Below are 276,758 nucleotides of genomic sequence, written 5' to 3'. Positions count from 1 at the left end.
AGATCCCCAGGAGCTGGGAGGTGGAGCCTGCAAGCAGGGCTGCTCCGTGGAGGAAGGCACCGGAATGAGGAGTGTGTGAACATGTGGGTTCCCCCCTGAGAGTCCGGCAGCAGCGCTCCGCACACAACTGGCAACTGGGATTGGGCTCACACCTCTTCTGCACATTTGAGAACTTGGAAGATATTTATAGCTTTATAGCTTTATTTGTATCTTCATAGCTTTATTTGTATCTTCATGCATTATTTATACCTTTATTTATAACTTTATAGTTATATAAATTTATGTAAAGTTATATAAAGTTATATATAGTTATATAGCAATATATATCCAAATAATTGATTCACTTCTCGGACACTGTATTTATAGCGATAGTTGATCCTAAGGTTTGACTAGCTGTGCTTCTGTCTGGATGGGATGACAAGTGATGAAGTCTTAGTACTAGAATATTTTAGTATGCTAATTTGAAAAGGGTTTGGAGGAGGATCTCCTGCGGTACAGCACTTTCTGTTCACACATGCAGGTAACACATAGGATTAAGTAAGTTTGCGATAAGACATTTTTAGCTCTATTCTTGTTAAGGGGAAGAGGAAGGGATTTGTTTTACCCAGGGATGTTGTTCTCTCCATCTGCTCAGGAGCAGCCTGCAGTAAATTTTCTTAAATGCAATGGGCATTGCGTTTCTGGTTTTTCTGTGTTGGAATTACAAATGATGGAGTGTCCCAGTTGAAAGAAAGTCTTCTTGTTTCAATCAGTGTTGCTGCCCCTTTAACCACCAGATTGATCTATACAAAGATAGACTGAGGTGAGGTCAGAGGCAGAAGTTCTTCCCTGTAAGGATGGGGCTGGGTATTGGTCAGTCGTTGGTGAGCAACTGTATTCTCTCCCCTTGTTATTTCCTAGGCCTCAGGAATTCCCTGCAGATTTCCTTTCTACATTGTTCCTGTTTTTCTAAGGCCTTCAATCCTTCTCCTGGGTGGTAATGCCCATTAGTCCCTCCTTCGTGCTAGCCAGTTAGCTTGCACCGGAGACCACAGCGTGTACTTTAAGAAGCATGTCGACAAGCCATGAGTAAGGCTGGTATTTCACCCCTGAACTGCATCCTTTCTACTTGATAAGGTTTTGCTGTGGTGTTCCCAGCTCTCTTTTCACAGGTTGTTTTTGCTCCTCAACAGGAACTGTGGGAACGTGTTTTGTGCTGCTTGCTGCCACCTGAAGTTGCCCATCCCTGATCAACAGTTGTATGACCCTGTCCTCGTTTGTAACTCCTGTTATGACCACATCCAAGTCTCTCGTGCCAGGGAGCTCATGAGCCAACATCTGAAGAAGCCCATCGCCACAGCTTCCAGCTGAATGCCACCACAAGGGACCTGTCTAAGCCCAGCCTTTCCTCTCGTGGGTTTGACGGGTGACTGCCTCCACTGTCATTGTGAAGGCCTTTGATGCAAGGCTTGAACACCAAGCTTGAATGCATTGTCTTCAGCAGTCTTACTATCAGTCTGGAGCAGAGGAGCTCAGATTAGAGAGTATGGTGTGTGTGTCCCCACGCTGGTACCATTGTAGCCTTGACAAGCTAGGGCTAAAGAGGGGATTGCAACCTCTTTCTTTTGTGGGCTGGAAAACAATGTTTTCACAGATAATGCCCATTCAAAGTGCCCCAAAAGCAATAGAAAGGCATGTTTAGAACCAACTCCCACTGCTTGGCTGCTGTGTGAGGAGGAAGAGGGCAGGCTCCAGTGGTGCCATGGGCGGTGGAAGGGCCTCAGGCCGGAGCAGCTCTGTGGATTCTCTTTCCGTGAGTGTGATTTGCGATCAGCTCGGTGAATAAGACTCATCAGCCATCACTAAGGGATCTTCTCTCGTGCGTTGAAGAGAAATTCACCGTGGCTGAAAGCGGGCCCAGCAGATCTTGCCCGTTTCCATGCTCCGCTGGAACTGATGAACGCACTTGACTTTGCCCCTGCCCCCAGCACTGCGGGGAGATGGGAGGTTGGCTTTTCAGTTCTGCTCTGCCCGTCTGCTTGTCTGCGCTCATGTCACAGCCTGGTGCTACCAGGAATGGCACTCTGATCCTCTCCTGGCACGGAACCAGAACTCATGTACCTCTGTTGTTCCTCCTCCCCTCTTCTGCCCTCAGTTCTCCACTTCCTACTGCTCTTTATCCTGAAAACTTGATACCTTGAGGGTACAGGCCATAATGTGTTGTTTTACCTCCGGGAATGTGCTGTCTGGTGTATGTGAGGGTTTCAGTTCAAATGCTGCTATATATTTCTGTGCACTTAATGTAACCCGAAGAAGGGAGAATGAAGCATCGATACCAAAATGGGGATGGGGAAGGACACTGGCTCACACAGACACTGCGCTCTGTGCTTTTCACTTCAGCAGGTATAGCCAGGCTGCAGTGATCAACAGGACACGTGCATCTGTTCAGTGGTGGAAACGATCTCTCCGACTTATTCCAGCGCCACCTAAAATGCCTCTAGAATTTGACTTTTTTCGTTTCCTGTACAGTGGTCAAAGTTCAGAGTTGCCAACTTGTAACTGCCTCTCTGCTTCTTGAAACTAGAGAGCCGGAATCCCAACTCACTCTGAGGAAAAGGAAGTGGGGTTAGAAAGAAAAAAGGTTTAGGAGGAAGGTGGGCTTTGGGTGGGCTTTTAATCCCTAGATCCCTTGGAGAGCACCCGTCCCACCTCCTTTCTAAGAGATCTGTGGTGTTAATGAGGAAGAAGAGTTTCAAAGTGGGGATTTCTCTGCAGAAATGCAGAGGTGTGCTCCAGCTAAATGAAAATGTCTGATAAATTCTGCACCTCAAGAGCTGAGACTTTGTGTGTGTGGGGAGGACGTGTGAGGATGTTTGCTTCTACTAACCAGGCAAAGTACTTGATGCTGTTGCGATCTCCCAAATTCTTTGCTAATGGTTTGTCATCTCTGTGGGAGGGAGTGTAATAACAACCCTTGCCTGCACTTTGATATGTCAGCCTCTGGTTTTGTAAATCCCAATAGTGCAAGCAAAGCTAGCATCATCTGAAGACCCTGTACTTCCTTGGACTCTGCTTCTTTTCCATACCGGGAACAACCAAGATGGCTTTGGGAAGAGAAGGCACCTTGCTTCAGCTTCTTCCCTGCCTTCTACCGTGCAGTCATTGCCAGACATGGGAGAGTGCCCATTGGGCTGGCAGAAGAAACTGGATTTGCTCCTGTTTTGCACGTGTTGGAGTGACTGCATGCGATGGGGAAGCCAGAAACTAGGTACTCCTGGCCCTTTCGTTCAGGCCATTAGTCCAAACTGCTTTTAGCTCTCGTGAGTTCAGCGTCACAATGTGCTGGCCAAAAACCTCTAAAATCAGTTCCATAGCATTGTGACAAACAAAATGTGCTGTACAACTCAATGCAGTCGAAATAAAATCTCTATATTAGTGCTGCTGTGTTTGGGACCCATCCTTTTGTTTGTGCTGAATTCTTCTCATGGTGTTTCCCAGGCTGCTGGCACTTGCTGCTTCTCCCCTTGACGAAGGTACTTTAGGGATTTAATATTCCGTGTCACAAATCAGAGTGAAAGGTAGGACACGCAGCCCCCTGTGCTATGGTCTCCTACCCCGAGGCCCCACACGCTCTTCCCAGCAAACGCGCAGCTGCCTGGGACACCAGCCTCTTCCAGCCTCGCCTGCAATGACCCAAAAAGGGATTTTTCTTTCCCAGGGAAGGACTCGGACAGGAAGCACCAGCTCTTGACCACCACATTTATACCAGATTTTGTCTGGTACTTTTATGGTTGTGTTCTGCGCTGCAGAAAGATGGATGGGGACCATCGTGCTTAGCTTGATGTGCCAAGGGACATGTTGGGAAGTTACAGTTTGTGGTTGAGCTGGAAAGAATCTTCTAGAAAGCCTGTCATGAATTTAAAGCCCCAAAGATCTTGTAATTAAGCAGATGCTCTGGTAAACTAGTACTACAGTTCAGGTCAGTGTTCATATTAGACAGGTGCTACAGAAACCTCATAGCAGCCTTCCAAATACCTGAAGGGACCGATAAGAAAGTTGGAGTGTCCTTTAAACAAGAGCCTGTAGGGACAGGCCAAGGGGAATGGCTTTAAGCTGCCAGAGGGGAGACTGAGATGAGCTCTGAGGCAGAAGCTCTTCCCTGTGAGGGTGCTGAGGCGCTGGCACAGGGTGCCCAGAGAAGCTGCGGCTGCCCCATCCCTGGCAGTGCTCAAGGCCAGGTTGGACACAGGGGCTTGGATCAAGCTGCTCCAGTGGAAGGTGCGGGTGAGGCTGCCCCGGCGCGGGATCCCCCTCAGCCGCCGGGGCCGGGGCCGCGCTGCAGGCGGGCGGTGCGGCGGGAGGGGGAGCCCGAGGCCCCGGCCGCGGCGGCTCCACCCTCGCTGTGTGTCCCAGGTAGGAGAGCGCGGCCGCCACCGCCCCGCGGGCCCCGCCGCTCCGCCCCCGCCCCGCGCTCGGCCGAGGAGCGGCCTCCGCGGAGCCGGTGTCCGGCGGCCGCAGCCCCCGCCGGGCCCGCAGCCCGCCCCGCCGCCGCTCCCGGCCCAGCCCGGCCGCCGTCCTCCGCCGTGCGCCCGCAGCCGGCAGCCGCGTCCTGCGGCGGGAGCAGCACCCGGCGCGCTGCACGAGCCTTCCCGAGCCGCTTCGGCTCCGTCCTCGGCTCGGCGGCTGCCTGCGGACACGTCGCCTCCAGCCGGGCCGGCCCCGGAGCTCGCTGTCGGCAGCAGCGTACCCTTGGCTCTCGCTGGAGCCTCTCTGGGGCTGCGGAGCTCCACTCGCACTTACCTACCTGCCTGCTGCCGGCCGACGGAAACCAGCCCGCGCCCTGCTCTGAACACTCGCCTTTAGTAGAAATACCACAGCTTTTAGTTTTTCTCTGTGAATTTAAGACCATCACCAGACCCACGCGCTTTCCTCAAGCTACTGCAAATCGCTTTTGCCCGGGATTTACAGCAGCGTTTCCCGTCCCCGGCTGCCCTCCAGCCGGCAGCAGCCCAACAGGTTGGAGGAGCTTTTCTCTTTCCTTTTTCTTGCCAATCCCTTTTTTTCTCCCCTTTGCAGCAATCGCTGTAATTTGCTTTAATTGACAACATCATCTGCGCGAATCGTGCCAGCTATGAAGTTTCCTCCTCGAAACGTTTCGTGGGACCTGCTCACAGACCAGGGAACTTCATTTTTTATTCTGTGGGGCCTTTAATTGGGTTCTTCATGTGCGTTTGGAAGTGGCTGCACAGAACTAGTGGGAGAGGAACCAGATACACTGTCACCTTGTGCTTCATACCTATTTGGCATCTAAACTTTTGAAGTGTTTTGGGGGCCTTTTTTTTTCCTGGGAACTTGAAGCTATGAAGAGAAGCTCTGTGCTTTATTGATTATTCTGAGTAACCTGACTCTGGGTCTGGATGTGAATTACCGGGAGAGAGGTAATGTTGAGCTCCAAATTTGAATGAAGGCAGGAGAAGGATGGAAGTGATCAGCTGCGTGTGCAAGAGAACAGTACCGGAGGAAATGTTCTTTTCACTGTAAATCCAAGAAATCCCTCCTGCATTGTTTCTGGGAAGAAGACTGGTAACTGCCAACGACAGCGAAGGCAGAGAGCTTGAGCTGCCTCTGTGGGAAATGCTGGCAAGAAGCTGAGAGGTCTCACAAGGTTCTTTGGGATAGACATTTTGGACCTGTGGATCTTCCTAACACTTGGTCAGGAGACACGAGAGCACCATGTCTGCGGCGACACCTCCCCGTATTTCATCTCTGTGGGACTGACAAGTTCCTCATGCTCCCCGGTGTTCCTGTGTATTTGAACTGATTTCTTGTAACCTGTTCCTCTGATCTTTCCTGATTTCTGTGCTGGGGGAGGGACTCACAATTTAGGATATATATTCTTTTTTTTCTTAGCCAGTTTGTTGGTTTAAAATATGCCTTTGAGCTCCCAGCGGGCCTTTGAGCACGTGGCACCAAGCAAGAGAAGCAGTGATGGCGAGACCCGGAGCAGTGTCCTGGTGAGCAACGCTGGCGGTGACTGAGCCCCTCTTTCCTGTGTCTCCTGCCTCCCTGTCGCTGGGACACACGCTCGGAACCCCGACAAGCTTTGCCGACGGCTGGAGCCCGCCGCAGGGTGAGGACGCGTTCCCGAGCGGTATGTGTGGCCGGAGCCCGCTGCTGCAGCTGGTAGCATGAGTGCTGGCCCCCCGCTGCAGCTGGCTGTCCTCTGGCCCTGGCTGCTCATGGCGACCCTGCACGCAGGGCTTGGCCGTACAGGGCTGGCGCTAGCGGCGGCGGTCGAGTCAGAGAGGTCGGCAGCGCAGAAAGCCATCATTAGAGTGATCCCCCTGAAGGTGGAGCCCATTGTGCTGGAAGGGGAGTTTGCAAACGTTGCTGAGGTGACTCCAGCCGAAGGAAAACTGCTGCAGGTAAGAGCAGCCGTGTGCAATCCAGCTCCATCTGCCCCACTGTCCTTCTCTGGTCCTCTCTCCCTTTTTCTGTTCTTGTTGTTTCAGCTCTTGGCTCAAGGTTTTATTTTCCAACTACAGCAAGTAGGCATTTCTCACATGAACTGTCCACCTGTGTGTGTTGTTCCTTTGTGTTCCTGCCCCCCAAGCCGTGCTTGCTCCTGCGAGGGGGACGGGATGATGCATAAGGCTGCTTCTTCATTTGGTCTCGGTCTTTAGGTGCACTTGTGTCAGAGTTGAATTTTGGATATGGTCGGTTGATTCCTCACAGGTTACTGCATATCTTACTTGATGTTCTAACCCTGAGTGTGTCGAGACACAGGTGGGACACTGAGCACCTGACAGAAACCAGGATTTTATAACATTTTTTTTGGTGTGAAATCCATCAGTTTTTCTGCACACTTCTGCTGGTAGCTGGGCTTGTGGTACAGCTAAAATACACACCCAGGCTTTGCCCACCTCAGTTATTGACCCTGCTCATTGTTGTCTTCTGTACTGCCTGTACCTGAATGTTGAATTGTGCCCATAGAGCAGTTCCCATGATGTCAGCACCAAATGTTTTTATAAGTGAAATTAATGCTGGTTTCTGACCTGTGCTAAGGAGAGAGCATCTGACCATCCTGCCGTGAGGTGCAAATGCTGCCAAAAGACAGCACTGAGCTGGTCGTGAACAGACCAACCTCCTGCCTGTGACAAGTTTTGAGTTCGGTTTCTTGAGACCGGGTGCATTCTCTCTCGTTTCTGTTGGGAATTTGCTTGGCAGTTGTGTGCTTTATTCTTGAAAACAAAACCCAACAGAATAGCCTGTGTTAATACGGAATCTTCATTTTTACATAGCTTTTCCCAGTCTTCACTTCCCAAATGTGGAATGTTGTAATTTTAATCAAATTTGTAGCTGGGAAATTTAAATGAAGGTAAGAAATTGGGTATAGTCTCGTAAGGAATACAGTCAAGTCAGCTTTAGAGCATGGTCACCTGTCTGCAAATGGGAGCGGGCAATGTGTGTCATTTATAAAGCCTGTTTTTTCCACGCCTTTTCAACTACTCAGAACAAAAGCTGTGCTGTAAAACTATATTGCCAGGCTAGAAGAAAAATCTTAGCCAAATATACTCAAGGTCCTGTTCGGTCGTGAGGCAACGTCCAGGAAAGTCAATATTTATTCCTTACAAAAACTACAGTGGTGTTGCAACTGAGCACAAAGTGTAGAGCGTGGACCTTTTTGAAAGGAGAAGGTGATAACTTGGGTTGTGGGATGTGTGGATGTTTTTAACCAAATCCAGTGCTACATGGTGGGATTTTTGTCTCACTGGCTGTTGCAGCAACACAAATGAGGCATTTTGAGTGCTGAGCCCTGAGTAGTGTTGGATTTACAAATGGACTTTGTGCTTTAAAACTCATCCTCAGTATGAGAGGGCTGGGGAAACGCTAATCTAATCTGCTGAGTTTGTGTACACAGATACTAACCTGCACTGTATATGTTTTTAGGCCTTGGTTCCACCACTGTGTGTGCATAGGTGATCATTCCTGTTCCATATCCCACTGAATCCAGTGCAGAAAATCACTCGGGTCTGGTTTCAGATGGCAACGTTGGGATCGGGGGGTCAGGCTGTGCCTGCTGCAGCAGGATGTTTGTCTGGTGCCAGGCACGGTGTTCTGGGAAGGCTTAGTCAAGTGTACCTGTGACCTCTTGTGTATGTCGTATGGTGTAGTTTCTAATTCTGCACTGGGGTGCAAGATAAGTAAGAAGTTAACGGGAGGAACTATTTTTAGTTTGCATTTAAGTAGTTGGATATTAAATACACCTGAGTTAATTAGGTTTTATTGGGACATCTCATTTTACATGTGGTCGTCAGCATCCCAATCTTGCAAAAATGTTAAGCCACGTGCTCAACTTTAATGTCGTTGGAACTCTCACCTGCCTGTTCACACCTACCTGCACAATTGGTTCTTTATATGCCATTCAGATATGTAATGTGATTATCTTTGAGGTTAATGAGTTGAGAAGTCTTGGTCTTAAACCATTTTTGGATAGGTCTTCTTGGTTGTGTCTGTAAGATGCCATCAATTCTCCTGCCATTCACAGGAGAACAGAAACTGCAGAGCTGAGCTTAGCAAAGCAGAGTGGGTGATCCAGTCCTGGTTTTGGAGGAGTGCTCTCTTATTTCAGTGGTATAATAGGATTGCTTAAGGATAAGTGTTAGCCCTATATTCAAGTAAAGTTCTCTTTAACTTATAATTATCTTCAGAGTGTTCTGGTCAATATATTTTTAGAAATGCATTCTTCATGTAATATAGAAAATCCTGCATGGAAGTAATGGAACCTCAACCAAACGTCCTTCTACCAGAACACTTTCTTGGTTTCATTTCTCTCTGCTGTGCTCTCTGGGATCATCTATAGAGATGGACTTTGATCACAGTGTGTTCTTTTCTTAGAAGCTAACTTTAAAAGTACCTTCTTTACCTATATCAAAAGAATCCCTGTGTCGAGCTCCTCCTCGCACCCCTCACTGCTGTGGCCAGTTCTGCTGGGAGGTCTCTGGATTTCCAGTTTTGCAGTGATGGGTGAGCAGGTGGATCCGCAGCGCTGCCCAGGACCTGCCTGCTGCCTGCCCCTTCCAGTTCAACCCAGGCAGTGTTACCTCTGGCACTCCACTCCATGCGGGATGATGCAAAGGCAGAGGAATTTCTCAAGTAGGCAGAGCCACTTAAGGCTTTATAGGTCAAAAAACCAACACCTTAGACTTCTTACAGAAATCATCTTCAAGTTTGTTCAGAGCTCAGGCTTGTTCAGATAGTACATGCTCTGAGCATTAACTATTGCTTAAAATGAGAAAAGTAGTGTGGTGAACTAGTCGCCAATTTCCAAATAGCTGGAGCTTTAGATCTCTGCTGAGCCCTCTGCAATAGCTTGGGCTTCTGAAAAAAGTCCAAGGGAAGAAAATGTCCCTGTAGTAACATGGAAGAGCCAAACCTTTCAGACAAGTAGGTTGGGAAGAACATGTTTAGATCTTCCTGATAGCGGGCAGCCCCTGAGCAGTGAAGGACTCACCATGCCCTCTGAATTGCAGTTCTAGAGTCATTTGCAGATCAACTCCCTTTAAGATGATGAATAATGAAATTTTCACAGCCTCTCCTTCTGATCTTTATGCTGTTCTGTCAGCTGTTTTTTGAGGAATGAATCTTGGTTTCCTTCTTGCCCATGCCTCAGTCTCCAGTTGGTACTGGAGAGAGCTGTTGGTTTGAAGATAGATGGGAAAATAAGGAACATCTTGGAAAGAAAAGGAGTGAGCCACTGTAGAGACTTGAAAGAAAGAGATGGAAGATTTATCCAGTTTGAATTGCAACAGAATTCACATGCAAATGTAATTGTGGATGAAAAAACCTTCTTATTTGAGAAATAGTTCAGCACTTACAGTTTATTTTAGTAAAGTGCACATGCAAGCATACATCATTGAAAGTGAGCATTAGTATCTCTTCATTTCAGTGAATATAGGCCCAATCTTGTATGCAATGGAAGGGTGATGCTGTTAGCATGTGCAGTGTGGCTGGGATCGTTACAGTCTCTAGTTCTAGGGATAGTATTCTAGAAACAATGTTAAAAGTTTGGGAAAATTTGCAAAAAATGATGTTAAAAAGAGATAGTAAATACAGCAGTTTGAGTTTATCTATAAAGGCAAAGTGATACTCAATCAGATCACCTTACATGCCTATGTGTAGAAAAAACACGTAGATACGTAGAACAGCAGAACAGTCTTACTTATCAGGCAAAAGTATAGAACCAGTGTTCCCAAATTACATTATTTTATCACAAGTTCCGCAACACTGCTTCATTTCTGTATAACCTTTACAGTTCTATGGGTGATTGTAGGAGAAAGTAAACTTTCACTTACCCACTGAGCACATTGTTTCAACTTATTTCTGCAGGGAAAACCCTTGTGAACACAGAACAAGCTCCTAAAGGCTCCGAATGGCAAAAGCAAGGATTAGCCTCTTTCCTCTCCTCCCCAAAGAAATGAATGATTTTTAAAACTTATTTTTTAAAATCAATCTTCTATTTATGGTGGAATGAGTGGGAATTATGGGAGGATCCCAAATCATCACTGTTTAGGTGTGTGCGACTCAGAAACTGAAAATCAGACATAGCTATATCCGGAAGAGAAGCATGTGTGTATTCAGAACAGTGTTAATTAACCCTTGAAATAGTTGCAGTGAACCCCACATGATCATCCTGGAAATGGAGAGTGTTTCCAATGTGGCAATGCACAACGCTGTTGGAGAATTATAATCACCTCCTTAACTGCTTATAGAGGGTAACACTCCCAGCCCATAAGAAAGTAAATATATTAGTAGTCTTCTATACTACTAGCTCCTGGATCAACAAAGGGATGTGGAGTGCATAATGTTGACAGAGATCAAAGAAGTGGTAAAGTCTAACTAAATGATAATGGAGACTTAAATTACCTGTGAATAAACTGGTCCGATAGCACAATAAGAGTAAGTTCAAAGAAGCAATTTCTGCCTCTTGGAACAGCTAGTACTAGGGTACACAGAAATATATTCTTGACTTCGTGTTAAGCAATGTGCAAGAACTGACTCAAAAGCTGGCAACAACTGAGCCCCTTCTATTTGACTGCAGCATAATAAAATCCTTTGCCCAAGTATCAAAAAGTGGAATTTTGACACTAACCTTTAGAACAGGAAATTGCACTAAAGTGCAGCAGCAAGATTAATGGCTCTTACAGCTTAAAGAAAAATATCTTTAGATGTGGCATAGGTACTACTCAGGACAGGAAAAGCATATGGAAAAATAGAAAGCATTGTCCCAAAAAGGCAGTAGTAACCCAATACAGATACATTGGTAGGGTTCAAGAAATCATTTTGGACAAACCGTTCTTTGAAGAAATGGATGTATAGTATTAGTGTAGGACTGGCATTGTATGTAGTGTAACCTGCAGTGGAGATTAATGCAGTTCTTCCCTGTGAGGGTACTGAGGCTCTGGCACAGGGTGCCCAGAGAAGCTGTGGCTGCCCCATCCCTGGCAGTGTTCAAGTCCAGGTTGGACACAGGGGCTTGGAGCAAGCTGCTCTAGTGGAAGGGGTCCCTGTCTGTGGCAGGGGGTTGGGGCTGGATGAGCTTTAAGGTCACTTCCTACCCAAACCAGTCTGGGATTCTATGACTGGCATGGTATTGGTATCAGGATAGGATTTAAGTGTATCTGAAAGGTGAACCATTAAAATCCAGGTGCAGAGTAGGGAGTCTCAGCTAGAGTTAGCTGCTAGAAAAAGCTGAGCTTAGAAGCTTTCTGACCTTCCATTCGTTTTTTGATTACATGCAGAGGCTGAGTTGGAGCTTTGTGTGGTGTGTCTTCTCCTTTCCTGATCAAAAGAAAATGTGTCATGGGAAACTGTTCTCTGTTTAAGGAGGAGTTGGAAGGACTTTAAACCTAAATCTTCCATCTCCCCAGTGCCCCATCTGGCGCTGGTCATTGTGCCAGTAGAATTATTTATGAGACGTGTAGGCATAGACCCATTCTGACTTGAAGATTTTTGGTACCATAAAGGTCATGGATCTGGAGGTCCAAGTAGTTACATGGGGAAAACATAAATAGGAGAAACAAACCCATCTGCAGCAGAGCAAAAATACATGATCAGCAGGGTAAATCAACAGGACTGGAGTGAGCAACAGTCAACAGAGGACTTCTGGCCACACACACCCATCCTGGAATATATCCAGGGAGCAAGTGGATATTTCCCAAAGATAAGCTAGCAGAGGGATGAGATTACAGGAGAAGGGAAATGAGCCTCAGTCTCTCCTGTTGGCGGTAGCCAGGCTGGACTTACGGGTGAAAGAGTTCTGGACAATTGGAGAAATGACTTCTTGTTGTGTGCCCCCCATAGAACTGAAGGTTTGATAGGCATTATGTATTCTCCCTCTGTATTTTTCCATGCATAGAGCTCTCAGATATGCCTGACAGCTTTCTCTGGACTTCCCCAAAAATCTTACTTAGTCTGAAAACAAGCAAGTATTAAATTAAAAGTCAAAAAAGGTAAATAAGCGCCATGGAAGAGGTGCAGTGGAGTTTGATCTTCAGATCTCTCTGTCTTCAGTATCTTAGAATCATAGAATCATAGAATAGTTAGGGTTGAAAAGGACCTTAAGATCATCTAGTTCCAACCCCCCTGCTGTGGGCAGGGACACCTCACACTAAGTCATATCACCCAAGGCCTCGTCCAACCTGGTCTTGAGCCCTGCCAGGGTTGGAGCATTCACAACCTCCCTGGGCAACCCATTCCAGTGCATCACCACCCTAACAGGAAAGAATTTCCTTCTTCTATCCAACCTAAACTTCCCCTGTTTGAGTTTTAACCCGTTACCCCTTGTCCTGTCACTACAGTGCAAAACCTTGTGTTGCAGCAGTCGCCAAGAGTCAAGTATATGGAATTTTGGTTTATAAACAAAGCACAGTTAAAAGCCAAACCTCAGTACCTGGGTATATATCACACTTCAGCAATGTATGTTCATATTTTATCACCCTTCCATCCATTCTAGGTCTTGAGATTAGCTACAGAAAGGAGGACAGGGTATAAAGCAGGCACACGTGGCGCGGGTGGTCATGGTGGTCTCTTCTGTCTTTGAGTTCTGAGATTTTAATATTTACTTTTAATGTCTGTTTATTTTCCCCTTATTTCACTATCTGTAAAGAACAGGAAGCATTGTAGCATTGTTGTACTGCCTTTCCTTTGGCCATAACGCTTTCAGTCTACATTAAGGAATTGTAATCATATCTCATGCTTCGGAGCTTTGGGCTTGCTGCCAACATGGATCAGTCAGGAGGTGGCCAAGAGTACTCTTGGGAACTTTTCACCTTTTGTTTTTAGGGGCATTACCTCAAAAGCAGGTGCTAAAACATACAGGTCAGTGTTCAAAGATAGTAGAGAGGGTATTATCTGGAATATGCTTAGGTTGTATTGGTCACTTCTGTGCAGGTTGCCAGATTTAAGGGGAAGATTCTATTCCCCCCTGCAGCCACTCTGTTCAAATTATGTGACATTTTGGGTGTGTTTCCTCTTCCTCTGCAGCTTGAGACATGAATCATCGGCCTAGATCAAGGGATGTATTCTCACCTTGTCACTTCCCTGATCCTGAAGGAGCTAGTTAAGGGCATTAGTGGCCCTTTGATCTCTCTTTTGTTCTCCATCCCATTAATTTGGTCTCCAGTGATCAAATGGGTTAATCTGATGTATATTGCTGTGCTCAGTATCAGGATAGTGGTAGAAATGTAATGGATTGTCACACGCAGGAATTCCAACTTGGGAGCTGAATTAATTCCTCTGGCCATAAACTCCATTTTATGTTTATAAACTCCAGTTTATAATGTTTTTTTACCAGCTTCAGTTATGACATGTTGATTTCAAATGTGAGTAAACCAGTTTGGGGATATAATTTGCTGTTGTTTTGACAAAAGGTATGGGAATTCTAGTTGAACATGACATGAAAGAACAGCAATTAGATTTCCTACTTCTAAAGCACTTCAGCAGCTGTTGTTCCCTGGGTTCTTTGTTCAGCTACACAGATTTGCTCAAGATGACTGGTGTGTTGCTGTAGAAGGGATACAGACACTGCGGAAACATGGAGAGAAAGACTGGGATTGAATTTGATCCAGATATCAAAAATAAAGAGCACTTCAGTCCTACTGCAGATGTGAAGCAGTTTTTCTTACAAAGGCCAAAAAGCCTGATAGTACTGCAGAGCAGGTGCAGGAAAGACACTGTTTGAAAAAGGATTTGGGGTGATTGCCCCATAGTAGAGCAGAAGAGACAACTAAAGGAGTGAATTCAGGATGTTGGTTCTTTCATTAGTTGAATTTTGTGCAGGATCCTGTAGGATTGCTAAAATATAAGGAACATGAAAGTAGGATATGAAAGTCAAATAAGAAAGAGTGCATTGCAGCAATTCCTGTGACTTCCTGGGTGTCAGTTTGAATCAGAGGTCAACGGCTAGCAAGTCAGCCTCTTTAGACCACCATCCTGCCTAGAAATACAACTTCAGAAACCCTGGGTTAACTATTTTTGTTGAGTAGTAAGAGAGCTAGTGGATGATGTATAGCTGTTACTGCTTCAGCCTTGGATCATGTTACTTGCAAAATTATCTTAATAACTTTTACTTACTGAGACAGTTTTATTCCAAAAGAAGTGGAACCTCACAGAGATCCTGAAGATACAAGAAAGAATTACCTCAGGTACTCCTTTGTTCCATAAATGCCTTATCTGAACAGTAGTCCTCATTTGCAGCCATGCTGGAGGTGCACATAGGTCCCCAGATGTCAGCGACAGAGACTTCTGTCCAAACAGTTCCCTAGGGCCACAGAAATGTCTCTGTCCTCCCCATTATCCTCTATTACATCTGACCTCATTCATATAAGTGTAAGATGCCCTAAGTCATACAGCTCCACTCAGCTGTTCTTTTCCGCTCATCTACTCTCCCAGGTTTCTTTTTTCCTTTACCTTTTACCATTTTCATCTTTCTTTTTGGTCAGAACAATTTTTATTCTTGTTATTTTTCTGTATGTGGTCTTCTTGATCACTACTGGTGCACAAAATGGTTTAGGCTGCCGCCTGGCATTGTTTGCCTCCAATACTTTGCTCTCCTCCATTCTTCTCTGTGATCATCTGGTCTTTCCATTATCTCCTTCAGAGCACCTAATCTGTAATTAGATTAAGTGCTCAATTGAGATTATTTCTCCTAATACTGGGATGACATTGTCCCAACTGTAAATTGCCTTCCAGAATGGCAAGAATTGTCCTGTAGGCCGCACATCCAGTCTGCCTTTAGAAATCTAGCCTTCCTAAACAGGTAACTGCCTTTATGGAAGACTTTCTTCAAGGCTGTAAACTTCAAGGGTGCAGACTAGTAAGATGCATCATGTTTTTAACTCACAGAAGAGCTCAGGTCCTGCTTACATTCTTTAGGAATCCTATCCCCAATGCTGTGTGCAATCATCAGGAGTATCATTCCTCTCCAACAACATTAGCCAATACTGAATTCTAGAACCTGTGACAAAACCATTATCAGTTGTGTGTATCTGAACCTTCGAGTGCACCTTGCAACATCCTGCTCCTGTGCATCAGATCCCAGAATATAACCAAAGGATCTTAGTCCTTCCACCCATTCCTATAGGCACCCAGATGGGGCCAGTGCCACCGCACCCAGTCAGTGCTAGGGAGCAATGAGATGTACACTGTTCAACTTGGCAATTTCCTGACCTTTTCTAGGACCTCCGTCACAAGATACCGTTGTGGTGGGAGACTGCTTGCTAGCACTGGATATCTCTTCATCCCTCCTCACATTCCCATGCATTGTGCATATTGTAGGCAACAGAGCCTTCATCTTTGATACCTCCCAGAGTGCTTGGGTAGAGTACATGCTCTTGGGAGTTAGCTTCTCTTTATAATAACTGTATCTCAATAACAGTCAGATATTCCTGTGGTGGAAATAAGAGCCTCTCTATTAGAGAAAGTATTTTCTTTTATAGATACGTTGGTATATAAGCCTCTTTCCTTGCCTAGGGAGTGAATCATGGTAAACTGTGAACATGAGGTATTTGCTCAGCAAGAAAACCAGTTGATGTAGAATCACAGAATCATTTAGGTTGGAAAAGACTTTAAAGGTCATTGAGTCCCACCATAATCAACGTTTGCCTTGAAACAGAAAGGACTCTGCCAGACATCTTAATACTCCAGCAAAACAAACAAGAAAACCCCAAACCCTCAAGCTATAATCTTATGGCTGTCAGCTGAATTACCCTACACAAGTAATTTAATGAAGCCCCTAAATATGCAGTGAATGTCCATAAGTATACTTTTTAGAAAGATCTGTATTACTTAAAGATATCAAATAAATAAACCAGTTCATTAGTTCTGGGACATAAAATTCTTACCCCACCTGGTCTTAAGTCAAAAATAGTTTCAGTCCCTTCCCTTGCCATCCTTGCTATTTGCACGTTAAGGTCTTCATGTTCAGGTGATATCAAGTGAGACATCCTGAGGTCCCATCTTTTTTGTCAGAAACCACGGAGCCAGGGAATCCAGTGTGCCTGGTCAGACCTCAGCATCAGGAATACTGTTTTAGCTGACAGACTGCAAATGGGAAATGTGGGATAACATCGGAAGGAACAGTTCACAGAAGCTCAGGGGTTTGCAGAATTGACTTCCTCAGGTGCCAACAAGTACTGGCTGTGTATCCCATTGGCTAGCCTGTTTCTTGGATTCCTGGTAACCACATTCTCAGTTCTGTAGTCTGAGGAATTAACTGATACTGTCTAATCCTTCTTCCCCCCCAAAGCCTACTGCAAGATCAGGCAGCAGGCATTAGAGGCGCTCCTGCAGACCTCATGGTGGCCGGGAGAGGCTGAGGATATGCTAAAGCCAGTTTCCAGAGAAGCATGCCCATCCTTCCAGACTGACTTGCGCAGAAGGCAAGACATCTGCTCCAGTCCCTCCTCTGAACTTCTGCTTCTCAATTTTGATGCTAGATAATGGTTGCTGTTCACAGAAGTCTCTTGTCTTAGACCTCTTCTCCCTACACAGTCCTGTGTTTCAGTGATTCTGGATTGTTCACTGGGACTAGTGAACAGCAGTGTATCGATTACATCAATGCAGATATCTGAGTAACTATTTCTGTCCATCTGATTTACAATTTTCTCTGACCCTGTGGTCCTAAAATACCATGTGGAACTTTGGTAAATGAGTGTTGATCTCCATCCCAGCATGGGACCTTAAGCAGGGTCTCACCATCCCCCAGCACAATAACATGAACTTGTGGCAGCTTGTTTATTATTCTGTGTTCTTAAATGTGTCTTTCCTGGTAGCAGGAAGTTCTGCCAGAGGGTGAGAAAGCCCCAGTGCTAAATATCTAGCATCCAGTGTCTTTATTCCCTCTTCCCAGACAAGGTTTCTTATATACTTTCCTGAGGTCATATCTAAGTCTTGTTGGAGCCAGAAAATAGCCCTTCTTTTCCTTGCCAGCTAACCCCAGACCTCTATGGACAAAGTGGTATGTGCCCTCAAGATGTCTGATGTCAAGCAGGCCATCTCCTTCCCATCTGCACAGAAGCAAACCTGTCAGGTGGCCTCTTCATTTGTAACATCAACTGGGAGATAAAGCAGTGCACTGATACTGGTAATTGCATAACATTGTATCAGGAGATGTTATGATACTGCCTAAGTGTTGGTGCCTCTGGCCATCAGTACATTCCATCAAAGGTCAAGTTGTATAAGAGTCTCTCCAGGGGATGTCTCCATTCTTGCCTTCTGCAAAGCTGGTGTGGAGTTCCATTGAACTCTATACCATTGCAGATGCTTCCAGGAATGATGCCAAAATAGGCAGATTGTGGTTTGTGGACTACTCTAAAATGCTTGAAATGCCCTTCCCACTCGTGGAGGGAGGGAGATTGGGAATTACTGCTTGGAGTTACTCACCTCCTGAATAGGTATGTGGGTTGTCCTTTGAAGAAGAAAAGAAGATAACGTGATAGTAATTGGGCTGGTTTGAGATGTATAGTATAAATCCACATCAACTGTTCACTCTTCTTCCACTAAAGACTTGTGGCCGGGATGAGTGGTAGGCCCATAGGGAAGAGTTTATCCATGCTTACCGTTCTGAATACATGCATACTGACAACGTGCATCTCCAAAAAGACTGCTAAATGATGGTAAACATTTTTAATTCTTCCATAGCAGTAATCTGACCCTTGTGCCATGACTTACGAAGTGAGGGGGAAAAAGGAGAAATTAAGCTGGTGGTATTTAGGGATGGACAAACAGTTCTGAGTAAACAAGATGAATGCCAGTATTGAGAAACCTGATGTTTCCGTGAAGGCAAACTTCCTTATATTTATTTAATTCTGTTGACCATGTTAAGAACTTTGAGAGATTTTTTAATGCCTTATAAACTCTAGTTAAGCATCTGTATGATGGGTTTAAGTAGGTAGGATGAAGAAGTGTAGCTGGTTTGTGAATATCCCTGTGCTTCTCTAAAGTTTATGTAGAACTGGACAAGTCCACTAGAGCCCAGGTGAAAAGCCACTGACACTTTTGGGATTTTTTGGGGATGTGTTTATGTAAGCAAAGATTTGAAGGAGATTTAAGATGACTTTATGTTGAATCGTAACTTGTCTGTGTCCTGGTGGGGAAACCAGACCATAGTTTGGGCATATGTTAAGGACTTCATTTGATCCAGGACAACAGTTCCTGTGATCTTCAATCTCTTCAGTCTAAATTGTATTCAGAGGATCACATTTGACCTTTTGACCACAATATCACACTGGCAGCTTATGTTCATTTGTTATTTCATCATGATACCATCCTTTCATTGACCTTTGGTTGTTTTCAGAGTCAGTGCTTTCAAGGGCCCGAGTCCCTCATCCTTTGAGTATTTTCTGAGCTCTTTGTTCTTGTATTATATTGGTGTCTGTGACTGTATCTGGATGTAGTAAAATGTCCATTGTTCCCATGGGGCCAAGGCATCACAGCTGATAGCAAGCTCTGGTTTTGACCGTATTCATGATAGTGCACGTCTTTGTGTTATCTACAGCAAGACTGCCAGAAAGAAGTAATTGAAGTTTCTCCATTTGAGTGACTTTTCCAGTTAAATAGGTAGTTCTTAAATTACCTAATTTTGGTTCCATTTAAGTGATTAAGCTTAAGTGATTAGAGCAGGGTGAAGAAAACAGAATAATGTATATGCATGTTGAATGCTATTCTGATTTATTCTTCACCTGTGGATACTTAAGTGTGTAGAGTCTTGTCCATGTGTTTGGAGGCTGGCTGTTACACATACCTGAATTGTTCATTAAGAAAGTGCATCTCTACCACATAGTCTCTTCTCTCTTTGTTTGAGAAATGAAATGTACTGGTGTAAAGAACTAACTGAAATATCATGTTTATTGAGTGCTGTGTAGAAGTTATTCTTTTTGTTATGCTCAGTTGATGCAAAGCCTACGTGAGAGAGGTGTTCACCAAGCTTGGAAGTCATATATGTCATTTTTTCTGTAACTGCTACAGCGATAAGGCTTGCAACATAGAAATTATACAGTTTTTAACACAAGAAAATTATTGAAAAAAGATACCTTGTTTGAAGTGGGTGGCTCTGGTGCTGGTTTCTGCACAGAAGATATCCATGAGCCTGGGGGAGGGGGAGAACTTTGAATTTCAAAGTAATTTCTCTTTCATCTTTAAATTTTGATATTCAGTTGAGTTTTGCCAGAGTTCAGAGTAACTTCAAGACTTCAACCATCTTTCAGATATATTTACAGTGAAAATCTGTTATTTCCACTCGGGCTGCACCTGTAAGCTGATATCCCTGGGTTTCTCTTAGTTTCACTGTTTTGCTTTGTTTTCCACCATGTTTTAACAAGATAAGCATCTCTCAGTGTATTTCCCCTTCATTTCAGTAATTGCCTTCTTTAGTGACTGATTTCCTGTGCTCTTCTGTTCATGTATGTTACAAGATCTGTGTGTACAGCCCGAGTATACCAATGCATAGAGCCCTCACTTAATCATATTATCAGCTCAGGTAATTCATTAAAATGTCCTCAGAGCATCAGATGGAAAAAACAGCGCTGATTTCTCTGAACTCACTCCCCGCAGACAGCCTGTGTAAACAGAGATGCTTACCAGATGCCTAGAAATCATCATGCCCTAGACATCATCAAACATTGAGGTGGGAATTATGTTTCTTTCAGGTTTTTGAAGTTCTTTCAGTTGAAATAATTTAGCCTGCCTAAAATTCAATCTGAGTGCTACAAACTCAGTGTTTGCCACTGTTCTGACTGGCTGCAGAGCAGCGTAGAAAAAGAAATAGCTTTAACATTGAACCATAAAGGAATTTATGACTAATGCAATAATTAAAGTTCTACATTAAATAAACTAAGAGATAATTTTGTCTCATGAAGCTAGATGTGATAAATTCAGTTCTTAAAATGTATATTCTGCATCCTCAGATCTCACTGTAGTGATCTTGCCTGATAAAAAAATACCTAGATAGCCACAATGCAGTTTCATGGAGGAGTGAGGAGATAGCTTCCTTGCAGTAGCATAAGAATGCAATGTACTTTTGCCCATTATTGACTGGAAGTTTCAGGCTCAAATGAGAAACCAAGGTTGTAAATTTGGATAGCTGAACAAAAGTCATGTTGATAATACCTCTTCTCTTTCTTCTTATTGCCTGGTAATACTGTTTCAGTCTTACTTGGACAGTGTTTGTTTGATGTTTAAACAGGCATAATGCTGTCTGGAGCCAAGCAAATACAGATCATTGTACTGCATCTTCACTCTTCTGAGGTGTCCAGCGACCTCACAAACATGCTGGAAATGGAGGTTAACACGAATGAGTCAAACCAGTCTGAGGACAGTAGAAGAGTGGCTGTGCTGCATCTCTTCTAGGGCCTCCCACAGAGATACCAAAGATAATTCCAGCCTTACAAAACTGCATGATTGGTTTATTTGACATCAAAGCCTGGAGCCAGATTTAAAGGAAGCATGAAAGTCCAAGTCAAGAGTTTAATTCTGTGTAAGTTCTTCTGCATTGTAGAGTGTTAGAACCTCTGGTATCAGCACACTGAGCAGCATGGGTACCCATGTTCAGAAATTGTTTGTTTTGTCGTCATCTCCTTAGGATCAGGATTTTTGTGTACAAGAGTAACTTACTTTGCTGGTTTTAAAATAACAGTTTTCTTCCATTTATTGGAGAACATGAAGTCAAGGGTGTCTTTACCTAGAAGTGAAAAGTAAGATCTGTGATGATGCTTATTTCTTCAGGGAATCCAGTCCACATTGTTAGACTTGGTCCCTCCAACACATTATCTTCTGTGTGGATGAGTTTTACCCTTTTTGTGGAAAATCACTGTAAAGGACTGGGACTTCTTGGGGTCAACTGCTGTAGTACAGAGTAGGTGTCTATCACAGGGCAAACGAGCCAGGTATTATAAGGGCACAGTGGTATTATTAGGGCACAGTTTCAAAAGTTTTTCCTTCTGGTATTCTTCTTTATTGTTCACTGTTGGGCCTTTGGGGTCCAGCTGGGGTCCTTTGCTCAATGGTGTAGGCTTACTCTGAACTCCTAGCAGCTGATCTCTAAACCATTTCTATATCACCCATAAACCTTTTGCCTTCTCATTTGTTTTCTAGAATATTTTTCTGACTACTTTCTTTATTCTTAGGTTGATTTTTTTTTTAGATGCTTGGAGACTTTTGTTTTATTTATTTTTTTTAATTTTCCTTTCCCCTGAATGTGTTTTGGGGTTTGTCTGTAAAGGGAGGCTCAGCAGCACATGAACTACGTACACAGGTACTTGAAGTTAGGAGGAGAAGCCCAGTAGGAGAGAAAGCTCAAGGTGGGCATGGCCTCCCAAACCTCCACAGTCAGTGGCTTTGGGGGCACCCAGACAGAAGTGACCATCAGGACAATCGGATTGTTGGCCAGGCTGGATCTTGCCCACATGGCTTTCAGGAGCTTTTCCACCTCCACATCATCTTTCATTAGTCAGGGCCTGTGAAAAGAATTATTTTTGTTTACTTGGCAGCAGTTTGAGGTGCCCCCTTCATCCTGCCACTGTGAGGAACAGTGAATAATGGCTCTATATTTGTATTATTTACAATGTTCACAATTTTACAAGGCACTATCCTCTGCGGGGTAGAGCATCCCCTGCTCTTCCTATACACAAGCCATTCCACACCTTCTTGCTACCTGTCTACTTTTTCTACCTGTGTACTTTTTTATAGTTTTCCATTTTGCTATAGGGTGACCCACTACTGAATGGTCTGTTGGGCTATAAGTGTATCACAGACAGTATTTCCTCGTCCTCATTCCCATACATTCCTAACGTCGTTTTCCTTTTTTGATGTATGTATGCAGTACACACAAATAGTTTTCAGAAAATGTTCCTGAATGATTCCAGGATCTTCTCCAAGTTTAAGCAGCTATTTTAAAGCCTGTCATCTTGTCCTGAGGGTTTGAATGACTCTTTCCCAGGCACATCCCTTTGCACTCACTGGTGCTGAATTTCAGCTGTCCTTTTACCCTGTAGCCATTCAAGCTGCAGTTACATGTACAGCTAATATAAAATGATGGCTGCTTGCTGCTGAGAGGAAGAAGACTTGCTCTTCTCTTTTTCCCCTGATTACTGCTTTCCTCTCAATCCTGCTTTTTCCATGTCATAGCTCATCTTTCACTTGCTGTGGCCCCAGTCCTTGTGAGACCCTTTCCCCAACCTGCCCAACTCAGGGAAAAAAACACAGAAAATACTTAATTTGCTAGGTTCATTTTCTGATGTTTTCATAAGCTGAATGGGCTCATGGAGAAGTCAAGGATGGGCTGAGCAGTAGGGAACAAGTGGCCAGGAGCATGGGAGGAGGTGGGAGCTGTTGGCACCTTGTCTCTCATTCAGCCACATGCTGAGCAGACTGAGATCCTTCATGCAGGTCTTCACAATCAGCTTGAGATTGGATAATTAAAAACCCCTAAATAGTTTCATCTGCAGATTTTGTCACCTCATGAATTTACCCTTTTCATGGTACTGGATGAATATGGTGACACGCTCTGCGTGGGCACTTCCTGACTGCCTCTGGAGGGAACCACAGTGGAAACAATTCATTGAGCTTTTTCTGCAGATGTTTTTCAAGTGCATCTTTCATCCCCTGTGTTGTTGCCACACAAAGGCACTAACGGGCTTCCTGCCTCTGATGTGTTGAAAAAAGCATTGTTTGTTTGTAAGCTCTGAGCATGTTTTTCTCTTAGGACTGGGCTTGTTAACGTACCAGGATTACAGTCTCTTCTGCTCTCATCATTTAGATGCAAGTTCCACTTTTCAAAGGTTGCTTTTTGTATTCTCCTTTCCTAATTGTTCACTGTTGGGCCTTTGGGGTCCAGCTGGGGTCCTTTGCTCAATGGTGTAGGCTTACTCTGAACCCCTAGCAGTTGATCTCTAAACAATTTCTGTATCACCCAGAAACATTTTACCTTCTCATTTGTTTTCTAGAATACCTTTCTGACTACTTTCTTTATTCTTAGATTGATTTTTTTTTTTCTTTTAAATGGTTGGAGACTTTTGTTTATTTACTTTTATTTTCCTTTCCCATGAATAGGGCAATTTGAATATGTAATGGTCACTCTTACAGAAATCATCTGTCTTCAACCAAACCCTCTGTATTCTGTGCAGGATTGCATCTACTTTGGAGGTAAAGAAGTCATTAAGGATATCTAAAGCTGCCTTTTGGTCAGACCTCAATCCAGCATTTGCCTGTCTGTATGATGCTGCTTGAAGTCACCTGTTAATACTGTGCTTTGCCACTTTTGTCACCTTCCTAAATATCCTTTGCCTTTCCTGGTCTCTGGCATCACCGTGGATGGGTGGTCAGTCCATAGCTTTAGTACTTTTTTTCCCCATAGAGGCATGGAACTTCAGTATAGATCTTTGGAACTCTTTCATACAGTTAAATGAATATTAGTACAGTCTATTGTATTATTCCTGTATCTCTAATCTTACAGCATCCTCTGGATGAACTTCCTTGCCTTGAATTTCCCAGGTGCTTATGAAATTAATATTCTAATTTAAAAGCAGGCATTTTCCCATCTTAACTTCAGGCTTGGATTTTGTGTTTTCAAGATATCTAGCTGGATAAATATTTGTATACATACACATAGATGTGTATATCTGTATATATACCCATACAGATACGTATGTATATATGTGTGCACACATAAGATACACATTTGTTGATACACATAGCATTCTTGGATGGTGGGTATCGGGGCAATAACCTGTATTTTAGGTGAAGGAATTAAAAAATAAATTTTATATCCAGATTCCAGCTACACATGCATGAAGCCTGACACACAATTCATTTTTAGACTCTAAAAGAGCAATGTGGTGTGGTGGGTGCTGCTTGATGGGAGGTGCCCAGTGCTCTGTGTTGCCTTTTGAAAGGGCAGTGAATTGGAAAGCACTCACTGAAGTCGCTAGCCCAGAGTGAGGCAGAGGCAGAGCTTGAATCAGGGCAGACAAAGGCACTGATCGAACGTCTGCAGTACTTAATCTCTGCAAATGTTAATAAAAGTATTAGGCAGGCAACATGTTTCCTCTTGTTTTGTTATGGTTGAATTTCATATGCAGACAGCATGCCATGAACCTCGTTTTCCCTTGCCATCCCTTCACACCAGCAGCAGCTTTCCCGAGCCTCAGGCACCACAAGCTCTGACTCATTTACTTAATATTCCTTTAATGAAACTGCCCAGAGCTCTGGACCTTTTCTCCTCCAAAACAATCTTTCTCCTCCCTGTTTTTCCACACCCTGCGCTTTCTTCTCGGCTCCCGTCACATTCCTAATCAGACTTTAGCTGAGCTTCCCCGAGCACACTGTCCCTTGCTGCCATTCCCTGCCCAGTCCCCTCTGCCTCCTGCCAGTCCCAGCTGATGGGTGGTGAGGAGCAGCCGCAAGCCAAGGCAGTGCTGGGGATGGCATGGGAGGTACCAGACAGGCTTTTTGGTGAAGACAGGAGGGCAGGAAACAAGCAGGAGCATTTCTTCAGCCGTGGTGTGATGGGGAGAGGGGGACAGCTCATGGTCTCCTTCCCCCTTGGCTTTCTAGCAGAGCCCAGGGTAGCTCAAAGCTGTGCTAATTCATGGGCATTCTTTGCCAGAGGATCAGGGAGGCTGTGGCAGGGGAGCTGGGATGAGCACAGAGTGTTCCTTGCTAAAGGGATGGGCACAGTGGAAGAAGCCGTAACTGGCCTGTGGGAAAATCCCCCCCACGAATGTCTGTAGTGGCCCTCCCAGGGCTGGAGGGTGCTGGGAAAAGCAGAGCCCAACCCAGGGGTCTGCCACCAGGAACAACCAGAGAGCAGCTGTGGTTGCACTTGCCCAGCTTTGGTGAGGACCATGCTACCACCTGGAACCCACAGGGGATGAAGGGGGTAAAGGGAGCTGCAGACCAATTGCAATGCTGTGGTCCAGAAATGGAAAATTTCAGCTCCTTTCCATTGGCTTTGCTTTCTCCTTCCTCAGAGGTTAGGACTGAACATAGTGAGCAGCAGCACCGATGGGATGCTGCTTTTGGTTTGTGTGTTAGCTAGTACCTCTGCATGAGAGACTGCAAAAACCAGATAGTGAAGCGGTAAGGGGGGGAGAAACAAAACACATTTAAGAGCAGTCAACACACCCAGGAGTTTTTCTGGATGTGGGATAGAAATGGTGCTGGGTTGGGTCTGTCCCTGCTTGGACTGCTTGTGGCAGCATACTGTGTTGAGAGACACTGGTGGGCTAGTGGTGTTGCTGTTGTTCACAATGCAGAGATCTTCAGGAGGACTTTTAAACCTGCTCTTAAAGATTTCTGCGTTGTTGATGGGGCTTTTTTGTCCGTATTTGTTATTTTTTTCTGAAATGTGTACTCTTTGAAGGACTTTGGTCATGATGGGAAAAACACAGGGCTGATCCAGAGCAGGGCTGACTGCCCAAGTCTGTGCCTATTCTGAAAAGTACAGGAATGATGCTTCTTCATAGGGCTGAAAACCACGAAACCTGTGAAGCTTGGCTTCTCCAGCCCAGCACTGATTAACAACTTACTTGCTCCTAAGGAACGTGTTCTGCCCAGTTTGCAAAACAGTGGTGCTTTATGATCCTCAGGATTTAGTTTTACAAGCGTGGATTTAGACAGTCACAGATTATTTGGTGGCATCTGCAGATTCATTGCATGCAGCAGTTGCTGCAAGCAGCAGTGTGCTTTGGTGGGGTATTGATGTTCACTAGATGGGTGAGTGTCCTTGATGAGGTTCTGTGGTCAGTAGGTGGAGGGTTTCTTCCTCCTCAGCAGCTCTGGGAGGATGAACAGGGAGGCTTTGAGCAGCAGAGAGGATTTACTTTTGGGTGGATAATGTGAAGTGTGCCTGGGGGTGGGGAGGGAGGCAGGGGAGCCTGCACAGGGCAGGCAGGTTGGGAGATGCTGGGGAAGCCATTTGCCTCTGCGGAAGGGGGTTAATGGGGCGAGGAGGTGTAGGTCTGTCCAGGGGTGCAAACAGGAGGAACGAAGCCATTTTCCTTGTGTGGTGCAGAAACTGGAGGCTGCTGCTGAACATCGCGTGTTGCACTGGCAAGGAGAGGGCTGGTGTGTGTTATTGTCGGCGTTGCACACACAAAGCTCTCCTGGGCTGGCTGCTCCTGCAGCCTGTACAGACAGGCCTGTGCTCCTCAAAGCCGAGGGATCGGATTCTTGCCCTCCGGGGCTTTCCAGCCAGCTCGCAGTTCAGAGGAGTCCTTTCTTTCTCTTGCTGTTCACGCCCTGCAAAGAATTTTCTATCAACAAAAGAAATGGTTTTATAATCAACTTGATGTTCATGCCCAGTCCTGAGGTATATGAAAGGGGTTTTGAAGGACCAGGGAAATGGAGCCTGGAAGTTGTGGAAGCAGGGGATGGCAGATGGTGGCACAGCCCTACTGGGACAGGGCTGGGTGAATTCTGGGGTACTGCAGAGTCAATGAAGCTCTGGGAGTGGGAGTAATCAGACAAGATGCCAGGAAAGAAACTGTCCCTAGAAGGAAAGTGTTGTAGGATCCCTGGTACAGGCTCTGTTAGGCTGAGAAGCCTGCTACTCCTGCAGCTTCTCTGATGGACTCTAGTGTTTCTGTTGTGTGCTCCATCACATGAGGATCCTTGAAATGTTGACTGTAGTTCGGGCTGTACCTCACAGTCAATAGGACCATGTCAAATGCAGAAGGATTTTCTTTGGACGCTGTTGGTCATCATTCCAGGGAAAAAACCCAGTCTTGTTTGAACTCTACTTGGTGGCAGCCCTGGCAGTGTTCAAGGCCAGGTTGGACACAGGGCTTGGAGCAACCTGGTCTAGTGGAAGGTGTCCCTGCCCATGGCATGGGGTTGGAACTGGAGGAGCTTTATTGCCCCTTCTAACCCAAACCAGTCCATGAGTCTTGTCTTCTGCATAGAAATGGGATGTTGTGAGACCCTGTGGAGGTCTCATCAACATCAAGTTCAAAAGCTGTGGGACAACCTGGGGAGAGAATGAAGTTTTCTCTTTGCAGAAAACACACTCTGTGGGTTTTGCAGTGCCATGTTTTTCAGATGTGAATGGCCAACAGATTTTAGTTTGTCCCTGCCAGGGAGATATTGGGAGTGCTCATGGCACACAGCCGGCAGGGCCAGGCAGCGTTCCTGTTCTCAGCAGCGCAGAGTGCACGGTCAGCAGGCAGGCTTCTACCAGCTCTGAAACACGGCTGCCACCATGTCTCCTGGAGCAGTGACCCGGCTGCCATCACTGTGACAAATGATCAGTAACAGGAGATGGAGAATTTGCCATTTTATCACAGAGAGATGCCCTGCAGTCTCAAGTGATGGAAATATTAAATGCTTCCGAGACCGATTTCCACTCTTTCTGTATGTATTACAGCCTCGTTTGTGGCCCAGGGCTCAGAACCCTACCAGCCAGTAACTGTTCATTTCTTCATCCTTTCATACTGAGATTACATGTATGTTTTCAGCCTCTTAGAGCAAAGCTTTCTCAAAGCTCAGAAAAAAGCTGGTGCTCAGCCATCCCGGCAGTGGTTTTGGAATGGAGATGGGGTAGGGTGGTGCTGCTGTCAGAAGGAAGAGCTTCAAGGCAGAGGTACAGCCTCCACGCTCAGGACATGTGAGGATGGTTGGGGCTGGCAACCCAGGCTGGGCAGAAAAACTGTTCAGAGTTATGTGGCCATACTTGAGGCTGTTGGGGAGTAGCGGTTTCTTCCCATTGAGGCACAAATGTCCCTGCGTGGCTCTGGGGTGGAGTCAGTATTTTTTAGTGAAGTATGGGGGCGTGGGCTCAGGAGCTGGACTCTGTTACCTGAGTGGATTTCTTTGCTTCCAGGAGTGTGTCCAGAAGCTGGTGCATTTGAAAAAGGAATATTTTTGTGCTTACGAAAGGCGGTTTTTAAATGTCAAAGTTGAAAGTACTTTTCCTTAGCAAAAACAAAATCCCCACGAAGCCATCCAGAGCTGGCTGTGCACGCCACAGGCTGAGCAGATGCGCTGGCTCCGTGGCATTCTGGAAGAGACTTTTAGGGCTATAAAGGCAGCCCCATCTTGTTGTCATCTCTCCTAGCCAGGAGCACACACTGAACACCACACACCAGCCTTTGAGTTCTTTGTGTCAGAACTGTTTGCTTACTTAATTTTAAAATGACCACATCCACATAGCTGGAGGAATTGCCACATTATGATGCTCTGGAAGTGTCCTTTGGCACTTGATTTACAACAGCTAAATACCAATGGGGTCAGTGGCCAGCTGGCCACCGAAGCAGGAAACTGAATGACAAGAAGAATAAATAATGTTTCATGGAGCTGGAGTGTCTGGCAGTGCTAGAAGCTGTGATGATGGATCAGCCTCCACAATATTAGCCATGGAGAGTGCTCGATGGCTGCTCAGCTGCCTGCCAGCACCGATGGCCATGGGAGCAAATGGCTTATGGATTCCTACCCCCTCTCTGCACACATGTGCAGGAGCAGGAGCATTGTATTGCCCACTAAGATGCTGATTTTTGCTGGGGATGGGAGGAATGATTGATACAGTTGTACAGAAGTGGCATCTCTGCAGGCTTCCAAAGAATGAGAAACAGCCATCCTTGGGCAGAGCTCGAGGAGAAGCAGCAGGGTTTGGGAATTCCCCAGCCCCCAGTAGCAGAAGTGATTGATGGAAGTTGTGAGAGTATAGGATTGGTAAATGAGAAATGCTTTTTGGGCTGCGAGGGTGCCCATGCTGTGAGGGGTGCTGGTGATTAACAGTGCTGTCACTCGCTGTGCAGGCATAAGGACTTGATCACAGGCATAGGAAGCAAGCTCAAGCCAGGCAGAGCAGGAAGGCAGGGCTGTGGCACTCCTCTTGTGGATTAGATTCAGCAAGGAAGGTCACTTTCAGAGTATTTTTTGGTATTAGAGGAGAATTTCTCCAGGAAAAGTCCCACCCCCACTACTCCACAGCAGTTTGTCCAAGTTGACCTCAATGGTTTCGTGCCAAAAATACCTGTGAACAATAATGACTTGTTAATGATTTATCCCAGTTTTCTCAAGTTCTGCACTGATTCCTAATACAACAGAAACCATGGAAGCAGTACTCTGCCGGCTCTAAGGTTTTGGCTGTGATGGGTTTTTGTACTTTTTGCGCACTCAGTTGACAGTGTTGCATGAGGAGTCCAAGAGCTTGGTGTATTGGGCAGTGTAAGCGCACATTGTTCAGCGTAACATTAGGGACTATTGGTGGGAAAATCACCTGAATAGCACTGGGGGAGAAATCAGCTGAGCTGTAATGAAGGACTGTCCCTTCCAGAGTCAGCAGACAGTCCTGAACAGACACTTGAGCAGCTTCCACGTGGTAACATCAATGTCAGCAAGGCCCAGCTGTGTGGAAAGTTTGCTTTCGGCAAAGAGAACTGCAAATTCATACTGTGTGGACCAGGCATGGCTCTGGCAGTGGGAGCTCTGAGAACAAGCTCTCTCCTTCCCCGGGAGATGGGCACCTGCCCTTTTTGCAGGCCATCAGGGCAGAAGTACAGAGTCTTATGATGTGAAGGGATGAGATGCAACATAAAAAATGTGTCCTGGGTGCTTCCAGCATGGCTGTGTACTAAGCTCTTGATCAAATATCCTGCCTCAGTGAGGGGGAGCACAGCAAGATGTAAAGCAGCAGATAGTGAGAATCTGTGATTGCAACAACCACCTCCACCCTTCAGAACCAGAAGAAAAGACAGTCAAGTCTTGGAACCAGAGTCTGCATGGGCTGCTTGTACACAATGCAGTGTAGTTTTACCACTGAGCAGCCATATCAGAAGCTCAGGACAGTGCAGCAGCCTTCCCTTGTCAGGGACTGACATCTGACATCACTGTTAGAAAAAAGCAGAACAAGAGAAGCATTGGCAGGTGTCAGGCTGGCAGCTCTGTCCATTGTGTCCCCTGATCTGCAATAATCAGAGATGAGAGAGTGAGACAGGAGGGCTTTTCTCCTCACTGAAGTTGTTTTAGTCCTGACTCCTGTAGCTCTGGATGTCCTTGTAATCTCTGTCCCTTCTGGAGGAGACGGGGCTGATGAGAGCTGGATCCTCCAGTGGAGGTCATGTTGCAAGTTGCCTGCTTTCACTGCCTCAAACAAATGGCCTGTGAATGGCTCCCTTCCCCTTCTGCAGAGCAAAACAAAGCTGTTAGAGCTCAGTCAGCCTTTACCATTTTAAAGCATTGTCTGGTCAAATTACTGGGTGGGCTTGAGTAAAGACAGGAGGTAATCTGCTTGGTCACTTCTGTTAAGCAGGGAAGTTATTTCACTTTCTGCCTCTTTGCCCTTGGTCCTGTGTGTTCAGCACTCCCTGCTGCTCTGAACAATGCAGCAGAGGTGGCTGAAAATGGAAATTTCTGCACCTTTTTAGCCTCAGCTTCTCACATACTAGGCCAAGAGCTGTGTCATCCTCATCCCTAAGAACCTCCACGTGGAGACATGCCTTTTGGTGATGAATGCTCCCAACAGGCTGAAACTAAGGGGAAGTGTTTTATGCTCACCTGTTTCAAGCTCCTTTCAGCGTGCCAGCCCAGCACTTTGAACGTCTGTGGTATCTCCAGTGGTTGGACTCCCAGGATCCAAGCCTGGTTACACATAGCAAGGATAAGTGATAGTCCAAGGTGCATCTGCCAACTAATAGAGATCAGTCTTGTAAGTCTCCTGTAAGAATATCTTCAGTCAAAAAAAGTTGTTGACTTAGCTGAAATCCTTTGTGGAGTTCATTTGCAAAGGATATTGTGGAAGAAAGTATAAATGGGCAAAAAGAGAATGAGGCATGTTTGTGATGTCCTTCAGGCTGCCCAATGTGCTCTGCCTATGTCCTCCAGATCAGTAACTCCAGTAATGCTGGAAAGGTACGAAAAACCCCTGTGACCATGTGTTGTGTGGCTTTAAGAAGTGCAGAGGGTGTCCATTGGAGGGGAAGGCTGTAATGAGGCAGGACTGCGAAGCAGACACCCCATCTTTCTCTTGCCTCTGGTAGCAGCTGATGAGCTCAGCATCCCCAGGAGCACAGAGCTGCATTCTTGGCATTCCTGCAGCTCCTTAGATGTCAGTGATGTCATTGATAGCAGCCAGGGAATTGCGGATCCCAGAGGGCCTGAACTCATGTCTTAGCAAGTAAGCGTAGGAGGAACCAATTTTTGTAGTCTGCTGCACTGTACTAGCAAGTTTTATTGAATCAAATCACAGCAAATGTATTTGCATCTACAGTTCTGTCTCCTGGCAATACTACAACATCCAACAAGAGAAATACTTCTGTCCTTCACCAGCTACTCCCTCATCCCATCCATAGTTAAAAACCCCACATCTGAGCAATAAAGCAATGGGAAGCCAGTGTGGTATGTGATTAAAAAGCAAGTCATTTATTCCTTTAGCTATTCACACTTCACCCTTATGCCTCAGACCTGCTGACATGCATCATGTTTCAGGCGCACCACCGACACCATGTGAAGGCATCCGTCCTCTGGAGAGCATCCCTTGAAAACTCCATCCCTTGTCAGCCTGCAAAAGAGACACTTTTGCCTTCTTTTGCCTTTTTTTTTCTTTCCAGGACAAAAAGATGTGGTTTAGGAACACAGGAGGAAAATTTGAACATAAAGTTTTATATTTTTAATGGTGGCCTTTTCTACAAGGAGCTTTTGGGTGATGGCATACCAGTGCTGCTGCAGACTCCTGGTAGGCATGGGGTGCAGTAGTTTGTGATGCTGATGGAGCTGGGAGTTTTAAGACCCAGACTGGACTGGAGCAGAGGTTTTTTAACCTCTGCAGATATCTTGAAACCATGGTAGCTTGGTTGGCAGAGCTAGCATTTTACAGCCTAAAGTTTGGTGATGAAGGGGATTGATGGTCCATGAGGCATGTTTCTACCTGAAATGGAGACTTGGATTTTTCTTTTATCTAGGTGTATTTAGGAAGTTCCCTCTGACAGAAAATTCCAGGAGTCTGGCTCCTGGAAGCAGAGCCTGGCTTCTGCTCTCGCTGTTCTTCCCCAGGCAGGAGTCCTGCTCTGCAGCTGAGGTATTTCCTGCCTCGGAAGCAGTTTGCTCTGTAGCCTCAGTGCTGCTTGAATGTGGCTCTGTGTTACTCAGCTGTAATTAGAGCAGCTTGCCAGTTCTTGATTTCATCCCTTCGTTTCAGCGGGATTTCCAGACTTGGTGCAGTTTGCCCCACAGAGCTGGGGCTTGTTTTCTAACCCAGTTCTAGCTAGACCTTATACCTACACCTGCATTTTCCCAGCTACAAATAACAATGGAAGTGATTTTATCTAATCTCCCACCACCTGGTTTGTTCTTGTCCACACTCTTAGACATGAGGGTATTGAAAACACTTTTGGCAGGAGTAGCTTTAAGCTGTGTAACCACCAGCATTAACACAACCACCCAGGCTACATGTAAAGAATAAGCTATGGATGGCAGTGACCTCGTGTAGGGAGGGAAATCTGGGTAGCCAGAGCCTGTGGGCTGTGTGGTGTCCTCTAATGAGGTCTGGGAACGAGCACAGGCAAAGCCCTAGGTGATGTCCTGCAGGGAAGAGCCCACTCTGCATGGACCTTGGGGCACGAAGGTCTTTGGGGACCTCTTGGGAGTTCCGGTGTCTCTGGCAGCCGGTCCCCAGCACACCTTGTCAGAGCAGATCTGTGACTTTCTAACTTGGGTTTCAGGATGGAGTGCCGAAGGCCCCTCTATGCCGGCATTTTGGCGCTGTGTTTTGGAAGGACTCCAGGCCAGCAGTGAAGGGCTCTTTGATAATATCTGACGGGCGGGTAAGAATTTTGGGCAGCAGCCAAGGTACACATTGCCTGTAATCGTTAACTCAGTCTGTAAACAGTTCAAACGGCACTGAAGAGGCCGTCAGTTATTACATTAGAGAGAAGCCTTTCATCTCCCCGCGCAGAAGCCAGCCGTACAGTACGGGCCCCTGCGGAGCCGGCACTGGCTGCAGGGCTGAGGCAGGGCAGCGCAGGCAATGCTTGGCCATACAATGAGCACCGTGCTGACCTTCAAACCTTTGGCGCTGGAGCAATAACTAGATCATTCGTTTCCTTTTGTTCTGCACCTGGCCAAGGCGGTGGAGCCCAGGGATATTCAAGGGGGAGGGGATCGGCGATGTTCCCCCCGGCACAGCACCAGCCGGGAAGGCTCAGCCAGCCCCATCTCCTGCCTGTAGTCTTTCCTTGCTGAGCCTGGGTTCATGTGCAGGCGTGACAAATGCCCCTATTTCACTCAGGACCAGGTAAGTCTGCCCTGGACCATTGCTGGTTCCTCCAGAAATGGCCACAGTGATGGTGCAGGTCTGCATCAGGGTACTGCAGTCTCCAAGCAGCAGTGGAGCTAACACTGCTGCTGAGCTTCATCTTCAGAAGAGTTCTAGAGCATTCCCCAGTCCATGTCAACATCAGGAGAGCCCTATGGTCTTCTACCAGGGCAGTTCAGCCCTCTTGGAGTTGTGTGACACTTCAGAAGAAATTATAGACTTATAGACTGGTTTGAATTAGAAAGAACCTTAAAGCTCCTCCAGTTCCAACCCCTGCCACGGGCAGGGACACCTTCCACCAGAGCAGCTTGCTCCAAGCCCCTGTGTCCAACCTGGCCTTGAGCACTGCCAGGGATGGGGCAGGCACAGCTTCTCTGGGCACCCTGTGCCAGCGCCTCAGCACCCTCACAGGGAAGAGCTTCTGCCTCAGAGCTCATCTCAGTCTCCCCTCTGGCAGGTTAAAGCCATTCCCCTTGGCCTGTCCCTACAGGCCCTTGTCCAAAGCCCCTGTCCAGGTTTCTTGTCAGCCCCTCTAAGCACTGGAAGCTGCTCTAAGGTTTCCCCAAAGCATTCTCCAGGCTGAACAAGCCAAGCTCTCTCAGTTTGACATAATCTCTCAGTTTATGGTCTGATCTGCCCCAAGGAGAATTTCCTTGTCAGTCTTTGCTCTACTAAGCTCTGTTACCTACTTTCTGGAAGTGCAAGAATGCTCCTTCTGACATCCACCCTCAAGGCTTCAACTTTGAAACCCACTATAGAAAGTTGCTGGTTGAGGAAACACTACTTCAGTCTCTGCGGTAGAGTTACGTGAGTTTGGGTGAGTTTTTGTGTCTGGCCCACCACTGCAGAGTCAGTGCTGTCTCCTATGATGGTGTTTGACATATCAGTTGTGGAAGACCTCATATTGCCTGTGCCATCCCTGAGTTGGCCCCAAGTGACAGTGCAGCTTTGTGCTTTGAGTGGTAAAAAGGATGCTGTTGGGCTGCTGTGCTGCCTGCCCAGTTTTGCCAGTGCTTTAAGCTGTTGCTGAGGGGCAAGACTTGTGTGAGTTTTGTGGAATAGTTTTAACCTCCAAAGCACTGTCAGCACAGTGCAGATGGTCGTTGTGTAAGAGGGCCTTGAAGTATGGAGACTGCCACACTGTCCACAAGACTGAGGATGAGTTGAGCACTCTAAGGTGTGTGAGGTGAGCAGCTTGACATGGGCTGGATACTGTTCATTGGGTTTGAATCCAGACTGCTTGCAGCAGGAGCATGAGCTGTTTTCCCGTGACTTGGGCCAGCTTGCCTTTACTTTCGTTTAGTGGTGTGAGTCAGGGCTGACCAGAGAACTCCCTTTGCCTTTGATATTCCAAAATGGATGTGTGGACCAGAGAGAGAGAGCTTAACCAGACATCGTGATGGAGCTGTCAGAAACGTTGTTGGAAATGGTAGCTGTGCTAGAAGAAATGACGCTTGCTTCCCATGTGTTGTAGCCCTCTGTCCCAAGACCAGCAAACCTCAGCAGAGCTCTCAGTAGGACAGTGATGTGTGCAGTGACAGTTTTCTCTGACACCGTGGCCATGCTTGTGCGATGGGATGGAAAAGACCCAGACTTCGCCTAAACCATCTAATCCTGCACACGATATAATCAAATAAACATCCCACTTGGGGCTCAGCACCTCCCTTTGTAGCTCACCAGCTTTATAATGAAAAGGAGGAGGAGATGCATTTATTGACTGGGGACTGATTTGTTGTATCAGACCCTCGGGCACTGCTGACCCTTGAGATGGCCCAAAGATAGTGAAGCTCTTGAGCATGTGTAAGGGAACAAGCATAGGGGTATTGCACTGGCAGCTTGTAGATCCTTTGTCTCCTCTCCCACCTCTTGCCACTCCTTTGGGGGACTTGGATGGTTGTCTGAGCTATTTGCACGTTGAGGTAGGACCTGGGTCTCTCTAAGAATAATGCGTTTTTTATCAGTGAACGTGTTTGTCTGTGACTCACATGTGGGTAAGGTGTGTTTGCTGTTATAACAGCTCTTGAAACTTTATGCAGGTTAAATTAAAAAGCCCATATCCTGATGGCTAAGCTTCATGCCCAAGAGTCATGGAAGCTGCATTTTTTCCTCAGGCCTCTTGAAACACTGCCATTCCCTTCCAAACAGCCATTTCCATCTTCTTCACAGTTAATATCCACTTCACCTCTCTGCCTCATCCCTCCTCATTGTCCTATGTACTTCCAGCAGCATCCTAGAGCATCTTTCAGCCCCACTGTAGCTGCATGCCAGCCTCTGAGCAGCATCTCCTGGGCCTTCGGTTGCATCCCCTCATTCCTACTGCTATGTCTGTGAGTAGAGCGACAGCTGCATAGCATTGTGACCTTGGTGTAAAAAAGGCATCTGTTGAGCTGATGGATTTGAAGGGTTAAGGTAAACTGGGAAGAACCTGACATATAGGAATAAAAATGTTAATGCAGTTTGAGCACTAGAGTTGGTCCATCTGCCCTGATCCTTCCTGCATCAATTCTATCACAGGTCAGTGTTAGCAACAAAGATGGGGAGGAGGGTAGTAGAGTACTTCCACTTGATCCTATGAAGGAGTATCATTTGTTTAATGGAGAGCCTTACTTCCAGCAGGAAAGAGGATGTATTGAGCCAGGCATTGATATCCATGAATAAAGAAATGTCCGTATTCTGCCCTCATGAGCTCATACTCTGTGACAATGACATGGCACAACTGAGTGAAGTGAGCATGTCAGTGGGGGGTGAGCACCTCTGACCAACAAGCAGGCGTGGCACAGTGATGCCTGAGATGCTGCATACCCACAAAAGGCCCCTCCTCGCTGTGCCTTAGTCTCATTGCTTATCTCCTCACTGCCCACAGGCTCCTTCTTGATCTGTCATGTAGCTCATCTAAGAAGGATGGCATTTCCATCCACTGCAGACTGCAGCACCACTGACACATGCAAAATGGCCCTGGCATGAGCTGCAGCAGTGGGGAGGCTGCTGTCCTGAATAAGATCATTGTATGCTTCTCTCAGCCCTGCACACTTGAGTATTCCCTCAAAGTCTTGTGTGGGATTCAAGCTGCTGACGTAAGAGGAAGGGCAGGAGAGCCGGTGCTGGGGCAGGATCAGAAGTCACTCAGCTGTCTCCATCATTAGCTGGCACTGCTAATGACCTGCAGGAGCCTGCAGGGTGGAGAACACTCTCTTGGTGCTCTGGCACTGACCACGAACTTCAGCTTTATTCAAATACTTGGTTTCTAGCACAGATGTTTGTGGCAAAAGGCTTCCAGTGGTGGGGTGTAGCCTGTGGAGCTGCCTGGTGAGTGCCCACATGGTTGCACCAGACCCAGGACAGAACTGTGCTGTGCTCAGGGATTGCCTGAGCTGGGCCAGTGTTTGCACCTTTGCATTGAACAGCTCTTCCTGGTCTTTTGTTCCAGGAATTCTCCATATCGTTAGTGATTTTTATGTAGCTCTAGCATATCCCTTCTGTACTAAGCTGAAGAATTCTTGTTCACTTAATCTTTTCTTGTGCAGAAATAGTGCCCTCTGCTTAAGGTGGAGTGAGCAGGACTTCAAGTAGTATTCAAGATGTTGACACATTGCAGCCTTCTCTAGTATATTTTCTTTTTTTCACTGATTTTTTAACAGGAATGCCCAGCAGTCTGGTTGCCTTTTGCTTTGGGTGATTCAACAGTGCTTTCCATAAAACTCACTGCAATGCTGCCAAGATCTTTCCTGTTCATTAACAGCCAGCTGATAACTCATCCCTCTGTCAGATAGCTAGCTATGTTTTATAATATTTCCCTTTTTTAACATCTTCTATCAGTGCATTACTCAGTATCACATGAGTCCTTTGCAGCCACTTTTAATATTTACCAACTTGAATATTTATGTATTACTGAAAAACTCATCCACTTCACTATTCCTCTCGTTATCCATGTCCTTTGTGAATATTTGGACAACACAGTTTACTTCTGTGACTGTCCTGGTAAGTTCACTCCATTGCAAAGGCTGACTTGCATTTTGCTCTCCTTAGTCCTGGTGATGACCCAGTGAAGTACTACAGGATGCTCTGTCATTGTCCATAGCCTTGACCTCGTAGGAGAACAGAAGAGGAAATACCAGACTATTATGTGAACTGAACTACCTTTATTCCCACACTTGCTGACTGCTTTGAGGAGTCCTGTAGGTGTGTGAAGCATCACTCTCCTTTTCCAAAGCACTGTTCGTTCTTTCCTCTGTTCATCACACTGGGTTTTCCCCAGTTTTTAAGTCAGGATTATTGACCTGCCATTCGCTGCCTCGCTCTCAACTTCATATTCAGCGTGGTATTTGCTACCTGCTATTTTTCTGGTGGTGGTGTCAATTTAGTGATGTGTTATATGTTGGTCTTAACAGTTCACCAGTTTAGGCCATGGTTTTTCTGGAGCCTTTTGGTAAACACTCTCTTTTCCTGTTCTCTTCCTCTCTTTTTCATGCTTAATTTTATTGGTTGCTTATAAAAATTTTACTGCCACTTCAGACCAAATCAATCCTTTTAACTCATCCCCCACGAAGAAAGGGCGTGAAATACTCTGGGTTCTCTTACAGAGAGAACTGAGAGGCTGTCAGGGGCTTTGCTTTTCAGCCTTTGTCCCTTAAGGCTTTTGGGAACAGGAAAGTTTAAATGGTTCTGAAGGGAGGGGGCAGCAGATTCTCTCTTTTCCATGGGCATAGTCAATTCAGTGAGAATTAATATGTTTAAACTGCAGCAAACCCCATTCAGATGAGGTGTTGGGAAATACTTCCGGGTGTGAGGAGAAGGCAGCCCTGCCAGGAGTGAGCAGGCTCCTTTTTGGAGGTCTCAGAAACAGGTTGAGCGAGTGTCTCTGAGGAATGTGTTGGGTCTGGCTGATCCTGCCTTTGGGCTTGGTGACCTCTCAGGGTCATCTTTATTTTTCTACTGTTTTATAAATGAAGCCCCCAAGTGAGAACCCAACACCTCTCTCTGCCTGGCTTTCCCTGGGACCTTCCCGCATCCTGTGTAGCACCAAATGGGAGGAGACGGTGCTAGGAAGAGGGGAGCAGGGGTGAGCGGAGCATGTCACTTGGGTGGACGAGGTGTGTCACTTGGGCAAAGAGGAATCCTCCTGAGCTGCCCCTGGCCATGTGGTACAGGGTGCTGAGGAAGGCACCTGCACTCATCCTCCAGAGATGATTAGTGTCTGATGAGGGACTGGTCACAGGTAACGAGGGTGTCACTGCTCTGGCTGAGGTCGCTGGGCAGCTGCCTACATGGGAAGGGTTTCTGCTGGCAGGGATCTGCATGGCTGTTTCCCCCAGCCTCCTGCCCTGCCCTTGGTGGGTGCAGCTGTGCCCTGGCAGGAATGCCTGAGGCAAAGGACGCTTGCTTGGTCAGGGAGGGTGGGTGTCCCAGAGGGATGAGGAGAAGACCACGATGCCCAGTCTTAATAGATAATCAAAGGGAAGGCTTTGGTGCATCCATCAGCAAGTCTTCTCCAGATTTACCAACTGGAACAGCTGCCAGCATTTTATATGTGCTCTGACGCTCATTTGGGGCTGCAGCAGCTTAGCTTGTTGCTTTTATCCCCAGTGCTTATCATTAATGCTGTGATCAGGCCCTGCAATCCTTGTCACAGAGGGGTTGCTCCATGCTCAGCACACAGGTCTGTCACACACTGCCCCAGCAATGTCACAGCACCCCAAGACATTCCCACCCAGGGTTGGACACACCTCCAGGCAGCACTGGTAGCCTAGGCTCCTCAGGGAGCAGCCCGGCGAAGGCTGGGTAACGCCAGCAGGAGGGTTATCTCTGCAGTATTGGAAGGATCACGAGACACACTCTTTGCATTTCCTGTTTTGTGTTTTTTCTGCCATTATTAAAATGATACATTAGCCAAAAGCCGGAGACCTCCCAGTCCAGCAAACAGTATAAAAGTAACGACATTGCTTGGTAAAGCCAGTGGGATCATGGGCACTCCAATGCTGTGTTGGTCTTGGTGGGGCAGTGCCTGCTGTTACTTGTGTGAAGCACAGGGTTACTTGGGAGCCTTCTCTTAATGCTCCCAGGGCATAACAGATTGAATTGTTTCCCTGGAAACCTGGATTTCTAGAGTTATGGTGCTTGGCTTGGTACGATCGCACCCTCTCCAGTGTCTTTGAGTCTGAAATCTAAGTTCTATAGCACTATGAGATTTTTCTTCAAATATCAGTATGGATTAGAGAGGGAGTCCCCAAGAGGAAGGTGGATGGGGGACTGCCAGTCAAAGGCATGCAGCAGTTCATTGGTGCCCAGCTACTCTGTGCAGTATTTAAGGTGTAACAGGTTATGTCTTAGCTCGTGCTCATGGTGCCATCTCTTACACATAGGTCTCCAAGTTCCTGAGGTAGTGAGAGCCTGGGCTTTTTCTTTACTCCCTTGTGACTGTAGGTGTTCCCTGCCTCAAAACCTGGGCAATTTGCAAATGTCTGTGGTTGTGGGTATGTTGGGGTTATTTAATCCTCACCATTCTAACTCACTTTTAAGAGCTCTTGTTTTGCAGCCCAGGACTTAGTGCTACAACAAATCACAGAATCACAGAACAGTTTGGGTTGGAAGGGGACTTCAAAGTTCATCTGCTCCAACCCCCCTGCAATGAGCAAAATGTAGCGCTGTGATTTTGTAGTGCCTCCTGATCTCCCAGTGCCAGGCTGCTTGCACCTTTGGAACTGGTGCCAGGTTGTGCCATAGCACAGGCTGCGCAAACCCACCCACAGTCTGCCAGCAGCATGACTGTGCCCTGCATCGTTTGATGGGTACAACCATTAAAGATTGCCCGCTTGAAGGGGCAATCTCTGCAATTTGCAGCGCCGGATACCTTGGCACTGTGGGTCAGTGCAGGCAGCAGCCAGTATGGGGCTGCTTGGGACTGGGTAATGAAGCTGTGGTCTCTGCAGGGGCCTCCACTGAGCCCTGGCCAGGCCGCAGGGGCACCTTGGCCAGACAGGGACAGAGAGGGGGCCCGGAGGGCAGGACCCGGCTGAGAACCCCACTCTGGCTGCAGCCCTAGGGCTTTGCTGGGGGTGTTGGGGTGAAGACCAGCATCCCACATCCCTGGGGCAGTGGCTCTGGGCTGGTATAGGGATGCAGGGCAGGATGCTCCAACCTGCACAGGACCAGCTCTGGCATGCAGCCCCAGTTAACTTTAGCATTGTCCACCCTGGCCTCTGGCTGCAGCAGCTCCAACAGGCAGAGCTCTCTCTCTGTGTGCCCAGGAAGGACACTTTGCATCTCTGAGTGAGCATAGGTGCTGCTCGTCTGCTTCAGCTTTTGAAGGCTTCCATATAGATGGCTACATCTGAGTGAATTGCCTACACTCCATTGTTAGCAGCAAGAAATGGGCATGGTGCATCTCCTCCTGAAGGATGTGACTAAAAACAGCCTGGGTGAGTCATCCTCCTTGAAGGACTTGTTCTTGCGACCCACTCAGACATTAAAAGGTGACATCAGCATGTCTGCAGTTAGGTGAAATAAGCCCTGTTTTCCCTCTCCCCCACAGCTGGATTTCTTCAGTAAGCAGCTGGCAGAGGGGAGGAAACATGATCTGTCTCTTTCTGAGCCTGCCCAGCTCCTGCCAGCCCTGTGCCTCTGTGTGCCCTGGCTCCATGCTGAGGAGCAGCCCCAGCAGCCTGAGCAAGGGCCCAACACAGCCTCACAGCCCCTGGGACAGCAACGGCGAGTGTGGATGGAGGTCGAGGAGTGTCCTTGGGCTGCTCTGGCAGTTCCTTCCCCTGGTTTTAAATCTGCCAAGACAATAACCTTTTTTGCATAACACTGGGATGCTGTTGCAGGATTACATGCAGGGTGGGCAAGCCTTCTGGGCATGCTTCTGGATGGACACCGGACACAAAGCCTGCCTTAATCCTCCTGATTTATGATGTTGAGCTTTCTTGCTTGTTTCTCACACTTCCGTGCATCAATGCAGTAACAACAGCTGTCCAGCAGCCTCAGTATTTACAGGCTTTTCTGTACCATAACCTGTGTGCTTCATACACCACAACATAGTCACAGAGCAGGAAGCCAGGTAACTGTGTTAAGAAGAGCTGGGGAGGCCTCATGCAAGGTGATGGGACCCCCCAGGAGGGAGCCAACATCTGATATGCAGTTTGCTTCAACATCCTGCCATGCAGCACCAACACTGCCATCCAACGCGCCATCCTTCCACTGCTGGACTGAAGAATCAGAGGCAGTTGCTCGCTCTTCCAGACAGGGACCAGAGCAGTGCTCAGTGGATGTCGTAATGAGGGTGAATGCACAGGAATGAGGTGCAGCCAAGGGCAGTGGTGCTGCCCCTCTGAGCTCTGCCCCACACCGGGACAGGCTCACCACAAGGGGCCTTGACCACCAAAACCCCAACTGCCTGCCTCCAACAGGAGTGAGCCCCTCAGCTCGTGTCCAAGTGACATACTGGGGCACCATATCCCTTCCTGCAGGGTGCTCTGCAGGGTGGGTGCGCCCAGACCTGGTGCCTTGACCCCGTCTTGTCTCAGCTTCCCAGCAGTTGGGCTCAACCTGATGAGCATTTCTCCAGGACTCACTGGGGATATGGTTACTGGAATCTTTTCTTCTCCCTTCTCATTCCTGGTACTTCTCTACCTGCTTTCATTTTTTTCACTCCTTCCTTTGGCTTGTCTGCAAGTTTATCTTCAAGTTGTCTAGTTTGGTGGCTGAGAAACAAGGAGTGCTGAAGCTTTGAAGGCAAGAGAAGTTTGCTTTTGTTGTGGTCCCTTCACCTTGCCCAGGCCCTGGCAGGGAGCATGCTGGCTGCCAGCAGGGCCTTGTGGTCCAAGGTTGCTGGCAGTCCTTGCAGCAGCAAGACCTGTGCTATCCGGATGCTCCATCCCAGAAGGCAAGGACTGTGCTCTCCTGGGCTGCTCTAGCTCTGAATATCTGTGACTGGGGCAAAGCCAGACACAAGTGCAGGCCAGGTTAGAAACTGCACCTTTCTCTGTGACATGGAAGTTGGAACTAGATGATCTTTAAGATCCTGTCCAATCCAAAACATTTTTAGGATTCTATGACGTTGTCCTGGTGGACCAAAACTTGGACAGTGACTTGCTTTTTTGTGGCATTCAGAGCCTCAGTGACTCTTAGACAGGGCCATGGGATGCAGCAGCAGTGGTGATGCCCACTACAGGGGTGTCCTGCACCCTCTGGGCAGGTAGCTATGGTACAGTGAGTGACAGGCTTGAGCCACCCTTTGCAGTGCTAAGCCCCAAGGTCTGAGTGTCCCTTTGCTTGTGTCCCTCAGTCCCACCCGCTGTCCCTGTGCAACACCAGCGAGGATGAGCACACCGAATCGGGATTCATCACCATTGTCAAGCTTGAACAGCCGGATCGGGATCCCAACCCCTGCCTGTCGCTGGCAAACAAGGTAGGTACAAATGTGGGAACGGAAACCCGTGGTGCAGGAAAGAGTAAGAGCAGGAGGGTAGAAAAGAGCTGTTGGAAGGTGGAGAAAAGGACAAGGACATTGATCCTTGGCAGGGGGGCTCTCTGGGAGAGATGCTGTGGCAGCCATCCCCAATACCCGTCCCTCTTTATCTTTTGGACTGCCTGGCTTTGTGGCTGTGGAGTTTTCCTTAACCTGACTGCTCTAGGATGCTCAGACCTGACCCCAGCATCCCAGCTGCCTGGCAGCCTTGCGCCCCTCCTCTTTTGCAGCCTCGCACTGCTTGCTTGTCTGTTGAGGGGATTTGTGTTTCTTGGTGTCCTCTGACCTGTGGGAAAACCTGGTCACAGAAGACACCTTCTGTAGCTCTGTCTTCAAAAACAGTACTGTGATACTTCACTGGATGAGGCATGTAAAGAATCAGCACTGAGCAATTGGGCCAAAAACAAACGAGATGAACTAGTGGTGGGATGTGACTTGTTAACAACATGGGCAACCATCTGCCCTGCAAAGGCATGGGAGATCTCAGAGGTCTTCAGATCAGGTCTCCTGTGAAAGAGGTACCTCAGTGACACAGCAGTCACTGTGTCAAAAGCTGAGGTCACTGGTGCAATTCTCTGGTAATAAGGAAGTCAGGTAGGAACGAGGGTCATTTTTTAAGCCTTAAAATCTTTGTGTCTCTGATAAAGTTGTGTGGATAAGGCTAGCATTAGCTTTTACTTGTTACTGTCTCTGTACTAAATGTTGTGTTATTTTCCACCAGCACTGTACAAACATGAAAAAAAAAACAACTTGCATAGCTCTTCTTGGCTTTATCTGGATGCATTCAGGTGATACTGCTCCTGGTGTCTGCCTTCTGCTGGTAGTGATGTGCTGGGGATGGGGACAGGGTCCTTTTCCATCCTCCCTGCAGCAGGGCTGAACAGGGCAGGTGGAACTCATTCCAAGCAGTTGCTCCTGCACAGCAGTTTGGGGGTTTTTTAGTTGTTTTTTTTTGTTGTTGTTGTTGGTTTTTTTTTATGCAGAGGTTGTGGCTACAAAAGCAAGGGAAGGGATGTGATGCTGCTATGGGTAGGCCACCTCGAGGCTGCTTCCCCCCAGCTGCATGGCAGACAGCAGTGCCTATCCCTTTCTGGACCAGGGTGGAAGCCCAAGTTTGGCTTGCTGCTGCTCTGGAACTGATACCAGCTGTCAGCACAACCAGTGTGCCGGAGTTAGGGAACTGCTTCCAGTTACCCAGACCTGGAAATCAGCCTGGTCCCACTGTGGGTGTAAGTGCATGAGGATGAGGAGTTTGAAGTGTGAACCCAGGGGCTTCCAGTGTGTCTTGTGGCAGGAATGAGAGCAAGGTGTCCTTAGGGAGCACAGCTGGGTACTCCAGCTGTCCCAGGTCCATCTAGATGTGACCATCACATTATAATGGTCTCATCTCGCAGGGGAGGGTGCTGGGGTTGGCAGCAGCAACAGCTGGTTTGGTCAGTGCAAGTGCTGTGGAGGGTCTTGAACAGAAGGAAGGAGCAGCATCCAGCACTCATCTTCCACTTGAGAACCTTAAAGGTTAGAAGCTGTTATGCTAGTTTTGACCTTTATCTTTGAGTTGCTAATCATGGTGCAGGAAGTACCAGAACGTTACTGAGGCCAGGGACAGGAGAATCACAGAATCACAGACTGGTTTGGGTTGGAAGGGACCTCAAAGCTCTTCCAGTTCCAATCCTCTGCCACTGACAGGGACACCTTCCACTAGAGCAGCTTGCTCCAAGCCCCTGTGTCCAACCTGCCCTTGAACACTGCCAGGGATGGGGCAGCCACAGCTTCTCTGGGCACCCTGCGCTAGGGTCAGCTGAGAAAGGTCAGCACAGGGAGGACAAGTCATGGTGCATTGCTGCACTGTGGTCATCCTCACTAGCCTTGATCCCTTCTCCAGGACCACGAACCCACACAAAGAAAATAAACCCCTCAGTTCATTGCCATGGTACAGTGACAGTTCACTGGCCTTTAGTCATCGTTGCTTTATTACCAGAGCCAAATCCAGCAATGGATTTTGAGGTCCAACTAGGCATGACATCAGATGTCATCCTGCCTGTAGTTACTATATCCTACTCCAAGACCTCACCCAGGGAGGCTCACAGCTCTTCTCCCTGCCAGTGGTCACATTCTGGTCTAGTGGAAGGTGTCCCTGACCATGGCAGGGGTATTGGAGCTGGATGATCTTTAGGGCTCCTTCCAACCTAAACCATTCTGTGGTTCTATGAAACAGGACTAGGTTAGCCATGAAATACAGGCAGATGTTTCTTAAGCTGGCCACATCCCTGGGCCCTGCCTTGTACCTTGGTTCCTCCATCCCCCTGCAGTTGCTGTGTGGATGCTTCTCCATCCTCCCGAAGCCAAGCTCCTTTCCTTCAACATCATACAGATCTCTTTCTCAGAATCCCTGGACAGCACTTCTCCTCAGGAGCAGGGATGAAGCTGTAGGATGTGGCTGGTGCTCACTAGAGCCTTGTTTTCCTGACGTGTTTTTGCGGTGGAGCTTTGCATATTGAATTGCAGTGCTGTATTGATGATGAAAATAGCCATGTGAAAAGTGTTATCATAACCTCTGCTTTAGCTGTCACCCAGCCAAGCAGTGCTGCGTCCAGCCCAGCAGGAGAACTCCACCTGATCACACTTCAAAGTGATTTATTTTTCTTTCTGGTGCATAGTTTGTAATTTTGGGGGTGTGTGAATTTTTTCCCTGAGCAAACCATTGGTTGCCAGTCTGATTGACAGGCTACTGCAACCTCCTCAGTCACCCTCGAAATACACGTTTGTACCAAAAGTGTTTCAGTCCTCAGAAAGGGAGGGCACCTCTGCATGTGGCTGGAGAGAGCTGATGAAAGGCAGCAAGCACTCAGAAAACTGTTGCATTAAGTAGGCTTGATAGCTTGAACAAAAGCTGTGTCCTTTGCAGCAGGAGTCAGAAGGATGTTGGCAAGAGTCAGTTGTCCATTCTCAGTTGTTCTTTTTCCTATTGTTGGTGTCTTTAGTAGGATCAAATCTTCGTAGAGCTGTTCACTGTTCATCAAAGCTTGACTGGCTCCGGTGGGTGTAAGTCAATATCTGAAAGTGCTGTTTCTTCTTCAGGGCTCACAAACACCGAGGCTTCTTTGATCCCAGGCAGGACCCCAGTCTTTGGTCCCTGCCCCTAGCCTGTGGTCCCACTTCTCCAGCTTCCCCATCTGGTATACCCAAGAGTGTCAAATCCATTCAGTGACTCAGAGCCTTCAGCCTGTCCTCCCTGCTCTTCCTGACCATCTGCAGCTCCATGCACATCCCCATCCCTGTCCCCAGACTGAGGCACCCATCTTCTCCCTGATGAGGCACGTGGAGGTGACCAGCACCTGCGAGTGAGGGATGGAGCTGAACCCACTCCACCGCTGCTGGGAATGCCCCTTCCCTCTGCTCCGCTGGTGCCCTGTGTTTGATACCGCAGCTGGGAAGCGGCGGCACTGACCTCTGGCCCCAAGCTGGGGTTTGGCAATGTTGAGGCTGAGCTGCGGCAGCGGCTCCGGCAGCTCCTGTTTGCACAGGCGCTCAGGGACGTGCAGATCAAAGGGCTCCGCATGAGTAAGAGTGGCCCAGCCCTGCTTTCTGTTCATGTTCCCATCTCCAAGGGCTGTCTTTGCCTGCCTGGAGGGCTCAAAGGGCTTGGTGGGAGGACGTGGGTGACCCCACAAGGTCCTCCAGGCGCTGTGCTTTGACCTCACCAGGGTGGCATGTATATTCATTTGGGTGGGTCTCAACACTGTTCTCAGAACACAGCAGCCGGTGGGCTGTGAAAAGCCACTCTGTTCCTAATCCTAGATCAGACCCACAGCCCAGGCATTGCCTGAGCTTCTCCCTGGTACCTGTGGGGGACAGGGACTGGGGAGAACAATATGTGTGGGAGTCAAGCCCATAGACAGCCCATGGTTGATGCAGCTATGATGAGCAGTGGGGACCTGAAGAGGTTCCTGCTGTCCTGGGATGCGAGGGACGCACAGGGGTCAACAGGGCTAATGGGGCTGCAGATCCCTCCCTAGCAAATCCAACTCTGAAGCAAAGGGGACAGACAGCTGGGGAATTTGGTGTGCACTGCAAGCCCACCAAGTAATTTGCCTCCACAACTACAGGGGGAAACTGTCTATGAGCTTCAGGGCTGTAGCAGGAGCAGGCACTGCAGCTCGACACAAGTACAGAAACCAGGGCATAAAGTGTTTTCTCAATCTAAGCAGCAGGTAGGTGCTTCTTTCCCCCATGAAGAGACGGGGAGGCAGATACATATCCAAATGGTAGATGTTAATGCAGAGGTACAAATGTCCACTGAAGCTTCTGTTCTTTTGGACAGGCAAAGCTGGCGGGGGAGCGTGGAGCTCGTGCGATCCTTTTTGACATTACCGATGATGAAAGTGCTGCTGATCAGGTACAAACTCCACTGATAATAACAGCTAAACCACAGTGCCTCTGTCCCATCCCTAAATGAGCCCGAGTCAGGACCTACCAGCCACTGACATGCAGTGGGAGGTTCCAGGAGGACACTGCAGGCTGTTTCGGATGTTAGCTGTAAGAGCTCATCCATGCACAGACAGGGCTTTACTCTTTCACTCACTCCATGGCACATCCAGGTGTCCCCAGAGCACATGCCAGCAGCTTGCGAACAGCATCTTGCTGCTCTTGAAGGACATTGTCTGGTCAATTGAGCTTTTCTGCCAGGAGCTGGATGCTTCCTCTTGATAAGTCACAGATTACCTATCCCAGCTAGTACAGACAGCCCTGGTGTACCTTAGGGGAAAGGTGATTTCTGAAATGTTCAAGCCAAAGTCACGGCCACCCTGCTGTGCTGGTGGTGATGCTCTTACTGCAAGCTTAACATTAGTTTAAAGACCTCCAGAGGTCTCTTCCACCAACACTGCTGTCATCTCTGGAAAGAAATAGGTTCCAACCTCGAAATAATCAAGGGATGATGAAAAGCATCCAGCACTAGATAAGAGGACAGGTAGGGGAGCTGATGTTTGATCTTATCCAACCTCTGGGCTGACTCCTGCTCACTGGATTAATCTGTTGTCATTCTTTTGTATACTTAGAACTAAAATTCTGATGCCAGAGAAATACAACAGTGAGTGCAGGTGAGGGGATGCTGAGATTGCTCAGTAAGGGTATGGGAAGTGGCCTGTGTCAGATGGACACCCTCACTCAGTCAGTGTGGAGCAGAGGGGAGACTGAGGCACTGGCTGAGCCAGCCCATGCCAGGCTGTCTGGACCATGGTGGAAAGCTGCTGGTATGGTCAGAAACACACTGAACAGTGACCAGTTATGCACGTAGGAGGCACCACTGGAGGTTATTAAGAAAACCTTGCTGAAAAGCTGCTGGAAGAAGAAGAGCTTCCATCTGGTTTCATCAGAGAGGAGAAAGGCAAGTTGCGGGGGTCAGTTGGTATCTAAAGTGTGTGCAAGAAGCATCAGGAGGAACCAGACGTGCCTTGGGAGCTGGGATAGTCCTTGTTTTGGGCTGTTCTGGACCACCTCTTACTCTGTTTGTTTCTTTACAGCTGAGAAAGCCCAGAGGTCTGAGTCAGCCTGTGGTTCTGATCAGAGGTCACGATGCTGAGCTTCTCATGGGGGTCGTGAACAAGAACAGAGAGGCCCATGTGAAGATAGAGGTCAAGGAGCCACCATCTTGGGTGAGAAACACACCATTCCCACTGCCTTCTGTATCCTCCCTCCCAAGCTGCTGTGCCATGGAATAGGACTTCCCCAGAGATGCTGAGCTTTCCTCCCCAGGGACAGAGATCACAGCCTTTTGCAGTAGCTGCCTGTCTGCAGCATTCAGATGGCATGCCACAAATAAAGGCTCAGAAGTGCTTTCAGCTTCTTCTCTTCCCTTACTTTAATTGTCACGAGTGAGGTGAGGGGGTTCTCTGTCTCTTCAGGTGAGACCAAGGCTTGATTTTTTCATCTTGTGCTACCTTTAGACCGTGACCTCTAGAGAGGTGTGATGCTGCAAGACAGAGAAATTCCATTCCTGCTGGAATGCACAGAAAAGACTGAAACCTTTTTCTTTTACCTGTAAAGAGCATATGAGACAGAGCTTGGCCAAGGATCATGTATTCAAAGGCTGATGGTCAGGAAGAGACAGGGATTCCCCTGCCTAGCTTCTGACTCCCACCCCTGCCGCACACGAGTAATTTCTTCCCTGTTCTATCCCACAGCCAGACTACGACGTGTGGATCCTCCTCACGGTGGTCAGCACCGTGGTCGTTATCATCTTAATTTTTGTGGTGCGCACAAAGTGCCAACTGAACAGGACTCAGGTAGGGACCTCATGGAGCAGCTGTGTCTGAGTGAATGGAAACACAGGAAAGGCAAGAACGGGCACAGCGTGGGAGGGGAAATACACCTCTGTGTGAACTGAAGATGAGGCCACATGAAGCAGGAGCAGCCCAGGAATGAGACGAGTGAACCTGAGATGGGCTGGCTGCTTTCCTTGTGCGGTGGCCTTGCTTTCCTCCTGCTGCCCCACCAGCACTGCAGCCTGCAGTCCCAGAACCTTTCAGAGCTTGGCCCAGCACCCAAAGCTGCAGAGCTGGCCCTCTAGCTCTCGATTTTAACAGTATTGTCTGTACAGGTAGAGAGCAGAAGACTTAGTATTTTTAATAGAAACTAACAAATTAAATAATTGTCTTTTCAGAGTCAGATGTATTTCCAGATTTGACAATACCCTGTTGGTCCTATAGAAGGACAAGCCTTTGGGGCTCAAAAATTCAGCACCGCTGAATTGGCCAGATGTCTCCTGCTGGTGACAAAGCCTACTCTGGCTAAGTCAGGTTAGACAGAAAGTCACCTCTGGAAAAACAATTATCACCCCCAAATTCCTGATGATGCCATTTTGCAAACGGAAGGGCAGTGGGAAGCAGGGCAGTGTGGGGCTGAGCCTCTCCTTCACACCTCCTCTCTCCGGTGCAGGACTCCCTGCAGCAGCAGACCATGCAGGCCATCGGGCAGCTGGCCACGCGTAAGTTCCAGGCGAGGTGCCGGCCAGCAGCACGGTGGGACTCGGCCAGTACCTGCAGCTCAGCCCCGGTCTGTGCCATCTGCCTGGAGGAGTTCAGCGAGGGCCAGGTAGGCTGCAGGCATGGCTGCTGCTGAGCCACAGCACTGAGCAGGCTGGCTGCCGGCGTGTGGGAGCTGTGGCGGGGGCTGAGCAGTGTGGTAGGGGCAGGAGGCACTTGGAATGTTTCCTTCAGCAGCTCCTGGAGGCTGGGACAGGATGGGCATCAGAGGAGTTTTGCCAGCGCCTTGGCCAAAACAGCCCTGCCCCTGTTGAAGACACTTGCCTGCAGACTCAGGCTCCTCGAAGACAGTTCTCCAGCTGTTGCTGTAGGGTAAAATGAGGTGCTGAGGCGCTGGCACAGGGTGCCAGAGAAGCTGTGGCTGCCCCATCCCTGGCAGTGCTCAAGGCCAGGTTGGACGAGGCCTGGAGCAAGCTGCTCTAGTGGAAGGTGTCCCTGCCTGTGGCAGGGGGTTGGGACTGGATGAGATTTAAGGTCCCTTGCAACCCAAACTAGTCTGTGATTCTATGATTCTATGAAAATGCCCATATACATCCATATTGCAGCAGCGGGGCAGTCCCCCTGCTATTCCCAAGGGCAGCCACCTCTCTGGAGGTGGCTGGATGCAGTGAGCAGAACCAGAACTGCCAGGCTGCTGCACAGCCTCCTCCATGCAAAGCTGGGCTGAAGCCCGCTCACAGTTAGCCATCTTTCTATCCTACAGAGCTCACTTCCACCAAGAGGAACCCATCCAGCCCTTGGGACATGGTTCTCCTTGCTCACACTCCTCTTCTTTCCACCTCTCTAGGACCTGCGGATCATCTCGTGCTCCCACGAGTTTCACCGGGAGTGCGTTGACCCCTGGCTGCAGCAGCACCACACATGTCCACTTTGCATGTTCAATATCCTTGGTAGGGCTCAGACACAGCAGGGTTGTGCCCAAAGGGTCCATATACTCTTGGATGATGCACATGGTGCATCAGCAGGAGCACTTGTGGGTGTATAGGGTGGTGGGTGCATGGAGAGGGGTCCCTGTGCATGTGAACACCGGCAGTGTACAGGGCTTGGGCTGGGACCTGCACTGAGAGGAGGAGGTTTCAGTCCTGGGACTTGTGGGAAAGGGAGGTGGGATCTGAGCATCAGGGCAGCAGGGCAGGTGCTGTGTGTGCAGGACCATCAAGGCAGTTTGGTGGTGGCAGTGAGGGGTTGCAGGGCATGGGTGGGATGTGGGGTTGCAGTGAAGGCTCGCTGATGCAGGGGCTACTGCAGCTGGGCTGTGAGACTTGTGCTGGATGCTCCCTTCTCTCTCCACAGCCAGAGACTCGGTGGACCAGGCCACGGCTGCTGGCTCCAGGATGGCCCCACAGGACATGGAACCCGGACGGCGACTCCACCTCTTCCGACAGCACCCAGGACATGCCCTTTACCACCTCCCACATGCTTATCCTCAGAGGAACCTCAGGAACTTTCCCCCGGAGCAAGCCCATGGCAACCCCTTCTTTCACTCTCTGGAGCTCTCCCAGTTGGATTTTGGCACTATCCACTACATGCCTTACAGGCCAGCCACCTCCCTGCTTGCCTGTGGCCACTCTTCTCCTCTGGCCCCGGGCTTGCTGGGCCAGCAGCATCCCAACCCCTCGGCATGCGGGCAGACGCTGCCATCCCACAGGACTTGTTCTCTCCAGCCCCAGCCCCAGCCCCCCTGCCTGGGGCTCAAGGCAGCCCTGGTGCAGAAGCAGCACCGGGCGCCTGCCCTTCGCCGGGGGGTTGGCCACGGGCACCAGCACAACAGCAGTGGCTCTGGAGAAAGCTATCTCACGGAGCACAGCGGGTACCTGGCAGATGGGCCAGGCAGTGACTCCAGCTCGGGGCCTTGCCACGGTTCCTCCAGTGACTCCATGTTGAACTGCACAGATGTCAGTCTGCAGGGCATCCATGGCAGCTGCTCCACTTTCCGCAGCTCCCTCAGCAGCGATTACGACCCCTTTGTGTACTGCAGCTCAGAGGGCCCTGCCACAGACAATGGCCAGGAGCAGCCGCTGCCACCAAGGGACATGCGGCCCAGGTCCTTGGACTTGATGGTGCCTGGGGGTGCTGGTCCGGCGAAGCCCCAGGTGCTCAGCCACGTCCACTACCACCACCACCAGCACCACCACTACAGAAGAAATGCGGAGTGTACCCCAGGGTGGGCAGGGCAAGGGCCTGGGCAGCGCAAATCCCGGTACACAGGGGCCAAGGTTGGCTTCCACAGTGCTCGGACACAAAAGAGAACTGAGAAAAGCTATCACTGTCAGCAGCCTCCAGACAGCAGCACTGTGCTGCAGGAAGCAGCTCTGGCGGGACAGCCAGCCTGTTCCCAGCAAGGCCGGGAGTCCCCTCATATCTCTTCCGCTTCTCCAAGCAGCTTGGACTTCAGTAAAGATGCCAAAAGACAATTGGAAGCATCTGGGACATCCCCTGTCCCACTGCCCCCAAAACACAGCTCACAGAGCCGTCACCACCGAAGGAAAAGAAAATGTCCCCTGGAGCCCAGCCCCGCTCTTCTGCCCGAGGACTCAGCCTTGCCCAAAGCTTGCGATGCTCGTGTTCCTCATAGACATCCTGCTGGCTACTGCTGCTCACCCGAAGCCCAGCCCCTGATCCCCACAAGCGCTCCCCTGTCCTGCAGCTCAGGCTCTCGGCCGCTCTGGAAGTGTTTAGTGCCGCAGTCTGGCTCAGAGCTGAAAAAGCAGGAGGAGGGGTTGTCAGGATGGGAGGGAAACCACACGGTTCCTGCTGATTTCTCAGGGACAGGCACCCCCAGACACAGTCTGAGTCTTCAACTTCACTGCCCGTCTCAGCAGGGTAGTCAGGGTAAGTCTGCTGTTGGCCTCTTCTTGCAGCAAGCAAGTGGATGAGGGTGGTTTGCTGAAGGTACTCTGGCTGCCAGTAAACCTGATACCTTCATGGTGGGCTTTCCTACAGGACCACTGACAATAGAAGCGTTTCAGATGTCACCTGTCTGAAAATCATGGCCTGAATGATTAGCAAGGCTGTTAATGAGGGCACCAAACCCTGCAGTTTCATCCTAAAATAATACACATGAGGAATAATGTGGCTATTTTGAACTAAGCATCTCTAGCAGCTGGAATATCTCCCAAATGAAGGGATGGGAGCATGTTTCTCAGTGTCCTTACATCAGTCTGGATGTCTCACTGGCACAGTCAAGGCTTATTGGGCTCTAGTTGTTTTAGCCAACCCTCGCTAACTGAATCAATAATGAAGTGTGCATTGCCAGTGGTAGTAGGAAAACAGACTAAATGAGTTTATGGATTTGCACATGCCTCACCTCTCACCTGCCTCTGTTGTGTGGGAGTTGCTTTTTAGCATCGTTTGGAAATCGGACATAATTAAAGTTTGGCCCTTTGCCTAACTGCTGCACATCTCTGAGAGGGGAAATGCATTTGAGACCAGGCTCTTTCAAAGAGCCTGAGTTTAGCTCCCAGGTCTTGCTCTCTCATGCTCCTCTGAACACAGCAACCTGCGAGTCAGCATGGGCAGGTTCTGGCTGCAAGCAGAGCCTGGCTCCTTTCCTCACCCTGCCACTGACTCATTGTAGCTCCTCGGGCAAATCGTTTTGATTTAGGTACCAAATACAGATCGAGCTGCCTAATTTCTGTTAAAATGCTGGCCTTAAATTCATGACTCACTGTGCCCATTGTGCCACGCAGATAATAACTTCCTCCCCATGCTCGTCTATCCAGCCCTCCACCACACCCAGGCTCCTGGTGCTGGAGCGCCTGTGAGAAGGCAGCAGAGAACGGGGGAGGCTGGATGGAGCCCTGTCCTGGCTGCCTGCAGCACTCCGCGCTCCCAGACTCCCAGGAACAGAGGTTTTTTCCCAGGCACAGAAGTGCCTGACACTGCAGATGAGTTCTTCAAAGAGCCTGGAGGGATGCTGCCATTTGGAGAGCTAAGGAGGCAGCAGTTTAGAGGTATCTCCCTGGTTTGCAGGTAGCTCTGAGTACTGATGTCCCCTGAGTTGCAGACAGTGGGCAGTGATATTGCCAGGACACAGCCCTCCCAGGGTCACAGCAAGCGACCTCCACATGGAGAGAGCCCCCTGGCATGAGGGGCAGGCTGCTCAGGAGTTGCTTTGAGCTCCCATTTAAAAATAAAACTGGGAGGACTCCCCAGGCCACCAGAGCTGGAGTCTCCACCTCACACAGGGTGCGGGGTGCTGCAGTGTCCAAGGCATGGCAAAGGTCCCTGGTATGATGCCTCCACCTCTTTGTAGAGAACCCCAGTGGCCCAGATGTCCCCATCTCCTGATGGCATGGTAGGGAAAAGCTCTCTTGGCATCCACCCAGAGCCAGTGCTAGTGTGCAAGCACACAGCCTTCATTCCCTCCCTTTTCCAGGAGCTAGAAGGACCAGTGTGTTGGAAAGGACATTGCAACTCTGAGTCTATTTGATTGCAGTAGCTTCTGTGAATGCTTTCAGGACCAGCCAGAGAATCAGAATCTCCTTGTAAGATTGAGAAAGACACAGAAAGGAAGGATTTAACTTTATTAGGAACCGAGGACAGTTGAAGAGAGCAGGAGCAGAGCTTATGCAGAAAAGCCATCAAGCTGAAAACACTTTGGTTGACATAACACAACCTCAGAGTTGCTGGATGTAAATCAATAGAGAACAAGCTAAAAGAGCAAAAAACAATCTCAACAGACAGTCCCATGTAAGCAGGACACAAAAATAGACAAGGAGACCAAGAAGAAATGCATAAATATATGCCTCTAGATAAATGTTGTAAGGCTAAAAATGTAAGTAGATGAATTAGAAAGCCCAGCTTTAAAGTAAAATTTTGACATAAACCTCTTAGAAACCCAGCTTAAAACAAACAGTGGGCACCTGTAATTTCCAGGTGAAATTACAGAGAAGAATGTGTCTCTTCTGGTGGCATGGGAGGGACACTGTGTTAAGGAGAGTGTAAAGTCCAATGACAGGTGACACAAAACCCCCCAATTGTGCCTAAGTAAGAGAAGTATGATGTTAGGGTTCTAATGCACTGCGCTAGCACAGGCTGCAAAAAAGGATCCTACATATACATGAGACCCTTCTTCAAATAGTACTAAAAGAAGCAGTCAAAAGAGTAAGATGATTTTGGGCACAAGGATCACTTAAAGCCCCAGAAAAGGACTGGCCAAGCAATAGAAGGGGAAAAGAGAAGCAAGAAGCTGTTCTTCCAAAGTAAAGGCGTGGCTAGACAAAGAAATCAGAAAACAGCAAAGCTGAGCGTGGAGCCACAGTGAGGCAGGGCAGGGAAGATTGCTATGAACAGTTTGTGAGAAAGACTAGTAATGCAAACAGTTTGAACTCCTTTAGAAGCAGGAAAGCTGCCAGTGGCTCTGCAGGTCCATGAAGTAACAAAGGTCTAAGAGGGATGGCAAGGGCTGTAACTGCATAGCAGAAGGGTAAACTGAATTTATTGCATTAGTGATCAGCGTGGAAGTGCTTGAAGAGGCTCTCACCCTGGAACGTGGGGCAGAGGATCCCTCATAAATCAAATCATTAGTTTGAGCATTTCTGAAATGCATCAGTAAAGCAGACAGTAATGAATCGCTGGGGCTACAGGGCGCCCACGTGGGCATCATGCAGGGGCTCAAGCACAGAACTGCTAACCCACAAGCATGCAGTCTGTTACCCATGCCCAGAGCCAGAAGGAATAGCTGAGGGCAATATCAGCTTGAAACAGCTGAAGCCACAGAATGATGAGCCTGACTTTCCTGCCTAGCGAATTGTTAAAAATTCAAATACAGGGTCTGACTTGTAGGTACATGGCTAAATGTGAAAACCAGGGGAGGAGGCAACACAGCTTTTGTAGAGAGAGATAACGCCTTGCCGATCTTTTAGGGGAATGAAGCTCTCAAAGGATAAAAGGGAAGGTACTCTCATAGGTAAATAACTCACTAAAAAATAGGAGACAAAGTGCAGATCATTCTTAATGGAAGAGAGTTACTCAGAGAAGGAAGAAAGTGGAGTTCTCCAACTGTCTGCACCTTTCAGCAAGTTCATAAATATCCTCCACAAGGAGAAGAGATAGTTTATAAAGTAGTTTATAAAAGACAAGATCCTTCAGCATTGGCAGCTTTAAAACTGGTTATAAAGTTTGGTTATAAAGTGGGTATAAACTATCTCCTGTTGCTCAGGCAATAAGAGTGGTGGATGAAATCACATGTAAGTAGCACAAAATGCCACACACAAGCAAAACTGCTTCTGAGTAAAAAATTGAATTATTGTTAGGAACTAGCTGGAAACAAATGGGGAACAAGCAGCAAGTGCCATCATGCAGCTGTGTAAGTGTGCAGAGCTTTCACAGCTAGCACCTGCCACTGCCCGGCACTTCTCGAAGAAGGGTGTAGCAGACTTGGGAGAAGTGCAGAAAGGTATCGAGTACAGTCACAAGAAAGGATATAGACACTTTCATGTGGGGAAAAAAGATGATTCGCAGAGGATATGAAAGGGAGGATATGAAATCAGGAGAGAAGGCAGATAAAAGAGATTCGCCAGTACTTATAACAAAGAGGTGGCATCAAATGGGAACCAGAAGTTTTAAAACACCCAATAATGTAATAACATGGTGTGTGGTGAAACTGGTGCTTATTGCCCAGAGGACATAGGTGCCAGAAATAAAATAGGTTCAAGAGCCTAGATCAAGAGCTATCAAATGCAGAGATGCAAATATACTCTCTGGCTCAGGAAGTCCCTAAACCAGGGTTTCCAGAAGCTGAGGGTGCTCCTATGGGATGCAGCACCCTCCAGGTATGTGCTTACCTCACCCAGCTGCAAGGTGAGGCTGAGTCTTGGTCCATGGCCCCTGGAGAAGCTCCACTTGTGCAGGCAGTGCCATGCACTGGCATTACAGGGAATAACGCTGTCCATAGCCATTGTCAGGGCTCTGCAGATGATCCCGATGATGCTTGCATGATCTTGGAGTTTATCCTGCTTCCTTGAGCACCTTCACCACCTTTTCCTGGTGGGGTTTGCATAAAGATACATCCCTGGCTCTCTTGCCTGGGAGACTGTACCTGGGAGTTGTTTCACTGAAGAATCAATCCTCAAGCAATGCTGAATGGAACCTTTAAAGAGAAGTCAGACAACTAGCAGCGACTTACAGCTAGATGGCTTCCTAAACCACCCTGGCGTGCACGGAACTGGTCCCAGAACAGCTAGATTACTCCCAGCACAGGCAGATGAAGTTTCTTGATTTCTCTCTCTGGGAAATCTCACCTCCTGCACCATGTTGTCAGCATCTCCCCCTCTCCTCCATCCCCTACTCATCCTCTTAGCTATTTCCTTTCATGTCATGTCTTTGATCCTTACTACAGAGGGGAAAAGGGATTAAAGGGCAGAAAAAGACCTACCAGTAAAATATGGTATCCAGAGAACAAAACTTCTGTTGTATCCCTAAGGTGTGCTCCTTCAGTTCATTGCCCTGTGTGGGTCTCGATGGCCAGTTCAGCAGCTGAGGCTGTACCACCACTCCCAATCCAAGACCTTTTTATAACCTCTCTTTCTTTTTGGCTAACAGGGGACACTCACACAGGCATGATTTTCAGAAAAACATTTTTATAATGCTGTTTGGGTGCCTCAGGGCATCTGATCGCAGAGTGATCGAAGCTGTACAGTCTCTTTTGTGTTGCACATAAGCTGGTGTTTGTGAGAAACAGTTGGCAATGGCTTATTCAATGTACCAGTGACACAAATGCCAGATATGCTCAAACTCTGTCTCCTGGTACTTTGGCCATGCTGCACATGTATGTATGTGTATACCACTGTGTCTGTGCATTTCCTTCTCAAAGCAGAATATCAATTGTTTCTTTTCTTCCCATAGATTTAATTTTCACAGGTCCTGTTCCTCCAGCTGGTCATTTATAAAAAAGAAGAATTTGCTGACTGTTCTGGAAAGCTGTTTTGAATTGCTCTCTATGAATACCTGTATGCACATTTGTCTCCTTTTGATCTTGAGAACATTCAGGAAAAGGGATATGTGCAAAAATAATACCTGTATGCCTTTACTGGGCTACACTGGCCCTGCGTGATTGCCCTGGGCAGGCTTGAGAGATACCTGGGAAAAGGACTGTGGTGTGTGTATCAACACTTGGTCACTGAGAGAGAAAGGGCCTAACTGAAGCAGTAACTCAGGGTGCGCTGTTTCTAGGCAGTTGCAGTACGCTGAATATTTCAAAGTGACCTGCTCAGCACTTGCCTGTTGACAGTTCATCAGGCAGAAGCTGCAGTCCTTGCTGGCTGGGCCTGAGGGGTTGGCATTTATGGCCGAACACCACTCATTGGGTTTGGCTTGTTTGAGACTCACAAGCAATCTCTGCAACTTCTAATACACTCTGAAATGCACGTGCCATCCCTCTCCTGCATGCACACAGCACTTGCAGTCTGCTTTTGTTGTGTGGAGTTTCTGTTGTTCGCTGTCCCTGGTAGGTGCTGCCATGCCACTGTGAGAATACGAATTGGTGTTACATTCTGTTGCTACTGATTTTTTAAATGGCTGTACAGCTTTTCCTTGAAGAGCAAGCATCAAAAAGCCTCAAAAGCAAACATCTAGTACCAGTGTGAACTCTGAGGTGCACTGTGCTTAGCCTGTATCTTCTGAAATACTTAAAGACTAGCTTGACATCTTATCTTAACATTTTATTGTGCTTTAGCTTTCAGAAACAAACTGACTGGGGAGGTGGCCAGGAAAGTCCCTCCAAAATACTGTGAGAAACTTAGTGGCTTTCGCTGCAGCATCTGTTCTCTGTATTGCAGGGTCATGGCTGCAGAGCCTGGGAATGTTCAGCTAGGTGAGCATTTTTCTTTCTCCTTTTCTTTGAACACAGGATCTGAAGAGGAGGTCCAGGATGTCCGTGAACACTCAGTTTAATAAAACACTGGCCTGCTTCCTTACTGGAGAGCTGGAGTGGACAAAGATGTTCAGTGTACCAGCCGTCGAGGAGCTCACATCTGGCTCTGCGCAGTCCTGACCTGCACAGCCCATGCCAGGGTGCAGACTCTGAATAAGCACTTGTGGTCTCTTCACATGTTCCCCATTTGCGATGGTCACACAAACACGGTGCTGTGTTCTCCAGGTCCCCTTCTCCTTTGAAGGCAGAGGCAGACCATCTTCATCCTGTAGCATCCATCTGTGTGGGCCAGCTGGCTCAGAGGTCAGAGTTGGGAGTCACCAGCTGGAGAGCTCGCGCAGTGAGTGCAAGCTACTATTTCGGCATGTTCATGCCATGGAAGGTTTTGCTAAGCACTTCAAAAATAAACAAACCTTCAAGACCAAAAGCTGCAGAAATGACTTTCTGTGGCCTGGTAGCTCCTGACTTAATTTCCTCGCTTGTCAAAAGCCAGACTTCTTAATTTAGCTTTTCCACTCTTATTTCAGACACAGGAACAAGCTATTCTCCATCTTATCACCCACAGGTCTTCCCTGCAAGGTGCTGCTTCTGGCTTTTTTGGAAACCAACAGCTCTCACCACTTTTGATCACTTCATTGTCCCTCAGCTGACGCCATCTCAGCCATTTGCTGGGTTTTGCCAGCAGCAGGCGAGGTGAAGACACAGGGACAAGATCAGTATTTCTGGGAAGGAGCTGGGTTAGACTCTTCCTGTTGCAGTGGGAAGAGCAATCTCATCTGGCAGTGTGTACAAGTCTCTCTCTCACTCTCCTCCACCTGCTCTCAAGATAGGTGTGATGGCTGGCTCTGTTAAGAGCAACTCATTTGTTGAGCATATTTCAAACCTGAGATGCTCCCATCTCAGGAATCATGGAAAATCTTTGCCTTGATGTGGCTCTTGCTTCTGTCCTTCCTCTCTCATTGCCTCAAGACAGAGCAAAATTCCCAGCAAAAGTATCCATAATAAGTGCTGAGCATCACCCAGCCTTAATTGTATTTCTAAGACACCTGAAATGATCCTGCAAAGGAATTTTTCAAAATACTCTTCTGGCTTTCCTAATATTTTTTGAATGGAGAGAGAAAACTTGATCAATCACTAAGTTCTTGGTTTATTACTAGGGTTTTTTTCTCTCCCAGTTGCGGAGGTTTTTTTTTTAATGTCACTAGTTCTCATTTCCTACATCTCATAATTTGGGGGCATTCAAGTAAAATAAAGCCTGCCCAAATGAAAAACTTACAGAACCCAATCAGTTTTCATTCAGCAGGGAATTCAAGTATTGATTTTATTGCCTTCAATGACCATTCAGGCCAAAGAATTGGGCAGATTCCCACATGAAGTGCCCATTTCTGTGGCACCCAGCGTTCCCAGAGTTAATACTCTGGGCACTGGTGAGGATGCAACACTGGAGCTGAAGGTAACTCCTGACAGTTTGAAACCCGATGTAGGGACAGACTGCTGAGTACTCAGTAACCTTTCTGTGTCTTTCTTTAAAGCAGCAGCTGCTTCTCCAGTACAAGAAAGAGTATGGGTTATGTAGTTCCAGTTCAGGATGATCCTACCTCTGCCTTCCTTCATTGGTGAGAAAGGCTTTTTATGGGGTTTGCTGCCCTTCTTTGAAAAAGGCATCTTTGTCCCAGCTGCTAATCAGTCACTGACATTCAAATGATCTGAAGTCAGGCAATAGCACTGTTTAAAACAAAACATTATTCCCTTGTTAATGTTCATTTCTTCTGTGACCAAACCACTGCAGGACCTTTCAGTCTAGGGAAGAGTTGAATTTCTTTCATCAAAGAAACCAGGAGAACTATATTTTAATCTTTTGAGGCTCTTCTTGCTTGTCCTACAAAGCAGGCAGAAGACAGAAGCTCAGATTTCTTTCTCCCTTGCAGGGATGTCTGTCTTAAGCTAGAGGAAAAAACCAAAAAACAAACAACAAAACAGGAGCATATGTAGATTCTCCCTGTTCAGCTTCCTGTGCATGTTGTCCATGTCAACCAGCTCCCTACATCCTTGACCATCCTGGAGGACTCAGATGACTTCACAGGAAGGAGGGTTGCGAAGTCCAGGTGCTCCCACTGGTTTCTTTAACAGAAGGCTGCGAACCTCCAGAGGTGCATTTCACTGCCTCAAAGAATGGGCATCTAGTCTGCAGTCTAAAAGTCCTCCTCTTTCCCTCCTTATCCTTAAGAAAACAGAGGGCTTGGAACCTGCAGGAGACCTCAAGCTTCTTGGAGAAAGTGGTCAGCACTAATGCACTCTTTCCACTCCCTACTGCAGTATTACAGGGCTGTGCAGGGCAATGCCTGCTTTTCCTTTCCTGTTTTCCTTTCCTGACATTATGCTGCTGCTCCTTTTCATACAGAAAGCCATTCTAGATTCTGAGCCGAATGAGAGCATGCAGGTCTGCCTCTGTGGGTTCTTGGATGGGAGGAGAGGGAGGAACTCTCCAGGAAGGTGGTTTTTAAGGTCCTCTTCAGTAGATGGACTTCCATCCTTGGCTGCCTGGAAGGGAAGAAGCAGTATCTGAGAAAAGGCTCCTTTCAGTTCCTGCCCCTGTCACTTCAGGGTGATGCATTCAAGTGCTCAGGACCCTTGGGCTCTGTCATGGAATTTCTTCAGCCTCACTGCAATGAAGCAGAGCTCGTTTTTCTTCATTGCCTCCAAAGTCCCACCTGAAAACCGATGGAAGCCAGAGCATCCCAAACTCCCTCTATCTTAACCCGAAGTGCAGCCATTCCCCAGGGACTGCCACCCTCCCAGGGCCTCCTGCCCCACCGGGGTGGGTGCTGTGGCCCGGGCTGGCTGGACCTCCCCCCTTCCCACACAGAGCCTTTGCTCCGTTCTGTGATGTTCAGATCCTTTGGAAATGTGAATATAGGTTTGATTTTTGTCACTGGTTGTCATTTCCTGAGCCTGGCCTGGCTCTGGGGCTTGGGAATAAATTATGACACCACCCCTCCCCCCCCCCAAAAAAAAAAGAGAAAGGAAAAAGGAAGAATACGTTTTATATCTATGCAAACTTGTGTATTTATGTCCGATAAAAGATGTGTGAATATGCTGATGTGCTCAGAAATATATTTATTTACTAATATATTTATCCACGTACCCGGTCTGCTCGCCTGCTTTTGTTCTCTGCACCGCGCTGCGTTGCCAAACCCCTCGGACCGCCCCCCCCCGCGCGGTGGCCCCGGCCGTGACCGGCGCTAGGACCGCCCGTCCTCCGCGCCCAGCCCCGCCCCGGCCCCGGCCCCGCTCTGCGCCTGCGCGGGGCTCGCCGTGGCGGCATGGCGCTGGAGACCGTCCCCAAGGACCTGCGGCACCTCCGCGCCTGCCTGCTGTGCTCCCTCGTCAAGGTGCGGCCAGCGCTGGCACCGTGCTCCGCACCTCCTGCCCCGGCCCGGGCCCGGGCCCTGCTCCCCTCCTGCCGCCGGGCTGGGGCCTCTCTCGGCCCGCGGGCGTTTCTCCGTCCCGTGGCTCCCTCCCTTTACCCAGCCAGCTTTGCCTGGTTACTGCGGCCTGGCCCGGCGCAGCCCTCCCCTTCCCTCGCTCCGGCCCTTCCCGGTCCCGGCCAGGCCCCGCGCTGACGCCTCTGTCCCCTCAGACCATCGACCAGTTCGAGTACGACGGCTGCGACAACTGCGATGCGTACCTGCAGATGAAGGGCAACCGGGAGATGGTCTATGACTGTACCAGCTCCTCCTTCGACGGGTGAGTGGGCCCGACCCGTGGTCACCGGGGTGTCACTCGGCTGCAGAGCGTCCTCTCACTCCTGTCCCTCCCACAGGATCATCGCGATGATGAGCCCTGAGGACAGCTGGGTCTCCAAGTGGCAGCGGATCAGTGAGTGGGTTTCTGGGGGCGGAGATCCCTTCTCCTCAGCAAACCCTTCTCTGGGGCAGCGGGAGTTGCTTTTGGGGCTGCAGAGGGTGTCTCTGCTCCCGATGAGGGGGCATCAGCGCTGTCAGAGGCTCCCAGGATGCTGCCCCACCTGGCTGCTGCCGTGCAGGTACCCCTCAGTGTTCTCTTTCCCCCAGGTAACTTCAAGCCGGGTGTGTACGCAGTGTCAGTGACCGGCCGGCTGCCTCAAGGTAACGCTGCAGCTCGTGTTATGGGGGAGGCTCCTGCGCAGGTGGCAGCTGAGGGATTGTTCTGTGCAGGAGGTGCTGGGGCTGTTGTTTTGAAGGTGTCAAACTGGGCAGAGCATTGTGCTGTGCTGTGTGACAAAATCAGGATGTTCAGTGAATACTGTGTATTGCAAACAGAGCACTTGCAGCGTGGGTGAAGGGATGAGCAAGGGTGCCACAAAGAGATGCTGAATAGGAGGTGCTTTCACGGTTATGCAGGTGGGGTTTCTCCCAGCAGTCTTTCAGCACAACACCTGCCAGAAGCTGACATTAAAGATGCTGCTATCCCTGTGGTACCAGGGATAAACTGTGTGAAGGCTACATGACAGAGCAGCCGGATTTTTTCAGGGCTCTTCATCCCTAAGGAATACTGAAGTGTGTTTTTCTCCTTGCTGCAGGGATCGTCAGAGAGCTGAAGAGCCGTGGTGTGGCTTACAAGTCCCGAGACACAGCTATAAAAACCTAAAGTGCTCTTGTGCTGCCTGGAGGATTCCCCAGATATGTTTGGAGTGGCACCAGGCATGTGGGGCACTGCTCCAAAACCTTTTAGCTTTAGCATGTGGGAAGGAGAGCCTGACGTGGAGGGAGCTTCCTGGCTCAGCTTCTCTCAGTACTTCTGGCCTCTGTTGTACCACTGTGGGCCTACACAGACTGTAGATATTTTCTTTGACCCTTGTCGAGGGGGATGGCATGAATGGGTCTGGGGAAGCAGTGCTTAATGGTGATGCACTAGATTTTTTACTGGTGGCATGGAAAAGAGAAGGGCTGGGATATAGTTGTGTTTATACTTCAATAAAATGCACTGTCTGCTCAGAGCTGAATCTCTAGTCACTAGTTTCACCCACTGCAGGGAGTGGGGGTTTCACACTCACCCCCTACACCTGCCAGACTGTTTGGAGTCTACAGTTGCCGTCACTTCTTACACCATGGACGACACTTCTGCCTGGGGAGGGAGATCCTGCCCTGGCTGAACTGCGGAGTGCCTCACTGTAGGAATGAGCAGACTAGTGGGTTGGGTCTTACAGCTCACTGCTGGATGGAGTAGGTAGATGATGCTAAGTATTTCATGTGCAGGTTATCTAGAGGTCTTGGCGCTCTGGGCCTGCGTGGTCTGGTGCAGGGGATGTGGAAGCCGGCTGATCACAAAGGACTCTGCCCTTAGATAAGCCATCTATATCAGTAGCTCTCTGAAATAATCTTTTTCCCCCTGAGATAATTCTATAGCTGGAAAGCTCAATTTTGGTTTTTTGTAGACAAATAGTGGAAAATCACTATCTGGTGAAATACGGTGGCTGGAATCAGATGGTGAAAGCACCATCTGATGTGGCACGAAAGCAGCTGCAGCAAGGGAGCATTGCTGTTGCAAAGTGAGTGTCAGCAGCACCAAGGTGATGTGTTCTCTGTCCTGCTGTGGTTTGTAGAGCTAGCCCAGAGAAGAGCCCCAAGCACTCAAACCCAGGGGTTTGGAGCAGATGTGTGGCTAGAGAAGACTGATGTGAACATAGGGAGGCTGTGTGGGGTCACAGTGCTAGTTGAGACAAAAGACTGCAGGGAAAGATGCCTTAAACCACATTTCTCCTCGGGACTTGTAGTGAAGATTATTTGCTGGATGCAGACCAGGACCAAGTCAAGTTGGTGGTGGGCTTTTGAGCTCCAGCAGACATCTCCAGGAGCTGACTGCCTTTTGTGGAAGAACCAAGGGTGCTTATGCTCCTGGCCTGGGGGTTACAGTCTCCTCTGGGAAAGATGGACCAGCAGGTTCACATCTTCTGGGGAGAGGAGGGATCTGATTTTCACACACCCCTGGTGAACATCCAAAGCACTTGAGTTACCTGATGCTTACCCTCCAGGCTTCCTTGGTTGCAGAGCCTGGGCAGGAGATGACCCTGGTAGGTCAGGTCTGTGGGAGAAAGGTGTGACTGACTCCAGGATGCTCCGATTTAGACATTTTAGGCACAGACATCTGGGCCCTTGAGGGTATTTTGGATTGGCTGTGCTGTGAGAAGCACAGAGTGAGCTAGGATCCCCCAGGCTGTGTTCATTTCCAGCAGAAGTGTCCAAGAAAGCTGCAGCCAGTGCTGTCTAGTTGTGTGAGGTTGATGAGAGCTGACAAGGTTCAGAATGAAAGGGATCAAGGAGGATGAGATAGGCAGCATTTTTTACAGCTGAGGGGAGATGGATCTTGAGTGATGCTTTGGCTACAGCCAAGTTGGAAGGATTGTGGGGGCAGATCACCCTTCCGTGCCAGTGTTCCAGGCCAGGTTGGATGGGGTTTGGAGCAGCCTGCTCTAGTGGAAGGTGTCCCTGCCTGTGGCAGGGGCTTGGAATTGGATGAGCTTTAAAATCTCTTCCCACCCAAACCATTCTGTGATTCTATTATTCGTCATACTCTTAAATGACGAATGTATGATTCGTCATATTACTATATGACAGAGAGCAACGACCCTGGCCATGGCCAGCTTCGAAGCCTCACCTTTTAAGTGCCACGGGGTGGCAGCACGGCTTCGTGGAGCATGGCTGGAGGCTGGTGATGAGGGGAAGCTGCTGGAGATGGACCAGAGCAGGACAGACCTGAGGCTCATGTGCTTTTTCTGCTGTATTTCACAGTGCCATGCCCTCCCTCTAGCTTACCCGGCTGTGTCCCCCTTCCCTGGCTCCAGGGATTGGCATGGACACGCTGGAGCTGTTCCAGGACTGGAGGCACATTGTGACTCTTTCCACAGTCCCAGGTCAGCTGGTCCCCTGGCCGCATGGTGCAGAGGAGGTGATGAGAGGGCTCCGTGCAGGACCTGTGCAGGGTGGGCTTGTTTGGCTTGGCTGGGTGTGAGTCTGCAGGCACGGTGGTTCATGTCTCCCTTCCTGGGGAGCTGCAGTCTTGCAGTAATGCAGTTACTGCCCAGCGCTTGGGAACTTTGCTTAGTTGTCCCCAGGGAGAAGTGCACATTGTCACTGTGCCTCTCATAGAAGGTGAAGGGGCTTCTAAAGCCTGCTGGGACCTCACCCCTTGGAAGGAATCACAACTACTCCAGGTTATATAGAGTTCAGACTGGGGTGCTGCAGTGAAAGTGCAAGAGGCAGAACATCAAGCAAACAGGCTGAGCCCTGGTGGGCTTTCAGAGAGAGCTGCACCTCCTCTGCCTGCAAGCAGCTCACAGTGCTTCTGAGCACTGGGTGCCTCTGATAGGGCTGAATCAGTGAGCCTCTTCCCTGCAAGCTTGCTCGCTCACCCACACACGCACCACATCTCCCAGCCCACGCCACCCAAGTGATTCATTGCTTCCAGGCTGCCAGAGCTGAGCGTTGGACCTCTGCAAAGCGCCCTAAAATGAGCATTTCAGTTAGACTTGAGCCCTGGGGCTGCCAGCAGTTTGTAGCAGCAAAAAAGCAAACGGATCTGGATCTTTATTTGCTGAGAAAAGTAGGGCAGGGAGCTCTCACGTTGAAGGAATAGAAAAGATGTGCAGTGGCAGCCTGGGCTGTAATCAGGAGAGAAAGCGTCAACAGGGCAGGGAGTTGTGGATCTGAGTCAGTTGAAGACGGCTCCTCCCCCTGCACCAAAATGACGTTAAAATGTTTGAGCCAGGCCTGGAAGCCCTGCAGGGTTGGCACCGCGGCCGCCCCCCGTGCAGGGGGAGGCCAGGGCAGCCCCGGGCAGCGCAGGCAGGAAGCACGAGCCAGTGGGTTTTCTTGGTGCGGGTTTTGAGAACCGATACCTCGGCTCTGCCTCCGGGTGAGAAAAATGACTTTCCCAAACCGCAGCGCACTGGGTGCTTCCACGCAGAGCAGCTGCTGCCGCTGCTGGGAAATGCCTGTCTGAGCCCTCCCCACCTGCACGGGGGGCCCCGAGGCTCTGTCCCTGCACGCTGCTCCCACCGCCTGCCATGAGCCTTTGTCTTGCAGCTTGGCCACGCTGGCCTGCAGAGGGAGGGGGATGTGTAGCAGTGCCTTGGGACAGTGGCTGAGGTGTGGTGACACCCCCAGTTGTGCTCCCACGGGTGCTCTGCGCATGCCGTGGCAGAGGTGCTGCCCAGGGTTGACTGCAGCAGCATCAGGGCTGCTTCATCCTAAATCTGCTCTCAGGGGCTGCCTCACTGCCTTCCAGTGCACAGCCTCAGATCTTCCCTGTGTGCTGGGGGGGCTGGTGACCGCAGGGGTGCGGAGACCCTTGCGGGTAGGTGCTGGGGGGATAAACTAAACTAAAACAAACCCCTGCTTTCCTTGGAAGCTGGCTGAAGAGACCTTGGCAAGGTTGAGGTGCAGGGAAAAATGACCTGGTCCCTGTGCTGCCAGCCCAGGGCTGGGGGGAAGCACTGCTGGAGCGAGGATGGCAAAGCCATAGTGCATGCCGTTAATGGCGGCCCACCCTGCCCATCACCTCTGCGTCAGCACCCATGGGGAGAAGCTACCAAGGCACCTGATTGTGTCTGATGTGGTGGGAAGAGGAGGGGCCCATGGCCAGCTTTCAGTAGCAGCCGTTTGGATGGGCTGCAGAGGGGATGGGTGCAGGTTTCGGAGGTGCAGGTAGTTATGAAGGCTTTCAAAGCATGGCAGAAGTGGGGCACGTCTGCCTCGTGCACCGTCCCAAGGGGTTCCTGGTGTTCTAGCAATGGTAGGCAAAGAATGGAGACGTGTTCCCGGCTGAGGGGATCTGCAGGGAAAACAGGGAGCTCTGAGGTATGATGGGTCCTCTGGCTGTTTGCCTGTCAGGAATTACAAGGGAAGGAGGAGGCTTTGCTTTGTGAGGGACAGACAGACTGGTGGGCCATTGGTTCCTGAAGCAGGCCTGCAAAGAGCACGTGAAGATGGTGCTGTCACCCCCTGCAAGTTCAGTGCTGCCTGCAAAGTGGCCCTAAGCTGCTTCATGGTGGATACGTCTAAACCCACTGATGCTGACAGAGTTGGGGTCTTAGCATCTGGGGGGACACAAGAAGCTGTTGGAGGGTCCCAAACCTCCTCTGGGCTGAGCCCTCTCACCTCCCTGGTCTGCTCCTGCAGTTCTGCTTCATGGGAAGGGGAGATGCCAGGGGTTGGTGGGACAGATTAGGGTCTCATCCTGACGGTGGAGGTTGCGGGGGGTGCATGGTTCCTTGTGGCAAATGGCAAAGTGAGACCACAGATGAAGTCACAGGACGGATTTGAGAACCTGGTGGTATCTGCTTTGTCCCCAGCTCTACTGGGGCCTCCTGCTGCATCCTGAGTGGTACTCGTCCTTCCTCATTTTGGCCAGATGTACGTCACCCAGGCTCTTCCCAAAGTAGGTGCTGGGTTTTTCCCCTGGAGGGAATGGTCCTCCTGTGTAGACAGTGGCAGAAGAGTTGCTGAGAAGCCAAGCAGAGTCCTGGACACATGCTGGGTGAGGACATTGCACCTCCTCTGGGAGACCCCAAACAGCTGAGGTGCATGGTATGGGGCAAGGTGTCAGCCTGTGCTGGTGGCTACAGGAACCAGCCCCTTGGCCAGGCTGGGCCTTCGATGCTGCTCTCCCAGCACCACCTGGCCTGGCTGGTCTGGAAAGCAGCCATCATTGCCAGGTTTGGGAAGATGTTCCTGGCAGCCCTTGGTGCCTGTCCCTGGGTCCTCAGGGTCTCTGGACCTCAGAGATCCTCATGCCTTGTCCCAGTGTGGGAGCAGGCAATTCTGGGGAAGGAGGGACTGTCACTACAAAGCTCAGCCCCACATCTCCTGAGTCCATCCTGCACCAGAAGGTCCAGAGCACAGCTTCATCCGTTCCCCATATTGCTGTTGAGTTACAAGAGGAATGGCTTTAAGCTGCCTGAGGGGAGACTGAGATGAGCTCTTAGGCAGAAGCTCTTCCCTGTGAGGGTGCTGAGGCTCTGGCACAGGGTGCCCAGAGAAGCTGTGGCTGCCCCATCCCTGGCAGTGTTCAAGGCCAGGTTGGACACAGCGGCTTGGAGCAAGCTGCTCCAGTGGAAGGTGTCCCTGCCCGTGGCAGGGGTTGGAGCTGGAGGAGCTTTAAGGTCCCTTTAGCCCAAACCCGCCTGGGATTCCATGATTCTTCATCCCAAATGGGCCTGCCCTGGCACCCACCGTGTGCCGTTGCACAACCCTTGGGTCAAGGGGGGAAAGGGGAGAGCGGAGTCGCGGTCTGTGCCGCAGCGCTGGTGCCGGGCCCCAACCCGTGTCCTCCCCTGCCCCCACCTGCGAGCTCGCTGCCGCAGGTGACACGGGATGTGACGGGGCCCCGTGCGTGGCAGCCAACGGCCCCACGCCCGCCATTGGCGCAGCCGGGCCACGCTGTGTCTATATTTGGTCAGATCGCGCTCTGTCTAAATTTGGTCCCGTGTGCCCCCGCGCCCGCCCCCCACGGCGCTCGGCCTGGCTGAGGTTTCCCCTCACGCTCACTCGGCTGCAGCCCGCCTCACCCGGCAGTTTCTGGTTGACTCACTTGTAACGGCCCTGCCAGCAGCGGCGCTCCCTGGGGACGGGCAGGGCGCAGGCAGCGGGATCAGGCTGGGAGCCCGTCCCGGCGCCTGGCAGGGAAACGGGGCTCAGCCCCATTCCTGCTTGGGTGCAGAGGTGACCCTTGTCTGTGCCAGCAGCGCTTCCTTGTGCCTAGCAGGATGGTGGCAATGATCTGACCATCCAAAAAACTCTCAGGAGCTTTTGGGCACCCCCGATTTCTTTGGGGCAGCAGTAGTAGCCCTCCCCATGCTCTCCAGGAGCACCACCAGATTGGAGCCTTCTGCCCCAGGGGTCTTTTCTTGAGGACACCCATTGCGCTGCAGAGCAGAGGGAACTGTGCCCATCTGTGCGCCTCTGTCCCCTCTTCTTAGAGGGAACGTGGTGGCATATGTTGGGAATGCAGTCATTAGTGTTCAGTGTTAACAGTGACATGACCGTAGCTCTGTTGGGGTCTGGCAGAATGATGACCAGGAGGCGCTCCTGGCTGTCTGTGGAGCAAGTGGCTAGCAGAATCCCATTCCCACTAGCCAGTGAAGGGGACTCAGGGAGGCTTCAGGTGAGACCACCCCCTCCCTCCTCCTCCTCCAGCACAGCTCTCAGGCCCCCGAGGAGCCGGATAGATGGAAGCTGCGCAGGCATGGCTGGGCAGCAGGCAGCTCCCTGCCTGGCACAGAGCTGGGACCACTGGCAGGGGTTCATCTCCTTTCAGCACGGCACAGGGCTGAAGGCGGCCGGCCTGGCCACCACTTCCCCTGCGTGCAGCGAGCCCTGCGACCGCAGGCGAGGAGGGGAAGTTGCTGCAAGGGACGATAAGAAATATCAGGGCTTTCGCAGTGCCTGGGCTGTGCAGCCTGACAAGGGCCCTTCCCCCTGCCCCTGTGCCGGGGCTGGCGCTGCTGCTGCCCCCCAAGCCCCCAGCTCCCACACTCCCCTGTGCCCATTGATACTGGGAGAGTTACTGGAAAAGCAACAGCCCATGTCCCGCTGGGCAGTGGGGAGCCTGGGCCCTGTGGAGCAGCAGCAGCGGTGCATCCCCGGTGCTCAATACAGAGCAAAAACTGAGTGGCACACCCGGGTGCCGGGATGCTGCGAGTGTCCAACCTGCATCTGCATGACCCGAGAGAAGAGCAGGGGAGGGTAGAGCCAGGGAAGCAGTGTCATGGTGGGAGAGGGTTTGTTTTAAGGAGTGCTGGTGGGTTGGGGAGCAGCACCCTTGGGAACAGCAGCAACCAGCACCCTGGGGATCCATCGGCAAGTCCTCAGGTGATGCAAAGCAGATGGCCAGGGTCTGAAGAGGGGTCTCAGGAGCATTCTAGGGACCAGAAGCTCTCACAAGGTCCTCGGGGAGAAAACACAGCCAGAGCAGCCTCCCTGAGCTTCAAAACACCTCTGTGTCCCCAACACAGGGAGCTCTTTTGACCAGGCCAAGCACTGGGGGTAGAAATTCCTGCAGCCTCGTTTGCCAGTTGGTAAAATTAACCAATGGCCAGGGGATGTGGGAAGTTCATCATCAGTTGGAGACTTAGAGACCTGAAGAACCAGATCTGCTGATTTCCTCCTCTCCGAGAGGCGGTGCAGGCAGTGAGTGGCTGCTGCTGGCAGAAGGAAACCAGCCTGGGACACCCAGAATGTCATGTCCCCTTGCTTGTGCTGGGCCAGGGAAAGGGGAAGCATTGCCTCCCTCCACTTCCCTGCTGGGAAGGCGCCAGTGGCCGTCCCACACACCTCCTCGGCTCCTTGCTGAGTGGGCAGTGCTCTGCTGAGAGCCCATTTTGGGAGGGCACAGCTCCTTCCCTGCAGCATCCCCAGCGCTGGCCACGTGCTTCACCCTGCCCATGACATCCGTCTCTCCGCAGCAGTGTCTCCCAGCTGCCTCCATTAAGAAACACATCATCTTGCTTTGCAACGTGGTTAGCATCAAATGTGCCTTTTCTCACCTCCACCCCCTGCCCCCAGCTCTCTCAAGCAGGGGCTGGCTTGTTGAAGCAAGTCACGCTACAAGAAATGTGGCCTTGGAAAGTCCCCAGCAGCACCTCTGGGACCAAAGCTTCCTCTGTCTGCCCCCAGAAAGGCTCCTTGTCTCTGCTGTAGGAGCATGGTTGCCTGTACCTCTGCACCTCTGACACCCTGTGGTAGCACCCAGTACCACTGGGGACCTGCCCGCTACACTGGACTTGGGCTGCTGTCTCAGGTGAGTATCTGGTTTGGGAACAACCTGCTCACACATCCAGACTGATGTTCACAATTGTAGGTGTCGTCAGGAGGGATAATTCAGGGAGCTCAGAAGGCGTTTGGGTCAGCTCCACATGTGCATGTGGTGGCCTCTGCCGCTGGTGAGGAGCTGCTTGCCGCAAGCAGAAGCAGAGGGATGCTCTCCTGAGTCAGAGCTGCACCAGCAAAGGACCCTGTGGAGACATCACCTGCTTAGATTTCCCTGCTGAACTTCTCACTGGCTTGGGGAACCAGCAAAGGATGGGAGACAGGGCAGACCACTGGGGCCAGCTGGGCAGGCAGACAGGCTCACTCCAGCCACTTAGGGTCTGGGGCTGTTTTCTCCCAGTGAAACTTTTTGAGCAGTTCAATCTCCGTTTGAAAAGAATTTCCCAACCAGCTCCCTTTTCACCAAAGCCCCCTCTACCAGCTCATGTGCTGCTCAAGTCAAATCACTTCTGACTGTGCTGCTGCTCGGTTATTTTTGACCTTGCTCTTCCGCTGCCTTCTGCAAACCTCACCATAGGTTTATTTTTTTTTTACGTTTCCGTCCAGCTTGTCAATGTGGAGTGTGAATAATTTTGGCCTAAAAAAAGAGCCATTTGCAAAGCCACATGAAAACAATTGCACAGGCAGATGCAATCCCATTTAAAGTCACCTGTTGTGCTTTAGCTCGTAGTTTTTAGACTAGTTTCATGGGCAGCTTCACCTGGCACTGTGGCAGGGCATGCTTCCAGCATGCAGTGCAGTGCTGGCTGTGCAAACCCCCTGCTCCATGACACACAGGAGCTCCAGCCCCTGTGCCACCGAGCAGTGCTGGCTACTGCAACCCGGCATGCAAACCCTGCGAACCTGGCCTTTGCTTTACTTCCCGGGGCCTCACATCCCTGTCAGCCGTTAGAGCTGCCCGGGGCGGGGGGAAGTCTAGCGTTGCAGTGCATGGAGTGGGTAAGAGGCTCCAGAACGCCGCTTGGGCAACGTGTTTCCGAAAGATCACGTTTAGGGCTCACAGTCCATTGGCACCCATGTCCCCACCTCCTTTGGCCCTATACAGGGCAGCACCCTGAATCCTGCAGACCCCTCCGTAAGCTCTCTCTGTGGTTAGGAATGTCTCACTCCTGTGCAGGTCCCACCACCAGGATGGCGCGAGGGGCAATGGTGGAGCCCCGTGGCCATCCCAGCCCCCACGCAGCTGGGAGGGGGTGGATTTGGTTCCTGTCGCCCTGCGCAAACAGCCCTTTTTGCTCTTTGTGTTTTGCACAAACATGTTTGTCGCCCTCAGCAGCAAGGCCCAGGAGAGCACAATCGGCTGCTCTGCAACGGCTTCCGGTGCTCGGCAGCAGCCACCCCTCGCCCCTCGCTGGGCTGGCTGCGGTCAGGCTGCGGGGTGGTGCTGGGTGGGACCATGCACCGTTATCTCCTCAGCAGCTACGGCTCTTCCTGTGGTTGGGGCCACGTGGGCAGGATGGGGTTAAAAGCAGCCCCACGACGGACAGGGGCCCATTGCTCTCTGGCCGCCGCCACCATCACTCCATGCAGCACCTCACCACACCGGCACCCGGCATGTGCCACCAGCACCCAGCGTGGGCCACCGGCATCTGGCATACACCACCGGCACCCAGCATGCACCACCAGCACCCGGCATGTGCCACCAGCACCCAGCATGGGCCACCAGCACCCAGCGTGGGCCACCTGTGCCCTGACCTGGTAATGGGGGGACCCATCCAAGGTGCCCACATGGCTCTCAAGGAGCAGCACGGGGCCTCCTGGGGTGTGGTGGCCATGGCCCCGATTCCACTATGAGGGGGGGCAGCGGGTGCTGGGGGCCGACGACAGGTAAGGGAGCGCCCCATCCCAGGAGGGGGGTGCCGGGGGGAGGAGGCACCACACTGGCGGGTGGGTGGAGGCAGGAAGCACCCGAAGCAGAAGTGACACCCAGGGGGTTTTCAGTGGCAGTGGGAACAAGACTGGGTGACATGGAGGCTGGCGGTGCAGACAAGGTGAGGCTGGCGGGGTGAGGGTCCATGTGGCTTTGGGTGCAGGGACCCCCGACTGACCCCCAGCGCATGGCCTGAAGGGCAGTGGGAGCATGGAAAGTGTCTCCATGTGACTGGCAGATGGGGCAAGGTGGAGTCCCATGGGGAGCCGCCAGCCACGGAGCTCCTGTGGCTTCAGGGGCAGGGGGGTGAGGCAAAGTGTTCTTGGGATAAGGAGGCAGGGATGACACCTAATCTCCCATGGGGGCATTTCAAGGGTGATGGCGATGGGGTTTTCTGTAGGATGCCCGCCATGGAGACAAGGCAAAAGAGTCCTCTGTGACCAGGGTGTCAGTTAGGTTAGGTCCCATCATGGGGACATGGCAAGGGGAGTCTTTGTGATGCAGGTGGGATTAGAGGGACAATGGTGGAGTTTGAGATGGGATCTCACTTTTGGGATCCAGATGAGGGGGTCCTCATGGGATCCTCTGGGGTTTGAAAGGCAACAATGGAGTTCAGGGTGGGATTCCGGCATGGGAACAAAGCAAAGGGGTCCTCTATGAAAGGGTATGGGGTGAAGGTCTCACATGGGGGCATAGCAAACATGACCTCCGTACCCTGGATGAGGTCTGAAAGGGTCCCCACCAGCAGGGACAAGGCAATTGGGTTCTCTATGATCAGAATGGGGTCTGAGGTGGAGTCACCTGCTTGGGGACAAGTCAAAGTGGTGTCCTATGACCCGAATGGAGTATTATTAAGTGGATTCCTCTCTTTGGAGGTAAGTGCAAACTTACTCCTATGACTAGAATGGGGTCTGAGGGGGGGTCCTTCCTTTTCGGACAAGTCAAAGCTGTCCCCTGTGACCAGGATGGGGTATTAGGTGGGTTCTCTGCTTTGGAGACAAGGTGAGGAATTCCCTTGTGCCCAGGATAGGGCTTGAGGTGGGACAACGAGGTATAAAGTACAGTGTTGCCCATGGGGACAAGGTGAGGATGTCCCCTGTGCCCAGGATGGGGTTTTAGTGGAGACAAGGGAGCACAAAGAAGTATCTCCACTGTGGGGACGAGGACGGTGCCCATGCCTGGCATAGCTCCCCAAGGCAGGAGGTGATGCTGCAGAGGCTCCCTGTCCCCTGTGATTTGCATCCCTGGCCGTGCCGACACTGAGGGGGGCCCGCGGTGGGACACAGGGGGTGTGGGACGTGGCCCCGCGCGGGCGGAAGTGAGCACATCGCTGGAGGAGAGCGACTGCCGGACACGGACTGAGAGACAGTGCAGTCACCCATAAAGTAGAAAGCACTACTAAACAGCACTGCAGGGTGTAGTGTTTCCTACTTTATGGATGAGTGTACTGTGGGCTACGGAGAAGAGAGCACTGCCGCGACCCACGAGCCCATCGCAGGCTGTCCAAGAGAGGAGGATGGGCTGTGCCACATGGGAAGAGGGGCCCTATGGCCTGGTGCCCCACGTGCGCGGTGGAGGGGCCTGTTGGGTTGGAGCAAGCACCGTTCTGGGAGGCCAGGTAGGCACCAAAGCCTCCAACTCCCAGTTTCCCCCTACCCCCACCTTCATTTTCTATGTGGGAAGAGATGGGTAGTCATGGCCATGTGCAATGCGGAGAGGGATGGGAGGTGGACAGGGGCTCCTGAGTGGCTTTGTGCTGCCAAATGACTGCTGGGTGCAGCAGGGTGGGCAGCTGCTGAATAAAACTCTTTCGGTGTTGACTTGTGGACCTTCTACTCTGCTCCTGGGAAATCAAACCCAGGGAAGACACGTGCAGTGCCTGGGGCCGCGGTCCACGGGGCTGTCTGGCAGCAGCACACACGCGGAGCGTGCACACTGCTGCAGACCATGCTCAGAGCCCTGGGAAACCCTTGGTGAGATCAGGGGTGGGGGTGGAAACAGCTCAAGAGGAGCCGGCAAATCTCAGCCCATCCACAGGGGTCTCTCACCTTCAGCCCCCCCAGGGCGCGCTGGCACAGCTGCGTGTCCTGTGGCAGCCCCAGCCATGGTCTCCACATGGAGTGAGGAGTCCTCCCGTGGTCCGTGTCTGCCCCCAGCTCCACACCCATGGCTCCTCCTTCCGGGGGGGATTGTGTCTGAAACCAGCCCAGCTTCCAGGGACACAGGAGGAGGGTCCCTGTCCCCAGACATCAGCTCCCAAACACCCCCGGACACGGTCACTCCCCATCTCCTCCCGTGGGAGAGGGCAGATAAAATTAGTAGGAAAAAATAATAAAAGCACACTTTTTTTTTCCCCTCCCTCTTATAAGCCCAAAGCTTAATGGAAAGTTTCCCCATTTTGTAGAGCACCGTGTGCTGGTCTTGCCTGTGGGTGGCTTCATTGAGTTCGTGGTATTTTTCTTTCCCTTTGACCCCTCCTCAGGCTGGCAGAAAGGACTGGAGGGTGTTTTGCTTCTCTTTGCTGTCCCAGCTTTCCCCCATTCCCTGGCAGTGTGACTGTTCAAAGGGGATGGGGAGGGAAAAGACCATCAAACCAAAACTGTCGCCATGGTCACAAGGAGGCAAACTTCTACACAGTAAAAATGAAAATAGCTAACACCCCCTGTCCATCCGTCCATCCGTCCCCCCACCAAGCCCCAGCAGCCTGTGAGAGGGCCCTGAGCAGCTCCTGCTTTGCTGCCAAGGAAAAGCAAGTCCAAGGTTTTCACATGCAGAAGTTTTGAAAGTTCACTTCCTAATAATGAATATTCAGGTGTTGGGAAGGACAAACACAGAGTGGTTTTGATCAAGGGCTATACTGCGGTTACGGATGTTACAGCCACTGGAAGCTCACTGCCAGGAGAGATGTTTCTTGCTGAGAGCAGAAACGCGCTTGAAACATGTTTCTTGCTGAGAGCAGAACAGAAACTGCTACTTTCTTCCTTTTCTTTAACAGAAAACAAACAAGCCACAACCCCATTTTTCAGTGCCCTCCCTCTGGACTGAACGCTTTTTGTCAGGTTCCCACAGGGAAACGTGTCCTCTGCCTACTGGGGGGAGCCTCTGGTCTCTGAAGGACCTCGGCTCACTTGTCCTTGCCCCTGTTTGATGGGGCAGAAGTGAGTGGGCTGGGCTGTCCCAGGTCGCTGCTGCTTTGCACGCCCAGAAATGCCCTGAGCAGGGAGGCGACTGGGGCTGGGATCCTTCTGAGTGCTGAGGAAGATGTGGATGCCTGTCCCAGTGCTGCAGGCAGGGCTATAGGCACCCAGTCAGGTTCTGCCGGCATGAGGGGTGTGAACCAGACTCTCCTGCCCCAGCCCCAGAGTATGCAATGGTGTTTTCACGCCGTGCTGTGCTGGGCCACTGTGGCTGAGGCTGCACCATCACCCTGGCAGGGCCAGCCCACCACATCCCCTTTTCTGCCAGGCTATTTTTAACCAGGGCTCGGTCCCTGCACTGCTCCACAGCACGATCCCACCAGCAGCCACTGCTGCTGGGGGTGGCAGGACCAGGGGGAAGAGGAGTGTGGGCACGTGGCCTTGAGCCACACCAGGACATGTCAGATCAAGCCCCTGGCCATGAGGTGGTTGCATGGAGGTGGGGAGCAGGCACCCACTTGTGTTGCTGGAGGTTTCTGTGGTCGCCAGCATGAGCTCACTCATGCACAGTGGCCGGAGGGGTGTCTGGCTGGGGCCACCCCCAGGGATCCGCTGGAAAGGAAGTGGAAATGTGTTGGCACCCACCAGTTACCCCAATCAGGGGGTGCTCATGAGGCCTGATACAAGTCACCCCCCAAACACCCATGAGCAGGACCCCCAGGGCTGGCATGGCCCTGGGGTGCTGGTCCTCACCCCTCCTGCCCCAGATGAGACCACAGTGGAGCTCTCACAAGCCCCCTCAGTCCCTAGCAATGCCACCCCCAGAGCCAGGGGGGAGCTCAGCAGGACCCAGCAGGCACTAATTGCTCTTAATTTCCCTGAGCAGCCTCACCTTCTGAACCTGCTGCTTGAGGCCAGAGGCATTTTTTAAGCTCAGGACTGGGCCTTCTGTCCTTGGCTGAGCTTTGATGTAGGTAAACCTCTGTTTGGTCTTGTCTCCTAGGTGGCCTCTGAATTGATATTGTAAGCTTGTCTCCAGCCATATCTTCGGGATGGACCCTGGATCCACATTGCACATAGCTTGTCTCTGGCCTCCCACCCCAAAAGGATCCCATATACATGCTGTAGCCTTGTCCATAGTCCTGGCTCTATCTCCTCTTGCTTCTGGCTGGGGTCCCTGGTCCTGATTCATCTTATGTTTTCTGGGGCTATGTTCTGATTTAAACCCAGCTGGCAACCAAAGTACCAGCAACTAAATGCAGCTGCTTGTTAATTCCCCCTACTCTCCAGTGGGATGCGGAGGAGAGCTAGAAAAAAGATAAAACCCATGGGTTGAGATAAGAACAATTTAATGATGGAAATCAAAGTAAAACATAATAGTGATAGAAAATAAAGAGAGAGAGAAAGGGATAATAAAACCCTGCCCCCCTGAGAAGAAACAAGTGATGCACAATGCAGTCACTCACCACTGATGGCCAGCCCAACCTGAGCAGCTTCTGGTGCCTCCCAGGTAAGTCCCCTCAGTTCATATACCAAGCATGATGTGCTGTGGGATGGAATACCCCTTTGGCTAGTTTGGGTCAGGTGTCTTCTCACTGCTTCCTAACGGCTTCCCATGCCCCTCAGCCCCAGCAGAGCATGAGAAAAAGTCTTTGATCAGGGCAAGTGCTACTGAGCAACAACTAAACCATGGGCGTGTTATCAGCACTGTTCTCAGACTGAAACCCAAACACAGCGCTGCACCAGCTGCTGGGAAGACAGTTAACTCTATTCCAGATGGAACCACACCAGGCTGCCAAGGGACCCTGTTATCAGTGTCCTGCTCAAAAGCCATGGGATGGCTCCGTGGTTTGTGAGGACCCTGTGTGTGCTGGGATCACACTTAGCTTCTCATTTGTTGCCCAATGTACAGCAGCCCAATCATTGCTGCTCCCCAGCTGAAAAGGGCAGGAGGATCTGGGGACCATGCACTGCACCCCTGTCCCTGCACCACCATACACAGGCCTGGCTTCCTGGGGGCCTTTGGAGAGCAGTGGGTGCTGCTGGAGGGCTCTGCTGCTATCCCTTTTCATACTCCCAGACTTGAGCTGTTGATCTTGAGCTCTCCGAAATTACCCATGTTTCACTGATGGCTTTATATCATCACATCTTTTCCCTGAGCCTGTAGTTTCCCCAGTCCTGGGAGAGCCTCAAGGGTCTTTCTAGGAAGTGCTTTGGCCCATTTCCTCTACACGGAACAGCCCCACAGAAGATCCCCGGGTGACTTGGAGGACTAGAGGTGCCTGCAGCACCCATTCCCATAATTCTCATAAAGACTTTGTTGACTTGAAACTCAGGGAGCTCCTGATTCACTGAGTCTTTGTTTATAGCCCAGATGAATTTCTCTTTTCTCCTTTCTAAGGATGCTGTGCAGCCTTGACTTACGCAGCTGGCTAAATAGCTGTAGAATGGTCAAGGAGTTAAGCATCTCCAGTTTCCCAAGCTCAGGGCCCCAGGGGACATCCCCTCCCTAGGGCTGATGGACATTCCTTACCTAACTGGGGCCTTCAGTGATGGGAGATCCAAAATTGTGCCTGGCTTTGCCCAGGTGGCTCCTCTTTCTCCAGGGCAGCAGATCTTGGGAATGCCATGGAACCACATAGGTCTGGCACTGGCGAGGAGGAGAAGCAGAAAGCTACCTGGGGGCTGTGGTGGCAGCATGTCCTAGATGAGATGAGCAGAGACAGTGAGCAGCACGTGGCAGTGGAAGTGCAAAAGCAGACGTGTTGGAGCAGGGTTTCCAAGGAGGCCGCGCTGTGAACAGCACGCACACTGCTTGCAACCGTGCGATCTTATCAGCAGCGCATTTCCCTTCCTACTGCTGGCTCTCGCCTCCTGCTAATTAAACCCACTTGTTCTGTCTTGTCAGCGAGTGAGCAGCACCTGGGCCTGGTTCCACACTGTGCAGCACCCGGAGATCCTGCCTGGTGTCTCCTGGGGGGGATGGCAGGACAGTCATGGGCAGGGACTGGGGGGAACCCAGCAGCAGGAGGTGGTGGGTCTTATCCTGAGCTGGTTCTGGAGGGGAAGAGGAAGCTGGTGTTTTGAAGGTACACAGGTACCATAAAACACAGGTAGGTGGGATCAGTTTTCTGGAATATTCCCTTCGGTTTGTTGGCTGCATTCACTGCTCATCACCAGCTTGGGGTTTCCCCCCAGCTCTTAAAAATGGATGGCTCAGAGAGGTGGGATTTGGGTGGGGTGGCAGACTCCTGCATGCTGTGAGATGGGAAACAGACCCGGTGATACCCCTCTCAGCACAGGATTCCATCTAAGTGGGTCACCTACACCTTTTGCAGCAGCCGTGAGAAATAACTGTCTCAGTGGTGATTTGCCTGTGCTGTCTCTAACACACAACACATAGCCAGTGGCATCCATTTCAAGAGCTGACACATCTGCACAGTACACATCTGGATATGCTGACGATGCTCTTGGAGGTGCTCACAAAGTGGTGTCTGATGGGGGCATGGAAGGTCCCCTGCACAGCACCCCCGTAGAGCAGGAGGCCCAGAGCAGGCTCTCCTGGTGCACGAGCCATGAACACAAAGGGAGCAACATGCTGTGAAATGCCAAATGCACCCCCAGCGGTGGGGAGGCACCGGCAGTGGGGCTGGAGGTTGCTGTCACATCTAGGACGTGGGGGAGGCAGAAAATGCCCCTCTGCTAGCAGTGGTGTGAGGTGTGTGCCCCTTGTGGTTTTGGGATCATCAAACCTTGCTTGGGTTAAGCTTTGAACAGGGCTGGGGACCAGGGGCAGGTGGATGTCCCCTAGGGTGGCCTGGTGGCTTTTGCTTGAGTATTGCTGAACACCGTGGCCTGATGAATGAGGTGATCTTCATCAAAGACACAATGAGGCAGGGGGAGAGCGCACATGACTGCTTGCTCTGTGCACCACTTGGAGGTGGCAGTGCCCTGTTTTCCTATAGCCTTATGCTGTCAGCTCTTGTCTCTCTGGATCATACCGACTCCTTGTTCCCCTCTACCCTCTGCCTCGTGTCCACCACAGCCGCTGCAGGCCGAGCCCTGCCTGTGGGCTCAGCAGCACGTTGTTTCTAGCATGCTGTGTTGTGGGAGGCTGAGTTTTGGGTCCCTCGGAGGGAAAGTGTGGGAGCTGAGCATCCTTGGGGCAGAGACGAACAGCCCCGGGGCAGAGCCGAGCATCCCGGAACAGAGCCGATTACACCCAGGCAGAGCCAAGCATCCCCTGGGGCAGAGGAGAGCATCCCCTGGGGCAGAGGAGAGCATCCCCTGGGGCAGAGGAGAGCATCACCTGGGGCAGAGGAGAGCATCCCCTGGGGCAAAGCCGAACATCCTCAGGCAGAGCCGAGCACCCGTGGGGCCGGTCCTGTCCCGAGGCTTCCTCTGCCCTGGGGTGCGGGACACCGAGGACCCCGGGGTGCTCCCCACCTCCCCCCGCCGCAGCCAGCGGGCAGCGGGCCCCGTTCCCCCACCGTTGCCATGGAAACCGGCAGAGCTGCCGCTATTGGAGGCCGGGGGCGCGGTGATGTCTCCCCCCCCCGCCCGGTACCGGGCCCAGTTTAATATTGATGAGTCGGCGGCGTCTGCGCCGGGGGCTGCCCGAGGCTACGGTGAGGGGCCGGCAGCTCCCCCGGCCCCTCCGCTACGTCATCCCGGTCCGGCGGGAGGCGGGAATGGGGCCGGGGGCGGCGGGGGGCTGAGGGCAGCGGGCAGCAGCCTTTGTACGGTGTACGGGGCGGGGAGGGGGCTGCGATCCGAGCCGGTGGAACCAGCGGGGATGGAGCCTCCCCCGGCGCAGGGATGCTGCTGCTGCTGCTGCTGCTGCCGCCGCCGCTGCCGCCGCCTCCGTCCTCGCAGGGAGGGAGTGCGGCCCGGGCTGCTCCCGCCGCCGCTGCTTTGATGCCTTCGCGTTTTTCGTGCCGGCTCCCGCAGCCACGGGGAGCTCCCGCCGCGACCGAGTGAGCCCAGAGCCCTGTCCCTGCCATGCAGGACCCGGAGCTCGGGGAGCCCAGCGCTGACCCTGCCCCGGGCGATGCCGTCCCCGCCGGCCCGGACCCGGGCACGAGTGAAAGCGTGAGGGGGGACAGCGACAGGGCGAGCTGCCGGCTGTCCCCGGAGCCGGAGGGGCCCGCAGAACCCCGGCCCCAGAAGGAGTCCCCAGAGACCCTCCGCAGCCCCCCGCCGGACCCGCAGCGAGTTCGTTCCCCACCGGAGCTCGTTAGGCCGCTGAGGGCGATGGACGGGCTCGGAGGTGACCGGACAGACAGACACCCCCAGGTAAGGTGGCTCCGGGGGGCTGCTGGCAGGCGGGGTGCGGGTGGGAGCGTTTGAGGGTGAGAGGCGTCGAGGCATCGGGGGGATGTAACCTCGGTACGAGATGGGCATGGGAACGGCTGGGGCTGAGCCACCCCCAGCACCTTCCCCGTGGGGAGCTGCCAGAGCTTCTGCCACGAGAGGAAAGGAGCTGCCGCCTCTGCTGCCCTTCCGCGGGGGTCTCCAGCTGCCTCCACCCGGCTGGAGCTGGAGTTGGTCCAGGTCACGCCGGAGCTCTGACAGGGCAGAGCCCACCTGCTACAGACAGCCCTTGCACCAGCACCGAGCCCTCCCTGCGGTGTCTCCTCACTTCGGCAGCATCAATGGCTCTGCAAGGACGATTCACTGCCACCTCCTTCCAGAGCATCCCATACTCGCTCAGGGTAGCCCAGGAGGGCTTGGGGCATCTCCACTGCGGGGGGACCTGTCCATGCAGACAGCACCGGGGTACCTCGAGGTAATGCAATGCTTGGCCCCTTGCAGCACCTCTCTTAAAACAGCACAAAAGGCTCTTTCAGAGTTTCACCTCTTTGACCCAAGCCACAAAAGTTCATCAGCTCGCCCTGTTTAGGACAGCCTGCCCTCCTTTCCCACGGGTAAAATCAGCCATCTTCCTGGGATCCCCTGGAGCAGCTCCTTTTAAGGGACAGCTCTCGGCTTGTTGTTACTGAGCATGGGGGAGAAGAGCTGAGCAGAGCTGATCCGGGTTTCAGAGGAAGTTTGTGAGCCAAGCCTGTGGTGTGCTGCTGAGCCTGGCTGGAGGGCAAGCTGGACCTTCCCACAGGAGAAACAGCACTGCTGGAAACCCACCCAGTGAAAATGATTCCACTCCAGCACAGTTTCTCATAGGGCTTTTTTGAGGGGCTGCTCATCGTGATGCTCAGGGAAAGGCTCCACAGAACCACACAGTCCTCAGTCTGCCCCTGACCACAGCCTCTGGACATTCCAGAAACACCCCAGTCAAAAAATGGGGCAGCAGAATGGGAAGGATTTCTTGTCCCAATCCTCTTTTCTCTCCATCCTGAGAGTCAAATCAGTTGTGTCAAACACTGTCTTCTTTCTGTTCCTGAGAGCCAGCTGACAGGGGATGGGTAGGACTGTGCCTTGTTGGGGAAGCCTACGTGGGAAGGCTGGGAATGGCTGGGAACAGGTGGCTGGTTCAAAGGGGTGTCTGTGGGTGCTGCTGTGGGGTGGGGGCCATGCAACAGCTCTATCTGATCTCACATGGGTGGTGGAGTGTGTGAGGATCCCACTTGGTTTCCACGTTGGTGACTGCTGAGCACCTGCCATCCACTTTGCCTTGGTCCTTAGACTGCTTTGTGTGTTTCCCCATGATCCTGGAGGGTCCTGGCTTGATGGGTGACTAATATTTCCCTTCCCACTCCCATGGGGTTTTGGCAGCAGCATGGGGAGAGTATCACAGTACCAGTCCACCAGGGTAGCACCAAGGTAGTACTTGATGGTACTGATGGTGTATCAAGAGCAGCGATGCTGTCAGAGCGATGGTGCTGTGGTACCTGGTGGTATTCTGATGTATTGTGGTAGTGACACAGTAGTACCGTGATATTACTGTGGTAGTGCTGGTGGTACCATGGCAGTGCCATCCTTAGGACTGATGTTGATCCCCAGAAAGGGTAACTTGTCTTTTCCTGGAAAAGAAAAAGAAATTCCCAGCATCGTCTCCTGAAATCAAGTGGCTTTAGTGATGTGAAAGGCCCAGGAGGGACCACAGTGCTGCTGGCCCCAGCAGGACAAGTGTTGCTGAGCTGTGGAAGCCACATCCTTGAAGCCACATCCTCAAACCCACTTCATGTGAAGCAAGGTGCTGTGTCACAGCTGGGGACAAGGGGATGTTGACACAGCTCTCCTCCAAAAACACATCTCTTCCTGGCCAGCCTGGAACACGCAGGCACTGGGTGTCCTGCTGCTGGAGCTGGGATTCCTTTAGGACATTTGTCCTTGAGGTACCTTATGCAAACAGGACAGCTGTCTCCAGGGTGTAATCTCCTAGCTCAGGGAAGAGCCTCCTGAGGGCTCGTTGCTGACAGAATTGATTAAAGATGTTGATTTTATGATGAAGCTCTTGCTGCGTGTCCCAGCCTATGCCGCTATCACTCTGCCATTCCCTCAGGGACAGTCCATAGGCAGAAATTCAGACTATCCATAGGTCAGGTTAATCTCTGCTTTCTTGCTCAGGTCCTTCCTGAGTGCACAGGGTTGAGAGCTGTTGTCCCTCTCCCATTTGGAACTGGCAAGGGGAACTCTGGAGTCTGAGAGATGGGCTGGGCGAGCCTCCCATTCTACCCCTGTCCCGAGCTGGGCTGGCTCCAGAGCTGGAGCAGGTTGCCCAGGGCCTGACCAGGCAGGTGTGGGAATACCTCTAAGGGCTGGGATCCCTCCACTCTCTAACCCTGTCCTGAGGCTGCAGTGCTCTTGTGGAGAGGGATGTTTGCCTTAGTTTTGGTGGGAATTTCCCTTGCTGCAACTTGTGCCCATGTCTTCCAATCCATTTGTTGTGTGCCCCTGTATCCTGCAATTCACTGCAGAGCTCCTCTGCAGAGTCATGTGTCCCACTATGCTGCCACTGAATGATGCTACCTGGTGGCTTGCTGTCATAGATGTATTCTTGGTCCTGGGCTCTTGAAATTGCTCTGGTCTTGCTTTCCAAATTCGCTATGTGGACACAGCAGGTAAGAAATTACTTCCCTGCTGAGAATCTCCAGGTACTGCAGCCGTAGGATCCCAGTCAGAATAATGAATATCAAAGAAGAAAAATGTCTGTGTAGAAAGAATGGGGTTAAAGTGGCACAGATACAGTGTGGCTGGAAGCTGGAAAGTTCCTGTAATGCTGTCAGACAGATTTTAGAGCACCTCCCACAAGAGCTCCGTTGTCTGCATCTCTTATGGAATGCTGCTCCAGTGGGATCTGCTTTGGCCCTGGAAACACAGGATGGTTTGGGAGCAGGTTGCTGAAGTGAAAGGTCTCTTCTGGCACCCTAAATTGGAGGAGGGAGAGGAGCAAGGTCATTCACTTTCTGCATATTCCCTGCATCCTTCCCTTCCAGGATTACTCTTCCCCCCAGCCTGCCAGCTGCACTTCCAGAAAGGACTGACCACATCCCTGTTCTGGTGCTCCATGAACCACATAAGCAAGGAGCACTTCTGGGTGCTAAAAGCTGGCTATCATGACTACTTCTCAATCTCAAGAGGTTGATTTGGATCTGAATTTCTTAAAAGCCAAGCCTCAGCTTCCCTTGAGGTCATACGGAGCTGAGAATATTCAATAAATCCATAAAACCCAACTAAAAATGCTTAAACCAATGCTTAGACCAGTCAGTAGGAATTTAAATATCCACAAAAGAACCTGTTGCTCCCAGTGGGGCTTAATAACACAAAATAAAGATACAGTAATGTCCTGGTTTAAGCTCAGTCACACAGCTCTCTCTCTCACTTCCCCCCCCTTCCTCCTCTCCCTGCTCCCAGAGGGATGGGGATGAGAATGGAAAGAATGTGACTCCCACGGGTTGAGATAAGAGCAGTCCAGTAACTAAGGTATAACACAAACCACTGCTGCTACCACCAATAATAACAATGATAAGGGAAATAACAAGGGAAGAGAATACAACCGCTCACCACCTGCCGACTGATACCCAGCACGACCGAGCAGTGATCCCACCCTTCCGGGTAACTGCCCCCAGTTTATATAGTGGGCATGATGTGCTGTGGTATGGAATACCTCTTTGCCTAGTTTGGGTCAGGTGTCCTGCCTCTGCTTCCTCCCGGCTTCCCCTCCTCCCTGGCAGAGCATGAGACTCAGAAAGTCCTTGGTCGGGGTAAACATTACTGAGCAGTAACTAAACCCATCGGTGTTATCAGCGCTGTTCCCAGGCCGAAAGTCAAAACCACAGCACTGCACCAACTACTAAGAAGGAGAAAACTGGCTGCTACTGCTGAACCCAAGACAAGTAAGAATTATAAAATGCTGGTAAAGATCCCCCATGTCAAGTGTTCAGGCCAAGCTGCACTTAATAAGCTCAGTGCCTTTTGCAGGAACTCGTGGTCTTTCCAGAGCTCCAATTTGTCCATTGGCAAAGATGAAAAACTATTAATTTAATGTCTGAGGTAGAGCTGTGCCCTTGACTAGAAAGTGTAGGTCAGCAGACTAAAAGATAACAGTAGGGCAAGAAGGTCTTCCTGGGCAATGAAGCCAGTTCTTGCTGTTACAGACACCCTGTCCTGCAATCCCAATTAGGAAAAGATCGTCCTTCATCTTGCTCAAAATCTGAGTAAATTATTTTTTCTTGTCTTGGCAATGCTCAGCCTCATGCAAATGACCTAGTGCTGTTTTCTGCAAGCACTGTGACTGCACAGCCAAGCACAGAGAGCTCCTGCCGTGGAGAGCCAGGGGGACTTTGTTTGTAGGAATCAATGGAAGAAAAGGCAAAGTGATACTGTCTGAAGGGAAAGGTAATTCTCATTTTAACTGTCTTTCTGAGAAAGCTTGTACTCTCTGTACAAAGACAGGTCCAAATGGATTGGCCAGGTCACTTGGTGGGACATGGAGGATGAGCCATTGCCTCCTCACTCTGTCCTTGGCTCCTCTGGACTGGTGATGACTAACTGTTATTGGGACAGGGTTGCCACACCACGTTGGTTTTGGCCATTGTGGCACTGTGACCTTTCGCCTCAGCATCTTTCTCATTTCACCCTCTGTAAATTTTTGGTGAGGGGTCTTGCCAATATCTTTGCTTCCTTGTTTTGGGTGTCCTGTTGCTGTAGCCTTCCTTCCTGCTGGAATAACATGAGGAAAATGTCATGTGCAGTACTGGCAGCCTCGTTGTCCTCCTCCTGCTGTGGGTGCAGGCTTTCTGTATCCCAGCCATCTGCTTAAGCAGTTTTGGGAAAATACCTTTCTGGGCATCAATTACTAACTCTTCCACTGCTCTTGCCACTCAATGGAAAACAGCCTGGAGAAGAGAAGGCCCCAGGAAACCTTAGAGCAGCTTCCAGTGCTTAGAAAGGCCGATGAGAAACCTGGAGAGGAGCTTTGGACAAGGGCCTGTTGGGACAGGACAGGGGGAATGGCTTTAACCTGCCTGAGGGGAGACTGAGATGAGCTCTCAGGCTGAAGCTCTTCCCTGTGAGGGTGCTGAGGCACTGGCACAGGGTGCCCAGAGAAGCTGTGGCTGCCCCATCCCTGGCAGTGTTCAAGGCCAGGTTGGACACAGGGGCTTGGAGCAAGCTGCTCCAGTGGAAGGTGTCCCTGCCCGTGGCAGGGGTTGGAGCTGGAGGAGCTTTAAGGTCCCTTCCAACACAAACCATTCCATGGTTCTATAATTTCCATACTGACAGCACTTCCGGCCCTTGTGAGAGGTTCAAGGGCTTAGTTTTGACTCTCTCTCTTTTAGCTAATTGTTAAAGCCATTGGAGATTTGGAGCTTCTCAGTCCAGGACAAAATCTGTAATTGCCACAAATGAGTTCTTTCTTCATTGAGAGGGGCAAGGGATGCTGTTCCTGGCATGCCTGAGCCTGGGCATCTAGAATAGTTTTTAAGCCAATGTGACCGAGCAGAAAGGATACTCTTGGCCCCTGGGAAACTGCAAGTGATTTTGCAAACAAGAAGAGGTGGGGGAGAGCAAAGCAGATATCTGGGCAAAAACTGAACTGTGCACACAAAATCTGTCACTCCAGCTCCTTGACGTATCTTCCAAGGTGGAGAAGTACATGTGCCTCTTCAAAGCTGCACACAGGAGGTAATCCAGTCTCTCCACTCAATAAAGCAAATTTATGAGACTACAAATATTGTTGCTGGGGCTCTGGGGAGGGAAGGAGACCCGGTATTAACTTCTCAAGCCATGATCCTGTTAGAGAGCCCTGGCACCTCTGTATGGGGAGCGGATTTACTGAACCACAGCTCAGTGGCTTTCCAGGGTGAAGCCCTCACACAGCTCAGGGACAGCTGCTTGGTTCCCAAGTGCATTCATCAGTAGCACAGTCTCAGGCTTTTCTAAGGAGTGTTTCTTTGGATTAGAGTTTCTGTTACAAGAAAGATGAGATATCAGAGAACAATCTCCCCAGCTCCAGCCATCAAAATACCAAACCTGGGAAGAGCTGAATTTTATCATTCTTCCCCAGTTTGGGTTGTTACTCTTCTTTCTTATGCAAGCTCATAAAATAGAATTATCTGTTGCGGCATCTGAAAAGAGTCCAGATGCTCCCCAAAGACCTTGGGGTTGACTGGGCCTGAGCCTGCAGTGCTGGGAGCTGCAGGCTAACCTTTGCTCAGAGCTAAACAACAAAAAGCCCTTAAAATGTCTATAGAAGGCAATACTCCTGTTTTAGCTGACATGATTGGCAGTGTGCATGAGTACACAAGGAGCAGAGGTTGCGAAGTCTCTGGTTTTGCGCTGAAGATGTTAACACATTTACTTCCCGCTTCTTCCATGTATTGGTTTTTTCTAGTGGAAATTCTGTTGCTTGAGCCCACTTCTCTGCAGGTTCAGTGACTTCCTCAGCAGCACCTAAAAAAATCTGCTATGGCTGTCCTGGCACCTGAATTTTACAACCAAACTATGTTTTTTGATATACAGGCTGGCTTTCATGCACTTCCATGCAACGAAACAGAGACACTGTTCATGTTCCCTGACCATGGTGGGGATGGAGTACAGTCCTGCTTTACCGAAGGGGAGCTAGGCCAAATCTTTCTGAAAGCTGATAAGAGACAGGAGAGAAGCTTGTACACCAGTGTTAAGGTGGTAGTTGACAGAACAGGCTTTGTACGTGTTTCTTGTCCTATGAAATGCAGACATCTTTCTCACAGGGTGTTAGGTGGGAAAAGACCCGACAAGGTGCCCAGGGTTCACAGAGCAACCCAGGGGCAGGAAGGTGATGCTGTTGTCAGACTCCAGGAGCTTGCTTTGCATAACCCCATGCTGCAGGTTATCTGGTAACCAAGGATGGATCCTATCCCAGCAGCTGGCAGCAGCAGTGTCTGACTGCACACATCCTGGGGTGGCAAAACCATTTGTGTTTAACGTGGAGTGAGGTTGGGTCACAGCTGGGGAAAGCCTGTGTGGGCCACATGCACTTTGTCATGCTTCTGCTTTAGGCAGGAAATAGGCAGCTGGAAGGAGTGTGGGTTACAGGTCTCTGCACCACACTGCAAAGCTGGGCTAGGAGCAAGCCAAGGACTGATGATACCAGCAGTTGTTCAGCCAGATGAGCACTTGTACCCTGAGCAGCACTCTGTTAGAGTCCCCATCAGGTCCATCCCTGTGAGCACCCCTTGCTGTGAGTCTCTGTGCTGGGCACTGCTCCCTGGGGAAGGAAAGGGTTTCTCCAAATCCCCTGTCCCTCTCCACTGACTGCCCTGTTCTGTGTCTGATTGTGAAAGATGAGGAAACGTGTGCGCAGTACATCAGGAACGGTTCAGAGCTGCTTCTCCAGCAGCTGTGTGGTATTGCAGTGTCATTTTCTCTCTTCTGCTTGCAAAACCCCTAGATCTGCTGTAAAGGTGAGAAATAATACCATGTTACATGCTGGACCCGGCTGCAGCCTTGCATTTTGGAGACCTGATGCTCTGCCTCTGCTTGAAAGTTTATTTTCCACTCACATTACTCCTTGTCTCAGTTTTGCAGGAGCATTCATTCCTCTCTGGTTAGGAGGCTGGAGAAGCTGAGCTCATTGAAAGATAGCTGAGCCAGGGCAATCAGGGCTGCTGAGCTGATTTTTCTCCTCCTGAAGTAGCTGGGCTTGTTTTCCTGGGATTGATGATGGTGTTTCCATAAGGAGGTTTAAAGATAGAGAGGACCTGAATTTGTGAGACTCCAGTTTTAGCTGCAGATCTCATTTTAGATACACTGTGAGGAACACATGAAGAGCTGTCAGTGGTCAGAAAGCATGCAGGAGAGGAAGCCTGGGGAAAGTGTAAGAGAGAGCAAATACATAGTGAATGTTTCTCTGAATATTCTCTTAGTATCTTGCAATTTGTGGAGCCGGCATACCCCATGCTGGAGGCTGTATCTTTGAAGTTAATGGCCTCGGATGGATGTTTTCTTCCATGAATTTGTTTCATTGGGTGATAAAAATCAGACAAATGAGGAAATCACATAAATAAGGGCAAGTAGTAGACTGGAAGAGGGACAGGCAGCGGGAGAAAATGCTGACTCATGGAAATGGGAGTTTGCAGCTCACGGGGTGAGGAGCTGGTGGGGAAGTACCATGAAGTCAACGGAAGAACAGAGAAGTGCCTGCAGTCAGGAACCTGGTGCAAAAAGAAGGAAGCAGAACTGTGGGACACAGCCAGCCTATCGAAGGAGTGGCAGAATAACCCCAACGGCATCCCAGGCATGCCTCGTACTTCTTCCATATCTTTAACAGAAATATCCCTTGTACCTCTGCAGGGATGGTGCTTGCCGCGGTGTGAGGCACACTCGCTGGGCCAGCAGTGGCTGGATTTGCTCTTGCTCACTGACCGAACAGGAGGTGATGCTATTTTTGTCTTGCTTTTGACATGCACTGCATGAAGAGCACTGCAGAAGAGCAGCCTACGAAAAATGAGTTTGTTCTGTGAGGGAGCTGATTCCCTTGAAACCTGATGGAAGAGAAGAAAATTGATTGGCAGTGACAGGTTTCATTTTCAGGTGTCGAGGATGGAGATGCTAAGGAAACTAATTACCAAAGTCAGCTGGAACGAGCAGCTAAAGGGCTTTGACATGGTGGAGGCTTGGTGACAATCATTTCAAATGAAGGAGAAGTGGTGGGTCTAATAGATCCAAGATAGCAGGAGAGCTGGTGTAGTTTCACCTAGGAAATAGGTCTGCAAGGTGTCTGCAAAGGGAGGAGGGTGGTTTTGAGACTGCTTTTGCTAAGCAAACACAGCAGCTGGACCTGTATCTGCTGCAGACAGTGGACTCCCTGCAGGGACACGTTGACATTTTGTACATCCTGTATGTTTGTACATTTTGTATATCCTATACATCCTGAAACTCTGGATGTTTTAAAATCACGCATGAGACCACCTGTTTCCAAGGCCACCAGAGACCTCGTGCTCATGGGGCCACCAGGTAAACCCCTCCTCCCTGCCTGGCTCTCCACAGGGATTTTGGAGCCAGGCTGGCTCAGACTTTGGCGTGTTCCCCAGGGCTGGCGTGGGGGAAAGCCCTCTCTGCCAGCCCGCGCCAGGCCATGCTGCGAGGCACCGGCAGCCGCATTGCAGTGCAGCGCTGCAGGCAGCGGCTGTCCTTGCCAACGTTTGATTTACTGTCCCTCAAATGGCTTCCTGCAAGTTTTCCACAGGACCTGAAAGGCTGTGCTGGATGCTGGGTGCTCCAGGGGGATTTTGGCTGTGTGACCCATTTAGCAGCCTGGCTGGGCACCTCTCCCTGCAAGAGCTGCCGCAGCTCTGGTGCTTTGTGAAATGTTGAGGTGAGAAAGCAGCAGCTTTCTTGCAGCTGCCACGCTGAGGCTTTTCTTTGTTTGCTCCTTCTCAGTGCATCCTGAAGATACTGTATTTTGGGCTCTACCTGCCAAAAGAGGCGACTGATGATGACGATTTCCCTTTAGTAGGATGCTTCTCAGCCATATGCCTACTGCACAGGGGAGGTGCTGTCTGCTTCCTCAGCACCCTGCTGCTCTTCTGCCTTGCTCTGGTTTTAGATCATTTCCCACCATCAGCAGAGAACATGTCACTTGGGTTAACTCAGTGGCCAAGGATGCTCCTGCTCTGGAAGACGTGGCTGCCTGGAGACCCTTAGTGTCAGCTCAGCCTTAACTCCTGCTGTCTCCAGCTCAGTGAAAGCCTCCCTGACTGAGGGATGCTGTTGGATTTCAGCTCCTGATGGCACTTCTGCGTGCCTCCATCTTTGGGGGAAGCCTCTTTGCCTCTTCTCCCTAATGATTTCCTCCAGCTCCTTTCAAAAAGCACCATTTGTGGGGGCACCGAGTGTGGCCTGCAGCCAGGCTGCACCATGCAGTGGGAACCTTAAGGAACAGCAGAGTGGTCAATAAATTAAAAGCTATTTCATTATAGGAAATGAATGTTTAATGAGTGTGGGATGACATCCAGATAGTCTGTCAGTTCCGGGCTCTATGTGGCCATGGAGGACAGTTCAGCCCATGCAGCTGGTGCTGGTGAGAAGGTTTGGCAAAGTTTCCCTGGGTGGTGAGGTCCCAGTGTGGGACAGACATCCTGGCTCAGCAGGGATCTCCTGCCTCCATGTCTTCTTGCTGCAGACGTCCCTTGTGCCTCTCCAGGCAAAGTCCCAAGGAGCTGTGGCCAACAGTGGGATGTGCTGCCAGCAGGGAGGCTTGGTTACATGCCTGGTCCCAGCCTGGAGCACACAGCCACACTCTCCTGCTCCACGGCACTTCACCCAGGCATCCTGCAACCCCCAGGGGACTGGAAAGGAGATCCCAGTCTTTGCTACATCATGAGCTCCGAGTCCTGGCACAAAACCTGGGCTGAACTGGCTGCGAGTGGCCTGCTGGGGTTGGGGTGAGAGCTTGTGAGTCTTTGCATCCTGCCTGATGATGATGTTGTTTTATAGCTACAGAAATGGTGTTTCAAATGCAGAAATTTGAATGTAGGTCCCCAAAAGATCCCCCTGCCATGCTGGAAGTGCCAATTGACCCCTTCAGAAACATGAAGCTGAGGATGTCAGAGTCCTGCCTGCCTGACGTCCTGCCTGCCTGATGTGGAGAGGCAGGAGCACATCACCTCCTCTGTAAAAGCTCTCGAGCTCCTACCCCAAGCACAGAAGTTACTTGCTAAGTTTGCTCGGCCTGTCTCAGTGCAAGGAACCACGGACAGGAAACTTGAGGCCTCTCAGCAGCATCAAGGGGATGGAAATAATGCATCTTGACTTCATTCCAGGGGCTGCCTGCTTGGCTCTGGGAGTGGCAGTGAAACAGCCTAAGGTGCTGCCACACACAGCACAGGAGATGCTGGAAGGACCCCCTCCTCATATACCCACCCTGCCCTATCCCCCCATCACCCCCCCATATACCCACCCTGCTCTGTCCCCCCATCAGCACCCACAGCATCCCTTGCATAGGTGCCCAGCCCGAAGAAGCACTTGGCTGTTCCTGGAGCTGCCAATGGGGGAAATACTCTCTGGGACACTGCACTGTTCCTGCAGGGATGGGACCAATGCTGCAGGATCTCATACTGGGTCTCTGAGCACTGCACCAGGGAGGGTGTGTGGCTCCCAAGGGAGCATTTGGATGCCTGCAGGTTGTTGAGTTTGGGGAGTTCTTTGGTTCCTGTGTCTGCCCTAACCACCCTCGGGAGCAGCCCTGAGTCATTGGAGAGCACCCAGCTGCTGGGGTGCTGTGGCCGCAACTGTGCCTGCGTGCCCGAGGCAGGGAAAAAGAGAATAGAGGGAAAATAATGTTGATTTCCCACAAGTGGAAAGCAGCATGATCTCTTTCCATGGGGCTTGTCACTCCAGTTTTCTCAAACCCTGGGATTTCTGCAGGATGGACACCTAGAAACCACTTGCCAAAGGCCTAACAGCTCATGGCACCTAATATCCCCTCCCGGTGTTTTAGAGGGCTGGTGGGACCTGGGACACCATGTGAGGCTGGTGGGCAGGGCTGGGTGTTAGCTTCTGAGGGGTTTCTTCTGTTTTCAGCCTCCTTCAGTTGTGTTTTCCCTCCCTGCTTTGCCAAGGTTTTTCCATAAAGGTGTGAGAGGTTGGGAGAGGCATGGCATGGTCATGGCAGCCATGCTTGGGGGATTCAATGGGGTGGACTTTGTAGCATTGGTCTCCTGCCCTATTTCCCCAATGGACATGGTTTAGAAGCCAAAATACAGTATTGTTCAAAAGTGTAGCGAGTTTCAGCTAGGCTCAGACCTCCTAGAGCTTAGCAGCACCCAAGTGCTGTGAACTGCCTGTCCAGCTTCCTGCTATCGAGAAACTTGGGCAGCATTTCTTCAGTAGCTGAGGGGTCTTTCTCTCATAGCCTTGACTTGCATACTGCAGGAGCAGAGCTGGGCACCGGGAAGGTCATGGCTGTTTGGCTACACCAGCAAAGACTTGTTGAGCACTGGGAACATCTGCCTGGGTCTCCCTGGGATGAGCAGCTTGTGCTGCCACATGGCAGCTGTGAAGCAATAGCTTGGCTACAAGCTTTGCTAAGGCACAAAAATACTTTCTGGGAGCCTGCTTCAGCAGTGAGCCTGTGGCGAGCTGCTCTGAGCAGGAAGCAGTAACCACAAGACTATATACAAGAGAGCTCTCAACAGAGCTGCTGCTGCTTTTGATGTGACAAAATTAAGATGGTGTTTTGCAAAATCTGGTGTGTTGCCTTCTTCCCAAGCAGAGAAGACACAGACATAGAGAGGGCAGAGCCTAGGGCCAGACTCCTAGGCTAAACCTGGGTTGTGGCATGGGAAAGCAGGCAAGGTGCTCTCATCACCTCCAAAAGCTGAGCAGTGCTGCAGGCTGCTGAGTCCCTGAGCCATGGAGAGCAGCACATGAGTCTGGAGTGTCACGGCTTGTGTTCTGCCTGCCTGGCTCTTGCTAGTTCTGCTAGTGTTTAACTGGAGCTAGTTTAGATCATAGAATGAGAGCCTGGTTTCGGTTGGAAGGGACACTAAAATTCATCCAGTTCCAACCCCCTGCCATGGGCAGGGACACCTTCCACTGGAGCAGCTTGCTCCAAGCCCCTGTGTCCAACCTGGCCTTGAACACTGCCAGGGATGGGGCAGCCACAGCTTCTCTGGGCACCCTGTGCCAGCGCCTCAGCACCCTCACAGGGAAGAGCTTCTGCCTAAGAGGTCATCTCAGTCTCCCCTCTGCCAGGTTAAAGCCATTCCCCTTGGCCTGTCCCTACAGGCCCTTGTCAAAAGGGGAAAAGGGGGTCCCTAGAGTTGGATCAGGACTCCGGGGGGGGTGGGGTGTCTCCCCAGAGTGCAGCAGAGGGGGAGAATCCCCTCTCTGAGCTGCTGCTCACGCTCTGGAGGTGCAAACCAGCACACGCAGTCAGTGCACGGGGAGCTTCTTGCCAACCAGCCCTAAGTGCTTCTCTTCAGGGCTGCTCCATCCAGTATCCCCCAGCCTGTGTTTGTGCTTGGGACTGGCCCCACCCAGAAGTAGGACCTTGCACTTGACCTTGTTGAACTTCATGAGGTTCACATGGTCCCACCTCTCCAGCCTGTTAAATAGGCACAAGTGGCTGAGGATGACCTGAGGGCTTGGGCTTTTTCCTCAGGTGCAAGCTGAAAGCATCTTAAATGCTATGGAGATGGTAACTGTCACCCACAAGTGATGTAGCCCAGCCCTAAAGGCCTTTAGAGCTCCAAAGTACATGCAGCCCCTTGTTCCCTCCTGAAATCAGCCTCCACGTCCTACCCTACCCCTTCGCTGCATGCACCCCGACCTTGCCAGCTTCCCCCCACAGCCTGGCTGGGCTTGCTGCCAAGGGTGGGTGTCCCTGTCCCCCTTGTCCGGGGCCTTGCCTTGCATCTCCCACACTGTTTTGCAGAGCGGAGCTGACTATGGTTTCCTCGTGAGCCAGAACACGCAGCTGCTGAGCGCGCTGGAGGACCTGCGGCACCGCTGCTCCAGCCTGGCCGAGGAGAACAGCTTGCTGGTGAGCAGAGGATGCAGCCCCAGGCCCTGGGCCGGCTGCCGGCACGAGATGCTCCATGGGGAGGGAGTCCTGGCTGGGGCGAGCTGTTGTGTGCTGCCAGCTCCGAGAGATGCCGGCACATGGGATGGGCTGGGCAGGGCCAGAGGGAAAGGGGGCCTGGGTGCTTTGGTTCCCCTGGGAACCTTCACATTGCACCCGTCACTGGCTCAAGCAGGACCTCTTCCTTGTGGCACAGAGCGGAGCTGCTCTTTCCCATCTGTGGCCGGTGCTACATGCTGTTGTAAACTACCAGAGGCTTTAAGGCTACCAGAGGCTTTAAGACAGCCGCCTGTGAGAGCAGGCAGAGAGCAAGGCAGTGAGCTGATGGCAGGGCAGGGGGAAGTGTCTGCTGTTTCCTCTTTATTTAGAAAAGCAGAAACACTGATTCACTCAGCCTCAGCTTTGGGTGACAGTGCAGCACTGCCCTCTGCTCCCACAGGAGCTCAGCACCCAGCTCCTGCCCTGCTGCATACAAAGCCAAGGCTGCCATGGTGTGGGCCACCTGTTCTGCCCCGCTGCCCCCTCCCTGGTGGGCAGCTAGAACTCTCAGGACAAACAAAAAGGGGACATTCCTGTCTTGCATCCTTCCTGCAGAGCATCAACCCCTTGTGCAGCCCCATGGTGTGGGGATGCAGCCACCCCGGATCCCTGAAAATTTGATTGCTCAACATTTCAGATTTATATCACCAAATTCAACATGTGTATTTTAGATAATTTTCTTGCACCAAAAGCATAAATCCAGTCTGACCTACCTGCTGCAGGTTACCCTTATCACTTATCAGGATCTGAGAAAAGCAGTATCGTGTAAGCTCTCATCACAACTTGCTCTCAAAAATCAGCCTCAGTCTTCCAGCTGAAGGAAAGCGGTGAAAGCAGCAAGCGCCCGTAAGTGGGATGTCACAGGAGTAGGGAGAAAAGTCCTTGGAAAGCTTGGCTGACCTGACATTTTTACTGATGTGAAAAGACATCACAACACATGTGGGTATGACCTTGAGCGAACGAGCCATCAGCAAGCAGTAGCTTATTGAAACAGACACATAACAAATAAAAGGGGATTAAGAGCAAGCGGAATCAATAAGAAGAAAAAGGAAATTTTCTTTGCAAACATCAGGAAGTCCTAAGCTGCTTCCTCCCATTCCCCCACTCATGCTTTGGTGTCATGAGAGAAAGGATGATGGCCAAGCTTGCAGTGGTTGTGCAGCACAAATATTGAGTGATGTGTTGAGTCCTGTAACTCCAGAGAAATGAACTAGGATGATTTTGGAAGAGAAAGCCCAAAGGTTGGCTGGTCAGAATAGACAGATGCTGAGTCCCAGACAGCAAAGGCAGAGCCTACAACAAGCATGTTATGGATGGATAAGGGACCAAGCGGGATGGAGTGGGGTGGGGTGAGAGACATCTCACAGGGATTAAGAGGTCACATTAATAAAAATACCAGGAAAACCAGAGGTTTCAGTGACTGGGGAGACAACAATAGGAGAGGTTGGTGTTTAACGGTTGGGATAGTTACAGGAGAACAGGCCAAGCCCTGGCTGGGAAAAGCTTGTGGGCCCAGAGCAGGTTAGGCAGGGCCAAGGACCTTGACTTCCCCTTACAGCTGGGGCTTCACCTCAAACCTCTCCTTCTGCTCTCTAGCGCAGGAGCTGCTTCCCCCAGACAGAGGAGAAGGTGAAGCACCTGAAAAGGAAGAACGCGGAGCTGGCGGTGATTGCCAAGCGCCTGGAGGAGAGAGCCCGCAAACTCCAGGAGGCAAACCTCAAAGTGGTGAGCGCAGAGGCTTGCTGCTACTGGGAAGCTAAGCTAGGAAAGCACCTTATCACGGGACTTGCCACTGTTGAGCTAGGAAGGCCTTGTCTGTTCCCTTCCCTTAAACCTGCAGCAAACATGCTTTGCACATTAGCAGGGCAAGAATCACAAACCCCAGCCATCGACAGATGCTTCTGGTCCTGCTTGAGGAGCTGGCTTTGAGCAATTTCCTCCTTCTTGGTTTCTGGCTGTAAAAGTGCTGACCTTCCCCTAAGGTGTTAGTTTAAGGTAATCAGCTCAGCTTTCCTTAGGCAAGTTGTGAAAATAATTCATCTGACTTTACCAAAAATGAAACAGGCAGTGCTTGAATAAGGAGTGTAGTAAAGCAAAACAGGAAGGGGTGAGAGACTCTGCTCTGCGCCATCCATACCTTGCCTGCATTGCTGTGCAAGCTGCATTGGTTTTTCTCTCTCCAACCCAAGAGCAGCTTGTTATCTGACACCATGCAGAAGTGGTGGGAGATGGCTGCAGCATGTGGGATCTTGGGCACAAGAACTTGCATGGACTCACTAAAGATGGATTGTTGCAGAGTAAGGTGTAGTAAGCTGGAAACAGTGACTGTGGTGGAGCATTTAAGCCCCTTAGGGTAGAAAGGAGGAAGTGAAAGCTTTGCTGAAGACAAGGTAGGCGATTTTCCTAGCACTGCCTGCCCTCTCTGTCCCCAGGCACCATGCTGCCCATCTATCATGGGGTTTTCGTACTTGCAGGGCAGCAGTTGCTGCCAGATGGACTTGTCAGATACTACGTTAAGAGAAATCATCTGCTATACATCCAACAGCTATGCAGACCTCCAGCAGCCATACAAATACTGGTTTATTTTTTCCCTGAGTGAAGCTTTGGGGTGGTGATGGTCTGAGCCCTGGGGGAACCAACTGGCTGGGCTCCTGTGCTGGCCCAGGTCTCCCAAGAACAGAAAGCACTTGGATGGATGAGGCTCGTGGAGGGTAGGCTAGAGGCAGGACAAGGCAGCTCCATGCCCAGAGAGACTGTGGCCAGGCAGCCCCAAAGCCTGTGCCCAGCCTGCTGCCTGTCCCTGTCTGTCCTGCTGCCCCCTGAAGCCCACTGCCATCCTTCCTCTTCCCTCCCTCGCAGGGAGCATGTGACTCTCAACTCCTTCTCTTGCTGAACATCTCCCAGTCCTCCCCAGACTCTGCTGGTCCTTGCTGGACTCTCTCTTGCCTCTGCTTTTGCCTGTGTCTTCCACCCATTCATGCTGAACCCCTCTTTCCCGCTGTCTAGAAAACCACAGAAGCTCCTTTTTTCTTCCTGGTTTGACCACCTCCATCCTTGCTCCCATGCTCATCTTTCCTTGCATCCTCCCCTCCTCCTCTGCTGCCTCCTCCTGTCTTTACTCCTTCATCTCATTTTTGTCTCCTCACACCACCCACTGTTGCCCTGCCTGTAGCCCCCCCATTCTGACTATACCCATTGGCCTCATCTGCTGAGCACCTTTTCCTTTCCACCTCTTCTCTGACCCACTTCTCTGCCTAGCCCTTCCTCTTGCCTCCCACTTTTCCACAGGTCTCCTCTGCTCCTCTCTCTGCTTGTCTGCCCTTTGGGGCTAGGCTGAGTTTCTTGGCAGTTTCGTCTCCCTGCCTGATGGCTGTTGAGGTGACGGTGTGGTGGTTAATGAGCATCAATTCATGTGGCTTTCTCCCTTCTGCTCTCTCCGGTGCAGGTAACTGCTCCAGTGCCTCTGAAGGGCTCCAGCCTGGAGCTGTGCAAAAAAGCATTTGCCCGCCAGCGTGCCAAGGACCTGACAGAGCAGGCCAGTGCTCTCCTGGCAAAAGACAAGCAGATTGACGCTCTGCAGCAGGAGTGCCGGGAGCTGCAGGCTAAACTCTTCGCAGGGAAGGTGAGACACTTTCTGGGGCATCACTCAGTGGCTGGGGACAAGCAGCGCAACAACAGTGATAGGAACCAGGCTCCAGGGAGTGGTGTGAGGGTAATTAGTACCAAGTGCAGACTGAAACCAGAGATACGTGAGTTGGATGGGGCACATTGTGTGAGTGTGCGGCAAAGACAGTGCCCAGACCCCTCCAGAACAGAGTGCCGGGGGACACCCCAGTTGTCCCTCTAAGAATTCATGGGTCTGAGCTGCCATTTTCAGCAGTGATTAAATCTCTTCCCCTGGAAAACCCCAAGAAGTCACAGATGCAGGATGGCTTTTCACACTGCAGAGCTTCAAGCAAGATGCAAACCCAGGACCTCCTTTTAAAGTCTGTCTTTGGAAAGTAACCCAGCACATTCTCAAGCACCAGTCTAAATCCTGTGTCTTAACCTGCAGCTTTCTGAGAGCTCACAGCCATCACGAGGCTGGTGATAACTTGGTGCATCCTTGTATGACTGTGACCAAGGGTGCAAATCATTATACAGGGGTGGGTTCCTGCATCCGAGCTGGTAACCCACATTCCCCTCAGCACCAGCACAAGACTAGCTGATATAAATGGTGAGATAAAAGGGATAATTAAGCTCATCCCAAGACAGATGTCTGAAACTGGTCAGACATGCCACTCCCTCAAAGCACTTCTTCTCTGCAATGACTCTGAAAGGAGCCTCTACAGACATCTGAAGCTAAGTGAAACAATTCCCACTCAAAGTAACTAAAGTAACCTGTTTTGGGTATATCAGGCACATCTTTTGCTCAGGAGCTGGAAGTTTTCAGTTGAGATCAGTTAAACTCTCAGAAGCAGCTCAGTAACACTGGGGCTGACACTGGTTTCCCTCTGTTTTGCTAATGCAGATGTAGTCAAATGCAATCCTACATTCCTGCACCCAGGTGAGCTGAATGCTTACATTTCTACCTCCCCATCTTACATGATCTTTAGGTGGCAAATACTTCCTCGCAGAAAGCAGCTTTACTTTTGCCCCTGAGCTCCCCATATGTTCATTTTAACTGTGGGTTTAAAGGTAGATTCTCAGTCTTTCCCTAACCTAGATCTAGTCAGGACAAGAATGACTGGGTGTTGTTCGCTGTTTGTACGGAGCTGACACTGATCATTTCTGGCATTAAATCACAGGAGAAAGTTATCCAGGTCTGACCATGCTCTATGGTGTCAGCAAGAAGAAATTTCCTTCCTGTTCCTTTGATTTCTCATTGCAGACCACCCCCTCCCCCATACACACCTCCCCCCGAGGGAGAGCTTTCCAAAGCACTCTGATTTTCATAGCGGAGCTTGCTGGGCAGTCTGAATCTGCCAGGGACAGGTGACAAATTGTAGAGGAATGTGACAAAAGCAGGTGAGCAAGATTCATTACCAGCCAAGGAAATACACCTGGGGGCAATCCTCAGGGTTGAGGAATTTAGCCACTGCCTTCCTGGGGCCTGGGTGACCACCCTGGCTCACAAGGTGAGATAGTCTACTTGTGTAGCTGCCAAGGCAGAAACTGGAAGCATGACTGGGGAATTTGCAGAGAAGAGAGCAGGAAGAGCAGATTGTTCTGTCTGATCTGTTTTTTTTTTCCCAGTTTTCTCTCAAGCAACTGCTCATTAAATTTTAATTTCCAGCTAGTTAAAATTCAAAATTCCCCTAATCTCTCTGCAGCGTGCAAAAGGCATTATGCCACTGAAGGGGGTTATATGCAGAGATATGTGCACACTCAGAGCTTGCAACCAAATCAGTTTGAATCTAGGATATTTAAATCAGCACAGATTTCTCAGTAGCTATGAAATGAATCTACTCCTTTCCAGTGGCAGGTCAGACACTCTGCATTGGCCTTGTTTTGCAAAGTCAGGGCTCTTAGGATAGGGTAAAATGATTTCCTGAGATCACAGTCTCATGATGGGCTTCCAACTAAACCCCAGCTTCCCTAAAACCAGGCTGCAATTTCTTGCAGCGTGGACTCTTGGAAGCGAGGGATTGCAGGGAACAGCAAGGCAGCTGCAGGGGATGTGTATATAGAAACTGTGAGCACAGGACTGAGCCTTTTTTCTACTCTCTTGTTCCCCCAGGCTTCTGAGGCTGTCTGTTGGGAATAGCTGCCTTTTCTGGTGGGGGAAGGGAGATTTTATACAGAGCCACAGCAAATTTTGTTTTAAAGAGCTACTACACTGGTAGTCTCAATGCAGGTTTGGCACATTGGAGGCCCAGATGCTCACTTCTTGAATCTGTAGTCAGTTCCCATTAATGCTGCCTCAGTTTCCCCCTTGTAGCATGAGAGCAACCATGGTTTTCTACACAAATTGTATTTATAAAGCACACATTATTTTTAGGGTGAATAAGAAGTGAACAGGGAAGCAGATTAAATTTGTCCTGGATACCAACTATGCATTGAATTCACTGGCTTAGGAGCTTTCCAGGGGAATGAGCAATGTCTCCTCCAGCAGCATATTTGTAAAGACAGGTTTTCACAATCCGCTTTTGTACGTCTGTATGGACATGCAGGTACGTGTTTCTTCAGCTTCCTGCAATTTGAAAACCTTTGAAGAATTAAACAGTTCTTCAAATTAAAAGCTGGTGACATATTCTTACTGGTTTTGTGGGAGTAAGATTGCACTGGTTTCCTTCAAAAGCTGCTGGTTTGGGGTCCAGAGTGGATGGGAGTGACCCCTTGTGCTAGGCACCCATTCCCACAGGCTGTCTCTGAAGAGGTTAGGAATCAGGAATGTTTGAAAAGCAAACGTTATCCTGAGTGACAACTGAACAAATCCCAGATGTTCTTCATTCTTTCCAGCATTCAAAGCCTCAACCACCGTTAGGGCTGCAGAGAATGCTAGCGCCCACATCAAGGCAGTAAAACAGTTAAGGCTCGGGTTAGGCTGGGAAATGAACTTACATTATCCCGGCACGCTCTCTGCCGGCAAGCCCCAAGAAAGCACACATTTAGAAAAGCCTTTTTGCTTTGTGCAGCTATAGCTACAGAAGCACCACAGTTTGGAGGAATAATGTGCTTTTGAGGCTTTGAAGACCCAGGAAACAGAAATCTTTACATACCACTTTACCTGGTTTTCACCAGTCTCTCCTCAGAAAGGCTTTTGGGGTATGCATGTGAATTCTCCCCCCTGACCCATTCCACCTTCTAGAGCTGTCAGCAACACGATGTCATGTTTGCATTTCTGGCAGGATGACCCTCACTGTCTGAATGTCACTGAGTTTGACCGGCTGCTGCGGGAGTCCCAGAGGGAGGTGTTGCGGCTGCAGAGACAGATCGCGCTGAAGAACTTCAAGGAGTGTCTGCGTTCTTCTCAAGCCAGTTCAGCTGGTGTTTTGCCGAGTGCTGACACACGCTTGGGACTGCCCGTACCAATGCTAAATACCTGCAACAAAGGTTCACCTCTACCCAAGGAGGCCCGCCTGGGAGACCCAGCACTAAAAGGGGGAGCATCCAGGGAGGTGAGACAAGTGGGTCAGCAATCTAAGTTTTTGCTATTTAATTACTTAGTTACTATTACTACCTAGAGTACGTGAGCGCTGTGGTTTCCACCACTGTGAATTAGATTAGATATCTGGAAGTTCTTCTCTGTGAGGGTGCTGAGGCACTGTCACAGGGTGCCCAGAGAAGCTGTGGCTGCCCCATCCCTGGCAGTGTCCAAGGATGGGGCTTGGAACAAGCTGCTCTAGTGGAAGGTGTCCCTGCCCACGCAAGGGGTTGGCACTGAATGAGCTTTAAGGTCCCTTTCAACACAAACCAGCCTGGGATTCTATGAATAGGTGCTGTGCTGGTTTCTAAACTTCTAGGGCCAGGTCTCATACTTCGAGTGGGACACAGATGCCACTGGCAGCCCACTCATACAGTGACACCGAGCCATGCCAGGGCTCAGTCCTCCTCACCGTCCCTAACTTGAGGCTTTGTGCTGTTTTCCAGGGGAACAGGGCAACACCGCTATTTGCCTGCATTGGCTGAACACATGCATCCTGGCTGTTTGCTGAGGTTTGGACGTTGGCCCCCAGTGGGCACCCATGGCCACGGTGCCAGGGATTCCTGCTGCTCTGTGTGCCCCAGCCCGCGGCAGGCACGGCCCCACCGTCGTCCTCCGCTTCTCCCGGCGGGTTAGCACCAACCGAGGCGAATCCCCGAGGCGGGCCAGGCCTCTGGCCAGGCCGCGCTGCAGAGCAGAGCCGCGGCGCTCCCGGCCCCGGTGTCTGGGCCCAGCCGCCCCTCCGCAGTGCAATGGTACCGCCCGGCAAATCCGGCCGTCAGCGGGCACCGCCTTCCCGCCGCGGGCCGGGCAGTCGGCAGGTGAGGCCGGGTGCTCCTCGCCCGGACGGGTCGGGACAGGACGGGAGCAGGGACAGAGATGGCCGCGGCCTCCGCTACGGCCGAGCCAAGCCGGGCGGGTTGAGGTACTCCTGAGAGCGGCTTTGTCGCGGCGGGGCGGGGCCGGGCCGCTCTCTGCCTGACGAGACAGGCCCGCCGGGGCCTCCGCTGCTGGCGGGGTCGGGCAGCGGGGCTGGTCCTCGGCTCTCGGGGCGGGATCCTCCATGAGGAGAGGGCCGGGGTCGGCCGCCGGGTTCTGCCCTCCTCGGGGGCCGAGGTCTGGGCCGGTCCCGGTGGGCGCCTCGGCAAGAGCACTCCGCTAGCGGGGTGCGGGATCGGCGGAGGCCTTAGGCGCTGCGGCGGGCCGGGCTGCCCGGCGGGCGGTACGTGAGGCCGGGCCTCGGTGCACCCGCTTCCGTACAGCTCCGGCAGTCCCTGGATTCCTGAGCCGGGGTGGGGCGTCCGCTGGCTCCCGATAACGTTTGTCTGGTGTCGGTTCACCCGGTTGCTTTACGAAGCTCTCGGTAATGACAGTGTTCCGGGGCAGTCTCACGGTTGTTGCCTGTATGAGGACCCACCAGCTGTGCTCATTCGTTGCTCTTATAGAAGGCATGTTAAATATTCATTCCTTGTTCGTCCTTCCCAAGCCACTCCCAGTTTACAGGCCCCTCTCAGCCGTGTTTGGTTTTAGTTGTTGTTGCTGTTTCTTTACAGCTTCTCCCATTTTTCAGGGTTTATCATCTTTGTTTCCTCCTGGTGTCCATTTTCTCTGTACTTTTTTTTTGTGCTGGGGAAGCAGTGCTGCTCACAGTATCCGGGCGCAGTATCACTGATTTATATGGTGGCATAATGAAGTTTTCTCTCCCATTAGATCTCTGTGCCTTTTTGTCTAAGCACTGGGTTCTATTAAAACATCATTTGTCTGATGGCCTTCTGTAAGCTCTGTGTCATGAGGCCCTCTTCATCGTTTGGCTCTTTGCGCTATCAGTACATGCAGAGCATGGTTCCTGCTGCCTTTTCACTAGTCCTTTCGTTTTTACTAGGAATTTACCAGATAGAAAACCTCCCCCCTCCTCCTGTGGTGGCTCAGTGTCTGCAGAAGCCTTTTGGACCACTGTAGCTGCATGTGTTCAGTGCACTCAGGCAGACTGTACTGATCTGGGTCTCCCTCACCCAGTTGTCTGCTAACAACTCTTTACAGATTTGTGAGTGTGGGTTCTAGTTCCCCACTATACTTTTGTTTGGGGTATTTTTTAAGTATCTGCCTAATCTTTGTTGTCATTTCTATCAGCTTGCCTGGAACACATGTCAGATGTGTTTCCGCTGATCTCCACTGGAGTACTCTTCGTATTTGCCACCTTTCATTTGCTTCATATTAAGGCAGTGTCACAGAGGTGACACACTGCATGCCTTGAGTCACATACTGCTGAAGTGAGGGATTCAGTTCATGCTGAAGGGGGTTTTTGAACCCTTGGGTGAATATTACCTAATCTTGGTGATTTGTTACTGTTTATATTGTTGGCCTCCACAATTCTTATAGACAATTCAGTTTGAGAGAGATCCTCAGCTATGTTCTTCATAGTCTGAGATTTCTACCCTGGTGGCCCCTGACCCTCCAAATTGATAGAATCAAGGAACCCTAGAATGGTTAAATTTGTAAGGGACCTTAAAGCTCATCCAGTTCCAGCCCTCTGCCATGGGCAGAGACACCTTCCACTAGAGCAGGTTGCTCCAAGCCCATCCAACCTGGCCTTGAGCACTGCCAGGGATGGGGCAGCCACAGCTTCTCTGGGCACCCTGTGCCAGTGTTCCAAGTTCCTGTTCCAAATTCCTCCATGACGAAGAGGGATGCACAGACTTCTGATTTTTTGACCTTTCTTTGCTGTGCACTGGTCTTCCTTGGACAGCCCTTCCATACTTTGATTTTCAACTGACTCTGCAGGTTCTGTTGTGCAGGAACCTGCATTATGGTGTTTCTCATGGATGCTCTTTATTTGTCTGGTTCAGGAGAGTCTGTCCTCATTGTCAGAAGATTTTATGGCTGATAAATAGCAATGAGACTAAGCTGGGCAGAGAGCTCAACTGAGGTTAAAGGCTGAAGTGGAGTCACCAAATCCTGCTGCTTGCTCTCTGTGCAAGTTGGCTTTGGCGATCCTAAAGGTCACCTCTCCCTAAAATCTATTCATCAAAAATAACTTTAAATTCAGGGTTGAAAAGTTTATCACAGCCCTTTTGACAATGTTAAGTCAAATAGCAATTGAGAGTGAAAATTCAGAGGACTGAATCCATCTTCTTTATTGTTTCGGAGAGGGCTGTGAGAGGCGTTAGGTGAGGCACAAGTGGAAACTTGGATCTGAGAGCTTTCCAGAGCCCACTGTAGCATGTGGGTGGTTTAATCAAGCTGCGTTGATCTGTGCTGGGCTCCTGAAAACTCCCAGCACAGACCTATGGTGGCTGAGATATCCCTAGCATGGTTTTTACCTTTCTTCATGTCCAGTGCAGAGGTTTTTCTGCAGAGCGTTGTGCTCTCTGGTGGTACTGTCAAGAGACCCTCTTCTCCCTCTCTGTGCATGATGTTCTCTACAGTCCTGGCTGTCCCCAAGCTCTCTGCATCTTGCTTTCCAGGTGGAACCAAGTGTGCAACCGCTGGGACCTGCTTCTGAAGGACATGAAAATTTCCCTCCCAGAAATGCAATAACAGACCAAGAGAGCAGCCAACAGATACAGCAGCTGGTGAGTGGTGAGCCTGGGTTTGGGTGAAGGAGTGCTCTACTTTCCCTTGGGGTTTTCACCTATGCAATCCATGCAGAGAGCTTGGGGAGTGAAGTCTTTCTAGGTGCAGGAGCGCTGCAGAAGTGGGAAGCCTGGGGAGTCCTTGAGAAAGCGCAGGCCATCTGCATGGAGAGTTGCTAGGTGGCATCTCCAGGTACTGGCCTGGCGGGGGAGTATGTCACACTAAAATGAGAGGGAAACATGCCAGTAGATTTTGTGCTGTGTTTGGTTTAGCCTCACTTGAACTGGAAACAGGTATGGCTGACCTGGGACAGATGTTATGTGGGGAATATGTCCTGTGTGAATTATTCCAGCAGACTAGGACACAAGGAGGTTTGGCAGTTTGTATCTATCTGAGGAACCAAGAGTGGTAGCAAGAAACTGCAGTTAAAGGTACATAACCAGAGGGATGTCTGCTCTCTGTTAGATGTCAGTTGGATTAAAGTAGGAGCTATGATAGCACAGCTGGCGTTTCAGGCTGGATATTTTGCACAGCTCTGTCTTCTTGTCCCCTGCATCCTGTTCTCCACACTGTTCCATACAAAATAGGAGCAATCTGTGCAAATGGGAAATGCAGAACTGTTCCCAGAAGACGAAAGGCTCAGGGGAGGAGGGGAAGAGCTGCTTCACTGGGAAAGTTTTTGGGCTTTTAAAAAATCTCCCTGGGTTTTTATATTGTTTCTGCTTGCCACAAAGTTTTTCTAAAGAAAATTAAACTGGTTAATGCATCATTGGGGCTGAGAAACTGGGCTTGAATTTCTCACACACTTCAAGAATGTGACTTGTTAATCTACTTATGCCTGTTTCATGCAGGAATTTGAACTAAAGAAAAAGCGTAAAAAATGTGAAAACCTTGAGCATGAAGTGAGGAAAAAGCATAAAAGATGCAAAGAACTGGTAAGTGTTCTTATTGACTGCTGCTGTGAGAGTGATGGCAGAAGAGGAGCCAGGTTGTTGTGTGCCTCTCTTGGGTTCTCTTCAGTTTATCTTAATAAGGAGCCACCAGCCTTTCTCTTAATTTGAACAGTGTCACAAACTCTAGGCTCCAGCCCTTGAGGCTGGAATTGTTTGTTTAGTCTGTCAGCTAGCTGTGGCTTGAGTATAGCTGCAGAAATGACTGGATGGAGCTCCATGGCCTTTGCGAGCTCAAGGAGACACTTGACATTTTCACAAGCACTCCAGACAAGTAACGAAAGATTTCTGCATCTTGAGATGGTAATTGCACAAACCAACAGCCTTTTGCTCATGCATCTTATTTGTTGGGTGAAATCTCACCTCTGTTTAATGTCGTGGAGGTTTTGTAGGTCATATCACAGCATCTGAATTTCTCCCTTCTTTTCTACTTTGCTGAGCGGCACTGGTGGCGTGAGTAATTGTGATAATGTATAGTTTAAGCCAAGCATACTTACCTTCTGAGTAGATACTTTATGTCTTGCTCAAATCTCAATTCAGGTCAGTTCTAATGCACAGCTCAGATCATGTGCAGTTCATTGTGCATAGCTTGGTGTCATTGCCTGGGTTAGAGTGGAGCATTTAAGGAACACTACCTTTTCAAGGTCAAGAAGGGACCAACTTACTGGGATGTAGGCTGTGCATGCAGGGAATTAGCTCTTGGGATAGCCAGACAATATTTGGTGATCTGTAAAACATCGGGATGGGGAAATGTATGTGTGAATATGTGGAGTCGTGTAATCATGCAACTGTTGAATTCCTCTAATGCTGTACAAAGCTGCTGCAGATGGACTGGACCTGACAAAATCAGTCAATGTCTCTCCTGTCTGCTCAGAGACAACATTCTCTAAGGCAAGAGGGATAGCTAGCTCTTATTGCTGAACTCCAGAGTGGACCCTGGTGTCAGAGCCAGGCATTTAAAACTCTGGAGTTTGCAGCTTAGAACTCTCTTTTGCATTGTTCTTCCAAATAATATTCCTTCCTTAACTGAAATCTGTCAGGAAGATTGATCTTGAACCAACTGAGAAAACTGATCAGTTTTTGTAGGTGGAGATGTAAATAATGTGGCACTGGAGCTGTGAAGGAGACAAGGAAAGGTCTTTCTCTATCTAGGCTTTGAGGCTACATAAAAAGAGAAGAAACTTGAAAGATGGTCTGCCACAGGGCTGGTGCCTGCTGGAGAAGTGCTGCATGTTTTTGGCTTCTACCGCTCAAGCAGCATTCCATTAGCATCTTGTACCATCAGTCAACAGGAATAGTGGAGCTGCCCTGCTGAGTTTTGGGGGAGTTAATCTGAGGTCCGTGGTGTGGTAATGCCTGCTCTTTCTGAACAGGAGATCCAGCTGCAGGAGGTACAGAGTGAAAATGCACGACTGGCTGAAGAGAACTTGCAGCTGAACGAAAAGGCTGGATGGGCAGGACAGGTAACAATCAGTGTCCTTGTTTGTCAGATGAAGCATTGGCTTCTGTGAAATTGTGCTGAGGAGAACTTGCTGGCAGTTTAGGTGTTCAAGTTGCCAGCTGAGTAGTGGTCGTATGCCAACCTCTGTCCTGTGCAACTGCACTACTGCATCATAACTGCAAGCGGAGCAGCTACTGACCTGTTTTTATTGGAGTTTCCCAAGGCTTGAGTGAGATGCTTTGTCCTTACTTAAGTTCATGCTTGGGTTTACCTGTCGTAACTTGTTCATTAGTTCATAACCAAAGATAGAAGGCGGTTGGTAGGGAGCAGGATACACTGGTCACAGCAGAACCCATCACTGCAGGTAGTGCAAACATATAGAATCATAGAATGGTTTGGGTTGAAAGGCACCTTCAGAGCTCATCTAGTCCAACCCCCCTGCCATGATGAGGAACATCTTCAACTAGATCAGGTTTCCCAGAACCACATCCAGCCTGGCCTTGAATGTCCCTAGGGATGGTGCATCCATCACCTGTCTGGGCAACCTATGCCAGTGTTTTACCACCCTCACTGTAAAGAATTTCTTCCTCACATCCAGTCTTGATCTCCCCTGTTTTAGTTTGAAACCATCACCTCTCGTCCTATCACAACAGGCCCTGCTAAAAATCTCTCCCCATCTTTCTTATAGGCCCTTTTTAACAACTGGAGGTTCTTACAGTGTGTTTGAAAATCCTCAGTCACCTCTGACATTGTTTGTCATGCTGGAATAGGGGTTTTGGTGGCTGATGTGGAAGGGGGACCCCCCCCCCCCGCAATTCAGATGGAAACCACAGAAGCTTCAGGCCTTAGGACAAAGGCAGGATATTTGCAGTGTTCAGTTAGCAGAGCAGATTTCAGTGGAGGGTGGTTGCACCTTGGAGGATTGTGTTCTAGGAACATGTTGCATGTAAGAATGATAGAAGAGTTGGTACTCCATGGATTTCTGTGCCCAGCTCCTTCTCTGTACAAATGTAATCCGCAAGAACGAGAAAGCCACTTGTCTGTGCCGTGTGTCAATGTTGCCGCCATGCATAAGGTTTCCCACATATTTAATAACTGTTTGTTCTCAGTAGAAATGTTTGTCTTCTCTTGATAATCTGCATTGCTAATAGTCATCAAGCCAGAGTGCACTTTAGAACCAAAATAAGTTGCTGGAATTTCCTGCAGTAAGTGGAAAAGTTCAACATGATTTCAGCAGGCTGCTGAGCTTCCTGTACTGTTCTCTACATTTAACCCTACAATCCAGGATTAAAAAAGCTTTTAGACCTTTGTGCTTTAGTCATATCACTTCAGTCTGTAGCCTGTTCATATCCCAGTTCCTTCTTCCTTGCAAATGAGGAGGGGAGATGAGTTTAGTGCAAATCAAGTGTTTGTCACACTGAGGACTGATACAACTGCTTGTCTATTTGTTCTGAGTGAAAGCCATGGGGAGAGGAGGTTCGTGGTTTTGGTATCATGACAAGTAGAAATCAGGTCTGCAAAACAACCTACTGAGATACAGAAATAAATTGTCCTTCATTATTTATACCAGGAATACCTATGACTGATTACATGTGAATACTGTGCTAAATGAAAATCCTTTCTCTTCAGGTTGAAGCTGAGAATGCTGACCTGAAATTGCAGGTGGTTTTGGTTACTAAGGAACGGGATTCAGTAATTCAGACAAATCAAGGACTGCAAAGCAAGCTGGAGAATCTAGAGCAGGTGCTGAAGGTCAGTAGGACCCACATGGCTGGAAGGACTGTTTGGACACTTCAGCAATTTGAGTGGGAGGGGAAATAAGGTGGCCATCACTGATTTAAGGATTTGCTTTGGCTGTTGCTTTGGTTTGTGGTAAGAGTTTCTTACTTTCTCCTCTGCTTGATGATGACATGAAGTACAGACCATGCTTTGAGTTCATGTCTGGTGATAGGACACAGGGCAGTGTTACAGTATTGTCACCGTTCAGCTGTCTGTGACTTGTTCTGCAGCACATGAGAAATGTGGCTGAGCGGAGACAGCAGTTGGAAGTCGAGCACAAGGAAGCACTGCTAGTCCTGCAGGAGAAGCAAGATGAAGTCAGGCGGTTGCAGCAGGTATGCAGTATGTAAGGGAATGGAGGTTTTACTCTCTGAATCCTTGGAAAGTGATGGGAGTCCTGCACCCTGTTTCTTTGGAAGTACAACATATGGAGGAGGTATATGTGAGTTTACAGGATAAAGTAAACCAGGGAAGCGTGTTTGTGTCTAGGCAAACTCTGATACTTGAGCAAAATGAAGGGTTTCTCTCTTCAGTGGCAGTTCTGGTCTCTCGCTGCTGTTTATCCAAAGACCAAGGACACTTTCAGTCTGTACACTGTTCTATATAATGATCTGTCAAGGTGGTGATGATAGTAGAAGTGAACTTAGGTAGTCTGCTTCCCTATTTACTCCCTTTCTTATTTCTTCTTAGGCGCAGGCAGAGGCAAAAAGAGAACATGAAGGAGCAGTACAGCTTCTAGAGGTAAGACAGAAGAAAATGAGATGGATTAATGGCTGCAGATTTGGTATCTTTTGTTCTTAGTGTCAGTTCTTAATCTGAGCCTGAGCAGAATGCCTTGCTGTACAACCCCTGGCCAGTGAAATCCTATGCTGAGGAGGCCATGGCCCTGTCTGTACTGGGAACTTACAGTCAGAGATGGCAGGCTGCATTGCCTGCGTTTACTGCTGTGCTGTGGCTGTTTGGAGCCCAGGAGAGTTGAGCAAGTTGGTAGGTGTTCTTGTTGGAGTAGATTGCTCTATGGCTGCAAATAGCATCTCCTTTGAGGGGGGCCTGACTGTAGAACCCAGTACTGCTCGGCTCCTACTGAATGGGATTGAAATTGTTGCAGGCTGTGTGAATTTCATGGGGAAGTGACATGATGTGTTGCCCCACTGCTATATCCTTTCTGGGACATCTGCCTTTGGCTGCAGAGACAGGATCAGAGCTGATGTGGGTGCTGCTCTTACATCAGTTGATGTTTAGCAGCCTTTAAGAGAAGGGAGGTTTGATGCTTGCCAAATGTTTTCTGAACTAATTCATTGAAAGATTGGAGAAGCTACTTAGGTTTAAAGTATACATCTACCTGTGCAAAGGAAGAAAGGGACAGTCGTTTTGTGTTTCAGAGACTGGTAGTATTCTGCAAGGGCCTCATCAGTTAAATATTCTTGAGTTCATGTTACTGGTACAGAGATGCTTTATAAGTCAATGAGACCAAGAAGACCAAAGAAAGAGACATTAAAAGCTAGTTTAATGTGAAGAAACATTTATTTATGCAACTTAACTATAATCACAGTCATTCCAGAATATCAGTGTTGAGCAAAATTAGGGGGGTTGGCTCAACTTTGCTGTTTGTTGTCTCACCAGGAGCAAGGTGCATGACTTAGCAGGCTGTTACCTGCTTGAAATAATGTCAAAGCCAGTTTTTTAGCTGTGGCTTGGTTCTCAGCACTGCTTGGTCTCAGGCCTGGGGAAAGGTCTGGACACCAGGTGTCCGTTCTGTTGATTCTGTGGGTGCTTGAAATGTGCTGGGAAAAGAGGGCTTGAAATTTATCGCTGCCACTCAAAGGATGTTGTGCTTTGGCTCAAAGCATACCATGATTTGGAGGCCCTCAAAAAGTGCATAGCTTTCTTATTTGTGTATTTGGTATGTGGAATTTGGCTTTTGTTTAGCAAGTAGATGCTTCTGGGAATGAAGTGGGAATCTCAGTATGGAACAAGGCACACATTGTAAGCCAGAGAGAAAACAATTGCATTCAAACTGAGGGTTGGGTTGTCTTTGAGTTACTAAACTCAATACTTTGCATTATTATTGAGTTTTGGCTAGTGTAACTGCTGATATGGGTTTATATTTCTCTTTGCTTTTCTTATTGCTACCAGAGTACTTTGGATTGCATGCAGGTACTGCTATAATCCTGTCAAACAGGACGTTTTTCTCCTATGTCCTAACTTTGACAGTTGCTTGATGTTCTTGTTTTAACAATACTCTGGAAAAGATTGCAAGAGTGTCATCGCCAAGAAAGAAATGTAATTAAAGGAGCTCCTGCTGAGTTTGATGGAGCAGCTGCTTTTCTCTTTAGATGCTTTGCTTTCTTGACCAATTAGATTTAGGAGCTTTATTTTGTTGACACTTCCACATTTTAAGACTTCTCCAACTGTGCCCTTTCTCCATGTGTTACATACATTTAAAGGTCTTTTGGGAAGCACTTACAGCTCAAAGGTGAAGTGTTTCCTTCAAAACCCAAAAGCAATGGCAATACTGCAAATGTAAATGTTGTGGAGAAAAAGAGAGGTCTTGCTGGCTTTGGATGGAATTGGTTGGAAGATGGGAAGCAAGACTGGGAGTAATAGTTTTCACAGAAGAGGTAGTAACTGATGAAGTTATAGTGTGGGAGCTGTGTTGTCTGGCCTGGTCCCAGATGATTTGGAAAGCTTATATGGAAGTGCTGGTGCTCACAGCTGATACAAAACTGCTTCTGCAGTCACTGTTAGATCTGACTGCAAAGAGCCATGGGAAGATTAAATGTCAGGTAACACTGTGCACGTGGAGGAGAGGCATCCATGATTGAACACACACAGGCTCTGAACTACCTCTTGGGGCAGGAAATGCAGTACAACCTTATGCACAAGTTTGGTCAAAAAAGCAAGTGCTGTGTTGGGAACATTTAGGAAAAGAATTTGGAGCAGCCTGAAGACATTATTAGGGCATATCCACATCCCGAAGAAGTAGCACTCATATCTATGTGGAGTTAGAGATGTTCCTCTGATCCTTCTGATGTTAGCCCTGCTTTGAGCAGGAGTTTGTACTGCAGTCCCATAGAGATCTCTCCTAGCAACATCATGATTCTCTGGTCTCAAAAACATACAGCAGAAGATTTGGAGAAAGGTAACAATGGACATCTGGCTGGGGGCTGTCACATGTAGGGGAAGTGTAATAGGGCAGCCAAGGAGAGAAGACAGGGCTGAGCTAGTGGTTGGATCTAGCTTGGTGTGGAGAATCAGAGCAAGCTCCTGAATTGGTGACTGAACTGATCCCACCATGCTCTGCGCCCTGCTCTTGCAGCCTCTTCTGGTAATCATGCTACTCAGTCTGAGCTGGTGTGAGGCTCCTCTTTCTTGCCCTTTTGGGTTGGACATAGACACAAAAGTCTCCTGTCTCTTCTGTGTCTGGGGCTTGATTCCTGCTGGTTCCCTGAAGCTCCTGGCAATGTCCCTAGGCTGCTCCTCCTGATCCTCCTGCCTCCTACCCCTGTCCTGGAAACTTGCTGCTTGCTCAGTTGTGTGTGAACCTCTGCAAGTAGTCCACTAGAAGTACACATTGTGTGTGATGTGGCAGTAATACTTAAGGGATGTTTGTACATTGTTTTGAATAACACAAGATCTAAAAGACACCTGACTAATGGGGTATCTCAGCATTAAATTGTGGGTTATCCAGCCTATCGGCTTGGCCACCAATATAAATGGATTAAAACTGTGATTAATGCATTTAGAGAACCCAGGTACTATTATGATGCTATTAAACACAATATCCAGATGCATCTGCTGGCTCAGGTCTCTAGACAAGATGGGAAAACCTCTCTAGTCGTGCAGCATTTCTCTGCCTGTCTCTTGTCATAGGCTGCATCCCAAGGTGGAATCTGGCAACAGGTGTTGGTCTAGAGGAAGCCCTGCTTTGATGCAGTGCAACTATTCTGGCTGTTCATGGTTCCTTTTCTCTATTAAGATGAAATGCATAGGGGAGAAGCATTTATGTGAAAGATCTTAACTAAGTAAATTCAAGCACTCATGGTTGCAGAGAAACCCTGTACAACGTGACTCAGTGAATAAGGAGTTGAGTAAGTGGAGAATGCAGAGACTTTTGGAAGCTGCTCATGGCATCTGATACTTTCTTTCAATTTCAAGACAGTTACCTCTTGCCAGACTTCAGAGAATTCACGGGGCTTCCTTTGGAGACTGAGAGCATCTAGCTAGTAGTGAAGAAAACAAGCAATAAGCTGACATGTTTCAAACAGATACGTCACAATAAAATAAAGATGCACCCTCGTAGGTCAGTTGGGAATGAGTTAGAAAGGCTTTGTTGTACTCTAGACTAGAGAGAAAGTGTTTTCCAGGTCATACGTGTTATTTTTAGAGCTGCCTCAAACCCAGACTTTGTCCCTCACAATCTAACATGGCATGTTTAATTTTTTGAGTTGGAAGGAGAAAAAGACACTTGAAACACATTTTGCAGAATGGAAAATTTTGAAGAGTACAATGCAGCTGTGTGTTTCTATGCTTCTTACCTATGCAGTGATGAGTGACTGCAAAGCCTGCTGTGATCTCAGTCCAAAGAGAAAAAGGGGAACAAATGTCATTTCCTGCGAGGCAGAGTATGCACCTCAGCCAGATGCATTAATGCTGAATGAAATATTGTCTCAGTTGAAGAATGACTGATGAGATGATACATTCCCATCCAGCACTAATGCTTTTTGTTTACTTGTTAGCTGAGGTGCATGAGCAGGGTCTGTGCAGGATATCTGTCTAGGAAGACAGGGTAAGCTGTTGCCTGGTGGGACAGTGAGAAGAGGGAAAGGAGCAATTGCATTCTCTGGGAATTGATATGCCTGCACTTGGGGAGTATGTGGGGATGTGTATAGAGAGGCAGGACTCAGCAATATTTTGGGAGGAGGAGATCTAGAGATGGTAGAAAGAGAACACTAGAAAATACAAATGATTCTCTAGTAGGAACATGTCCTTCCCTCTCCATAGTATTTCCCAAGGCTCCCCTGCATCTCATCTTGCTGAGATGTATCGTTCCTGGAGCATATGATCCCTGTAGGACCTGGTGGCAAAGTGGGTGGGCTGCCTGCAGCAAAGAAATGTTCTGCAATATGGGCCAGGTGCTGATGCTCTCTGCTCTTCCTAGTGCCTGGAGAGCCAGGATCTGGAGAGACAATCAAGCATCCTGCCCAGAATGGTGGGGAGGCCAGGGGAAGGTTTTGGGAGCTTGCTGAAGCCTCTGGAGTGATGGATGAGATAGGGCATTGGGAAAGCAGTTCCTTTTAGAGGCATGATTTTGACTCTCCAGTAAATGTACAAAGCCTTTTCAATCTTCTTTTCGAGGCTTATTCATCTTTTACTTCTGTCATCTGGTCCTGTGCAGGGCTTCGATAGGATATCGAAGTTCAAAGCCAGCATTTCAAGTCTGTAGTCAGTCTCCTCATGGATGAGGAGTCTCAGGTTTTCAAAGACACTATAGGTGCAGAGCTGCCATTTCCTAATGACCGGTCCTGGGCAGGGCTCACCTCTGGCTTCTTGGAGTCTGAGATCCGCTGAAAAGATGCAGTAAAGACAAATGCTGTTTGGAGCCTCACTCATGATATATGTTTGTGACTCTACTTGTGTTTTTCCTGTCAGGCCCGGGTGAAGGATCTAGAAGAGCAGTGTCGCAGCCAGACAGAGCAGTTCAGCCTCCTGTCTCAGGAACTCAAACAGTTCCGGCTTCAAACAGGAAAAATCGACCTGCTCACCTCGACCTTGGTTACTTCCGAGCTTCCTCTTGCTCTGTGCAGCTCTACCCCACAGCCCCACTTCGAGAAGGGTAATTGCTGGAGATGCTGGAAATGAGTTGGTTTTTGGTTAGCTGGAAAGTGTACAGGAAATAATGCAAATGTTTAATTCACTTTTGGGATCTCTGTCTCTCTCTCTTATAAATAGCTTTGGTTTCTTTTGAAGTCATAAAGAGAAGTTGGCATTCTCTCACCAAAGAGCCCGGGGTGTCCTGTGTGTTGCACTTTCAAATAAGTCACATTTTTTGACACATCAGCTGCTCTAAAGAGTGTTTGCTTGTGGTGGTGCTCACTGCTGATCTTGTATTCTGCCTGTGGCTAAAAGTAGTGGATGGATTGTTTTATTGCAGAATCAACTGTTCCTGGAGTGTTCACTCACCAGAGCACAAAGAAGGTTCACAATGAAGAGACTGATGAGTTGCAGTCAGCGCGTCAGGCGCCTGATACCACTGTTGGCTCCCCAGTTGCTGCTGCCAGTTCTCAGAGGCAAGCCAAGAAAGTGGAATCTCAGTCAAACTCTTCAAAATCAGAATCCATGCAGAACAGCCCAAAATCCTGCCCAACTCCAGAGGTCAGTATGGGAGTTCCCTCCATGGCCTGTGCTTTCTAACCACAAAGGAATAGCTGAGAGCACCAGTAATGTATTCATTCCCTCCTGGCTGCCTGAAGAGAATGGGAAAAATAAGAGAAGAGCTGTAGGAAAAAATATAAAAGGCCTTGGAAGCCCATGTCTGTATTGCTCATTTGAATGTATTGCTGTGCTCCAAGGAGGAAACAACTGGCTAGACAGCTGGGAGCTTGGAGAGGGAGTGGGGAGGGGAGGTCGATTGATGGGTGGTACAGAAAAGCTCTTGCTAAGCTTCCTTGTGACATCTCTGCTGCCATTAAAACACACAAAGACTACAGACTGTCAATTTTAGCATGCTGAGGAGCTGTGTCCAGACTATTTTTGGCCTTGAGCTGTAAGTGAGGGGCTCAGACTTTTTTGCTGGTGCTTTTATGTTTTACTGATAAAAGCAATCATGAAAAGATGCTGAGTTTGTGCAAGCAGAGAGATGAAAATAGGCTTTACTTGTGTCACCAACATCTCCTATGTTGTTGTTGCTCCCCAGGAGCTCTTATGGAGTACTGTAGGGTTCCCTTAGGTAGACTTTCATACCCTCTGCTGTGTGTCACTTGATGTGACAGTTTAGGGTAAAGCAGTGCTGTGAGTGGGGCTGGGTGTGATGGCATGGGAGGCACCTTTTGCACTTGGATGTTTTTTGTGAGTGCTCATTTCCCCCCAAATCAGGATAAGGGAGATAATTGGAAGAGTAATAGTGAGAAAACTCATGGGCTTAGACAAAGACAGTTTAATAGATAAATCAAAAGCCACTCATGTGATCAAAGCAAAACAAGGAATTCCTTCAGCACTTCCCATAGGCAGGCAGGTGTTCAGCCACCTCCATGAGAGCAGGGCTCCATCATGCATAATTGTGACTTAGGAAGACAAATGCCACCACTTTGAATGTTCCCCCTCCCCTTTTCTTCTTCTTCCCCCGGCTTTATATGCTGAGCATGATCCATATGGTCTGAAATATCCCTTGGGTCAGTCAGGATCAGCTGTCCTGGCTGTGTCGTTTCCAGCTTCTTGTGCCCACCCAGCTTCCTCACTGGTGAGACGGTGAGAGGAATTGAAAGTCCTTGACTGAGTGTAAACATGGCTTAGCAACAAGTAAAACATTTGTGATCAACATTATTGTCATCCTAAATCCAAAGCACAGCACTGTACCAGCTACTAGGAAGAAAATTAACTCTATGCCAACTAAAACCAGCATATCAGGCTACTAAAAGTTTCTAGTGTTTTGAAAGTACATAAACATTATATTGAAGTATGTTCAGCTGCTGGAGGGGAGGTGCCTCAACAAAAGTGCTTAGAGACAGAGTATACTGAGTTAGGGGTATGTAGGATAAAAGCGATTTCCTGAGTCTCTAGTCCAATATCCTACTCCAGTGGGGCTGTCACCGACACTAGGTCAGGGTGGCTGTGGCTTAGCCTGGCAGAGGCTCTGAGTTCCCTGCCACAGTGGGTACCTGTCCCAAGGCTGCATTACCCCTGAGCAAGGAATTTTTCCTAATGTCTGACTGGAAGTCCTGAAGCTGTAAGTTGGAGCTGATGTTTCTTATTACTGCTTCTTCACCTTAAAAGTCATTCTTCCAAGATGGCCCATAGCCCAGTGGCCAGATTGGCACTGTACATGAGCTCAGAGGACTTGCTGACTGATGTTCAAATCCTGTGAGTGTTCGTTTGCTCTGATTTGGGCCGTATCATCCCCTTCATCTTTAATATTTTTAGGTGGACACTGCAAGTGAAATGGAAGAACTGGATGTTGACAGCATCTCTCTAATGCCAGAGCCAGGCAGCCAAGGCCCTGCAAAGCTCCAAGTGTTCTTAGCTCGATACAGGTAATGGGTCATTTCTTGTGCTCTATGAGGTTAGATAGGTTATCTCATAGTTGCCTAATTCACTTTTCTCTAGGATTCACCACTGTTAGGGGTGGGTTAGACCATGTATCTTATTTCTCCATGGGATCTTTTGAGATAGGTTGTTTTCTGCACAAGCAAATCCAATGTGCTTAGCTTAAGAAAACCACAGGAAGCTCATAAGCTGTTCAGTGAAGAGCACTGTGTGTAACACTGTTATTTTTAAATATGATATCAGATGGAAAATTGAGTTTGAGTGGACACATTGCTTGAAATATCTGGTTTCTCCAGAATAGTCCAAGAAATTTTCTCCAACAAATCTTATTCCAACAATTAGGGAAATTTCAGCCGAGAATTCCTGAAGATTTTGGCCAAAATCTTTCTGCCTGTAACTTTAAAAGGACAAAAAAATGCACAGAATAAACGCAGATTTTCTGGTAACTGTTGCTGTCCACTGAGCCAACATTGCCAAACCCAAACCGCTACTTAGAGTTCAGAGTGCTGACATATCCTTCAGTTGTGGGTTAGAGGAAGAGAACTGGGAAGATTTTGTGCTTGTGAGGAGCAGATCAAATGTGATCTGTGCTTCGTGTCTCAGTCTTGGGCCCATAAGATCTCGCTCAGCTCATACACAGGATAACATTGCTTTGGCATGTTGAATTCCCTTTTAAAGACTAAAGAGCAGGAATTGCAGTAGATGCTTGCAAAGCTTTGTCCAGTGAGATGCCCAGTTTTTCATGAGGCATTTTCCCATGAAACACTGTGATTAGCTCAAGTATCACTGGGAAGGCAGGTTAGAACTATCCAGAGTCCAAATCCTATCAGCAGCGTATTTATCATGTTCATGCTAATGCAGGGTTTGGACTGCTGTTTAAATGTGGAGTTACAGCACTGAGATTTTCATATCTTGGATCTTGAGGGCTGGATAATGATAAAATTATGAAGGAAAAGGCGATGTTGTTCTTGCGCATGTTGTTCTTGCATGGATCAGCTCATTCGTAGGGTTTTAAGCATGGGAACGTTGAGATGCTGTGCTTGTCCATGACAGTTGTATGACAGATAAAGTGTAACCTGACAAGTTTTGGACACTTTCAGTATTTTTTTCTGGTCAAAACTGTTAAATGCATGAAATTTAGAGAGATGTCTGCATCAGATAGTTACGAGTGCAGGTGAATTTAAGAATGTTTATTTGGAAATGCAGCCCTACAGTTTATCTATTTGGTACCCTCAGAAACACAGCAGGCGCTCAGGTAATTCAAGTCTTTTCTTACATGTTTTCTTGAGTCATGCTGATCTGTTCCTTCAGACATCACATGCCTGATGTTTTGTGTTCTGCTACTCAGAAAATTGTCCCTAGCTGCTTTTTGAACATATTAGTTAGATATAAAACCATAAACTAGAGTTTTGACTGTTGTCTGTGCAATTTGCTGCTTGCAAAAAGTGGAGGCAGTCCCAGTGAATTGAGGCTGATCTAATATCGCAGCTTGAATGTGTTGCTGTGAAAGTTCCTGTACAAAGTCTTCATATTGTAAATATTTCAGCTACAATCCTTTTGATGGACCTAATGAAAATCCAGAGGCAGAGCTTCCGCTGACTGCTGGAGAATATATTTACATCTATGGAGAAATGGATGAAGATGGCTTCTTTGAAGGTGTGTTTTAGTAGACTGAAATGTGACCAAACTGCTGTGGAGATGACCTCTTTTTAAAAAATCCCAAACAAACCAAACAAGAGAAAGGTAGTCAATCTTGAAGCTTCAAGATAAAGATTTTCTGACCAAAGTTTGTTTCTTAGAGAGAAGAGCAGATTCTGTGGAAGAGGGTTTATTTCTGTCGTGATTAAATGAAGTCTGAAACATGAAATCCTGGTCTAATGAATTCAGTGGGAATTTTGCCACTGCTTTCAGCAGAGCTCCAGGTTTCATCCCCATATGGTCCTTCCCTAGCTACGGAGATGAACACGTTCAGCCCTGGGCACTGTCTGCAGATGGTGTGTTTACCTCTTTCTGGTGACTGCATAGTAAGCCAGAGACTGTAGACAGCTGATGGGCTCCATTACCTCTTGCTCTTTTGGCAGAGTCAGGGTCTAAGATAAACAGTCCAAACTACACTTGTTATCTTACTTGGTGCCACGTAGTGTGCTTCTGTTTGGCACCTTTGAAAACATGATCCGGGTCAATGAATACGCAGATGGAATTGAAACCGAGCATTGTAGACTGTAAATTTGCAACGAATTTTCTGTGTGGAGCTGCGTTACTTAATGGGATGAAAGCTCCTAATTTACTGAGGTGCTTTGCAAGGGCTGAGGCAAATGCATGCCATGTTGTGCTGCTTGCTCTGTGATATTCTGGCTCGCTCTTTGTTTGTTTTTTTCTTTCTATTTCCAAGCTTCTCGTGTATTTGTTTGTTTATTTGTTATTTAAAGAATAAAAAGGTTATTCTTTACTAACATTTTCTGCTTTCCCTGCTTTCAATTGATTTGCTGTAGGGAGAGTTTGAAAGGGGAAACAAGTACAACCCTTACACATTTGCTTGTTTGACTGTCATTGATGGTTCTTGCACGTACCAAGAGTGCTGTGGCGTCAGTCATCCCCACAGGTCCTTTTGGGACATCTTTGTTACAGAAGCTAGTATAACAAAGGAGGGAACTAAAAAGAAGGCCAGAGCTGAATACAGAGCTGGAAAGGAGGATTTTCTTGAGGAAGTTTTACAAACCCCAAATCCGTGTGATGGTTTTACATCTTCTCGCAGTCAATCTGCATAGTTTGAGAAGGCTAGAAAAAGACACTTGAGTTAGTGAAATAGCTGTGATGAGGAACAGTAGGATAACAAAAAGGAAAACCTTTAAAGCTAATTACACCAAACAGCTTTCTAGTTAGTTGGCTCTGGGCTGAGTGGAGTAGGTAGTCTTCTCACTGTGGTTATTAGGACCTAACTAGGGAAGCATTAGGAAATCCAGGAAGCTTTCCCAGGAATAACCTCCCAGAGGTTAGCTGTTTTTTTTTCTCATTCCTGGCTGCAGTGCAGTTATGACTTAGCATAGGTGTTGTCACATTGTCTTCATAGATGGGTTGGAAAGCTGAACAGGAGGTGCAGTGGTAACAGGTTTCCTGTTTCTCGTTTAGGGGAGCTGATGGATGGCCGGCGAGGGCTGGTCCCCTCCAATTTTGTTGAGCGAGTCTCAGATGATGACCTCGTGACGTTTCTGCCTTCGGAGCTGAACGATCTCACCCATAGTTCATACCGGGAGAAAAGTTTTGTCAGTGCAAGCACCAGCAGTGGAGATAAGAGTGATTTCTCTGTTGAAGAGAGTAGCATCAGCCCATTGACCAGTAGAGCAGAAGGAGACCAGGAGGAACCTGTTAGTCATACAGCAGTGCCTTACCCAAGAAAATTGACTTTGATCAAGCAGCTTGCCAGAAGCATAGTTGTAGGCTGGGAACCACCACTTTTGCCAGCTGGCTGCCCAGACGTACAAAGCTACAACATCTATGTGGATGAAGAGCTACGTCAAAATGTGAAGAGTGGCTTTCAGACCAAAGCAGTGATTGAAAAGCTGGATTTAAAGACAAGGTCTTACCGTGTATCTGTGCAGACTGTGACAGAGCAAGGCAGTTCTGATAAACTGCGATGCACTTTCTTTGTGGGGCAAGATTTTTGTGTGGCACCAACTATGCTGAAAGTAAGAAGCGTCACTGCCACATCAGCAGAGCTCACGTGGCTTCCCTGCAACAGCAATTACAACCATGCGGTCTATCTCAATGGGGAGGAATGTGACATAACAAAACCTGGGGTCTATTGGTACACCTTCCACAGCCTGCAGCCCAGCACTCAGTACGTTGCCAAGTTGGAGGCCCGGCCCTTGAAATCACCTTGGGAAGAGGTCCCACAGGGGCAGGAGCAGAACTCAGCTGTGATACACTTCACTACCCCACTAGCAGGTATCAGAGCAGTCATGCCCATTGCCATTGTGCATGGAGTGCTTGGAGCAGTGAGCTCTGTCATTATTTTGCTGCGAAGCCTTGGGGTGAAGGGAAGCAAGGTTTAGTAGTCCCAAAGCCTGACATGCTGTACTGTTTTGTCTTAATGTTTTTCTTCCTTTATTTTAACAATTTTCTCTGTTTTGTTTTCATTTGCTCTGGGAAGACATTCTCTTTGCTGATCTTAGCAGCATGTCTCTGCAGGCATGGAAGATATGGTTTGCCATGACCTTGCTCTAAGGGTTGCTGCATCTTGGCCTCAGCTACTTTTGCAAAGTTCTGTTTTCTGTGCATTAAAGCTTTCATAGAACAAGAGCACCCTATTTTCTCTGGTTCTATCATTTCCCAAGACTAGCCTGGTTATTCTGGTATGGTTCTGCAGGGCCAAGTCTTGTGTGGGACTTTTTTATTCTAACCAGGGTTTAGTTTAGCTTTATTCTAAAGTGAATTAAACGAGGTAAAATCTGTTTGGTCTCTTGCAGGCACACCTGATGCTCCTTTGGATGTCCAGGTAGAAGCTGGTCCCTCGCCAGGTATTCTTGTTATCAGCTGGTTACCTGTCACCATTGATGCTGAAGGATCTTCCAATGGAGTTCGAGTCACGGGTTACGCTGTGTATGCGGATGGACAGAAGGTATTGTGCTGGTGCAATGCAAGGCTGACATTTATGCAAGTGGGGGGCTGTGTGCTGGTGCAGGAGTAGAGGGTAGTTGCAGAGCCTCAGAACCTGGAAAGCCTGATCCAGTAAGGATGCCATGAGGAGGCAGTGACAATCCTTGGCTTGGAAAGGAATGGTATTGGAGAAGTGACAGCGCTTGGGCTGTTTGCTTTGCTCCATGCACACCAAAAAAGACTTATGTCCAGACTTTTTATGTGGTTTTGATATAACTAAGCTAAGAAAGTTTCTGTGGCAGGACCCTTCACCAGCAAACCAGGACAATTAGTGTCAGCCTCCTCCTTTACCCTAGGCACTAGCTTTATCACTGGGGAAACAGTGACCTGAAGGAGCAGTAAATCCACATGGCATAGACAGGATACAAGTACACAACCTTGCCACCACTTGGGGCTTGTCTCTGCACTATGAGAGTGAGGTGTAATTCTCCAGCCCATTTTTAAATGAAGGGACAGACAAAGGCAGATGTGTACAACACCCCAGAGTTCAGTATGAGCACTGGTAAAGAACCTCCAAGGATATTCTGTGTTAAAAGTGGCTTGCAGTCTTCTGCACACATGATGTGCCACTGGCAATGGGAGAAGCAAGCCGCAACTGTTTAAAGGAGCACAGTGAAAACCAGAGTGCTGCTGTGTTGGATGATTGCTCTTTTTTCATGGAAATGCTTTTTCCTCTACATGAGTAAAAAAGGAGGAGTCTGGGAAGAGGCAGGTGAAAGAGAAAACAAAAAAAGTGATTGCCTTTTAAAGCGTAGGGAACAAGGAGAGTTAAAACCTAGAGCAGGAAGGAATATAGTAATATTTAATAGAATAACCAGTTTCTCGAATGGTTATGACAACAATTTCTGTTTACTGTTTGTTCTTCCCTGATCCTGTGCAGAAGGGTGGGAATTCTGCATGTTAGCTCTCCAGAGCTTTGGGGTCTGTTGTTAACTTTGGGTTCAGGAATTGTCGCTCTTACTGTGTGCACAGTAAATAATTGCTCCCTGGGTTTTTGCTTGCAGGTAATCGAAGTGACTTCTCCAACAGCTGGGAGCGTCCTTGTGGACTTGTCCCAGCTTCAGATGTTCCAGGTGTGCCGGGAGGTGTCTGTGAGAACTATGTCTCTGTACGGGGAATCAGTGGATTCGGTTCCAGCCCAGATTTCCCCGGTTTTGCTGCAAGCCTCTCACCACTCTTCACCTTCAGATTCTGCTGTTTCTACCATTTTTACCTCTAGACTGCCCCGTGGAGAGCCCAGGGGCTCTCTGCCTTCACGCAGCCCACCCACCCACCACATGGCTGCACTCCTGCTTCAACAGAACGTTCCCTCTCATACCTCAGATGCCAAATTGACTGATGTCTCCTCCACCCCCGAGGGCTCAGCGCCATCTCTGCCAGAGAAAGCCTCTTCACCACCTCACCTCTCCTCTCCCAGTGCTTCTTTGGTGCAGGTTTTAGGCACTTCCCCACAGGGATCAGATGCTGCACGAGACAAGAAATGCCTGACTGTGCCTCCTCAGCAAGCTGGCAGCACAGTGCTCCCCGGTGAGGGCACGAAGCCTGTCCCTTCAAGGGAAGCAGAATTGCAAGGCCTGGGTGAAGGGACAGATGTGCAGGTAATTGTTTACATCTCCTGCCCAGTACCATGTGTGCTGGGACAGAGAATGAAATGAAGTAGCAGTGAGCCAGGGGGTAGCGTGCTGCTGTTAGAGGCCAGATCCACAGAGCAACTTAAATGCTCCTATGCCAGTATCCACAGGATGGGCAGCAAACAAGAGAAGCTGGAAGCCATTGTGTAGCAGGGAAATCATAACATAGTTGCCATCATAGAAGCGTGGTAGAATGATTTGCGTGATGGGAGTGCTGCAATAGATGGCTAGAGGCTCTTCAGAAGGGATAGGCAAGGAAAGAAAGGAGGTGGGGTTGTGTTGTGTGTCAGGGAGTGCATCAGCTGCCTGGAAATTAATGCTGTGTGTGAGAAGGTTGAATGTGTGTGGGTGAGGGTTGGGGAAAGGCAGCTGATATCCTGGTAGGAGTCTGTTATAGACCACCCAGCCAGGATGAAGCTACAAATGAAGCAATTCTTTGAACAACTGGTAGACGTTTCACATTCGCTTGCCCTTGCTCTCATGGGGGACTTCAATCTACCAGATGTCTGCAGGAAGTACAGTAGAGCAGAGAAGAAACAATCCGGGAGCTTCTTGGAGGGTGTGGAAGGTAACTTCCTGACCCAGCTGGTGAGTGAGCCAGCTAGGGGAGATGCCTGGCTACATTTGCTGTTCACAAACAGAAGGACTGGTGGGTGATGTTATGGTTGTGGCCGTCTTGGGCAAAGTGATCATGAAATGATTGGGTTTTCAGTCCTTGGAGAAGCCAGAAAGAAGGTCAGCAAAACCTCCACCTTAGACTTCTGGAGGGCTGCCTTTGGCCTGTTTAGATCAGGTGGAGGCTGCCTTATATTAGAGTGAAGGTTACAGAAAGGGGTGGTTGATGAAGGCTCACCTGCCTTCCCCTCCTTGTTCCTGAGGTTCCACTCCTCCATCTCCCAGAGGTTTCCTTAAACACCAGGCTGAGCTGACAGGGAAACACAAATCTGTAAGCGTTCTGTACTGCAGCTTGGTGATGAACCATGGGGTCCTGCACTTGTACTGTCCATATATATTCTTCATTAATGCCCCTTCCCTTCACAGCCCTTACCAGCTCCAAGAAGTAGTGGGGTAGTATCCTCACCCCCAGCTCAAGCTAACCTGCAAGCTGGTATGTAGGACATTCCTCTGGCACATAAGAGTGGGAATTGACCTTGTTGTATAGCGTGGGCTCTTCTTGCTGCTCTAAAACCAGCTGTTGTCAGTCCACTTCTGTGGCTTCCATGAGCCATGTGTGGTAGCCAGAGCTGAAGCAGTGGTATTTGCAGGGAGGAAGGGTTTTGCTCCAGGGCTGGCCAACCTTCCCAGCTGCAAATTGCTTTCTAAAATACTTATATACCAGCAGTGCAGAACACATGGGGTTTAGGTTTGGGGTGGTAAGGGCATCCTTTTGGTGCATGGGTATGGCACAGTGTCTCCACTAGGTATCACTATTTATGATGACCTTTTCTTGGTTTGTTTCCCAGATGGAGCAATCTGTAACCAAAGCACCAGAGCTGGAAAGTCCATCTGCCAGCAGTCTGAAGATAGATATGGAGACCTGCTATGCATGTTCTGTGGAAGAGTCACCAGAAGGTGCCAGTGCTGAAAGAGGGAAAGAGACAAAGGAGAAACACTTGAGCCCAGAGCCTCTGCCCTCCCCCAGCCAGGCTGAGGGCACAGAGGGCACCTTCCAAGGAGACATAAGCGTGGCTGGGAGCAGCTGCCAGGAATTCCTGAGGCTGTCCCCAGGCAAAGAAGTGATGAAAGAAATGTCCAGAGTGGAGAGAGAGGTTTGTTTAACGCTGGTTGAATGTCTGTGCCCATGGAGGGATGTGGATTTTATTTGACACCCTTGGATTTTCCACGGTACTGTTCTTCTGCATGCTGGTGGTTTTGTGTAGCTGTGTGTGTGTGTATAGACACATGCCAATTGCAGCACTGGGTGCTGCCCAGTGTGTTTCCTGCCACGTTTTAGCTGTATGTGATAGAGAAAGGTAAAGTGCTACTTTATTGCTGAAATAATGTCTGAGAGGGCTGAGGAAATCTGTTCTGGTTTTCAATAGCAAGAAGAAAAACTATCTGAAATTGGAAGACGACCTCTGACCCTTTTTGCTGAGCACAGCCGTAGTTCTGACCTTTCAGATATTTTGGAAGAGGAGGAAGAAGATGAACTGTCTTCAGAAGCTCTGGAAGAGAAGAAATGGGACCAGGGAGAGACATGTTACGGGGATAATGGGGAAAAGGTAACTTGTAGCTGAATGATGCTTGTGGGGAGTGCTAGTGCAGCCATCCCATGTCATCAGCTCACAGGAGGAGGGGCTGGTCTGAGCCCAGTGCTCTCAACAGTGCTTGGCTAAGTTCCTGCCTGCTCTGCTTTTACTTCCAGTGTTGTCTTAAGCTAGTAAAAATGCAAATTCTTTGTTAGAGGGAAGGGTGTTTATGTGTAATGAATGTACCCAGGGTTTAATTAGTTGGAAAAACACACAATGCAGTGTGAACTTTAGAACCCACGGGTAAAAATCAATCCTATTGATCAAGTTCTTAATATAGATACAAACAGCGAACACACAAGAATCTGTGAAGTCCACCCATCTGTAAATCCTGTAGTAACCCACCATCCCTCCTAAGGCAAAGCAAGCGTGTAACATTTTGGCCTTAGTCCTGAAGGCAGTGCTTAATGGGAGTAATCTAGTGCAGATTATTTTGCGTAGACCTTGGTGCTCTCTGTAGGAAGAAGAAGCTGCAAGAGCTGTGGCTTTGCAATTCACATGTTGCAAGTGAGGAAACACTGGTTGAACTGAACAGTGGGTGATCCTGTTAATTCATTTGACAAGTTAAACAGTTAAAGCTAATTAGTGTGTTGCAATGCATCTGTGACAGGTCTTGTGCTGAGAACTGCGTGACTGGAAGGTGGCATAGTACAGATTGTGGCACTTGACATGAATATGCATGAGGGGAAGTATTGAGGTTGAATGACTGAGAAATCAGAAAGATTTGCGGGAAATGTGGTACATGTGCATAGCAAGAAAGTGCCCTCATTTTTATTCATGTGACCAAAGAACATTGTAGTTGGTTGATGCTGACCTGTGTGGCTGCTTGCCACAGATAGATCTCGTGAGCATTAAACGATCACTGACAGACAGAGTAATGATTCTGGAGTAAATGTGCTGCCAGTCCTTTTCTCCTTCTGAAGGGAGTTCTGCTTCCCACATGGGCAGGTGGGACCTGAAATGCAGCTTCAGGAGCCCCAGAAGAGCCTGGTGGTTGGTGATTCTGGGGCTGCCTGGGAAGGAGTTGTTGAAAGGGCTTCCAGTTGTTGGAATTGCACTGGAAAGAAAAATGGAAGAAACTCAGCTTTCCTGAAAGGGTAAAGAGGAAATCAGAACAGTCAAGAATGCTGTTCTTTGTCTTGTTTTCCTGGATGCTTTATTGACCCAAATGTTTTGGGGGTTTGTCTTTTGTGTGTGTGAGAAAGAAACACCAAACCCTCCCACACACATCCTGTTGATTTCAGCACACTGGTGCATCTTGACCTAATAAAGTGATTGTTTTCACTTCTGGCAGTGAGACGTTGAGTGTGTGAGCATGACAAGATGCTGAATGGGGAGAGGGCATCAGGGGCAGGAAGCTTTGTGGCACAGAGTTGCCAACACTACCTTGAAGAATGAAGAAAGATGGTGATTGAAGCAGGCCAGGTCTCAGCAGAGCTGTTTTCTAGGATTCTACATATTTAGTAACATTTTGGGTTATCTCAAGAATTCTCAGCCAATTCTGTCAGGATTTGGGGGATGAAAGAATGAAGTGCTTCTGCTTTTAAAAAGTTTAACCTCAATTAAGTTGTTAAATTCCTGAAACCAGTATTATATTAAGACTCAAAAGCAAAAGCCACAACTCTAGAAACAGCTAAAGTAGGTCTTACTGGTCTTCATGGTTGCATTTATAACTGAAGATATTCCTAGTTGGTGTGCCCAAGGTGCCTTGAGCGTGTGTCTTGTGAAGAGAGTTTGAGGAAGCTGAGCCTGTTTGGTCTGACAAGGAGGAGGCAAGGGGGGATCTTGTCTCTGCCTACAACTATTTGAAGGATGGTTAAAATTATGAGATAGCCCAGGGCGTCTTGCTGCTGGCAGATAATATACAAACAGGCAGCAGTTGTGAGTTCCTGTTTGGGAGATGAGTACAAACTTCTTTCCCAGGAGGGTGGTGCAGCCTTAGAACGGGCCCCAGTGAGGTGGGGGATCTCCCTTCTTTGGTGTTTTCAAGCCTCAGCTAAGCAAAGACACTGTTTTAGTGTTTGCAGCAGTCCTGCAGCAATTAGGAGATTGAACTGGAGACCTCTGGAGGCCCCTTCAACCAATTCTAAACAGAATTCAAGACCAGCTTTTGCTTGGAAAGAGTTATGAAGGTTGGAATAATCAATAGGCAGCTTAGAGCTGCCTTTTGTTTGCCCCACTGGTCCAGTTTTTAATTCTCTCTGCCCAGGCCTGCTCATGCCAGTAGCTTGAAACATCAATAATTGTGTATGCTGTGTAAGCTATTTGTAAATGCTTTTAGAACATGTCATGATATAAATTGTCAGGGAGGTTGAACAAGAGACCTTTATAGGTAACTTCCAACCTACTTTACGCTATACATCTGGGATGCGCCCTTTTGATTCTAGTATGAATGTAGTAGAAGACAAACCATAAATTCTTCAGTTGGTCCAAGGGAAATTTTAAAATTCAGCAGTGTTTTCCCAAAAGCTTTATGTAAGCTGATAAGCTGTTACCCAGCTGCAAGCGAAATACAAGTCTGTGTGACTCCTTTGAGGTGAAAGGTTTTCATGTGTATTTGTGGCAACTCTGTTCACCTGGATTTGCAGACAATAAATCACTGTAGAGCTGGACCTTGGCAGATGATGGGAAGGGCCTAGAGAAGGTCCTTCCATAGTAGCAACATCTCCAAGGGGTGTCTCACTGCACAGGGTCACTGTCTTCCGTTTCAGTGCAAGGACAGAGGTAAGGGAGGGCTGTGGGTCCTTGTGTGAGTACAGGCAGGGAGCTGATCAGCTCTGGTGCACAGCCGGGAGGAGCTGCGCCTCTCCTTCCCTGTCATCCCAGACAGGGGATGCTGAAGCTGTTGGGAACCCCATGGGCAGGATGAAAGGTGCTGCAGACAGTGTGTGTGTGTAGAGGCAGAGGCTGGGAGGGAGCTCTTCCATGCATTGTTCTTTCTCACTTTCCGCTGCATTGTCAGTTCATCTGATTGTCTTTTGCCAAAGCTCCATTGCTCTCGTTTGCTTCCTACCCTTGCTTCGCTGCAGACCACCGTCGCCGCTCCATCCTGCTGTGCTGGGAGGGAATCAGCTGTAACTTTGCCTCTCTTTGTAATGTTTATTTCCTCTCTTTTTCCCTTTGCTTGTCCTGGCTGTGGCTATTCTCGGGGGCTGGGTACAGATGGATCTTTGTGATACTGACAGCGATGAGGAAATTCTGGAGAGAATACTAGAACTGCCACTTCAGAAGAACCACAGCAAGAAATTGTTTAGCATCCCTGAAGTGACTGAGGATGAGGATGAGGATGAGGATGAGGATTGTGTTCTGGAGGAAAAGGCGGATCCTCAAGACTGCCAGGAAGAACTTACCTACCATTCAGGGAGAACAGAGAAGACACTCAACATCAAGGAGCTGTTTCTAGAGGCAGATGGGAGTAACACCTCCCTGGCTCTGTCTGCTCAGATGCTGCAGGAGGAGCATGGTGTTAAGGAGAGCAAAAGGGATGCTGACCATGCAAATCCTGCCTTTGTCCAGACAGCCTGGAGTCAGAGGAAAGCCAGCTGGAACTGTGGCTACCAGCAGAATGATCTGAAGTCTGGGACTGTGGCAAGTCCTGCTCGGATCAAGAAGAAGGGAAGTAATTATCAAGAGAAGACCCGGAGTCGGTCTGAGATGGGTAGGAAGAGACAGAATGATTTAACAGAGCACTGCAGTCGTCTGCTGGGCAACTGCAGTCAGATGGGAGGTGGGTTATACAGAGCTCCTAGCCTCAGGGAAGAGCTGAACATTGTGAGCAGTGCTGGTGCGAAAGAAGGGTTTGATATGTACAGTCGTGCCAGACAAGGCACCCTACGAAAAAAACACATGAAAGCAGTGGTTCCAGGGTTTGCAGAACCTGCTGTGGTGGCACCACGCTGCTCCAGCCCCAGGAGCCTGGAAATAGACATTGAATATGACTCTGAAGATGATGAGGATTCGATCTGTGCTTCCCCCCCTGAGAGGAGGCTATGGCCAGAAATGTCCCAGAGCTGTCAAGGGGACTGGAGTGATGGCTCCAGTCAATCTGAGGTTGTCCACATGGATGGCAGAAGGGACCTGACCAGACTGGAAATGATGGAAGAGCAGGGGATGGAGTGGGCTGGGTCTCCAAGCCGGCATCTGCAATTCTTCTGCCAGGAGAAGGAAGCACTGAGATGTGAGAGCAGTTCTGAGGAGCAGGGCTGGGAGCTGGACTGTAAGTCACCTGGCTGGAGAAGGAGGCTCGAACATCCTTCGAAGGGGATACGTAGCACCTCCTTGCACAAAAGGGTTGGGTGACTTTTCCTGTTCTGGCTTTGAAGCAGCTTGCAGTGGCGTTAGCTTCCCTCTGCTTCCCTGGCCTGCCTGTATCTTGCTTTGTTCAGTGTTGTCCAGAGAAAGGCCCCTCCTCTGGGATTTCTGGAAGAATATCTGAGAGATTCTGTAGTTCTGTGCTGCTCCGTGGCTTTTCTTGTATTAGCTGCTTCTGCTTTTCCTGCTAACTGACCGAGTGTCACCGATGCACTATTCCTTTTCATACTGAGTCTTCCTCCCCATGGCAGGAGGCTGTGGCACCCCAATGAAAATCCCTAGTGAAATAGGCTGAATTGTTGAAGCTTTGTGTAGATGATGATTGTAATGTCATTGCCCCCCTGCTTGAAATGCCCTGTCCTGTGTCCTTGTTCTCACCAAGGGGATTGTCACCAGTGCCTGGCAGGCTGCCTGCCTGTACTTAGTTCTGTTTTCCAACTCCCTTGGTACTTTCAGCTCTAGAGTGTCCCTGAAGAGGAATGTTGCATTTGGATGCGCTGCTCTTTGTGGAGTGCGTTTGGGCTGAGCGCTGTTGCTGCAAGTTGGAAGGCAGAGACTGCTACTAACTCTGCTGGTTCCTGTTGCAGGTGGCCAGTAATAAAGATCCTAGGGGCCAGGAGCTGCCTCGCACGACCTGGCAGGCTCCCAGGAGGAGAGGGAACAAGAGCGTAAGAAGAAGCCAAATGCAGAAGCCTGTGCTCTCCAGTGCGGGTGAGTGGGCAAGGAAAGAGAGTTGGGCAGCAGGAGAGAGGGAGGTGGTTGGAAATACAGGGGAGAGGTAGGATTTGAGCTGTGCAGGGCTATGGCAGGGGAATGGTACTGATGTTCTCTCTGTGTGTTTCCTGTCTGTGGACAGGTCCTCCAAGGAGCATTGCTTCAGAAACCTCTCTTAAAGATGATGGCATTAGAATATTTGTGGCTCTCTTTGACTACGATCCTGTTTCTATGTCTCCTAACCCTGATGCAGCAGAAGAGGAGCTCCCATTTAAGGAGGGACAGATTCTGAAAGTAAGAGCACACCATAGTGAGCACCTTCTACTTTGTATGGTTCCATCTGATGTTCCAGGGACAGCATAAACCATCAAGGCAGAGACTCCTTCATCTTGGGAATTTCCTTAGCTTCCCTTTCTCCTCTGTGTCTCTCAGTCCCTGTGGTTTCAACAGTCTCTGGCCTGTCTTTTCCCTTGCAGGTATGTGGAGACAAGGATGCTGATGGCTTTTACAGGGGTGAATGTGCAGGAAGGGAGGGCTACATTCCGTGTAACATGGTATCAGAAGTCCAGGTGGAGAATAATGAGATCAAGAAGCAACTCCTAAAGCAAGGGTTCCTGCCTGCTAACACGCCGATGGAGAGCATAGGTACTGTGTCTCCTTTATGTGTGCACTGTCAGCGTGTCCCTTTGCTGAAGCGTGGAAAGCTCAGTCGTGCTGTCAGGCTGCGTGGCCAGTGCACCAAAACCATCGCTAGGGCTGGTCCCCAGGCTTGTTTAGTGGCTGCTGAAGTAGCAAGCCGGGAAGTCGGGATGGTGAGGGAGGCAGATGTTCTGAGGTCTCAATTCATGCTTGAGCCGGAGGCTGCATCTGCAGCTGCAGGAGCTCCTCCTGTGCTTGAGGTGTCATGTCTGTGAACTCAGCACAGAGTGTGAATGAGGCTGCTTGTTTCTGTTTCCCTGTAGTGAGACCCAGTATCCAGCCCGAGAGGCTATGGGGCTGACAGTGCCCAGCTCCTAAATGTGGGTCTCTGGCAGGTTGATGCTGAGGAGCACAAGGGTCAAAGGTGTCTTTTGCTTTCACTTTGTGGCTATGTGATTTTTTGGTAGGTTTGTGTCCTTTGGCCTCTTTCATGTCTAGGGAGAGAAGAGATTTGAGTAAGGCACTTTTTCACACTAGGGCGCTCATACTGTTTCTCCTGTGTGGATACACAAGACTCTCTGTCCCCTGCCCTCAGAAGAATAAAGGAACTTAATAGCCCTGAGACGCCAGGAAACATGGTTGATTTGAAGGTTTTCAGGAGGGTGGTGGTAGTGAAGAAGACATACCTTATGTGTATGTGCAGAGAGGAAACCTGGTTTCCTTTGGCAGCCAGGCTTTTGTGCCTCTGTTGTTTTCCTGCCGTCACGAACCCATATTCCTGCTTGTAACTAAGAAGATGCCTTGGAGGGGTTGGTGTGGGAGCTCTTTCTGTGGACTCATCCTATATTGACCCTGCTCAGTGCAGAAACTGTAGCTAGAAACTTCCCCAGGTTCCTTCCCCCTGAGGCAGTTGATGGGGTGCACCTCACCTGGTGATTTTCAAGTGTTAATGGAACAAGGCTTTATTTTATCCTTGTGATGCTGCTTCTGAAAGATAAAGTGTAGCAAAGTTTGTCTGATGTGCACTGTGGTACAGCTGAGGGGCATGAATACAGTGTGGATTTCTGTGTGTATCTGGGCTGTGGATCATGCCTCATCTGAGTCCACACATGAGAAATGGAGATTTGGGCTGTGCCCATAGAAATCATGGTGTCTGCTTCCCAGGGGAGGCATGTCATGCTGCTCTGTTGCCTGTTCACTCTTCAATATGCTTTTCACTTTCCCTTCACTGTTTATCTTGTCTATTTATTTGCTTTTTTGGATTTTTATGAAGGAAATGGCACATTTTCTCCACCTCCACGCCGCCAAAGCATCCCTCCTCCAAAACCCAGACGCTCCAAGAAAGGTCTGTGTCACCCACTGCTTCCTCTTTGCTTTTCGCAATAGGGTTACAGACTGCATTGAATTTTTGCTACTTGCTTACAGGACCCTCAGATGTTTGTCTCTGTACAACTGCTAGGAAGTGGAAAGAGAGCCCAACACTATGCTGCTGTTAAGTTTTTAACAACAGTGATGTCTCTTATAGTTTTGGAGCTTGACCTCTGCTTCTTGTTACGTCCCTGAGTCATGGTTACCGGTGTAGGCTTTGAGTTGCATGAATGGTTTGCTTCTGTTGTTTGCTGCTTTGGTCTTTGTTCTTTCTACGGTTGTCAGTTCTGTCATGTGGTCACTGCTGAAAGATGAACTCTCACTGATGAGACCTTTTCTTCCCCCAGAAGGGCTGGATAAACAGGAGAAGTACAAGTCTCATGCAGGTGAGAATTGCTCTTTCATACTATGAGTAGATAGTACATGATCAGAATACAGACACATTTTGCAGTCGAGACCCAATGCAAGACTCTGTAGTGGTGCTTCAGAGCACTGTAAGAAAATGGTGGTTCTCACAAATGATGGGGTTCTTTTAATACAGCAGTGGGTGCAGTGGCCTTTGACTAAACAGGGAGTGTTTGAGGTGAAGGGCGCTTATTGTTGTGCTTTGGAGAAGCAGAGAAATCCCTTATACATCCAGTGCTGTGGTCCTTAAAACCTAAGGTCCCTCAAGAGGGTGCTCATTCTGCTTAGGTGCACAGTCATCCCTTGATGCCCAAGAGGCCAAGCCTGCAAACCCCTTGGTAGCCCATCCAGTGTTGCCCTGAAGCAGGGACATAAGGAATGGACAGTGTGTGTTTCCTGTAACACCAGGCTTTGCTTTTGTAGACCCAGAGGAGGTCTCTTAAGTCCTGGCTGAGCAATTGGGTGGCTTTGAAAGTGCAGCATGTTCCCTGGATGGTGAGGCCTCTGCTTCCCTTCATGCTGGGCTCTGCTGCTGTGGCTGATGCTCTCCAGGGCTCTTGCTGTTCCCCTGGCACTTGGAGGATGAATTTTGTAGCTCAGTAGCAGGTCATTGTGTGCAGGGAGGAGAAATGTCCATTCAAGACCCTATAAGGAGACTGCTGTCCTGTGTGTGTATATATATACACATATTTGTGTGTAAATATCAGAAAATATAGAATACATGCCTGTATATATAGCAGAACACCTAAAGGATGCTTTAATGTGGAGATGTTCCCACTTTTGTGCTTATACAGGAGATCAGAAGACTATTGTACTTAAATGTCTCTATGGCCTCTAAGATCTCTCACCCATTCAGTTGCCCCCTGGTATTATTTTTACTCAGTCCACTCCAGAAATGTTGAAGGAGTTGCTGTGATTTGGGATTTTGTCCTAGAACTTCCAGCTAAGGATATTGCATTTTATTTTTGTCCTGCAGGGCAGAAGCATAAAGACTGTGAGGCTGAACTGCTTACTTCTCGTCGTATGGTGGCTGTCTTTGACTATAACCCTAAGGAGAGCTCTCCAAATGCAGATGTAGAGGTAAGCACCAGCTGCTCACTCCTTTCATAGGTTTCTTTTTCCTCTTTCTTTTTTCCTTCTGTCCCAAGTCATTTGTCTCTGTTTTGAACAAAGTGCTCATTGTAGCTTGGCAGTGTTGCTGCTAAAAAGGGGTTGGCTAAAGTCATAAAATGTAGTTTGCTGATATGTTCTCATGCATTTTCTGATACCCATGTTCAGTTTTCTGTGAAGAACATGATGCAATATACCCATAGTGATTTTTTAGGATATGTCTCAGTGAAACTCTGTGAGTGTCTCATGGCCTTGTAGCATCCCCTAATGATTAGATGGGACTAAGCAGACCTGTGGCAGGAGGAAGCAGCCCCTGCTGTTAGCAGCTGATTGAGAGCACACTCTGGCAAAAGGGAAAACCTGCTTAAGAGTTTGAATGGACTTCTGATACTTCAGCTGAGCGTGTCTTGGAGCATGTCTTTTGTGTTGAATAACTGTGTAGGTCTTTATTCAAGCAAGAAGACTTAGCTCCCATTTAATGGACCAATATTCTAAGTTTTTGCTTTTCAAGCAGTCCCTACACAGAATCCAGACTGTTTTTGTGGATAAGTCTGAGGTAGAAAGCAGTGCTGAATCCTTGCTGCAAAATAACCTTTCTAAGTTAGAACATGCTCTGTTCTCTTTTCTCCATAGCAGTGTTAGTCTACTCTGAGCAAACATAAACATGGGGTTTGGATTCAGATTGTTTCTATGCATCAGAGAGGAGTGTATGGCCAAGAGGTGACTCATGAGCATCTCATGAGCAAGACAGGCTGCTGCTGAGGACAGAGTGTTTTAAGGATGGAGGATTATCTTAGAATAATGCAGTGAGAGCATGCATTAGCCAGAGAATGCTTTTGAGCTCATGTCAACAAGAAGATGGCTGTATGGCTGTATTTTTTGCAGTAATTTAGTCTTCCTAGAACCTGCCATATGGGCAGAGCTCATTATTGAAACAAGCTGGTCCAGTTCTGTTGCACTGTTGGAGGTGCTCCCTGTGCACACTCCAGGAAATCTGGTCACCTATTCTGCTAGAAACCTGCAGTTGCTGTTAACGAACTTGCACCAGGACAGAATAGGATCAGCTGTGCCCTTCTCTGTGTCTGTGAGTGAAATTCCCTCAAAGTGTCTTTCTGTTACAGCAAAGTAATTCACAGCCAGCAGGAGGAACCTGCAGCCTCCAGAGATAAACTGAGTACTAGGGTTACCATAAGGTAAATGTATTGGAGGTAGATCCCTTCCAGCTAACGCTTCTGTCAAGTGCATGTAAAGCCAGTGTGTCTTGAGTGGGACACAGCCTGTTTGAAGACTCCACCTTCTCTTAGAGCAGCTTTTTTTGCTGTAACTGGGCAGTTTCTTCTGTTGATAGAGACTGCTTCGACCTTTGTCTTTGGTCTTGTGCTCTAGGGAGCGCCTGCTGGGGTGGCTGACAGGAGGATGTGATGGAGGGTGACATGTGTTGTGTGGTAATGTTCTGTCTCTAGGTCAGATCTTCCCATTGGTATGCATTCCTGCTAGTGACTAATCTCTGAGCATTGCATACAGAACAGGCTCATGCAAAGGAGCAGGATTTAGTAGTTACCTTTAAAGAAATGCAAGGTGTTTCTGGTGCTTGTTCAGCTTGTCTCAACATACGTTTCCAGAACAGGTTGTAGGCACTATTTTGAAGCCTTATTAAAACTGGTTTAAGAAACAGGCTTTGCTCTTGTCTGAATTTATGAAATGCTTCCTTAGCACTGAGGTCCACAGTTACCCACCTCAGTTGCCCTTCATCATCCTGGTACTGCAAGTCTTAATACAGCGGCCTCCCTCCCGCAGGGTAAGCTTGTGCAAGAAGCCCAGGGTGACCTGGTGTTTCAGGCCAGACATTCCAGGTAGTGTTTCTCCTGTGACCATTTTTCTCTTGCTCTTTGCAGGCTGAACTGACTTTCAGTGCTGGGGACATTATCACTGTGTTTGGGTCCATGGATGATGATGGATTCTATTATGTGAGTACAGGGGTTGGGAAGGGCCAGTGGCTGCATTTGAAGTCGTTGGAGTCCATCTAGTGGCAGGAGAGACGAAATCAGGGAACAAAATACTCTGCAAAAAAACCCAAGCCCGTATCTGCTTACTGCAGGGCAGGGTGTTTCTGGTAGTCCATGTTCCTGTAACCACAATATCCAGATGGATTTGAGTTTATTTCTTGGCATAACTTGAGTGCATATTTCCCAAAGCCTAGGATGCATTGTTCTGTACCTGTATCAGCTGCATCAGCATCTGCTGTAAGCTGATTTGTCACGAAGCACTGAGACACATGCTCTCATCCAGGGCAGGAGGCTACAGTGGTAACATGAAAATACAGTTGTACAGTCACCCCCATCTGAGCATATCTCCACAAGCACTGGTGCCTCTTTCATGTACTGTGCATGCATACATTGTCTGTGCCTGCCAATGAGCTGTGTGCTGGACATGATCCTTGGCCCTTGGATCCCTGCGTAGGAAGCAATGTGTCTTCACACATCAAAGTTGAGGTTCAGCTCCAGGGAGAGTCTGGAGGGGATCACTGTGAATGCTTTGTTTGCCTTCTTTCATAGTGTTGGCCAAACACCATTGCTGGGGTTGGTTTTGTCTCACTCAAGCACCTGCTGAACTGGAGACAATTCTCTAGGCATACAGCCAAGTTTGGTTTGCAGCTCTGCACCTCAGTGAGCATTGAGGCCATGTCTGCAGGACATTGTACCAGTAGAACCTCATTCTTTACAAAATAAATAAATACCAGACTAAATCAAAGGCCTTTGGAAAGCCTGTGGCACTGTCATATTCCAGTTGCTTCCAGGATAGCAGTGGAAGTGATCTGAATTTGTAGAAGTGACCATGTTGCTGGAATACATTTGTCATGGCATCTGCCATCTTTTCTTCCTTCACTCCCTTCTGTGTTTCTGTGCTCTGAATTGTTTCACTGAGCAACTAAGCAAGAATGTGAGCCGTAGAATTTGCTGAGGATCCTTCCAGCATGAGTGTGTTCCCAGGCTTCTCTCACACCACAGCCTGGCCTTCCCTGCATGGACTTCTCAGTTTCTTATTTCCCCAACAGCCAGGGAAGCTGGTGTGAGAACTCAGTGTTGATCTTGCAGGGAGAGCTGAACCAACAGAGAGGACTTGTCCCATCTAACTTCTTGGAAGCTGAACCTTCGGCTGGAGGCATGGCTGAGGAGCTGCATTCAAAAGATAAAGAAGCTTTTCCACTGAGTGCTGAGAGCCAGGTAAGACTGTGTGACTCTGCATCATACAGACATCCAACTGTGATGTGGCTGGAGATGGGCATTGCACAGCATGCAGCTTCTGATGGAATCATTTAAACTAGTGCATGCAGCTTAGTTCATCCCATGGAAAGTGCTCAGAGGTTTAGGAGTGCTAGGAGCTCTTTCTGCAACAACATGGTGCCTCAGTCTCACTGTGGTCAGGCGAGCAAAGAGCATCCCAAAGCACACCAGCAAATACTTCAGATCCACAGAAGGGTCAGTGGTGAAATCCTGCTGCAAGCAAAGCAGTTCAGGCAGCTTCCCAGACATGTGACATTTCTCAGATAGGCTCATACCCAAGCCAAGGAGTTGTGGAGTTCCCAACACCCAAACACCAATGCTCTTCCACCCATTCTGAGTTAGATATGTCTTAATCCAGTCCAAGGTGCTTCCAGTTGAATTCAAAACACACTGGGGAGTTTCCCAAACAGATCTGTGAGATGGATCCTCAGGCTTTGAAAGCATCCCACAGATGCAGAGAATGCAATGGTTGAGCTAACCCCTTGAGTTATGCTGCTGATGCTCTTGAAACAAATGCTTAAGTGGGAGATTTGGGTCATCTGCTGGATTCAGACCTCACTTGGTGTAGCACCTCACCAGTTACTTCTGGACCTCATATTCTGTGTCTTTCTAGAGAGTGGAAGGCAGGGAGGGACTCAGATTGGTCCCAGCTCATATGTACTTCACCTTCAGTTCTTCTTAGAAGGTTTTTGGCACCATCAAGTAGTGCCACACCCACCAAAGTGTGTAAGAGCAGGTCCAGTTTGGCTTTGAACCAGTCCTTCAGTAAGCATGTGGGCCTGTATCCTCCTTTGCTGAACTTTCCACTTGTGCCTCCCTAGCTTTCCTGCTTTCTGCAGCATTCCTTGTCCTATTTTTCATGCTCAGCAATTCCTTTTCTCTGTGCCCACCTCTCATTTCTATCTTCAAATGCTGCCTGATCTCCCTTAGCCTTCACCTGCAGCCCCATCTTTTGCTTCCAGGCATTTCAAGCTTTGTGAGTACAGGGTCTGCAATACAGCCTTGATGCCTTCTTGCAAAGAGCAGGCCTGACTCAGAAATAAGGTTTGTGGGTAGTTTGCTGGATCATCTTCCAAACTCAGAAGTTGTCTGGGTCCCTTGCGCTTACCTGTTTAGGATCATTCCCTTTCCTCCTAGCGCCTAAGTCCATGGTGGGGACTCAAAGGTTAACAAGCTGTTACTACCAGGGTTTAAGAGCCCCAAGGTTATGCAAGTCTCCCTTTCGCAGGGGGAAAGCAAGCATTCAGAGTGGGTTTCCTTCTCCAATTTCCCACTCAAAATTATTCGCTCTTCCCAAATTACTGATCTATTGGAATAGAGGGTGCCAAAGGATACCTAAATCAGTAAAATGAAAAAGGGTTTAATTCATATTGTAGCTTATTACAGATCTAACCCTTCTCTCTGGCATCAGCCAGCAGGGAGAAGGACCTGTTTCAGATGCCAGCCCCAGCCTTGGTCCTTCCAGAAACCATGGGGAAATTCAGGTAACCTTTGGGGCTCAAGATAGCTGATCTGCCACTTGCTTAGTTAGTGGCCTTTTATTAAGGACAAGTAAGAACCAGGAATTTGGCTGATAAACAGGATAACATATGCAACAAATCTGCCGTTATTTCTAGGATATTTATTTGCATCCCTCTCTTATCTCTTCTGTTTTACTGGGGAAGAAACTGCGACACCAGTTGACCTGCCATGTCCCAGGCTTTGTCACAGGCTTTCCAAGGTATCAAGGTCCTGTCTGTTCTGGTGCTGAGCTGGCAGCTCGAGCTGATCCTGCTCACTGCCCTCAGCTTGCTGCTGCTCCACTTTTCTCTCTGCTTTCCGCTGGTGCTAGGTTTAGCAGTGGGTGACTGTTCCTTTGGATACGGCACTTTGGCTCACATATCCCTGTGTGCTGTTCTCCTATTGTTCATGACACCTTTTTTTTTAACAGAAATGCCTTTCAAATGTGATAAACCCAACCAACATAAAATAGATGTCTTGGGCTTGCCTGCCTTTCAGATCTTTCCATTTGTCTTGGCTTCTCTCTGCCAGAGATCCAGCAGAGCTTCCCCTTGCACTGGCTCTTAACTCTGGGTCTGTAGAGCAGGAAGATGTTGCCTTAGGTCAGGTAATTTTGGTACATGGCTGAACCATGAGCTGCTATTCTTCAGAGTTTGAAGTGTGGGGACTTGGAAAATTCAATTGGTGGTGATTAAACCAATTTTACTTCAGTGGGAATCCACACTATCTAAGCATGACTTTCGGTTGGCTGCTTCTGTGTAGTGACAGACTGCCTCCTGTCCTGCTGCTTCCCTGCTTCACCAGGAGGCCTCTCCTAGGTGATTCTGGCTTAACCCTCTTTAACTATGTGCTGTCCTGCTTGTTCTGCGCAATCCAGATCCATCTGAACAGCTTCCAGATAGGAATACCTTGCTTGTCCCCTTTTAAAAACAGTACATTTACCCTGCTCATAACCAAACTTGTGTTACTTAACTACATTTATGAATCTGCTTAGTGATTACTGAGGAGAGACAGAACCTGACCTCACTGAGGATTTGACACTGGCCCAGCAATTGCAGCATTCCTGCCTCTGGGCAGAACACCTCCTGGCTAAGGCAGAAGGAAAACCTCCTCCTGCAAAGCACGCATATTCTGAGGGCCATCTCTGAGCTGTACCGAACTCTCTCACAGAGCCATACCTGGGGCTTTTCAAACCCTGGTGACATCCTCACTCCATAGAGTTAAGGAACTTGCTTGGGAAACTGTGTTGTTGGTGCATCCAATGCAAACGGAAGCACCTTTGCTGCTGTGGTTTGGGGTGGAGGGAGTGGGGGGTATTCAAAAGGGCAAAGGATGCATGGCAGCCTCTGGACAAGTCTTGTTTGAACCTTCTGAAAGACAGCATGGTGAAGCAGACTACATCAGTGTCCCAGGCCCAGCTTGAGACCCAGCATATCCAGCTTGAGACCCAGCATGTATATGCTCCATGGTATCGCGGCAGAGCTTTGGATATGTGTTAAAGCTAGTCCCACTCTTAACAGAAGCTTCTCCAGCATGATCAGGAGTGATTTTTCAATTGCTTGTAACTTCTTGGATTTGAGGTTTCAGCATGTCTGTTCTTCACACTTCCCTTCTTCCTGCTGCTCTGTTGAAGGCCTGAGAATAAGGGCAATTGACTTTCCAAATTGCACTGGGGAAGGTAGATAATTTTGGATTATTTCTGAGTAAATCTTGCTGGCAACTGAAAAAGTGAAGCAGTCTAACTTTCAAACTGACAACATTTGGGGATTAGATTCTTAAGCAATAAGAAAAATACAGCACAAAGAGGAGTATCCAAGAAGTTATGGTCACCAGCTAGGGCCCTAAAACACTCATGCTCACCAACTGAGAGCAGTTGCTTTAATGCTGCAGCTGTTGAAGGAGTATTTTTGCATCAGTAATACACAGTTGCTGTCAAGGACTGATTGTAAAGCACCTACAGAAAGTGTTTGATTCTAATTGATTTCATGTATTTATTTCTGCCTGTGTTACGCACCCGTGATGGTTCTTTTCTTCAGAGAATGAGGAAGAGAAGAGTCCAGTGATAGATATGAATGATACATAGACAGAGAGCAACCATGTAAGTGTATGTGAGAAGATCTCTTCAATCTCCCACTCAGCCTAGCATATTAAACTGTCATGCACCTGTAGTTTACTCCTTTTCTTGCTTGTAGTTTGACAGGCTAGACTGGGGCTCTGCTAGCAAGTCCACCTTCAAAACCTCTACTGGCAGACCTTTACCTGCCTGATTGGTCCTATAGTAAAGACAAATCATGATCTGTTCAGTACATGAAGTGCAGTTGTTTGGAACAATTATCTGGTGGTTTTGGGGACATGATGGGACTGTGCTGGGTATTCAGGTTTAGAAATGACATGCTTTATAATTCAGCCTGGGCCTTCTACCACTGTCCCAGCACATCAACAGCCAAAGCTTTGTTTAGCCTTTGCAAGATCCTGCTTAGGCTGAGCACACCCCATATTTTGCACGTGTAGGGTATTTTCTTCCTGATTGTATTCCTTCCTTAGTGTAGTCCTGAAAACCCCCTGCACACCATCAACTTAAGGAAGTAGTAACATTGAGTCCCTAAAACCTTATGTGGATGATTGTTCTGTCTGACAACACTTAAAGCAACAGTTTTGGGGCTGTGGGGTGAGACCCCTGGTTTTGGGGGGCAGTGGGAGCAGATCTGTGGTTTCCTTAGTGTCAAACACTGTTTTCCTGAAATTGTGCAATGGAGCAATACCTGGACAGCATGGAAAAGTGCCCCCTGAAAATGAACATGACTCCTCTGGTTATCCACACTAACAGCTTTTACTCTGTCTTGATTGAGCAGTTTTTCCTTCATGTTTCTCTTAAAGAAACCCAAATTTTAGTAACATTTGTCTCTTAATAGATGAATCTGTGAAATAGTGCTGTTGCTTTTCTGCCATATAGAGACCTCTGAGAAAATCTGCACATGCTTGCATGTGAGACCTCTGTGTGGAAATCTGCCTGGGCATCGTATGCCACAGCTGGGAATCAACAGCACTTCCAGCCACAAAGCCAGGAGACTGCCAGTTACTTCACTTTAGCTGTTTGATATTTGCTAGTGACATTGGTACTGCAGCATCCTTATTCCAGTGTTTAATGGTGACATTTGTGAGCTGGGCTGGGTACCAGCCTCTCATTTTGTGTGCAGTCTTTCATGTATCACTCTCTACTTTTGCACACATCTAACCCAGCTGGCTACCAAGTTAGCCCTCATCTGTCTTACTTTTTGCCTCCATAAGCCTTACATTACTGGCTGAAAATGGTTCCTCTAGATTAATCCAGATTTATTCATAGACTTCTCAAACCTGACTAACACCTGGGCAGTAAACAGAAAGCATTGCAGCTTGCCTGTGTGTGCAGACAGGAGCTACCAATGATCACAGCTGGTGCCTCAGCATTAGTTGGAGCAGTTGACCTGCAGAACACAGCTTGCCCAAGAGCGAGCGGTGCCATCGAGCTGTTGGCAACATGTCCTTGGCAGTGCTGCATATCTGGAGAGTCACAGAAGTGCCTTTGAAAGTGTGTGGAACAGGATTTCTAGATAACCTGTGAGTTCAGGAACAATCAGCCACTGTATTATTTCCTGTAGATAAGAGAGGGAGAGAGGAGTTCCATCTCTGTCCCTGTAGCCAGAGACACTGTGTCAGGTAAGAGTCTGATGGCACTGTTACTTGGGACAGTTTAAACTGATTGCTGCAAGACTGTAGTTGTCTCTCATCTTTCTGGAGCTCTCTAGAAGCCTTGTGCTCCTGGCTGCTCAGAACTGACTCCATAGGTGTTGCATGTACTGAGTCTGACTCCTGAGAAGAGGTTTCTGCTCATCTTGTATCAGAAGTGCTTTCTTCCTGGAGCAGAGTGAAGCATCTGGATTACAGCAGCATGATGCAGCCTGCAAGGGGAGGAGAGGTCACAGCCTCTTCTTGTGCTCTTTGTCACACAAGATGGAGCAGTGCTGCTTTTGCCCCAGGAAACTTTAAATAAACCAGCCCACAGCAGGCAACATATAATTGCGCTGTGGCTCTGGCAGTCACATTCTGTCTGTACATCACTCCAGTCAGTGCACTGCAAGCAGCTGCTGGGATTCTCCCTCACTGCCTGTGCAGCGATAATGTTTGTGCTCTCAGGAATGCTTCCACCCCAGGTAGAGCATCCTGCTGCACTGTCACTAACACCTTCCCTGTTGGTGCTCTCCCTGACTTGGGACGAACCAAGCAGATTAATGATGAGGGCAGGATGGTTTATGGGAAAGCTTTTCCTTGGAACAGCTCCAGCCACTTTCATGTTGTGTTGTGGATAGGATGTACAGCTGGGAGCTTGGAAGATTCTGTTTTGGAAGCTGTGTGGAAGAGAAGGCAGGGGCACAAATGGTCTCCAAGGCCTCAGAAACCCAGACCCTCTTCCCTGCTGAACTCTGCAGCTTCTTGGGAAAGTTTGTCCTGCCAGATCAGAAATGATCCCTGTCCAGACACCTAGGTGCTGGAACTGACCTGCCATTTGTATTTTGCAAAGAGGAAGCTGAGCCCAGGACCAGGGCACTTTCTGATTTTTAAAAGCCCTTTCCAAAAGGAGCAGCATACAGCTTGTCATTTGGGACTGCGGAGTCCACTTAACATTCCCAAATGCTTAGGTGACTTAGGAACATGTTATTTACTGCATGCCACTTGATCCAAGACTTCTCTATGTCCGGCTTCATCATGAGCAACTTCTCTGTTATTGATGCCACTGCAGAGCATCAGACTGCTTCTGCCTCTCCTGTGACTAGACCTGATGAATGCCCTGCAGGACGCTGAATTTTTCTTCATGGCCACTGCTGCAGAAGCCTCTCAGCTTAGCAAGTCTCCTTGAACTTCTGAAGGTTGTTTTTAAGCCCTTAATAGGTTGTTTTTAATGCCCTGACTTAAGCCCCAGAGTGTGCTGGGAGTCCACCAGGACCCCTGACCCAGGGAGCCATATATGGATGTATCAGGATCCATTAATCCATACTCCTGGGAGATGCTTCTTTCACAGCATCTTCAGCTGTGAAGCAGCATCTTTCACCATGTCCTCAGTGGGGCTTTTGTGCTGTCCTGTTCTTGGCCCAAAGTTAATGCATTTCAGAATGTCTGAGCTCAGGCAGTGTCTGGGTCGTGGGTACAAGAAAGTTCAAATCCATTGGAAACTTCATAACTGGATCTGCAGCTGCATAGAGGAGCTGAGCTGGGCAGGGTGAGGGGCAGCTGGTGGGGAGAAGGCAGGGTTCTCTGGCTGAGTTGTCTGTTGCTGTGATGTCCTTCATCAGATCTAATTTGTGCTTTTTTCTCTTGTTTTCTGTTTTTCCTCACTCAGTTAAATCCAGATGGGTCTCTTGAGCAGAGCGATTCCTCACCAACTCCTCCTACTCTACCACCCTCCTGCCTTGGCATAGGTGAGCAGTGTCCAGAGCAGGCATCGCTGGCCGTTCTCAAATACAGTGATGTAACTGGTCAGAGTAAAAAGAAGAGAGGCTTCTTCCTCAGAGGAAAAGAGCTCTTCAGAAAACTTGGGTCCAGTAAGAAAAATTAATAAGGGATTTGTTGTTCTGTAAAAATTGCCTGTGCAGTCCCCACAGAAACTGCCAATTCAGGAGAAGCCCTCTGCAATAAGCTGACTAGAGTCATAGGGGAAAAGTGTATGTTGAAGAGAGAGAACTCTCCAGTGGGTTTGTGAGCTGTGGTCTCTGCTGAGAGTGCAGATATGGGTGCCCACCCAGTGTGGGCAATGGCTCTGATCATAGCATCATGGCACTGGGGTGTGTGAGGCCTGAGCTCTAGGACACAGCTACTTCCACAGCAGTGTGTCCTGCCCCTGACAGCCCTCAGTGCACCACTTCCCTGTAAATATTTTCATTTAAAACTTATATTCCGGCTGTGAGTTTGCTGAATGGCTTTTTCTAGCAAAGCCCCGGTCCCTGAGGAAGAGATCCCTTGTCCTCCACACCCTGGTATTTCTCTGGTCCAAAGGAGGTTGTGTTAACTCCTCCACTTCCTGCAAAGAAAATTTGCACTTCTCTGTTCCCTTGAATCCCCTTTGCTGTCTCTGGGCTGAGGAGTGAGTTCTTTGTTCTATCAACCTGTAAATATGCAGCTGTGCCTAGGAGCATCCCACACTGCCTCAATCCTGTTTGGCAACAGGATTCCCATGCAGGGAGGAGCGATACCCTGAAGGGGTCCATGCTTCTGCCTGTGGGGTGGGCTGCTGGAAGCTGCTCCTGTGGTTCACTTTGAGCACAGACACTGGCTGTGGACTCCGCCTTATTTAGTTCTTGATTATTTCTCTTATTTATTTATTTATTTATTTATTTATTTGGTTGGTGTCTGCCTCTTTCACAGTTTTCTTTGGCTGTTTGAATGGGCTGCTCCCAAGTTGGAGCATTTGGAAAGCAGAGCTGGGGATGGAGAGTTTGCAGCTATTTTCGTATGAGATGATGTGTTCCTTGAGTTCAGACACATCCCTTTTTAAGCCACGGAAAGTTTTGTACTACATGGTTTCTATCCTTTTCAGTGTTTCTTTCTTTGCATGTTTTGGTGGGGTACTTGTGTTAAAGACAGTTCCCTGAGGTACGTGAATGATGCCAGCACAGTGTCCAGAGTGTTGGTGATATGGTATGTTTTTATTTAATATCAAATTTTATGATAATAAAGTCTATTTTCACAAAAATACATTTTCTTTAAAAACCCAAAAGATTCCATTATGCTTATTTGGTGTTGAGGGTCATAGAGGGGAAAATCATACCGGTCACTTGCACCTTGACGCTCCACAGCACTTCACTTTCCTGTGTTTGTGGGGAGAGCTGCTTTCTCTGGGAAGGAAAGGTTTCTGCCCAGCCTGTATTTGTGCTGGGAGTTGCGGGAAGGTGGGAGCTGCGCAGGTATTTTGCTTCTCAGTGACACCAGTGCGGCGCAGCCTCCCCCAGTGTGACCTGGCTGAGGTTCTTCAAAGCCTGGGGGTGCTGAGTATGGACAGAGTGGCCCAGCACCCCCCACCCCTGCTGTCTGCTTGTCCCTGCTTTGCAAAGTTCTGCTGCCAGGACTGGGCAACATTTTTCTTTACCTTAAAAAATGCCATTTTGTTTCATATCCATTTTGACTGAATGTGCCAACTTGGTTTTGTGAACAGGCAACGATCGAGAAAACAATTGCACGCCAGGTGTATCACACACACAGGTTATTAAACAAGTACACTAAAGCTAGTCAGGTTTGTATATATCTATATATACTAAACAAGCACAATAAACTGGATCAGGTATATATATATATATATCACAGAGGAAACTTAGCAATGTATCAAATCATTACTGCATAGAGAGAACAGAGAAATGCATCACCAATTACCACCTAATCTTCATCATCCAGGCCCACACTTCAGCTGGGAAGCCCCATTGCAGCTGGTTCTGGGAGCCTCACCTGCGGGTGGATGCACTGTAGGAATTTTCCCAGCTACCTGGGACTCCCTGTCTCCAGAGCAGAGCTGCTCCAGCCCTCACAACATCTCCCTGGACTCGCTCCAACAGCTCCATGTCCCTCTGGCGCTCTTGCCCCAGAGCTGGATCAGGACTGCAGGGGGGTGCTCCCCAGAGTGCAGCAGAGGGGCAGGATCCCGTCTCTGAGCTGCTGCTCACGCTCTGGGGGTGCAGCCCAGCACACACTGGCAGGTCATGGGGAGCTTCTCATCACCCGATATCCCAAGTCCTTCTCAGGGCTGCTCCATCCAGTCTCCACCAGCTTGTGTTTGTGCTTGGGATTGCCCCAGCCCAGATGCAGTACCTTGCATTTGGCCTTGTTGAACTCCACGGTCTCACCTTTCCAGCCTGTCCAGCTCCCTCCTGATCCCATCCCTTCACTACAGCGTGTCGACCACACTGCACAGCTTGGTGTCATTGGCAAACTTGCTGAGGGTGATGGATCTCACCGCCCGTGTCACCGACACAGTTGTTCAACACTGCTGGTCCCAACGCTGACTCCTGATGCACACCATTTGACACCAGTCTCCACTTGGATATTGAGTAGTTGATGCTCGCTCTGCACATGGAGGATGTGGGGCTTGGTCACCAGGGCTTTGTGGGTTTGGGAGTAGGGAATGAAACGGGATTATGATGGGCCATGACTCAAATGCCTCCCATGCCACTGCAATGAGGAAAAGCTGAGTTATTTTTCTGTGCTGTCTTTCCATCTTAAAAAAAATATTTGGACATTCATCAATTAATGAAAGTGCTTTGTGCAGTTCCCTGGTTGTTTCTGCACTATAGTGGTTAAGGTACCAATGGGTCAAAGCTTGTAAGGCTTTGCTAGGTAGTATTATTTTGCTTGAGTGGGGAATGAGCAAACGCAGAGGATGTAACTCACAACAGCTCAGCCCCAAGGTAAATAGTTTTTCTTCCAGATTTCAGCTAGTCAGAGTCACAGGCGGGTTGCTCTGAATCTTGCAGGGTGCCATGAGAAAGGCACAAATAGAGAATGAGAACAGAGCAATGTGAAGGGACGTTTCCGCATGTGTCTCGAAGGAGCAGTGTCCTCCATGAGGTGGCAGTCCCGGCCTCCCGGCAAGGCTGAGAGCAGTTCCGGGAGGTCTCCTGCCACACAGAGATGGACTCATGGGGATCCCCAGCATTACAGCAAAGCACTGCCAGGCCAAGACACACAACATGGGGTGCTCCAGCATCACTCCAGCACAAGGTGAGCAGGAAGAGGGTGGCCGTGCTTGCTCCAGCCTCTCCATCCAGGAGCAGCGGTGCTCCAGCATTGCTCCAGAGACCTGCTCAGACCATCTCATCCACCTGTCTGGGAGGCAGCAGCTGCTTCTGAAACCATGCTGAGACCCACGCTGCTGGTGGAAGCAGTGAGTAGGAAACTTTCAAGGGAATCGGGACATGGTGTGCTAGCAGCTGTAGCCATGAAGGCTTTGCTGATTGAACTTGGCCACTTATCCCCTGTGCGTGGGGAAATCATCAGGGTGGAAATGCAAAGCCAGCGTTCCCTTGTGCTGCCCATCCACCTGATGGGTTCTCCAGGCGGCTCTGAACAGTGGTGATAAACACTAGTGGCTGCTTCTCAGGGGAAAATATTGTAGCAAACCACTAGGACGACTGTAGCTGTGGGCAATTTATAGTGGAGATAAAAAGGGAGGGGAGAGGAAGGAAAAAGGATTGCTAATGCTAAAAAATAATTCCAGTTCTGCACAGGCCTAAATGTAATTATAAATAATATTTGATCACAATTTTATTGGGTTTAATGCTTTCCAAGCCAGAAAAACAATCTGCTGCTCCAGAGAGGGCTTCCTGACCCAAACCCATACTGGGGCAGGATCTGGCTCTCTCCCTGTCCTGCATTGTGTACAGGAAGAAAACTGGGCACACAGGCTGAGAGAGAGCACCTTCTGCATGTCCCATGGTTGGACAAATGGAGGGGCATGACTGTAATGAGACATGGGAAGCTGTGAGAGACAGAGTTTTATGAAAGTGCTGGTATAGGAGCATCCCTCATCCCTCCCCTGTTACAAAGACCCTGGCAGGCAGGGCATCTCCTGGGAGCACTGTAGGCAGAGGAAGGAGTTCAGACAACTCTGCCTGCCTAGGGGAGGCTTTAGTCTTCGGGTGTCTGTGTAAGAAGCAGGGAGAGAATTATCTGCTCCTTACATTTTCAATCACAGCATCTTCATTCAGGAGGGGGATCTGGGCTCTGGGATAAGGGCAGTTCCATCACACCTGAAATAGACTTTTGAAGAAAATTATGACAGGATGGAGCACAGCTGAGTTATCTGCCTAACATGCAGATCCCTGCCAACATGCTGGGCTGCTTATGGCACCGCTGGTGAAAGCCTGAGGGCACAACAGATTTCTTCAGCTGTGGAGCTGATTTCTACTCCCTTATCACTCTACGTATCTGGGCCAAGCTCCTCTCGACAACACCCCCATGGTCTTTGGGGCTGGGACTGGTAGGAAGGCCCTCCTTGGTGTCATCCTCCAGTGCCCTCCTTATAAGCTCTTGGTGTTTTATGTTTCCTTCAGCTCCTCACACCTCTCTGTCTGTCCCATCCTTTGCTCCATGTCAGGTGGAACAAAGTTCTGTGCAGGTCACTCGGTGGTGAGGACCATGCAGGGGCTGTGGCCAAAGGCAGATGCCCAGTGAGGAGCAGAACAGGCAGCACATCAGATGCTTCCCAGAGAGGGGTCCCAGCTGCCAGGGTTCTGCAGCCAGGGGCTGCTGGAGCTGCTGCTGTTCCATAGCTAGGTGCACAGCCAGCAATAAATTTGTAGTGAACAGTTCATGCTGGCTCAGAAGCTCCTGTGAAAACTCAGTGTTATTTGTGGCTTTTCCGCTCCCTGAGAACTGGGGAAGTTTTACGTGTGCAGTCACCTAACAGGGCTCAGTGATTTCCAAATGGAGCTCTGTTGGAAGCCCTGGGTGGATGCATTCTGCTAGAGGAAACCTCACAGTGCTTCTTTTGTTTCTTCTTCCGCAGTCTCTTACAGACAGCCTTTGACAGTGAATGAAAAGGACTTTGTGCTGAATGCAAGAGCAAATACCTCTATTGAATAAAGGATTGGGGAGTAAATATGACATATTTACTTTTCCCTGAGTGCCTCTTTTATACTCTCGCCACCTGCTTGCTTGGGTTTCCTGCCCTAGATGTTTGAAAGATTTAATATTTCATTGTGATGCTGTTTGTAATTTATTCCTTCAAGTTGTGACTCATTTTGCTTTTACTTCTTCTCCCCAGAGCCCTTGATTGTTACTGTCATCTCGCGTTGCCCATTATTACTTATCTCCTGAGCTGTGAGACTCTTTCTGATATGAGAATCTGGTGAGCACCTGCCTGTATTTAGCTTCTGAAGTTAATGCTCCTAGCCCTTGTTTGAAATCTCTCTGTTGCCTCAGCAGAAATCTGGCTTTTCACTGGTGCTCTCCAACCCTCAGGGCCTAGACCCTGGTTTCCTTCTCCACCTCTGTGTTTCTTACCCATCTTCTTCACAATGCAGACACTGAAACATAAAATTTTCTCTGTGCTTCCCAGTATGATATTCACCTCCTTCCCATGGGAAGCAGCCAAGTCTGCTCAGATGGGTTACTGCTATGTCATTCTATGTGAGCACATGAGATGCTGGAGTTAGTGTGCATGCACACGCTTTTTGTGGGGAGCACAGCTGCCTGGCCACAGGGCCGGGGAGTCTAAATCCCCACTGGAATGGAGAGAAGCTCTACCAGGAGGCATGAGAGGTCCTTGGTGCCATGATTCAGGTACCAGCCACCACATCATGTGTCCCGGCTCTGCTGCCATGTCTTGCAGTCTCACAGGAGTAACATGATGGGTTTTGTTAGTGTGGGGTGTCCAAATGGTACAGTATTTTAGGTTGCAAAGTCTTTCAATCAGCTTCTTTCATCCAAAGCAATGGAGATACCTGAAATAACAAGCATAGAGGGTTCCCCCTGAAACTTTGATGTCCCTCTACTGTTAAATCTCCAAATAGCTTGATGGGTTTAACTGCACAATTTTGCTTGAGAAACATGGAGACAGAAAAGTCAGAGGGAAAGTTTTTCTAACCGTTGTTTTGTACAGGATAAAAATGGTATTGGAGATTTGGATTAAAACTCCTCTGGGTTTTAAGAAGCCCCATGGGCTGGTGGGTGCAACCAGCCATGGATTCCTCTGGCCTTACTGCTTTGGGGCAAAGAGCCACTCAGGACTCGGCTGCACCCTGAATGAGATCCTAAGGTGAGAGAAATATTTCTGTGCTTAAAGGGGACCTTTCGAGATCTCTTATCCAGCCTCCAGTTTGGAGCAGGACCAGCTTCAAAGCCAGGTAAGGTTTCACAGCCAACAGCGAAGGCCAGCTTCTATGAGAAAGGAAGACATGGGGTTTCCAAAGTGCTTAGTCATAACTAATTGGAACATGTCTTCTGAGTTGTTGGGAGATTTATTCCTCACAATCAGGGCTACAGTGGGTCTGTGGATCCTTAAATATCCAATATCTTCACCCTGACTTTTCATTTTGCTCTTGCTCCAACACCTGTGGCTGTTGACTGCTTAAATAAAGCTTACAAGCCCATGAGTCCCAAAATTCAACTCAGGAACTTCTTTGCTGTTTGGGGAATCATTAAAGAAGTTGAAGTCTTTTTTGCACCTCAGCAGTGTAAGTTTATTTCATTCAGTGCTTTCTACCCTCTCTGGATGAGCTCCTGCTTCAGCCAAGCTCAAAAGCAGTTTGCATTAAATACATTAAATGACCTTTACTGTCAGCCAGGTTTTTTAAGATCATACCTGCAGTCAAATGTGGCCTACCTTGTTATGAAGCATGCAGTCTGATTGCTTAATCACTGCAGACTCTAAGAACTAGAGTCTAAGGATATTGCTCAAAGTTGTGCAGGGAAATTGATTCTCTTGCAGTAGAAGCTTATAATGAAATACAAGCTGTGTTCAGCTCTCCTGAGCTTCTTGCACATGCTTGCCAAGTGGCACTGCTCACAAGTCCCTGTGTAACCATTGCAGGGAGTATTGACCCCTTTCTTTGGAGCTGCTGTGCTGATGACACAGCAGCAAAAGGTTGTGGATGAGCTCCAGGATTGGATGTTTGAGCAAGCTGAAGGGATTTGGTTTGATTTATCTGCACTTACCACGCAGCATGGCAGAGATCAGAGCCTCCTCCTCGGTAAGTTGGCTGTGGAAGCAGAGATTCCAAAGAAAAAACAGTGGAAATCAGGCATTCTTGTGACTGATGACCTTTGGGTCCCTTCTGATGATGATCTTTAAGGTTCCTTCCAACCCAAACTGTTCTATGAGTTTATGACTAAACATTGAGAAACATCTCTAGCCCATGCTTAGCTGAAATGATTCTCTCCCGAACCTGTTTGTGGTTTTTGTACAACCATAGATAAATGGGTAGGAAGTTGAGCAATGAACTCGAGCCTGGCTGGAGCTGGGGACAACATGTGGAGGCACATGGCCAGAAGAACATGGGGCATTGCACAGAGTTGAGTGTTGTCCTGGGTTCAGCTCTAACAGTTATTTTTCTCCTCCCTAGTAGCTGCTGCAGTGCTGTGTTTTTTACTTCAGCCTGAGAACAATGCTAACTAACACACTGATGGTTTTAGTTGTTGCTAACTAATGCTCACCTGCCCCAAACCAGCCAAAGGAGTATTCCATACAACAGCACGTTGTGTCCAGTATGTAAACTGGGGGCAGTCAGCCAGGAGGGCCAGATCGCTGCTCGGGTTGGGCTGGTGGTGGGCGGTTGTATTCTCTTCCCTTGTTATTTCCTTATCATTATTATTATTATTGGTGGTAGCAGTAGTAGTTTGTGTTATACCTTAGTTACCGGACTGCTCTTATCTCAACCCATGGGAGTCACATTCTTTCCATTCTCCTCCACATCCCTCTGGGAGCAGAGGGGAGGGAAGAAGGGGGAGTGAGCGAGCGGCTGCATGGTCCTGAGTTACCGGCTGGGCTTAAACCGCGACAATTGTTCAGTAACTGACCCATTTGTATTGTTGCTCAAATGGCAAACTTGATAAAGGAGTTGAGCAACAAGTTTGCAGGAGTGGAATTAGGGCCAGAAGTCCTCTATGGCTTCTCTCCAAGGACCAAGAGCCTGTGGCTGCCCCATCCCTGGCAGTGTTCAAGGCCAGGTTGGACACAGGGGCTTGGAGCAAGCTGCTCTAGTGGAAGGTGTCCCTGTCTGTGGCAGGGTTTGGAACTGGATGAGCTTTAAGGTCCCTTCCAACCCAAACCATTCCATGTCTCTATGACCTGTAGTGGTCCAGCGCAGCCACAAGACTGGAAGACCAGATCATAATACGTGAGGAAAATCTTGTCATTTCTCTGTAAAGACTGTGTCCCAGAAAGAAAAACCATGCCAGAACCACTCTCAGAGCTCTGCAAGGTGCAAAAAAGGTGTAATGGCATTGCAAGATGAGAAATAGATTGTTGATAGGACTTTTCAACTGGCTTACGGGTTTGTTATTAGGCTGATGTAAGTGCTTGGAGCTGCTGTGTCAGTGATGTCCTGGGAGATGCAATATGGCTTGCCTTGAAACTGTGATGAAAGGTGTGCCGGGTTCACAGGTTTTAAGTCCAGACAGGGTTTGCAATGCATCCAGGTGCATGATCAGGTCACAGGATTGCTCTGCTATTGCTGCAACAGAAGGCTGTGATTTTTCCATGCTTTATTTAGGAGCCATGTAGTGCAGAACCTGATCTGAACAACAAATCCTGAGTTTATAGCTTTGACTGCTGCTCAGTGGAACTGACATGTATTCCTAGTGTGAGTAGGTGTTTAGCTCCCAGGCTTTGGGTCTCAGCCCATCCCCAGGGCTACTGTACTCCTTGATGTTAGACAACCTATGAAGGTGATTACGGGAGAGGAAGATTAAAAAGTTTCCTAGTTCTCATTCTCTCTCCTTGAGTTGTTTGGTAACGGTGTCATCCAGGCACCATGTGCTGGACCTTTTTCTCTGAATTCTGTCTAAAAAGACATTCTGCTCACAGCAAAGGTGTGTGCTGCAGTTTGGAGTAACTCCAAGGAAGGAGATTACACAACCTCCTTGAGCTTTTGAGGAAAGACTGTTTGCAGTTGGATATACATTTGTGTTTGTAATAACCTCACCCTGGGAGTTTGTGGTTAGCTGACCTCTAAGCCCTCTTCCAAATTGCTGTTAAACAGACAGGACCTTCACTGCGGAAGAAAGAACCACATTCAGCTTTTCCTGTACCTTCCCACTTTTCCCACCCATAAGTTTTGCCAGGGCTGTTTCTGAAGGTGTGCATACATGGCCAAGGCTTCTGCAGTCTGGTCCTCAGGTCAGGACAGCTCACCACGTCCACTGTGGCTCTGAGCGTGCTGGTGAGCTTTGGGAAAGCCCAACTATGTGGCCAGTGTGTGCACACTGTCATGGACAGAGCAAGCCTGGAGCTTCCTGGAAGTTTGCTGTGCTCCAACAGACCTGCATTTTCAGCGCTCAGCTTCTCCTGCAGGAGCAGCTGCTGAGCTACCAGCCCCAGCTTTGAATATAAGAGGTACCTGCAGGGAGCATGCGCTGCTCTTTTGTGAAGCTCTTCTCTGCACTTCTGTTTTGCCTCCCTTGCATGGTTCTGCTGGCAGCACTCCTGGATCCCATTTCCTAGCACACATGTAAAGGAATGCAACAAAGCTAGAAAATGCCTCAGACACTCCCCAGGTCCTCAGGTGGGTGTCAGTGCAGGCAGCATCTTGTCTCTGCTGGCGAGAACAAGGGTCACTGGGTGCAAGAGCAAAAGAGCACGATGACAGCTTCCCGGTATATTCTGTTTGCAGCTTCCCAAGAGGAGCATGACACACCTTGGCCAAACAGGGAGTCCCGGGCACAATTCCTCTCATCCCAAAGTGTGTTTCTGGAAGGAGGGACTCTGCTGAGTTTGGCACACATAGATCAGAGCATGGGCAGTTTGGATATGTTTTCTTGCAGACATTTCATTCACTTTGCTGTGATCTAGACAGAACTTGAGGTCTTCCCACTGTGAAAACTTATTACATACAAATCATTGCTTTGGATGTATACGGGGAGAGATTCACCTCTTTCTATATTTACGATTTTCACAGTCTCTGCAGATGGGAAAAGCCTGATTTGGGTTTTTGGTGTGTGCATGTGGGACATGACATTACCACGTTGCTACACCACTGCTGGTGTGCGAAACAGGGCTTTACCATTCATTTCTGTCTTGTTCCTTGTTTTGCACCAGTCCCTCTGCTATATATTCTCTTTTTCTTCTATATTACATATAGAAACTACTCATGTATTTTCTTCCTCCTCTCTGATCCTCCAAACTCGCTCTCCCAGGAAAAAGCATCATCCAGATCCTGCCAGCAGTGAAGACCCTCGGCCTGGGCCCCTCTGATGTTCCCAAGCTCACCGAGCAGGTCTGTGACTCCACGATTTCAGGGGATATCAGGAATGACGAACAGGTCTTCCCATTAGCGATCCTATATTCCAGCTCCTGCTGTATGTGTAGTAGCTGTTGGGGGAAGGCATGGCAACCGCAAGAAGGTCTGGCAGCAGAGACAACCATGGATTGCAAGCCCAAGGTATCAGAGACAGGAAAAACGTCCCTAGGGGAAGGAAAGCTTTTAAATGGAGGTGGTGAAACCTTTACCATGTTCCTTCCAGAGAACTGTGCCACCTGCACGGGCAGACACATGGTGGTTAGCGGGACATTTCTTTGTAATTGTAACCCTGAGAACTTCTCTCCAGCTGGACCCAGGCAGAGCTGGACCCTTGTTATCATCACTGTGTGCTTATAATCAACATTTTGTATTCAAAACCAACAAGGTGGAGGCATTTATTCCACGTGTGTGACCATCCTGCCTGGGGAAATGGCTGTCTTGGTGTTGGAGGGCTGACACATTACCCAGGAAACACAGTCAGGACAAGGCACTGTCTCCTACCTCTTTCTGTGGTGAGGACTTGGGAGGTAGCTCTGTCACAAGAGGGGAAAACCAAGACAACTTTGGAATTAAAAATCTTACATGTGTCTGCAGGGCTCGCTGATTTCTTTGTTTTTCTTAGCCTTCCTTTTAAGCAAACCAAGATTTGTGTTCAGTGGTTGGGCAGATCTTGAAAGTGTGAGGGGAGCGTAGCTGGAGACTCAGAAACCAGAGGCAAACAAACGGCGAAATCTGTTGTTTCACGTCCTTGCCATGCCTTGACAATCCCATGATAACAACCCCATGATAACAACCAATATATTTTTCAACTCAAATACTCTCTGAGAGCTGCAGCTCCTGGTTTCTGGATCCTGCCTGGTTTTGTCCTGTCTTCTATGTGTCAGAGGATAATGATGTCTGTCCTTTCTCTATGCAGGGTCACCTTAGCCTTCCCCCGTTCCCCACGTGCTAGGGGCCCATGGAGCAGCACAGTCCCAAGCCTCATTGCCCTGTCAGGGCCCTGGCAGCCCAGCGGGTGTCCTGTAGGATCCCAGGCCACGGGTGGGCAGCACGGGGCACTGGCTGAGATGGGCATGACTTGCCAGCATACCCCCATGGCAAAGCACTGATGCTGATCCTGTAGCCATGGGATTTTACCAAGCAACTGCTTCATGAGTCCTCACCAGAGAGGCTCCTACTCCACCCACAAGCTTTACTCATGACTCTACGTTAGGCTGCCACCTTCTGTCTCCCAGTCCCTTCCTTCCTTCCCAGTTGTGCCGAGGGGAGACAGAAACTTAATATGATTTTTACGTGCTTGGTATTTTTTGACTTAATGGGGTCTTGGGAGTGATAACCCCTGCCAGATGATTAATTTTTAGCTAATGCTTGTGATTTCCATACCAGACAGCTTATGATTTGCTTTTTTGTGCTGATACGTTTAGCTGTGAATCATGTTTTGGACACTCACTTGATGTACCAGAATTGATGTCAAATGTAGATGAGTGCATACGATGTATTTTATTGCTGCCCAACACACCCAAACACACCCATCTTCACTATAGGATTTAAATGAAAGATGTCCCTAGACTTCAAGATGCAGCTGCCATTCTCCAGTGTCTTCAAAGACTGACATTTCACTGCTAATTAGAAACAGCCTAGTTTATGCTCTTGTGCAAGTCTAGAAGGAGATAAAAAAAGTTTTGCTAAAGATTATGTGAACTTGCTAATTTCTGAGCAATTATAAAGGATAATGAATTTTAATTTGAAATGCAAGCACGATAACTTCCAGATTTAACACCCATTTGGGATGAAAAGTGAAAGATTTGTCTTGTCTGTGCCTTTAGAGAGTCATAAAGCATCCAGCACCCAACCAAGCCTTGCACACCTCTAAATCTTTTTTTAGTGCCACAGACAAAATGTCATCACCCTTCCATGTGAAGACTTACATTGCTGGAAGGTGTTACAAATAAATGAGAATAAAATCACAGTACAGCAAATAGAACAGTAGACACAGTCTTGAGCTCCTCTCTGGGAAATCATGTGCCAAGGTTCAGTTGAGAGCAGTCAGCTGAGCATGACGTACAGGCAGCAGTTTCCCAAGAGCAGCTCCATGGCACCATCAGGAGTTTCCGCTGCTGGACTGATGAGCAGGGCTAGAAACTGTCAATGAAGCAGAAAAAGCTACTGAGAGGCAGAAAGTCTTCCTCGGACATAATATTTCTCCCACATTCTTATTTGACTCCACAGCTAAAACCAGTCACTGGTGAATGGGTGACTGAATACCAGCTGACCCCTTCCAGACTTGTCAAAAGGTACCTCTGGTGACCTAATATCAGACTGCCTTTGGTTGAGGGGTTTTGCAGCAATTCCTTGGTGCTTGAAAAGGTTAAACTTTTAGTAGCTGCTTTTTAACACCCTGGAATTTCACTCTCGCTGGGTTAAGCAAATGCAGTTCAGCTTCCTCCCAGCCTGGTGATAAAAGAGGCACAGGAAGCAGCTCAGCAAATTTTAGTGACCGTAAGACCAAGTTAATAATAGAAATCAGGAAACCTCTATTGTTTGGAGGGAAGGCGAGCATCATCTGGATTTGGTTCCTAAAGAAGGGGTGCAATCACCATAATTTAGTCTTTATATTAAGTCCAAATGTCTTTCTTTAACAGCATCTCTCTCAAACACAGTTAATCAAACTCAGTACAGGAACTGCATGGAGATACTTTGTGGTCTGTGTCTTGCAGAAGGACAGAGTAGGTGATCCCCAGGTATTGTGCTCAGCTATAAATGGGTTACCAAAAGGGAAAATCCAATCCAGTCCATTCTGCTTAGGTCATAGCTGTCTTCAGCAAGTCTTTGCTCTCCCTACATTATTTTCAACTAGGAGAACCCATGCCAAAGACATATCAATAGGAGGACACAGCTGGTGTCCACATCTCTCATATGAAGACACTTTTTTACTATCTTTCAGGATGTGGCATACCATAATTTCTGACTATGTGTGTTTTAAACTATGGTGTGTCAGGCCATACAGTCTAAAAACAACTCCAGATAGACCTTAAAATGCTTTAAAGGGGAGGGAAGGGCCTTGGAGCAGCTGAGTAAGAATTTGGAGCAGGTTGGCTAATTCTAATTGATTTCTTCAAGGAAACCCTTCCTGTGAAGTAAGACTGCAGTTGTCCTGGAATAAGGTGTTTAGAGAAGGACCAGTACAGACTGGATTTTCAGGGATTTCCCATCTAATTGAAGAGGAAGAGGGAGACTAGTAAGGGACGTTGAAGGCAATGGATTGCAAGTAGACTAGGCTAACAGCACCTCTGTCTCCAGTGGTGTCTGAGTGTGGCTGAATGGATGCTCAAGGACTCTGGGAGGGGGCAGAGCCACTGTGATGACCTTAATTCTTCTATTTCTTTGGGCATGGAAGAGTTTGACCTTGTAGAGCATTTATTGTTACTGGCAGACCTCAGAAAACTCCATACCTTTTGTGCTACTCTCAGGCTCATCATCATCTTTCCAGGGTGAGAGGTCGAGTTTGTCAGTCTTGTGGCAGTCAGTGAAGTTCTCAGGATAACTGTTGATCTTGAACACATCCCTGGGTATCTTTTTGATATGAGTATTGTCACAGATCACTGTTGACAGCGAGATATTTCTCAGTGCATGCAACTGCTGCAGAGTGAAAACTCCTGGGTTCTCCCACCAGAATCTGTAACAACATTTTCAGAAGCAGTTTATAGTCTTCTTGAAGGCATTTAGGGCTGGTTACTTGGCAAGACGCAATCTGACCATGGTGCTCATTGCAGGGGGGTTGGACTAGATGACCTTTAAAGGTCCTTTCAAACCCAAACTATTTTATGATTCTGTTCTGCGATTGTATGTGAGTCTTTGCTTGGATCCAACCTTCGGGCAGCAGACACCCCTTTGGAAAGAGGTGTCTCCTGAATCATCAGCTCTGGATTCTGCCACTCATCTGCCATTGCAGAGAGCCTGCCTCTCCCAGGCAGCATTACCAGGCTGCTGGGGTGCAGTGACTGAGCCTCCCCTTTTGTGCCCTGAGAGCAAATGTCACCTCAGGCAGAGACTATAGCAGATTACCCATGGCCAGGAGCTGGTGCTCCTCAGCCACATGAGTCCATAAGAATGGGCTGCAAAAGAGTCCTTCAGCAAACAGGCTAAAATCTAGGTGTGAGCCTTGCTGGGAGCACTCACTGACATCTTGGAGACAGCAGGATGAGTGTGTTGCACAAAACGTCAGCATTTGTTTTCATAGTAAGTGCCATGGGGAAGGTTTGCTCTCAGAGCTACCTACCGGTCCCCATCACGCAGGTTCCTGAACTGGGTACCAAGGATGCAGGCCAGGAGAGGTCCAACTCTGCCTTGCGGAACAGGGGGCTCTACGATTGCCCCAATCCAGAGGTCAATATTGTCCGGCGTCCCATACAAGTCCAGGAACTTTTTGGCCAGTTTGGAATTGCCCAGCACCTCAGAGAATTCATCTATGTTTTGAGGCTGGGAGAGCCCACAGAAGCGCCTCCAGGCATTGTAACCTGCAAAAGCAGGAACAGCAGAAACACCAGGACCTATGTCTCCCCATCATCCACCTAGGCTCAGAATCTAAACAGACCCTTTGGCCCATAAACAATGTCTGCTTCTTCTCATGGCATTAAAGGAGCTGGAAGACATGATTGTCTAGACAGTTACAACAAATGCCCTGTTTCCAAATGTGCAGTTTGTACACACACACTAAACTGACAATTTGGGTTTTCTTTGCATGTGCCTGTAAGTTCATTGCATCCTGTCGGTTAGAGGTACCTAGTGCTCAGTGTGAATGCACCAGCCCTTGCATTTTTGGGAGGCAAAACTTCGAGGACTGAAGTCCTAAGAAAGAACATTTGGCTGTGCTTAACCCAAGAGCACCCATTCTACAGTGCATGGGAGCAATCAGACCTGTGGGCACAAGCCACTTCTGCTCAGAGCTCCAGATTGTCTGAAGACACAAAATAATCATTGGTGGCTGAAGAACAAAGCACAGATGGTCTGCCTAGCCCACTTGAAACCTGAGCTTGGTTGCTTCTGTCTGTACCTTCTATACATGCATGTTCTCTCTTTGCAGCACACCACTGTTTCTACCCCTCCCTATTACATTATCCCAACTATCATCTTTGCTTTACAAGCCTTTTGTCCTTTTCTTAAATCCCTCAGAAAAAAACATCTCAGGGACCTTTCGCTCCCTGAGCTGAATTGTTTATCCATCCTTTTCCCTCAAATCAGGATACTGTTTCTTCTCATTGGTATAGAAAAAGCTTAGTATATTAGAATTACTATAAGCAGCAAAAGCAAAAAGAGTATTGTTCACAAAAAATGTGGACTTGTGTCTCCTTACCTGGAAGGCCATGGTCTCTTCCCCGTTGCATGTTCAGGGCTGCGAGATCCAGACCCATTATCTCTGTCTGCTCAAAAAGGTGGTTCTGGAGCTCCTCAATGAGCAGTTGATCCTGGTTCATCAGTTTTGCATGATCAGCTACCATGCCTCTTACCAGTGGGTCGATGCCACCTGCATTCATTGCAAATCAAGAGAAGTACCAAGTTGCAGTTTTGATGGTCCCATTTTACAGCTGAAATAATAGTGCTGCATTAGATATCTTCTCTACTCTGGGCTGTGTGGAGTTTACTTAACTCCGTATTTCCATTTCAACATATGGTAGTGCATATGCACATATCTGCATATGCCAGTAGGTGAGGCCCCACTTTAGTAACTAGATTCCCCACCCCTCCTCATCCCTCATCATTCCCTCCCATAGCCCTAAACTCACTTGTTGTCCGCCAGGAACTCAAAATCCCTTTCTGCAGAGCTACTCCATAGCCTGCCAGTACCCATCATGTACTGATCACAGAATCATAGAATGTTTCAGGTTAGTAGGGACCTTAAAGATCATCCAGTTCCAACCCTTGCCATGGGCAGGGACACCTTCCCCTAGAGCAGCTTGCTCCAAGCCCTGTCCAACCTGGCCTTAAACACTGCTGGGGATGGGGCATTCATGGAATGTCCAAGGTTCTGTTCAAAGTTTAGTTTTTGCAATTGATTTTGTTTATAATTAGCTATTAGTTGACAAATATTTATTAAAACATTACATGCAATGATGGAATCAATCCATGTCTGTTTGTCTTTCATAGCCCTTAAGGAGGCAGTATCAGTAAAACACAGGAAAATTGACTGCACATGTGTATTTTGGTATGTTTTCCATAATTAGTTAGATAACTCATTTTGGAAGAGACATTTGTCTTCCTTGAAAAGATTCGTGTCTGCAGATAGCAACTGTATAAAAGCAGGGTCCCACAACTCCCTTTAGAGTCCTGAAGAGAGATGGCTACCACCAGGAAACAATTGTTCTGTCTTGGCTCAGTTAAACTGGATGCTTCACTCTCTGGCAATGCTTACTAAATACATACATAATAGTTTAGACTAGAAGATGTAACAGTTTAGACTGACCTAAATTTTGACTGACATTTGGTACAGTGACTTTCATGCTTCCTGGAAGAGCATGAGCAGTTGCACCGTTTGAGTGACTGTGAGCAATGCTCACACTGCCAGGTCTTGCTGAGCTGAGAGATGTTCTGCCACCTGAGAAGGAGGTTTAATCTGTTATGTATTCTGGTTGTTTACTGACATGTTCAGATATGAATGTAATTATTGGGCAATGAACTGAGGGACACAGCACTGAAAAACTGTACAAAAGAAGCTACAAAACTATGTTCTGATGCAAAATCCTGCCCCAGTGCACCTGCTTCTGCAGGAGCTGGTGCTTGATAATGTTCAGTGTTTGGAGTATAACAGCATGTAATTTTTGGCAGGGCTCTTTTTCCTGGGTACAATGCAGAACCAGTGTTAGGTTGCGTTTGGTGACAAATCTGCAGGGCTGTCCTGCTGCCCCACGTTAGCAGATCACCCATTTGTCTGCAGCCCCCTGGGCAGACATGTCATGAGCACCTTCCAAGGTGAATGGCACTGTAAGTTGTGTGAGGCCAGTTAAATGAGTGGGAGCTAAAGCAGGTTTTGGCTTATGTGTCTGGGCTCATGTATTTTACCAGCTGACCTCCACGTGAGTGTCTGCTGCAGGGCCAGAGCAGGACTGCTGGCTGTCTCGTGTTCTTACCTTCCATTATAACTCTCCATGTAGCACAAAAGGTCAAATGAAGAGGAACACGGGAGAATGAACCCAGAGGCTGAAAACTGTCATCCAAACGGGATACAAAAGGCTGTACTGATGTATGACCGAATCGGAAAGCCAGAGAAAAAACATTTGAGACTGTAGGATCCACATTCTCATTGTAGCCACTGTACGAAGGGATCCACTTGCTGGTCTCCTCCCCAAGCAGAAGTCGGAGGTAATCTCTGTATGTTATTATCTGAAAAAGCACAAAAGGAGATCAAGTTTCCAGCAGCTACAGCACAAATGCCATCAAACTGCAGAGTATGAACATGGAGTCTGTCCAGTACCAGAGTTCATTAAGATCTTCAGAAAAAAGAGCTGTATCGATGGCATGAGTTTGGCATACTATATTAAAACTCTTCAATACAATAAATAATTGATAAATTGCTAAATAATGATAAAAAAGCTCTGGGTAACCATGCTGTCTCATATGGACTATACTTATTCACAGTTTTCAAATAACTCCACTATATTTCCAAAGCATGGTTCTTTTTCTGGAGGAAAAACCCTTCCTAAGCATGAGGATGATGAACAGCGAGCAGTGATCATCACTACCTGGTTTATGGCGATTACAATTTTTCGACTCTCTTGGTAAAGCTTTTCTCCATCCCAGTGAGGATTTAATTTCCTCAGCTCTGTAACCAGGTGATTGTGCTCTCGTAGGAAGACAGTGTGCAGTGCAGAAAGTCCCAGGTTTTCAGTTACCCGTTTGTCACCTATAAATGAAAATACGTTAGGAATTTTGTGCACTGCTTTTTATTTCAGCAGCAGATTTTTGTTTGGACAGATGAGTAACAACTGATAGCGTTACTGGCCGTATGATCATGGTTAAGCTTCCCATCAGTCACCATTCATGCCAGATATTTCTTTCCAGCACAGACAAAACATTCTCTGTTTAAGCCATGTAGCCAAAACCCTTTGAGAAGAGGCTTTGCACAATTTAAACTACATTGCACATGGTCATTAAGCACTTGTAACTGTCTCATTTTGCAAAATATCTCATATCTGCCTTCCTTTCATACCTCAAAGATAAAACCATTTATACCAGTGCTGTGTATGTATTCTTAGGATTCACTTTGCAAGTTTCTCACTTACATATTTTTTTTGTTGTGTGGCTATGATGGACTTTCCCATTCTAATAAGTTCTATGTTTTGAGTCATCAGTTTGTTTCAATTTTAGTCAAACTTCTCGACTTCTCTTCTGATGTAGGTTGGGATATTTGAAATATGAAACATTCAGAAGGTGGTACCAGAGAGACTTAACTGAAATGACCAGAGTGTTTAATGAGGTGAAAACTAAATGGTGAATTCTAGGTAAGAATGGAAAAAAGTAACTGAGGAGTTTTAAACACTGGTGCTTATTCTATTGAAAAGTTCTGCCTTTGAAAAGACATTTTAAAGGGAGGATGATTTGCTGTAACTCTTTGGGGAAATGAAAGCAAAATAATTTTCATGTTTAATTAAACAGTTATTGCTCAATTATTATTATTTTTTAATTTGGGGCGTCGCCTTTCACTTTACACAATCATGTCTTGCAGTGCCTCATACAAATACAAAGTGGCATCAGACACCTGACTGTCATGATCCTGTTTGACTTTTTGGACCACTGAAAACTACTCCACAGACGCACCTTACCTGCTTTAAAACAGGGGATGTTCATACTCTCATTGGTGAGAACACAAACACTTTGTGTTTTATTCTCAAAGGGCAGAAATTCCAGCCCTGCATCAGTAAAATTCTGGTTCACAGCCAACAAACCGTGCTGGTTGGTCTGATTTCTGATGCTCTTTGCCACAGAGTCCTCGCTGCCATACACTGTGCTGGCATCGATGAACGAACTGACAGCGTTGATCTGCTCACGAGTAAACGTCCTGGGGTTGCACACGGATGCTGACTGAACGAACGGCATGCAGGAGTGTGAGCTTGGCATTCGGGGGTCATCGGGGGGAAACTAGAGCAAACAAACATAAGTGATGTCTCAGAAAGTCATGAGGTTTTGTTTTTACTGTCTTAGGATAGCGTGGGATGGAACGAAAGTCAGGGTACCTTAATCGGGAAGCAAGGAGACTTGAAGGTACAGTCAGTCTCACAGTGAAGCTCTGGGCTCACTCCTGCACCACTGGAAGGGGCTAAGTCTATGTCATGGTTCACCCACTGGCCCCAGTGCATGAAGACAAGAGAGAGCTCTTGATCCTGAGTGATGTTCTCGTTGGCTGTGTGAGCAATAACGTTTGACACTTTTCGAACCTGCAGAAAATCAAAATGAACCCATGTGACTGCCCCAGTGCCACGCGTTCTGGGCGCTGGCTCCCAGTGGGTGAGCGATGGGCACCCACGGCCGTGGTGCCAGGGATTCCTGCTGCTCTGTGCGCCCCAGCCCGCGGCAGGCACGGCCCCGGTGCTGTCCCCCACTTGTCCCGGCGGCTGGGCCCTGCCACCCCTCCGTGGTGCGATGTCAAATCGTGCGCTGGTGGCACCGCTTCCTGCTGCGGGCTGCGCAAAAACCTAAACCTTGAGCAGAACCTTGAACATTCCATGAATGAGGTCAGAGGAGAGGACCAAGACCTTGCCACTGTTTCATTTCTGATAGATGCAGTGTCCGCTACTGTTACCTGGACAAGAATAACAGCTCTCACCAGTGGGAGTGGAAATCCGTTATAGAGCTTTCCTTCACTTGCTCCTCTGGGAACAGACACTCCATCCTCATACACGGCTGGGAGCCAGCGAGCAAACGCGCGGTTCGAGGACCCCAGATGAGAATGCTTTCTGCAGCATCACAAGAGGAAAAGCAAATGCCAGTAATGAACAGGCTTGTTACTTGTAGAGACTAACATTTCGCAGCACTTTAATCCATGTTTGATTACTCTGGCAACAGGGAATTTTGGACATTAAGAAAAGTTTTCCCATGTCATTGTGTTAATTTTATTTGGCATTTATATCTCCGTCTCCACTGCTGCTCCACACAGAATCAAGGCCATCGCCAGTGATCAGGGTGGCCATGCTTTTGCCCAGCTGGGAAGTTATTGATGAAGATCCTTCACCTGCGGGGACTTGTGCCACAGCTGCCCTTCAGGAAGTTTTTCCCCACATCCAACATAGAACCTCTCAAACTGCAATCTGCATCTGTGGCCACTTTTCTATTGTCTCACACTGCTCGGAAGTATTTGAATCAGTAAACTCAGCCACACTTGTTCAGAAGAACACTAATGCTCATTGATCTGAGGCCCTAAGGACACAGAAACACAGGTTATTTGGAGGAAACCAGTTACTGAATATCAGCTGGTGTTTTAAGCTCTTAAATCCACAAAATCTTGTAATACCTGCCTATACTGAAAAAAGGAGTGGAATACCCAGAATTTACAGCAGTGTGCTGGGAAATCAGAGCATGCCCTAGAACAACTGCCACACCACAGCTGAAGCAATTCCCTTAATTAAGGACCCAGTTCCACCATGGCTCTTGTTTGGGTTGCTGTTACTGTCCCTGCAGGCAGAGTTTTGCAAGATACTTGAGCACTGTCTCATGGTGTGTGTCTCAAGCTGAGCAAGATCTTGGAAAAATGTTAACATAGCACGGAGTCCCCCTGCAGCCCACTAGATTAACAAGGCCAAGGACAACCCCCTATCCTGAGCCTAAAATTCAGCGTGGGGAGGTTTAGACTAGATATTAGGAACAATTTCTTCCCTAGAGGGTGCTCAGGCAGTGCTGGATTCACCATCCCTGGAGGTGTTCACAAACCATGTAGATGAGGCCTTAGTGACACGGTTTAGTGGTGAACTTGGCAGTGCTGGGGGATGGTTGGACTTGATCATCTGAAAGGTCCTTTCCAACCTGGATGATTCCATGAATCTATGGACACTGGTATCCTTGGGGAGCTGAAGGCCCTGGGGTCTGTGGGTGAACATGCAGACAGACTGTAACACTAGTACCATGACTGTAAGATCCCTGCTAGTGTGATGCAGAGTTGGCCTGTGTCCTCACATCTAGCACATCTGTTTCACATCAGGTGCACATCAGATGCAAGTCCCGCAGACTGGGTGGCTGGAGTTAGCATACCAGGCAGCAAATCTGTGACAGGACAGCAAACCTTGACTTCCCACTATTAAACTGGAAATTTTGCCATCTTCTGGTTAAAAAAATAAAGTTAACATGGAAATAGATGTATGATCCCAAGTTTGGACCGGGGGGAGGCTATGTGCAAAAAGCTGAAGAACTCATTTATTCGGACTAAGGATACGTAATACACGAAGCTAGAAGAGGCAAGAATTTAAGTCTTATTTACTTCCCCTCCACAACAGTGGCCACACAGACATACTGATAGAAGAATATTTTCATATGAACCACCCTGGAGAAATTAGTATTATGCTACAGAAGAGTGGATGGGTGATTTCCTGGAGCCTCACTCTGAGCAAGAGGCTGGCTGTCATAGCTCCAAAATCTGCTTTTCTCAACTTTTCACCTCCCCCTGCCCCAGGAAGTCACTTCCTTCACCCAAAGAAGTACATGGAGGACAACGGGCTCAAATCTGAAATTTTCAAGAAATTCCATCTTTTTATTCTGCCAGCCATAAGTAGAAATTAAGTATCTGGGGGCCTATAAGAATGCTGGAGAGGAACTCCTCATCAGGGACTGTAGCAGTAGGACAAGGGGTGATGGGTTCAAACTAAAACAGTGGAAGTTCAGGTTAAAGGAAGAAGTTCTTTACTGTGAGGGTGGTGAGGCACTGGAACAGGGTGCCCAAAGAAGTGGTAAATGCTCCATCCCTGGCAGTGTTCAAGGCCAGGTTGGACAGAGCCTTGGGTGACATGGTCTAGGGTGAGGTGTCCCTGTCTCTTAAGGTCCTTTCCAGCCCTAACTATTCTGTGATTCTATGATCCGTTATAGGCACCACTAAAATGAGCATTTCACTACTATTGGCCTGTTGAAAGGTACTTTCACAAATGACCTTAAGCCGCATATCCTGGGCCAAAGTACAGACTCAAGACTCCCTTTGCCCACACGCAAATCCTACCTGTTGTTGCACTCCCCAGTGATGGTCCGGTAAACATCATTTTTTGGGCATTTAATGGAACGAATCTGATAGTCACAGCCAGTTTCTTTGGAAATCACTTCCTTCTGTTTTCTGTCTAGTAGGTCTGCAAGAGAAACCATGCAAAATAACACCTGCTCTCACTTTTATTTTAGATTCTTGGTATTCTAGGTCAACATTTGGGTGTACTGAATCAGGGCTGTGGATATATATCAGCTGGATTTGAATTGTTAATTTGGTGCTTAAACCCTTGATTGAATCAGCTCTCAACTGGTGGGTTAGGGAAAATGGGTTGGCATGCAACAACTTCCCACCGGAATATGGGGACCGTATCACCACCAGCAATGTTTTACCCTAGACTGGGAACAAAATTATGAGCACACAGGGTGGATAAAGGGCTACTGTTTTCAGCGGCCAGAGTTTCCTGGTACTCAGCATGCCCCAGGTTTATCATGCTTATTATTAGGCTGGTTTTATCATCAAAGGTATGAGACAGGCACTGCTAAAGATGGTGAATAAAACAGGTGGTTGGTCTTCTCCCAGGGCTGTTGTGCCCCTGAGCCAGGGCAGAGCTTCTGTTTGATATTCCTGATTTGGCAGATTTTCAGCTCTTAGTTGTTTCTAAGACATTCAGGTCTAAACCACATTACCTGTAATATTGAATCCCAGTTTCCCAGAGAGATGCAGCTTTATTTTGAGGAGTTTCAAAGTGGTTTCCAAGTAATCAGCAGCACGGACTGCAGATCTGGTTCTTCCTACTGGGTCCTTTAAATGCTTCAGGAAATCCATTGGGTTGGCAACCTTTTCCTCTAGTTTTCTCTTTAAGCTGGACGTAAAAGAGTCCCATGAAAAACCTTATCTGAAATCAGACCTCCTCTGTCAGGCTAGGGTGGGCGTACTTAGATGTGACAGCACTGCTGGGTACCAGGCAGGTCCTGCTCACCCAGGACAAGCTGGTTGCTCATCAGCTTTGCACATCGTCTCAGACACATTCTGGCAAATGAATCATTGTGATCATCTACTCTAAGTTTGGATTACATCCTTGTCACAGTAAATTTTGTTATATCATGTGAAAAGCTAGATCAGTGGAAAACTGAGTTATTCAGTGACTGGATAAAATTTTACATTTACTACGTCACAATATATAGTCTGTGAAAAGAGAGATAACCTCAGTCCTGTTTCATCCCTTCCCTATCCCATGGGCCTTTCTTGCAGTGTGAAAAACCTTCCCTAGGATGGGTGGAAAGAGGCTGCTCCCCAGAGGCTTGGGACCAGCCTTTGGTACAATATACAAGGGGATACCTGGGGTTTGACTTCCACTGAGATGTATTTGTGACAGGGTACTGATCTGCACAACTATGGCCCTTCCAGAGAGGGGCAGAACTTCAGCAGTCAGAAGAAGACTCAGCCCATACCACTGCGAACTACTGAGAGGCATCTGTGACAGTGTAGGTGAGGAGGTGTGGGTAGCTGCGGGTGATGAAATGTGGCCCTGGGACTGAGATGGGACACCAGAATCCAGCCAAACTGGGCAAAAGGACTTCTCCAGCTATTACAGGGAGAGCCAGAAAAAAAAGGTGTCTCCATAATAAATCATGGAATATTTGGGGGATCTTAAAGCTCATCCAGTTCCAATGCCCTGCCATGCACAAGGACACCTTCCACTAGAGCAGGCTGCTCCAAGCCATGTAAGAGGCATTTATGATCTTAAGGTCCTATCCAAACCTAACCATTCTATGGGGCAGCCACAGCTTCCCTGGGCACCCTGTGCCAGCGCCTCAGCACCCTCACAGGGAAGAGCTTCTGCCTAAGAGCTCATCTCAGTCTCCCCTCTGGCAGCTTAAAGCCATTCCCCTTGGCCTGTCCCTACATCCCTTGTCCCAAGCCCCTCTCCAGCTTTCCTGCAGCCCCTTTAGGCACTGGAGCTGCTCTCAGGTCTCCCCTTGAGGAGCCTTCTCTTGTCCAGGCTGACCCAGCCCAGCTCTCTCAGCCTGGCTCCAGAACAGAGCTGCTCCAGCCCTCGCAGCATCTCCATGGCCTCCTCTCGACTTGCTCTGACAGCTCCACATCCCGCTTGAGTTGGGGACCCTCACCATAATACATTGGATAACAGAAGACACAAGCATATATTTTCTCTTATTTCCTTATAATGTTGGGGCCCTCATGCAAAAAAGAACTCACCTCTTCCGGGCATGTAAATACGCTGCGTCTACCAGCTGCCTGGCTTCACTAATGCTGCTCAGAAGAGATGAGTCTGACAGCACCTCGGAGTCCTCTTCTTGCAAAAAAGAAAAAAAAAAAAATAGAAGAAATTGAGGATACTTTTTTATTCACACCAGGAGCTACAGGTACCACCCCACCACTGGGTGCTGAGGTGCAATGACTCCATTTACATGCAGTTCCCACTGGACACCTTTATTAATGCTTCTTTTACTCATCTGTTTCATCTCATTCTGAGTTCCTGAAATTCACAGGACAAGAAGTGACCATAAGGCGGTAGTTCATCCATTTCACAGAATTGGCACTGATGGCTTTGTGAGGCTTTTAGGAAGTCATTTTTCACCCTTCATTTTGGTGCTATTCTTTTCTGTGTGTAGGGAAATGCATAGAAGACAAATATAGGACCTCTGACCCAGTTTCCCTGCCATAAAATGATGATCATGTGCTTGGAAGACCTGTTGGTTAAATAAGCAATTTCCTTAGACAAGTTTCTTAGGTATTGACTTCATCGATAGTGCACCAGTCTATAGGATATTTCAGATTTATATTGGAGTTGTATCTAACTAGGAACTCAGACTGAGTTTTGACTCACACCCTTCCAAGCACAATAGCATTCAAGGGAGAAACAGAAACTTACTATTTAATGAGCAATCCGTTGCCCCGACTAAGCAGAGTGTGATGATGGATCCTAAGAGAGTAATTCTTGGGTCTAAGCCTAGAGAGAAATGCAACATAAATCTTCTGAATGCACAGGGCTTCACTGAGATATCAAAAGAGATTGTCAGGTTTGTTTTGGATATTTCTTTCAGGATCCAGGAATAAACCACATCACCCCTCTGACCAGGTCTGTAAGTGGGACTCTGGCTGGCCAGGGCTGTAGTTGTGGATGCTGGCAGGACACAGGGACATCGCTGTGCTGTGGGACATTTGGTAAACTGGGCTGAGTAACTGCCAAGGAAGAGGCAGCCAAGTACAACACAGGCTTCAGTGATGGAGACTATTGGGAAGGTGCATTGGAAGAGGGCAGTGTCCTGGTGGTGTTTCTCAGGAGAAGAGACCCCAGACATCCTTCTGTGCCTTCTCTGTCTTGTTACTGAGCAAAACAAGCTGATTTGTCTAGCACCAGTCCTTCAGCCTTTGACTAACTCTATTAGTCTTCTTGATGCTCCCTGAAATTTGTCTGTTCCTTATTCACATCAGTGCTAGAAATGTGTGTCATCTGTTCACACCAGTGTTCTATACAATGACATAGTGCCTTCCCTGAGAGTAAATCTTCAGCCTAAAATTAGAATTAGGTATATTTTAAGTAATTTAGTCTATGTTTTAACCATTCAGGACAGGAAAGACATACGAAATTTGGAAGGACTAACAAAATTCTCAATGTGGGGCAGGTTATCTTTCATTTACAATCTGTGGAAATTCTTCAATCAAATTCACAGGGATTGAAGGATGCTTCTCCCTTGCAATTCTATACTGCAAGGTATTGCGCCATGAGGCAGAAAAGTTGCTTTTTCTTGCTTCTCAGAATGAATGTATTTCATATATGGGGAGGGAAGTTAGTATGAAGGACCACCAGCTCCTAACACTGTACTGTGCCCTCATCTCCGTGGGCTTCACCATGGAATGCACCAACACCTGCACCAGAAATACCAGATCAAATACATATATAAAATGAAAAAGTACTGATCTTACCTGCCATCTCTGCAGAGCTGGAAGGGCTGGGGAACAAGCCAGTCCTTTATAGGACCAGGGCAAAAATTAGCCTGATCTGACCTGGGTGGAGCCAAGAAGGGAGAAACCATGACCAGATTGAGCCAAGAGGAAATATCTGCAGGAAAGATTTGCTTTCCTGGATTAAACATAAAGGTGCACAATTCTCCATTCCTTCTGAGTAAATGTTGACTTAATTTGACAAATCAAGAAAAAAGGAAAAAGAAAAAAGGCACATATTTCTTTTCTGCAAGTCAAAGAGGTCATCTTAATTTCATGATTGTGAAAGATGATGGTGGAATTTGGCTTCTTTTTCCCCATTGGTTGATGTCTCTGATGGTTTGGGAAGCCAGAAACCGGTCATTTTGCCAACATGTATTTGTGGAGTATACCAAGGTCCAAATACAGCATGTCTAAATAGTGGATCCAGGAGAACCAAAGTTGTGTTTAATTTAAAACTGCTTAGTGAGATGGTTTGTGTAGTTAAAAAATAGTCAGATCATCAGTGAAATGCATTTTAATCAAATGCTGATCATTCTGGAATGGAAAGACTGGACAAAGAACAAGACAGCTGCGCAGAGCAAGCTCTAGCCGTCTCCAGTAAAATTCAATGCATAGTAATATGGACAATCACAAAGTTATACCTGTGCAAATAAGAACGGGTCTGAAGTGCAAAGTGGGAGATTACATCCTGAAATGTCTAGAAAGGAACAATGCGTTGGCCCAGTCAAGCCCTTCAGCATGGATTCCCGCAGTTATACAGCAGGGAAAAGAGCTGCACTTCAATGGACAGATGGGAAGGTAGTGGAAATAATTCAGTTCTTAGAACATCAGTCAGGCTGATCACAAAAGACAATGCTGAATTCTTACTGGCAACCAGCCATGTAAATCTCACAGAATTAGGCAGCCAATCCTTCCTACTGTTTAAATATTTTCACAGTTTTTATTAAGCCAAAATAAATAAAAAGAAAATAAGAGAAAGCAAACTGCTAACAAACATGTCTGGTTTTCAATTTTATCACCAAAAAAAAAAAAAAAGAAAAAAACCTGAACATTTGTGAAGGTCACATTTTCAGAAGCTGAAAATACAATGCCAATATTTCTCCCTGCAGGAGAAATTCCAACCCCAATGCAGAAGCTGAGCCTAGTATCAGAGGGGCTCTGCTCACCCTGGCAAGTGCCCAACCTTGTCCATCCAGGTTTCTGCCTACAAAATGTACCTAAGCTGAAGTCCAGGTAACTGAAGCGTGGTTTTGCTATTTCTTTTGTCTTTGTGACACATCACTGCAATTGCTTTAGTGTCTCAGTGACAGCCTGGTAATCCCCGTTTGCCCTTGGTACAGGTACGGCACCTACCCTTGAGGGGTTGTGCTGCCACTTACAGGTGGCCCAATGCTGCTCCCAAGAGTGGAGTCAGCGGCCATGCAGACTTTGCATTAACATTAAATGTATCCTACCAGTTGCTTGTGTCTGGGTATAAGTGCGGCACGCAGGGCTTGCACGTGTGCACAGGCAGGCTGTCTTACATCACCTCTAGCTAGGGTTTATGGTATCCTTGTGCAATCTTTGGAGCTTCAAGAGAAACCGGGTATCCTGCCCACCAAGGCTGATGTTCATTCAACAAAGTGTACATGATAGCTGCCAACCAAGCAGCAGATTCCTCCATCAGATCTCCTCTTTGTCTTGAGTGTTTAGAAGCTGCGTATTTCTTCTCCTTCAGGCTCTTGGTATTACTAACATTACTTCTTGGTATTACTGTTCAGGCTGCAGATCTTCACACACGTAAACTCTAGTGTACCTGTAACAACGCATAGATTATTATGCTCCTTATCTCCCGTCCTAATGGCAAAAAGCAGCATTCCCTGTTTGACAGAGCTTTGATTTTCCCGCAAGCTTCTTCAGCATTCATTTTCATGACACAGATACATTGGTGCTAGTAAAATACAGGTGTGAACCACAATATCTCAAGGCTAACAGTGATTAAGGACTTATTTTAGGTACAACTTCAAATATACAAAGTTCCTTCCTGGCATATTTTTCCTATGTGTAAAAATGTGGATTATTTACATAATCCTGAGAGGCAACAGCCTGTGCAAGCCAAGCCTGTCCTTACCAGGGGCACAGTGGCATGAAAGAACCACTGCAGGTTTACAGAACAGTGTGTCTTCTGCTCCAACAGATGCAGGGCAGAGCTTGTAAAGGGATGGAGTGAGCAGGATAAAACAGGAAAAAAAGTAAGAAATAATAGTTTAGAAGTACAGACATTGTAGGGGCAGTAGAAGAGCAAAAATTCCCAGCAGCTCAGGGATGATATTTAATAAAACCAGTTCTTCCAACTTGAAGTCTAACTATCTCTTTATGAAGAAGGCCATCTTGTTCTGTGCTCAAGGCCAAATACAGCCTTTGGACAGAAGAGAAGTTTCAGAAGATGATGCCCAGGGGAAAGCTGGTGATGTGAACACTCTGCACAGCTCCTAGTCCAGCTTTCTGGAATAGCACTTACAGACTCAAAGGTACATCCAGGGTCTGGAAACACGCTTGCTACTGGTATCTGCAGAATACATGAGGGGCCAATGCCAGAGCAGCAATGTGGGTTGACAGCACATGAAAAACTGAGAAGTTCTGGGCTAAGAGATTATTTCCTCTTTACTTCATCATTCTGTAGCTCTCACACCTGCTGTATCTCTGCCACCCACTGAATCTCTTCCACATAGGGCACTTCCCTTCTGCCCATGGTTCAACCAGTCCACCCCTATCAGCCAGCACCTCTGGAGGAGGGGAACTGGCTCACCAGGAGAGTCTAGCTCTCCAGCCAGGGACTCGTGAAGTTTGCTGAGAACAAGCCCTCTATTCCACACCTGGAGCTGATACCCATCTTGCAGTAGCTGCGCATGTGCTTGAGGGCCCTATGACCACGGCATGGTTAGCTCACTCCTAACTTCTCTCAGTGGGACAGTGTTTGTGTGGGAGTGACAGCAACAGCAAGGGATGCTAGGGAGATGGCAACACAGGGCTTTCTAGCTTCACACTAGGAGTTTCTCCAGTTGCATGATGCCAAGGAGTGAGATTATTACCTGTCTTTGAAGTCCTTTAAAAGCTCACCGCTCATCGACACCCAAGGCTATGAAGCCTTCTTAGCGCAGCCCTCCTTCAGCCATGGAGAGTACCTCATAGCCCACCATGGAGAAATAAGTGAGCCCAACAGACTGGGCAGTGCCATCAGTGAGTACAGACTGCTTCATGCCTTTGCCCAGAAAAGACACCCATGAGTGACCATCTATGGAACTCCTGCTGCTTGCAGCACTCTTGGCAGTCCCTATCGTCACTGGGACTATGCCAGCTCAAAATGACTCAGCAGGGCAGAGCGTTCAGACATAACTCTGTCCCAAACAGTAGGTATAGTTCCCAGGGCAGGAAAGCTGTGGAAGGTCTTTGGCTTTCTAGCACAGTGGTAGTACTAGAAAGGCTAAAACCTCAGCTTGGAAGGCTAAAACATGACTCTTGTCCTGATCAGCACCTAGCATACCTCTTCCTTATAGATAACTCTCACTATTCCCCTTCCCACAGAGCAAACACCATCTCCTCTCCATGAATCTAAATATCTCCAAAATTTTCAGCTCTTCCTCATGAACCAAACATCTTCCTGACCCATCTTTTAATAAAACCCTTCTTCCATCCCTTCCACTTTTCTTTCAGACTGTGACCCCATGCTCAGGCTGGAGAGTGGGAGATGGCTCCTCTGGAGATAGGGTTGGCAGGTCTAGAAGGAGACCTCAGCTGCCACTGAGGGTCGGGGCCTGGCACCATCTGCAGCCCCTCCTGAGCAGCAGGTGCATTGGGTCCTCCCTTTGCAAAGCCTCCCGGAACCCAACTCCAGTGGGGGGCAACAGCAACAGGCAGCCCATGGGCACTTCCAAGCCACTGGCTCCAGGATGAAAGCAGCAGTGCAGAGGTTCCGCTCAGACCACACTATGCTGCAGGAATCCTGCTGCAAGGAAGGGCTGGCAGCCGGCCCTTTCCGTGCTCCATGTGCAGTACACCGTGTCCTTCGGCTTGTGGTTCAAGCTTTAACCCAAACAAACCATTTTCTGGAACAGAGCTTCACTTCTGCCTGGCTTGTCAGGGACAGCAGCACAGCGCCCACAGGCTCCACCGCCGTCTTGGCCGCATCCTTATACAGCTCATGATGCAGCTGGTCTGACCTGCCAGGGATGAGACCTGGAGGTCATCGTCTCTTTTCAAAAGCTGCAGGGCTGCAACAGAATACCAATATCTCATGTGTCCAGCGTTGGAGCTGGTCTGAGCACCTGCTTTCCAACACATCAATGCATCTGAGCAGTGGACACGCACGCCTGGGTACCATCCATGCCTGTGGGACTGTGCCAAGCCTACCTCAGTGTCAGGACTCTGGTCCACTCTGGCCAGTGGAGGAGGGAAACCAAACCGCAGCAAGGCAAAGGCCAGGCAGTGAGGTGATGCAGACAGACCCTCCTTGTGGCTGGGAGCTGAGCACAGGAGAGCAGCTCCTACACTGGGAGGTTTCCATCCAAACAGCTCCCTGCAGGTAAGTCCCTGTGGGAGAGGTGTGAGGTGCCAGTGACATAGTGAAGCACTTGCACAGCTTTTGGGCATAACTCTAGGAACACAGTGAGAGGGCTTGGGATATTTCAGGATGGGTTCCCAGAACCAGCTCCAGCACCAAACCAAGGACAGGCTTCCAGACCATCCTCCAAACAGGGTATTTCTGCTTCAAAGAGGGGCCAAGGTCACTACCAGACCTCGCTCAGCAAAGATTTCCTCTTGACAGTCAGCTTTAATTCCTGTCTCTAAATCCCCTCTTCCAAAATCTGAAATGCAGGGAGCAACCTGGTGAAAACCACACCAGTCTGTAACATCATCCTGACAGCCGCAGGACAAAACATTGCCTGCTCTGTGTGTCAGACTGCCTCCATCAGCCAGGTCTGGACTTGTTTTTACAGAGGCGGTTACTGGGGGGAGAGGGGAGTGGAGGAGGCTGGGATGTTCCCAGTCTGGAAAAGGAGGTTGGGGATGGTCATCTTGGGATGAGTTTCCTGTTGGATGCAAGGAGACAAGACGGGACGTAGATGTCCCACCATGCCCATCCCCCATGACACCACCACGGATGCTGTGACTGGTGCCTGGTTCCCTTTCCCAGCACTGCTGGGATGCTGATCTCCACATCACCTTAGCTCTGTGCAGGGCCAGTGCTGGCAGTAACAGTGGTACCTGTGCTGGGCGTGTGTGGGGGCCAGGATGACAGAACCCATGTCCAGGGTGGAATCAGGTCCTGCTCCATCCCGTGAGGCAAGGCAAGAGCCCTGTGCTGCTGAGGAGCCCTCCAGTGCAAGGTGCTGTGATGGCCGAGCAGTGAAGGTGTTGGACTTGAAATCCAATGGGGTTTTCCTGTGCAGGTTCAAATCCTGCTCACAGTGGGAGCTTTTACAGGCAGCCCTTGCTCTCAGGGGGACAGGCACAGACCTGTCACCCCTCATCAAGGGGTCCTGCAATCCCACCCTGTCCCTCATCTCGCAGGGAACTATTACTGTTTAGGAGAGGGGCCGCAGCCCTGCACCTCTATGTATCTCAAGAAGAAATCCTGCGATAGCATGTCCACACCACTCAGCTGGGTCACCCTGATCTCTACAGCCGTGTTACCCTATAGTCAATCACAGGCTTGTGGCTGCCCTCCACCAGTGCTATTTTTCTGCTGGGGGTGCAGCCTGATGCCAGTGGGGGGACAGGAGGCTGCTGCCACCCCCAAATTCATCCAACCCTGCCCCAGCTCCATGAATACATGTGGGTGCTCCTGAACGCTGCGCTGATCCCTAGGGAACACTCAAGGGCAGTGCAGCCACCCAAGAAAACTTTGGGACGTGCAGTTGCTGCAGAAGCCCCTTTCTCAGCTGGGAATTGAACTAAGGCCACAGGAGTAAGAGTGCCGAATCCTGACCACCAGGGACGAGGTGGTGACTGTGGCAGATCCATCAGTGGCCACCAGCCAAGCCCTGAAGGGACAGGGACCCTTGGGCCCCGCAGCCCAAGGAGAGGACCAGATGGGGTAGATGTCACAGCCTTCCTGGGGGACTTTGCAGGGATGCCTGCTCCTTTCTGAGAGCTATGGCACTGGGAAGACCCTCTGTGCAAGAGAACCCCACCTCTGCCAGGCCTGGGGAGCAGGAGGTGGCTATGCCAGATCTCTGATAACCTCGAGAGGCAGGTTTGGGGAAGGCAATGATAGCCAATGGTTCAAGAAAAGATTTTACAGTCCTGTGAGGATTTACGAGGGAGGTTCAGTCCTGTTGATGATAGAGCATGGACCCCACTGCCAGGCTTGCATGGCAGACAGCCCACTGGCCACAGGTGACCCAGCTTCATGGACACAGCAACCCTGACTCCCAGTGCACAGCCAGGGTTTTCCTGTAGTGACCTCAGGAGAAACAGAAGAGTGTCAGTGCAAGCTGGTTGTTGTCAGCAGAGTCTTCTCTGTTCTGGGGAAACAGAAGTCTGAGCCCTCATGCTGACAGAGGGAGTGTGTCTGGAGTCCCCTTTGCTGCTGGTTTTACAGCAATGTTTGCATCCTGTTTTTCTAGGGGAAAACAGCTGGCTGGTACCATCGTCTGAAACTTCATCTGGAGCTGCAAAGAGTAGGTGACCCTGGCTCACAGAGGGAGCAGAAGGAGCTTTTGCCTTCATTTACCCCACAGAAGGACGCGGGCTCTCATTAGGCAGTGCCTGGGGAGCTGTGCTGATGGAGGTCATGGGCAGCAGCATTGCCTGGACATCCTGCAGCTGCGCTGCTGGTGATCCTTCATCCCTGTCCTGCAGACTACACACAGCCTGCTTCCTTAGCCCCATACATTTCACTTAAGAAAATAAGACTTGAGAATACACTTCACTTGAAAAAGAAAAAGAAAAAGAAAAGAAAAGGAAAAGGAAAAAGAAAAAGAAAAAGAAAAAGAAAAAGAAAAGAAAAAGAAAAGAAAAAAGAAAAAGAAAAAGAAAAAGAAAAAAAAGAAAAGAAAAAGAAAAAGAAAAAGAAAAAAAAAGAAAAAGAAAAAGAAAAAGAAAAAGAAAAAGAAAAAGAAAAAGAAAAAGAAAAAGAAAAAAAGAAAAAGGAAAAGAAGAAATAAAGTCAGAATGGAATGGGGCAAAACCAAAACCAGACTTCTCCTCCACCACCTGCACTCATTTCCTGGCTTCAGCTGGGATAGAGTCCATTTTCTTCCTAATAACTGGTGCAGTGCTGTGTTTTGGCTTTAGCGTGAGAATAATGTTGGTGACACACCAATGTTTCAGTATTTGTTCGGTAGTGTTGCATTAAGAGCATAGAAAATTGGCACAAAATCCCTGCTGGGATCCGTGCAGTGCTCCGAGATCAGGGGGGCTGGGGGCGGCTCGGCTGCATCTCTGATTACCACGGGCCACGATCATTGAGAACTGTCACGATTCCGGGTTCACGAATAGGGCTGTTTGCTGAAGCAACAGAAACACAGACTCGAATTGCCCTTGATACAGTCACTAACTGCATTAGCGCTAAAATCCACCCCACTGAGCAGCCCATCTCCCCCATCATCCCATCAGGGGGTTGCAGCCTCATTAATCCCTTCACCACATAGCTCATGGCCTCAGGTCTCATTCCTACAGGCAGAGCTTCCCCCTAACCAAGGGCTTTTTTGTCTCTCATGCTCTGCCAGTGAGGAGGGGCACAAGGAGCCAAGAGAGAGCAGAAACAGGACACCTGATCCGAACTAGCCAAAGGCATATTCAGTGCCACAGCACGTCACGTCCAGGGTAGAAACGAGGGGGAGTTATCCAGAAGGGACCGATTGCTGCTCCGGGACAGGCTGGTCATCGGTCAGCAGGTGGCGAGCAATTCGGTTCTTTTCTTCCCTTCCTTTAGTTTTATATGTATGTCCTTGTTATTTTCCTTTTTATTAGTAGTAGTATTATATTATACTTAATTCTAATTATTAAACTGTTCTTATCTCAACTCGTGGGTTTTACATTCTTCTGATTCTCCTCCCCATCCCTCCGAGGCGGCAGAGGGAGTGAGAAAGTGGCATTTAGTTGCTGGCTGGGTTTAACCACAGCAACTCACCTCCTAGAAAAGAGGTTTCCTGCTGAACAGGAAAATGGAGAGGGCTTGAAATGGGCCCCCCACTCCCCAGGTGGTTGCTGCCAGCATGGGCAGCACGACAGGGCACAGACCCCAGGGGACAGCGCAGGGCTCAAGGTAACAGGACAACTGTCCCCTGTCCCTGCAGTACCCAGCACAGCGGGGTTCAAACCGGGGGCAATGAGCGCTGGCACAGAGGGTGACACCCTGGGGGTAAGGCAGGAGAAGGCACGGCAGGGCTCCTGAAAGGACGGACGAGCTGTGACTGCGATGCAGATGCAAGAAAGGGCTCCCGAACATTTCCCACAGAAGACGGCAGAGGGCCCGGTGCTCCTTGAATGCTCTGGTGTGTTTGGGAGGGGAAGTAAATGGACAGCGGAGAAACCTCCCTGCGGCTTGCCTTGAACCATGCAGCTCTCTGAAACGGCCAGGGCAGCTCCTCCCTCCACCTGAGGCCAAATCTCAGCACGGTCCCTAAGGACCCCCGCAGCCCTTCTACGACATGGCCTGGGGATGCAGTGGGCATACAGGTCCCCTGTCCCCATGGTGCCCCGATCTCTGCCCAGGTTCCTCTGCAATGCCTGGTGGATAGCTGTCACTGGCTTTGCCACCACCTTTTCCCTGAGGACCTACACTGCAGGGAGCAGGAGAGGTCAAAGGGAGGCAGTGGGTAGCTTTGGAGAAGTGCAGAGTAGGGCAAGAAGAGGAGGGAGGAGTGTCACCCTCCCCTAAAGCTGGCCCAGAGCAAGGGCGGAGACATGATGAATGGTCTGCCGTCTTTCTACACTCTGGCATCTGCTGTGATGGTCAGGGCTGCAGAATATAGCTCCAAAAACCTGCACAGGGCCAAACCCCCGAGTGAGGGTCAAGGCTGGGCCATGCAATAGTCACATGGGATTATCATAAAATTACAGAACAACTAAGGTTGGAGGAGACCTTAAAGATCATCTGTTTCCAGCTCCCCAGCCACGGGCAGGGACACCTTCCCATTATGCCACCCCTTGGGCACTTGAGGTGGATGAAGAGGAGCTGTGCTGGGCTGAGGCACAGCCACCCTGTGCTTTCAGAAGATATGCAGATGTCATGGTTTCGGTTGCCTTTACAAGCTGTAATGGGGTGTGAGCTCTGGCAGCCTTGCGGCTGAGGGAGCCTCAGTGTCTCTCTGTGGTTTCTTAGATCGCTATCTGGCCCTATCAGTTAGCTTGTCACATACAGTAAGTTCCTTCCTCTACCAGCAGGTCTGGGCACGCCAAAACAGGTCACACAGCAGGACAGTCTCCACCTGTGACTGCAGAGGAAAGGGACATGAGTAACTGCCACCCACCAAGTGCAGCAGGGAAGTGATGCAGCCCAGGAGCTGCCTGTTGGACCCCAGGAGTGCGTGGGGCCATGCGTTGAGGCAGGCGGTGGGCACTTGCCCAAAAGGAATCTCCAAAACCAGGGACAGGTCAAGGCTCAATACAAAATGCAGTAGTTATTGTAGTGAGGAGACGAGTCTGAGACACATCACCTTCCTTTGCACCCCTACATGGATCTGGGGCATGAGAAATACATACACAAATCAGGCAAACAATAGCCTAATTGCAATACTGGAATTCATGCAATATAGCAGTACCAGCAAACAGTCTCTTGGCAAATTCCAGCTGAGATTTTTGTTCTTTGCAGAGCCTGAGTACCTGCTAGCATGCTACTGTGCTGCTCCAAAATGCCACCGCTGCATGTCTGTGACAGTCACAGAATCCTAGGGTCACAGATTGGTTTGGGTTGGAGGGGACCTTAAAGCTCACCCAGTTCCAATCCCCTGCCATGGACAGGGACACCTTCCACTAGAGCAGCTTGCTCCAAGCCCCTGTGTCCAACCTGGCCTTGAACACTGCCAGGGATGGGGCAGCCACAGCTTCTCTGGGCACCCTGTGCCAGCACCTCAGCACCCTCACAGGGAAGAGCTTCTGCCTAAGAGCTCATCTCAGTGTCCCCTCTGGCAGGTTAAAGCCATTCCCCTTGGCCTGTCCCTACAGGCCCTTGTCCAAAGCCCCTCTCCAGGTTTCCTGCAGCCCCTTCAGGCACTGGAGCTGCTCTAAGGTCTCCCCTTGAGGAAGCTTCTCTTGTCCAGGCTGACCCAGCCCAGCTCTCTCAGCCTGGCTCCAGAGCAGAGCTGCTCCAGCCCTCACAGCATCTCCATGGCCTCCTCTGAACTCACTCCAACAGCTCCACGCCCCTCTTGTGCTGCTGCCCCAGAGCTGGATCAGGACTGCAGGGGCTCACTCCAGGTCCTTCACGCACTTTTGAAGGCAGGAGTCCTCAGAGTCCCCAGGACACCCCCAGCCCCATGAAGATGGCTCCTAGGAGGATGAGATGGGTGTCGTGGTTTAAACCCAGTCAGGCAACTTGGAGCCATGGACTCTTGCCTACCCCAGCACAGTCCCTGGCCCAGCCCATGGGGACCCTCCACTGCAGACAGTGCAGTGAAGGGGATACTGTGGGGAGGAAGCCCCAGTACACCCAGACACTGCCCTGCGGTCCCTCTTCATTGCTGAGGCTATGGGAAGATGAACTCATGGTGTCTTGTGAACAGCAGTTCACGAGAAACCACAAGCTGTGAGCTGGCAAATTTGGTGCCTGTTGCAGAAGAGAGGGAGATGGTGAAAGGGGAAAAGCTCTCTGGGGCATCCCGGGGAGCACATCACCTCATGGCAGGGGCAGTGCATGGGGCGATGTCTGGTGTGCATAGGGCGATGGGGATATCTGTTTGCACAAGACCTGGTTCCTCTCCCTTCCACAGTCAGGGGAACTTCTGTCCTGCTTTCTGCATCCACCTTGAGCCAAATCCACATGGACACTTGCATTTGCCCCACATCCCTGGGAGGAGATAGTATTTGTAGAGTCAGACCACTGAGTCAGGCTTCGCAGGCAAGCACTCCCTGACTGATCCTGAGGTGTGTTAGAAGGGGTTTGGAGGTCCTGAGCTGCATACCGGAAGCATAGCATTCAGGATTTTTTGTTTATGGTGCCAAGACTGCCAATCCAGATCTACAACCAGTCTCTGGGGTGACAGTCACCCTTTCTGCCTGCACAGGCACCACTGCTCCAAGCATGCCTGCTGCCCATGCTGCCTGCACTGACCCCCTGCATCCACCTCATACATGTTGCAGACCCACTACGGGAGCAGACTGCCCAGCTGGACCTGCACTGTCCCCAGGTCATTTCAAGGGTCTGAGCACCTTTGTGCTCAAGGCCTGGGTCCTCCAAAAGGAGGCCGAGTTGAGGTCCTCCTGATGCTTCAGGGAGGATGCTAAGATGAGTTTGATGGGTTCTGCTGTCGTGTTGGTGAATCTAGCCTGACCCTGCTGCTCAAATGTGGTTTCATATCCTGTCACGGTCAGGGCAGCCTTCTTGGGGGTGCCAGTTAGCTCAGGCTTAGCTCACCTCACACAAAGGCTATTTTTGCATATCCTAGACTTGCTGCTTCCTTTTTTTTTTCTGCATTTTTGAGGCAAAGGTGCCATGACATCAGCTCTTTTATGCTTTGGAAATTCCAAGTGCTTGTCTTGAAATCTGACTGATGGAGCTGGCCACTGTCACTATATGAAAAGCAGGGACTGAGCCAGCACCTCACATCAAATACAGGGGGAATCTTTCTGGTCCTGTATCTGCCCTTGCAGCTCATCTGTGTCCATAATGAACATCTCTGCAGTGAGCCTCTCCATCATCCTCGTTGCTTCTCTCTTTTCTCAGGCCTCTCCTGCTCCAAGTGAGTACCTGCAGCATCTCCTTCTGCTCTCTTGGGGTGGGTTTTTGCTATGGCTGGCAGTAATTTCGAAGCAGAACTGGAAAAAGTTAGCTGCAGAGGCTGGAAACCTGTGTGAATAGTTTCTCCTGCTCTCCTGGGGCTTGTCCTCCTTTCTAACATCCTTTTATCTTAGGGATGAATTTTACTACTAAGTGTTGAAGTTTTCAGGTTTCATCTCCCCTGATTTTGTTGTCGGGCTTTATGAGTGGTCCCAGGGGGACTGAAAGGATTTTTATCATTGGAAGTGAGTGCAAGGCATTTTACACACAATCCTAGCAATTACTTTAATTAAGCTTTGGTGTTCACAGCAGTTCTTTGCTGGCTTTCTGAGGAAACAAGAAAGGAAGTGGGCTCCAGAGCTGATTTAAGGGGACTGCTGCCCATGCTCTCAGCTGGTGGACGTGCAGTTTATTAAGTGGGAGACTCATGCTGGCTTTCCTGATCTCTTCCAGTTGGGGCTGACACAACTGTGTGCTGCTTCAGCTACACCTCACGAAAGCTGCCCCAGAGTCATGTGAAGGATTATTTCTACACCAGCAGCAAGTGCTCACAGCCAGCAGTCGTGTACGTACCAGCTCCTGCTCTGGGCTCTGGGAAAAGGTTCTGCCAGCCTTTGGGATCTTTGCTTCAGATCCAGTGGTGCCTAGGTCACAGTGATGTGAGGAACCATACCTGGAGTAAGGGAAGGGGGTGACCCAAGGCCCTCTTGTCCCATTGCCCCTCCAGGGCTATAAAACTTCCCTGCTTCACCTGACAGGTTCGTCACCAGGAAGGACCGGGAGGTCTGTGCTAACCCTGATGCCAGGTGGGTGAAGGAATATGTGGACACCCTGGAGCTGCAGTGAGCGCTGGGAGCTGAGAGGTCTCTGCCTCGAAGAAGTCCTGCAACCCAATCCAGCAGAGTCTTGGCACAGACCTAGAAATGCTGCTGCTGAATACCAGGACCTGTGGAGCCATCTTGGGGCCCCTTAAGTTCCTCCTGTCTTGCAAAGGTGCCATTTACCCATAATAATTTAGACACCCTTATGGGCAGCTGTGATGCTGGCGACCTTCTGGCCTTGCAGACCCATCTTGCATAGCCTGCTGTGTAATGTGGTTAAACTGTCTCTTCCTCATGCCTCCACTGCTAGAATGGAAGGGGGGTTTATCCCTAGAGCTATCTGTGGGAAGTGGTCAGTTGAAAGTAAGTGTGAGTGCTGTCATGTAAACCTAGGCTGACTTTCAAGTCAGCTGGCTGAACTTTGCTATGGTAGGGTAGATGCTGTGAGCAAGATCTGTCTCCCTGGCAGAGGAAATGGTATGCTTGTTACTTACAGGATGCTTATTGTGGAACCACATTGTTCAGCCTCATTTCAAAATGTCTCCTGCTGGTGCCAAAGAATAAAGATGTTTTTCTCTCTGTGTGTCAGCTCTGGAAGATGATGATCCCCTCCTGCCTGGGGAAAAGGGGTAATAGGACCCCACTACAACCATTTTGAGAGAGGCAAAACCTCAGCCACCTTATCCCTGAAAACTTTCCCTTCTGCACCACATCTCTGCTCCCAGCACCACAGCAGCAGCAGCAGCCCCAGCACCACACCAGCACCTCCGGGGCTGTTGCCTCCCAGCCTCCATGCTCCTGCGGACCCAGAACTCTCCCCCAGCCCTTCCCCCCCCCCCCCCCCCCCCCCCATATTATCAGCAGCCAAGACCAGGGGCTGGTGGAGCTGGACTCACTGGATTTGCCACTGTGAATTTGGCAAGGGGATGTCTGGAAGTCAGAGGGTGGGGATACAGCAGCATCGCTGCTCAAAGGAGAGCCAGAACCACATACCCAGCACAGGCTCTTCTGGGGATGCAGCCTGAGCTGTGCCCAGCTCTGGGTACACTCTTGTCAGTGTTTTGCTGAAAAAGACAGGCACCAATGATCTGCTGTTCTTCAGCTGGTTTGGGAAGGAAACCCAAATTTGGTTTGAAAAAGCATAAAAGATCTTTTGCACTGCAAAACCAAAAGCACTTTATCAGCCTATGGCTTGCTTTTAAAAGGGTGACAATCACCAATTAACGGCACACCTGAAATACCCCGAAGTAGCTCTCAAAGGAGCCTAACTGCTCTGCAGGCTGGGCAGGTAGCTCAGCAGGAGAAAAGAGGTACAAGGTTCTGGTTTGCAACCCTGCAAAGCAGCTCTGGCAGAGCAGGAGACAAGAGGGACCACGGGATATAGCCTGGACCTCAGGGGAAGCAGGGAAGGGATATAAAATCAGCCAGGTCTTCCCAAACATGAGAATAATCAAGCAGTACTCATGTTGGCTTGCTTTCATACAGTGGCTGCTTGAGCACTTCTCAGAAAGCCTTTAAGCATTGCTATCCCTCACTTGCAACTGGGAAACTGAGGCACAAGCTTGTCATCGAGGGGTCAAGCTGGGTGAGGCGGGCTGATGGGGCTGGCGTTCCTTGGGGCCACAGGACTGTAAAGAGAGAAGTGAGCAGTTCACGACACCAAAATCATTCCTTTGCAAGAGGAGCAGAATGTGCTGGGGGCCAGAGCTGGAGCACTGGGGACCAGGTGGGGGTGGCCATCTCAGTATCCCCAGAACGTTCACAAATGCCTTCACCCAGATGGCATCAGGGTCAGCACAGACCTGGTGTTTCTTCCTGGTGGCGAAGCTCGGAAGTGGGGAGGACCAGGAAACCTTTGTGGTCACTACAAGGCTGGGGAATATCCTTTTTTGACCGTTGTCTTGTGTGAAGGGAGCTGGCCAAGCTCTGGGAAACCAGAGACGGGCCCTGGGTCAGAATCCTGGCTCTGCCTCAACTTGCTGCTGGCTCCGGCAGGCAGGGAGAAGGACCAAGGACCGCAGACCCAAGCGGCCACTGCAGAGCATGTGGTTGGTGTCTCCTGGGGCAGGCACCTCCTGGGTATTTCTCTGCTGTGCACCAAGCACCTCGCCTGGGAGCATTTCCTCAGCTGGGCTGGGGCAGCTGCAGCCTCTCCTCCTCCCTCTGCTCCCATCCCAGCTTCAGCATGGGCAGGTCCTTCCCAACCACCTCCTAACACCTGGAAAGCATCTCTCCCTGCCAGGACAGGGTGATGGCCAATCCCAGATAACACCCCAACAAGTCCCAGGGTTGGTTCCAAAAGGAAGCACTGGTGGGCTTATGCCAGGGGAGGTGGGTCTGGGACAGGGGGAGCAGGGCCTCTAGGGCAGGCTGGCTTGGCTGCTGATCCCGGAGCTTCAGGATGGAAACTGAAACCAGAAAGGCTGGAGAAGAAAATTCCCACGTGTGCCTGGGCTCCTGGCCAGGGACTGCCCGAAGAGCCAGCAGCAGTGCTGAGTGTTCCAGCTTCTCCGGGCTGTCCCTGCACCTGGGGACTCAGACACGCCTCAGACCCCTGCAGCGCTCCCATCCACCATGACACCCGTCCCAGTCCCCTCGCAGTGCACGGAACCCCAGATCAGGGACTGTTTTCAGTTCCTGCAGTTCCTCCTCAGCATCAAACTGGGTTTCTCAGCCCAAACAGCAACGGAGTGCGCAGCAGGCATGGAGAGAATGGGACGTTCTTGGGGTAGAGGAGACCCCCTGCACCCTGTTCCTGGGCTCCCTGCTGTCCACCCGTGGGCAGCACCTCCTGCCCACCCACCCCACCACGCAGCAGCAGTGGCTGCTCCCGTGTTTCACAGCACAGTGGAGAAGCCCGCTCAGGATACGGCTCTCTGCAGGTCTCAGTCTCTGCCCCAGGATGGTAAGCCCCGGCCACGGAGCAGTACAAGATGTTTCCAGGTACGCTGACCCATCTTGTCCCTGCTTGGGCATGACCTGACCTTTTCTGCTGGGACCCTGCAGGGTTGTCAGTGTGTCTTCCCAAAGCACCCTCCCAGCAGAGCCATCTCCGTGGAACAGGGGTTCTCCACGTGGTGGCCCTTCACCTGCATCACCTCCTGGGACACAGCACTGGGCCCTGGGCTGGGTTTGCCCTTTGCTGTGAAGGCAAACTCATCAGGTGCACTGTAAGCCCTCCTGCCTGCAGCCAGCTTTCCATCCTGGAAAAGGCAAGACTAGAGGGAAATCACAAGACAACATGCAAGTGCTTTCCCAGCCTCAGTGTGGCCAAGTCTGATCTATAGCTACCGGGAAAAAAAGAAGCAATAAGAGAAAGGTTTTTGTTTGCATTAGGAGGAGAAAAGGATGGCTGCAAGGCCAGGCGAGCTTCAGGTGACCGTGCTGTTGGGGGATGTCTTCTCAATCTGCAGAATCACAGGAGTGCTGAACACGTTTGCAATGGGAAAGCTGTGCTCAGCACTGTGCTTTTACCCTTTGGACCTGCTCCCTTCCATTCGTGTTCCCATGCAAAGCTGTGTCCTGGGAATGTCTGCAGCAGGTTTGCTGTGGCTGTTTTACTCCTGCAGCATAGCTGACCCCTTCCCTTTGTTTTACAGGAACAACCACCATCGAGACGGTCAGAAAGAAAGCTGGGGTCCCTGCCCCTCTCCTGGCAGCACTGCTGGGCTGGGCAGGACAGTGTGTATGTGGGTGCCTGTGGGCTCTTTGCTGGGGAACACTGATGCAAGCATATGGGACATGCCTGTGGTGTGTGTACAGCATGTTCATGTATGTAAGAGGCTCATCGGTGCATAGAAACATGTCTAATTCTGTATAGGATGTGGGAGGCTGGGGTGTATGTGGTGGGGAACAAGATGTCAGAGGATGTTCATGTGTCTGCAGTATGGAAACTTCATGGTTTTGCCTCAAACCATTTCCCATCATCACATGCCATATAGAATGCGCAGACAGGCTTAGGGTGAGGTTCTGTCTCTCTGCTGGTGAGCACCACACAGAGGCATATAAAAGGAAAAAAACAGAGGGTTTGTCTAAATTCTTTATTCTCCAGAATCATGATTTCATACATATAAGCCAGGGCCACTCATCATCCAATGCTGAGACTCTGAGCCACCCTCACTCAAATACCCTCCCTGCCACTATCCCATAAATAGCATCATTACCCACAGAAGAAAGTACTGCCTATCCAATATGACAATTTCTTAAATAACTTAAAATGTTACAACAGAGGTGCAGTCCCACGGCCCATTCCAGGCCACAGGCAGAGGGGTCAGGGCAGATGGATGAGGTTGCAAACTCAGGCCAAGGGCAAGCAGCAGCACCCCAACACAAGGTGTCTTGTGGTGCCCTTCCAGTGGTTCCCTGTAGTAGCCTGCAGGTGACATGGGCTCAGCAGCTTCTGTTGCCCCAGTGTCCTGCTCCATCACAGGAGCTCAGGAAAATGAAGCTCCTGCATGACAGCAGCTATGCTTGCCATCTTGCTTTGCTCAGTTCAAGTTTTTCAGGTAAGCTTGAACCCAGGTATGACTGGGATTGGCACAGACCTGGTGGCCTTTCTTTGTGATGAACCTGTGGAAGAGGGATGAGACATTAGATCTCAGCTCAAACTTGCACCTGGGAGATCCCGGATCCCAGCTTTGGGGCACTGCAAGAGGTTCTCCCACATGCCCTAAACTGATGCTGAAACCAATGGCTGTCTCTGTGTCCTGGGCTCAGCAGTAGCAGTCATTTTTTTCTCCTTCTTAGTATCTGGCGCAGTGCTGTGGTTTTGACTTTCGGTGGTAACACTGATGGTTTTAGTTACTGCTCAGTAATGTTTAGTCTGAGCCTCATGCTCTGCCAGGGAGGAGGGGAAGCCGGGAGGAAGCAGAGGCAGGACACCTGACCCAAACTAGGCAAAGAGGTATTCCATACCACAGCACATCATGCCCACTATATAAACTGGGGGCAGTTACCCAGAAGGGTGGGATCACTGCTCGGTCGTGCTGGGTATCAGTCGGCAGGTGGTGAGCGGTTGTATTCTCTTCCCTTGTTATTTCCCTTATCATTATTATTACTGGTGGTAGCAGCAGTGGTTTGTGTTATACCTTAGCTACTGGACTGCTCTTATCTCAACCCGTGGGAGTCACATTCTTTCCATTCTCCTGCCCATCCCTCAGGGAGTTGGGGGAGGAAGCAGGGGGAGTGAGAGAGCATCTGCATGGTTCTGGGTTGCCAGCTGGATGTAAACCACTACACTGTGATTTAAGGTAGAAGTTCTACCCTGTGAGGGTGCTGAGGCGCTGGCACAGGGTGCCCAGAGAAGCTCTGGCTGCCCCATCCCTGGCAGTGTTCAAGGCCAGGTTGGACACAGGGGCTTGGAGCAAGCTGCTCTAGTGGAAGGTGTCCCTGCCTCTGGCAGGGTGGAACTAGGTGAGATTTAAAGTCCCTTCCAACCCAAGCCAGTCTGTGATTCTATGATTTCCCCCATTTCATCCCTTTTCCTACACTGCCTCCTCAGCTCCTGCAGTAACATCCTTGTGCATCCCTGGCAGTCACTGTCCAAGCCCTTTCCCCTTGGGGTTCCCCTCACCGTGCTCTGTTCCTACAGACCCCTGTGCCCACAGCTGCCCTGGTCACTCCCACACGCACACTCCATAGGGACTGTTCCTGCGCTGCCCCGGCTTTTCCACACCCAGGAGTCAACACTGGTACTTACACGATGGCTGGCAGCATGCAGCTGGTGCTGGTGCTGTAATACCGCAGGATGCGCCTATGTGGGAGCTTGTGTGCTGTGTAGGAAAAGCAGCAGATTGGGACATCGGATCCAACTGCAAGAGGCAAGGAGAGACGATGTGAGCATGTGCTGGGCTGTGCATCAGGAACAGCCAGCTCATCGGCTCATAGAGCTGTGCTGGTAGGGAAGGGAGTGAGGAATTAGAGAATAATTAAAATTGAAATGGACATTGGGGATCATCTGGTCCAATGCCAGGAACAGTACTGTTGAGTACTGGGGGAGATTCCCATGCAGTCATTGCTCAGAACTTCATTTCTCCGAACTTCATTTCTCCACCTCTTCCAGCCCCAGGGCAGAGACTGAAGTCTCCAGACTACAACCAGGAACCAGTACCCTGAGTCCAGAACAGATGGATGAACAGATGTGTGGATGAATAGATGGATGGATGGATGGATGGATGGATGGATGGATGGATGGATGGATGGATGATTTTCTAATTCTGGGGTTCCTACATGCAGCTGAGCTCAGTGCAGAGTGGAGACTGGTACATATGCTGAAAAATTCCCAGTCATCTGCCAGGGGAGCTCCATGGAGAATGAAACCAAAACCTCAGATCTGTTCTTCACAAATGAAAAAGCAGGACTCACCTGGACCAGAGAAAGTCTGGGAGCAAGAAGCTGCAATGAGGAGAAGAGCAAAAACAGCTGCAGCGACCTTCATCTTCCCTTAGGTGAGGGCACTCAGAGCAGGACCAGAAGCTCTGGCAGATGAGGCTCAGACTGCAGCAGCTGGATTCAGCCCCTTTTTATTAGGGAGTTCTGGAGGTAGCTGGCAGAATCCCAAGTGGAAATTCCAGGATGACGAGAAAGGATGTCACGAAAGTGAAACAGACAAATGGAATCAGGTTTAAAAAAAAAAAAAAAAAGAAAAATCATAAAGAATGGGATCTGGTTCACATTGGATCCAAGTCTGCTGAGCTCTGACTCAGTGTTCATTTTCTGTTCTGTGAAATCAAAAGGAAACTAAAATGTGCCAAGTGGCATGGCACTGTTTATCTGATCGGAAGGAGGGTTTTTCCCTGTGAGTCTGTTATAGCAGAAAGACACAATGCTTGCCTAGGATTATGCAACTCTGGAAAAATGTCCCCAGAGGGGCAGGCTTCGAAACGTGCTCATGCTCTTTGTGTCGGGTGCTTATCAAAGGCTGTCAAACTGCAGCACATGGAGCTGAGAGGTGGCAGGACTGCAGGCGCTTTGCCCCTACCCATCCTGCAGTGCTGGGCTTAATGAGGAGCAGTGAGGAGCTGGGGCTGGAGGCACCCTGATGATCGGCCAGTCCAGCCCCTGCTCCAAGCAGGGTTAGTGGGAAGGCTGCCCAGGACCATGTCCCAATGGGCTTTGAGTATCTGCAGGACTCCACAGCCTCTCTGGGCAAACTGTTTCAGTGTTCAGTAATAAAGTTTTTTCTGGTGTTTAAACAGAATTTCTTGTTGCCTCTTGTCCTGTCACTGCACGCTACTGAGAAGAGTTGAGCTCTGCCTCTTTGCTTCCCACACACATGTTGATGAGATCTCCCGGAGCTCTCTGCTGTCCGGGATGAACAATCCCAGCTCTCACAGCCTTCCTCCTAGGAGAGATGCTCCTGTCCCTTAGTAATTTCCGTGGCCTTTTGCTGAACTCTCTCCAATATGTCCATATGTCTCTTATGCTGGGGAGCCCAGAACTGGACCCAGCACTCTAAGAGCAGCTTCACCAGTGCTGAGCAGAGGGGAAGAATCACATCCCTTGTTGTGCTGGCAATGCTCCTAATGCACCCCAGGAGCCTGTTGGCCTTCTCTGTGGCAAGGGCAAGTTGTGCTCCTGTCTAATTTGGTGTCCACCAGGACTCCTGGGTCCTGTTACGTCAAACTGTTTTCCGGCTAGTCAGCACCAACACATGCTGGTGCATAGGAGCATCCCGCACCAGGGACAGGACTTTGTTGAGCTTCATGATTTTTTTTCTCCAGCCTGACAAGGTCCCTCTGGGCAGCAGCATGTTCCTCTAGTGCGCCAGCCACTCCTTCCAGCTTTGCATCACCTGCAAATTTGGTGAGGGGGCACTTTCTCCCAACATCCAGATCATTTAGATATTAAAGAGTACTGGCCCCAGTACTGATCCCTGGAGCTGCCCACTGGCAAATAGCCTCCAGCTGGACTATGTACCATTTATCACAGCCCTCCAAGCCCAGCTGTTCATCCAGTTCTCAGCCCCTCTCACTCCCATTTATCTAATCTGCACTTGGATCAGAGAACTCTTGGATCACAGCCTGCAAGAAACCTGGAGAGGAGCTTTGGACAAGGGCCTGTAGGGACAGGCCAAGGGGAATGGCTTGAACCTGCCAGAGGGGAGACTGAGATGAGCTCTTAGGCAGAAGCTCTTCCCTGTGAGGGTGCTGAGGCGCTGGCACAGGGTGCCCAGAGAAGCTGTGGCTGCCCCATCCCTGGCAGTGTTCAAGGCCAGGTTGGACACAAGGGCTTGGAGCAAGCTGCTCTAGTGGAAGGGGTCCGTGCCCGTGGCAGGGGTTGGGACTGGATGAGGTTTAAGGTCCCTTCCACTCAAAACAGTCTGGGATTCTGTGATACTTTATCAGTTTGCCAATGTAGATGCTATGGGAGCCTTACTACTGTCAAAACAATCAACATCCCCTTACCTCTCTACCCTCATCCATCTTGCCAGACATCTCATCTTCACAGGCTCACCAGGCTGGTGAGGCATCTGACTACTCATAGTCACCTTAACAGTCACAGGCCTCCATAAAGCAACTAAATGACAGGGTCTCACTTTGCTTTGGAGGGTCTTTTCAGGCAAGAAGGTCTTTTGCCACCTCAACCTCAGTCCCCAGAGGAACATGGAGTTCACTGCAAGAGGAGGTTTCCCACACCTGAGATATTTTGCCAGCCTGAACCAAGCCCTCCAAAAGTTTCCTTGAGTACAAGATGGATTATCTGGCTAAAAAAGTGAGAAACAAATGGTGGAGAACCTGCCTGGCATGGGAGAGACTTTCAAGCCTCAGCAGGTCACCAGATCAGGACAGCTCCAACCTAGGAAGCAGGGCAAATCAGGGAGAGGGTGACCTGGGGCTTCCCAACATCCTGCAACACCCTGCGGATGCAGCTGGAGTCGAAGCCCCCCTCCACTGCAGAGAGGATGCCAAGGCCTGCGGGTGAGCTCCTGGACCTGCATTTTCCTCTCTAGAAGTACAAAACCGCAGCTCAGCTACCGTGGAGCAGCAAGTGAGAGCAGTGGAGTCACCAACCTTCACCAAGTGGCTTGTCTCTGGCAGGGACAGAAGGAAGGTCCAAAGCCCCTGAGACAAGTGATGCTCTGGTCCTCCCCATGCTTACCCTCCCTGGGAGGATCTCTTCTGCACTCCTGCTTCCCTGCATGGTCTTACGCTGTGTTACACCCCAGGACACTGGTGCTGTTGGCTGTGGCAGGCCACCAGCTCGCCATGCAAATGGGCAGAGACATCACGAGAGTGGCTGAGCGTGTGCTTTTATTGGGGCCATAGACTCTCTGAGTCCTGACACAGGTATGGGGAGAAGTGTTGAGTTCTGTTGGATTCGTAGCAAGCCCTGGCAGAACCAACTCTGCTTTCCTGGGTTCGTCTGAGCAGCTCTGGACAGAGGTGTATGACGGAACAAGAAGTGCCTCCAGCTCTTGGTGAACTGCTGCCAAGCAAAACCAAATTGTGGCTTCTTGCCATGGAAATTAATCATGCAGAAACCAACAGTGGCAGTTTCATGTTCCTCTGTGCTAGCATGTGCACAGGGAACAAATGCAAGATGCATTGCCGGGTGAGAAGGTTTGTGGCTGCAGAACGACAGCTTTGTGGCTAACACCAGCCAGGGGTGGCTTTGCTCATGGGAACTTCACAACTTCTGCTCCCCAGCCTGCCGCCTGCGAGGAGCAACCACAGGGCCAGCAGCACACGAAGCACTGGTGTGGAGGGGAGGTGTGATGGGGCGTGCAGTGTGATCTGCATCAGGCAGCTCCATCCTCCATCTGGCAGCCCTGAGATGGTCAATGGAAGGAAAGGAGACGTCATTTACTGCTAATGAATCTGACAGAGCTGGAGGAGCATCTGCAAGGAGCTGCTGCAGCTGCAGTTGCTTGGTTGTGTCATCGGCACAGACTGTTTAGTGCTGACAAAACTGCCTTTTGTCAGCTGTGATGTTGTTTCCCCTGCAATGCTGAGGAGCCTTCTGGCAGGGGGGCACCTCTCCCCGGCCATGGGACTCCCAGAGCAAGGCACCCTCAACAGCCTCTGAGGCCAGCTTCTGCTTTCATCTTTCTGCTTCTGTACGCTGCTTTTTGCTTCTCTGTCAAATCCCAGAGCCCTCTGCTGTCACAGTTCCCACAGTCTGGGCAAGCCGATCACTGTCAAGCTTCCTTTATTACTCCTGGAAATGAGCCATTTTTATCATGTTAGCCTCACCCAGACTGGGGCATGAGATTTGTTTTGGTGCAAGCAGGGTAGAAAAAGAAAGCTTAAATTATTCAAACAGGAAGACTTTAGGGAATGATGTTGTAGTGGGTGTTGAGTCTTTGTCCCCTGTGATAGATGGTGACAAGGATTAGCCCAGAGGCTCTAGGGCTCCTTCAACCTCCCCCCCCCCACCCCAAATCCTGCTCTCTCCAAGAGCCACAAGGCACATACCCCAGGGCAGGGGGAAGCAGGGCAGTTTGCTACTGCAATGGTGAGGGCTCTGCCCAGGCTGATGGAGAAGCCTCCACTCACCCATGATTGCTGCACCATCCCAGCCTGGCACTGTAGCACCATCAGAAGGACCTTGGACCCTGTAAAGGGCTATTACCCCATTCCAGTCACTCCTGCTGGCCATTTTCTCCTCTTGCCCATAAGCCCACAAGCGGATGGGAGCTCTGGGGCATAGGGTGCCCTGGGGACTGCAGCCTTGTCCCTCCACTCGCAGCCTGGGGCAAAGGTGATCCCAGACAGAGCCGAGATCCCCTCTTTCTCCCTGCTCTCACCAGCAAACCATCTACAGCAAGTCCCTCCCGTGGCTGCACGTCCACGAACAGTCCAGAGGGATGCAGGAGGCCGCACAGGGAGGCTGTGGGGTTATGGCAGAACTCCTTGAGCCCTCCCTTCTGCCTCAGGGAATGCTTGTGCCAGGCAGAGCCAGAGCTGGCCCAGGCAGCCAGACAATGGCCCTTTTAAAGAGCACAAGCCCATCTGGGGTAGCAAAACCCTCAACATCACGGGGAGCAGGACCTGCAGAGCGCCCTAACCTACAAACAGCCCCCACACATGGGAAGTGGTTTGCAGCCTTGCAGCAAGCCCAAAATAAACCATGAGGCTGGTAAACATCTGAGCACCACTGCCGGGCTCCGTGCATGACCACGGCATATGGAAAGCTCACACCTCGCTGGAAAGCTTGTGCCTCCCCTCAGGGCTGGGGGGGGACTGACACCTGGCATGTCCCTGCCAGCACACTGCTGCTGGTGGGCACAGGGTCTTCAGGAGCTCCAAGGGCCATGCACAGGGAAGTCCCCAGCTGTGGCAATGGCCCTGACACAAGTTAAAGGCCAACAACCCTGGTCTCAGCCCCCTCTGTGATCAGGGAAAGTCGAGATTCTCGAACATCCCCGAAACACCCGTGGGGTGCAGCCACTCACCCTGTGCTCTGGAGGCCACCCACAGCCAGCCCACTCAAGCCTCCTGGAGAGCTGGGCTCCAGGAGCAGCAACGGCAGGGAAAGCAATTTAGTTCTGCCTGGCTTCTTTTCCTTTTTGCTTGCTTATGACTAGCAAACAAGCCCCACTGGGCTGATTTATAAACTGATTTTCTTTTTTATCCTAGCAGAGCAAGCAAGGAGGCTTTTCTCATAGAATCATGGAATCTCAGGCTGGTTTGGGTTGGAAGAGACCTTAAAGCTCACTCATGTTTTATGGTTGTTTTATTTGTTTTTCGGAAAAAGCCCTTGCTGGAGACAGATTAAACCTTCAACAGGATAACATTTTCTTATCGGCCACAAACATCTTCCTGGCGTGACGTGATTTCAGGGACACAAAGGGGTCTCCCGTGCAGCATGGCCAGCAGTGCCCAGCACCGCTCACACCCTGTCATGATGGCCACGCACCCCCCTTCACCCTGCACAGTGTGGACCTGTGCTTTCCAGCCACTGCCACAGGACAGGTACCACTGGAGCCAGTTCTGGGACATGACATCATCTACAGAATTCCAACATTTCTCCAGAAATGTCGAGAATGGTGGGGGCAAAATTTCCGTGCATTGATGGAAAGTCACCAGTGCCAACACTCAGAGCAGGATGGCCCAGACACTGCTGCAGGGGGAAGTGGAGCTTGGCCTAGATGCAGTTTCTGAACTCAGGACAATTCTAAGCACTTCCTTTTCTGAATCTTGACTCCTTGTCATTAAACACAGCTATCAATAGCAACTTACATCAGCCAGTTTCACCGTTTTTTGCAGGGTTCCCCTTTCATTCAAGATCAAGAATTTCCCAATTTCTGCTATCACCCAATTTATTTTGGGCATTTGCTTTACTTAGCACTTTCTCCTGGGATATTTTTGGCGGTTTGCAGAAAAGCTTCATCATATTCCTCTATGTAAATCGATGCAATATCATCCAGACCACCTCAGATGGCCTGTCCTGCTGACCACAAGCACTGAGGGCTGCTGGCAGGGCAAGGGTAGACACAGGTTGACCATGGTTCCTGAAAAGATTTAAGAGGGCAGACTGAGATGAGCTCTTAGGCAGAAGCTCTTCCCTGTGAGGGTGCTGAGGCGCTGGCACAGGGTGCCCAGAGAAGCTGTGGCTGCCCCATCCCTGGCAGTGTTCAAGGCCAGGTTGGACACAGGGGCTTGGAGCAAGCTGCTCTATGGAAGGGGTCCCTTCTCTTTGAAGACGGGCCACCTCTGGCACTTCTCCTGTGCAAGTCCAGGACTGTGTTCTCCTCCAGACTCCTCTGCCTACACAGAACAGAGCAGGTCACCTGTATGGAGCTAGCCTGCCATGGCTGGTGGCGGGCTGTGCACACCATGCAGCCCTGGAGTGATATTTGGAAACTACAGAATTATTTACTGGATGGCTGGGAGCGTTGAAAATGGTGACATGGAGACATGTCCAAGAAATGCATCTGCTTCCTGTTGAGAAGAGATGTTTTCTTAGGAACATCTCCTCACAGCTGGACAGCCCTCAGCTCTTCCCAGAGCATCCGTCGTGTCCCTGCCAGGCCTTCCCTCTCCTCCTTAGGGACAGGGAGGAGTTTCGTAGACCTCCACAGTAGTCTGTGTTTAGGCTGGTAGCTCCTTTCCAGTGAACAATCCCTGGTGCTTCAGCTTCTGGAAGTCTTATTTCATGCGTACCTCCATCCGTGCTGGTGCCTGCAGTGCTGCCATGGCAGCAGGACATGCCCTGAGTCCCTTCAAACTATGTGAAGCACAGACAGGTCATGGACCCCACTGGTGACAGCTCCAATCTCCTGCTACTGGGGCAGCATGGGCTGTGCAGATGTGGGAGGGAAACAGTCCACAGCAGAGGACACCTCAGCCCCTTTCTCCCTAACGGGCCTCATCTCATTCATACTCTTCAGCCCTTGGAAGGATGCACTCTCACCTCCAAGCTGCTTGGGCAGGTTGGGTAACAGCAGCCTGTTGGCAAATGCAGGAACCTCCATAGGGGAACTTCTTACTAAGGAACATGCATGAAAGCGGCACAAATAGCAGTGGTAATTGTTTCATATCCTGTGTTACTGGGAAGGCACTGAATCAAGGGGGTAGCTTCACCCTTCTGGGGCTGAGGCTACTGCTTTGTTCCACCATGAGACTTGCACCACAAGCAGCCTCTCCTCTAGTGGAAATTCCACCGTGCCTACGCAAGCCGCTGCATGGACCTCCTCACTCCATAAATTGAGGAGCTGCTGACTGTTTCAGCATCAGACAGAGAAGAGGCTGACAAGCTCCACTTGCCTGCTTCAGCTCCAGCCACCACTTCGCATCTGACATGAAGGTCTCTGTGGCTGCCCTTGCCATTCTCATTGCTGCCTTCTGCTACCAGACCTCTGCTGCACCAAGTAAGTCCAGCTCTCCTCCTCCTCTCTAATTGGAGACAGGACAGATGTCACTGCTGGGGCAGGGTGCCTTCTGCCAGTGTTTCCATCCCTGGGTCCCTTCCTGTGTCAGACCATCCCCTGGCAGGTGCTTCAGGGACATTGGGTCTCTCCTGCCATGGGAAAGGCACAGCTCAAATCATGGCATGGGCTCTGTCAATGTCGGTTCAGGGTGAGCCCAGAAAAGGAAAGAATCCACATGCTCCCCAGACCTTGCCACTGACAAGAGCCACCTTTGCCCTTCACAGTTGGCTCCGACCCACCAACCTCCTGCTGCTTCACCTACACGTCCCGGCAGCTGCCCCGCAGCTTCGTGATAGAGTACTATGAGACCAGCAGCCAGTGCCCCCAGGAAGCCGTCGTGTAAGTCCTCTTCTCCTGGGCAGTGGTGGGCTTTCCCTTTGGGCTGAGGATCCAACCAGGGAAAGACTCTTTTCACAGGAGAGGGGATGGAGGCTGGCCCCAGGGATGGGAGGGATGAGGGGACAAGATGTATAAGGGGGTGGTCCACAGGCTCAGGCCAGTCCTGCTCTGCCACTTCGCAAGCTAGCTGGTGACAGCCTGACATGATAGGCACGGCATTCTGCGTGCCCAAATTCTGCTGACTCTTGGGAAAGCCGGGGTTTGGGGCAGAGCTCCTCCCAGTGCAGCGCCCTCCCACCAAAACCTTACCTCTCTGCACCCCACAGGTTTATCACAAAGAAGGGCCGCCAAGTCTGCGCTGACCCCGATCAGGACTGGGTCAAGCAGTACAGGAATGACCTGGAGCTGCAGTGAGATCCTGCCAACCATGTCTCCAATTGCTGGGACGAGAGAGCCCCAGCCATCTGCGGGCTCCATCAGAAATGCTTGCATGGCATTTAAAGAGAGCTGAGAAACTGAAAATGGTCCAGAATCTGACTTTAGTGTTTTGCTATTTATTTTTTTTATAGGGGAGAGATAAGGTGCAATAACTCCATTGCAGACAAACAAGAATATTATTTAAAAGATATATTTTTTTAAATGCAGACTCATGCGCAAGTTATATTTTCTGTATTTAATGAATTGAATTTTTGATGCAATATTTAATTAAAATTTCAATAAAGAAATATTTTTCTAAGAAATTTCTGTCTTTGCCTCTATTGAAATTCTTTGCAATGACAATAGCTGAAATTATTATAGTGGCACCATGTTCTTTATTCCCTTTCCTATGCTGTCGAAACCCCCACAAGATTTCACTGTCTGAACATTCCTGTTTTGCAAAAAAGGAAGAGAAAAAACATGAAGGAGTAGGTGTGAGAAGGGCATAGATTCCATTCAGGTAGCTTGGCTCATTCCTTCTATAAGGTGTTTACCTCATTATGACTACCAGCAACTGGTTAAACTCCATTGCTGCCCCCATTATAGTTAATTATGTTACCTTTAGGGGATGAAATTTAATGTACTGGCTGTTTCAGGAGAAGTTTTCTGAGACCTTCAGCTAAAATGGATCAGCTATTCCCCGAGCCGAGGATGGAAAAAATACGTTTCACTACAAGATGAAGTTGTGTTTCATTAAAGTCTCACTTATAGTAGATGTGCCCCCTTATGTGAAAAGGTGCTTTGTCTCAGTGCCTCAGAAACCTGCCCAACCCTGGGATTGCCTGTCCAGAGATGCAGCATCCCCTGCAATCACCCAGCTCAGCCCCAGGGCATGAGCTGCCCCTTCAAGGAGTCATGTCTGCCACAGCCCTGGCGCTGGTCTCCTGATGGAGCTGAAGGAGATCGAGCACACCACTGATGGCATTTAAGCTCCTCTGATCAGCTCTGGACACATGCTATTGGATGAACAACAAGGGTTTGGGTTCCCCCTGCCTGGACTTCTGGTGTCTTTAGGGCAGCTCAATGGAATACTCAAGTCAGAGACCTGCCTGCACTCAGCTCACTCTCCAGTGTTCACACGTTGAGTTTGGGATGACAAACACGAACACCAGTGAGACACATGGGAGCGGAGCAGGAATAACAGAAGGACAGAATGACTGGAGCTGAAAGGTACCTTAAAGCTCATCCAGTTCCAACCCCTGCCATGGGCAGGGACCCCTTCCACTAGAGCAGCTTGCTCCAAGCCCCTGTGTCCAACCTGGCCTTGAACACTGCCAGGGATGGGGCAGCCACAGCTTCTCTGGGCACCCTGTGCCAGCGCCTCAGCACCCTCACAGGGAAGAGCTTCTGCCTAAGAGCTCATCTCAGTCTCCCCTCTGGCAGGTTAAAGCCATTCCCCTTGGCCTGTCCCTACAGGCCTTTGTCCCAAGCCCCTCTCCAGGTTTCTTGTAGACCCTTTAGGCACCAGAGCTGCTCTAAGGCCTCCCCTTAAAGAGCCTTGTCTTCTCTAGGTGGAACCAGCCCAGCTCTCTCAGCCTGGCTCCAGAGCAGAGCTGCTCCAGCACTTGCAGCATCTCTGTGGCTTCTTCTGGCCTTGCTCCAGCATCTCCACATCTTTCATATGTTAGGGCTGCAGAGACGAAGGAAGGAGGCTCCTTGGAGAGAATGAGGATGAGCAGGCACAGGGTAGAGGCTGGGTGGGAGCTACCCAGAGAGCAGAGCCTCAGGTGTGGCTGGAAGGGACCAGGCAGACGAGGGGGTGTTTGAGGGAGCAAGGAGCATATCAGTTATGTTGGGCACCTTGTCAAGTCAGGAACTGCAGCCCTCAGCTGGGCGATGAGCATTCTATCAGTCATCCCAATGCAGTGCTGACTGCACCCAGCCTAAAATATCCCCTGGGGAGGAGGAGGTTAAAAGAACTGTGCCAGTGAGCAGGGCCAGAGCACCCTTCCCTGAGATGCTGATGGCCAGGAGGCGTGGGTGGACATCACCATGAAGGCAGCTGTGCCTTGGTGATGAGGAGCTGCTTGTGCAGGAGGGAAGTAGGTCTGCTCACAGCCCTGACTCCCCAGGCACCACATGCCCCATGGGCTGCCCTGGGCACCAGGCTCATCATGACCATGCTGGAGACCAAGGACACCTTGGTTGTTGGGTACCAGCCTGCCCCATATCTGAGTGCCAGAGCCACATAGCTTCACTCTCGACAGACTGGGGTTGGCACAAAGCTGAGTGCTGAGAGCTGTCCTCACTCCAGGGAACAGCTGGAGCAGAGGACAGGATGTGGAAGACCTGCAACGTGGTCATCCCAAAATGGTTTGAGCCTCTACAGTTCTTCCTGGGTACAAGCTCTATCTGTCGCTGTGGGAGCAGCCTTGGCATTTCTTGTTGAAGGATACACAGTGCAGAGTCATCCAAGGATCACAATCCAGCCCATGCACTGTTTGAGCCTGCTGCAAACAACCCCATGAACCAACATCCTTAAGAACCCAGGTCACATTCAAGCCACCCACAGCAGACACCCACCCTGGGTACCTCAGCTAACTCCTCACTGCTATTCAGGGAGGCTGCAGGGAGTCCTGAATTGCTCATGTCTTTCTTGATCTTACACCCGCCTACATGTGACAGCTCAGAGAAGCGCATGTGAGGAGCACAGCTCTCTTGTTAACCCACACCCCCAGCACTGAGGTGTGAATGAAGCCTGCACGAGCAAGGCAAAGGCAGAGAGCAGCTTTGAGCAAGCTAGCAGCTGCCTCCAAGGCCAGCCAGCAAGCAGTGGGTGCATGGAGAAAGCATTCCTAGAGATCTTCAGAGCCACCACGTTCTGCAAAGGAGGAGGAGGAGGAATGCAGGAAAGTGGTTAGGAGTACGGACAGGCAGGCAGAGCCTGCAGTACCCATGTCACCACGAGCTCAAATCTGCACCCAGCGATTACTCTGCACATACTGGGGATACTGGGACCCAAGAGGAGGGAGGCGTACAGGACGTTTCCTTTAGATTCAGACCAAGACAAGAATGATGGTGTCAAGGGTTTCAGAACTTGTAAACTAGTAAATGACATTCTGAAACTAGAGTGTGGCATTTACTAAACATTTTGTGCAGTGTATATAAAAGTATTTTTAATGAAACCCTGGGAAAGCCAAGTGGTGAACAAAAATAAATCATTACTGTGATAAGAACAACACCATTATCATAATAGACATGCACATTTCTACATATTTGCTGTCTGTATCACCCTAGTGTGTCTGTAAGCTTTTTGGGGTATACCAACAGCCAGGAGAGTTGGAGGTCGGTCTGGCGTAGAAGGAGGAGCTGGGCTGGGCTCAGTGAGGTGGGGATTAGTGGCAGTCAAAGATCATGGGCTGATGGCTTTTAGATCTCCACTTTATTCAGAGAGGAATTAAACATCCTGAAGGCAAAATGTCAGCACACTCAGCAGTTCCAGCTCTCTGCCTCCCCTACCATCCCAGGGACCAGGGCCCTGGCTTGCTACAGGGAGCGAGGCTCAGTCCTCCACCCAAAACAGCTCTTCCCAGTGACACCAAGATGAGGAATACTCTTTTGGGAGGCCAGCATCCAAAAAAAAAGGCATGTAAAAGGGGATGGTTTTGCATGCTGCATACAAAAGTAGTATTTTCAAAAATAGTGATATGTTCCAGACTTCCAGGGCTGAGGAAGACATGGAAGTATTATGCTAGAAATGGTGCCTGTGTATCACCTTCCACATAACAGCCAGCAGGAGGAAGAAGTGGCAACCAAGAACACTTCTGCTCAGTTCTTAGACAGAGAAGACTACTCACATCCCCCCTCAAGATGACGAAGCATTTTTCACTGCACTAAAAGAGAAAGAAAGAAGTTAATATTTGTTGAGAAAGTGCATTTCTAAACCCTCAGGTCTATAAATTTTGCTGCAGGGGACACTGTCCATGCCTCTGGGTGACCAAACTGCCCTAGCTCAAAAATGTGACATCAGTCTACTGATTCCTCAGAAAAACAGCCCCCTGATGACCCTGTCCGTGGCTGTTCTGCCAGACGTGGTATCCCAAGGGACTGTTGCCTTCAGTAACACCAGAAATCTTGAGCAGATCAGTTTGGGACTCACCAGAGCAAGAGACTATTAACCAAAAATGTCCCTGTAAAATATATGTATATGCATATGTATGTGCTCATCTCCTTTCAGCATATAGAAACCAAACAGACATGGTGTGACTGTGATTATCCTGCCACATACAGATCAGCCCCTTTGGCAATGAACAATCTTATGAGGCTGTGTGAGCATCACCAGTTTGCCGGGTATCTGGGGAGCAGGAGCACTTGCAGAAAGATCCACATGCTTGGGTCAGACCATGCTGTGCCATGCAGATCTACCTCATGGCAGAGGTGGGTGGTCCAAGCAGGACCTGGTCCTTGCTGGGTAGGATCTGCATAAAGGCCAGAGCCAGGCAACAAATGCACTTCCACCAAGGACAGGGGCCAGCTCAACTTGTTCGGACTTAAACAGAAAACGTGTTTGCAAATAGCTTTAGGAGCAACTTAGCTTTAAGTCACCAGGGAGCTCTAAAAGCCAGCTGCTGGCTTTTGTCTAGATGCCCATTACCACTCAGACTGGGTATCTCAGAGCAGACTGGTACCAGCCCTGGGCAGTATCTTAGTTGCAGATGATGTGGAGAGCAAGACAGAAATTTTCATAGCGTATTCAGAGCTATCTCATGCTTTCAGCCTTTACTCTCCTTCTTGAGAGAGGCAGATTCATGATTTCTAGGAATGCCTTCGATGCTGCATTGGAGTGATTTCATATCCTTCCTGCTCTTTCATTTCTTCCCCCTCTTTGCAAGATCTCTGAAATATTGCACTTCCTCACACCTCTTTGGAAACATTCTTCATCCCTCTGGTGCCACAGCAGATGCCACTCATCTGTCAGCTTGCCACAGTCAGATTGCTCCTGCTTTCTGGACAGTTTCCATCCTACCACTTCCTCCTGCCCCTGGTGACATTTAGGCTGTCCCTTCCCAACTGTCACCGTGCACAACAGGTTCCCTGGCTGCCCTCACCACTCCCACCCTCCACTGCCTCTGGTTCCAGCTCTCTGACAAGGTCTCCAGGTTCATGCCCTTTCTCATCTCCCCAGGCTCCATAAACTCCCTCTGTAAGATCTCCATGGAGATCAATGAGCTGCAGAGCCCACCAAGACCTTCCTCCTGAGCTGCAGAGCCCACCAAGACCCATTGCCTTTCTCCTTCCTGGGACATGGCAAACCTGGGACTTCCAGCTGGTCTCTTCTCCCTGCCACACAGCCTCCAAAATAAAGAGCCTGCAGCTGGAGGTGGAAGGGTGAGACTCTCCAAAATGCAATGAAATTCAAGGTGAGAGGAGCTGCTTTCTCAGGTCCAGCATCATTTCTCACTGGGATACTCCTAAAGCACCATCCAGGACATCCCCAGAGAAATCGTGCTGAGCATTTAAGACCATGCTTTATCAGGTCTCATTTCATTTGAATTGAATTCATCTTTAAATTAAGCAGATTCATTATTTCTGTCTGAAGGGTGAGCTCCAGCTGGCAGCACACAGCTGCTGGCCTTGCCTCCACCCCACCTACCCCAGGCAGTGTCTCCTGTCTCCTGGCCCTCTGTACCACAGCACTTTGGTTTAGATGACTAGAACTGGCTGATGCCACAGTGAAGCTTAAGAACCTGAGAGCTTTTCCTCCAGCAACACAGTGGCAGACTGAGGCAAGAGGCTGGGGCAACAATACAGCCTGGAGCAGAAGGGATGTTCCAGGAGATGTCTCAGGGAAAGGAGAAATCAAAGGGGAATTTGGAAACATCAGCAGAGACTGGGTTATTCTCCTTTCCAGAGTTTTGCAGCCCCTGTAGTGTCCCTGTCCTGGGGTCAGCAACGCAGCACCTCCCACGCCTAGAGATTTCCCACCCTTGTGGCTTGTGAGGGGAGGTGGAGGAGTTGGAGCTACCAGACCTGGAGGTTATCAGCCCACTGTGGGACAAGAGAGAGCAGCCCAGCAACCACCCACACCTGCACAGATGTCCCCTCACCCTCACCAAAGGCCTCAGCCCATCCCGGCAGTGTTCAAGGCCAGGCTGGACAGAGCTTGGAGCAAGCTGCTCTAGTGGAAAGTGGCAGGGGGGTGGAACTGTGTGAGCTTTAAGGTACCTTCCAACACAAATCATTCCATGGTTCTATGACTCTTTGATGCTGAAGCATGGCCAACTACACAGGCAGATGCTGCTACCAAATTCTTTCTGGGTGGGTGCCTGGTTTAGTGCAGTGTCTCACGGATGCCACAGCAGGATCTCTCTAGGACTCTCTTTAGGCTGGGCAGGACCAGATCCAGCAGCACCCTTTGCCTCTGAGACATTGCAGATTAGCTGGGGGTAACAACCAGGGATGGAAGTGCCACAAAACCACACTGCTCATTGCAGAGGCTCTCCACATCAACACTTTATTGCCTTGTTCCAGAATAATTCACACTAAAATCAGCACTACACATTAGGTTGGGTGCATACCTCTTCCATCAGCCCATGCCACAAGCAGCAGGGTGATCAGGGGGCTACCCTGGCCCCATCGGCAGCACCAACGGTTGTGGCACATCCCCAGTGCAAAATGTCCTTCCCAGCACAGGCATGGCACGTGGCTGGTGTCAGGCGCATGGCGGGTGTCAGGCACATGGCTGGTGTCAGGCGCATGGCGGGTGTCACACTTGTCAGGTCACCCCCAGCAGCCAGGAGCACACAGGGACCCTGCCAGGACACGCACCAAGGCACGCAGGTATTTCCCCAGTGCTGCCCTGTTCACAGGAGGAGCTGGTTGAGCTCCCAGCTCCCTGCCCAAAAGTGAGAAACCAGAGCAGCTGCTGTCACAGGATGATGCACCCAGTCCCTTGTGTGTCCCTGACCCAAGAGATCACCAAGGGCTCTGCATTCCTGCCCCCCAAAAAGGCACCCAGGAAAAAGAGAGGCCGGAGGTTTCCCGAAAACCTGTCAGTGAAGGTGTAAACGTGGGAGCGGTCGCTCACATTGTAAAAGGAGATTTCTCCTGCCTCATAGTCCAGGAAGATCCCAATGCGCCGGGGTCTCACGGCCAGGGTCAGAGGGGAGACAGGTGAGGTGAGGGCCTCATATTTGCCCCCATTTTGGAGCCGCAGCACCCAGTAGCCGTTGTTAGGGGAGAAGAGGATGTTGCCCTTCCGGCTGGCAGACTCCCTGCAGAGCCCCAAGCCCCACTCTGGCTTGTCTCCCACCTGTACCTCCCAGTAGCAGCGGCCTGAGAAGAAGACCTGGCTCCCCAGCACCACTGGAGCCGTGCTGAACCTCTTGGGGTTGTCAAAGAGGGACAGAAGAAGCTTCTTGCTCCCTCGCCGCACACTCTTGCAGTCCTCAGACAGGGTGAGCTCAGGGTGTGACGTCTCGGGGTCCAGAGTCACATCCACTGGAGCGAGAGAAGGGTGGAAGGACAATGGGGCTTTAGAGGTCTGCAGGCATGCACCTGAGCAGGTGCCTGAAACTTGGACGTGGGGGGCTCTTCCAGATCTTCCCACCTCCCACATTTATTTGCTTGTGCCCATAGTTTTGCACAGCTCCTAGCACTGCCCAGCAGCAGAGAAGTGCAACACAGAAGATCATGCTAACCATGAAGCATATCAAAGCATTTGGCATCTAGCTGCAGAGCAGGAATAGAATGAGGATGGCTTCACTGGCCCCAGCACAGCTTCACAAACAACCAACACTGACAGCAGGAGCTTGTGAGCAATGCGGAGCCTGAAACTCCTGAGTGACCTCCTAGACTTCAGGGTCACCTCATAACCCATCCAAGAGCAGGAGGAAGGTCTCCCCTCCATGAAACCAGCCTAAACTCACCAGTAAATAAACAGGGGCCAGTTGGACAAAGCTTGTTGACAAAAACTCCCCAAGTCCCAGGGTATGGGTGGGAAAGGGGGATGAACCAGGACCCAGGTGTGCCAGGAGATGGCACAAAAGCAGCCACCTTACCTTTGAACTTCTTCAGCATGTCCCTCATGCCCAGGCAGCGCTCTGGGATGCTGTAGTCCTCCTTCAGGGTCACAGACACAGCCATGGGGGATGGGAATGTTACCCCCTCACACCTGAAAGGACAGTGATGCCCATGGACTGTATCCAGAGCCCACAGCACTGCCAGTCTCCTGCTGGGGGGTTAATGCCTTTCTGTTGCACAGATACATCTCTCCCTTGAGCTATTTGACTGTGAGCTCTAGGGGTAACTGCTTGTTAATCAGCAAGGCTGATAAGTGTGATCAGCAGGTTGAGCAGCTTCCAGTGCCTAAAGGGACTACAAGAAACCTGGAGAGGGGCTTTGGACAAGGGCCTGTAGGGACAGGCCATGGTGAATGGCTTTAACCTGCCAGAGGGGAGACTGAGATGAGCTCTTAGGCAGAAGCTCTTCCCTGTGAGGGTGCTGAGGCGCTGGCACAGGTGCCCGGAGAAGCTGTGGCTGCCCCATCCCTGGCAGTGTTCAAGGCCAGGTTGGACACAGGGGCTTGGAGCAAGCTGCTCTAGTGGAAGGTGTCCCTGTCTGTGGCAGGGGTTGGGGCTGGAGGAGCTTTGAGGTCCCTTCCAACCCAAACCAGGCTGGGGTTCCATGATGGGACCAGAGCTATAAATGCAGTGAGTGGCTGTGCCAGGCTCTGGGAAGGAAGGAGCAAGGCCAGTTGGGCAGTATGTCCGTTAGGAGGGGACACATCTCATGCAACACAAGGCCAGGCAAGACCTTTGGCTCCCAGGGGTGGCTGACATGGACCAGACATGAACATCTCAGAGCCTGGAGGCAGCCAGGACAGTAGGAGTATGGGTACCTACCTGCACAGAACGTTCTTCATGTCCTAGAAGAAGAGAAAAACCATTCTGGGTGTGTGGCTCCAGAGCCTTGTGCCCACCAGTCAGTCTGACCCTGGCCACTCACCCAGGCAGCAAAGGCACTGGGGTTGAGTTAGCGGGGCTGGTGGCATAGCCTGACCTTGAGCAGCCCATCAGCTGGCTGATGTATCTTCTCCTTTATCTCCAGGATCAGCTCCTCCAGCAAGCACTTCTGCTCCACCAGTCTGGCCAGGTTTTCACTGATCAACAGCAGAATCCTCTTCTCCTCCTCCTCCAGCTTCTGGAGCAGCAGCTTCTCCTCATCGGCCAGCAGCCGATGCAGCTTCCCGAACTCGCTCACAATCCTCTCTCGCTTTTTCTTCACTGCCTCCTTGTGATAGGAAGAAACATGGGGTGAAGACAGGCAATATTAGCCAGCAGACAGGATGGGGCCAGATGCTCCAGCAGCCAGCATCAGGCCCTGGGAAACCACCACATTTTTCTGCTAAGTGCATTTAGTTAAAAAAAAACAGCCAGAGGCCAAGTGCTGAGCTCCCACTCCACAGACTGTTTATCAGCAGTAGGACCGCCTAGGGCATTTCTGCTCAGCTGGACATCGGATGTGTAATGATGACTTGGTGCAGCACTGGGGTCTACTGGGCTGCGAGGGGATGCTATCAGGGCTGGTTTGTATTAGATGTGGTACAACCTGTACCTCTAGCTAGATCCAGACACAGTCACTGCTTGGGCCGCCCAGAAGAAAGGCTGGAAAAAGACTTGGTTGCTAACCAAGGGAGACAAGGTAACCAAGGGTTGTTAACCTCTTTCCAAAGGGAAAGAGGTGGAAGAAGCCCCAGGGCTGGGGAGGTATGGAAAGGGGGAGCCAGGGTGTCTCAGCACAGCCTGGGGTGAGGAGACAGCAACAGGCATGGTTTGCTGGTGCGTTAGGGATTTTCTTTTCAGCCCTATAAATTGGCTCAAAACCCAAAGCACCAGGAAAACATGCTGCAGATAGCTAGGGTCATGGAACCTCAGACTGCAGGAGACAAATGAAAGGAAACTGAACTGCATTTATTTTTCTGTCCAAGCACATGATTTCTTGGACCTGAGTCATGGAGGTTTGATAAGCAAGGATGGTCGCAGCCACTTCCCCTCCCAGCTGCTTACAAGGGACTCCCCAGCTCGGGTGAATAGGGGACAGTGACATGGCTCATCCACGACCTCCATCCCCCGCCCCATCTTAGACCCAAGGGGGACACTTCAGGGCTTGGCTGGGCTGTGGGCAGGCAGCGGAGCTGAGCAGACAACTGGAGAAACCAGTTTTCTCTGCCAAAGCTGATTAATCATCAGCTCCAGCTCAGAGCTGGGTAACTCGGTCCCGTGCTTCCTTTCCTGCAGTTACTTTCACTTCCCTGCTTCTGGAGGGATGTGAAATGCAGCTGTTTTGCCGGTGTTTGCTTTCCCTGGGCTGCTGTGGAGTCCGGCAGAGGTGCAGTAATTCAGCTTTTCTTTTTCTTAACGAAAATAGCTCCTATTGCTGTGGAGCAAAGCTCACTTTGTGGCTCATGCCTGGCTTCTAACTCATGCACATATTGTAAAACAAAGGGCAATTACAAAATAGCCAGTGTCCGTTTGTTTAACCCTGTGGTTTCGGGGGAGCTGCCCTTCACAAAGCACTTCTTTCCTCTTGAATTTTTTACAGTTGCACAAGGTCACTCCGGTTAGAATTAAGCCAGACACGTGCCTTGCACTCCTGGCTCTTCATCCTTTCTGCCAACTCACGCTTCCTAACGTCCTCCACTTCCTTTGAAAGATGCTCCAAGGATTTCTGGAGTTTGACCTGGAAAGCGAAGAGACGGGCTCAGCCCCAGCAGCACCCACAGGCTGGCTCCTGTCCTTGTGCCAGCTGGGCCCTGGCACCCAAACCCAGCAGCTGCGCTCCTCACTCCACTCCCAGCATTAACCCTCTCTGTGCTCCCTGGGTTTTCCCCATGTTTTTCTTACTGTTTAGGTTTTGGAGAGCAAAGTGGCTGCCCCCTCAGTGCTGGTGTGTGGGGCACACTGCCAGGAGCATTACTGGGATGCTGGGACACGGGGTTTGAGTGCCAGTAGCTCTGCACCACTCCACCAAGGCGACAGTCTCTGCCACCCCTCCTCTGCTGTCCTGGTGGTGCTGCCAGGGCTGTTGGGAATGGGGTAGTGGGGTCCTGGCAGCTGATCCCCCTGTGCCCAGGGTGCATCGGAGCATGATGGGGATCCCCAACCTCCCCTACCTTGTAGACCTGCGCGGCCTCCTCAATGGGGTAGACGGTGTGCGGGCGGTGGTGCAGGGACTCCCGGCACACCACGCAGATGGCCTCCTCATCCTCCTCGCAGAAGAACTTGAGGCGCTCGTCATGCTGGGGGCAGAGCGGGGTCCCTGCTGCCGGCTCCGTCCCCTGCCCGCCCCGCAGCCCCAGCTGCCGGATGCTCTCCACGATGTTGGCCAGCTGCCTGTTGGGTCGGAAGCCACTGCGGTGGCAGGAGGCCCTGCACTGTGGGCAGGAGAAGGGCCCGTCAGCCCAGAGACCCTTCTCTTGGCAGTGCTTGGCGATGCAGCCCCGGCAGAAGTTGTGCCCGCAGTCAATGCTGACAGGCTCGCTCATGTACTCCAGGCAGATGGGGCAAATGGCCTCCTCCTGCAGCCGCTCCAGGGCCCCCGCCAGGGCCATCGTGGCCTCCGTGGCCTTGCCAGGTGCTTCCTTCCCACCACGGTCGGCGCAGCCGGTGAGCTGCTGGCGAGGCAGCACTGGCAGCGCCAGCAGAGCCAGGGAGCAGTGGCCTGGCTGCTGTGTGGCACCGGCCACCGAAGCCTCTGCCGTGACTGGGGGAGGAGCGTGGCAGCGACAGCTGCAGCCAGCCCGGAATGCTGGGGCTCCTCCAGCCCCGTGGGTCCAGGGAAAGAGAAACCGAGCAGGAGAGTGTGATAAATCGGGAAGCGCCAGAAATAACCTGTGCGCAGGCACTGGGTGGCAGAGGGGACAGTGTTCACTGAGTGCTGAGCAGAGCACCCATGGCGTCAATGAGAGCCCTGCCATTGCCTGCCTGCTGCCTGCTCTCTGCCCTTACTGCTGCCTGCCCTCTGCCCTTACTGCTGCCTGCCCACTGCCCTTACGGCTGCCTGCCCACCGCCCTTACTGCTGCCTGCCCTCTGCCCTTACTGCTGCCTGCCCTCTGCCCTTTACTGCTGCCTGCCCACTGCATACTCACAAGCTGTCTAAAGGCACCGGCTGAACTCAGTGCACAACACCAAAACATCTCCCACAACACCCACCCACCCCAGAGAGCTGCAAGTTTGGACATAGGGCAGGCAAGGGGTACGAAGCACAGGGAGATGCCCACAGACCTGCCAGGAGCAGGCAGGAGGAGCAGTGCTCCACTGTGACAGGGGGTTGTACAGCCAGGAGCCATCCCACCACCCCACAGACCCACCTAGTGTCAACCTGTACCTGCTCCCAGCCTCCACTGCCCACCACAGTCACTGCAAAGCATCCTGAGAGCCACTGGGAGAAGCTGGAGGTTTTGCTCTTTTTTATTATACAAAAATAGCTTCAACACAGTCAATACATTAGAATGAAAAGTTCCACAGAAATGCCAAACAAATTAACTTAAATATAACTTAAAGAGCTGAACACTGTATTAAATAGTCTGCCAAATTCAGGAGTAATAAGAAAACAGGGATGTGTCTCAGAGGTGCCCATGAGAGTAGGTCCTTGCAGAGGGGATGCTTGGAGGAAGCAGGGTGTTGCTTATCCACTGCCTGCGTTGTTGTGGTGATTCATGATGTCCTGGACCCACTTATCACCAGGTCTGCCACAGACTCTCTTACCTTGGCCTGTGATAAATCTGCAGAAGGAAATCCAGTGAAAGGATAGGGCAGGGGAGGAGGAGAAGAGGGGAACTGCCTGCTCCTTGCCACCCATGAACTCCAGCAAACCAGACACTTCTATAGCTGCAGACTCCCAGGGAAATATGGGGTAGGGGGTTGGCTTCATGTCATTACAGGGAATCTGCTCCCTGCTGCTTAAGCCAGTTTGTCCTCGCCTGCCTAGTCCAGTCAGGACACCATCCTGGCTGGGTCCCGCTATCTGGGCATGACAGGGGTGGTCAGCAAAAGCTCTTTTGACGCAAATCCAATAGGGAGGTCCAGAAACTGGCTGCCTGGGATGCGGGATTGGCCTCTGAGGTATCTCCAGGCTGTTCTAGCATGGGAGAGCCCAGACTGGTGTTTTCCCTTGCTAGGACTTGTGTAGGTTCCTGGCACTGCCACCCTTCTGTGGAGCAGGGTGGCCAGTATTTGGGCAGGAGATCTACTCACATCACGGCTGGCAGGTGGCAGTGCCTGCCTGCATATTCGTACGTCACCACGCGGTGCGAGGGAACTTCATTGGTTGCATACCGGTGGCAGCAGGAACGACCAAACTTGACAGCCTCTGGAAGAGAAGTTAAACTTTGTGACGAAACCAGACTGGGAAAAGTGCCAGTGGGGAGAAGCAGGGTCAGAAAAGCAGAGGGTCCCTGCTGCAGGCAGTGCTGTTCCCAACACAGGTTCCCACCGCAGCCACCCTTCCCTCAGGAAGCCAAGGAGTAGCAAGACAGGCCTCTCCTTCCCTGCAGCACATGCTTGGAAGAGAAAGCTGCCAAGCATTGCTAAACTTTATACAGCACAGAAAGAGTAGAAAAGAGAGCTCCTTGGAGAAGAGAGCTTGGACTCACCTGGAGAAGAGGAGACCTGATAGCAGAGGACAGCCAAAAGGAGTACAGCAAGGGCAGCTGTGGAGGTCTTCATGCTCCTGTTGGGTGGAGATAAATCGTAGGAGTAGATAAATTATAGGAGTCAGGCCAAACTGCTGCAGGTCTTGCTGTGCCTGATGTGGGATTCCTGGGTTCAGCTCATTTATAGACACAGTGAGCAAGGACGGAAACACACCAGAAACATTGCTGAAAGACATGACACAATGGAAAAAGTGCTGTGTCAGAGGTTCTTGTGAAGTACCCAGAACCCCAATAACAGCAGTGCCCTGGTGTGCCATATCATATAATGATATGATACCACAAAATGACAGAGAACAGGATATGACCTCTCTTCTTTTCCTGTTACTCCTGACCAAAGGACTCTGTAGAGAACCTAGAAGGAATAATTCAGATTAGTAGATGACCCGCTTACCCAGAAGTGACATGACGGCAATGGGTGGAGGATGGCTGTGACTGCTACACACCGTGTTTCCTAGAATATCTGCATCACAGACTTAGGATAATTCACTTCTCCCACAGCAACTGGAGCTCAGAGAATGCATGAGTCTGCCCTGCTTGCAGCACTGCCCCAGGGAGATGCGGACTTTCTCCATGAGATCCAGAAGGCCATCAGTATGTAAACATGCAGAGCAGAGGGTACAGCATGGTGCCATCCCAGGTCTGGGCTCCTCTTCTGTCCTTGACTATCAGTTGCAGTGAGTTATTAGGAAACTGGTTCTGTTGCTACATTGCAGTTTCACAAACATCAGTGACAGCTAAAACAGCACTCTGTTACCTATGGACATGAGAATCAGCCATGAGTGTTTATAAAGAGCTCTAGAAGCCCATGTCAGTGCTGGCACAGCAGAGTTGGCTTAGGTGATTATTTGGTTCCAGCAGTGTAGAATCGACGCTCTCCTGACGCTACTTTGTCATTTCCCCAGCAGCCACAGACACATAGAGAAGAGATTTGCTGGTTTAGCTCATGTTTGGGACGGGAATGGTGTCACTGCACTGGCAGAAAAAACACTTATCAAATGCTGAATCCATACAGAAGGGCTCTGCTGGCTTCTGGGCAAAGGCTGGTGGATGAAGCCTCAGGAGAATAAGAGGAAGAGCAAGATCTTCATGGTGCTAGTGAACGTGCCCAGGCCTGGGCAACCACAGCTGCAGAGGGAAAGCCACACAAGCAGGCTGCCTTTCATGATGGTCCAATGAAGAAAGGGATCTAGCTCCTCTATGGAGGAGGAAGATTACAAAAGAGAAACGGCTGCCAAAAGTGGTGGCCTTGTAGGAACCCAGAGGAGGAAGTAGAAGAGAATTAAGAGATTCCCTGGACCAGCTGAAGGAGAGCTGATTCCAGGCCTGGGACACCCAAGGACGTACCATCACCATGTCTCAGTAGACTGATTGAAAAAGTGAGCCAGACTTGACAGGAAGTGTGGCCCAGGTGGCACTGCAGGATCTGTTTTACACAGAGCCTTTTGTTTCACTACGACGCTGTTACTACGAATAAGCAAAACTGAGCCAGGGTGAGACCACACACACGTGGGTGCCTTGATGCCATGGAGCTGGAAGCCTGGTTGAGCCTGCAGAGCCCTGGCATCCCAGGGCACCCGCTGCCAGCAGGGCTTTGGGAAAGATGCTTCCTTAGCAGGAACAGGCACCTCCTACCACAGAGCAAGAAGGCAGCCTCCCACATCCTCTGCAGCCATTGTTGCACAGTCCCCAGCTTTGCCATTGCACCAGTGAAGGATTTAGCATAGCCAGTTGCTTTTCTGCGTCTCTCTTACCCCACTGATGGGATTGCTGCTATCCCAGATCATACACAGGGGTTAAACTCACAGACAGAATCAAGACAGCCCAAATCAAGGCTGAGGCTTTACTTGCCTGTGACAGAGGTATCTTACAGTACCCCACTCTGAACAGCTGAGGCTCTTCAGATTCATCTGGGATCCTGACTGCTCTATAATCATAGAATCCCAGACTGGTTTGTGTTGGAAAGGACATTAAAGCTCACCCAGTTCCAACCCCCGAGCCATGATCCCAAATCCACGGCACCTCTGCACTCTCCCTCCTTGCTCCAGCTCTTCCTGCAACATGTGTGCATTTGTGCTTCCAGGATGTGGGGGGGCAGATGCAGCCACTCCCTTCCAACCCCATGCCCAGTTCAGCCATGCACCACAAGCAGTTCCCCTCACCCTGCACCCATGCACACCCCTGTCCCCACGGGCTGTCCCAGCCACTGCTGTGCTGCCTGAGACATGGCAGCCTGATGGCCAAGGTAACAGACCAACACCCCTGCCTGAGGCAACAGACAGCAGACTGAGGCTGGGGGTGCTAGAAACAGGCTTTGACACAGATCCCACTGCCAGACTGGTGTCCTGGGTTCAGCAGTAGCAGTCATGTTTCTCCTTCTTGGTAGCTGGTGCAGTGCAGTGTTTTGACTTTCAGCTGGGGAACAGAGCTGATAACAAGGATGTTTTGGTTTGGCCAAGGACTTTGTGAGCCTCAAGCTCTGCCAGGGAGGAGGGGAAGCCGGGAGGAAGCAGAGACAGGACACCTGACCCAAACTGACCAAAGAGGTATTCCATACCACAGCCCGTCATGCCCAGGATGTAACTGGGGTTAGCTGGAAGGGCTGGGAGACTGCGGGGTTGGAGGAGGTATCAGTCAGAGCTTGGTCGGGCTTGGGGGGTGAGTTATCGGTTGGCTGGTGGTGAGGTGTTGTATTCTCTTCCCTTGTTATTTCCTTTATCATTATTATTATTGGTGGTAGCAGTAGTGATTTGTGTTATACCTTAGTTACTAAACTGTTCTTATCTCAACCCGTGGGAGTTGCATTCTTTTCAATTCTCCTCTCCGTCCCTCTGGGAGTAGGGGGAGGGAAAGAAGGGGGGAAGTGAGTGAACGAGTTACCTGACTGAGTTTAAACCACGACAACTGGGAAACCACATGGAAAGAGGTGAGCTGAGATGGAGCTGAGATCAAGCTGAGGTGAGGCGAGGTGATCGCAATGCAGTTGGTGACCTGCTAACTGAGGTGCCACCAATGTCCACCACTTTCATTCCTCTGCTCCTGCCATTCCTACCAGTGCGTTAAGACCCAATATTTGCACACATCCCCTGCTCAGACCAATCTTAGCATTCCTGTTACACATCTCCACACAGAGACCAGAATAAAACTGAGAGGAGGAGAACAGGCTCAGGACACCCTCGCTGATGCAGCTCACACCAACACAGCCCAGCCTGGAGCTGCTTTTAGCTAATGTTCTGGATGTTCTTGCAATATTCAAATATGGGTTTGATGGAAATGTCAAGATTCATTCTGAAAAATCAATATTTTCCATCAGGAATATGAATGTGCCTAAACACTTTCAATGAATTCTTTCCCCTTTGAGATATCCTGGGCTGTGTTTTCTGCTTCCATTCATCGCAAAAGGAATTCTTGGAAGTTTTGACACCTTTGTTATTCCCCCTATTCACTGTTTTCCTTGAAGGAAGATTTCGTATTTCAGTCTTAGCTGTTCCTTTCTGCTAAGACAAATAATGCAAATCTCTAAATATTTTGATTTCTGAAACCTCCTCCATATCCTACATCCTAAACAGGAGCTATTTATGGAGTCTCTAAAACCCCTGCCTTATGGTGTGTTTCAGCTTTTGATAGAAACCACACATGGTATCTTTAAATCCATCACCAGAACAGATTTGGGATGCAGGAGGACATCTTTTTTTAGCCCCGAAGGCAGCCGGCTCCACCAACCAGCCCTGAGTCATGGCTGGGGGATCACATTGTCATAGTGCCCTGGGAGCTGCCAGATCACTGATGGGGGAAATGCTGGTTTTAACTGGGCCTGCACCAGCTAGAAATAGAAAGAGAATGACTGGGGGAAGTCAGCAATCGTAGGGTGAGGCTCCAAAAAAGACAAGCAAGATCACAGATGAAAAGAGGAGTTTTCCAGAGGGATCAAGACCTTCCAGGAAGGGAACTGAAGTCTGCAAAATGATGAGGGGCCTGGAAAGAGTGGCACATAGCGATTGATTACACACTGTTTCTCACAGAGTGAGAACCATGGACCATCAAATGAAGCTGGCAAGGGCCTGGTTCAAAATGAACAGAAGGCAACAGCTCTTCATGTGAGGAGCTCTTTGCCAAGGGATGTGGTGATCGCAAGGAAATTTCCATGTGTCTGAGTTGAGGCTTGGATTTCATAGTGATAAGCTCAAGATTTGTGAAATGAGAATGGTTGGAGGCTGGGAGAGCACTTGAGGGAGGCAGCACAAATATTTGCTTTTTCTTCAAGGGGTCTGTTGTATATAGCCACATCTGGAGGTACTAAGGCTGGGCAAAAAGGACCCTTCCTTAGCGTACATCCTCTGGGGCTGTTCGTGTTTGATTCCCCAGGACAACTGGTCCTACAGGACTGTGAGGTCGATAGAGTAGTTTGTGAAATCGCATTGAAATCCCTGGACTGAAACTTATGCATCATAATATGCCTCCAGATGGATATTTTTAGTAAATGTCAGCAGAAAGACACCAACAGTTTCTAAGCACACAGCAAGGCAGAAATACACTGCTGCAGTTTGTGCCATTTCCAAGACAAATCTTGGGTGCCTAGAAAAGCCTCACTTTTGGTCAAGAGCCTGCAGAAGTGGCCAGCTGCTGTGTCAGGATATGGCCCTCACAGCAACGTGGTAGTACCCCTAAGGCCAGACACAGGCTTCCTTTGTCTTCCTGAAGGTGCCCTCAGTCCTGAGCACCAACCTTCCTGGAGCTGAGCAGCATCTGCCCAGCAGCTATGGCACCGTGTGACTGGTTTAGCTACGGCAGCTGGGGTTCAGACGACCGAAGACAAAAAAGTGGGTATTGGCTTGGAGATGCCACGGCCGGAGGTTGCTGAGCACTTGACGCTGTGTGGTACCTTGCACTGGAGAAGTCTGCCTCCTGTGGGCTTCTGCTGGAGGGACAGGTGGTGCCGGCAAGTCAGGCCGTGGGATTTTAGGAATCAAGAAAACAAATGAAATGCTTCACAGAGCACTGGTCAGTGTTGGGCTATGCCCATGTTGTAAGGCAGGACAGGGGTAGACTGGCCCTCCAGATCCTTTTAATATCTGAAGGGGGCCTACAAGGATGCTGGAGAAGGACTCTTCATCAGGGACTGTAGCAACAGGACAAGGGGTGATGGGTTAAAACTTAAACAGAGGAAGTTCAGGTTGGATATAAGGAAGAAGTTCTTTACTGCAAGGGTGGTGAGGCACTGGAACAGGTTGCCCAGAGAAGTGGCAAATGCTCCATCTCTGGCAGTGTTCAAGGCCAGGTTGGACAGAGCCTTGGGTGACATGGTTTAGTGTGAGGTGTCCCTGACCATAGCAGGGGTTTGGAACTGGATGATCTTAAGGTCATAGAATCATAGAATAGTTAGGGTTGGAAAGGACCTTAAGATCATCTAGTTCCAACCCCCCTGCCGTGGGCAGGGACGCCTATGCTAAATCATATCACCCAAGGCCTCGTCCAACCTGGTCTTGAGCACTGCCAGGGATGGAGCATTTACCACTTCTCTGGGCAACCTGTGCCAATGCCTCACCACCCTTACAGTAAAGAACTTCTTCCTTATATCCAACCTGAACTTCCTCTGTTTAAGTTTGAACCCATCACCTCTTGTCCTGTTGCTACAGTCCCTGATGAAGTCCTTCTCCAGCATCCTTGTAGGCCCCCTTCAGATATTAAAAGGATCTGGAGGGCCAGTCTACCCCTGTCCTGCCTTACAACAGGTCTCCACGCAGCCTTCTCCAGGCTGAGCAGCCCCAACTTCCTCAGCCTGTCTTCATACGGGAGGTGCTCCAGTCCCCTGATCATCCTTGTGGCCCTTCTCTGGACTTGTTCCAACAGTTCCATGTCCTTTTTATGTTGAGGACACCAGAACTGCACACAATGCTCCAGGTGAGGTCTCACAAGAGCAGAGTAGAGGGGCAGGATCACCTCCTTTGACCTGCTGATCACGCTCCTCTTGATGCTTGACTATTCTATGATCCACAGCCCTTCCTGCAGGCCCTGCCTCATTCCCTACCCACGCTCTTCCGCAGCAAGCACAGCGGTCCTACACCCAACCCTGCACAGCCCAAGTCATACCCAGAAAACCTTTCCTCAGTGATCATCACATCCTGGCAGCCCAAGGCTGCCTCATAACATAAAAGCAAAGCAAGCTTGGATGTCCTACCGTGGGAAAGACCAGCTATTCCCACCTGGAAAGGTGCTGCTTTCCTGCTCCTGGTGCAGGCAGCTGTGCCCAGGGTCACCCAGGGCTGTGAGCGGGGCTGGGGCAGTGCTCCAGCTGGACCTGCTGCCCGCGCAGTGGGGCAAACACTTCCCACCTCCAAACAGTGCTCCAGAGGGAGCTTCTCCCCTGCACAGCCACCACTGCCACAGTGGCCCAAGGTCCCTGCTGGGTTCAGGTCTTCTTCTGTAGATCTGGCTGCAAGCTGTGCTCAGCTTTGCTTTTGAATTCTTGGACAAGCAGAGGCAGTTGCTGAGGCTTAGTGCGGAGCACATACCTGGTGATGTTGTGGGGTTACATCCCTCCTTGTAAACCCCGGCAAGCAGGGGACCTCTCCCAGGACAGAGACAACGGCCCCATGGACCCTCATGCTCCTTCACTAAGCAGTTCCCTCCAGGACCCTTTCCCAGTCCCCTCTCGAGCAGCTGCTTTGCCTCCAAAGCTCTCCTGTGTGGGAGCTGGCTCTCCTGCCCATTCCCTTTGCCCATATAGCAGCCCTGGGGTCTCTGGCAGCAGCAGACAAGGACTCGGCAGCAGCATTTGGTTTGTCCAAAGCATTCAAAAAAATGGGATCCAACGATGAAAATCTCCCCCACACCCCACCCCTGCACCCCCATGCACGCTACTCCCAGGGCAACGTGCTGCCCCGGGTGCTCTTTGCTTTGCCAGAGACCCTCCTGTGGGTCCGGGCCACCCCATGTACCCCAGACCCTGCCCGCCCCCAGCACCAGAGCGGCATGTTTTTGTTGCAGGGTCTGAGCGAACACCCCTGTCACCAGGGCAGGGTTGTATTTGTGGCTGCAGGACTGCAACTGAGGAAGGCTTCACAGCGCCCTCCGCCTGCGTGGCTTTCCAGGAGACCTGCCCTCCACGGGCACCTCATCTGCTTGGGTGGGCTCAGAGGATTATGCCCCGGGATGCCTAAAAGGATGACTGGAGAGGATCCACTTGGGAGCTCACCTCCCGAAGGTAAAAGAGAGCAAGATCTTTGCACAGAGCCCTGTGCCCGCCTGCTCCGAGCAGCCAGCTGGGTAACAGAGGAGGACTGTGGCACTCTGTGCCTCTATTTTCTTGCTGAAACAAGGGGGATCTGTGCTCGCCCTGAGCCCGAGCCAGGCTATGGGAGGGTAAGGAGGGCTGCAGCAGCACCCTGGGACTCTCCCAGCTCTGCCTGGGGATAGGGGTTGGAGAGGGGCCCTCCAGCCCCCCACCCTGGGAAAGGAGCATCCCTCCACCCTGACTGTGGCCCACAGCCCCTGCAGCCCCTTCAGCCCCCCTCCTCCCACCTCTTCTCTTCTGCTGGCAGCTCCTTTGAGTTGAGACCAAGCTGAGACACAACCTCCTGGCAGAGAGGGAGGATGGGAGCGAGCAGCAAGGGAAGGCTGCCCTGCAGAGCCCCACAGCTGGGGACAGACCAGCCCAGCCTGATGGGTATCACTTGGTGTCCCGAAGGAGACAGTGCCTGATGGGTATCACTTGGTGTCCCGAAGGGAAGGAGAGAGGGGTCACAGCACCCTCCCCATCTCCTAGCAGACAACATACCTGTGGTCTCCATCCTGCAGAAGATAACTCGGGTGCAGAAACCCAGGTTGCTACTGAAAGCAAGGAAGGTGACCATGCTCCATGGCCCAAGCCAAGGACTCCTGCCCCCAAAATGGGAAAGCATCTGTAGCAGGTGGGTGGCACTGGGAAGGACAGTGCCTGTCCCCACGTAGACCAGACACCCCCATGACAGGCTCTTCCCTCACCCTTTGCTTCCACGGTGCAGTTCAGCCTCTTAGACAGGAGCAAGGACAGAGCACCTGAGCAGATGAAAGTTATAGAGACTACCATCAATAGACAGAAACCGACTTGGATCTGTGGTGATTTTGATCCTTTCAAAAAAAGACCCCTTGGCACAATGGGCAGGTCTGAGGAGAGCTGTGCATCCTTCTTGGGATCCCCCACCTCCCTCAGGGGGTGAGGCTGCAGTGGTGGAAGGTAAGGCAGCACCCTGCTCCCCTAGTGCAGCTGAATGCCAAAAGTTGGCCCTTTTTTGTTGGGGCAAAGCCAGCCATGGCTTCCAGAAAGGACCTGCAGAGTGAGAGGAGCTGTGCCCAACCTGCTTTCCCTCCACCCTGCTCACTGCTAGCCCTTCCCTGTCATCTCCCCATGGTACCTGGTGTAGAGGGGCAGCCCAGTACCTTCTCCTCTCCCAGAGCATATCTCAACGTGTCTCAAAACAAGACAACCTCTTCTACTGGAAAGCAGCCCCCCAAATCCCTGCAGAGCAGCTGAGCCTGGGCCAGAGCCCCAAGGCACAACCCCACAGAGCCACTGTGGGATTGGGCCAGCCCAGGGTGCTCTGACTTGTGGGCTGGATCCCAGCTCCATCCTGTCATAGCCCCTGTGTAGAAACAGCTGTTCCACAACCAGCTGCCTTCCTCCACTCCTGCCCAGGCAAGAGGAGTCTCTCAGTTGCCCAGCCCAGGCTCAAAACGCCCTGGCTGTGGAGGAAGAGGATGTGGCTCTGCTCTTCAGTAAGGGAGAAAGCTAACACAGGTCTCAGTCCAGTGGTCGCTTGCCCTGGGGCAGAGGTCCAGCCCTCCTGGATCTAGGCCTGCACCCTGAAGAGGAAGGATTTGAGCCTCCCTGCTCCGTCCCTCTGCAGGAGCAGGAGGCTTTGAGCCAGGTAGAGGTGTGGGAGGCAGATGACAAGGACCTTGCTGTCCTGCATCAAATGCCCTCCTCTGTTCTTTCTCACCTCCGTCTCCATTTGGCAATGACTTCATTTTTTTTCAATTATTAATCACCTTGCTGCAATAGTGGCTGGATTAAATCCATTAAACCTCCTCTGGGACCAGCCCCAATGGAAGACGCAGGTTTCCAGAAAGTACATTAGAGAGAAGGCAGACTGGGAGACGAGACAAGCTGGAGGTGGCCTCACTGAGCAGTGGAGCCTGCTTCCCGTCAGCCATGCACTTGATAACCCCAGCACAGCCATAAGTGGGGCTGGCATGGCAAATGTTTTGACTGAAAAATAAGCCACAGAAGTGAGTTATGTACGGAGAATGATTTAATGGCTTGCACAAGAGCTCCTGACAGCCCACATGCTCAGCAATCCTTCCCAGGTTGCCCCATCACCCCTAGCAGCAGCAGGGAGGGTGGTTCTGCACAGATGTTCCCCACCAGTGCTGGCAAGACCACTGTTTTTGTATGTCCTGCTTTAAGGATGCAGGAGGACAGCACAGCCCTTTTGCCATCACTAACTGGGAGCAGACCCAGAGTTTTCAGTCTTTTTGCAAATACACTGAATTTTCTGAATTTTGAAGAAATGCTCCAAGTTCTGGCAAAGGTCCCAGTGAGAAATTCACCTCCAGAGCGGGATGGGATTCCTGGTCAGAACTACAGGAGCTAGCACAGCTAGCAATTCACTGAGTTGAAAGAAGGCAGAAATAAGGTCCCAGCCCAAAGCTCTGCTAAGTGAAGGGACCAGAGAATCAGTTTATGCAAAGCACAGCTTAGCATCGATCTGCCAGCTGCTCAGGGGATGCAAAAACCTTTTCCTGCTTCTTTCCTTGTTTTTCAAATATGTGTAACCAATTTTCGCCTCTGCCAGTGGTAGCACAGAAATGACCCATCCTTCTTGCTGCTGTCTGCCTGACTGCACACCACACCAGAGCGTCTCATCCACAGCCAGGATGACACGAAAGAGGAAGGCCCACACAACTCTCTACAGGCTGCCGGCCATCCTGTCCACACCAACAGCCCAGGAGGGCCTCCTGCTCCCCTCCTCCCTGCCCCAGGCAGGGCTGCAAAGCCCCAAACTACTCAAGGCCAGGTTGGACGGGGCTTGTCGAAACCTGCGCTAGTGGAAGGTGTCCCTGCCCGTGGCAGGGGTTGGAACCAGGTAAGCTTTAAGGTCCTGTGCAACCCAAACCGGTCAGTGGTTCCGTGAATGCACCCATACGTGAAGCGAAGTCTGGGAAAATGTCGCAACACAGGATGCCAGGAGCGCAGCTCAGCCCTCACGGTGCACGCGGGGTCCTGAACCCGGGGAGAGGCAAGAAGGCGGCGGGACGATGGAAGGATGGGCTGCCCTGGGCAGGCTGCGGAGCACCGCTGCCGCATCCCACTGCGAGGCCGGAGCAGGGCTGGAGCACAGCAGGAGCCGCGCAGGCCGCATGTCGGGGCTGTAGGACCCTCGAGGCCACGCCCGGGCAGGCTCCAGCCGCACCGCGCCTCCCGAGCCCCAAGGGGCTCGCTCAGTCCCGGGGCTGAGCCGGAACCGCGGCCTCACCGCCCCGCAGTCCGGCCCGAACCCCAGCTGCGGAGCGGCAGGGGCGGTGCCCTCCCGGCACAGCAGGATGGGCCGGGCCGGGCCGGGCCGAGCCGAGCCGAGCCGAGCCGAGCCGAGCCGAGCCGAGGCGCGCTGCGGGCGGGGCCCAGGCCAGGCCAGCCCGGGGCCGTCCTTTAGGGGCGGGAGCCGGCGTTGAGCGGCGTCTGACAGAGCCAATGAGCTCGGCACAGGTCACGTGAGCGGGAGCCGGGCTGGCTCTCCCGGGGGCTCACCCCCGAGTGGCAGTGCTGGTGGCCAATGAGAGCGAGCGGGCGGGACGGAGGGCGGAGCCACGCGGCCGAGGCGGTGTAGGCAGGGCGCGCCCGCACGTGAGTGGCAGGTGGGCGGGCCAATGGCGCGGGGTCCGGCCAGCGGCGGCGCCGAGCGGAGCGGAGCCGAGGGGTGGCGAGGGCGCGGCGCGGCCGGGGCGGCGGCGGGGCCATGGACCGCGTGAGCAGCTCCATGAAGCAGGTGTCCAACCCGCTGCCCAAGGTGCTGGGCCGGCGGGCGGGCGGCGGCGGGCTGGAGGCGGAGAGGGAGAGCTTCGAGCGTGCCCAGGTACGGGGTGGGGCCGAGCGCGGGGGGCGGGGCCAGCAGGTAACTGGAGCCGGTTTAGTGCCCCGCGGGGGGCGGGGTCAGCGAGGAGGAGCCGCAAGGGGCGGGGCTAGCGCGAGCTGGCCGCCAGGAAGGGGTTGCCACAAGTGGGCGGGGCTTGGCCGGTGGGCGGGGCCGCCCAGGTGCGCTGTGCAGGCTTCAGTGGGCGGGGCTGCCCCAGGTAAGGGAGGTGCTGGGGGCGGGGCTGCCTGGCTCCGCCCCCCCGCGGACGCGGGCCCGCTGCCATGGCTGCCAGGGAGGGTCAGCGCTGGCCCGGCGGCGGCGAGCATGGTTCGGGCCGGAGGCACGTACGGGCTGGCGGGGGTCGCTGCTGGGGCTCGGCCTGGAGCCCTGTAACCTGGAGCCCTGTAACCTGGAGCCCAGGCCTCTGCTCCATTTTGCGTCCTCTCGGAGCCACCCGGACAGCCTCTGCCTCCGCTGGCTGCAGACTTCGCGGGGCGGTTCCGTGCGTGGTTGGTCGACCCTCTGAGTGCTGCTCTGGGACCCCCTGGAGTGCGCAGGGCGAGGGGCAGGGTCTGCCTTGCCCACGGCTCTGGGGCAGTGGTACCGAGGTGTGGAAAAGCACGTCCAGTTTGCTCCTTAGCAGCATCCGGAGTGTCTGGATGGGGCCCTTCTGTCTTTCACTTGTGTTTTCAATGATGGCTCGAGGTGGCAGAGCTGGGGGAGTAGAAGGGGTGTTTTAGGGGAAAACCTAGAGATTTAGGGAATGGATGTGCTTGGAAGCAACTGGGAAGCTGGGCAAGTCCCAGCAGGGTGAGGAGTGGTGGATGGCAGCAGAAGAAGCTGGGGACAGCTCAGCCCTGTTTTGTGTCCAAGGCTGGAAAGTAAAGGTGAAGTGATGCTGGCCTGAACTCCCGCAGCAGAGGAACGGAAATAGGCAGGAGAGGGGCAGAGGTGGTGGCCAGCAGGATCGGCTGCTCTGGGAGCCGTAAGGGGGCAGTAAGGGGGCACGACCCAGATGAGACCAGAGTGGGAATGGCAAATGCATGATGGCTTGGTAATGAACATAAAGACAAATGAGACCAATCTGAGGGCCTCCTTTACAGAAGGAAAGACGTCATGATTTAAGGGTGGATGTGAGACTATGCCCATGAGGTGTTCACAGAACCACAGGCTTTGGGTTGGAAAGAACCTTAAAGCTCATCCAGTTCCAACCCCTGCCACGGGCAGGGACACCTTCCACTAGAGCAGCTTGCTCCAAGCCCCTGTGTCCAACCTGGCCTTGAACACTGCCAGGGATGGGGCAGCCACAGCTTCTCTGGGCACCCTGTGCCAGCGCCTCAGCACCCTCACAGGGAAGAGCTTCTGTCTAAGAGCTCATCTCAGTCTCCCCTCTGGCAGGTGAAAGCCATTCCCCTTGGCCCTTGTTCAAAGCCCCTCTCAGGTTTTGTCATGGGCCCCCTTTAGGTACTGGATCTGTCCCTCAGGAATGTTGGGAGAAGACACTTCCTGTCTAACATTTATCCAGAAAATCGAAAAAAAATATGCACTTCATCTTCTTTGACTGCATTTTTTTCTGACAAAGTCATCAGGTAGCAAAGAGAAACACGGTCTGCTTGGGTTGTCCATGGCCACCACCTTCTCTTGCATGTTTGCACACTGGGTTCTTAAACTTTGTGTTACTGCTGGACAAGTAACAAAGGCACTTTATGACTCACAAAGTACCCTGGAGAGACATATTTTAGCAGAAGGTTTTTAAGGTACTCATCCTTGAGCCCTCTCACCACTATATCTCATGGGCTGGAAAGCTGTTTTCCTTCTGCTGCTGCTGCTGGAGGTGCCCTCACAAAAACCAAGTGTACAGACACCATGCAGAGGAAAAAAATGTATCTGCCACAAAGTGATGTCAAATGAAATGGGCTGTTGGGTTTTTTTCCTTCCCCAGTGTGGTTAGTAAATCCTTTCGATGTGGGAACCAGCATTTTTCATAACTAAATACAGGTTGAAAGCAGCTTTGAGCCTATCCTCATCCCTGCAATGGGCTGGGCCACCTTCAAGGCACAGTTGCAACCCAACTGCCACCATCAATGCAATTAATCCTTTTCCTCCATTGTTTACCTAATGGGGAATATGGCACCATATCTGCCCTCCACAGCAGCCGCACTGGTTTCAGACCAGCTCCAGCTCCAACTGGCAGTCACAGAGGAAATACCATTTTACTACTGAAAAAAATAATTTTTGTGGTTCGGATGCTGCAGCCACCAGCAGCTTTGCCAAGAACTTCAGTTCTTACACAGGAAATGAGGCTCCTTTGAAAGCACCAGAGTGGGGATATATATATATATACACATATATATAGCTTCTCTGAAAAGATATTTAAAGAAACATATTGACACTAGCAAGAACAGGAAAAAATAGCTCCTGGCTGTGGGGAGTGAGGGCTGAAGGCAGCTGAGCCCACCCTGGGGGAGTGGGTGATAATAGTGGATTAATTCACAGCTCTTTCATCTCCAGGAAAATGAGCTCCTGTGCCCTGTGCTGTGTGAACCCCCATGCTTTCAGTCTCCTGTCTTTTAATTGGAATTAGAGGTGCCTGGGATTGAAAGCAGCTTCAGCAGCAAAGAAATGAGTCACCTCATCTCTTTTCAGCAGGTCCCTTTTAGGAACCTATTTCCATCTCCAGGGAAAGAAAATAGTTCTTCTTTTACCAGATTAGGGGCTGCTTTTCTTTTTAGGGCAATCTGGAGTGGAAGGGTTTGGGGGCTTTTTAAATATATGCAGAATATATATATGACAAGCTGAGAGAGCTGGGCTGGTTCAGCCTGGAGAAGAGAAGGTTCCTTAAGGGGAGACCTCAGAGCAGCTCCAGTGCCTGAAGGGGCTACAGGAAACCTGGAGAGGGGCTTTGGACCAGGGCCTGAAATTTTGGCTGAAGACTGAGAAACCAAGGATGGGAAGAAGGTGCCTGTTGCAGCTCACAGCACATGGGTGTGACATGGGGCCAGGCTGAGCATCGTCTGCTGCAGCACCATCCAGCACGCAGGTACCCCAGTGCCTGCGCATCAATACCCCATCGCCTGCATCACTCCAGTGCTGTTGTGGCTGGAGGACTGGAATGGCTGCCCCAGCCCATGCACAGGTCCTGAGCTCAACAGGCACCCAGCTCCTCAGACCCCTGTATTTCTGAGCTAGAAAACTGAATGTATTTGTAACTCGAAGCAGGAAAGACCAAGAGCAGTGGATAAAGCCAGAGGATGCTGCATCTTTGCAGGCTTGTTCTTGCACAAACCTGACACTTCAATTTCAAAAAAAAAAAAAAAAAAAAAAGGTTATTTTTTATAAAGAAATAGGTTTGAATTCAGAATATTGACAACTATGTTTTAAAAAACATACTCTGCTGGGAGGGCTGGTGAGGATGGCTCAGGGACATCCCGGTGCAGGCAGGAGAAGCTTTGCAGGCAGCCCCGTGGCTCAGCCTTGGACTGGTGCTGGCATGGGGGTACAGAGAATCGACTTAAATCCCCTCTGTCCTGAAGAGATTCAGTCTCTCCCTGCTTTCCCCTGGGGTGACCCATGCTGGGGCGTTTGGGACGGGAAAGCAGCACTCAGAGAGTCACAGAGCTGCACGGGGCTGGATCCTGGCCCCAGTCTCTGCCACCAGCTTGGCTGATTCATTTGACACAGTCACCAAACTTCCTGGGGACAGGCTGTTCCCTGTGACAGCAACCAGCAGCGCAGGCGGTGCTAGCCTGGATGCAAGTCCCAGCCCCTGGCTGGACTAATTACACATTGCGTGCTGTTCCAGGCTGATCACAGCAGAGGGAAAATGATCCTGGTCCACATGCAGAAGGTGAAGTTACTTACTCAAAGGGATATACAGACATTTAATATTGTATGATGGGCTCACAGTGGTTTGGTTGGAAGGGATCATAGAATCATAGGATGGTTTGGGTTGGAAAGGACCTTAAGATCATCCAGTTCCAAACCCCTGCCATGGTCAGGGACACCTCCCGCTAAACCATGTCACCCAAGGCTCTGTCCAACCTGGCCTTGAATACTGCCAGAGATGGAGCATTTACCACTTCTCTGGGCAACCTGTTCCAGTGCCTCAGCACCCTCACAGTAAAGAACTTCTTCCTTATATCCAACCTGAACTTCGCCTGTTTAAGTTTAGACCCATTTCCCCTTGTTCTGTTGCTACAGTTGGAGATGCTTGATCCTTGAGGTCCCTTCTAACCTGGTATGCTGTGATTCTAAGAAAGGGTAGATTCAGACTAGATAAAAGGAAGAAGTTTTTTATGACGACAGTGGCAAGCCACTGGCACAGGGTGCCCAGAGAAGCTGTGGCTGCCCCATCCCTGGCAGTGTTCAAGGCCAGGTTGGATACAAGGGCTTGGAGCAAGCTGCTGTAGTGGAACGTGTCCCTGCCCATGGCAGGGGATTGGAACTGAAGGAGCTTTCCAGGTGTCCTCCAACACAAAGTGTTTTATGATTCTGTGTGGGATCCACAGCTTCTCCGGGCAACCTGTGCCAGTGTCTCAACCACCCTCACTGTAAAACTTTTCTTGCCTATGTCCTGTTTCACACCCATGTTCCATTTAAAACTGTTTCTTAGCACACAGGGGTTCCTTTTGTAACCACAGAATTTCAGTTCCTTCTTTGGTGGGATATCTCTCCAGCTTGACATCATGCTAATGGAGAGCACATCATGTGGGTTGGTTGTGGTCATGGTTGGTGTTTTGCCGCAAGGATGGGCTTAGCCTTGTGGCTGCTGCAGGTTATAGCCCTGGCCATTGCTTGCTACATCTTCAGACCAGCACAGAAGTGACCCTGGGTGGTCCCCATCCCCACCGCAGGATCTGAGGTGGGTACGTCCTTCACTATGTCTTGGAGTCTGTGCCCTCTCACAGGGCTCAGTGCTCACTTGCTGCTTCCTTCTTGCCCTGCCCTTGCCAGCTGTGCTGGTTTGGTGCTCAGACCAGCAGATGCCATTGCATTCTGTGTTCCTGCCAATGCAAAGAGCATCAGTGTGGTGGCTGCAGAAAGTTGTGTTACAGAAACCAGGTGGCTCTAGAGCTCATTCAGTTTTGTGCAGCTCAGAGTGCAGTTACCAGAATTTTTTATAGCTTGCTCATGAAACTCAGGCTGTGAGGTGACCAGAGCTGCCCAGATGTGCCATACATGAGTCTTGGGGTGAAGAAGACTCTTCGTTACTTGGCTGTCGATCAATCTAACAAAACTCTGCTAAGCACACCTACAGATCAGTTTACTGAAGCTGTGGTTACTTTATTCCAGGATTTTCATGATTTTATACACTGCTTTTACCTAGTGTGTCTGGTAACCAGTTTGCTGTGTTTACAATAAATCCCAATTTAATAGCATCCTGTGCCCTTCCCAGGTGGGTTTTTGGTCCTGCTGCTCCAAATGCTGCATCAAAAGCTGTTGGCAGCTGGGTTTCTGCTCCCTCAGGAGTCTGCTGTAGTCCCACATTCACCACCCAGCTTTGTACCATGTTCACCCTTTACCCAGCGGCCAGTTCCTATGTCAGTTGTGCTGCTTGTCTGCTGCTGCTGAGGAGGGCAGGTTAAATACTGACTGTGCAGAAAAGAGACAAGTTGCAGCGAACAAAGGAACCCTTGGGGAGAACGGGCTTCTTGTGCCAGGGCCAGGCTGGAGACTTGCTGGTTATCGTTACCATTTGTCTCTTTTGTTCCATGTGAGCAGTTCATGGCATTGTGTTTTATTTTAATTAGCAGATGCTGGCTGGAACCTGGTGTTTTCCAGTCATTGTGTTCACATGGAAGTAAACAAGAGCACAGGGTTTCTTAAGCACAAATAGCGTTGCAAGGTGCGTGTGCCAGAACATCAGGGACACCCAGGAATTGACTCTCCTCCTCCTGAGAGCCCAGAAAAGAGGTAGTGCTTAGACCTCACCAGTAGACCTCACTGATCTAGTGATGTGTGTCCTGAGACAGAGCCCTCACCAGGCAGCATTCCTCCAGGATCAGGCGTCCAGGCGTGGGAGGGTTCTGGGTATGGTTGCAAAGAGCCATTTGCAATTTCTTCACAAAGCAAGATGTGTCCCTCAGGTGCCCAGTCATCTGCTGGTGATGGTCACTGCTCATCCAGGCGTCGGCCAAATGCAATCTCTGCAGTCCACCGAATCAAGCGCTGTCTTCTGCATCCCAGTGGGTTTGGCAGCAGGTCACGCTGGTGCTTGCCCTCACCCTTGCTGGTCCGTGGGCATCATGGTTGTTTCTTTCCTCCAGAACCCATGGTTACTGCATGCACCAAGTGTGCTGTCTTCAGGTTGCTCCTTGTGGGCCACCCAGTCCGGACCTATAGTGCTCAGAACTGCTCACAACAGAAGTCTCTCACCATGAGTTAGTGGTGTGCGAAAATTTCCCAAGGTCTTAAGGCAATGGTGAAATGGAGACAGGGGGATTGCCTTCTGTGTCAGTGTAGGCGAGGAATGGCTCCCCCGGAAGAGATGATGACTTCTGCACTGAATAAATCAATGAAGCCATTCAAGAAGTCATCTTTTCTAGTGGATGCATTCACAGACTGTTACCGGTTGGAGACCTTGTTTGGCTGGTTTTCCCAGCCAGAAGGACTGCACTTCACAAGTGGGAATGTAATGTTCTGACTGTCAGCAAGGTTTGGCTGCTTCCACACTTGTCTGGAGAGGTCTAGGGTAGGAATTTCTGAGTTTCTGAGTTTTATGGTCTCATTCTGTTACCTGGAACTTCCGTGATCCAGGCTGTCTTCCTAAGATGTTGGATCGGGTGAGGCAACCCCTTCAGCAGCCAGCCTGAACAGCAGGACAGTTGCAAGTTGGTGTGGCTTGTTCCTCTCCATGGTCCCAGGGCTCACTTCATGCTCACTCTGGTACCTGCCACAGATGTACCCGTGCCTCTCCCAAGCACAGAGCATATCGTTGCTTATGTTGGGCTTGTGTTGGAGTAGGGAGGGTCACGCAGAGCATGGCATGAAGCTGGACCTTCACCTCCTTGTGCAGGAGGGGTGAGGGACGGGGGGATGACTTGGAATGTGGCACAGTCAACATTGCAGTGGGTGGGATCCAGCCTGGAGTTCCTGTCATGCCCCACAGCACTCCCTCCATGTGTGGGCACCTCAAAAGGTGATGTTAGCTGAGGACTGGGTTGAGCAAGACCCATCTCCAGGCTTCTCTCATCTCCTGGTGAGATGCTCTTGGCCTCAAGAGGAGGACACGCTCCTCTCTTGTTTGTCTTCCCGGCTACTGCAGTCCAACTCCAGCTCTTTTTATAGGTCGGAAAGAAGTGCCTTGAGTTTCTGAGTCGTCTGGGAGGCCAAGCACACAGGGAGCGGTCACAGCTAGAAATAGGGCTGCTGCATTCCAGTTTTATTATTTTTTTTTAGCTGGGATGTCCAAGTTTGACGAGTCCTGTTGCCGCAAGCAATGAGCTGGGAACCATGTCCTGCATTTTTTCCACTCAGTTTGGGTCTTCTTTCTCCTTTGCCTTATTCCCAGTGCCCTCACACCAGCCGTTGTACCTCCATAAGATGGCTTTCCCAAGGAATGAGGTCTGGCACCTCAGCCTGTAGTTTCTGTAACCCCCGGGTATCAAAACTTGGCACAGCCGGTTTGCCAGCAGTGCTGGCGGCACTGGCCGAAGCTGCAGAAATTAATCATGTCTGGGAGGTGGAGCAGTGATTAGTGTTTGCTAAAGCTGCTGGGTGGCGAGCAAAGAGCTCACACAAGATGTTCCGCAATTTCTGCCCACTGGGAGGGAAGCAAAGCTTTGTCTGCTGCACAGACGCGAATAAACGAGAGCAGAAAAGAAGAGGACAATTTGTTTGACAAAGCCCTTGGCTTTCAGACCCTTAAAATTAGCTGGGATTTTGGCTGTGGTACAAAGCCAGGGTAGGGGCACCTGTGAGCACCGTGCATAACCATGGCGAGAGCTTCTTATTCTTGCCCTAGCTATTTCCATCTTTTCCAGCCCTGGAGGGTAGGAAAGACTTGTGCTCAGCTCCTTCCTTATGACTGCCCCACGTCATGACCGCAGTACTGGAGGCTGCGATGGCTGGGTGCTCCCAGCAGCCTGGGTGCTCCTGCACGTGGCTGTCTGCTTTTCACCTGCAGTGTTTCCTGGACCTGTTGTTTAGTTGCAATATGCTCTTCTTGCAGGTCACAGCGTCGTGCAAATTCTCACTAGTTCTCACTGTGTGGATTTCTCTTTCTCAGTGTCTCACCGGTGGGTATGGCATGGGAACTGTCACGGCAGCTGAGCTGTGTTCGGGGCTCTGGCATGTTTCTGGTAATATCAGTCAATATCAGACCAGTCAGTCTGGTAATTATCAGTCATAGAACCATGGAAGGTGTCCCTGCCTGTGGCAGGAGGCTGGAACTGGATGAGCTTTCAAGGTCCTTTCCAGTACAAATCATCCCAAGATTCTGTTTCTATGATTTTTCAGTTATAGATCCATCAGGGAACATCCCTTGTTCCTCCTCTGTCCCATTCTGCTCCTCTGCCCCATTCTGCTCCCCTGCCCCATTCTGCTCCTCTGCCCCATTCTGCTCCTCTGCATGAGGAATGGACACCTGAGCCAGAGATCCCTGGGGGATGGATGTAGAGCTCCATTCTGCTCCAGCACAGGCAGCCTTCTGTTGTGACAGGGTTAGATCCTATGTATTAAGTATACACAGCTTAGGTCCTGTGTATTTATTAAGCCAGTATTTATTAATTATAAAGGTTAAACCTTCCCAGCAGCAGAGATTTGGATGCTGGGGGTGAGCTGTTTCCTTGCTGGGGCAGAGGGAAGCAGGTTCAGCCCTGGGGTATCATCCTGGCACTGCTCACCTGTGAGGGGACGCTGACCAGTGAATGGACAATGTCATTTTATCTGTCATTTGGACATCAGCTCATTTCCTCCACCAGTTCCCCCCTGGGCTGAAATGGGCACTTTGTTTGGTCTGGTGGGAGGGGACGAGCCTGGTGCCCTTCACAAGACCATGGGCTGCAAACTGTAGCCCGCAGCACACCAGTGCTGCTGGGAAGAGGCTCTCCAGGAGGCGGGAGGTGAACAGAGGTCTCAGCAGCTGGACTGGGGAGGCGACCTGGGATGCCAAAGAAAGCGGAAAAACCTCGGGGAGCCTCCGAGGCAGCGCTGCTGCAATCTGCTGCCGCCCACTGTGCTCTGACCGCTCCCTGCAACTGCGCCGTGCTTGAATATGAGAGTGCCCCGAGCTGGAAATGTGCCCGGGGCTGTAAATCCATTGCCTAATTCCTATAAATACTTGTGCTGCTGCCCATCAGTGGGAGACTGCAGCCCTCTGCGTCCCTCCAGCACCACCCTGCAGGCTACAGGTAGGGTCTGGCAGGGCTTGGGCAGCGCCTGGCCCTGCAGGGTGGGTTCCAGCCGCAGGGACAGCGTTTGCTGTGGCATTTTCCAACCTATTGCATCAGGTGGTTTCATTTCAGCTGAGTTTGTTCTCTATTTGTTACGCAGATGCGCCAAAGCCATCAATATTTGGGCTTGCTGTAGGTGCTGAGGTGTGTGTCTGCATGGCAAGTCTGTCAGGAGCATCCCCTCATCTCCCTTCTCTGTCTTTTGGGTTTGGGTGGAAATAAAGCTCGAGAGAAGGTATGAGAAGGTCCTGGGAGGTAGGTGTGCAAGGTTTGGTTGGGCACCGAGTTGAAGTATCACACACATGACATTGTCACCAGGTCTGTGGGTCTCAATTCAAGTGGCAAACAAAAGCAGATAATTAATTACTCCTCTGATGGGGCAGTTTGAAGATCACCAAAGGCCAAGTTTTGGGGACCAAGCCCCCCACCAAAGGGAGGGGGCTCCATGTGCATTGGGGAAGGGAGGAATTGCAGATACTGAAGGTATTTTGGCATCCTTTGCCTCCAGCCCCATGGGCACCAGACATGCTCCACATGAAGCTTCCAGGGCAGAATTTAGGGGCTTGAACAGGAAATGGGTGGGAGCTTTGTTTTATTGACCATCCTCTGAATCGTTGATGGCACTGATCCAGATAGAGGCTGCAAAGTGGAGAAGTGTAGACAAAATTGGGGGCCGCTGATGGAGGCAAATGTCCGTATTGGTGCAGGAGGATGCTGGGGGCATCTATGCCCATAGCCCTCTGGGGCTCACAGGGAGGTGGGTGATGGAGGAGCTCTGGCAGCCCAGGGATCGCAAGGTGGCAGACATGGGAGGGGCAAACACAGTTCTGACAGTTGGGTAGCATGGTTGTGACCTTTGCTAACCCTGTGTCCTTCTGCTGGGCGTTTTGCTTATGTTGATGGTGTCAGCATCAGGCTTACAAACAGGAAATGACCATCTACAGCAGTGCATTGTGCATGTGTAAAGGAAGACAGATGGGGCCACAGGGGACACAGAAGAGATCTGCAAGTGATGAGCATGTGGTCATATACTTACTAGCGGAGGTTAAGCGTGCAGGTTTACATCCCACTGCTATGATTCACTTATGTGGCTACTGAAGGCTGTCCTTTTGCATCAAGGGCTGCACATAGTGCCTTTCCCATCTGTCATAGGATCATGGACTCACAGGACAGTTTGGGTTGGAAGGTACCTTTCAGGGACACTTTCCACTAGAGCAGCTTGCTCCAAGCCCCAGCCAACCTGGCCTTGAACACTGCCAGGGCTGGGGCAGCCACAGCTTCTCTGGGCACCCTGTGCCAGCGCCTCAGCACCCTCATGGTACCACATTTCTCCCCTATGTCCAACCTCACCCCACCGTTGTCCAGTTTAAACCCATCGCCCCTTGTCCTGTCCCTGCAGGCCCTGCTCAAAAGTCTCCATCTTTCCTCTAAGCCCCCTTGAAGTCCTGAGCAGCCACAGGAAGGTCTCCCTGGAGCCATCTCTTCTCTGGGCTGCACAACCCCAACTCCCTCCCCTTTCTCCACAGCAGAGCTGTCCCAGCCCTTGGGCCGTTTTGGAGGCTCCTCTGGACCCACCAGGTCCATGCATGTCTTGTGCTGGACGCAGAGCTCCAGGAGGTCTCAGGAGAGCAGAGCAGAGGAGGAGCATCCCCTGCCTCGACCTGCTGGTCACGCTGGTGGTGATGAGCCCAGGAGACACTTGGCTTTCTGGGCTGCAAGCGCACACTGCTGGGTCATGTCCTGGTTGTCACCCAACAGTATCCCTGAGTCCTTCTTCACAGGGCTGCTCTCCATCCATCCATCCATCCATCCATCCATCCATCCATCCATCCATCCATCCATCCATCCATCCATCTATCCATCCATCCATCCATCCATCCATCCATCCACCCACCCATCCATCCATCCACCCATCCACCCATCCACCCATCCACCCATCCACCCATCCACCCATCCACCCATCCACCCATCCATCCATCCATCCATCCATCCATCCATCCATCCATCCATCCATCCATCCTTCCCTGCAGTCTGTGCTGGTACTGGGGATTGCCCTGACCCAGGCACTGGACCTTGCCCTTGGCCTGGTTGAACTTCATGAGGGTCACACAGACCCACTCCTCCACCAGCCTGCCCAGGTCTCTCTCATGCCACGCTTCCCTCCAGCCCATCGACTGCACCACTGCACCGTGTCATCCTTTCTGTGGCTTCCTTGCCCTCCATGCCTGGTGGGGAACAAGAGTTTCTTGTGCTCCAGGGTTGGATGGGAGGATCTGCTTGGCTCCTCATAACAGGAGTGAGCAGGGCAGATGCTGCTCTCCCTGCCTCTCTTTCCCTCTTGCATTTTTAATCCCATTGGCTTTGCAGAGCTGCTCACAGAGCTCCTGCCAACCCCGGACCAGCCCCATCCACAGGCACTGTCTGAGCAACATTACACAAGGCTTGTGCAGCTGCTGTAACACTAACACTAGAGATTGAACACAGAGCTAAAAATAACAAACGATTGATCATGGCAGCTTGAACCCAGCTTGGTTGGGTTCTGAAAGAAAATCTGTATATTGACAACACAACAAAGCGGCTTCCTGTACAGACAGGAGAGAGAACGGAGCAGGGCCTCCTGCCCATGCTCTGGCCTCGGGCTGCCAGTAGCGCCAGCTTCATCTGTGTCTGTCTGTCCAGCTTCACCCACGTCCCTCCTTCCTGCAGGGATAGCACGGTTCTGCGCCCCGGGAGATCATCATTTATGTCGTGCTGGAGCACAGTGACGTGGAAGGGCTGCTCTCCTCCCAGCACCCCATGCTGGTCCAGCCTGCAGTGGGGGGCCGGGGGAAGTCACAGCCCCTCGCTGCCAGCCCTGTGCTGCCCACTGCTGCCTGCGCTGCCAGCTCCGTGCCGACACAGGCCTGAAGTGTGGCTGCCAGCCCTGGACCCGTGCCCACTTTCTGATCTGCTTTTTCCTCTCTCTTTCACATGCCCAGGAAACTCTGGCATTACAAGGATTTGAACATGGCCTTGAGCTTTTTAAGCACTGCTCCGGAGCCGATATTCTTCCTAAATCAAGATTTGCAAAGGTATTTGGGCATTAGTCAGCCAGGGGGATTTCTAGAAGTATCAGAGCTCCCAAATACCCATTAAACCTGCCTCATGCGAGTGCAGATTTGGTGCTGAAAAGTAGCTGAATCACCAAGACTGATGATTTTGGGGATATTTTCTTCCATCACCAGTTTTAGTGTAAGGGGTTTCTGAAGGTTGTTCAATGCTGGATCCCTCCTGAAGAACGCAGTGGTGTGGGATTAGCCCAGAGGGGTTTTGCTGAATTTCAGCTGAGTCTGGAGAAACTCATCACACCTGCAGCTTCTGCTGATGCAGCTGCTCCATCCCTGTATCTCCAGTAACCTGTGGGGTGATGTGGGCTGTGCAGGTCTTGGCTCTGTTTTGGAAGGACATGGAGCAGTGCAGAGGATCGGTCAGGAAAGGATGATTCAACATCCCAGTGCAGCAGAAGGAAAAAGCCATTGCCACAAACAGCAATGGTGAGGTGGGTTTGTCCTCTAAATTTTCCCAGAGAATCTGTGGCTGCCCCATCCCTGGCAGGGTTCAAGGCCAGGCTGGACACAGGGGCTTGGAGCAAGCTGCTCTAGTGGAAGGTGTTGTCCCTGCCCGTGGCAGGGGTTGGAACTGGCTGAGCTTTAAGGTCCCTTCCAACCCAAACCACTGTGTGATGCTATGATTGGATAGAAAATAAATAGTTTTCTAAGTGCTCATTGGTTTTCCCAATGAACCTGCTATTCTTCTTTATACCTAGAGCTCTGAAAACCCCATGATCCTAGGGATCCCGTATAAGAAGGATGCTCCAGCAGCATCCTGCACAGTTAAGGCATGGGGCAGGACTAGTTTATTATGAGCTAAGAGAGCTGCTCTTGGGAGGTGGGTTTAAACTGCTCCTACACTGCAGCAGCTGGAAAAAAATGCCATCCCCCAAGGAAAGTGAATTGAAGAGATTGAATGCAAGGGATGGTTTTAGAGCAGGGCTCCTGTTTGGTTCCTTCCCTTGGGGAAGACTTGGGGAATACAGAGAAGACAAAAGGGAGCACAGGTATTATTAGTCATCCAGGAGGGGGGCGGCTGCAGGGGAAGAAGGTTTAAAAGGCTTTGGAGTATTTTTAGACCTGGTAAAATGAACACTGTGGGGAGGGAGAGAGGTGAGGGGACCATTGTGGTCTGGACTACAAGTAGTGTCCCAGCAGCTCACAGGGGCTGCAGGAGGGAAGAGAGGGGCTCCTGGGTGGTGTGAAGAGTCCAAGACGCAAGCACTGGAGGAGGTTAAATCGAGCCAGGGGGAGGGAAGGGGGCTGATCCACCTCTGCAGATCAGCCAGGAGGAGGATGAAGGCACTCAGGGGACAAGGTGAAGTGAGGGGCTGCCTCCCCCCTGCTTCTCCTGGGAAACAGCTCTCGCTTTGCCTTCTCTATTCCCTTCTGGAAAAGGTCCTTTCATCCCCCTGAGCCAGCAAGGCTGGTGCCCTGCTTGCTGTTTTTCAGCAGCCCCATCAACACATTCTCCCTCTGCAATTGCCTTCATTCACAAGGTCATTCCCTCCATCCCAACCGGAGCACATCCTCTCCAAAGAGGCTTGCCGGAGCTGGTCCTCACAAGCTCATCCTGAATTGCTGGGTTGGGATGCAGCCCTGGAGAGGGTTGCTGGAGCCTGGATTGAGGCGTGTGGGTTCGCACACCCACCTGGGATGCTCGATACATACCCCTGCTCCTGCTGGAGCAGCGTTGAGCAAGTCCACTTATTGCACAACCATGGGGCATTTGAGCAGGTGAGTGAAGTGTGATAGATGTATATTGTACCTGTAGTAGATGAAGAGAACTGGAAGTGGAGCCTATGCTCCTGTAGCTGCACAGAGAAGCAGGTCAGCACCTTGGCATCTTTACAGGAGCCCCTGGGAATAACCTGGGAGCACCATGAAGGGCAGGAGCATCTCTGTGCCCACACAACCATTTCTCCACAGCGATGCCCTGAACTGCAGCACAGAACTCACCTGTAAAGCAAGAAGGGAATTCCCTTCACTCCAGTGCATGCCTGTAGAGGTGGGATTTGTCCTGTGGGTCACAGTGGCCCCTCCAGAGCCCTGGCATGGTCCTCTGCACTGCCAGGGTCCTGTGCACCTCTGGCCCGCTCAGGGCTTTCAGCTCAGAGAGCGCAGCTTTCATTGCCACCGAGGAAATGTGGGGCTCCCTTTGCTCCAGGGGCCCTCTCTAAATTGCCTGCAAATTAATTTTCAAGTTTTATTCCAGAGCTGCCGTGGCTCTTGGTTTTGCCCTTTAGCTGAAGACCCCCTTCACCTTGACACCAGTGGACTTGGAGCTTTCTGCCTTTTCCCCAGGTGCTTCCTGGCGGCCTCCAAAGTCCAGGCTTTGCCAGCTGGAGCAGCTCAGCCATGGGGACATACACAGCAGCGGCATACTTGCATGTCCCAGCTCTGCAGCATCCATAGGAGACAATCAGTAATGTCAATAACTGTCATCTCTCTGAGCTGGCTTTTGCATCAGCTGAGGTGCTTAGTTCAGGGGTGAGCTGGTGTGAAAGTTTGATTTTGAAACGTAAGTTAATGATGACTTAATTTGTGGGATAAAGGAGGGATGTTGGGAACAAAAAGCCTGTATGTGGCAGGTGAGCAGCTTGGCATGGCTATTCGATGGTGTTACAGTGTCGGATGGGTCCTGCATCTCATCTCACAAGTCATCCAACTCCCATGCAGATGGCACTGTAGAGAAAGTCACATCCTACCCTGGGGCTGGGTTTTTCTCCTGAGGATATTCCTTGGTTCTGGCTGTGCCTTGCAGGGGGTGTGCTGCATACCTGCCTGAAAGTCTCTTCATGTGAATGAGGCATTAAAACCTGATGACCAAGTGCTATTTGCAGGGCTGCAGCCTGGCCAGGCAGGACAGGACATCTGGGGCAGCAAGGCAGCAGTGATTGTGAGATGGGTTCAGGGCAATGTTAAACCCAGATAACAGTGAATTAATGAATTCCAGGATCCCGTTAAGTTAGGGGGAACCAGGTGGGGGCTGGGCTGCCTAGCGAGGACCCAAACTCCCAGTTGCCATGCCAAGAGCACGGCTGGAACTCATTTACTAAGGGCTTTGCCATGCAGAGGGCACAAGCCCTGCTGCCCCCCACAGCCGTGGTGCTGGGCTCTGGGTTTCCTAGAATCATAGAAAGAAGGCTGGGTACAAGTTGCGTTGGTTGTAGATAATTCGGAGGTCTGACCCGTGCACTTCTGGGGGCTGTCCTGGGGACACTGGGGTTGGTGACTCCTGTGGCCACTACAGCAGAGACAGTGCCTGCTGTGCACATGAGCTGTCAGACCTGTTGGGATAGGGGCTGTCAAGCCCCCTTATGCCTGGCATGATGATGGGGCAGGCATCAACTGCCAGAGGGGAGACTGAGATGAGCTCTTAGGCAGAAGCTCTTCCCTGTGAGGGTGCTGAGGTGCTGGCACAGGGTGCCCAGAGAAGCTGTGGCTGCCCCATCCCTGGCAGTGTTCAAGGCCAGGTTGGACACAGGGGCTTGGAGCAAGCTGCTCTAGGGGAAGGTGTCCCTGCCTGTGGCAGGAGTTGGGGCTGGATGAGCTTTAACATCCCTTCAACCCAAAACAGTCTACACGTATCTGATTTTATGATCATGCCGCTGCTTAAAACCATCTGGTCCAGCAAAACCCCAAAGAGCTGCGTCCCCACAGTGCTGCTGAGCACCACGTCCTGCCATCTGCCCCAGGAACCACAGCACAGGCTTTAACAGCCACATGAGGAAAACACAACCTGGGTTTTGGCCCTAAAAGCTGCTCCATCCCCCCCAGGCTGGGATGAATGGAGGGGTGTCGGGTGCTGGCCATGCTCCGTCCCCACAGAATATGGGATCCCGTTATCTTACTAAGAGTGGCCAAGTCTCAATCCTGAAGTAAGTGGCTGAGCTGTCACTAGACTGTGCTAATCCCAGAGGATTAGCACACCCGGCCAGGGCCAGCACCACAGGAGCATTTCTTCCTTGGGGCTGGGAAGCTTCTTCAGCCACAGGGCAGCCGTGACACTTCTGCCTGCTGTGGGATTGCTTTTAGGGGTGTGCAGAATAGCAGAATCGTTTGTGTTTTTGTGCCTCCCATCAGAAGATGCAGAAAGTGCTTCTTGAGCGCGGGTAGAAACTGGGGAAAAACCCAAACCGCTCCTGCCTGGGAGCTGGCCTGTCCCACAGAAGGCATTGGAGCAGCCATGCTGGCCTGGGAACCACAGACTGAGACGAGGGGGCTTGATACTGCACCAGTTTAATTGCTTTTGTTGCTAGAGCCAAGACGGCTGTGTGGCCTCCTGTGCAAGGCGGGTCACTGCCAGACCTTCCTCAGGTGCAGCTTCCCCCTGCCCAGGGACAGAGATGGCGCAGGTGGGGCTTGAGGATGCGGCAGGGGATGGGGCAGGGAGTCTGTTAATGGGGCAGGGAGCCTGGCAGTGGGGTCAGGAGTCTGGCAAGGGGTTGGGCAGGGGCTCGGGCAGCAGGGCAGAGGATGGGGCAGGGGATGGCCAGGGGATGGCCAGGGAATGGGGCAGGGGATGGCCAGGGGATGGGGCAGGGGATGGGGCAGGGGATAGGGCAGGGGATGGCCAGGGGATGGAGCAGGGGATGGGGCAGGGGATGGGCGGGGGATGGCCAGGGGATGGGGCAGGGCATGGGGCAGGGGATGGGCGGGGGATGGCCAGGGGATGGGGCAGGGGATGGGGCAGGGCATGGCCAGGGGATGGGGCAGGGGATGCGCAGGGGATGGGGCAGGGGATGGGCAGGGGATGGGGCAGGGGATGCGGCAGGGGATGGGGCAGGGGATGGGGCAGGGGTCGGGGCAGGGGATGCGCAGGGGATGGGGCAGGGGTTGGGGCAGGGGATGGGGCAGGGGATGCGCAGGGGATGGGGCAGGGGCTGGGGCAGAGGATGCGCAGGGGATGGGGCAGGGGCTGGGGCAGGGGTTGGGGCAGGGGATGGGGCAGGGGATGCGCAGGGGATGGGGCAGGGGATGGGGCAGGGGATGCGCAGGGGATGGGGCAGGGGATGCGCAGGGGATGGGGCAGGGGATGGGGCAGGGGATGCGCAGGGGATGAGGCAGGGGATGGGGCAGGGGATGCGCAGGGGATGGGGCAGGGGATGGGGCAGGGGATGGGGCAGGGCATGGGGCAGGGGATGCGCAGGGGATGGCCAGGGGATGGGGCAGGGGATGCGCAGGGGATGCGGCAGGGGATGGGGCAGGGGATGGGGCAGGGGTTGGGGCAGGGGATGCGCAGGGGATGGGGCAGGGCATGGGGCAGGGGATGGGGCAGGGGATGCGCAGGGGATGGGGCAGGGGATGGGGCAGGGCATGGGGCACTGTTCTGTGCGCAGCCCACCGCCACCCCCGCGCTTCAGGCGCCCGCTTCCGCCCCGCCGCTGCCCGGAGCCGCTCCCGGAGCCGCGGTTGAGCCCCGCGCCCCCCGCGGGGCTCCTTTGTTATCCCCCACCTCCCCCCCCGCTCGGGTTGTGCCGCCCCTCGCGGGAGCGCGCCTCCCCCCCCCCCCCCCCCGCTCGGCTCCGCCAACCGGCAGAACCTTCCAGCGCTGCCGCCGCGGGCACCGCCGCCATGGGCACCGCCGAGCCGCGCTGAGCCCCAGCCCCGGCCGGCAGCGCCATGGAGCTGGGCAAGGTGGTAAGTGCGCGGCCCCGGGACCCCCACGGCGGAGCCCTACCCCCGCCCGGGCGTGGCATCCGCGTCCAGCCAGGGATGAGGGTTTGCATCCCGCGGAGCTCCCTCCCGGGGAGGTTGGGAAGCGCCCGGATCCGGGAGGAGGGGCTCGGGGGCCAGCGGGAGCCGCACGGTGACCGGTAGAGCTGAGCCTCCCCCCGCCAGTCCCGCGCTGATGCACCCAAGCCCGGGTTTGCTCCAAGCCGCCCGTTTCACCCGCCTGCCCCGGTCCGCGGGTCCGGGCAGTGGCACGAGCACGCGCGTGTCCCCCTGCAAACCCGCGTACAACCGCACACCCTCATCCCCACACCCGCCCCTCACCCGGGCATGAGGGATGGACTCAAGTTTGGGGTGAGAAGTGGGGTTTGAGGGTCCATAGAGGCGCGGTCATCATCTGCACTGCTCACCTGGGGATTTGGCTTTTCCCAGTGCTCCTTGTCCCGGTGAGGGCGACAGAAGGTCCCTTGTGTGCAGCATGGAGCCCACGTGGTACCAGCTGTTCATGTCTCCATTGCAGGATCCAGACATCCTGGTGGGATATCGGGTGAGAGGTGGGAGCAGTGGCTCAGCAGGAGCTGTTGCAGAGAAGGATTTCCACCATGGCTGCCATGGCACCACTGGGCTCTGCATCCCCAGGGCATCCTGGCTTTGCTTCATTCAGGAGCATCCTGCCAGGGCCAAATGCACCCTAGGCAGCCTGGGTATTCTGTGGGGGTGAAGCTTCCCAAGGAAGGTCAATCCTTGGGTGGCAGCTGGACACCAATGTGCATGTTTGGAGATGAGCTGTGGCATCTGCTCCCTGCATCCTCCAGCCTCACTCCTTTATTTCCTCCCATTCAAAAAAAAAAAAAAAAAACAAAAAAAACCACCCAAATATTTGCATTTGCTGGGAAGCAGAAGACTTCAGTCAGGACCTTTGGGAAAGCTTCTGGAATATTTGAAGGTGGACCTTTCTGGAAAACAGCATCCTCCCTTCCCCGATGGAGATCACTGGTGCTAGAAGGGATCAATTTCATTTAAAATCCCTACTTACAATTGAAAGTCTGCCCATGGGACAGCTCTGCTCCATGGCCAAGCAGCTGGGCAGTGCAAGGCAGGAGTGATGGAGTGCCCACATGGATCATCATCAAAACCAGGAACAAGTATTTTTTTGTGTGGAGCAACCATGGAGGAGTGCAGGGTCCTGTGGCACCTCCAGAAAGGTTTTCTGCCTTTCCTCGGATCCAGCCACTGTGCTGGGGTTCAGTGGTGCCGTGGGACCTCTGGTTGTGGTGGGTCGGAGGTGGCCTGTAGCAGCGACCAAAGTGATCCCCAAGCTCTTCTGCAGCCTTGATTGACTTCTCTTTTGACAGTTATTTCAGCTGGAGACTCCAGAGGGATCTGGTTTTACAGTGTCAGCTTCCCCAGTGGTCGCTGCTGAGGTTTGGCTTCTTCTGCAGCCTCTCTTTTTCCCAGCTGTTCTGCCCCAAATCACTTTTCACCCTGTCCATTCTTTTTCCCAAAGGGTATTGGTGTATTGGAAAAGTGCATATTCCTTAAACTGGATTGACCAAACACATGGCCAAGTAATTAATCTGCATAAATTGTTTATGACACTGGAGAAACCCAATGGCCCAACCAACTCTTTGGGTGCTGGTGCCCCATGCTGGGCAGTGATGTGTTCAATGTAGCAAGTTCTCATCTCTGGTGTTGGTGGAACCCTTCCAGCTACTGGTGACCATCCTGCTCTCCCCTCCTGGCATCAGATGTCTCACTTGAGTCCTTGGGACCCACCACAAGTTGTGTGGGTGGTTGTCTTTGTTCTTTGCTGGCCTCAGAGGTGGAGGAGCGATGAGATCCCGCTGTCTCTCCTGCCCCAGCTTTCAGGATGTTCTGCACTCCTTATTTTCACTGGAGGCTCTGGAAGGGCCAGGCGAAGTGGTGGAAGCCCTCGCATGTGCAGCTCATGGGTGCATCACCCTCTGGATCCCAGCCTCTGCTTTAATGTCACCTGCTGTCCTCAGGAGGAGTTGGTGGGGTGGTCTGTTCAGAGACATTCAAAATGTGTATCCTTCAGCTTATTTTCATCTTTCCACCATTACTACAGCTCACAAGGTGAAAGTCTTGGTGGGAGCCAGACAGTGGCTGTCATCCTCTTGTGTGTGTGAAGACCTCTGAACATCACATCACCTCACCCTGGCCTGGCCCAAGTGGTTTCTCCATTGGAAGCAATTCCTCTGCTAGAAGAGCTCCTCCATAACACCAACACTGGGCTATGCCGTGTGCCCAAGAGTGCTGATGGCGGATAGAGCAAGCATGACATGGATGTGAAGTCATCATCTTCCCAACTTAGAACTGGGGTCAGTGACGCCAGGCCAGGTCTCTACCAGAAGACCCTCATGGCAATGCCATCTTTTCCCAACATGGCTTGTGGAGCCCATGGCTATCTTCCCAGAGACTGGTTTGGGGTGTCACATGTGCCATAGGGCAAGGTGTCTCCAAATGCCCCCAAAACCCCCATGCTGGTGTCCCTTGGGATTCAGGGATGTTTCTGGTACACCTTGGTCCTCCTCCTGCTGGTATCCAAGCTGGTGGCATCAGCATCTCCTTGTAGACAGGTACATCCCAAGCCATCTCCACTGGGAGCAGACCCAATGGATGCAGTGAGGTTTTGGGGTCTCTAACACTGGAGACCAGCGTTACTTTGGGGAAATATGGTGGTTCTAATGGCCCGAGCGAAAGGAAATACAAGACATGTCATTTGTGGAATATTCCTCATCTGGTGGGATCAGGAGGCAAGAAGAGCAGCAGCACCTGAAAGTGCTCACACAGCCCTGGTCAAGGCACTTCATCCCTGGAGCGGTTCCAGCATGTGGCCAGCAGGAGAGGAATGCTTTCCTTCTGAACTCACGAATCCAGCAGTGGGTGCAGCCGGATAACCCAGATTAAATCATGGGAGGGTATTTTTAACATCTCCTCTCACTCCCTGCTCAAAGGAAGCATTTAAGACTGAGCAGGAGGGTTGGTTTATGCTGAGCGTAGTCTATACAGAAACGCATCCACGTGAGACCTGGCCCCATGTGGCTGCTGTCGAAGGCCACGCATGGGTGTTGGCGGTGGGGCTGTGATTTGCTTTTAGCCGCTGTTGGTGAGGGATGTTCAAAGCTTATGCCCCCCTCCAGGGCCAGGGCACAGCGTCGCTGTGCTGGGATTTGCATTTTAATTCAGCTCATGGATCTTTTTCCCAGGCTGGTTGCAGTCAGGTCTCGCTGCTGCTCACTTCCCCTGGAGCCCCTGCATCTGCAGGGCTTGGTTGCGGGTGGTTTTCCAGAGGTATGCTCCATCCCAGCTCTCCATTTATAGAAAGGAATTAAGGAGAAATGAGGGAGTGTTACTAAGAGGATTTACACTGCGACTTACTCAGTTTCTCCAAATAATTTGCAATAGCTCTGGATTCTTTAATCAACACTCATTTCCTTTTGGAAATGAAAGGAGAAGCAGGAAGGTGCTGTGCGGCTCCTGAGGAGAGCTCTCAGAACAGCAGGAGATGTGCAATTCAGAGGAAGCTGAGAGTGTAATTTGGGGAGATTCAGGGGGATGAAGGTGTGGAGATGTGCATGTGAAAGAGTGAAGTGTTTCTCAGTGCTCAGAAAGTCCCTGTCACTCTGTCCAGGTCCCTCCCTGCAGTTTTGGACTCCTCAGTCCCTGTCTGGTACCTGTGGTCACCTCTGCATTGGTGGTCTCAACAAGAGGCACAGTCCTCCCGGTGCAGAGCTGTTGATGGCTCTGCTGTGGTGTGGCATCTCCCTGGAGAGGAGCTGGGCTGTGTCAGGGGTCCCACAGGACATGGTCTGCAATGCTCATTGCCAGTGGGAGTCCTGGAGACCTGTGGGAAGGGTGCTCAGTTCCCCCAGGAAAGGGCTGTGATGGTGCTTCAAGCCATGGGCAAAAGACCTTGCATGGGTTTCTGGGGGTTCTTCAGAGGGAAGAAGAGGTGCTCGGGCAGGTCCTGCTGCTCCAGGGCAGGATAGTCCCAGTCTGTATTGCCTGGCTGCCCCTTCCCCAGATGGCCTGAGCCTTTCCTTGCCCCGCTCCAGAGGTGTTCTCAATGCTAGCGACGCTTGCAGTGGCACAAGTGCGTGCAACGTTCCTGGTGCTTGCTGCAGTAACGGACCCACTGGCCTCTCCTCTCGCTTCCCTCCCGGCCCTGCTGCCTCAGCTGCATTGCACAAGAGGAAACGCCAGGGTTTCCTTTCCCGGCAGCAGTGGGGAGGGTGTGGGGCTGGCGGAAGGACCCAGCTGCCCCACACCCCCGTGACCCCCTGCCATGCTCCCAGTGCTGGGAAGCGGTGATGAGCCCATTGGGTGCCTGTGTGGGGACCAGGAGCTGGCATCCCTCCATGAGCAAGACACCGGAGCTGGGCCAGCAGCAAAGCCAAGGACATGCTTGTGGCCTGGCAGGTTAGAAACAGCCCTTGTGCTGTCGGAGCTAGTAATTAAATTAAAATAGCCATCAGCTGTAGGTGCGGGATGGTGTTGGGAAGCAGCACCTGTGGGTTGGCCTCAGAGACCCTCTCCGTGGCAAAGAGGTCTGAGCTTTCTGTCATAGAATCATAGAATCTTACGTACTAGAGCTAGAAGCCTTTCTTTTTCTTACTCTGTTGTGTCAGCTAGCTTGTTTGTGAAACTTACCAGGGAGTCGGGGAATGGTTTGGGTTGAAGGGACCTTAAAGCTCATCCAGCTCCAACCCCTGCCACCGGCAGGGACCCCTTCCACTTGCTTGAAGCCCCTGTGTCCAACCTGGCCTTGAGCACTGCCAGGGATGGGGCAGCCACAGCTTCTCTGGGCACCCTGTGCCAGCGCCTCAGCACCCTCCCAGGGAAGAGCTTCTGCCTAAGAGCTCATCTCAGTCTCCCCTCTGCCAGGTTAAAGCCATTCCCCTTGGCCTGTCCCTACATCCCTTGTCCCAAGCCCCTCTCCAGGTTTCCTGCAGCCCCTTTAGGCACTGGAGCTGCTCTGAGGTCTCCCCTTAAGGAGCCTTCTCTTCTCCAGGCTGAACCAGCCCAGCTCTTTCAAGGCAGCCCCGAACTTTTCTCCTTTTTGACCTTTCAAATGCAGCAGGGGGTTGGGGATGGGGATGGAGGGTCCTGGAGGCCTCTGTCCAGAGCCGGGGGCTGCCAGTCTCCATCACCCTCCTGCCATGTCTCCCCGCTCTGAGGGCATCACTTCGGCCCTCTGGCTGGATAAAGATGTCCTTGCTTTCCTAATAAAAGTCTGCAGGAAAGGGCATTTAAACTGGGAGCGTTTCCAGCTTTCCCAGGGACGCAGAGGCCAGTGCCTTAGGCATGGGGCAGCAAACACCACAGGCCTGTGGGGACCAGCCCTGAGAGCAGCCAGTGCAGCTGGAGCAAGCACCAGTGTCCCCACAGCAGGACTGGTTCATACTGGGATGTCAGGACCCAGGCACCTTGTTTCACTTAAGGGGGTGCTCAGCCTTGGAAGGGGGTGCAGTTGGCAGCTGCAAGTGAGATCAGAAGCTGTCTCAAGCCTTCAGCCCATTGTTCCTGCTCTGTCTGCTGGATGCTTCAGTGGCAGAGAGACTTCCAGGGGGGTTTGGTTGGGCTGGAGGGCTTGGCTCAACACTAGTGTTTTGGACCATGCCTCGCTGTACGTGGGGTGCCTGTGGCTGGTGCCCATGTGCCCCCCCAGATCCACTTGACACAGTCACCAGGGTCAGTTGGGATGAAACCAGAGCAGGGCTCCCTCGGAAGGGACAGCAAGTTGGGATGCAAGAATGAGTGAAGTGGGAGAGGCACTGGGATAATCCCACTGCTTTAGTTGGTTTATATCAGTAACTGGCTACTTCTGGCAGTGCTGAGCCAGATGGTTTCTCCCCTCAGCAGTGGATGGAGCCTCACAGAACAGGTGCTGGGCAAGTGCTTGGTGCTGCCGGTGACGGAGGAGTGTGGAGAGTGGGTGGCCTCACGCTGGCATTGCTGCACTCGCTTAGGGTGACCGGCAGCATCCCCCCACTGCCAGCACAGCTCCCCGAGCTGTGGTTAAAAATCCTGCCCGGCAAATGCTTCCAGTGCTGCCGCTGCCTCTCCGGAACCTAAACGGAGTGCTGGCTCTGCCCTGGCTCCACAGTGTGGGCTTCACGCAATCCCCAACATCTCATGGAGTCCTAGAATAGCAGATTGGAAGGGACCTCAAGGATCATCTGGTCCAACCTTTCACGGCAAACCCTGACCTAGACTGTGTTGCAAGTTTTTTGCCTTTCTTGGCAAGGGAGCAAAAGAGCAGCTCTTGGGCAGGGTTGTGCTGGGGGGGAAGGCTGCCTGTCCTGCAGGAGGGTTGTGCTGGCTCCTGGTAGGATCAGTCTGGGCGGTGGGCACCGGTTGTGCCATGTCTGGATGTACCTGTTGGCAGTGGGATGGGAAGGTCCATCTCCTGCACCGCTCACTCTGCAGCTGGGGCTCCAGTCCGGCTCCACTCTGCAGCGTGTCGTGGCCTCGCCTTCCCACTGCTGGATTCCCTCAAACTCCCTCTCCACTCAGCTCCCCCTGAAAGCAGAGTAGGAACCACTGGCTACTGTCTGTGATCCAAAGGCAGGGGAGGGATTTGCCTTCCTTGTGTCCATCCACCAGCCCAAGGGCAGGAGAGGGTTCTTTGTGGTCCCTGCTTGAATTGCATCATTATTATGCTGAGTAAATGAGTCCTGACAGCAGCTGAACCTGGCGGATGCCAAGTACATCCCAGAAAGGCATCCGGCAAGGGGCAGGATCCAGCTGGCACAAGCAGGGGCTGGGGACCTGGATGGGACCCAGCCACCAGCAGGTGCTGGCAGAGCTGGGGTGAGGGGGGACCAGGGGGAGCCTGAACTCTTATCACCTCCCCCTCCTCCACCACTTCTCTTCTGCAGACTGTCAGCATCAATAAGGCCATTAATGCGCAGGAAGTGGCTGTCAAGGAGAAACATGCCAGAAATATCCTTCCCAAAGTTGGCCGTCAGACAAGCAAGCGTGGGAGCGTGGCCGGGGCTGCCCAGAAAAGAGGCAGCAGCAAGGTGGCACATGGGGGAGGTGTTGGGGTGCTGAGGGTGCCAGGGTAGGACCCTAATGGGCTCTTGATGATGGTTGGGGTTTTTTGAGTATGGCAGCGGGTCCCTGCTCCTGCTGCTGCAGCCTTTGTTTGTTAGTGGGTGCCCAGCCTTGTGCTTCCAGTGCTGCTCACATCCCATGGGAGGGGAGGAGTGGTGGATGCCCACAGCAGGTTGCCTGCATGGGAAGATGATGTTTAATTCCCAGTGGTGCTTGTGAGTGTGCTGCCTCAAAAAGCAGATTCCCAGCATCGCAGCAGGGCCGTTGGGAAAGCTTTGCAGGGGTAGAGCCCCAGTCCCGAGTATGCCATGGCACCCCTGGAGCGGTGGTGTAGGACTGGAGGAGAGGGGACAGCAAGTGCTGCCCTTGGGGATAGCGTGTGCCTGGGCTTGGCAGTTTATGAGCTCCCCGTGGTGGCCTGGCTCCCCTCAGCTCTCTGGGTACAGCTGGGTTCGGAGTGGCAACTCTTCATCACCACTGAAGGGGAGAAGGGTTTTTCCTTGACCAGCCACCACCATGCATCTTGGGCACGCACCACGAGAAGGGAGCACAGACCTTCTGGTCGGTAGTGAACCGGCTGCCGCTGTCAGGGAATGCCGTGCTCTGCTGGAAGTTCTGCCACGTCTTCCACAAGCTCCTCCGGGATGGCCACTCGAACGTGAGTGCTTGGCTCGGCAGCTGCCAAAATCCTCTCCCTGCAGGGCTGTGTGGGGTGGTGGGATATGCTGGTGGGTTGGTGCCCTCCTGGGGGTCAGTCCTGGGTGGGGACTGGTACAGGGACCCTCCCCACTCACTCTGCCCATAACCCCCTGTGCTACACACCCCGGTGCCAACCAGTGCCCTCCAGTGCCAGAGCAAACTGCTTGGTGCAGGGCATTGACATCAGGGCAGGAGCCATCAGCAGGGATCCTCCTGCCCGTCCGCAGATGGGGAAGCTGAGGCACCCTCATGCTTGTGGCAGTGACACCATGGGCAGGCTGCAGGGTTGGGAACAAATCAAGATCTCCCGTTCCTGACCCCAGCTGCTGGCTCCACGTCTCACACACCCTGTCCCAGTGCTTTGCCTGTGTTGTGTGCTTATTGTCACTATCATTCCTCCAGGTCCTGAAAGACTCTCTGAGATACAAGAATGAGCTGAGTGACATGAGCAGGATGTGGGTAAGTGGCCAATCCCACCAGCCACAATGAGTGAGGACACTCTGGGGGACCCTCTGCAGTATGTGGCATCCAGCCAAGCTGGGGGATGGTGAGGTGGAGGGTGCTGTATCCCAGGAGGAGCCAGGCTTTAAGGGCAGAGCAGATGCTGAGCTGTGGCTGACCCATGGCTACTGTGGGGTGGGTTTGCCGGCTACGTTCAGTATCCCCTTCCACCAAAATCAAATGCCTTCTTCCTATTTTATGGCAAACCCCAGTAAAACTCTTGCTTTGACCATCAAAAGCAGCACTGAAGTCTGCAGATAAAGGGATAAGAAGGTCCTGACCAGATCCCTTCAACACGTTTGCTGCAAGCCAGCCAGCAGCCCACATGCCAAGATGCCAGTGAGGATGGGCTTCGGCTGGGTTTTTGAGGGAGATAAGGCAGAGGTCACTCATGCTGCAAGGGGAGAATGTTTTTTCACAGCCTGGCTTGCATCTCAACAGCTTTTTGGTGTCCTCAGGGCCACCTCAGTGAGGGCTATGGGCAGCTCTGCAGCATCTACCTCAAACTGCTGAGAACCAAGATGGAGTTTCACACCAAGGTGAGCATCCCATCCCTGTACCCAAGACCACAGCAAGGGCTGGGCACTGGAGTGCTGGGGCGAAAGTGACAGCAATGCTCTGGGGCAGGACAGGGGCTTGCAGAGCTGTCCTAGTGCTGTCTCCCCCATGGGTCCTCTCTGTCATGGCCATCCTTCTGCCTTCATGAAACGTGCCCCAGACTGCCAGTGTCCATCCTTAGCCTGGATTAAAATTGGCCCAAGAGCCAGCACTTTGGGATGGCAAGCTTCCTGGTGGACCAGGGCTCCTTGGAACGCATCTAGACTGGGCTGGGAATTGGTGAGCTACAAGAAGCAGTAAGAGACCACCCCCAGGTTTGGGGTGCATGACCCCTTCCAGGTATCCTAGATGGGCAGAGGTGGAAGAGGCCATGGGGTTCTGTAGTGGAGAGGGCTTAGGGGAGGCTGTACCATGCCATGCTGCGGGAACAGCTTCTGCCTGTCGCCAGCACTGCTTTGGCACTATCTGCAGGGGCTCAAGGGAGCCTGGCAGGGCAGGGCCAGCACCGAGGTGTAAATTCCATAGCCTGGGTTTTCTGCATCACCACAGATGTGGGGAGGGAAGCTGGGGATTTGGGCCAGGGGAGGTCCATGTTGGTGCACCTGCTCCAACTGGTGTGTACGCATGGGGTGGGTATTCACCATGATCTGCAAATGAAGTAGCTGTGTTTAGAAACCTGCCTTTGCTTGGGACCAGGGTGTGAGTGTAAGGTGCTCTGGTGCTTTCTGAAACAAGTATTTTATACAGGCAGGAAAAGTAGAGTGGAAGCAACAAGTCAGCTTGGAGATTTAAGAACGATGAGGAAGTAATGATTAACTTGACCTAAGCACTGCTGAGTGTGCACAGCCTGAGTTCTCAGCAGAACTTCCAACAGCGTCACAGATCTGAGGTTTCTTCGTGCACATCCAGTTCATCTCAGACCATAAATCTCACCTTAGGTTTATCAGGAGATCAGGACAAGGTAGCACAGAACAAGCCCCTCTGCCCAAGCAGTCTCAGGGCTCCAGGCCTCTGGGAGCAATCCACTGCTTCCCTGGGGAGATTATTCCAGTGGCTGATTGTTCTCATTGTGAAAGATTTTGCCCTTATATCCAGTCACAATGTCCCTGGCAGTAACTTGTGCCCATTGTCCCTCATTTTTAACATGTGAATCCTTGTAAAGAGAGTCTGCATCTTCTTTTAACCACCTTTTAAATACTGGAACATGGTAATGAGGTCTCTCGTAAGCCATCTTTTCTCTAGGCTGAACAAGCCCAGTTCTGTCAGTCTTTTCTCATGTGGCAGGCTTCCCAGTCCTTTTATCATCCTTGTGGCTCTTCCCTGGGCCCTGTCCAGCCAGTCCACATTGTTTTTGTATAGCTGGGACCAAAACTGAACGCTGTATTCCAGGTGTGGCCTGACAAGCACTGAGTGGGACAATGACATGTCTATCTCTGCTGGTGATGCCCTTGTTGATGTTCCCCAGCATTCTGTTGGCTTGTTTTGCCACAACTGCGTACTTGTGCTCCTGTTGAGCTTGTGTCCTCCAGCACCCCCAGGTCCCTTTCCACAGAGCTGTCCCACAGCCAGGCAGATCCCAGCCTGTGTTGCACTCTTGGATTATGTTTACGCAGATCTCTTGTACAAGAGTAAATGACATTACAAACCACCTGCCCATATCAACATCTTTGGTTTTGCCTTGAGCAAGCCAACAAGTCCTGAATCTAGACTATGCATTCATAAGTAAATAACTCTATGACCTGAAGTTTAAATTAAAGCCAAATGTTTGACCCAGTATTGCAACATTTATTAAAAGATTGTCAACCATCAGTGTTGTATGTTATGTGATGCTAGTGGATCACAATCACTGTATACCTGTACCTTTCATCATATCTCATCTAAATCTCCCCTCTGTTAGTTTAAAGCTGTTTCCCCTTGTCCTATCACTACACTACATCTACATCTACATCTACTACATCATCTCCTCCCTGCTCCACAGGTTTCTAAACCCAGGGAGAATTGGATTTTCTTGCTGGGCAGAGTATGGGCACCATGGATGGTGCTGGGGATGATGCAGTCACCCAAGGCTCTGCAGACCTTGTGTCAGCCCCTTTCCCCCCTGCATCACTCCCACTGGGCATCCAAAGAGCTGTCCAAATCTCTTTCACTGAGGCCACTGGCTGGATCAGCAACACTGGTGTTCTCAGAGCTGTGTGATCCTCCAAAACCTGTTCCCAACTCCTGTTTCTCCTGCAGAATCCCCGCTTCCCCGGCAATCTCCAGATGTCCGACCGGCAGCTCGACGAGGCAGGGGAGAACGACGTCAATAACTTGTGAGTGTGGGGCAAGGGCAGGGTGGGAGGTGGGGGGGGGGTGTGCAGGCAGGGCCATGGCACTGCCCAACCTCACCAGCAGCACTGAGCCAGGAGCAGGGCCTGGCACCTTCCCCCCAGCCCTGCCCCAGGTGCATGGAGCCCCGCTCAAGGCTGGTGCTTCCATGCCAGCACATCCGCTTGTTCCTGTGGGGTGTCAACCTTCACACGCTGAGGGCCATGGGTGGCCGTGGGAACACTCTCCAAACATCCTTATCCCTTTCTTCCTAGTTTTCAGCTGACAGTGGAGATGTTTGACTACCTGGAGTGTGAGCTGAACCTCTTCCAGACGGGTGAGCTCTCGCACTGCCCTGGGACTGAGCTGCTTTGGGGCAAGGCTCTGGGGAGAGGAGCTTGTTTCTGCTCTGGGCACTTCACACGGATTTCAGTTGACGTCCCTGCGTGCCTTGCTGTCTCCAGCAGTGCCATGGGGTCCTGGGGTGGGCACGGAGGCATCTTGCCTTCCTCTGTGTGAGCAAACAAGGGGTAAAACCACCCAGGCTCAAGCCTTGGGCTGTCACACACCTCTGCGTGCTTGAGCAGGGTCAAGCTTGAGGTAAATTAAAGTGATTCTGGGGCAAGCCTTTAACTGCTGCATGCCCGAGGCTTGGGGTGCTGGTAGGACAGAGCTGTGTTTCAGTAGGACTGGAGCAGCACCTTCACCTCTTGGCTGTACAGGGGGAGGGTTCTGATTCCAGGGGGGCTCATCTGTCCCCAGAGTGTTCCCGGGATCTCTCACTTTTCCACCCATTGGAGGGGAATTGCTGGGTAGAGGGAGAAGAAGCTGCCATCCTCTCCAGCCACCCTGCTAGCATCCCACAACTCATGGGAGGCCCATAAGGCTGGACCATCAAGATGGTCACTGGATACATCAAGCATCCCATGCCCGAGGCCCTGGCAGAAATACTTCTGTTCCCTGGGGCGCATCCTTCTATAGCACTCTTCCAATATCTAAAGGTGGCAAACAAGAAAGCTGGAAAGGGGCTTGGACAAGGGCCTGCAGGGACAGGACAAGAGGAATGGCTTTAACCTACCAGAGGGGAGACTGAGATGAGCTCTTAGGCAGAAGCTCTTCCCTGTGAGGGTGCTGAGGCGCTGGCACAGGGTGCCCGGAGAAGCTGTGGCTGCCCCATCCCTGGCAGTGTTCAAGGCCAAGTTGGACACGGGGGCTTGGAGCAAGCTGCTCTAGGGGAAGGTGTCCCTGCCCGTGGCAGGGGTTGGAACTGGATGAGCTTTCAAGGTCCCTTCCAATACAAACCAGTCTGTGAGTCTATGATCCTGCAGCGCCAGCACAACGTGCATTTTGATGTGATGTGGACAGAGGATTGAGGACATGAGGTGTTACCAGCTGCTCTCGACTGGTTTTGGAGCATCTCCCTGCCGGCACACATGGCAGAATGCAGTGGGACAGCAGTGACTGGCAGAGCACAGGGGCTGCGTGCCCTCGGGGGTCAGGACTTCTGCCCAGGGAGCTGGCTGGGGCTCAGGACTGGGCACCTCCAGCCCACAGTTCAGGCTGAAGTGTTCCCAGTGTTGGAGTCCTGGGTGGGAATTTCTCCTCCCACCAAGCGTGCAAACAGCTGTGGGCAGCAGGCTGGGTCTGCAAGGGCCACCGGGTCTCTTTCTCCAGGTGATATTAGTGGACATGGCTGGCAAAGCATGACACCAGCCCGTGCTGTGGGTGCTGTCAGGGCCTAATCCCATGCTCCTTCCCTGCAGTGTTCAGTTCCCTGGACATGTCGCGCTCGGTGTCGGTGACGGCCGCGGGGCAGTGCCGCCTGGCCCCGCTCATCCAGGTCATCCTGGACTGCAGCCACCTCTATGACTACACCGTCAAGCTGCTCTTCAAGCTCCATTCCTGTGAGTGTCCCAGTGCCTCGGGCAGGGGAGGACACAGAGTGGAACACCAGGGGTCACCACCCTGCTCAATCCCAGGCCTTCTGGGGGGTGAAGGGAGTCACATGGGCAAGGGAACAGGAGGGGCAAGTGCTGGGGGATGGAGGTGTCCCAGAAGTCTCCCCTGCTGAGCACCCCTCAGCTGCATGGACAGTGTCCACCAGGAGCTGCCCTGGCTTTGGCCAGGCACTGGCTGCAAAACCCGCATCCCTTGGGACCTTGAACTGTGATGGTAGCTGCCTGAATGCCAGCTTGCTGCCTTTCCCTGCCTGGAGTGTCTGGTGGGGCACATGATCCCCTTCTGCAGCAGGACACAGTGACAGAGTATTCAGACCCGGGAGGAGGGTGGTCGTCACTGGGAAAGACCCATCCCCACATGGCTGTGCCGATGGGCTTTCCTTTGATCTGCACTCCTTCCCAGCGTGGAGACACCCACCGATGTTTCTGCTTGCTACTTCTTCCAGGTCTGCCAGCAGATACACTGCAGGGCCACCGGGATCGGTTCCTAGAGCAGTTCAGAAAGTAAGTGCCCAGATGTGGGACAGATGTGGGGCACCGGCTGTCCCTGCTGCTAGCCATGCTCCAGGGATGTTCGTGGGGCAGAAGGAGGATGGGGGAGGAATGCCAGAGCCCCTGCGCTGGGCCTCGGGAGCTGAGTGATGGAGGTGGAGGAGGCACAGGAGTCAGTCTTGCTTGGAGCTATGAAATCCAGCCTGCTTCAACCTGTTGGCTTTCTCTGGAGCTTTCTGCATGGAAAAGTGGCTTTTGCTTGTGGCTCCATTATGAGAGGGATGTTTTGGTAGGAGCAATGGGGTGGGAGAACACAAGCAGCACATGAAGGCAGTTTGAGATGCTGCTGCTGGGCAAGGGTTTGCATAAGCCCTGGTCATGACACTGAGGGATGGGACAGGGAAAAGAGATTTTCCCCCCAGTTCTGTTGAATTTTAAGGAAAATTGACAGTTTCCCAAACACAAGGGAATTTATTAAAAGGGGTGGCTAAAGGATGAAACCTTGGGGTGTTGCACAGCTGAGGAGCGGTCCATGAAGAGTCTTGCCAAGAGCCTGCATGCCATGGGGTGGAGTGGAGCAGAGGTGGTTTTTGCATGGGAAAAGCTATCCCTGCGGGGACATAGAAAAGGAAAAGCTTTTGGCACCTGCGTCTGTCCCAGATTAAGGTGCCAATAAGAGAGATTTTTAAAACTGCAGCTAAAGGTTGTGGGAGGAGAGCTGGAACCAAGTTGCGGTCACCCAGTTGCAGCATGGGATGGGTGGGTGCTGCTGTTTGGTGGAGGTGGGTGTTGTGTTTGTGAGAGGCCATGAGCTGCTGCAGGGTGATGCTCGATTCAAGGTCACAAACTGCAAACCAGTGTCCATGGCAAAACCACTGGGCATGGCTATTAGCAGATGGCAGGATGGTCTGTGGGCTCTGACACCCTGGGCACAGCACTTGGGGCAGTATCAGCTGTGGGTATCATCAGATAACCACCAGGATGGGGGGTGGCTGGAAGGGAGGGCAGCCGTGACGGCAGGGCCGGGCAGTGCTCATCACCCCAGAACTGGAGATGCTGACGGAGGGCCCTGTGCTGCTGCCAGAGCTGAAGGGGAAGGTGCAGGTGTGGCCTCCAGGCAGGAAGCCCCCAACCCGCTGGGGCTGTTCCTCGGCAACGGGGGTGTTTCTGAGCTGTCCCTTCCAGCTTTGGCCGTGGTGAGGACAGCACAGAGAGGTGGCTGCACCTCAGTGTGCCCCGGTGCGGCCGTTGTGCTGTGGTTCATGGTTTCATAGACTCAGAGAGTGGTGAGGGTTGGAAGGGACCTTTGAAGATCATCCTGTCCAGCCGCTCTGCCATGGGCAGGGATATCTTCCACAAGATGAGGTTGCTCCGGTTTCAGGTCCTTCTCTCTGCTCATCATGTCCTGGGTTAGGTGACAGTACCTCATACACTCCAGAACAGCATGGCGGCCCAGTAACATCCTCCTGGAGCCAGGCGAGGCGCTGGAGCTGCCCACATTTGGGGTAGGGTGTCTGGGTTGGGCAGGATCTATCCCTGACCATTCCTTGCCCCTTGCAGGCTGAAGGACCTTTTCTACCGCTCCAGCAACCTGCAGTACTTCAAGCGGCTCATTCAGATCCCACAGCTGCCGGAGGTGAGACCTCAGGGTCAGCACTTCCCACACTTGCTGCCCCCATGGCCAGGAGCAGCAATGGGGCTGGTGGCCCTGGGACAGTGCCCAAAGGGTGTCAGCTGCTGCCTTCCCTTGTTTCCTGAGGCCAGTGGCAATGTGTGGCTTCTGGGGTCTGAGGCTCATCCTGCATCCCTCTGGGTGGGATCCTGAGGGATGGAGCTGCCTCTCCAGCCGAGGGCTGGGACCCCCTCTCACAGTGGCCTTCAGCCCTTGCCGGGATCTGTCCTGTGCGTCCTGGCTCCATCCCTGCAGGTGCTGCCGCTGTTCTCATGGGTCAGGGCACAGCCAGCTCAGCACTGGGGCAGGATTTCAACCAGCCTTGCCTGAAGCCCTGCGGCAGTGCCAGTGCTCTCCGCAGCAGCTACACTCCCCTTTCTCCCCAGAACCCCCCCAACTTCCTGCGTGCCTCCGCACTGTCAGAGCACATCAGCCCTGTGGTGGTCATCCCCGCTGAGGCATCCTCACCTGACAGTGAGCCCATCACGGACCTGGTGGAGATGGACACAGCCTCACAGGTGAGCTGTCACAGCACTGCCCGTGCACCCCAGGCTGCAGAGGGGATGGCGGGTGCCCTTTGGCTCCCAGACCAGGGTTGTTTCTCCAGAACCACACCATGGTCACAGCTGGGACAGTGGGGATGGCCTTGGGCACTGCAGAGCATCGCTGCAGCGGGACCTGTTGGCACTGGGTGCCACATGTGGGTGCTGCACAGTCTAAGCCAGGCTCTAGTCATCTGGGAGTGCTTCTCTTCGTGGTTTGGTGCCATACAGTGATGGCTGGCTGGAGATGTTTGGCTTCCTAGCATTGCCCCTCTGTGCTGCATGCTTGCATTAGGTCCTCACTCCCCTCTCCACCAAGAGCTGTCCCCTGGCACTGAGCATTTCTGGGAGGGGAAGAGGCGTACAGTGACATGGTTTATGGGGCCCATCCCCACCCCAGGAGTGGGGACACATCAGAGATGATTCATGTTCAAAATGTTCGACATGTTCAGTACCCTGGTAGCAGCGGGGAGGATCCAGCCCCAGTGTCACAGCAGCACCAGCAGGCAGCAGCCCTGCTGGCACTTGGGCTTGGTGGTGCTGCCAGGGATATGGAGGGGACGAGGGCTCCGGGGCAGTGCTGGGTTCACTCCAGGTCCCTGTTGCTCTCCCTTCAGAGCCTGTTTGACAGTAAGTTTGACGACATCTTCGGCAGCTCTTTGGGCAGTGACCCCTTCAACTTCAACAGCCAGAATGGGATGAACAAGGATGACAAGTAAGCAGTTGGTCTTATGCCGTGGAGGCAGCCAGGATTGGATTAGGAGCTCCCAGCATGGCACCATGGTGGCCGAGGGGACACCTCCATCCCAGGCAGCGTGGGTGGAGCATGTACCTGGTGCCTCCTTCCCAGGGACCGCTTAATCGAGCAGCTTTATGGGGAGATCGCAGCCCTGAAGGAGGAGCTGGAGAGCTTCAAGGCTGAGGTGGGTAACAACCATCCTGTGATGCAGAGAGGTGGGAGGTCCAGGGGCAAGATGAGACCCAGCAGCTCATGTTGGGAATGAGGCTGATGGGGTAATGGCTGTGTCCCCAGATGGGCAAGGAGTGACACTGTCATAGAATCAGAGCCTGGTTTAGGTTGGAAGGGACCTTAAAGCTCATCCAGTTCTAACCCCTGCCACCTCCAGGGACCCCTTCCACTAGAGCAGCTTGCTCCAAGCCCCTGTGTCTAACCTGGCCTTGAGCACTGCCAGGGATGGGGCAGCCACAGCTTCTCTGGGCACCCTGTGCCAGCGCCTCAGCACCCTCACAGGGAAGAGCTTCTGCCTAAGAGCTCATCTCAGTCTCCCCTTTGGCAGGTTAAAGCCATTCCTCTTCTCCTGCCACTGCTGTCTGTCCTGCCCTGTCCCTGTTTCTGCATCGCTGGTGCTGCCATCCCTGCCATTACAGGGGGTCCCTAGGTGTGCCAGAGGATCTGTGTCCCTGCTGGGAGGGGCCAGGCTCACCCCCATTGCCCAGAATCCTCCTTGCTTCACCCCAGTGCACTTGGGGCACTGTGGGGTGCTACCCATGGGGTGTCTGCCGGACAGTACTGGCAGGGCGTGGGGCAGCACTGGCAGCCATGGAAAGGCTCTGGGAGCTGCCGGCTGCCATTCTGCAGAGCGCACGGGGCATGATGCAGCTGCGCGGTCGCGCCAGCGAGCTGGAAGCTGAGCTGGCCGAGCAGCAGCACCTGAAGCAGCAGGCGCAGGATGAGAGCGAGTTTCTGCGCACGGAGCTGGAGGAGCTGAAGAAGCAGCGGGAGGACACGGAGAAGGCACAGAGGAGCCTGACGGAGATTGAAAGTGAGGAGGGAGAGCCAGTGCTCGGCTCGGGGTCAAGGTGAGCTACAGGGCAGGCCTCCTGGTGCTCACCCCAGTGTCCCTGTGTGTGGGGCAGGGCGGGCACAGGCCAATGAACAGCGCTACAGCAAGCTGAAGGAGAAGTATAGCGAGCTGGTGCAGAACCATGCTGACCTCCTGCGGAAGGTGGGTTACCCAGACACACCCTGGTGTCCCCTTTTCTCAGCCGTGCCCCGTGACACCAGGGGTTGCTGAGCTCCTCTGCCCTCACCAGAACGCAGAGGTGACCAAGCAGGTGACAGCAGCCAGGCAGGCCCAGGGAGATGTGGAGCGGGAGAAGAAGGAGCTGGAGGACTCCTTCCAGCGGGTGAGCGAGCAGGCTCAGAGGAAGGTGAGTGGGAACTGAGCAGGGGACATGCCAGGAATGGCTGGGGGAGCTCCCCATCAGGGCTCTGGTGCCAGCCTCTCCTCTTGCTGGCAGTCTCAGGAGCAGGCAGAAGTGCTGGACACTCTGAAGAGGGAGCTGGCAGCCAGCAGACAGGAGCTGCAGGTCCTCCAGGGCACACTGGAGTCCAGCACACAGGTGAGAGTCCAAGGGTGGCCCTGCATGGTCTGCCTGCTGTCACTGCTTGCGTGAGGTGTCCCCATCCCAGAGGTGTTACCCACGGTTGGCCTACTCCCAGCAGGGAGATAACCAACTCCCTGTCTTCTCCTTCCTCGCACCTAGGTGAGTTTAATGCTTTGGGGCTGAGAAATGCAGGGAGTTAAAGATTCCTGGAAGCAAGAGCATGCTATGCAACGGCCTCCAGCAGCAGGGATTGTTAAACAGACCCCTGCCAGAGCAGGATCAGGGGAGGCAGCTCTGCCCACTGCAAAACTGGCAGGCTCACTGCTGTGCCAGAGGGTGTTTCATGCTCATGAAGCTCTGGAGGGCAGCAGGGGCTTCCGTGCTCCTTACAGAAGGCAGAAGATGGCAGGAGAATGCAGTGGGACAGGGATGGGGCAGAGCTGGAGCTCGCAGCCACCACCTTTCATCCAGTCCTCCATCAGGATGTTGACAGTCATCATAGCAGTGGTTTCACTGATGAAAGTGAAAGGGCTCTCCAAGGAGCCTTGGCTGGCCCCAGACAAGGCCATCGGTGCTGCAGGGGTGCTGCCAGGGAGTGGGTGATACAAAGCTGCAACCTGCATGGGCTGCGATGCACCAAGCAAGGACAGTTGGGGTGACCCAAGCCTGGACCATGACCAAGTCCCCAGCCTGGAGGGTTCACCCTTGGCTCAGCCCCTACTGCTTTGTGCCAACGCAGGTGGGAGCGGAGCAGAGCACCCGAATCGCTGGCCTGGAGCAGGAGAGGGACAGCCTGAGCCGGGCAGCGGAGCGGCATGGGGAGGAGGTGGCTGCCCTGCATGCTGAGCTGCAGCAGATGCGGGACAGGCTTGGCCGTGAGCAGGAGAGCAGCAAGATGGAGCTGGAGATATTGCAGGCCCAGCTGAGAGACAAGGTACTCCAGGGGCATCCCAGCATCTCCCTCCCTGCCATACTATGGGGTCCAGCAGAGCTGGAGGCAGCGCAGGGCATGGGGGTGACTACCAGCCAGCACGAACTGGATTTCCAGTCCATGACCCCCACTGTGGTTCTGCAGGAGAGCAAGGAGCAGGCGCTGCAGCAGCACGTGGCTGAGGAGCAGTTTGCCCTGCTGCAGGGCACCGCGCAGGAGGCCAAGCGGATGGTGCAGGATGCCCTCAGCCATCTGGAGGATCCTGCCCACATGGCCTGCACCGGCTCAGCAGGTGAGTTCCCTGGGGGCTCGCCAAACCTGGCGTTATCCCAACCTGCTGCCACGCCAAGCCCCACTCTCTGCTGTCCTCTGGGCCATGCCAGCAGCAATCCCTGCGTTTGAGTCCTGCCTGCTGTCTGCCTGCAGATTGCCTCCTGTCCAGGACACTGGCAGCCTCCGAGTGCCTAGAGAGGCTGCAGGATGCCCACAGCAAATACGTTTCTGACCACACAGGTGGGAGCCAGCAGGGGCTGGGCTGGGGGAAAGGGGCAGCTGCAGCACTTTTGGGCTGGGTGGGCAGCACCCACCGGGGCTGAGGCATGTGCCCCTGTCCCACTGCAGCCATTGGCTCCCTGCTGCCCACCCTGGCCCTGTTTGCCCACCTCGTCAGTGACACCCTCCTGCAGGGCAGTGCGACCTCCCACCTGGCCCCCATGGAGCCCGCTGACCGTAAGTGCTGCTGACCAGGCAGGGGGGACAGGGGCTGGGACAGTCAGGGGCTGTGGTGAGCAGGAGCTGGGGCAGGCGGGGGGGGCAGGGGCTGGTTGTCTCTGTCACTGCCTGCGGTACCCTCAGCCTGTCGTGCTGCCCTTGCAGGTCTGCTGGAGGCGTGCAAGCAGTGCAGCAGCGAGGCCGTGAGCTACCTCAGTGCCCTGCAGGACCCGGGCAAGGTGAAAGGTGCTGACTGCAGCCTGCTGACGATCTGCCTGGGACGTATCAGTGCCATCGGGGAGGTGGGTGCCCAGGAGGGTTGGTGGGATGGGGTCAGGCTGTGGCGGGCACTGCCAGAGGGGCTATGCCGGCCTTGGACGGTCCTTTTTGTCCTCTCCCATCCCCAGGAGCTGCGGCCCAGAGGGCTGGATGTCAAGCAGGAGGAGCTGGGTGACTTGGTGGACAAGGAGATGGCAGCAACAGCAGCAGCCATCGAAACAGCAGCTGCCCGCATCGAGGTAAGGGTTGCCGCATGCCATGAGGCACCCGTGGGTGCTGTGTCTGCCAGAACTACTAGCATGAGGCCAGGATGGCAGAGGGCTCTGCACAACCTCTCTCCCCTTTACCAGGAGATGCTGAGCAAGGCACGGGCTGGTGACACTGGAGTAAAACTGGAAGTGAATGAGAGGTGAGCAGGATGTGGCCCAGTGCCACACGCAGAGCAGCTGCCCCATAGCTTAGGGGTCTCCCTGCCCCACAAGTGGGGCTCAGTGGTGTTTGTCTCACAGGATCCTGGGCTCCTGCACGGGCCTCATGCAGGCCATCCGCGTCCTGGTCCTGGCCTCCAAGGACCTCCAGAGAGAGATTGTGGAGAGTGGACGGGTGAGCTGGGGATGTGGGCAGGAGTGCGGGCAGGGATGTGGGTGAGGCACAGGGCCAGTTGGAGCCACCATCTCTTGCTGGAGTGTGCTGCTCCCAGCCTTGATCCACTGGTTAGGCCACACTGGCTGCCAGGAGCTCCAGCCCCAGCCCAGGGTCTTGCCCTGGCCATGGTCCCCAGGTTGTCACAGAGGTCCCCGATCTCCCTTTCCATGTAGGGGACCCTATCACTCCCTGGATTCAGGGTTCCCAGTTCCCATGCACATCCTAAATGAAGCCCTTACTTACTCCATTCCCCATGAGCAGGGGTTTAGGAGTTCCAGGCCTTGCCACCTCCCTGTCCCCCACCTGTGACCATGCCTTTCCTGATGATAGGGTGCGGCATCCCCCAAGGAGTTCTATGCCAAGAATTCCCGCTGGACAGAGGGTCTCATCTCCGCCTCCAAGGCTGTGGGCTGGGGTGCCACTGTCATGGTGTAAGTGCTGCTGCTGCCAGAGTGGGGAGGGGTGGCAGGGTCCTGCTGTCCCTACAGGGAGGGGACGGGGTAGCAGGAGGATGCTCCAGCCCCTCTGCCCTCCTGCAGCGATGCTGCTGACCTGGTGGTGCAAGGCAAGGGCACCTTTGAGGAGCTGATGGTCTGCTCACGAGAGATTGCAGCCAGCACTGCCCAGCTCGTGGCAGCCTCCAAGGTAGGGACGTCAAGGAGCTCTCCTGCTGTTGCCTGCACTCTGGAGCCCAGAAACCAACTGTGTCCTGGGGGCCTGCATGTCCCAGGGTCAAGGGAGGGGGAATGGCTTTAACCTGCCAGAGGGGAGACTGAGATGAGCTCTTAGGCAGAAGCTCTTCCCTGTGAGGGTGCTGAGGCGCTGGCACAGGGTGCCCAGAGAACTGTGGCTGCCCCATCCCTGGCAGTGTGCAAGCACAGCCCTTCTCACTGCCCGTGCAGGTGAAGGCAGACAAAGACAGCGCCAACCTTTGCAAGCTCCAGCAAGCCTCACGGGGCGTCAACCAGGCCACAGCCAGCGTGGTGGCCTCCACCAAGGCCGGGAAGTCACAGGTGGAGGAGAAAGGTGAGCGTGGGGCCGCAGGAGCATAGACCTGCCCTGAAACCTCGGCTCTTTGCGCTCGCCATCTTCAGTTGGCTGTGTTCTGGTGGTCTCTGCGTGTGGCTGTCCCTTGGTCACTGCCTGCACATGCCATGGTGGCAGACCCTGACAGCAGCATGGGAGCTGCTGGGGGTTCTGAGCTGGGGAGGAGCACTCGAGGGGGGCTGATGGTGTCTTTATCCACAGAGAGCATGGACTTCTCCAGCATGACACTCACCCAGATCAAGCGTCAGGAGATGGATTCACAGGTAAGAGGTTCCTCCGTGTTTTGGGAAATGTAACCACTGGTGCCTCACTCGGGCTAATGAAAGGCTGCAAGGGCTGGAGGGTTGGGGGTGTCACCCTGCCCAGATGCCTAGGCCCAACTCGCAGGGAAACTCCATGGTATGAAGGCAACAGATGGGTTTGCCCAGGAGTCACATGCAGTTGGTCCTTGAGCCTTACCCAGTATTGTCCCCATCGTGGCACAACAGCCTGTGGCCTCCCCCTGCCCTTGTGTGCCCACTGGGCTGCCCCACAGCACCTACCTCTGCGTTCCATGGGGCAGCCCTGGGGAGGTTCCTTTCCCAGGGTGCCTGCAGGCAGTGTCCACCCATCCCCAGGACTGACCACTTCACCTGCAGTGAATCCCATCCCCAGGACTGACCACTTGCCATTGGAACACTCGTGGCGTGTACCACAGTGGTCTTTGTGCTCATTACGGGGAGATACCGGGTGTGAAAGGGGTGCCCCGCCCAGCATGGCTTCATGCCAGCCAGAGCACCGGCTGCTGTGCCAAGGCACAGGGTGGCCATGGCGAGTGTGACAACCTTCAGGTGCGGGTGCTGGAGCTGGAAAACCAGCTGCAGAAGGAGCGGCAGAAGTTGGGAGAGCTGCGCAAGAAGCACTACGAGCTGGCAGGAGTGGCAGAGGGCTGGGAGGACGGTGAGTGCATCCCAGGCCTGGTCCAGCCAGGAAGCTGCTCTGGGAAGGAGCAGGGGAGGATGGGGAAGCTCTGCCCACAGTCCAGGCAGGGATTTCACTCCAGCAGGCACAACTGGTGTCTGGGTAGTTGGCACATGGGGGCAAAGCCATGGAGACCCTGAACTGTGCAAGAACCTGGAGGACCCACATAGAATCCTAGACTGGTTTAGGTTGGGAGGGCCTTAAAGCTCATTCAGTTCCAACCCCGTGCGACAGGCAGGGACACCTTCCACTAGAGCAGCTTGCTCCAAGCCCCGTCCAACCTGGCCTTGAACCTGGTCCAGCCTGCATCACCCTTGGGCTCTGCTGTCCTGCAAACCAGTGAGGAGTCCCAGAGGGCTCATGCAGAAGGATGCTGCAGGGCACCATGTTCCTTTTCACCCCCTTACCCTCTTTGTTCCCCTTCAGCAGCAGATTAGCCCCAGTGGCAGAAGCAGTTGCAGGGGACACCCCTGCGGGCAGCCAGGATGCAGCTCGGTGCAGCCTTTTGGGAAGATCCACAATAAACCGGTGCAAAAGCCACCCCGAAGCACATGTCCTCCACATCCCCCTGCCAGGAGCCGCCTCCAGCACCAGAGCACCGGGAGCTGCTGGGGCAGGAGCGAGGGCTGGCCAGCCCGCCACCAGCCGCAAACCGCATGTGTATTTATCAGAGCTGCTTGGGGTTGGGGGACCGCTGGGGGGGCTTTAACCCTTTCATTTTGTTTTTGCACAGATTTTTGGAACTCTCTGAACCGGCTCGGGCTGAGCGAGAGCGCTCGGGTTTCTTTTGCCTCTCGCTGCTTTTCCAGCCTTAACCCAGTCCCTGGCTCAGCGCAAGCATCCCCCCGCTGTGAAGGGGCCTGTTAAGGGCCCCGGGGTGCCACTCTTGGGGTGCTGCTGGCTTGGTGCTAGGTGTGCTCCCCTCCAGCGGGGCACCGAATGCCTTTGGCTCATGCAGGGTGGGTGGGAGCATGCCCATGGGACAGGGTAACCAAGGTGCTGGCAGCAGCAGGGAACAGGGCAGGCAGTGGGAGGGTTACTGCAGAGTATCTGGGTCCGCAGAACATGTCCCCCTGTCCTGTCCCGGAGCTGGGCTGCCCTGCCCCAATAGATCACTGTGTTAATGCCAGCAATAAACCCTTACGCAAGGTGCTGGGCAGGGGCTTGGACAACCATAGTGCCACCGCACAAGCCACCAGCTCCTGTGGATGGGGCATGGCTATAGGGCAGCAACATACAGGGTTTGGGGGGCAGACAGGGTGCCCAAAACCAGAGCACCCCAAGCCAGAGCACGCAGCTGCCTGTGCCCACTCCCTCCGGGCTGGTGCTGCCTCTGTGTACTCACCACCTGCTTTGGTGCAAGGGGGATCAGTGCTGGCGTTGCTGTGGGGCTGGCACCAGCTAGGGAACCTTTGTGCCTTGGAGCAGGGGGCTCGGAGGGCAGGGGGCTTCTGCCAGCTTCGGGCCCCCCAGCTCATCTCGCTGCAGCAGGGACAGTGGCATCAGACTGCGCAGCGATGACCCCATCCCCCCCCACGGTCTTGCCCATGTCCCTTGCAGGGCCAGGGTGTCCTTCCCAGCCTGGCAGCACTGCTGCCTGCACCCTGCCTTCAGGCAGCTGCCCCTTCCTGGGGGTGAGACAGCCAGACCAGCCCCCTGGGAGTGCTGGGGGTGCAGCGTTTGGCCTTAGTCTCCCTTTAGAAAGTGGTGGCTGGTCTGTCACCATGTGCTGCCTTTGGCTGGCCCTTGAGCAGTGGGACCCGCTAGTATCCCCCTGCTGAGCCAGGCCATCACCACAGCCTCAGGGCTGTCACCTCCTACGCACAGGATAGCGCAACCGTCCACCATGCCGGGACCCAGTGCCCCCGTGTGCTCTAGCCAGCCCCACCTCTAGCACACCTGCCCTATGCTCCTGCCTGCCAGGAGGCACTCGGGGCTCCCCCCGGCCCCCCCTCTGCCTCGACATGCCCCTATCCAGCTCCCTCCAGATAAAATACCAACCACCCCATTCCTGCAGGACACGAGGAGCCCCAACACCCTCCCCCCTCTTTCTGGGGAGGTGTCTTGCCTGTGCAGGGTACCCCCAACTACCTCAGGCCTCCAGGCCAGGTTGGGGCTGGGGATGATGAGGGGGTTGTGGTGGGGGCTCGGGGATGGTGGCACCATTCTCTTGGCCGAACTCCCTTTTTGTATCTCGGCTGAGTGCTGGTGGAGGGAGGGTGTCCCCCCTGCAGCCTCCAGCACTAGTGGCTGGTGCTGGGGACAGTGGGGGTGCCCCTGCTCTGCACATTGGGTTGATTAATTACTTTTTTTTTTCATTGTATAATAATTACTACGTTGTGTGTTTTCAATTTTTCAATAAAGCCTTCAGCCCAGCTCTGCGGCTCTGGAGTGGGTGGCAGGAACCTGTGTCCCCATGGGGGTCCTGGGGCTCTGACCCGATGGGTGTGCTCAGAAAACTCTGAAAAAATGGCCTGGGGAGAAGCTGTCAAGGTGACCCGGGCGATGATGTCCCCTTCCTAGTTCTGTGCTCAGGGCCACCGCGCACATCACCTCTGTTGTGTGTTGTGCGGGCGACCAGGATGTGGTCCCTGCTCAGCCCTGAGGAGCAGGGGTGGCTTTGGCCTCCCCCCAGCCTGCTCCCTCTCTGGTGAGGTAATGCTGCAGAGGGGCCATGCAGACAGCCCTGCCCTCCTCAGCTGGGCTGCAGGGTCCCCTCGGCAGGGCCATGGCACAAGGGTCCTGCTGCTGGGTGGCCCATGGGAGTCATGGCTAGGGAGGTGCTCAGGGGAATCATGTTCTGTGTGGTCCATGTCATCGTCCCTGCCATGGTGCCTCCTGGCAGGGCACAGAGGCAAGGGTGGGATAGGGACAGGGGTGGCACAGGCACAGCAGCTGTCAGGGATCCAGGGGGAACAGGGGTACTGATGGAACAGGGACATGGAATTTCCAGGACAAAAGCAGCCCAGACCCCTGTGCCAAAGAGACGGTGCTCAGTGCCATCAAGGAGTGCAGGAAGAGGCCCTTGCAGTAGGAGGACAACCAGACTTTGGGAAGTGATCAAGAGAACAAGAGGAGGTAATGAGCCAGCAGTCCAGGTCGCTGCCAGTGAGTTGGGAAGGTCTAAATGGGGCTAGTGCTTCAGTGGTGGCAAACGGGATGTGACCAGGAGTGGGTGGCAAAATGCTGCTGGAAGTGAATTGCGGAGGGAAGCACAGCCATCCCATCACCTGGGCCTCTGGGCTGTGTTGGGAAGTTCTCCTGGACTTTGTTTTGCCCTTGAGATTAGCGGGATGTGGTTTAGGACTTTTGGGGCACCACAGTGGTGGTGCCCATCCCTGGGGAGACCCTCCACAGGGGGCCTCCACATCAACCCACTGTTGTTGATGGCATCACCAAAGCCTGGCACGTCCACGATACTCAGAGCAGCTTGACACCCTTCTCCTCATTGTCCACCATGTTCTTGATGATCTCCACTGTCTGCATGACACACTGCAGCAGCAGGAGATGTGAATGGTGGTGGTGGGGAGGGCACCTTGGGTGAGAGACGATGGGGGTGATGCAGGGAGATGCTGCAGCACCTCAGGTGTCACCCCTAACCCTGCAAGGCTGGGATGGCTTTGCAGGATCAGCCTGTACGTGCACCGGGGTCCAGAGCGAGGAGCTGATCCTCCATGCTGGCATCCAAATGAATGCATACCCATCCCATGGTGGCTGTGCCACTGCCACCCCGTGACACCCCAGCGTCAGCAGCACCCAGGCGTGCTCATACAGGGAACACTGTCTTTAATTTTAGCTGTAATAGTGTTTTTACGGTGTGTGGTCGCTCGGACACCTTCATTTTAAGGATGACACCGACTGATGGGATTTGCGCTACTGTCACGTAACCGCCCCACGGCCCTGCGCTTACCCCCGCACCCCCCGCGCCGCCGGAGCCACCCGCACTCAGCGCATGCGCCGCCGCTTCCGTCCGGCCCCCTCCTCCCTACGGAAGCTCCCTTGCGGGAGCGATGGGGAGGCGGGGAAGGAGTTAGGGCCGCCAATGGGGAGACAGCGTGGAGAAGCTCCTGCCAATAGAAAGGCAGAGTGGGGCTGCCTCGGCCAATGGGGAGGTAGTTGCTTCTGGGTCCTGAGTGCGCCTGCTCATACGGCGGCCGCGGCAGCCGCCATGTCTATCTTCACCCCCACGAACCAGATCCGCCTCACGAACGTGGCCGTGGTGCGGGCGCGGCGCGGCGGGAAGCGCTTCGAGATCGCCTGCTACCGCAACAAGGTCCTGGGATGGCGCAGCGGAGCGTGAGTGACGGCCGGCACTGCCGGCGGGGGTGGGGCCCGCTGCGGGGGAGACCCGTGGAGGTCCCGGTGTGGAGCCGGGCAGGGGCAGCGCCAGCGCCCCGGGGCTCTGCGGTCCTCTGCCCTTCTCTGGCAGTGACGGTTGGGTCACGGGAGCTCCCGGGCTCCACGGGTTCAGCCCTGGGCAGCAGCACTTGTTCCTCCTCGCTGGCAACTCGTGCGCTCGCTCTCAGGTTGTGGCTTAACGCGTTTTCTAACCTTGCCTCATCTCCAGGGAGAAAGACCTTGACGAGGTCCTGCAGACACACACGGTGTTTGTCAACGTTTCCAAAGGCCAGGTGGCGAAGAAGGAAGATCTCATTCAAGCGTTTGGGACAGATGACCAAACAGAAATCTGTAAGGTGGTAGGTGTCACGCCCTGGGCTTTGTAAAAGCTTGGAGAGGATGGGGGCACTTGCTTACTTTGGACAGTTTGATTGAGTGTTAACAACAGATTTAATTTCTTACTCCTTTCTTCTTGGTTGGACATGAGCTGTGGACATGTTCTGGGAGATGAGAATTCCAGTCAACCTGCGCTTCTCTTTTTGGTATTTCAGTGTTTCTGTGGTGGGTTTTTGTCTGAAGTCTTTCAAATGTCGTCTGTCATAATAATTACATTATTGGTATGAGTATTCCTTTTCTGCACTTCATGTCTAACCAAATTCAAACAATTGTTAAATTTACCCAAGTGTCATGGTTTAAGCCTGGGTGGTAACTCAGCACCATGCAGTTGTTCACTCACACTCCTCTTCCCCTCTCCAGGCAGGATGGGAAGGAGAACTGAAAGAATGTAAACCCCATGGGTTGAGATAAGAACAATTTAATAACTAAAGTACAGTATATTACTACTAATTATAATAAGAGAAATAAGGGGAGAGAATATAAACTAAAAGGGAAAGAAAAACAATAAGCAACAGTGCTGCACAATACAATTGCTCAGCTCCTGCTGACCAATACCCAGCCTGATCTAAGCAGCGATCAGTCCCTTCTGGGTACAACCCCCCTGTTTCTATACTGGACATGACGTGCTGTGAGATGGAATACCCCTTTGGATAGTTTAAGTCAGGTGTCCTGTCTCTGCTCCTCCTGGCTTCTTGTGCCCCTCCTCACTGACAGAGCATGAGAGACTGAAAAAGCCTTCATCAGGATAAGTGCTACTGAGCAGCAGCTAAACCATCAGTGTGTTAGCAGAGTTATTCTCAGACTGAAGCCAAAACACAGCACTGCACCAGGTACTAGGAAGGGGAAAAAAAAAACTATTACAGGTGAAACCAGGACACCAAGGTACATGAATTCTCACTAATCAAATCTGTGATGTTTATCAGCTGGTTTCTTTACTTCTGCTCAGATTTTATCAAAAGGAGAGCTGCAGGTATCAGACAAAGAACGACACACACAGCTGGAGCAGATGTTCAGAGACATCGCGACTATTGTGGCTGACAAATGTGTGAATCCAGACACAAAGAGGCCATACACAGTGATCCTTATAGAGAGAGCCATGAAGGATATTCACTACTCTGTCAAACCCCACAAGAGCACAAAGCAGCAGGTTTGTCTCTGGCAAAATGTGCTTCTGCTTAGAGGTGTTGTCCTGAGATGTAACTTCTCTATGATGCTTTTTAAAGGTGTGTAAATGCTCTTTTTTCTGAATGTCTTTACAGGCACTGGAAGTGATCAGACAGTTAAAGGAGACGATGCAAATTGAACGTGCTCATATGAGGCTGCGATTTATTATTCCAGCAAAGGAGGGGAAGAAACTAAAAGAGAAGCTGAAGCCATTGATTAAAGTTATTGAGAGCGAAGACTTCCATGAACAGCTGGAAATGGTAAGTAATAAGCAGTCCTTGGGTTTCCTGCTTGATTTGACTTCAAACTGTGCATTTTACTAGAAGGTGAACTAGTGTATGGAAGTTGTTCAGATGAACTGTAAGTATACCAGAGGTTGTTAAGCAGAGGTGTAGTTTGTGGGTTTTAGTTTCACACAATCCTAGTGATGTCAGCTTGAAAGTAGCCTTTATTCCATAGAGATTGCTGATTCCAGCTGAGAAGTATGGTGTAATCCCTTAGCACTGATGATTGTACAACAAGGATGAGTTTTTCTGTATTAATAGAATGTTACTCATCTTTATTTGATGGGTCAGGCCTGTATTTTGACAGTGGTTAATTAGCATTATAGAAAAAGGTCCATGTTAAAGCAAGATTTAGTCTTAGCAAAATCTTTCTGAGAACAGATCAGAATCTTATCAATCCCAACTGTCAAAAGCCGCGTCCAGTGTGGATAGATAGAACTGCAGAACTTGTGTGGTAAGATCCCTTAATGGAAATCACTTATCAACGCTGCAAAGTCCTCCTGAGTAACTGAGCAATTTTATTTTATAAAAATTAATGTTTGACCTTGGAAAGAGGCTGTAAAAAATCAAATGCTGACTGATGAAATGGGAAATGTTTCAGGTGTGCCTTATTGACCCAGGCTGCTTCAGAGGAATTGATGAGCTGATCCGGAGTGAGACAAAAGGGAAAGGAACACTGGAAGTGCTCAGTCTGAAAGATGTAGAGGAAGGAGATGAAAAGCTGGAATGATGAAAACCATCTTACGAACTGACTGGTGTTGGCTGCTCTTTTCTGTTAGGCCTTCTTGTTTATTCCAATTTCTTGCAGCCAAATGTTCTCTGACACTAATCCTTTGGGATTTTTCCATGCAGTGTTTTGGGTTTTTTTTTTAATCATTTTTCACTTGCTTGGTTTACAGCTGTATTTTCCTGTAGGCACATTTTGTGTCAGAGTTGCACTAACGAGAATTTGAGTTATGATGTGATACAGAGTTACTATAGCTTTGATTTACTTTAAGGGTAGCTATTGACGAGTGCTTGACTGATACGCTGCCAATCATTTTTACTTGGAAGTTGTCAGTGTTGAGTGGAAGATTGAATTGGTCGCTGAGGGGTAGCTTTTATATGTGAGGAGAGGAACCTCAAGAAGAGAGACCTGCATTCTCTTGAGAAAAAGAGATGCAAAGTGTCTAAAACCTGATCTCTTGGCAGTGTGAAAACTGACTTAGGCTTCCCTAATGGGCTGCTGGAAAATTTAAATGCTTTAAAGGACCCTTCTGAAAGATTTCTTTCACTGGATAGAACAGTACTTTCTGACTTATAAAAAAATATTCTGCAAATAGCTTCTTCACAAAATATATTTAGCTACATTAATAAAAATTATTGTCTATTTATATATTCTAGGTACAGAAAGAAAGAATTCTGTTTGTTACTAGTGCAGGAGTTATTTCTGGCCGTAGCAGTGCTTTTTGGAGGCTGAAGGGGGAGCCTGCACTCGTGAGCTGTTTTCAAAGGCCTCTTGAGCAGGCAGTAGTGGCCTCTGGCCAGTGAGCTTGACAGGCTCTTGTTGGGCTGTAATTCTGCAGCAGGAACTGTTTGTGTGTGCCTCCAGTACAGTCAACTCTTGGGATCCGCCTGTGACTCCAGAAACATAGATGGGTTCCACCCCTTGACAGCTTGATGGCATCAGGGTACACTGTGCACTGATATCTACAAGAGCCTTATACTTCTGTGGGACTGATATGCCAGGCCATCTGATCCACACAGTCCAGTAAATCTGATTGTCCCCTGCCTCCACCTGGCTGGAGGCAGGGCCCCTCTAATGGTCGTCACAGCTTTGGACACTTAAATCGTGTTGAAAGGGATTATTCTTCGTTATCACAGGAGCTGGAGTAAAATCAGCTCTTCCACTCCATCTGGGAAACTGCTCACCAGAGACTGAAGCCGTAGCTCTCATGGGACGATCAGTCTTGGCCCTTGCTCCCCTCTTCAGTTCACTCACCCGTTCCTCCAAAGCTGAAGTAGGTTTTACATCCCACTTTGTCATGTCTTCTCCGTGATCCAGCAGGTAAAACCATAGGGTACCCCGTGGCGTATACCTCCTGTATCTCCTCTCTTGAACAATAGGACGCCTTTTGTTAATAGCTGAGACGTGTGTTGGTACACGTGAGGAGCTGGATAAATCAGATAGAACGTCCCTCAATTGTTCGAGATCCTGGGACAGTTTTTTCACAGCTGAGATGATGGAAGGGGTGAGGTTGTCTTCGAACTCTCGGAGTTTATGAACCATTTCATCCACTGTTAGTGGTACTATGTCATTCCAGGTTACTGTTGCCAATGAATGGGCATATGATGACAGTGCATTCCATGTAAGTTTTCGCCACATGGGTCGTGTACATTCGACTTCATCTGGATCTATGGGTATATCCCTGTTATTCGGCTTGATGTGATAGATCATCTCTACGATGGCTGATTCCCTCAGAGACTGGATGCCTTTGTCTATAGTAGTCCACTTGTCCGAACGACTCATAACATCGTCCTTGTATGGAAACCTTTCTTTCACAGCTGCTGAGAGCCGCCTCCAAACGCTGAGGGACTTTTTCTCTCTTGCAATTGCTTTGTCAATTCCCCCTTCACTCTAGCAAGTGATCCCAGCTGCTTTGCTTCTGTACCTTCTAGTTCGTGACCATTGGCCCCACTGTCCCAGCATCGGAGCAACCAGGTGATGATGTGCTCCCCTGGTTGACTGGTAAAATCTTTTCGCATATTCCGTAGCTCAGTTGAGGTCTGAGGTTGAGAAGTTACCTCTTCTTCTTCTTCTTCTTCGTCATGTGATAATGACTCCTGATCAGATGCTAGACCAGGTGGTGAATACATTGTTTCTTCATCTTGCTTCACCCTTCTTGCCTCTTTTTTGCTTTTTCTCTTGCATACAGGGGCAACTGATACTGGTACGCATTGGTCCTCTGGTTTGGCTGCAGTGATTATCACTGTGGTTTGAGTAGCAACTGTACTTGTTGCTGGGGGTGGTGTAGCTGCTGTGCTTGGAGCTGGGGTAACTGTGCTGTCTGTTGCAGTCCAAGTTTGAGCAGCTGCTGTACTTGCCACTGGGGTAGCTGTGCTGTTCATTGCAGCCAAAGTTTAAGTAGCGACTGTACTTGTCCCTGGGGGTGGTGTAGCTGCTGTGCTTGGAGCTGGAGTAGCTGTGCTGACTGTTGCTTTGCCCTCAGATCCACCAACATTTTTTTTCCTTCTGAAGGTGCTGGATAGTGTTGAACAGGGCCCTAGAAGCATGGGCCAAGCCCCAGCACATTGCCATGATTTGTCCGTCTCTGGTATGGCCAGAATGACCACACACCTCATTTAAGTGTTTTACTAATTCTTCTGGATTTTGCAGTTGTTTGGTGGTGAAATTCCCAAGTACTGGAGGGGCCCACTGACCTAGATACTGGCCCATACTATCGCACACACCCTGCCACTCATGGCTGTCCAGCCTCAGGAAAAACCTCTTAGTCCTCCTATATCATTGTTTGACCCCAGACAAGCCCCAAACCTGACTCTGCTTAACTCTTGAAATCAGTCACGGGCAAAATACACTGATGGTGATCCCAATCACGATCAGCAAACAAGTTTCAACGGCATTAAAAGGCCATTCAAAAACTTCAAAACTCTCAAATGATGCTGTAAAAGGTCTGGGGGGAGAACGGGGAGGGTAAAAGAATGTCTCCTTCACAGGTTGACCACCCGAGAAGGAGAAAAAAGATGTGTAATTGCTAAGCACTTTCATTATATACCTCCCAAAGCATAAAGGTGGTGACCACCCTGGGAACATAAGCCAGATCAGTTTCATGGTCAATGATTCTATTGTATTACAAGTCATTACAATAAAGTACAATGAGACAAAAACCTTAGCTCAAGCCCCACACTTGATAAAACACTAATAAAGCAAATACCGGCTCAAAGTAAGGTACAATATACTGAAACTGTGAGAACAAGAGGAACAACCTTGAGAGCCAATAAATCAGCATTGTGATGAGTGACTATTAATAGGGACAGATCTGTCGTTATCTCAACCCTTAAGTACCCCATGTTGGGCATCCAAGAGAACTGTCATGGTTTAAACCTAGTCAGACAGCTTGTTCACTCACTCCAAGTGAGTGGTGCCAGTCTGGAAGCAATCGAGGCCTGCTCCCCCCCCCCCCCCCCCCAGGGGCTCTCCCCTTCCCCACTCCTGGAGGGTCGGGGAGGAGAATTGAAAGGATGCAAATCCCGCAGGTTGAGACAAGAACAGTCCAGCAACCAAGTACAGTACAGCACAAATCACCATCGCTACCACCAACAACAACGATAAGAGAAAATAACAAGGGAAGAGACTATGATGCCACCTGCTGAAGAATGAGTCCAACACAG

The 276,758-nt window shown here is 50.8% G+C and overlaps 12 protein-coding genes, 1 long non-coding RNA gene and 1 other non-coding gene across 33 annotated transcripts in view; 10 read left to right on the top strand and 4 right to left on the bottom strand.

Annotated features, from left to right (window-relative positions):
• HSF5 (heat shock transcription factor 5) overlaps positions 1 to 210 on the top strand; it is a 9,226-nt gene extending 9,016 nt beyond the window's left edge. The window contains 1 exon segment of the mRNA XM_061470739.1: positions 3 to 210. Coding sequence (XP_061326723.1) covers positions 3 to 79 — 77 coding nt within the window. The 3' untranslated portion in view covers positions 80 to 210.
• A 5,241-nt stretch (positions 211 to 5,451) lies between these two features.
• Positions 5,452 to 62,164, top strand: RNF43 (ring finger protein 43). Of its 2 annotated transcripts, XR_009746470.1 has the most exons (10): positions 5,452 to 6,404; positions 43,065 to 43,187; positions 47,569 to 47,643; positions 48,770 to 48,901; positions 49,430 to 49,531; positions 50,184 to 50,339; positions 51,078 to 51,180; positions 51,584 to 53,122; positions 59,142 to 59,505; positions 59,731 to 62,164. XR_009746470.1 is itself a non-coding variant. In XM_061470648.1 (9 exons), the coding sequence occupies exons 1-9, from the start codon at positions 6,168 to 6,170 to the stop codon at positions 59,183 to 59,185; spliced, it is 2,511 nt and encodes an 836-aa protein (XP_061326632.1). In that variant the 5' UTR covers positions 5,452 to 6,167; the 3' UTR covers positions 59,186 to 62,164. The 2 variants fall into 2 exon arrangements, 1 of the variants encoding a protein (XP_061326632.1); XM_061470648.1 differs by having other exon boundaries at positions 59,142 to 62,164.
• SUPT4H1 (SPT4 homolog, DSIF elongation factor subunit) lies at positions 6,271 to 64,143 on the top strand. The gene is made up of 6 exons (XM_061470649.1): positions 6,271 to 6,274; positions 62,489 to 62,557; positions 62,806 to 62,912; positions 62,989 to 63,044; positions 63,239 to 63,292; positions 63,727 to 64,143. The coding sequence occupies exons 2-6, from the start codon at positions 62,489 to 62,491 to the stop codon at positions 63,792 to 63,794; spliced, it is 354 nt and encodes a 117-aa protein (XP_061326633.1). The 5' UTR covers positions 6,271 to 6,274; the 3' UTR covers positions 63,795 to 64,143.
• Positions 64,144 to 73,275: 9,132 nt separating this feature from the next.
• Positions 73,276 to 75,661, top strand: LOC133278146 (uncharacterized). Its single transcript, XR_009746469.1, has 2 exons — positions 73,276 to 73,669; positions 75,128 to 75,661. It is a non-coding gene; the product is annotated as an uncharacterized LOC133278146 (long non-coding RNA).
• A 5,870-nt stretch (positions 75,662 to 81,531) lies between these two features.
• Positions 81,532 to 147,730, top strand: TSPOAP1 (TSPO associated protein 1). Of its 13 annotated transcripts, XM_061470607.1 has the most exons (32): positions 81,534 to 82,273; positions 95,799 to 95,906; positions 97,581 to 97,709; positions 99,430 to 99,606; positions 102,815 to 103,093; positions 106,575 to 106,682; positions 107,535 to 107,618; positions 109,007 to 109,096; positions 110,704 to 110,826; positions 111,084 to 111,188; positions 111,544 to 111,594; positions 112,990 to 113,010; positions 116,506 to 116,689; positions 117,008 to 117,228; positions 118,993 to 119,102; positions 120,662 to 120,771; positions 122,245 to 123,060; positions 123,582 to 123,733; positions 124,776 to 125,369; positions 126,866 to 127,171; positions 127,445 to 127,624; positions 130,814 to 131,941; positions 132,550 to 132,673; positions 132,819 to 132,970; positions 133,153 to 133,321; positions 134,589 to 134,660; positions 135,031 to 135,069; positions 136,065 to 136,168; positions 138,094 to 138,165; positions 139,294 to 139,422; positions 143,019 to 143,084; positions 146,357 to 146,477. In XM_061470607.1, exons 1-31 carry the CDS (start codon positions 81,980 to 81,982, stop codon positions 143,043 to 143,045), a joined length of 6,258 nt encoding a protein of 2,085 aa, XP_061326591.1. In that variant the 5' UTR covers positions 81,534 to 81,979; the 3' UTR covers positions 143,046 to 143,084; positions 146,357 to 146,477. The 13 variants fall into 13 exon arrangements, 11 of the variants coding, with proteins under 11 accessions (XP_061326591.1, XP_061326587.1, XP_061326582.1 ...); XM_061470603.1 differs by lacking the exon at positions 143,019 to 143,084 and having other exon boundaries at positions 126,866 to 127,138; positions 146,357 to 147,730; XM_061470598.1 differs by lacking the exon at positions 143,019 to 143,084 and having other exon boundaries at positions 146,357 to 147,730.
• LOC133278139 (C-C motif chemokine 4 homolog) lies at positions 140,454 to 200,796 on the top strand. Of its 2 annotated transcripts, XM_061470642.1 has the most exons (4): positions 140,454 to 140,457; positions 199,547 to 199,657; positions 199,942 to 200,056; positions 200,383 to 200,796. In XM_061470642.1, the coding sequence occupies exons 2-4, from the start codon at positions 199,588 to 199,590 to the stop codon at positions 200,468 to 200,470; spliced, it is 273 nt and encodes a 90-aa protein (XP_061326626.1). In that variant the 5' UTR covers positions 140,454 to 140,457; positions 199,547 to 199,587; the 3' UTR covers positions 200,471 to 200,796. The 2 variants fall into 2 exon arrangements, with proteins under 2 accessions (XP_061326626.1, XP_061326625.1); XM_061470641.1 differs by lacking the exon at positions 140,454 to 140,457 and having other exon boundaries at positions 199,275 to 199,657.
• On the bottom strand, positions 158,609 to 175,433 carry LOC133278118 (myeloperoxidase-like). 3 transcript variants are annotated; one of them, XM_061470597.1, is made up of 14 exons: positions 173,080 to 175,433; positions 172,025 to 172,102; positions 171,349 to 171,442; positions 169,818 to 169,993; positions 169,150 to 169,273; positions 166,777 to 166,906; positions 166,187 to 166,387; positions 165,776 to 166,091; positions 164,696 to 164,856; positions 164,084 to 164,336; positions 162,313 to 162,483; positions 161,239 to 161,476; positions 160,412 to 160,635; positions 158,609 to 159,101 (listed from the first exon to the last, which is right to left on the bottom strand). In XM_061470597.1, exons 1-14 carry the CDS (start codon positions 173,084 to 173,086, stop codon positions 159,061 to 159,063), a joined length of 2,214 nt encoding a protein of 737 aa, XP_061326581.1. In that variant the 5' UTR covers positions 173,087 to 175,433; the 3' UTR covers positions 158,609 to 159,060. The 3 variants fall into 3 exon arrangements, with proteins under 3 accessions (XP_061326581.1, XP_061326579.1, XP_061326580.1); XM_061470596.1 differs by having other exon boundaries at positions 158,610 to 159,101; positions 171,349 to 171,445; XM_061470595.1 differs by lacking the exon at positions 173,080 to 175,433 and having other exon boundaries at positions 172,025 to 173,038.
• On the top strand, positions 178,469 to 178,550 carry TRNAS-UGA (transfer RNA serine (anticodon UGA)). Its single transcript has one exon. It is a non-coding gene; the product is annotated as a tRNA-Ser (tRNA).
• Positions 184,695 to 186,424, top strand: LOC133278140 (C-C motif chemokine 5-like). Its single transcript, XM_061470643.1, has 3 exons — positions 184,695 to 184,985; positions 185,477 to 185,588; positions 185,782 to 186,424. The coding sequence occupies exons 1-3, from the start codon at positions 184,913 to 184,915 to the stop codon at positions 185,867 to 185,869; spliced, it is 273 nt and encodes a 90-aa protein (XP_061326627.1). The 5' UTR covers positions 184,695 to 184,912; the 3' UTR covers positions 185,870 to 186,424.
• Positions 190,149 to 192,468, bottom strand: LOC133278141 (C-C motif chemokine 4-like). Its single transcript, XM_061470644.1, has 3 exons — positions 192,208 to 192,468; positions 191,543 to 191,654; positions 190,149 to 190,413 (listed from the first exon to the last, which is right to left on the bottom strand). The coding sequence occupies exons 1-3, from the start codon at positions 192,278 to 192,280 to the stop codon at positions 190,332 to 190,334; spliced, it is 267 nt and encodes an 88-aa protein (XP_061326628.1). The 5' UTR covers positions 192,281 to 192,468; the 3' UTR covers positions 190,149 to 190,331.
• Positions 200,797 to 206,961: 6,165 nt separating the features above from the next.
• Positions 206,962 to 212,141, bottom strand: LOC133278142 (E3 ubiquitin-protein ligase TRIM39-like). Its single transcript, XM_061470645.1, has 6 exons — positions 211,647 to 212,141; positions 211,118 to 211,213; positions 209,534 to 209,764; positions 209,377 to 209,399; positions 208,534 to 208,646; positions 206,962 to 207,973 (listed from the first exon to the last, which is right to left on the bottom strand). The coding sequence occupies exons 1-6, from the start codon at positions 212,082 to 212,084 to the stop codon at positions 207,402 to 207,404; spliced, it is 1,473 nt and encodes a 490-aa protein (XP_061326629.1). The 5' UTR covers positions 212,085 to 212,141; the 3' UTR covers positions 206,962 to 207,401.
• Positions 212,142 to 213,027: 886 nt separating this feature from the next.
• On the bottom strand, positions 213,028 to 214,309 carry LOC133278143 (C-C motif chemokine 4 homolog). Its single transcript, XM_061470646.1, has 3 exons — positions 214,129 to 214,309; positions 213,731 to 213,845; positions 213,028 to 213,258 (listed from the first exon to the last, which is right to left on the bottom strand). Exons 1-3 carry the CDS (start codon positions 214,199 to 214,201, stop codon positions 213,162 to 213,164), a joined length of 285 nt encoding a protein of 94 aa, XP_061326630.1. The 5' UTR covers positions 214,202 to 214,309; the 3' UTR covers positions 213,028 to 213,161.
• Positions 214,310 to 225,100: 10,791 nt separating this feature from the next.
• Positions 225,101 to 268,590, top strand: HIP1 (huntingtin interacting protein 1). Of its 4 annotated transcripts, none has more exons than XM_061470615.1 (31): positions 225,101 to 225,296; positions 250,359 to 250,422; positions 251,052 to 251,194; positions 251,638 to 251,694; positions 252,195 to 252,275; positions 254,530 to 254,606; positions 254,877 to 254,938; positions 256,365 to 256,505; positions 257,006 to 257,063; positions 258,612 to 258,687; positions 259,110 to 259,241; positions 259,883 to 259,980; positions 260,116 to 260,188; positions 260,866 to 261,049; positions 261,144 to 261,232; positions 261,321 to 261,437; positions 261,528 to 261,629; positions 262,354 to 262,548; positions 262,690 to 262,837; positions 262,972 to 263,058; positions 263,167 to 263,274; positions 263,422 to 263,558; positions 263,664 to 263,774; positions 263,886 to 263,944; positions 264,045 to 264,138; positions 264,511 to 264,611; positions 264,720 to 264,825; positions 265,083 to 265,206; positions 265,429 to 265,490; positions 266,058 to 266,166; positions 266,617 to 268,590. In XM_061470615.1, exons 1-31 carry the CDS (start codon positions 225,180 to 225,182, stop codon positions 266,622 to 266,624), a joined length of 3,120 nt encoding a protein of 1,039 aa, XP_061326599.1. In that variant the 5' UTR covers positions 225,101 to 225,179; the 3' UTR covers positions 266,625 to 268,590. The 4 variants fall into 4 exon arrangements, with proteins under 4 accessions (XP_061326599.1, XP_061326597.1, XP_061326600.1 ...); XM_061470613.1 differs by having other exon boundaries at positions 266,614 to 268,590; XM_061470616.1 differs by lacking the exon at positions 225,101 to 225,296 and adding an exon at positions 243,285 to 243,420 and having other exon boundaries at positions 266,614 to 268,590.
• A 1,736-nt stretch (positions 268,591 to 270,326) lies between these two features.
• Positions 270,327 to 273,121, top strand: SBDS (SBDS ribosome maturation factor). The gene is made up of 5 exons (XM_061470634.1): positions 270,327 to 270,483; positions 270,755 to 270,884; positions 271,868 to 272,068; positions 272,181 to 272,345; positions 272,971 to 273,121. Exons 1-5 carry the CDS (start codon positions 270,356 to 270,358, stop codon positions 273,097 to 273,099), a joined length of 753 nt encoding a protein of 250 aa, XP_061326618.1. The 5' UTR covers positions 270,327 to 270,355; the 3' UTR covers positions 273,100 to 273,121.
• Positions 273,122 to 276,758: the final 3,637 nt, after the last annotated feature.

Source organism: Pezoporus flaviventris, unplaced genomic scaffold (genome assembly GCF_033815535.1).
Source record: "Pezoporus flaviventris isolate CSIRO_AGI_PZ_B2104156 unplaced genomic scaffold, CSIRO_AGI_Pfla_v1 ptg000063l, whole genome shotgun sequence".
Taxonomy (NCBI): Eukaryota; Metazoa; Chordata; class Aves; order Psittaciformes; family Psittacidae; genus Pezoporus; species Pezoporus flaviventris.
Note: the sequence above shows the minus strand (reverse complement) of the source record. Positions and strands in the feature narration are given on the sequence as shown.

What these genes read in the sequence shown, in the direction of transcription:
- RNF43 (XM_061470648.1), top strand. Translation starts at nt 6,168, where the DNA reads ATGAGTGCTGGCCCCCCGCTGCAGCTGGCTGTCCTCTGGCCCTGGCTG. An exon ending in ATGAAAGTGCTGCTGATCAG is followed by an intron (nt 47,644 to 48,769) that starts GTACAAACTCCA and finishes GTTTCTTTACAG; the next exon opens with CTGAGAAAGCCCAGAGGTCT. An exon ending in GTCTCAGCAGGGTAGTCAGG is followed by an intron (nt 53,123 to 59,141) that starts GTAAGTCTGCTG and finishes CTTTGAACACAG; the next exon opens with GATCTGAAGAGGAGGTCCAG.
- SUPT4H1 (XM_061470649.1), top strand. Translation starts at nt 62,489, where the DNA reads ATGGCGCTGGAGACCGTCCCCAAGGACCTGCGGCACCTCCGCGCCTGC. An exon ending in ACCAGCTCCTCCTTCGACGG is followed by an intron (nt 62,913 to 62,988) that starts GTGAGTGGGCCC and finishes TCCCTCCCACAG; the next exon opens with GATCATCGCGATGATGAGCC. An exon ending in CTCCAAGTGGCAGCGGATCA is followed by an intron (nt 63,045 to 63,238) that starts GTGAGTGGGTTT and finishes TCTTTCCCCCAG; the next exon opens with GTAACTTCAAGCCGGGTGTG.
- TSPOAP1 (XM_061470598.1), top strand. Translation starts at nt 81,980, where the DNA reads ATGCAGGACCCGGAGCTCGGGGAGCCCAGCGCTGACCCTGCCCCGGGC. An exon ending in AGGCTGGATGGGCAGGACAG is followed by an intron (nt 109,097 to 110,703) that starts GTAACAATCAGT and finishes CTTTCTCTTCAG; the next exon opens with GTTGAAGCTGAGAATGCTGA. An exon ending in AGGAGGGACAGATTCTGAAA is followed by an intron (nt 132,971 to 133,152) that starts GTAAGAGCACAC and finishes TTTCCCTTGCAG; the next exon opens with GTATGTGGAGACAAGGATGC.
- LOC133278118 (XM_061470595.1), bottom strand. Translation starts at nt 172,454, where the DNA reads ATGTCTGGGGTCTCTTCTCCTGAGAAACACCACCAGGACACTGCCCTC. An exon ending in ACGGATTTCCACTCCCACTG is followed by an intron (nt 166,388 to 166,776) that starts GTGAGAGCTGTT and finishes GATTTTCTGCAG; the next exon opens with GTTCGAAAAGTGTCAAACGT. An exon ending in AACCTGCGTGATGGGGACCG is followed by an intron (nt 160,636 to 161,238) that starts GTAGGTAGCTCT and finishes ATGTTGTTACAG; the next exon opens with ATTCTGGTGGGAGAACCCAG.
- LOC133278140 (XM_061470643.1), top strand. Translation starts at nt 184,913, where the DNA reads ATGAACATCTCTGCAGTGAGCCTCTCCATCATCCTCGTTGCTTCTCTC. An exon ending in TCAGGCCTCTCCTGCTCCAA is followed by an intron (nt 184,986 to 185,476) that starts GTGAGTACCTGC and finishes GATCTCTTCCAG; the next exon opens with TTGGGGCTGACACAACTGTG. An exon ending in TGCTCACAGCCAGCAGTCGT is followed by an intron (nt 185,589 to 185,781) that starts GTACGTACCAGC and finishes TTCACCTGACAG; the next exon opens with GTTCGTCACCAGGAAGGACC.
- LOC133278141 (XM_061470644.1), bottom strand. Translation starts at nt 192,280, where the DNA reads ATGAAGGTCGCTGCAGCTGTTTTTGCTCTTCTCCTCATTGCAGCTTCT. An exon ending in CCAGACTTTCTCTGGTCCAG is followed by an intron (nt 191,655 to 192,207) that starts GTGAGTCCTGCT and finishes TGCCTCTTGCAG; the next exon opens with TTGGATCCGATGTCCCAATC. An exon ending in TGCATGCTGCCAGCCATCGT is followed by an intron (nt 190,414 to 191,542) that starts GTAAGTACCAGT and finishes CCTCTTCCACAG; the next exon opens with GTTCATCACAAAGAAAGGCC.
- LOC133278139 (XM_061470642.1), top strand. Translation starts at nt 199,588, where the DNA reads ATGAAGGTCTCTGTGGCTGCCCTTGCCATTCTCATTGCTGCCTTCTGC. An exon ending in CCAGACCTCTGCTGCACCAA is followed by an intron (nt 199,658 to 199,941) that starts GTAAGTCCAGCT and finishes TGCCCTTCACAG; the next exon opens with TTGGCTCCGACCCACCAACC. An exon ending in TGCCCCCAGGAAGCCGTCGT is followed by an intron (nt 200,057 to 200,382) that starts GTAAGTCCTCTT and finishes TGCACCCCACAG; the next exon opens with GTTTATCACAAAGAAGGGCC.
- LOC133278142 (XM_061470645.1), bottom strand. Translation starts at nt 212,084, where the DNA reads ATGGCCCTGGCGGGGGCCCTGGAGCGGCTGCAGGAGGAGGCCATTTGC. An exon ending in TGAAGAGCCAGGAGTGCAAG is followed by an intron (nt 209,765 to 211,117) that starts GCACGTGTCTGG and finishes TCCTATCACAAG; the next exon opens with GAGGCAGTGAAGAAAAAGCG. An exon ending in ATGAAGAACGTTCTGTGCAG is followed by an intron (nt 208,647 to 209,376) that starts GTAGGTACCCAT and finishes CTGTCCTTTCAG; the next exon opens with GTGTGAGGGGGTAACATTCC.
- LOC133278143 (XM_061470646.1), bottom strand. Translation starts at nt 214,201, where the DNA reads ATGAAGACCTCCACAGCTGCCCTTGCTGTACTCCTTTTGGCTGTCCTC. An exon ending in TCAGGTCTCCTCTTCTCCAG is followed by an intron (nt 213,846 to 214,128) that starts GTGAGTCCAAGC and finishes CTTCTCTTCCAG; the next exon opens with AGGCTGTCAAGTTTGGTCGT. An exon ending in TGCCACCTGCCAGCCGTGAT is followed by an intron (nt 213,259 to 213,730) that starts GTGAGTAGATCT and finishes TTCCTTCTGCAG; the next exon opens with ATTTATCACAGGCCAAGGTA.
- HIP1 (XM_061470613.1), top strand. Translation starts at nt 225,180, where the DNA reads ATGGACCGCGTGAGCAGCTCCATGAAGCAGGTGTCCAACCCGCTGCCC. An exon ending in TTCCTAGAGCAGTTCAGAAA is followed by an intron (nt 257,064 to 258,611) that starts GTAAGTGCCCAG and finishes TGCCCCTTGCAG; the next exon opens with GCTGAAGGACCTTTTCTACC. An exon ending in TGGAGAGCTTCAAGGCTGAG is followed by an intron (nt 260,189 to 260,865) that starts GTGGGTAACAAC and finishes GCCATTCTGCAG; the next exon opens with AGCGCACGGGGCATGATGCA.
- SBDS (XM_061470634.1), top strand. Translation starts at nt 270,356, where the DNA reads ATGTCTATCTTCACCCCCACGAACCAGATCCGCCTCACGAACGTGGCC. An exon ending in AAACAGAAATCTGTAAGGTG is followed by an intron (nt 270,885 to 271,867) that starts GTAGGTGTCACG and finishes ACTTCTGCTCAG; the next exon opens with ATTTTATCAAAAGGAGAGCT. An exon ending in TCCATGAACAGCTGGAAATG is followed by an intron (nt 272,346 to 272,970) that starts GTAAGTAATAAG and finishes GAAATGTTTCAG; the next exon opens with GTGTGCCTTATTGACCCAGG.